This window comes from Amblyomma maculatum, chromosome 2, assembly GCF_055883805.1.
Source record: "Amblyomma maculatum isolate TAMU_Amacu chromosome 2, ASM5588380v1, whole genome shotgun sequence".
NCBI classification, from domain to species: domain Eukaryota; kingdom Metazoa; phylum Arthropoda; class Arachnida; order Ixodida; family Ixodidae; genus Amblyomma; species Amblyomma maculatum.
The window spans coordinates 40,681,443-40,911,635 of record NC_139345.1 but is presented as its reverse complement, the minus strand read 5'-3'; the positions used below and the strand labels follow the sequence as shown (position 1 = coordinate 40,911,635).

The 230,193-nt window shown below is 44.0% G+C and overlaps 10 protein-coding genes and 1 non-coding gene across 17 annotated transcripts; 9 read left to right on the top strand and 2 right to left on the bottom strand.

The window, feature by feature from the left end:
• Positions 1–629: 629 nt before the first annotated feature.
• LOC146198490 (estradiol 17-beta-dehydrogenase 8-like) lies at positions 630–4,268 on the top strand. Of its 2 annotated transcripts, none has more exons than XM_084592602.1 (3): positions 630–798; positions 2,868–3,067; positions 3,867–4,268. In XM_084592602.1, exons 1-3 carry the CDS (start codon positions 630–632, stop codon positions 4,266–4,268), a joined length of 771 nt encoding a protein of 256 aa, XP_084448728.1. The 2 variants fall into 2 exon arrangements, with proteins under 2 accessions (XP_084448728.1, XP_084448727.1); XM_084592601.1 differs by having other exon boundaries at positions 630–816; positions 2,877–3,067.
• A 6,416-nt stretch (positions 4,269–10,684) lies between these two features.
• Positions 10,685–19,173, top strand: LOC146198489 ((3R)-3-hydroxyacyl-CoA dehydrogenase-like). Its single transcript, XM_084593992.1, has 3 exons — positions 10,685–10,948; positions 16,230–16,429; positions 18,441–19,173. The coding sequence occupies exons 1-3, from the start codon at positions 10,780–10,782 to the stop codon at positions 18,840–18,842; spliced, it is 771 nt and encodes a 256-aa protein (XP_084450118.1). The 5' UTR covers positions 10,685–10,779; the 3' UTR covers positions 18,843–19,173.
• Positions 19,174–27,807: 8,634 nt separating this feature from the next.
• LOC146198487 (putative sodium-dependent multivitamin transporter) lies at positions 27,808–85,958 on the bottom strand. 5 transcript variants are annotated; one of them, XR_014704994.1, is made up of 13 exons: positions 73,985–74,474; positions 63,205–63,634; positions 60,932–60,997; positions 60,118–60,237; positions 58,125–58,279; positions 55,630–55,770; positions 50,312–50,441; positions 48,403–48,610; positions 45,062–45,216; positions 41,422–41,657; positions 35,485–35,721; positions 34,763–34,948; positions 27,808–29,894 (listed from the first exon to the last, which is right to left on the bottom strand). XR_014704994.1 is itself a non-coding variant. In XM_084593987.1 (12 exons), the coding sequence occupies exons 2-12, from the start codon at positions 63,553–63,555 to the stop codon at positions 29,868–29,870; spliced, it is 1,806 nt and encodes a 601-aa protein (XP_084450113.1). In that variant the 5' UTR covers positions 63,556–63,634; positions 85,746–85,958; the 3' UTR covers positions 27,808–29,867. The 5 variants fall into 5 exon arrangements, 4 of the variants coding, with proteins under 4 accessions (XP_084450113.1, XP_084450114.1, XP_084450115.1 ...); XM_084593987.1 differs by lacking the exons at positions 34,763–34,948; positions 73,985–74,474 and adding an exon at positions 85,746–85,958 and having other exon boundaries at positions 35,505–35,721; XM_084593988.1 differs by lacking the exons at positions 34,763–34,948; positions 73,985–74,474 and adding an exon at positions 77,125–77,263 and having other exon boundaries at positions 35,505–35,721.
• On the top strand, positions 77,172–85,190 carry LOC146198488 (hypoxanthine-guanine phosphoribosyltransferase-like). 2 transcript variants are annotated; one of them, XM_084593990.1, is made up of 8 exons: positions 77,172–77,311; positions 78,495–78,601; positions 80,004–80,187; positions 80,732–80,797; positions 81,493–81,593; positions 83,542–83,588; positions 84,158–84,234; positions 84,623–85,188. In XM_084593990.1, the coding sequence occupies exons 1-8, from the start codon at positions 77,288–77,290 to the stop codon at positions 84,677–84,679; spliced, it is 663 nt and encodes a 220-aa protein (XP_084450116.1). In that variant the 5' UTR covers positions 77,172–77,287; the 3' UTR covers positions 84,680–85,188. The 2 variants fall into 2 exon arrangements, with proteins under 2 accessions (XP_084450116.1, XP_084450117.1); XM_084593991.1 differs by lacking the exon at positions 77,172–77,311 and adding an exon at positions 77,597–77,829 and having other exon boundaries at positions 84,623–85,190.
• A 1,711-nt stretch (positions 85,959–87,669) lies between the features above and the next one.
• On the top strand, positions 87,670–109,298 carry Oseg5 (intraflagellar transport protein Oseg5). The gene is made up of 18 exons (XM_084591913.1): positions 87,670–87,779; positions 89,786–90,036; positions 90,984–91,094; positions 91,399–91,467; positions 91,783–91,982; positions 93,284–93,421; positions 96,056–96,180; positions 97,976–98,149; positions 98,911–98,985; positions 99,450–99,613; positions 102,023–102,087; positions 102,795–102,927; positions 104,293–104,440; positions 106,092–106,263; positions 106,695–106,784; positions 107,597–107,769; positions 108,390–108,513; positions 109,117–109,298. Exons 1-18 carry the CDS (start codon positions 87,670–87,672, stop codon positions 109,171–109,173), a joined length of 2,379 nt encoding a protein of 792 aa, XP_084448039.1. The 3' UTR covers positions 109,174–109,298.
• Positions 109,299–117,983: 8,685 nt separating this feature from the next.
• Positions 117,984–121,655, top strand: LOC146198485 (uncharacterized). The gene is made up of 3 exons (XM_084592600.1): positions 117,984–118,202; positions 118,981–119,157; positions 121,521–121,655. The coding sequence occupies exons 1-3, from the start codon at positions 118,107–118,109 to the stop codon at positions 121,653–121,655; spliced, it is 408 nt and encodes a 135-aa protein (XP_084448726.1). The 5' UTR covers positions 117,984–118,106.
• Positions 121,656–121,922: 267 nt separating this feature from the next.
• Positions 121,923–125,331, top strand: LOC146198484 (recQ-mediated genome instability protein 1-like). Its single transcript, XM_084593985.1, has one exon. It carries the CDS (start codon positions 122,113–122,115, stop codon positions 123,727–123,729), a length of 1,617 nt encoding a protein of 538 aa, XP_084450111.1. The 5' UTR covers positions 121,923–122,112; the 3' UTR covers positions 123,730–125,331.
• An 11,489-nt stretch (positions 125,332–136,820) lies between these two features.
• Positions 136,821–137,815, top strand: LOC146198483 (uncharacterized). The gene has a single exon (XM_084593984.1). It carries the CDS (start codon positions 136,822–136,824, stop codon positions 137,812–137,814), a length of 993 nt encoding a protein of 330 aa, XP_084450110.1. The 5' UTR covers position 136,821; the 3' UTR covers position 137,815.
• A 10,377-nt stretch (positions 137,816–148,192) lies between these two features.
• LOC146198482 (snake venom 5'-nucleotidase-like) lies at positions 148,193–167,798 on the top strand. Its single transcript, XM_084592599.1, has 9 exons — positions 148,193–148,409; positions 150,535–150,672; positions 151,205–151,430; positions 153,906–154,091; positions 156,605–156,805; positions 159,952–160,212; positions 161,008–161,163; positions 165,589–165,780; positions 167,433–167,798. Exons 1-9 carry the CDS (start codon positions 148,194–148,196, stop codon positions 167,669–167,671), a joined length of 1,815 nt encoding a protein of 604 aa, XP_084448725.1. The 5' UTR covers position 148,193; the 3' UTR covers positions 167,672–167,798.
• Positions 167,799–172,288: 4,490 nt separating this feature from the next.
• Positions 172,289–172,587, top strand: LOC146198481 (signal recognition particle RNA). Its single transcript, XR_014705387.1, has one exon.
• A 5,473-nt stretch (positions 172,588–178,060) lies between these two features.
• On the bottom strand, positions 178,061–201,837 carry LOC146198480 (protein 5NUC-like). Its single transcript, XM_084593983.1, has 9 exons — positions 201,350–201,837; positions 200,550–200,687; positions 195,615–195,840; positions 190,951–191,136; positions 188,560–188,760; positions 186,636–186,896; positions 183,502–183,654; positions 181,237–181,428; positions 178,061–180,852 (listed from the first exon to the last, which is right to left on the bottom strand). The coding sequence occupies exons 1-9, from the start codon at positions 201,677–201,679 to the stop codon at positions 180,731–180,733; spliced, it is 1,809 nt and encodes a 602-aa protein (XP_084450109.1). The 5' UTR covers positions 201,680–201,837; the 3' UTR covers positions 178,061–180,730.
• Between the last annotated feature and the right edge of the window lie 28,356 nt (positions 201,838–230,193).

Sequence of the window (230,193 nt, the reverse complement as noted above, 5' to 3'; positions counted from 1 at the left end):
TGCGCCGGGGGCGAAGCTAGCGTGAATCCTTTCTTTTGGTTAGGCATCTCTGCCTGCAGCTCCTATTGTACTCTATCGCTGACCTCCACAAGCCTCAAGGACTCGCCAAGCGGCCCTCGCTCTCACACTTTCTCTTTCCATTGCACAAATAAATGCCTAAGAAAGTCAACGAAAAGGAAGATAATACACTTCATCTTCAGCTTCCCACGCGGAATTGCAGCCTTTTGCCTTAGTGGGACCACATTAAGCAAGCGATCCTTTGCTCCAGTCTCTTTTTATAGATTTTCGTTGTTAACGCTCGAGGGTACAGGTACCGCCGAAGATAAAAGGCAACTTCTGTGCAGAGGGACGTTCGGGTTTTGCAGGAAGAACATATGAATAATGACAAGTATATTGTAGCTGAGTGCAGTAAATGAATGTTTCCGATCTGAGCGTAGCAAATAAAATAGAAGGCGCGGGCTTACAAAGGCAAAGGAGCCGAAAAATAATTCGAACAGCTTAAAAAAAGGCGAATCATTGCAGCGAGAAAACAGGTATAAGGAAACGGCAAGCGGGACTCGCAAACAGAGAAACGTCAGTTTTTGTGGCAGGTGCGCAGGTCGCTGGTGAGCATTGGGACACGCGAGTCGATGTCGACCGAGAAAGGACGCCCACTCGCTGGTCGGTTGGCCGTTGTGACCGGAGGAGGGGGCGGTATCGGCGGCGCCATCTGCCGTGTTCTTGCCGAGAAAGGAGCTCGCGTCGTAGTCGCTGACATAATACTGGATACGGCACAGGCAGTGGCCAAATCACTACCAGGTTTGTACGCTGCTGAGCGCAGGGTCGGCATATTAGCATTAGCCTTACACTAATCATGTTGGCAACTATCCCATCCGTGTATCTAAAAAAAAAAAAAAAAAAAAAAAAAGAGAGAGGCTTTGAAAAGCCAGCCAACAGTGCTTGGTGCAGCCACTTTCAATTTAAGACAGAGCAGTTGTGGAGATATGTCAGTAGTTTGTTCCTTTTCCAATGGTTCGTCGTTGGCTCGAATGTATCCGAAAACGTCAGCTGTACTATAGATGTGATGTAAGACAATATACAGTAGATTATACAACCACCTAAACCAATAATTTCTGAACATTCCCAAAGCCAAGAGTTTATGCGTAAGCATTACCACAAAGTGTGTTTTCATTTAGGGTGCCCACGTAACAGAAAATCATCAGATGGCTTTAGAATCACACCGGATTAGTCTGTTATGATAAAATGTGTGGATGTATGCGTCTGCGGAAAATGTGTTCCTCCACCTATATTCATGGAGGTCGTCGTAATGGTGGAACTGAGGCGGTGAGGCATGAGACACTGAAGAAAGGCATACAAAGTGACGCCAAGGTCCGTGTTACGATGGCATACTGCACAAGGGTTCTAACAAAATTGCTCTGGAATTGAAAATTCTCTGCCGTGCTCGTTATTCGTTGTATCCGGCCGAAAATGCAGCAGGTTCTTTTTTCTTTTATTTCTTACCGGCGCAGTAGCGTTACATTCCTGCCTGTATCGGTGTGAGTAGGTCAGGTCACCCTATTGAAACCTTTCTTACGCGATGTGTCTACCGCACTTTTTGTCATGCAGTTGTATGATGGCACCCCTTCTGGTGATATTGACATCTTTTTCCATGGCGCAGATAGAATCAGCTTGAGGTTCTTTAGGTTGATGTAATCGCTGTCCTTTCTGACTCTTCACAGGAATTAGTTGAATGTTCATCTATATGTCATATTCCCGTGAGCTTTTGATCTGATTTCAGTACCAGTTTATTTAGGCCCCCTTCATATCCCCCCTCGCAAGTAAGGAATTGAGGCTGTTTCAGAAACGACTACACTTGGCATGTTTCGATCATATCTTAAGCAATTAGTCATGGGACATATCAGCGTTGCGTAGCCAATGAGCCATATTTTCGCGCCTCTAGAGCGTTGTCTTGCTTATGTAAGAGTGAAGGTTTCAACGTGACCTCTCATAACACCCAATTCAATATTTTATTGGTTCGCTGGTTCTTGAACCTGTCGAAATTTCGATTTATTTCACCTTCAAAATTTCTTAATTTTGGCACCTGACAACGCTGCGTAAGGAATAAGAGCGCGAGGAATGGGACTAAATTGGCTATGCATTATGCCCACAACGTACACACTTTAAGGCACGAACACAGAATAAATGAGCGTTCACTACAGAGCGCACTCTGTGCGCAAGTTCATTTGTCCCGGTCCCATGTTTGTGGCGTAAATTGTGACGCGTAGTGTGACAGATACTGCGCATTTTCCTTCCTGTGAACAATTATTATTTTTCATATTATAAGCATCAATGGGATGGGCGTATTGCTGAATGCACTCACATACATACTAGTGCTTCAGGAACGGCTGCGGATGTTCTTGACGCGCTGTGCCACGGGCGCAAAACTCGACTCTTTGTTGCTGCTGTTAAAAAATAAACGTTGCTTTCAGTAAACGCTCCAACATGAAATATCATATACTGCGTGGTGGCAAAGGAGACTGGCTCGCTATCCTGCTTCGTAAGCTAAAACGTGGCGAGCATCGTTTTGTCATGTCCTCAGCGAAAAAAACAAAAATGTTATAAGAAGAAATAACAAAATCGCCACTCACGCAGGATAAATGGTAGCCACCTATGCTTTGTAGCTTATTTTATGCGATATCAGTTTCAACTGAACTTAGCAGCGCCTTTAAGCACAGTATAAACGCATCTGTGTTAGCTAAGAGCTTGAGTTGGGTCGCCAAGAAAAGAAACTCTGTCAGTGACACACCTTATGTTGTTGATGTCTCTCTCATGCTACGTGGTCCGAGCTCAAAGTATTGCCTGCATAAATCAGCCGAACTGCGTCGCAGGTGAAGCAGACCACCAGGCCTTTCAACTGGACGTGGGTGAACCGTCGTCCGTCGCTCGCCTCTTCGATGCCATTCGGGGATTCGATGATGGTACAGCAGCAAGCATAATCGTAAACTGCGCTGGGATCGACACTCCTTTCATTCCCATCAATGAAACGAGTGAAGAAGACTTTGATCGTGTAATCAAAGTAAACTTGAAGGTGAGATATATGCATTTGAGACCGTTATGGACATATACGAGACAAGACCCTCCAACCGCGTACTATGCAGGCACCGCTTATAATAGCTGCAGACGCAACGCAGTGTATTTCCAGGAATCATGGAAATAAGCTTCGTCCATAATCACTGCATAGTAGCAGCTGTCTGCTTCTCTGCAGTCGGTCGAAGTGCTCATATATGGAGCAACCTACTGTTTGCGCACCATGATTAGGTGCTCAGCGCCCGACTAGGATACGTACAATACGTCTGACAGACCGCAATGTTCACTGTTATACTTCGATTACACAGAAATCGGAAGGTAGCGAAAAGCAGTGAGACGTCAAGGTGTACTACGACTTAAGGCGAAAGCCTTACTAGGCTATGTTGCGTCCGCAAAATTTGTCATCAGAATGTATCGCCGGATGTGACGTCATCACCTGGTGATACCATATCTAGTCATTGATCATATTAATAGCGCTGATAAACGATAACAAAATATAATTATAAAATTATAATGATTACTAGCGATAACAGTTGAGGATGAAGATAATTAAGGATATAATCATTGATAGGTATAGTTCGTGATAAATGATTAGTAATACAATAATTATTAATACGTAATTTGTGGTATAGTAATTAGCGATAAAATAATTAGTTCTGAGATAGTGATATGCAGTTAGTAAAAACGTCACGGTAGCGCTAATGCTTTCGCATTGTCTCAACGCAGTTTCTGCCGTGACCTATATACGGTTTGTCTCATTTGGCTCAGATGGATTTCATGCTCCCTCGCTTATCTCGCAGGGTACGTTCTTGATGTGTCGTGCTGGCATCCGTGAGATGCTCGCTGCTGGCGTCAAAGACGGTGCCATTGTCAACGTGTCTAGCGTCACGGCGAAGACAGGTTTGAGCGGCATGTGCGGCTACACAGCTTCCAAGTCCGGCGTCCTGGGACTTACCAAGACTGTGGCGCAGGAAGTCGCGCCGTTGGGAATTCGTTGCAACACTGTTCTTCCGGGCTACACGCTCACGCCCATGTCTGCCCGCCTCAGTGAGGAGGTCAGCAAAGCTTACTTGGCCACCATTCCACTCGGTCGAGCAGCGGATCCCCGAGAGATGGCGGAAGTGGTGGCCTTTCTGTGCGGATCAGAGAGCTCGTACATGGTGGGCGCCATGGTCGACGTCAATGGAGGATGCGCCCTTTAGCGACAACCCCTGTGCACATAACTCTGCATTCGTACGAAATAAAGCTATGGCGCGCAGTTGGAAGGCACTATCCAAGCGTGCCTTATCACGGTCACAGTATGTACGGCCGTACTCGAAAATTTGAGGGAATTTATACCTGAGGATTATTTTACCACACATGGGAACTGTAATATGGAAACAGACAAGCTGGACGTTATGCTGTACGGGTTATTAATAATAAGAAGCCGGTCGATGGTCGCAAAAAAACAAAAAAAAAAACAAAAAAAAAAACAAAAAAAAAAAACAAACAAAAAAATAACTGGGCCGGGCGTACCTACAACGGTATACTCGTTGTCGGCTCAGTGCGCGCGTCAAGTCCGCCGCCGAGCCACCTCTTAGGGTACGGTCCTAGCCTAACTACAATATGCTGAACTGCTTCAGAAAACATCGCCTCCAGATGCCGCCCCACTTCCAACGAGCTGCGCTTAGTATTGGCGTTGCGCGTTCAGCTCCAATTGTGCGCCAAGAAGCATTGCGTCGCTGGCGGAAAAAGTTGAAACGCACGCGCCGTTCTAAAATGGCTGAATGCTTTTTTTTTTTTTTTGTAAAAAAAAAAAGAAAATGTTGCTAATTTTTCTTGTGAAAGAGGCTGTGTGGACAGAAACAAGTAATAATGAATGCGTCTTGGTGCTTAATTTTTCGATTTCAATTGCTTCTTTTGGGAAATGAATTTTCATGAAGTATTTGGTTTGGTTTATAAGGGCTTAACCTCTCAAAGCGACTCCATAGTGGAGGGCTCCAGAAATTTCGGCATCCTATAGGGTTCTTTAACGCGCCCTGACATCGCGCAGTGTGCGGACGCTTTTATTTTCATCTTCTTCGAAAAGTTACCGCAGCGGCTGGAATCGAACCTGCGCCCTTGGATACAACAGTCGAGTGTTGGAATATCATGGCCCTGACCACCCCGCCACTCCGGCGGGACATTTGTCAGAACAGAATGTGTAGAAGTGAAGACCATATTGCAAAGAAATGATTTTGGCTACGAAAAATAATTTGGCTCAGAAAAATGATACATACCGACTTTTTTTACTTCTGAGTCCTCACGGTAATTAACAAAAATGCACTATAAGCCACGAAATGCTTTTGGAAATATCTGCGACGTCCTAATTTTTTAAAGAAATAATGAAACTACGTGGCAGCGATATTTTGGCTCGCGCTTCAGAAAAAAAAATATAGTTTATTATCCTACATTTTAACAGAAGTGTTAATCAGTCAGTTCAGTTTCCTTTTTTCACCATGACAAATGGGAAAAATACTTGAACCGTATACATTATTTTATCACAAGTGTTAATCAGTTAGTTCAGTTTTCTTTTCTAACCACGAAAAATGGGGAAAATACTTGAACCGTAAGAATACTGAGAAATCACTTTGGAGGAGGAGGAGGAGGAGGAGGAGGAGGAGGAGGAGGAGGAGGAGGAGGAGGAGGAGGAGGAGGAGGAGGAGGAAAGGCAGGGAGGTTAACCCGTGAAAGCAATCGGTTTGCTACCCTGCACTGGGGGAAAGGGTGAGTGGATATAAAAGTTGTGAGAGAGGGATGGTCGTAGTTAGTACAGTCACATCACAGACATGCCACATCACATCAGGTCACAGTCATATCCCTGGACCCTGCTCTGAAGCTCCGTCTTCCGCCTGGCCTACACCGACGTGAAGAAACTTTGCTGTGCCACCTGTGGGTTGGTGTAGTATTCAGAATCACTTTGATTCTCAATTCAATTTACGCTCTTGAATTGTTGCAAGAGGAACTCGTATATTTCGATGCTCCCGGCAGCGTTCCAGCCTTGCCGCCAGAAAAGGCCTTTTTTTGCATTCCGCTTTTTTCTAAAACTTGGACTCCCACAGCTCGGGGATGATTTTTTTTTTTTTCATGCGCAGGGAGTAGACAGACGTCTTTTGTATATATATATATATATATATATATATATATATATATATATATATATATATATATATATATATATATATATATATATATATATATATATACTGCTACAATAAGTTCTCTATAAATCCTACCCCGATGATGAATGAATCAGCACTACCATACGATGCAAAATAATTAAAAATATATATGGAATAATAAGTGAAATCACCTCTAAAACACTGACCACGAAAAGAAAAAAAGTATAGGGTAATGAAACCTAATATTCCGCGTACTGATGTATGTTATTATTCCCTTTTTTTTCTGACATAATTAAATTATAGGATAAACTGCCGAGTGATGTTGCGAAGCAGATTGATGTGCAAAAATTTTCGTGAGATCATTGAGATAAAACGGAATGAATGAACAAATAATATAGAATTCTAGTGAGACCGTTCGAGAGCATGAAATGTCGAACATACTGAAAACAAAACAGGTAGGCGTGTGGGTGGAGGGGGGGGGGGGGATAAAATTAACAATAAAGGAACCTTCCCCTTCCTCCGTATCTACCTTTGAATACGTGTGCGTGAATAATGGAAGTAGTAAACATATCTCATATCATGGGTAGTGCTTCGCTTAAACTCGAATAGCGCTTTCTCTTCCTTTCCAATGAGTGTGCGCTATGAAATGAAGCAATAAGAGGACACGAGTAGGAGGACGCATAGACACACTGGAGGACATGTGGAAACGAAGGAACAATGCCAGCCTGAAGTTGAAGTATTTTTATTAAATAACAAAGGAATTGTACTCAAAACGAACACCATAAATTTTCTGTTTCCTCAGCATGAATTTTCTCCCTTCTTCCAAATGGACTACATCCATACGTGATGTCGCACATAGGCCAACGTCAAGTCGCGGATGCTAACCTTGCTCTCGAAGTTGTTTTAATGGTTGACGCCGGCGTAATAGTAGTATAAAACATTTATTCGGGAAAATGGTTGATGGGTTAACGGCGGAGTTGCTCTGGCCCTCAGTCCGGGACTCCGTTGGCTGAAGCAGCTGGTGCTGGTCTTCAAACACAAAGGTAGCGCGTGACATGTTTTGCATAACCTTGTAATTTGGTGCGGCTACCCCTTTAAGGCTAGCAAGGAGGCCTATTGTGATCATGTCGTGACCTGGGTAAGTGCCACGAGCGCTGCTTGCATTTCGCAGACATCGGTGTCGCTGTTGAGATCTGTACTGTTGTTGCCCTCAGTCTCTGACAGGACATAGGTAGGCATCGGCAAGGGTCTACAATATACTTTTCTGTTCCTTTGAACCCGTAGGGACTTTTGAGGTTATGCTAGTGCTCTCTTCGAGATTGAGGATCATCAAGCATTTCAGGAGGTCGCATTTGGCGAGCCAACTGCTTTCAGCTATAGCGCCTGTTGCGCTTACTGCATCAGACGTGCTATTTTTAGTTTAAACTTGCGGTTGTGGCGTTGCTTTTTCCACCAACGTGTGAAACTTTACCTGGCTTCCCAGAGATGGAGGAGGCGATTATCTATCGCAGGGGTGTCTCTCGAAGTTTTCAGTGTGCGTGTGAATTTTTCCTTGATGTTGATGACGGTTCGGGCCTACGTTTCGTAAATGTCAATTTTTGTGCTGATGGTGAGGGTCTCTGCGGCACGGAACTGAGTCCAATATCTGCGATGCAGGCTTGTCCCTGGCGTGCGCGGTGTTTGTTATATGGATGCAAGGCTAATGTGGTGTAGGCAATGATCGTTACCCAGGGTTCCCTGCGTATTGCGCCATTCGTAGTGTTTGACATTCTTGACTATAGCGAAAAGTATCCCTGGGGACGCTGTTTCTGATTTGCGTGGGATGCTGCGGATCCGTGAGCAACGTCAGGGCGACGTCAGAAATCGTCGTCGCCAACCTTTGTCTCCTATTACCGTAGCCCCACATGCAGCTATATGAGTTGCCATCCCGGATTATAAGGAGAGGAGCTGTTTTCGCCATCCATGCGGCCTTTGAAAGGTCTCAAATGTTGCCATCCGGTGTTGCGGTAGGCTATATTTAGCACATACTTGCTTTTACTGCTGCGCGTGCTTGGAAATTGTTGAATAAATGTATACTATATCTCAGATGTCGGTTCTAAATTCATTGCAAGTGTTGTGCAGTCCTTGAGTGACAAAAATACATATAGAATGGTTAGTTTGGCATCTACTATAGATATCAGTTTTGCCTTGGTGTTGTCCTGAAGGACTATATGATATCATGTTAGGTGTTCAAGGTATCGACGTATTGCTGTAATGATGCTCTTTTCCTTTTATAGTCCCTGCAGTTACACTGTATTGCCCCGTGGTGGTGACAAGGCCGTAGATACCAAAAGAAAAGGCAGGCGTAATCGCACCGAAATCAACTCTTTATTGGGTTGACTTGCGCCCGCAAAAGAACTAATCAACTCGGCGGAGGCGATAGCAACAAACCTGCTCTATGGTCGTCGAGCTGAGAATACTCGTCACACGCGTCAACGCTCAATTTAAAGGCGGCAAAGAAAGATCCATATAAAGCCGCAGAACGTGCCTAGCATAACCTGGAACATTGCAGAAATACAAGCGTGTGGCTGGAATCCTTCGAGACACATATCGAATCATCTGCCGCAACAGAGGAAATGATAAAGCCTTGCCTTGCGACAACATGAATGAACAAACAGAATTGATCCGTGCTCTAGAATCAGAGTTATAAGGCCACATGCCGGCGGCTGCCGAAAAATAACAAATAAACATACATGAATCATTTGCGACAATATTGTGGCGCCATCTGGGGGTGGGGGGCTGGTGACGTCATACTAGGCGGTAATACCCTATTTAATGTTTTTGCTGCAACCGGCCTGCGGTTAGCACGGCTTATTGTTTTGGGTAGCGCTGTGCAACCGCGAGTCTTGAGTTCTTGAAGTTTACTATCGAGCCTCATCTCAATGGGTGTTTAAGTTTTGAGACAAGAGGCAGTTTCCTGTTTACTTCTATAACACCAAATCGTCACAACGGGCCGTAGACGTTGTTGCGCTATTTTCTCCACGAGCGGACCGAGGTAGTTGTCTGAGGTTTCGTGAACGGGCCTCTGGACGCGTTCTTGAAGGCCCTGATTTGATGAAGCCGGCTTAATCGCTGACGTAACACGACGCCTGGTTTGTGAGCGCACGTAAGGATTAATGTAAAAGCTGCAGTAAGATTAGGGGAAGAAGTAATTAGCGTGTCTTTTGCGAGTGTTATGTGCCATGTATAGGACCATGACACTTGGTTCACATATCCATTGCGACACACTCTGCCAGCTAGATTTAACAGCTGATCTAGTTAATCAGTGCCTTGATAAGGGTTATCCTCAGTGTATGTACTAAGCATACAGCAACGAGGGAACCACGGGAGTGAATTTTGTATATCAGAAGAGCGTGAATACTGTGTAAAGGTTTGGCAGTATAGCCACATGGGCATATAACTGCTTTAAATACGTTCCGTAAAACGAATATGTTATCAGCTGCAGCGCGAAGAACACCTAGAGGCTGACCATCGTGCATACCGAAAGCTATCGTGTGCGCGTGGCAGCGCGAAGCCAGTATACATGCAAATCAAATGCAGCTTACATGCGACTCTGACTGCCGATGCCAGCGACACATCATTCGGTCGAAATCATAGCTGCCGCACCTGTGGGCTATCTAATAAAGAAAACGCGACGAATACTGGTTTTGGTGAACGCCGGACCAGATGACAGCTGTTGATTGAGTGACTTCGTTACCAACGAGGAAACGGAACCACTTTATTCTGGCTCATAACTAGCTTTGAGAGAGGTCTTAATTAGATGCTGAAAATATCGGAGGAAGATGCCATTTTGACGCCTTCACCACTTCTATATTTCCGCCAGGAAGCAGCCCGTCAAATATCTTAGCTCCGACGAAGACCAAATCGATGCTGGTCCATCCAGGTCTGGCCTCAAAAATTGACGTTTTCGGGCGTTTGTTAACAAAGCCTCCGTGTCTTGATTCTTTTCACGTGCGTACAATCTTTTCTCGTTTTGTTCTGCGGAGCTCTCGAGCTTTACGCACCTCAAAGAAACGGCGAAGGGCAGGGAAGATAATGACAGCTCGTACGTGCTCAGCGAGGCTGTTTCGTTACTTGTCTACAATTAGCAGTAGAGTGAGAATATGCCGTGCAGAGTTCGCGGCGTCGGAGCTGTACTTCGCGTTTCTTTCTACTGCGCATGTGACGTAAGTTGATTCGCTGAAATGCTTGGTGCTTTCCCTTTCCCAGCGGCCAAACGAGCGGGAAGCAGCAATGGTCCAGCGACAGCGGGGATAGCGGACGTAAAGAAAGAGTCGGCGTTTCGCAGCAAAGCAAAAATAAATGAAAACACGAAGAAAGCAATAAAAAGAAGAGCGTACCTCTACAGACGCCGTCTGAGGAGCGTGAACCTCTAGAGAAGATGCGAAGGTCAAATCTTATCGCACAGATAGACGGGGTATAGCGTGGCGGAGAGGATCGTTAAGACAGACGACGACAAGTTCGGCACGGAGGAACATCGGTTTGCGGTTGCTGTGTGGCACACGCTTCGAGTGCACAAGGAATTCGCCTGAAGATGTCGAGCAGCGCGGATCGCTCGCTGGCGGGGCGCCTGGCAGTGGTGACCGGAGGAGGGAGTGGAATCGGCGAGGCTATCTGCAATGTGTTGGCCGAGCGTGGAGCCCGAGTTGTCGTCGCCGACATCAATCTGGATGCGGCACAAAAAGTGGCGAAGTCGTTGCCTGGTATGTATAGGCAGTTGTTTGCTCATGGCTTCAAAAGCTTCAATGGATCCGTCCTCCAAAAACTTCAGCGCCGGCGTTCTCAGTGCCAAAGGTGTACATGAGCGAAAAGTCACGGGTATGCCTCTGGCACGTGTAGTTGACAGATGGCATGACCTTGCGCTGATTGGTCGTCGGGTTTTGTGACGTCAGAAGAGCACATATCATGACAGAGTCGGCTGCAGGAGCTGCCAACTCGGGCATCCTCCTTTGGGATGGGAGGGTGAAATGGGACTCGAACTCTACGGAAATCCTTGAACTCTGACAGATACGCTACCTCCGATAGACCACGCAGGCGCGTTGGTACAGCTTGGTTAAATAGGGGCTTTGTATATATGGCAGGCAGTCCTTCATATGTAACATACGACTGTGTGCTTATGAGTATGTGTGAGAAAATAGAGGTACAAATTAAGGTATTAGTAAATAACCGATCATCGAAGCACGTGTAAGCGAACGAGGATCCACAAGGGGAGCCGCAGAAGGGAGCAACTAACGCTACCGTCCTTAAGGTGGAGGTCAAGTGTCCCCAAATTTTTATTCTTCCCGTTATTTTGATTTTATCAAGTGATAATTATTTAGTTCCAGCGGCAATTAGAGTAGCAACATCGTTATACTATATCAGTGGAAACGTACCATTGCATGGCGCCAAATGTTTCCGGCATGTCAGATCTACAGGAAAAGTTCACTTGTCCAGGCTAAGCAAGGAGAAGCCTGGAAGTCGAACGACTTAGACAGCAGTTCTAATTGCGGCTAGCGCAATGCAGCCGCCACTATACCAGTAGACTGAGCACGCTTTTCGGTTCGAATAAAAATCACGCCTTCTGCACTGGAGATAAGAAAATAATATCTCTTCAAGTGAAATGGTATTGGCGTATACTACCGTTTCGCACACACCACAACTGCCAGTTTCAATTATGCAACGCGTGAAAAATTTTATAAGAAAATTGCGTGCTCCATTTACTTTTGCCCGCAAACGCCATGCTAGCAACCATAGTGATGGGATGCAAACTTTCTGCGCGGATGCCGCATTAAGAAAACAGTCTGCAGTACTATACTCGTGTTTCTGTGCAATTTTAATTGCGATTAAAATGTTTGTGTGATGTTTTGCTTCTTATTTCTGCACTGCGATGAAAGTTTGTACAAATCGCGCACTGCTGCGTATTTCGTATAATCCAAGGGTTAATGGTGTGGTTTTATCGAAGTATTATGAGAGCGAGCGAGAGAGAAAGATGAGGTATTTGAATAGTTAGATATGATTTGTACCGTGGCATGAGGATAAGACATACATCTACGTATAATTCGGTATAATAATTGCACCTGATATTAAAAGCTTACATAACTGCGAGTGGTTGATACAACTGCAATTCGTTGCACCCGAGTAGCTTATATGAGCGAATGTTTGGCATGTCGACGCTGTAGTGTGCTGCAGGATTTGCTATCCTGCGAAACCAACAGCATGCTAGAACGCTATCATTAATTAAAAATTAGAAGGCAAGAGGAGATGTGGAGCTAGACTATAGTTGTGTTGAAAGATATGCACTCCGTTCTATTATATTTGTTCAACTGAGGTTCCGCAGATCAATTATTTCTTTGCCTGAGTAGAAACAGGAATATTGTCAGAATGAAGCAGTATATCACTTCCTTCCTGCTGAGCGCCACAGACGGATCACTCACCCTTCTTCACCCGAAATCATCTTGAATGCTTCGATAATCTGTATTTTCAAAGTGTCTTTTGCGCCAGCCAGCACCTTAGTTTCGGGGAAGAAACCTGGTGGCCCATGGCTCTCGTTGTCGAGCGGAAGACGCTCAACGGGACTCGAGGGGTATAGCAAGGTTCGCCGAAACTAAGGTGCTGGCTGGCGCAAAAGACACTTTGAAAAGACAGATTATCGAAGCATTTAAGATAAAAACAGGAAACAATGAGTTTCGGAGAAATAGTTTTATACATTAGTTAATTTCCCCAGGAAGAAAGGAGGCGTCTCTCATAGCTAGCTGAGCCGCTTTGGGGCGTTAAAACCCATAAACTAAACCACGCAGAAAGAAAGGGACTTTGACTTCGGCGTCAAATTCTCATAATGAGAATTCCCGGTTATCCTCTTACAGACAGTATGTCATTCAGTTCAGGTGCACGGAGTGTGGGTACTCTTAAACAGGCTCTGTATTTTCATTTGATCTAGTTTGCCGTGGTGTGGAGGATTGCACAGCTTTGACGGTGGAGGGAAGGGAACATAAGGCGGTACACAGGTGCACGTAGCCAACATTTGTCTTCGGGAGAGAACCCCAAGTAGTTCCTTGTATAAAAGGGGTGGGGGTAAGGTACAGCCTATGACCTAGAGCACTTCTGAAAAAGAAAATGAGACAGAAAGGAAATTAACACCCTCTTGGATACATGTCTGGCGGTATAGTAGCTCTGCACTATAATGCATGGACAGCACCTTCAGAACGAAGTGAGGAAACAGCTGCGGATATACAGCGCGATCTTCAACATCCCCACATCCGCCATGTTTGTCATCCGGAAGCGCATCGCTAACCTTGATGATCATTTCGATCGCGGAGCTCCTTACGGAACCGATTGACTGGCTGCTGCTTGATGAAAATCGCAGGGGCACTGCAGGCATTTAGAGCATTGTGCTATATAATCATGGGTTTCGTGACTACGTATAGCGAAACTATATCAAAGGACGAACTGTCCCCCGGCCACCGGGATACTAGAAAATCATGGCCACCTCGACAGGGAGAAATGCCTCGTGTAGACACCGGGACACCAAGGCGTGGAACGGAACGAGTGCGCCCATGCTGCTGCATGAGCTCTCCTCCTCAGGGCCTAAACCCCTCCTTCCCCTACCCCACCCTACCCCGATCCCATAGTGACGTACGCGGAGAGGCTGCAACACTGCAAGCTCGCAGATTATATTCGCCCCCAGCCAAGGGGCGTCTTAGACTGGGTCCTGCGATCCCAAAGGTAAGCACTGCGGGGAGAATTAAGGCAGGCCTGCCCCACTTGCATGGTGTGGACCTGCCCAAACAATCCTCCTGACGACCCAAAAGCAGTGAAAGCTAATGAAGGATGGGAGGCTGCCCGGTTCGGCTCCGGATTCGACGTCCAATTGTTCCTTGTAACACGAGCACAGACAGCAGCGGCAACCGCTGGAGGCCCGGACTGGGAACGCAGTGCACACACCCCCTCCCTTGTTTCACAATAAGTTGCTCAGTCAGTGCTGCGGCGGTCGTGCCATGTTGATCCGTTGATGTCATGGCGGTGGAAGTGTTGAGCGCTGCTTTTCACTCGATAGCCGGGAAAATCCGTGGGGGCGTCAATTAGGGACTCCGTGTGGCGATTGAGAGCAGACTTAGTTTCGCTGTATATAATTGCACTCAGTGTTAAGTATCTAATGAAGAAACCCCGAAAAATTCAGCAAGACTTGAAAACCTGTTTAACATCGTTCGGCAGTCACCACCAACTATATACAGTGAATATCCTACAGCCGCTCTTGGATACTGTTAATGCGAATTTTGCGAAGCCACCACCACTTGGAAACTGTGCACCAGAAGTAGTCGCTTCTTTAGTTCAGCACCGAAGAGGCAACCTTGCTGTGAGAACATGCTGGCTTTTTTCGACAGCCCACATTTAAAAAGGAGCCTTCGATGATGCTGAAATAGCACTGGTCTCTTGTGCTCTACGTACAATCATACCACCTTATCAGTGCCTATGTGACAGAGAAAAACCAAAAGGTGCTAAAATATAATATCTCTGTCTACGTAGCTTGAAAATCACTGAAAAAAAAAAAAAAAAAGCGGGTGCATGGACTGTGCGTCATCCTTATCGACTTAAAAAGCAGTGACAACAGAAAGTGATCACGCTGCATGTTTTCATTGCAAACTTTGATAATGGTAGCTTTATCTAGCCCTCTAGCTCCTTGAAGAAAACTATCGCTGTCCTTGAAGAGGGTTTCACCGCCTATTTTACCCTAAATAAGATGCACGTGAAAGCATTGTTGACTTTTCTGACTTTTTAACAAATGTGAATTTTCTTTCTCTGGCCTGCACAAAACATGAACGTGAAGTCATAAATGCTGCAATCAAATTCTATGTCCTTCTCCGTCTGCGTTTCGACACAAAATCGATCAATCTGTAGAAGTGTGCTGATAAAAAGGTGTAGCTGATCTTGATGCTACATTCAAGATGAGAAAATGCCACTAGGTGATGCAACCACGAACTTGGGCAAACTGAAATAGAGTGCAATATGATGAAAGTAAATGTGTTGGAACAATGCTTTTCTTTGATGTCATACATCAGTAATCCTCGGAAATATTCCCCCTGATAATACATGCCATGTACACTACAATTAAATATTTATAATGCTATTTTGCAAAGCAAGAAATTAAAAAAAAAGTAACTATTTAGAACTCATGCCTAATTTTGTTCCTTATTGCATACGCTCAGTCTTTAACTGGCAGTAAAGGATGCCTGTCCGCAGTTTTCCTGAAGCGCTATGCGATATGCAGGGCTCAGATTTACATCTTTCAAGACTTAATTGTTCATGCATCTAAAACTTTTCAGTGCTCAGCATGTGTCCTTAATCAAAAGTCAGAGCCGAAGCAGTTCGAATCAAGTGATTAGAATGAATGAAAATGCTAGTAACAACGCTCTATTGGCACGCATATCTGGCTCTGGGAGCCTAAAATGCGCGTGTAATATACAGTTTTTGATGCAAGGGTATTTACTTATTCAAAATCTTCAGAAGTCGCCATTTCAGGGAGGATAATAGGGTATAAAAGCGAGCGGTTTCGTTTCGTCTGCGGCTCAGCTAGAGGAACGCGCACAGAACTGCACTCGCAAAAAGAGAAATCGGAATTCCATCGTTGCGCTGATAACTGAGATGCGAACTGAACACCGGGACTAAACCGAAATTAAAGCAAAAGGAGTGTGATCGCAAGCTCTATGCAGATGACACTGCGCAGCGAACGCGTTTCGCAAAAAAAAAAAAAAAAAAAAAAAAAAAAAAAAAAAAAAAAAAAAACGAGCGCTTCTGCTGCAGAGTTAAGATATTAGCGTCATTATGAGCTTTAGCATTTTCGGCAGTTAATATATCGTTCGTCAGCCGGGGCACTCCGACTGACCGCAGCCCCACCGCGACAGCACTAAGCGGCACCCCCCGCCGCATTCGGCTAGGGACCCATACCCTACCACGGAGCGGCAAGAAATGGCTGGTCTTTAGATAAGCACTGCATTTACTGCATCGCAGGAAACGATGACCACCGGGCCGTGCAGGTAGACGTCGGTGACTCATCGTCCGTCGAGCGGCTGTTCGCGGCCATACAGGGGTTCAGCAACGACATACCGGCCAGCATAATCGTCAACAACGCTGGCGTTGGCGCCCACTTCACTTCGATCGCCCATGCAAGCGAAGAGGACTTTGATCGCATAGTCAAAGTCAATCTCAAGGTGAGATAGGCGAATGGTGCACATTGCAGGATTGAGACAGGGGCCTCCTCCTCAGTCTTTGAGGGCTACGTTCTTTCTTTCAATTCTAGTTCTAATATTATGCGCTCTTCAGATGTCAAGGTTGAAATGGTTGAAGTTGAAATGACGAGATGATTAATGTCCCCCCAACCCCACCCCTAATTTTTAGAACAACTCAGACCGAAATTCAGTAGGGTAAGAGTGTGTGTTCTTGATGTGAGGGACACTGAGGGCAACACAGCAAAACGCACAACTAAAACCATTAATAGACGAACAATTAATTGTTCGTCTACTTGTCTTCGTTCTGTATTTTGCTGTGTCGCGGTGTATACATCAATGCAAAAATCGAGAACTGGCACACTGCGTTAGTTCGACCACCAAACCTTATAGTCAAGCCTTATAGCAACACAAATGTTATCGTTGCGTAGCTTACGTCGAAGATAATAGCAATACAATTAAGTGTCACATGGTTGAATAGCTCATTCTGTGCATAATTGAGCGTTACTAATTGCACGTCGTAATTATTATATTTAGTTTCTTGTGATTAAAAATTGAACATTATGTACATCGCCATATATCATTGGATAGCTTATGTCGAATATAATAGCACTGAGCTATTTGTAGGGTTTAATTAATTGCAATTAATTAATTAGATTAAAATGAAACTTTACGCTATATCATCAAGTTATATATCGTTGGATAGCGTATGTCAAGTATAATGGCACTGAACCAGTAAATCTAGTTATCGTTAATTAGATGGAGACGAAACGGTGTGGCGTCTGTGTTCTGTGTGATGTAAGTGCACGTTAATGTAAGTGCACGTAGAAATTTCCGGAGTCCTCCACTACGGCACCTCTCACAGCTTTGGGGCGTTAAATCCTCTATAAATCGAACCAATAAGTTAATTGTGATTAAAAACTTAATTTTACTCTGATATCGAGTACGGTTGCATTACATTAATTACAAGTCCTTACAAATTACTGGTAATGAGTTAATTGCGATTAGAAATTGCACATTACACGGCAACGTCGATTTATATATCAATGAGGGGTCTTGACGAGTAGAATCCAAAAACAAACGCTAAACCACGAAAAACCATGAGAAACAGAGCTATATCGCTCGTCTAACTAGGTTCAACCATAGTTAAACCGCTGATAATTGGTTGAACATCATACGTTAAATACCCACAAGCGACAGAAATAAGCCTCTAATATGATTTTCGTTCTCTTATCGTTATTTCGTTCCCTCCTTTATATTTCCCCTCGTGCCTACAGTTAAGGTATTCACCTAGAGTCAAACAGCTGGACAGCCAGTCGCCATGCGCTCTTCTTGTGAACGCGCATTGCATGTTTTGAGCCATGCATCAACTATTCCAACAGGCTACGCAGGTAGTTGTAGTACGCTTTTCTTTCTTATTAACCATTACCTACTGAACCATAGGACGTACTGACGAACCAGCACCGACTTATACGATTGAAAAGGAGGGTAATCGAATGTTACTTCAGTTCATTCATGCTTAACCTTTGAGACCTGCATGCATAGCAACACCTGACGTACTGCCAACCGACAGTAATACAATAAAACAGCAAATATGTCTTGATACGTAACGTAGTGCAGATAATATTTGCATGAACGTGTGTGTGTGTGTGTGTGTGTGAAGCGAAGCGCCTCTAGCTCTGACTCCCAAGCACTGCCTTAACGGAACAAGCCATATATCATGATAAAGTATCTGAAACGCCGACGGCTGTTTGCCCCAGAATCAGCGGCCTGAAAACTGGGCCGCATTATAGACTACAGATAATAGTACGCATCAAAACACGATTCAGCTCTAATTTATTTGCATGCGACACGTATTGCCGCCTGATATCACAGAGGTCACTTCAAAACAACTGCGAAACAGATAACCATAGCTTCATGCTTCAATTCTGTAAGGGAACGCGGGCGGAAAACGTGCAGAGCACAGAACATGCGTATGTTTTATATCTTTTTGCAGGGCACATTCCTTATGAGTCGTACTGGCATAAGATTGATGCTAGAATCGGGCGTCACGGACGGGGCCGTGGTCAACGTGTCCAGCATCACAGCGAAGTGCGGCATGAAGGGTCTTGCCAGCTACGCGGCGTCCAAGTCTGGCATCCTGGGCCTGACCAAGAGTATGGCGCTGGACGTGGCGGGGACGGGAATCCGATGCAACACAGTACTTCCAGGCTACACACAGACGCCCCTGTCGGATCACCTCAGCGATGAAGAGAAGCAGCAGCTGACGGCGGCCATTGCACTCGGCCGCCCCGCTCAGCCCCGAGAGGTGGCCAACGTGGTGGCCTTTCTGTGCGAGCCAGACAGCTCGTACATGGTCGGCGCATGCGTCGATGTTTCGGGAGGCACTGTGCTGTAACCGAACCACGCGGACAACCTATTATACGTATTTCTTTGTGCGCAATAAAAAGAGCTATCTCTAATATAGAACTGAAAGGACAATGACAGCATGTTTGACGATTTTATACTAGACGGCGCTTTCTTAGCCTTTCTTAGCATTTTCTGTTTGAGCGAGCAGCCCGGTCTTGACGTTGTACGTAGATGACGATTCAAGTAGATTGCAAGTGCCACTAGAAAATCTATAAGCTCGCATGAATGTATGTAAGCAGCATTTTACTTGATGGAAGGTTATCAAATCAAAGACCCAAAGAAAAATAAAAACGCCACATGCTTTCGAGCGCAGTCTGCAAGCACCGCTCCTCAGTGGATTGACGGATGGACATACGCGAAGATGGATGCATGGACGGATGGACGGAGGGGCAGACTCCACAGCATGCCCCTACCACGCAACATTCACCCCAAATACCATGAGGTACGACGAAAGGCATGCGCTAGGAGGATGGATAACAGGTACTCCAAGGACAAAATTAGAAACCTTTGCGAATGCTGGTGGTAGTGAACAACTTTTATTAGAAGGTCAAAAATAAATATTATTATATAGCAGCGTTGCGGGCGGCTTTCGCGGTTCCGGTTGTGGCGCCCAGGGCGTGCCTAGTCGCGACTTTCTCCTCCCACGTCACCAGCCGAAGATGGATATCCGGCTCGGGGCTGAACAAAGCAGCTTCCCACTTCTGTGGACTGGTAAGGTGCCAAGAGGCCGATGGTAAGTGTGCCGGGAAGGAGTAGAGAATATTAGTATAATCAGCACAGGAACTGTCGCATAAACGGCAGGCCGGCGAGAACGTCCCGGGGTGGAGGAGGGCAAGACGAGCTGGATTTGTAGAGGACAATGACCTCATCCCCTCAACAAAGATAAGATTCAGACCCAACCTCTCGAAGCAGGATGCCATAATCCAGCTGTCGAGGGATGTTCTGGATCACATGTACTATCATGGAACAAGGGCAATATATTGGGGCTTAATCTCTGTGTAAAGCCTTCGATCTCGTTTTTGAATCCTGGAGAGGTATATATTCGGGTACGTCCGGTGCTTCCTTTCGAACAGGACGGCCGAGTTCACTCTCAGCGCGATCAATTCAGGCCCCATATCAGCGGAAGGGGAACATCACAGGGCTCTGTGATGTCGCCGTTCCTCTTCAACACTGCACTGATAACATTGCCCCCCACACTTGCCGCCATCGAGGGGCTACAGTATATGTTTTACGCGGACGACATTGCCCTGTGGGTGAACAGGGGAAGTGATGCTCAAATAGAAAGTGTGCTTTAGGAAGCAGTCGACACCATCGAGGCTTATGCTCTAAGGGCAGATCTCGTATGTTCACATTCTAAGTCCGAACTCCTTGTAGTCCGAGAAGGCCCCAATGAAAAAAACAGACCTTCGCCTCCTACACTCAGGGTAGATCTCAAAAGACTATCAATCAAAGAAGTAGACACCATCCGAATCCTAGACATGTTAATTCTGAGTAACCACAGAAATTTAGTAACAGTCACCCAAACAGCCAGACTATATAATCAAGTGAATAGCCAACAAGAGGAGGATAAAGTCCCTTGATAATTTGAAAGTAGCGACACTCTCCTCCGCGCCGCGCTTTCCTCCTCGATTCTCCTCGCGCGGCGGCGGCGAGCGCTGCGCACGACACGCTTTTTCCCCCTGACGCCCGCCGGCCGGCCGCAGCAGTGAGTGAAGCGCGAGCTTTTGAGCCAGGTCTGCGCTCCAGGAGTGCACAAAATTTTTGAAAAATTGCGAGAAAAGCATTGAGAATGCCGATAGTAAAGTTCATGAATTGATTGGTTTCTTCTTAGAACTGTTTGAATGGGGAATACTGATAAACAAAGCTTTCAGGCGAGTTCTGTGCTACAGACACTTTTTAAGTCTCATGATAAGGTTTTACTTTGTGCACTTAATCTAGTACTGCCTCTGACTTTGTGTTTGTTTTTTTTAGAGCGTGAAATCTGTCACCGCGGTAAAACTTCAGAAAACGATCCAGGCTGGTGCTTTGAACTTCAAGATTAGAGAAGGTTAAAGCAGGACTTAGTCTATTTCGCTACTGTCAAGCTATCTCTCTAAGCATAGTATATGTCACGTGATCAACCATGAGATTGGATTATTGGTTAATTGTACATGTATTTCAATCAATTACTGGGCCAAATTAATTGATAGTTAGTAAATTGCAATTAAAATCTAAATTTTAGCTGCAATACCGAACCGTATACCGTTGGAAAGCTTAGGCCAAGTGTAATGGCACTGTGCTAGTTAGCGATCCGCGATAATCTGCGTTCATTAGTTAATTTTGTATAAAATCAAATTTTGAGCTGTTCCTTGCTGCTTCGAGGCAAGGAACAGGTTTGCCACGGCAGTCTTGATATGATGCTGATGGAGGAATTAAATAATTTTATGAGTACGTGGCCCCTCACTGACTTCGCGTGTGGTTAAAAGACAGCAGGGTACACTGGGAGAAGTGGTGGGCCCTATTGCCGATACACTGAAGTTCTGGGGCAAGCATGCTGTGGCCTCATGCGCTGTGTAAAAGAGCTTGATTTCATTGAACGCAACAATCAAATAAAAAAATTACAAGGTGCACATAGGTCTTCAACGTGCGGAAATGAGAAAGCGTATAACTGCCAATTCATTAACTATCGCTATCCTATCTATCACTATATCTACTAATGCCAGAGACCTATCGTAACTGTCACTATCCGCAACGAACACTATCACCTCACTATCCGGGCCTATTACTATAATTTACTATTATCATCCGTAACAGTCACCATCATTACCTATCACTATCATAACCATCACTATTTAATATGATGCCGTCCCATGACCCATTGATATACTTCAATTTTCATTGACTTACGTTGTCAGTCATATATCTGTTATCTCATAATATCTGACGAGACAACTATACATTGACTTTTAATTCTTATACTTTCTTGTTTTCTCATAAATGGAGGTGGGAAAAGAGCAAGCCACAGAAATAACTGACTACTATCAGCGCGAGGTTCATGTCTCTGTCGAGGAGGTTTCCTTTACTTCAGGACAGGTCGGTGAGAGAAAATTGATGGAACTGCGTTTGGTCTGTTTTTTTTTTGTTTTTTTTTTCGAGTTCGTGTAATATTGGCGGCTCAAACTGGTCTTCAGTGAAATGTAGCTAGAACATAGAGCGATGAGATAATTACTCAGGCTAGGTGAGAAAAAAAATCTTGCATACAGTTGAAATGAGTAATATGTTACAGTGTTAAGAATTGTTGCTCGCAAAATGTTCCCCTATTTTTACATAATAACTATAATCATCATTGATTGTTTAAGTTTCGTAAATACAGAAAATTGATGCAATGATTCCGGCTGATTTGACATCGATGGGATAACTTTTCTCGCAATAAATGAATACGCGGAATCGCGCTTGTAGAGCTCCAGCTTTCAAAGCGAAGGTAACCTGCCAACGCCTAGTAGTCATGGTCAAAGTGAAGCGTGTGTGATCATATGAACACCTCCTGCACATTGGCCGTATCCCTGATAAAACGAACGCATATTTTTTTAACCCACGCGTGCGTCGAAGCATGGCAAGACACATTCAAGAATTGAAAAAAAAAAAAAAAAAAAATGCCATACGACTTAACTAGTGCAGATTACCCGCAATACCTCGGGTTTACTTGCCAAAGAGTTTTTCAGGGCCAGCATTCATTGCTCCCGAGTAACCGACGCACACTACAAGTAAAAGCTGGAAAGGCTAGCTCCTCTACAAGCCCGAATTTTGATTTTTAGTGAAGGAGGCCAGGGATCCTAGCATAATCGCGACAAATGCAATCGAGAGACTGTAATTTTCCAGTTATTTCTGACAGCAAAAAGCAGATTATAGCGCCCTGTTTCTGACTGTACAGAAGTCGAAGCGTGTTAAATGATGGAGCCTTGGAGCCTCGCAGAATATTCAGCATGCTGCAGAGGACAACCTTATTTTTATACAATGAACATGCTGCCGCCGCAAAAATATTGAGCAGCAAGCAGGAATAAAAAACGCAGCGTCAGGTGACGCGTTATTACGGGGAGTGAGAAAGGCACTCGACGTCGCAAACAACTCTGTTGTTTCTAGGAATAAACGTCTTTCGACTAATCTTGTGAATCCATTGACTCGTGCGCAAGCCGTCACGCTTGCCTTGAGATATCATGAATACCGCATAACCATCTTCAGGTCGCTTGCTGCAGTTGTACGCGCAACAGCACGGCATAGAGCTTGCACGCTGCAATAAAAGCACAGCGCGCAATATTCGCTCGCCGAGACTAGGGGAAAAATGGCGCGAAGGAAAAAGAAAACACAAGGAAAACGCCGGACGCGCGTCGGTTTCCAATGGCAACGGCAGGGAGACCAATCGTCGCTCAGGAAATCGGGCGGAGAGCCGGCCTTCAGCGAAGGGGCGCGCAAGGGGCGAGGAGGAGGCGAGGAGGTAGCGCGGCGGCGGCAAAGTTCAATCGTTGGCGTAACTTTCAAAGTATCAAGGGGTTTTAGAGGAGGATGAATGAACGCGACACCTGTCGACTCATTCAGGCTTTCTTCATCACCAGGCTAGTCTACACCCTGCCCTATCTGCACCTTTACCAAGATGAAAAGTAAAATTTTGAGTGTCTTATCCGGCAAGCTTACAGACAGCACTATATAACTATCGAGGAAAACCTCAACCGATGGGCTCCTAGCTCTTGGAATGCACAACACACTTGATGAACTCAAGGAAGCGCATTTAATATCGCAGTACTCCAGACTGGCGCGCACCAAAGCCGGGAGGCTTGTCTTGCTAATAGGCTATCAATGTCCAACCAATGGCGGACGATCCCCGGCAAATACCCACCCCAATCAGGAAGGAGCTTGTTATCAAGTCCCTCCCTAATAATATACATCCCATTCACCACGAAGGAAGACGACTAGCACGCGCACGTGCAATACACACCAAATACAAAGGAAACCAGTCGGTTGCTTACGTATATGCGGCCGAATATGAAGAGGCATACCGAGGTTTCGCAATCTGTGCGGTGACAGGGGCCTGCGAGTGCATGCCTTCCAAAATCTTAGCTTCAGCTACTGTATGCACCAGAACCGCCGAGGCTGCGGAAGCAGCAGCCATCGCGCTGGCCGTCGCTTCTACCGAAGAAGCAGATGTTATAGTCAGTGACTCCAAAACAGCCATAAGGAATTTCAGGAGGGACCATAACTCGTCGGCTGCTGCCGGGAATATTCTTGAAAGCTACCATCCAGTCCCTGGTAGGACGATATAGAACTGGTATGGGTTCCAGCTCAATCGGGCAATCCCGGGAACAAGAACGCTCCCGAATATGCCCGAAGTTTCGTCGGCCGGGCGGTGAGTACCTCGTTGCCCGCGAAAGCGAGGGAGGGCTTGCTCTCGTTCCATAATATAACTCGTCATTTTAGCCTGGGAAGGCGCATCTTTCCTCCTTCACATAATTAATTAAGCAAGGCCCAAGAGATACTCTGACGCCAGCTACAAGCCCCCTCCTTCCCCTGCCACAAAGTATATTCGTATATATTCAAAGAGCAGGTTGACCACAAATGTAAAGTGTGTGGCGTCGACGCCACTTTAGACCACATTACATGGGGGTGCGCGGCCTCTCCGCGACCCGCCAATTTGCTGCCAGCTCCATCTCTGGAGGAGTGGGAGGCCATGTTGCGCTGCTCGGACCCGAACCTCCAGGCTCGGGTCACTGAGTCGGCCGGAGAGATTGACGACAGGACGCAACTGGCGGCAATCTGGCGCGGCCAACAATTAAACTGAACCCTAACCTCTGAAAGCCGATAAAAATAAAAAGTTTTCCCATCTATCCATGGAAAGTTGTTGTGGGCCTGAAGATGGCGCCACAAGAGCTGGTGGGGCAGGGAAAGAGGTTTTTTGCGGAGGGGGTAAGGTGAGACGAGAAAGGCTTAAGTGCAGTTCGAGATCGTGGTACGTGAACAGCGCGTATCCATTCCCGGCGGGGGCGGGCTTGCTCGGTCAGTCGAATCGCGAGTGATGGAAATGGCCGCCTCGTTGCCAGCATGAGAAGCGTAAACGGGCACTCCGATGATTTGGACAGGGTGAGAGGGGATGATGCCGGAACACCAGATACCGGGGTGCCATCCGTCCAACCACATAGTTGTAAATCGCAGGCTTCGAATCATTGAAGATGTATTCGGCGAAGGTTTAAATAATAGCCAGGAAAATGGCTGCCTCCTAGGTCTCGACAGAAGTCGAAGTGTAGACTGATGCAGTTTGAATGGTCCTAATTGAGTGTTATCAGTCACTGCAAGGGCATCGGCTGGGTAGCAGTGGTACGCCATCCGCACATAAGCCACCCCAGTGAAAAAAGACCATTGGAACATATTGGAAATTTCCAATTGGAACCATTTGGATTTCCAACTGGAATCAAATATCTTTTCGGACACTTAACCCATTGCAGCTAACGGGTGAGACCAGCTGCACACAATTGGATCCAATGGGCCACACCAACTGCGTGCAGTGGGTCCAACAGGATATACCAATAGCATCCAATTGGCCACACCCACTGCATACAATGGGTCCAGTTGGACATATACCAATTGGGACAAAAGAAAGACTGACGATTTGCATGTTCACTAGGCATGTGGAAACTGATAATTACATGCTTGATGTAATTGAAAGAGTACAGGCAAGCACACATCTCATACAAGAACATACAGTTGCACAGTAACATATAACACAATATCACTGCATACACCCAGCAAACACACTTCTGCTCCTGCTTATATACACCACTCATCCTACTGACATGCTGAAGCCAGTGACTTGCAGTTTGAGTGCAGTTATTTTATTCAATTTTGTTAGCAGCGATAGTGCAAATGGTGAGTTTAGTTTCTGCTCATAGTTATTATGAACAGAATATTGTTTGCCTTCTTTGTGAAATATATGAATGTTCCCATGGGTGCACTCAGTGCAGTTGGACAGACCAATTGGACTCAATTGGTAAGACTCATTGGATGCAATTGGTTTGACCAATTGGGCTATCCAGTTGGCAAAGATTCGTCGAACTGAGTTTTCATTTGGAACATGAACTTATTAGTACTATATAGTTATGTACAAATGGCACACTACAGAGTTTGCACAAGTAGCAGATCCTTTGACCTTTCAAGTGGAACCAAATGCAATGCTAGAATCCAAAATAGAACCAACTGAACTATCCATTCAGAATGTGACTTCCAAATTGACTTTCCAATGGATTCCAGATGGAATGGGAATTCTAATTGGAACCCATTGTAGAGTTCAACTGGATTGCCCATTTGGAAAGAAAATTCCAAGATTCCAATTGGTTCCAATGGTTTTTTTTTTACTGGGACGGCTCACTGCCGTTCATACTCACGCCAGAGCGCAGAGGCTCGCGCTTCTCTGTGGGAGGAGTGGTGTTTGGGATGCATATTCTTAGGCAGGGGGTTCTATGAGGAAGGAGAAGACATGGGAATGGATGGACAGTGAGGTGGCAAAGAGGGATAGGAATGGAGAGCTTGAGGGTGGAGAAAGTGCGCGACCCGGACGGGTGAGGGAGAGACGGAGGAGCTGAGCTATGCGATTGGCTTCTGTAAGCTCTGAAAGCGAGTTATAGACACCCGTAGATAGTAGCTGAGTCGTCGATGTTGATGTGGGAAGGGACAGAGCAGACTTATAAGCCTGGCGAATGAGAATATTGACTTTGTCTTCCTCAGGACAAGAAAGAAACAGATAAGGAAGAGAATATGTGGAAGCGGAATATAGTAGTCTTGGCTTTTTTACAGCGTAGATGTTTAATAGATTCAATATCGAGCCCAATGCTAAGTGTCTTGCAGTTTCCACCAGATTTATGTATGACCATCATTCAGTAGTTTACATGCATGTACATAAATGCAACGCTGGTGATGACTGTCCTTTGTGTCAGCACCCTTTTTCTGTATACTATAGCTTATTTTCTTTTCGAATTTGTTGCTTTGCTTTATTTTGCACAAATGTTGTGCAAATAGTTTTACTCAACCAGTTTAGTACCCTTGTGCATACCCATCCCTGTTTATTTCTAATCATTTCTTCTTGTTGTAGTTGGTATTGATGTTTTCATAGTTTTTGTAAAGGGGTAATTTTAAGCTTGAAAAGAAATGCATTATCTTGTCATTTTCATACTGTCGGTAGTGTCTCGTTATTGTGCTTTTAACTTGTAGTGCACATTGTTGAAAAAATCTAACATATAATTTATACATTTTGTTCCCTAGAATATTGTGCAGTTATTGCCAAATCTCCCAGAGCACCTAACTGATGGCTGTCCGCCGTGCAGTGTGCATGCTTTGCAATAAAAAAATATTTACAGACCTCGTTTTCTCTCTTCCATAGCGCTGACCTGCTGACCACAGTGCTTGTTCCTGTGGTTTCTTTCTTCCGTCCCCGTTTGTTCGCGCTGTTTTTTGGATGATTCATCACTGTGTATACACTGCATGAAATGTACCAATACCAGAGGCATCTATGCCTTGTCTGGCTCATATTACACTGAAACTAACCAGTGGAGCTGACTAGTATGAGTAGTACTTTTTACCCTGACCAGCATGGATTCCATAAGCTCACACAGCTGACAAAAACTACGTGGTTCTGGGATTTCACTAGATGAGTGGATTCAGATGCACTACATGTCCGGATGCAATCATCTTTGTACTGAAGAGGGGTGTCTTTGAGCTTCTCAGAATACTATGGCAGCTGAAATTCAGAAAAGTTATGCAGCTGAGGTTTAACAAGATTATTAGAGACTGTAGTAAATAGATTTTTACCTTTGCCACAGTCATGGAATGTGGGGCTACATACTTTCTACACCCTTAATTGATGTTTGTGCGCAGAATTGAGGAGAAAAAAAAAATGGGGGGAAGGGGTGCAGTTTAAAATCATGCAAACAAGAGTCTTATTTACTTTGCATCATAATTTAATTACACTTTTTTTCTGTTAATGTGATGAAATAAAACCTCTAGGCATCATTTCTGAATCATCACAACCCTTAGCAAATTTTGCATACCTCACAAAGAGATCAAAAGTGCAACCACTTACGGTGCACACGTGGAACAGGTCTTGAATAAATCATATCAAATTCTAATGGCTAATGTCCGAGCCACAGGAAGTATGTCTGAAGGCTCATGATACCGACACTGCTGCAACAGCTGCCCCAAAACAGCAACAAACAGATAACACCAAAAAAAACCAGTGCATGCAACAAAAGGCACTGCACAATAAAAACCTCAACAAGGCAGCATATTAAATCCAACATTTGCATGCCACACTGTTCAATCAATGAAAGAGTAGAGACTTTCAATTCTTAAAATATGCCCCATAATTCAAATTTCAAGATCATAACACAATTGAAAAATTAATTTGCAAACAAAATTAATTAAAACCAACTTTTAAAAGAGGCAAAAAATAGAAGAGAAGCTTATCTTTTAGTGATGCCTTATTTACAAAATATATTGCACTAAAAACCAATCCTTCCCCCAAAAGAGAGGAAAAATGTTTTTCTAGTAGGTAAATGTGCACAGTTGGCGGAATGTGTATAAAAATAACTTAGTGAATATGTACCCAATGTTTGAAAGCACACTGCATGCTGCGGAGGGTAGTTTGTTCTCCTATGTGCCACATCGGCTCCTCTCAAAACAAGCATTAGCCTAAACTAAGCATATGTACACAGATCTCGCACTGATGGACCTGCAGACAGCTTTCATAAAATGAAAGCCAGCCAACAGATGCAGACTACAGCTTAACAATAGAGCAAAACAGCATCATCACATCAGGTTTTTTAGAACCTACTTGCCTCTCCACATGTGCTGCTCCACTTCAGCCGAAGGTATGCTACCACTATAAAAAGCACTGCTGGCAAAAGGTATTGGATACCTGTCCTTTCACATAGTGTGCCAAAGAAACAACACAAGTGCACTGCAGGCTGAATGATCATTTCGAAAACCTCGTGCTCCTAGACCTGCTAGCTGATCAGTACAGTAAAGATATCCATCCCAGCAACAGACCTCTGCGATTCAACAAGCAATTCTCTTTAAACAGGAAGATACTGGCATTTCCAACAATGGCTGCAAAGTTGCAGGCATAAGGCCAATACACACATCTCTGGAAACAAGGTTCACAACAGAGCAACGTCCTTTTCCACATTCTCAACGGGTGACAAACACCTTCAGACAACAACAGAGTTTCGGGCACTGACAACCATCTCTCTGTGTAAGTGGGAGATGGAAGCCGTAAACGAATGCAAATAGGCCTGAGGTGCTTGCAGTCTGCCACTGCCACCTAAACACACCACAATGGCACATCACAATACTTAACAAAATTCGCAACTGAGAATACAGTGTCTCTAGCAAATGCCACACCCTCCACTGGCAGTGCCAGCCAGGGACAACCAATGTGCACTGCATCACTTCTGGCTTAGCTCAGCATGATGTGGAAGACTTGGATATGTTTTGAGCTCAGCGAACTTCTGAGTGCATCCCAATGAAGTGTTCCTTCTTGTTTGCTCAGTCTGAGATCTTCAGCGTATCCACCACATTCAAGTAGAGTCCATGCTGCAGGCTTCTCACATACAGTATAGCAGCAATGTCTCATGGGGAGGCGGCTGAGCAAGGCTGAAAAGTTATGCAACTACTGACAACAATAATAGAAGAAAAAATAAAACCAAAAAAGAGACACTGGCAGTTGACAAGCAGCACACATTCCAGTCCAATAAAATCACTGGGCTATGAATGACACAGATGGCATGTCACGTTTCAGTCAACATGAACAGGTAAAAGGATAAAAACAAGATGTGGCACAAGGAAACTGAACAGAACACTCAAAGTCCACAAAGATCTTAGCAGCTAATAATGAGAACTTTCATCCCATGCCATGGTAACAAAAGTTATCAGGTTGCTGATGCCAGGGTAGCTCCCGATGATTTCAGTGAAGATGGATTTTTTAGGCTGGGTACCAATGCTAGTCCTTTATCAGTACCATTGGAATCTGAAAAATAAAGGAGAAAAAAAAAGGCTTCATATAATTGTTTACACACAGCAGTTACTTGTCACACTGGTCACAATGTAAGAACTAGACCTAGATCCTTGAGCATATGCCAAGAGCATCGATTTCAGAATTGTGGCATCGAGAGACATCCCATCTCTTTGCTGATATAGCTAGTGTGTGAGTACCAGTCCACATGCACACAAGCAGCTATGAGCAAGCACATCGTGTTATACTTAGTACCTGCCAACAAACGTGATCACAAAACTAGGGAACCAGTAACACTGAGCTTAAATGCTTAAAAAATGTAGTGTCAGTAGTAAGCACAGCACAAACTTCATTGCACTTACATGCAGAGAGCTTTATTTGGACTGCAGTATTAGGTGAAAGGAAAAAATCTGAAAAAGGATACTGAGTGCAGTGTCTAATAGCCATTTTACTGCTAGTTATAAAGCACGGCAGTAAAAAAACACACGTTAAAGCCACTTGCAGAAAAATACATATATTATGCACTTAATTTCTCACATGAATGTGACAGTGAATTTAATGGAAAGGTTGGTTGGTTGGTTTGTGGGGTTTAACGTCCCAAAGCAACTCAGGCTATGCGAGACGCCGTAGTGGAGGACTCCGGAAATTTCGACCACCTGGGGTTCTTTAACGTGCACTGACATCGCACAGCACACGGGCGCCTTGCTTTTCGCCTCCATCGAAAAGTGGAAAGGGAAAGCGTGATTTGCAACTGCAATCATAAATGACTGTTATAGCCCTGTGATTTTGGATATGCACAAATGAGATGTAAAACTTTACGAAAGTAAAATTAACGAATCACTGCTTCAACAGGTGCTAAATATTGGGAGTTATAAATTTCTTCCATTTCAAGGGAGAGACACAGCTTTCAAATGGCGCAAGACTGGTAAAATAGTATCCTATTTTTCAAGATTGCTGTAAGGACTCGTATAACTCATTTTTTATGATGTCCTAGAATATCATAGTTGAAATCCATGAAGTATGTTGGAACTCTATGTTGGGAATATGTTCAAAAATTACAGTATTATTTTTCCCAACTTGGTTTTCTGGTCATGCTCACCTTGTGCAACAGATTCCTTTAGGACTGCTTTACCTGTTTTGACCCCATTTGCTTTGATGCATGCTCTCACAGACCTCCACTGATAATATTGGTATTTCATTTTGATGGATTGTTAGTCTTTGGAGCAATATCTTGTTTACAGCAGGGTCATTCCATGCCGAGTGATCCAGCGTTATTTCAACCATCACAAATTTCGTTGGAAGCATTTATTTCGCACTTCTGATTAGACCGGGAAGGGTAGTCACTAGTTGCTCAATATCAACAGGTGCTTTGAAAAGCACCTAAAAGACAAAAATTAAGAAATATGTATCCTGCATTAAAAGCGAATTGATCAATTCGCTCTCGTCTTACCATCTGATCTACAGATCGTCCTGGTTAGCTCAGTTTGTAGAGTGACTGCTCCAGAAAGGTGGTGGTCCCGGGTTCGATCCCTAGACTATGATGAATTTTTCTTTACTACGAAGTTTCTGAGAAAGCTGTATAGCTTTCCTTTGTAGCCGTATGGCTGCGTTTGGGTGAATGTCAACGAGTAATTCCTTCCTTAATACAAATCTACTCCACCTTGGGGGATTCCCCTATATATTCGATCGACAGTGCGTTTTCATTTTCATGCCTTTCCAGTTTGCGACAGCATTTGGGTAGTTGAGGCTAATCAAAGGGCTGCCAGTCTGGTAAAGCTGATACGTGAGGGTTGAGTGGGCCATTTGGGGTGGCATTCCACAACTGATGTTTTGTCTTCAGGCATCATGAGGGAGTATGGAAGAGATGGTCCCACTAGCATTGCAGTGTAGGCTGCTGCTCTCCTGTACATTTAGCGAGCCATCTTGCACTTTTTCAGAGTCCTGCCTCACTGTTAACCAACTACTGACATCACCCTTCAAGTAACGAGGTATCCCCCTTACTGTGCTTAATGACAGCATTCAGTAAACTTTTCTTGACAAGAGCAATGGGTCAAACTGAAATGTTAGACCTTTAAGGCGATAATCTTTAATTGCTCATGGTCACGAATCGTGTACGTCCGTCCGTCCGCAACGCTTTTGTTATGTGGAAGGCGGTAGCTGACAGCTGACATGGCCGAGCACTAACTGGACGTAAGGCTTCCTGACATTACATTTGGCAGGAGCTGCCTCTACTCTTATATGGGAGGATGATATTAGGATCAGCCTGCCAAAACCCTTACATTCATGTTATTGCTAGGCAACACAGGCTCGTTCATACGGCTCTGTTAAAGCAGGGCTTACACTATCGAGTCATCACGAAGGTGGGAGTGCAAACAGAGCGAAAGAGGTGCTGTAGTGGAGGGCTTCGGATCACCACGCGATACAGGCTTCCGCCTCATTGCAGTTTAGTGATCCGAAGTGCTTCCTAGATTCATTTTTCTCATCGACAGCAATGATGAACAGGGCAGTGTTTAGCCTGCAGAATACACCTTACTGCTACCTCAACAACATGACCGATTCCAGCTTTCTTATTTAAAGCCTGATAGGCCTTAGAGGCATAACTAATTATGCTGATCACTGGTGGAAGCAAAATTTGTTTTCAACATCCGTTCTTCTTTTCTTTCACAGCTGTGTTTTATGCTAGACAGTTGCTTTATTTAAAGTTGTCTGTGCTAATTTCTGAAATTATTGCATTGTATTTGCAACCAATTATTTGTATTCATTTTTCACCCAACATTCACATACCCCCAATAAATTTGCTTGTCTTTTTTTGGCCAGCCATGTTTCGCAATTTAATATGTAATTTCGCTTTTCAGGATTTGAAAACTATTCCATTCAATTCGTACCTGGTTTTTAATACCTGTACAATCGAGCCCATCTATAACGGCCACAGTTAAAATGAACGCTCAATTATTACGAATGAGGGTGGATATACCGTCAAAATATGTACTACGGCAACGGCACTGTGTTTCAGTTATAATGAACAACCATGGCCAAACAAATATGTTAGACCAAACGCAAAGACACCGTAAACTTGACCCCACTGCCGAAAAATTCGCCCTTACCGCTGGCGCGACGACCTCCACCTGCTCCTCCGCTCTCCAGTCCATTTCCTCATCTCCATAAAAAAACAGGAGACACAAAAAGCAATAAAAATGAATTACTGGAACTGCAGAACGCAGGCCTACTGCGCGCCGACACACATTCTGGCGTTGTCACGATGTATGGCTAGCTGGCCCAGCTGGTCACGTGACATACGTTGATTCCCCAGTCAGGACTCAGCCTAGTGTGCTGCTACAGTGAGCAAGCAGCGCGCAGCTGATGCATTGCTCCTTTGTACAGTTGTTGCCCTCTCGGTGTACGTGGTTCATGCTTCTCTCATCACTGCATCTTTAGAGTTTTGCGCACAATCGGACATTTTTTTCACAAGACTGCTAGGACTGCAAGTCCATTGAGTCTGATGGCAGACTGTGCTTCGGGTCAAACTTCGACTGCGAAAAGAAAGACTGTCGATGTCGCAACAAAAAAAGCTATTCTTAATGAACTTCATCAAGAAGCGAAGAACTACGATTTGGTGAAGTAACAGGTTCTGTCAATATTGACCATTTCGACTGTTGCCAAAGACAAGTGCAAGATTTTATGTGCAAGTATAAACACTGACCCGACGATAAGAATGCGCCCTCGGGAAGCAACCTGCGTGGACGTTGAAGATGTGCTGCTTAAAGGATTTGTTGATGCCCAATCCTGAAACATTCCCGTCAGTAGTCCGCTGATGCTTTCCTAGGCAAGAGACTTTGCTTCCCTTATTGGATAGATAGATAGATGGATTTATTGATAGGAAAAGGCAGAGAAAAGAAAGAAATCAGGAAAGTCCCTTATTGGACTTTCCTGATTTCAGCCCGGGCAATGGGGGGATGCATCGTTTTAAAGCTTGCCATGCAATAGTATTGAAGACCATCATCGGCAAAGCAGCTTCAGCTACCACGGAAGACATCGATGCGTGGTTCCCTGAGAAAAATTCCAACAATGGCAAGCTACTCTCAGCAGGATGTGTACAATGCAGATGAAACCGCACTCTTCTCAGATGCTGCCGTAAAAGCCCCACGCCATAAAGGAGACGTGTGCTGGTGGAATGCACAGTAGCACAGTAAGTTTTGTGTTACCTTCCTGTTGTGCATGAACATGGATAGCAGTGACAGGCGGCTGCCATTTTTCATCGGGAAGTCTCATGTCTCGCAAGCTGGCATGGTTTGGGACTTACACTACTGTCCGCTACAGATACAACAGCAAGGCATGTATGACACGTGAATTCTTCGCGGAGTGGCTGGCTGAACTCAACCGCGACATGACGCAGGAAAAGAAGAAGTTCCTACTCGTCCTTGGCAACTGTTCGGCGCACCAAGTGCAGCCTTCCCTGGCTGCAGCGGCCACACTTTTTCAGCCATTCAATGTGGCCTGGAAGATTCATCCACTGGATATGGACACCACTTATGCGCTCAAGGTTTATTGGCAGCGTGTAGTCCAGTGAATGCTAACAATAATTGAGAGACCAGGTGTCGACGCCCCGCTTCTGACTTCTTTGTTTGACGCTGTGGTAACACTTAAGGCCTCTTGGACTGAGCTAACTGTGGAGAGTATTGCAAATTACTTCCGTAAGGCAGGGGTTATGGGCCAAGGAACAACGTAGGAAGTTGTCGAACAGCCTAGCTTCCACAACTGATGGCTTCAGGCATCCCGAGGGAGCGTGGAAGAGATTGTCCTTCTATCTGACCTCAAATCCTTAAATCCTCGCTATCTGACTCCGATGGATTTGTGGCAATGCGTCGTTGATCAACTGCCCGTACCTGAAGTTTCTTGGAACGACTTCGTGGGTGTGGATGATGACTCAGATAGCAGAGCCATGCGCTGACAAAACCATAGTGCGTGAAGTGCGAGCAATCGAAAGCAAAGACTCCGACGAAGGTGCCGAGGATGCTGACTTGTCACTAGTTGCCGTGAGTGCTTCTACAGCGGTTAGTTACATCGCCTCCCTGAAACAGTGGTAGGGTGCTTTTAAAGAGCAGATGCAGATAACAAAATGTTTAAAGAAATAAACGCTGTCTTTGATTTTATATTTTCATCCATATAATATGAGAAGTCCACTTACTACGAACTTCGAATGTAACGAACGCAATCAGCGTGACCATCATGTTTGTTATGAATGGGCTCGACTGTATTTGAATTCACCTTCGTACCCCGAAATTTTATACTTGCATTGCCCTAACAATAATAAACGAAAAGGAATAAACCCCATTATTATTATTAATACAACAGTCTGGTAGCTACTAAGCAAAGCAAAAACTAAAGCAGAAATACAGGTTTGAAGTGAACCGCAAATAACTTCAGAAAAATGAGACCCAAAAAAGATTTAAGGTAGACACAATCATGTCAGAAGAAAAGAGAACGGCAATAAACTATTTTTAAAACTACATCGCAATGGTCTAGCCTTATTTCACTAGAGATATATGGCCTAAGTAGCTGTATGGAGTGAAAAAAAAGAAAAAAAAAAAGAAGAAGTAAACAAAACCTTCACAAAGATGTGCATGCCTGAGAACTTGTGACTGATGAGTTTCGAACTCTGCCCTCCAACCAGGGATGCTCATTGCTGTCGGCGTCCTTGGCCACCCATGAGCAGAGACAGCGAGGGTCGACGTCCTTGGCACCTCCGGTGATTAGCGTGACCACAATGCCAGTCACAATCACCACCAGCCACCCAAAGCCACAGTACCACTGGTACGACAGCCGGTACAGAGGCAGTATGTACCTGCAATTGCAATGTATGTCAGTATCAATGGCCCGTAAGCTGGTAACACATGCAGTATGCACCTACACTCCTGCCAACCTGGTGAGACCGAAAACAGGCATACATTTTTATTCTCACCAAAGGGACGGGAGGGGGTGATCAAATGTTTAGGCAGTGTCCAAATGAGTCTTTTTTGCATGGACCTTGCAGTAGCAGAGATTGCTAGCTTCAAAAATCAGTCGGAGTAATTTTTTCATAGCATGGGTCCAGAATGGTAGCCCTTCACCAGCATCGGATGCCGGAGGGTTGTGTTGCACGTTGATGGGCGAAATTCAGGTCTAGTTGCAGTTTTCAAATCACCTTTGCTGCTATGAGGCACACTGACATCATGTCAACATGTTGTGCCAAATGCGAAATGTTTTCAAGTCATTAAGAAGCATAAAAATTCAGAAGTATAAGATCCAAAAAAATGTCCGCAAATATCTCCTCTGCTCTGATAGCACCATGACTAAGCACATGAGAGTTCTAGCTTTACACTGTGCACCGCACACAGGAGGGCTAGTTAACCCTAAACATACACGCAAGCAACTGCAACAGCAAGAATGGAATGCAACTACCCAAAGCAACTTTCACTTTGGCTTGATTTGGCATTCATCGGCTGCTTCGCCAATGATGGTGCTAGTGCTGCTGCTGATGACACTCTCTAGCAATTATGATGAAGCTGCAGATTCCATGGAGTCAGATTTGCAACACTATTCTTACGTGGGCAGAGCCAACTTATTGGGAGACACAGGGCAGTGGTCATACAATTGGAAATAAGTAAAAAAAAAATCAAGAGTCTCCCAGGTGAACAGGGAGTGTTGGCAGGTATGCACCTATATTAGCTGAAGTAAGAAAGCTGATTAAAAGTAAACCTCCATATTTTTCACGTGTGCAGACTTGACTCCCAAGTTTTCCCAAGTTTCCAGAGGAAGTGTAGTTCCGAACAAGTCAGCTGAATTCCAGAGAAACATTTAGCATTCAAAGAAAACTTGCTGGTGAAGAAGAGCCAAAATTTTTATACGCTCAAGCAATTAAAAAATTGATCTAATGATAATGCTAAGGCATAATCCAGGAAGTGTCCTTTTCATTTTTATAGGCTTTGTGTGTAACTTTCAGGAATGTACGCCTCATCGACGAAAGTTTTAGTGGACCATGGTCATTGCCTCATCTAAGGAATTCAAAACACTGTGGTGCTATCTATCTAGTGACAGAAGCTAAACGCACATCATAGGCGATGTGAAAAGAGGGTGGCTTTTGGCGACAGGCACACCACAGAGAAATGAAAAACGGCAAGCACTCTTCAAAGAATAGAAAACACTGTGCACTTGCAAAAATCAGTGACATTTTCTCGAGATGCGTGGGTTATACATGAATAATTACAGTGTTTTGCCGCAAAAGGTTACTTCAGTCATTCTTACGCAATATTCAGTACAAAATTAAAATGGTCAATCTTCATTTATTGGATACTGTAGTACTCAATCTATACAATACGAGGCAAGATTTTTTCATGTCAAAAGACACTTCAAACTCAAACAAATGTTTGGCTCCACGCTCTCACAACCCATGGGCAACTTGAGATGGATAATTGAAAAAGCCTGCTGACATCGCTAAGGGCAAGAGGTGCTTGGATGCCAGCGTCTCAGCTGGACGCTGCCTCGCCCACAGCTAGGCTGATGAGCGTAATGAGCACAAACACACATTGCTGCCTCCAGTATGGCTGTGCCGTTATGAAGCACTGAGAGTATATGACATTGGAAACAGTATCCCTGCTGCACTGCAGTGAAGCACATATTTTACTCTATGAGCAAAAGCTTCAGCTGCCCACAGCAGTAGCAGTGCCTCAGAATGGTTTTTGTGCTGACTGCACTTGTGCACAGACGTTTTGCTTACCAAAACTGACATCATTCAATGGCACTACCTTACAGCTCCAAGACATTGATCCACTGGCTTGTGGCAACGATGGGATCGGGCATTCTCACATAGCACCCTAGATTGCCAAATTAACCCAGCTGGTGCAGGCACAACTACTTCAAATTATCCACTGAAGTTATATTAGAAATTATGGGACTGCAGGTCATCATATCATTTGTGGGTTTGTATTAACCAAGCTCAAATTATCAGTGAAAGTTACACTTCCTATCTTTTTTTCTTTGTAAAAATTCTTTAAACATAATGACAATGATACCGCATATTGCCAAATAAGTCTACATATTTTTCGAATTGCAATATTGTGTAGGGTGTAGACGAGCTGTATATGAAAGTACTGGAAGATATATATATATTGGCTGCACAGCAACCAATTGTTCTGCATAAAGGAAGTAACAAAATTCCAATAAAGAAAGGTGTTAGGCAAGGAGACACGATCTTTGCAGTACTGTTCACAGCTTGCTTAGAGGAAGTATTCAGAGACTTGGAATGGGAGAAGTTAGGGGTGAAAATGGATGAACAATACCTCAGTAATCTGCGATTCACTGACGACGTTGCCTTGCTAAATAACTTAGGGGATGAACTGCAAAGAAGGATTGATGGCCTAGACAGGAATAGCAGGAAGGTGGCCTAAGAATCAATATGCTGAAGACTAAGATAATGTTCAACAGCCTAGGGTAGGAAAAGCAGTTTGCAATAGGTAGAGAAACACTGGAAGTACCGTATTTACTTGAATTTAGCGCGAGTTTTTTACATGGTTTTTGGCTCTCAAAGTCCCTCGCGTTATAATCGAATACTGCAATTCGGCTGGCCTAAAGCAGCACCGGGGTCCAGCCATATTGAATCCACCACCACTAGGTTTCGGTTTCTGCGGTTTTACGATGTTATGTTGGCAACATGGGTACCAGGGAAGCCAAATCAGTCAAATCCCAATCCATCCAAAGTCAAAACGCTGCGCTTTTTGTTTGTGGACTCAGAATCAAGTTATCACCTTGATCACGCACTTGTCTCATCTTTCGCAGTGGATTAGCGCGTTTACGATGGCAATGCGCCATGCAAGGTATGACACTCGCCTATGAAAGCTATTGGGATAGCAGAAGAAATCGGAAATTCTGTGGAAGCTTGACGGCTAGATGTTACTAATCTACCTTACGTGGGTGGTGAATTGCAGCGGGACGCGATGTTTAAATGTGAGCCTGACCATAAAGGCTTCCGAATCGTCTGGGAAGACGAGAGTGAAAAAGACGACTCGGTTTCCGAGAACTCAGCCTCTGGTAACGATGACGACAAATGAGCGCTTTTGATTAGACTGCAATGGCTATAATGTCTATTAAAAGTACTTTTTGAAGCGATTATCTCGTGTTACATTCGTGGTTTTATTTTTTCCGATTTGGGCAATAAGGAAAGTCGCCTCTCGCGTTACATTTGCAGTCGCGTTACATTCAAGTAAGTACGGTAGTAGGAGAATATGTCTACATAGGACAGGTAGTAACAGCAGATCTGCATCATGAAAGAGAAGTAACTAGGAGAATAAGATGGGGATGAACTGCATTTGGCAAATACTCGCAGATTATGACTAGCAGCTTATTGGTATCGCTCAAGAGGAAAGTATATAACAGTTGCATCTTGCCTGTACTCACCTATGGGGCTGAAATGTGGAGGCGAACGAAAAGAGTCCTACCTAAGTTGAGGACAACGCAGAGGGCTATGCAGCGCAAAATGGTAGGTGTAACGTTAAGAGATGGGAAGCATGTAGAGTGGATCAGAGAAATAACTCGAGTTAATGACATTCTAGTGGAAATAAAGAAGAAATGGGCAGGGCAGGGCATGTAGTGCGAAGAGAAGACAACTGATGGTCGCTTAGAGTAACAAATTAGATTCCAAGGGAAGCAAAGCGTAGCAGGAAGTGACAGAAAGTTAGGTGGGCAGATGAGGTTAAGATGTTCGCAGCAGTTAAGTGGATGCAGCTAGCACAAGACAGGGCTAATTGGAGAAATATAGGAGAGGCTTTCGCCCTGCAGTGGGTATAGTCTCGCTGATGATGATGATGAATATCACTTGTTCACACATTATTCCACAACAGTTGTCAGACATAGCTCAAAGAGGAAATTATTACCTAAAGATATGGCCAAAACTTGTTTTCATACAACAGTGATGTTTTGTAAACAAACCGTAGCCATTCCATGTAAAAACTGGCAACACTGTGCCACAGATCCAATACAATCCAATCCCAAGCCACGTAACCAGTCACAGGCCTTCGGAAGCGTACCGTAACTCAATTTTTTCATGCCTGGTTGTTGTTTCTACTTTTTGCTTTGTGTCATACTGCTGGCTGTAAGTGAAGTCAGTGACTACATGTCAAAGACCAACTGGGTGAAGAAAGCAGTAGTGGACGCTTGGTGTGATCTGATCATATGCCGAGCGGGTTGACATCTATTCCTTAGCCGCTAGAATTGGCGCTGAACAAACCATTCAAACACTGCATCAGCACTTTTTCCAGTGACTAGATCCAGCACGAAAACTCGAAGACACCCATTAGGCAGCTGAAACACACTAATATGAGCGAAATGACACAACAGGTCAGCAATGCATGGTATGGACTGCCAACCGACATGGTCTCTAGGGCATCTGCCACGTGCGGCATCTCGGCATCACTCCTGATAGCAGCAGCAGCAGCAGCTCATATGATGGTAATGACTACGACTGTGTCCTTCTTGCGAACGACGATGAATCGTAAGAGGTGTTTCTTCTATGAATAAACAAACATCTCTTTGAATGACTCAGTCTTCTGAAAAGTTACTGGAGAGCTATGATCGCTGTGCAAGTTAGTGTCAAACTAGTGTCAACCTTGCTTTTTTCGTAAGAGGTTTCGCTAGCTGGGGAATTGACTTATAATCAAAGTCGACTTATAATCAGCATTACATAGCAACTATGCCTTGGAGTACAGTCAGGGACGAAAGTTTTCGGGACGTGAGTTCGTGGAAAAATATTTCTGTGCGGTTGGGCAAATATGGAGAATGAAATGTGCTAAATCACGAGAAGACATGCACACCCCATTCAGGAAAAAAATATCTGAAAGCCAACTCGAGAGGCAACATACAAGAAATACATGTTTTTCCACAAATCTGCATCCCACGAACTTTTGTTCCCGACTGTACATGTAATTAAATGAAAAATCATTAGACAAGTACCAGCATTCTACTAAAATACAAATCACTATAGTTGATGAAGGCTTACTTTTGAATGAAATTTTTATGCATCATTAACTCTGAAATAAGAGCAATTGAAGTTGACAGTAGGAAGATTTCTGATAAGAGCGCAAATGGGAATGGGCGGTTCGACATCTTCGACCTACCTTGTATTTTTTATGTGTCGCTGCCTTCTGACTGGAAGGAGTGATTCCACTATTTGCCATTAGAAAAAATGTTAAAGAGCAAGAAAAGGAAACTTTTGAGCACAAAGAAGTGAGCTCCCACACTTGTGCAAACTGATGTTTTTTGAAACTTTGATAACAACCAGCATCAGGTGTACTGTGAAAAGATGCCTGCAAATTTGCACATTAGAATGTGCCAAAGCACGCCTTTTGTTTTCTGAAAAATATGATCGCATATCCCTTCGTTGGAGTCATCATGCACTGAACCAAAAATATTAGGTAGATTAAAGATGCTGATCCATTATCTGTGATCTTATTTCAATTTCCCCAGTACTTTATGAAAACAGAGTGCAATTAAGAAAAATTTTGGTGCAGCTCACCTTTCAACAGTGACGTTAGATGATGTGACAATGTCAGCAAGATCAGTGACGGCAGTTGTGGTTGCATTCTCCAAAACGTAGGACATGGCTGTTGTAAAGGCATTCGTGGTGCTTGTTGATACTGGGCAGTGATCAGTAAGCAGTGGAAGGGGCTCAGCTTTCAATCCGTACACGGTGGCTCCAATCCCCACCCAGAAACCCGCTGCCAGGCCCGCAACAAGTCCAGAGAGAGCTGCCTGCAGAGACAGAGTGCCAAAGCCAGTGCAACATGTTACCCACTCACACGTTATGCATTTTGAAATTGCTCCCACAGGACTGATGGGCAATCCTAATTATCAATTTTGTGCAAGCACGAAATTTGTCCCCGAAAAGAACAAATGAACTCAGTGTAAAGCAAGCTAACTCTCAGTGACCCTACAGAACAGACAGTATAAACGTACCCTGGCAGGGAACTCCAGGAGACATTTTTCGGAGCAAATAGTCCAGGAAGTTGTGCCACACATCTGACTGAAAATTCTGTTCCTTGCAGTGCTTAAACTCTTCAGTGGAACATCATTTTGCTAGACTTTGTGGCAAATTATAACCAAGGCTTAAACATGGGAGTTAACACATGCCTTGTACGCAAGCACACCTTCTTGACTAAATAGATATGTGCTACAGCAATGACACAGCTAGTGACATATGCCAGTTCAGAAAACGTCCTTCCGAAAGATCTTCACACACATATCCTGTCAGCACTACCACTTCTACTGCGGTTGCTTCCGTTCTGATCGAGGTTAGCGATAAAGAGGCAGGGAGAGGAGTGGAGATGTTACTAAAATGATAGCATTAAAGGCCCCTTCTACGGAAAGACCAGCATCATCTTTGTCAGCGTTGTGAGCGAAAAATCACAGCCATGGCACTAGCAGGTGTTTTTACTCATTTATTGCCTCTACGTAAAAAAAAAAAAAATTCTGTGCACAAGCGATTTGACACTTTTTTTGCCAAATTTACTTTGCACTCTGACCTCAACATCATTTATTAAGATTGTGGTTGTTGATTACCGCCGGGAAACACACGACTTTAACGGTAGTTCGCATAAATATAGGCAACCACGGAGAAAATTCGGTTGAAAATTTTTTAGTTTAAGAGCAAAATCAGAGGGCTATGTTAGAGGCCATGTACTGGAGGCACAGGTACACGACTGAGGATAATGCATTAGCTTAAAGAAATATTTTGTGAATTTTTCAATTTTCTGTTTGAAAGGGTCCCCCGTTAACCTTCTCGGGACCACCAAAAAGAATAGGCAAGTTACATTTCTAGACGGCGATACAAGTTCCAGCATGCAGAAATTTGAGCTTCGCAGTGTGTGGGAAAATCGTAATCATTTTTGCATTATCACCTATGGAATGCTCTCGAAAAAAAAAAAAAAAAAAAGAAGTGATGCAAATTTGTTTTTTTTTCTTCGTAGACTAATTCTTAAAAGGAATTTGACTGCTGGTTGTATGAGGTTAGTGTTTCACCCTTTTTGATAAGCTAAAGAAAGAGCCATGTGGAGATTCCTGCTATATGTCGTTGCCCTTTTAGGCAACAACATATGACTTGACTAGGCAACGACATACATGACTTGGTGATCGTGCACTAAATGCAGCGATGGAAAAGTGTTTCAAGTGTTCACGAGAAGCTAACTTTCCAAGCCTCCCAGAAATTAGGCTCTAGAGCTATCCAGTGCTAAAGCATGGTGTTAATGTATTTTCCAGGATATAGCTTGCTGATAACATACATTCATGCATAGAAGTAAACTCTAACGCCTTGCGGACCGAGAACTGTGGTCAGCACTGAGAATCATTTCTGCGTTGATCTGATTGCCTATCGCATATCACGCTGCATATAATTCTGAATGTTACAAAGTTTTTATAATCAACCATGCACTATGATTCCATCACCACCTCACAGTTGACGTGTTTTTATGACCGTTGACTGGCACTTACCAGCATACCTTGCTATTGAAAATTATAGTTAGTGTGACGCAGTAAGGTTAGTGTGCATCGAATGCAGTTTAGAGTTCAGAAATGATGACATTGCAAAAAAGCAATTTCCTGAATCTGCTAACCACATGGCACCATTTCGCAATAGATCCTAAAATACAGATTTCATGAAAGTGCTATTTGATTACCAGATGCATTTCAACTTATCAAATTGCTTGTTTCATCTCTAGGGAAACCAAGGATGCCTGGAAAAACTGTGATGTCTTTTCTAGGACTTGCTCCACGGGAATTTCTGTGCCTGCGGGTTACACAAGAAGAGGAATGAGGGGCTACTTCAGTCTTGGCTGACTCAAAGAGCCGCGAAGAAGAAATTCTATCGTTCTTCTATCTCTATATACTATCTCTTTTCTGCCCTTTTGTCAACCCCTTTTAAATTCTCAACCACTGTGCTGCCGTCACCTCGCGACCTTTGCACTCCCACGTGTTGTTGGTTTACGTTTATGTGGTTTATGTCTTTGGTTTATGTGTTTTGTTAACTCCGCAGCCACGAAGCTTGTGTTGCCTTGGGGGAAGTAGACTTTGCAGTGCCAGTCACTTTGCCATGTTGTTTTTTGATGTGCTCGTAATGTCATCATACAGAGCAATTACAGCTATGGCATTTTGTGCTCATGACCTTCGAAATCCATTCCTATCTCATGACACCTGTTTGCACCAACCTTCTAGCATCGTGAATGCTTTTGTATGTCAGCTCATTACAGTCGCGACGGTGATTACCTTTTGTGCTCGTGACCTTCATATGCGGTGGGGCTTGCTCGTCATCCCTCGGTTAGACAACGAAAGTGTGCGCTGGCCAGAGCTTTTTTCGATCCCCAGACGCCACCGAAGAGCAGCATTTTGCTGCGGATAGCACCTCCTTTGCGTTTCTTTTTTGGTAACTTATTCAGCTAATACTTGGGCTGACACAGTAATCGAGTGGACCGAGCACAATGATCCGAGTGCACTTGGTGACCTTTTGCCCGCGATGTACGCATGTATTTTATGTATGTTGCGTTTTCACAAATGTCGCACCATTTTTTTTTAGTACAAAGGTTCAGTTCATGTCCAAATTTTCGACAAGACATGCAAATGTTTATTCATGTATATTGAGCACTTCCTTACTATTTCACTGAACACTATTCATGAAGTTGCACGCAGTGCATGTGTACTATCCATACGATCTCTTGCGAGCTTCCTTTCGTGCACTTTTTCGCCTACTCTGCCATTGCTGCTGCGAGCTGGTTACACAGGAGGTGAACAGTGTTTGGTTGATGTGTGCTTTCTGGAGGTCATGTGAAGTGCGGCCTCCACAAAGCATACACCAAACCTTGTGGAATGCTGGACACTTGGCAGTAATCAGGCATTGAAAATCAGTGCGTGACAGAGTATCCGCCAGAGTGAGTACCTTATTGATACCAAAGGTATTTAAAAGAACTTTATTCCTGTTCAATGCTGCCACATGTACTTTAAGCAATATCCGTGCAACAATACTAGATACAGAAGTCAGGAGCTCAAATGTTCAACTCTTAGCAAAAAAAGAAAACGAAAATAAACCAAGCTGTTTAGTAATTTAGTTCTTGCCAATAGTACCGCAACATTATGTGGCACTGAAACCACACAAACAAAAGTATACACACCTCCTGGTTGGCCTTCCGGCAAAGGAAACCCAATGTGAAGACTCCAAGCAGAGGTCCGCCCACCACTCCAAAAATCATGAAGGATGCCTGAAGGACACCACCCAGCTGCTCCACCAGCCCAGTCAGCAGCACACAAAGAATGCCAAAGAACAAAGCTGCAAAAGTTCCATACAGAGAGAAAAATAGATGACAATGAGTAAAAGAAACATACCCTAATGAAGGTGAGGATCAGCCCCAGTATACATGTCCTAGCCTACTGAAGCTAGCTCTGAGAAGAACAATGCTTCATTGAGTTATTGTTCTTACGTGCAATGCGATCAGACTTGTCAATGGTGATAGTGAAATGCAAGAAAGATTTTAACCCTTTCACGGGTGGTGGGCAGTACATTTCTTAGCTGCTGCATGTTCACAACATGCCTGTAGGAGGCATTCTTCACATCTACAATACAGCTGAACGGGGCACGTGAAAATATTTTTTTGTGGCGAAATCAGCCCCAAAACACTCTCAGATTGGACTACAAAGTGGAAAAACTTCATTTATTTATAAAGGTATCGGTCAGCTGCTTCTGTTTATATTTTTTTTTTGTCATTAGTGCCATGATGCGATTTTCATGCCATATCGATTCATGTAAAATATTTTACTGAAGCAAACCAGTGCGGACTTATGGATTTGCACAGATGGTGGGCGATATGCTGATTTTATTGTTAATTACATTTTTAAATCCAGCCTCCCTTACAAAGAATTTCAATGAAGTGAAAACGTGCCCCGAAAATGCTTTTGTGGCGAGAAATTTGTTCCATTCGTTTCTATGGCAAGCTGATGGGAAATGGGAAATATTTCCGTGAAGCGAAAATTTCGTGGAATGTTCGCTGTATTCTGGACCCATCATTAGCGCATTGACTGTGATGTAGATTCACTGAAAAAAATATGATCAGGTATTTGTGACGCTACTGCACAATTTTCTGCCGTAAGAGGTGATGCTTTGACCTTTGAGAGGCTTCCATCAGCCCAAGCAACCTTGCTGTTGCAGGTCGGCTCTTTTCAGCTCTTCCATTGCACCCCTGCGTGCCCTCCTTCACAGTCAAACCTTCTTCCACTATTTAGTTTTCCCCAGCCCCTCGTATACCGTAGGTATTTGGCCACAACTGTAGCGAAGCGAGCTACTCCCGAAAATGGCGCTGCTTTGAGCAACAAGTTTTCGCGGTGTGCTACAGTGTTGCCCAACTGTCGGAAGGCAAGTTGGTGGCAGCTGTTGGCAGGTGACAATGGCATGTTTATGAAAAGTTCGTGTTGGCGCGGGGTGACAGGATCGTCAAAATGACCCAAACATTTTTGCGGACGCAGTTGACCAACTGCTTCCGCAGTGACTCCGCCATCACTGCAAACAGAGCAGACGAAGCGCCTACTCGTTGACGTCACGAATTTTTGGTCCATGTGACCTCTTAATGTTATACCTTCTGTTTTTTGACATTAAGCAAAAACCTGGCAACTAGGAGCCAAAACCGAAATTGCTGCGTATTAAAAATATGATAATAAATTACAGAATGCAATTTCGTGCTTCTAATGCCGTGCTCTATGCTTACAGAATTGCTATGCACTATTTACAACTCACAAGTATAGCACAAAAATTTCGTGTCCCTACCCCTTTAAAAAGTACCCCTTATCTGATTGATGCAGTAGCATTAAAGGCCTCGTCCTGCAGACAATTTGGAGCCAGCGTTGCTGGTGGTGAGCAAAAAAATAATGGGCCCATACGACTCTGTCAGGTGATTTGTTGGTGGGCTATGAGAGGTAACGAGACAGCATATAATCAAGTCCGGAGGAACTACCAACTCGTGCGGCTCATTTGGTGTAGAAGGGCAGGATAGGAGTCGACCTTCCAGGAGCCTTTGATCTTGAACAGGCATGCCACTAATAGGCCGTGCAGGCACATTCGCTATATCTGTCGGGTAGTCCTTCACACAGTGTGGTGGCTTACGACTGTATGTGCGAGATAAAAAAGGCACCAATTAAGGGGTTATTAATTAAGCAAGCAGCAGGGTGCATGTATTCAAACAAGAATTCACAAGTAGAGTTGTAGATGGGAGCCATTAACAGTCGCATTATATCCATAAAACTTTGGAGCTTACAAAATCCATTATCAGTGAGAGCACATTCTTTGAACCTGGTAGTTATCATACAGGCCGGGCTCAATTTGCTTTAAATCTTTTTTTAACGTTCCCAATATACCAGCTGTGAGGTGTCTGGTGGTTACGAGGGTAGCAGGGCGGTGGCTTGGGGTCGAGGCTACGTGCGTGTGGAGAGAGCGGAAGAAGGCGTCGGGACAACGGAAGAAGCATGTGTGACGTGTGGTGCGGTGTTTGAACTGAGCCGTTGGTCAGCGGAACGACTTATGACTGTGGGACTGATGTGTTGCGGCACAGACGTATTTTTCATTTGAAGCAATAAACCTAGTTTTAACCCCAAGGTATAATGTAAAAACAAGTCTTTTTATCATCAATTTTAACAATCTTGCCTGCATGAGCACGAAACGAGAGGCCCTTGTTTACAGCATGAAGCTCTTCAGGGAGATAACTAAAATTCTGCTACTTTGGTTCGTGTTTGGCTCAGTTTGTGGGTTTATCGTCCCAAGGCGACTCAGGTTATGCGAGACGCCTAGTGGAGGACTCCAAAAATTTCGACCTGCTGGTGTTCTTTAACGTGCAACGACATTGCACAGCACACGAGTGCTTTGCTTTTCGCCTCTATCGAAAAGCGGCTACCGAGGCCGGTATTCGATCCCGCAACTTTCGGCACAGTAATCGAGCGCCTAACCACAGCGTCACCCCAGCTCACATGCACACATGTGAGAAGGTGTCCAACAAAAAGTTTTGTGCAGAATTTCAATCATGGTGTTAAATCAAAATGAACTTCAATACCAGCATTGCATACTCAAGTTGCCTTCACTAGCAATTTTGTTTCACGAATAAGTCGGTCGAAGAAAACCTTTCATAAGTCAGCTTCAGGAAATGATGACCTGCATGACAGACTCTCGAAACAAAAACAGAAGTGCCGACGGGACCAAGCAGACATTTTGTGGCCATGGAGACAGTCCTTCGTATCTGCATTGTTGTGCTGCTCTGGTTTCTAATAAAAGGCATTCGCAACTTCATTAGATCCTCAGCATCCTCAATGAGGAGCAGAAATGAAAACCCCATCATCTACCTCCAATAATGAAATAACAAACTTCACGTTCTCTCGAATGCGGCCAAATTCAGGATTTGAAAGACTAATTTCACAGCCAACAGACGCTCATGTTAAAATGGCAGCCACACAGGCAGCCTGAAAAAAAAAAGCTCACCGAGAAGCTTCAGAATGAGCGATGCATGCTTGTCGTAGGTCTTCTGGGAAATGCAAAAGGGCCGCACAAAGTCCTCCAGCAGGACAGCTGCCAGGGAGTTCACAGCTGAGGAGACTGTGCTCAAGGCACCACTGAATATGCCAGCCACAAAGAGCCCCGGCAGTCCTTGGACACTGCCCAGGTATAGCATCACAAAGTAAGGCAGCACCTGGAGGCAAGAAGTGGCAATGCAAGCCACTTTGCATGATAAGCTTACCAATTACAAGGAAAAAGAACTGGTGCTATGAACCAGATAAAAAATAATCAGACAGCTGAGCAGAACTGCCACGCGTTCAGTCACCACTCAAATGTTGCAGCTGGATTTCTTTGCTGTCAAGGCACATCACAGGCTACTGCTCCAACAGTTTAAAAAAGCCCTTGGAAGAGTGCCATAACACTATAAATCTTAGCAGTTGATGATTAATCACAAGTTCAAATCCCATAGATTCGCTTAATATTAAGTTTTTTTCGTTTCTTTCGAACAAGTCTTTTTCTGGGGCAGATTTCATTGTGAGTGAAACCGTGAGTGTTTCACCGTGAGTGAAACAGTTGCTGCTTTGCACACAGCTATGCAGACAAGAGCAAAGAAAAAAAAGGGGGGAGGGGGCAGAAGTAGTGGCCTAGTGCTAGTATCTGTCAGAGTGTTTCACAAGCCTGGGCTCTGTGTAGTGGTGTGGGATACCCGTATGCCACTGCACCCACTTTAGTGTACAGAACAAAGGGCATTGGAGAAGCAGCAACTGAGCATGGGGCAGTGTATGGAGGCAACGGTGTCACGATGGGGAGGTAGAAGGCAAAAAAAGTGATATGTACTTCTTCCCACAATCAAGCATAGTGTGTCAGTATTAAGGAAGAAGTTGCTAGCTACGAGTGGCGGCGCACGGCAAGGCAACATCATTACAGGAGACAGTTGTAACCGCAGTTTTTCCTTTCTTCCTTCAGTGGAATTAAAGCAAGGCAATATGAACAGATGAACTTTACTCAAACTTTTTTTTCTAAACGATGTTTATTGCCTCAGGGCATCAGTTGGGTATGAGATGAAGAATGAAGAAATGACTAAATGAATGAAAAAAGGTTGGTCGATTTTGTGAAATCCAGGAGTGAGTGATGATGTGCTCCCTGTGACCAGGCGATATACGAGGCAGGATTGCTTGCTGATAGGCCATCTATCGTCAGGTGCCGGGTAAAAAAATAAAATAAAAATAAATACAAACAACCGCCACTCAATTTTTCTTCCGCACCAACGCTATTTATTATTCAGGTTAAGTTTGATGCTTAAGACTGCATAGAATCATACTGAATGAACTACAGCACAGGGACAAAGCTTTCGTGCTATCTAGGTGGCATATATCAGCACCAAAACAGAGACGTAGACTCTGCCGCTGTCATGCCTCCACTTGAAAGGCTAGGTTGGGTTAAGTAAGAGCTCTATTCAATCAGCCTTTGTTCCAATTTATTTCTTTTATTTTTCTCCTTGTTCGCACTGGTGGTTCATGTTAATGCAGGACCCCACGTATGCTTAAAAGCTGCCTCTTACAAATGTTATACCTCGTTTGAAAAAGGTGCAGTCACCCAGCTGAAGCTTCGCGTAATAAACGCCATTATGTTTAGCATTTTTTTTGGCGGTATATATGTGTGTGTAATAAGTACAGTGTACAACTTTCATTAGAAAACTGCAGTGTAGAGATCATGAAACAGGCAGTGCCAGAGCGCAAGAAGAAGAGTATAGTTACAAAAAAAAAAAAAAAAAGAAGCTCTGGCATCCACTCACAACATCATAATACAGCGCACATTTTAGACAAGCTCAAGATAAGTAGACAAGAAAATGACAACCTGTCGCAGCCATTAGGAGAGCAAACTCGAGACGTACCTGATCAGTTTTGGTTATCTTGCCAGACTGCAGGGGATCACAGTGCCTGAAGTTTGCGTACATCACAATACCCGCAAAGCTTGTGACCAGACTGAGTGCTGACACTATGGGCCAGTTCAGGAAAAGGGCTCTGAAGCAAGGGTTTGGAAATCAAGGAGACATCAATCACATTGCTGGTGCAGAGCTGGCTGGCCTCTCAAATATGAAAGCAACCATCACAAAAGTGCACATGGCATGAGACGAATGGCTTAATAAAGGGACCGAGATTCGTTCTGACCTCCTGGAGTGCATTTAATGTGCCGCAACATTGCAAGATACAGAGGCATTTTTGCATCTCGCACAGCCACTGGGCCACTGTGGCATGCAGAATGACAAAAGTCCAACTTCAGAACCAGTCCGTAGCCCTCCCCTACGGCTCCTCTTTCTCGCTTTCCACTTTAACTCTAACCTTCCTTCCTCCCACCATGGCGCGGTTCAGGTGTCCACAGAACAAATGTGATACATACTGCGCCTTTCCTTTCCTGCGAACCAATTATTATTATTATTATTACTATTATTATTATTGCAGGTATTGCTTTGTGCATGGTTGTATGCGTGCCTTGCTGGTAGGGCTATAGAGACAGTGTAATAAGTGCTTCAGCACTGCTTGAACTATTTTCTGCACAGTAAAGAATTGGAGCATGTTCGTCTGCCAGCGCTTCCCATTTTCACCTGCCGAGAGTAGCACGCTCGGCCAACTCCTCCATAAATGTCGCGCAAAGTAAACATTCTTTATTGTTGCACACACGCAACAATTTACATTAAATAATATAGGAAATAAGAATTAATGAAAACAATGGCACAATCAGGCAGAGTACTAGTGACTACTTGCTAAATGAAATTCAAAACAGATGAAATCGTGCTTAGCAAAAGCTATGTCATCAGGACTGCATGAATGTTCGGACCTTTAGAATATCGAAGTGAATATGCAGTATTTAATTTGGACTTTGAAGACAAGATTGAGCAGAAAATTCAATATATACTATCAAACTTTGCGCTTTTCCTAACGACACTCTACCATCACGTTTCAAGCGCAGAGCCAACCGGCTGTGAAGTCTTGGGCATCTACTGTCAGTGCTCACGCTATAAAACTACTTCATGTGAACGTCGAGTCCGATCGAAAGCGACCATCGGTCTGGCATGCTTTTTTTCCGTGAAACTGCTATTACGCGAAGAAGTTGGGGCTAATGCCTTGGCTTCTGTGCGGCGAAGCCAGCCTTGCTCATTGAAGGCTTGCGGCAGCTCTCATATAGCCTGCTTTGCTGCTGGAGAAGACAAAGAAATCAACTGCACTTTAGTTTAACCAAGGTATTGTTAAATTTATAATGTATCTACAGAGCGGCTTTTCTCAAAACACCACCCGCGACGACTTTGATATGAACCCCAACGGCACTTGTGCCATGTGGTGCGAGACATGAGGTGCGAGCACCGTAAGCTTCGAGGCTCCGATCTGTCCCTACCAAGTATTTGGAACAAGCGCTTGCTCTCACTAAGTGCCACGAGGAGAGGTGCCCTGTGTGCCGCCCTTTTCGATGCCAGGCTCGAGGTGACGCTTGGTTGCCGCACCCACGGTCAACAGTGGGCTGCTAGTATGCCAATAAGTAGTCCTTCGGTGCAGGAAATGTGCGGGCAGCGTAGATATATACCATATTCATGCTTCTGGGTTAGAGAGGAGCTCATTTGTTGACATGTCTTATACATTGAATTACCAATATATCGAACTTATTTTGCGGTCCTCTTCGAGTTCTATTGTCTAGGATTGACTGTACTTTCAAGTTCTCAAATTCAGGAAAAAAACTTTTGGAGGAAGCACTCAACTGTGTTATGTTCACCCTCACTGCCCCATAATAGCATTGCTCTGGACACCCAAAACTCTGCCTAATGACGGCTGCATTGTTCAGCCAGCATGTATGAGCCTATGTGATGGGACAAACACGAGATGTAAAAACAAGCACATCATGGTGGAAACTGCGCTGCATTTGCTGCACGGAAGGCCTGAAAGATGAAGATGCCGAAAAAGATACCGGGTCCAGAACTAGTACTACCATAATTGAGGCAAGCACTCTGTCGGCATTGTCTCTCATAATGCAATGTCACTGGAAACCAACATCGAAGAAGGCAACAGCTTACTTTTTACACCCTTGGACAGTTCAAGATAAAGGACATATAAAAACACCAGTTAACATTGTTAAGTATCGCGATGCGAAAACCAGCACTGTGGAGCGTTTTGATGTGGGTGTACTGTCCTCGCTGCGCAGAGAACCCTCATTTTCTTGCGCTCATAGTCCTGGAATAAAGGCACACGTCCCCCACCCTTCTCAGCTACCCTATCATAAAGTCGTTTAGATTAAAGCATTTGCCTCAGACGAATGCAATTTAAGCCTGCTTTCCAAAAATGGTGCTACAGTGAAATGTTGCAAGGTTGGTTCACACAAGGAAGCATGCCAGAGATTGTGGGTACCATATCCCTTGATTGGTTTGGCCACATAACGCAGCCTGCATGCCACTTTCAGCAAGTGTGCGGTGCCGTTTCTGACATCTTTCGACTTTCACACAACAGACAATTCAGGCCAAAGCTTCCTTTCTAGCAGTGCTACGAAAGTGCAATCGTGTGTGCAGTGCAGTCACACGATAGTGTGCAACGCATCTGAAATTTCAATCACACTTGCACACTCAACTCTGTGGCATGCATGACACGGTGGCACACAAGTTTAGACCATATAAATAATGCCCAAAAATATGTCACCACCTTTTATATTTAAAACCAGCAACACGTAAAGAATCGCATGCTAAGGGTTTGAGACTATGATACTTACTTTATTTCAGTTTGCTGTTGTTTGAACATTACGTATTGCATGTTCTAAAAAAATTCTATTCTGAAGCGGAAGCTTCACTATGCCAGCCAGCTCGAGCCTTCAGCGTCGGTGTCGGTGGGTGCCTGAAAGAGCACCAACTCGGGTCTCTCCTTTCATGCGGGAGGGTGACATTAGAATCAGCCTGCCATGACATTTGAGTTCACGTTACCCCTAGGCCACGCAGGCACGTTCATACGGCTTGGTTACAGCCGAGCTTTATATGTGGGCTGGTAGCCTACGCTATCGCGTCATACCCTTAAAGGCGGAGCTTAAGTGTCCCCCATAATTCTGAAGCGGAAGCTACACGAAACCACTGCTTAACTGTGCATTTGATCACAAGTTCGGCCACAGGTGTAGCCAGGCAAAAGAAGCTTCCACTTCCATCCGGGTTTAACCAGAGCTTACCTACAGCTAATTTTTATTTCAACACCTCAAGTCCGGATGTGGGCCTAAACTTTTGAACTGTTGCATCAATTTCGATATAATTTTCAGGGCCGTCTTATCTTCGTCTGGTTAAAATACTATATTATAAGTTGCATTACCTTAGCACAAATAGAAAAAAATGTAGCTGTCATAATGAGTAAGTAAGCGTGTCAACTTAGAAAAACTATCATTTCAAAAATCATGAAGGTACTGTTAGTGCTTAGATAACTTTTAGGTAGTTTAGTGTGCAGGATAAAGCCTATTGCGGTCTCTTCATGACACATTTGTAAATATTTAGACACTTTAAAATAACTTAATTTTTTCTGTCAGCACTGCATGTCACATATTTGATAATTTTTTTCTTAGATAATAATAAGGAATCCAAAAAGTACCTTATCTTTTTCTCAACAGAATTTTAATCCAGAAACCTCCTTGAAAGTAGTCCTTGGCGAAATAATTTGGAAATGGTAGTTTTCCTAGTGGTTGTGTTCCTTGCAAAAAGTGCAAACTGAGAAAAATGAGTTCAAAGAACATGCTTTTCAAATTTAGGGCCTAAATTAATAAACCAAAGTTGTGTGGTGCATATGTTGGGCCGTCCTTTTCAATGCGACGTTGCTCTCTCTCTCTCTCTCTCTTTTTTTTTTTCTTTTTAGCTTTGCAGGCATTCAGTGCCTTTGTCTCCGCTCGAGAAACGCTCTCCTTGGTTGCTTGCTGCGCGTGCCTCTTCGTCTATGCTCCATATTCTATCTTCAGCTTGTCGGGCACTTTTGTTGGCTAGGCTCCCAGTGGAGCGAAAACAGTGTTCGAGGGCTACCTGCAGCGTTTTAGTCAATCCAAGCTCTTATTTCGGCTTACCAGCCAATCCGTGGTTACAAAGGCCCAAAATTAGCCTTTTCTTTCTGTTTTTCTTTTTAGCTGCCTATTGTACTCTTGACAGTAGGTCTTTTTTGGTTAGTGAGCACAAAAAACCAACATTCTAACTTGGGGATACACTGCGCATTCAATTTCTTGCCCGTTATAGGTTTGCATCTTGAAATGAGCGTTCATAGGCACTTTCAGTGGTGAGTGAACCCATGTCGGAAATAAATCAATTTTAATTTTTCTACTGCACAGGTGAGAACCGAACTTATCACAGGTTTCTTTAATAAGCACAATCAAAAACAACAAAAATTTTGAAACATGTTTTCTTTTTGGTGAAAACTGATTTTAGTCCTGCATCCCTCACTAAAAAATACTGCAAATGTCTTTCAGCAAATGCTAATGAACCGCCTCTTATTTTTACTGCTACATTTCCACTCACAAATTTGCTATTCCCACATGCCTAATACTAATCGTGCATAGATAGATGCTTTGCACATTTAAACTGACGGTGTGTATGTATCCTCATGTTAAAAAGTCTATGATGGCCATGCTCAGAGACTCGATGGGAATATACGAGCAGGTGTCAATGCAGTCTACTTAGGTTCTTACCGACTCATAAAGAGACATCTGGGTTTTCAGATACTTCCACTGTAGACTACACATACTGCTGTAACACTGGATTCCACACATAGGTTTTATCGCCTCCTACAACGTGCTACATAGCCAGTCTCACAGTCTCTCACACATGTAATCATTGGCATACAAGCCACATTCTTGCATTAGCACGCCATGCAAGTGTGCCTGCATGCCCTAGGAGTAACGCTCGACTCGGGATCAAAGACACCCCGGAGGCTCGATTGGATTCTTGGCCTGCCATTTCGAACTAGCAGCCAAAGTTGGCAGCTCCTGCCGCGTCATATGGTCTCGTGAACTCCAACAACCTTCTGGCCGATCAGTGCACCGCCATGTCACCTGCCAACTACCACCCGCAGGGCTTCCTTCACCTCACGCATACTCTTCATACTACTACTACTCCGTCCTGGTATGGAGCCTCGGACGCTACCACATTAAAACAGCGAAATGCATTTTGTGAGGGGTGAAATACAGATGAAATTCCTAGAATAAATGCCCAAAACATACGTCTGTGCTTTCTTGAGGGTGCTGACAGTCATTAGCCTCTGAACCTGAGCTTGGTTCACACCATAGAGGGACACATACACAAAGATGCCCCCTACAGCCAGCGTCCACACAGTGTGCCGTACCGTTGGGTCTGGGTCAAAACTGAAAAGAAAAAGAAAAGAAGATGACTAAAAAAATGTAGTCATAGTGCCACACTGCGCCCTTATCTTTAAATATAGCCACTAGCGTAGTGGAGACTTTTCTTTAGCTACCAGACCTTAAATCTGAATAAACAATAGGAGAGCAAGCCACCACAGTGAGACAAGCTAAACATAAAGCATATGATCAGCATCTATCGAAATACCAGAATGTCGTCTCCAAAGCTGTGGACTATGAAATCGGAATTGCAAAACCGTCAGAGTACAAATGCAGTTCATTCAAATCTAAAGATACGACTCCTTCAACAAAGAAATCAACTCCCGCATTTGCACCTGCAAGGAACTCGATACACATGTCCTTCTACAGATCTTAAAAACCAGGAGAGGACAATATTTGAAGTTTAAAACAGTTTGCATGCAAATACTGCCAATTTACTTTGCATCTGACTTTTGTGATTCTGAAAGGTCAAACCTCCTAAACTTTCATAAATTCAGAATTTATTGTTGATCTGAACTCGCAAGAAAAACCTTGCGACATTTCCAAACAGCGCCTTATACCTACCACAGAGGCGACCTTGCTCTTTCTTCAATTAAGTCACAGCCAGCCCGCAGTAAAAGCTTGCACGAGGTAACGCTAGGTTCTGCATAAAATTTATATGCTGACAGCCATTGAAAGCTGCTGCGGGACTTTATGTGGCTTTTGCTGGGCCAGATGACAAATGGCTATAAACACGAGTGACCGTGATCCTCCCATTTTAGATTGCTTTGATAAGACACAGCACATGCAGAGGCGGCCAAACTTGTGGAGGAAGGTGCAATAATGCGGCATGCCCCCACTGCTGGGGTTGTTTCACTGTGATCACTCTGAACACAGAAATTGTGCATCTTAAGTCACAATGGACAAAAACAAAAAACATGCAACAGCGCCATTCTGTTTTTGTGCCTTCAGTTCCTAATGACTTCTGGTCCAAAAAAGGAGACGCAGTCTGGCAAAATGACACTCAAAGGCTAAGCGGACTGTCAGTGTTGGTGAACACTGCGTTTGGGGCAGCATTCCACAGCCAGTGCTTGCGTCATGGGAGAGTGTGGAACAGACAATACCACTTGCATTGCACTGCTGATGTTTGGGCCCTTTTAGTAAGCAATCTTGTTCCATTTTGACAGCAGTGCCTTGTCTCTCTGATCAACTGATCTGGTAAACATCCACTGGCGTCCCTCCTCAAGCAATGAGATAACTATTGCCCTTGTAATACCACAAGAAAGCATTTGGTTAGCTGCTTATTCGTGTAAGCATTATGTCAATCTGTGATAGTAGACTTTCTTTTTCTCTGAATACAACCTGTTACCTAAAAAACTGCAGAAAGTACAAAATCAACATTTAAAATCATTCAAAAGTATTACATTTGTACCTAAATTCTATTATTTGTATTGGATTGCCACTAGCAATGAAATTGACCTTAACTATACTTATAATGCACATAACCAAGCAGTTTCCTTGCTCTAGATAGGCTATCAATAAAAGAAAAAAGGCTACCAAGAGTAGTTCATTCTCTTTTTGTAGAGCGGTAAGACAGCGCGCAACACTGAAAGGTTGTGATCTTCCATTAGCAAGCACTTCTTGCTTTTCTCACAATCCTGAACTGCATTAAATTCTGGTGGATTCTGCTAACTGAAACAACATGCTGACTTTCAGCAGTTTAGTTCAAAATTAGAAAGGCCCATTCAACTAGTGTAGAGACTATTCCTCTGAAAAAAAAAAAAAAAAAAAAAAGAATAATTAACATCAAGTATTAGACAGGCTATAATATAGTAGTTATTCAGACCATGCAGCTGGAGCCCCTTACTTTGGGAAAATTGAAAAAAAAAAAAAAAAAATTAGTGGCCGATCAATTGCACTGATTTTGAGGAAATGTGGTAATTTATGTTTCACTCATCAATTTATTCCAATTCTGATTCTATTCCAGTTTCGATTTTATTCCTATTCTGTTTCTATTTGTAGCAACTTCGTTCAGTCATTTTTGCAGAGTCATCTTTTACCTCTACAAAGACTTTCTTAGTCAGGCTTCTCAGCCTGCTATCCACCTGCCAACTGTGGTAAGCAGAGGCTTTACATAGAAGCGGACTCCGTCGATGTTGGAATTATTTATTGCTCTTAGCCCCTAATGTTATTGCATTAAAAAAAAATGGAAGGCTCTGTGGGGCAATAGTCAGCACACAATTTTTATAAATAACTCTATTTCTCTTGACAGCACCTCTCCTTTTTTCATTTAAAACAAACAAAATTTTAAAGCATCAAGCAGTTCAAAGCAAGCATGGCTAAACTACTGTTACAATAAACAAACCATGCAGTAAGCTCACTTTAAAAATTCTATTCTCCCTCCAGCCCATGCCTCGTTCCAGACATTGTAGACGCCACCCATGTTGTATGTGCCAACACCAACAACAGCAAACATGGACAGAAACATGAGTATTGACTGGAAAAGATCTGTCCACAGAACAGCCTTCATTCCACCCTGAGGAAAAAAGAAAGGAAGCAACATACTATGTAAGGCACAAAGGTGTACTTATATGCATAAATGACCTTCCAAAATAATGGTATGAAAAAGAACTGAACAAGGGTAAATGGGGTACGCCTCAGTTCGCAGATGAGCCAACGTTTCGACAAGTGGACTTGTCTTCGTCTGGGCAAACCATCTTCTTCCTTTCGTTCCAAAATCATGCAATACTCATGTACAAGTAAATAACTAATGCGCTACAAAGACTTAAATAACGAGCTGTCATAACATTTCAAGCAACAGAGTTTCATGTGGACATGAACTCATTATTAGTAGACTGCATATTACTGTTCTCGGTATACTATGCCTGTAATTTTTTATGTTTTACTGTTTACAAAATGCAAGTCAAGCTAGTGCACATTACTCTATGACACCAACACTTAAACAAGCGAAAAGCCCATGTGGAACATCTCAAAGCAACTGCGGCTAAGAGGAAAGTCATAATGGAAGGCTGCAGATAATTTCGACCACCTTGGGGTTTTTAAGTGCACCACCATCACACACCATACCAGGGCGCTGCATTCTGCCTCCATTCGAGGCACAGCCACTATGGCAAGAACTGAACCTGGTTTCCCCGCTCAGTAGCCAAGTACACTGACCTCGAGCAATTGCGATACTTGCCCTTAGCCCAGTGGTTTCATTTTAACAGTCCCAGGGATCAACTCCCTAGGCCTGTTAAAGCAAGTTTGCGTTAATGCGATCTGGCACACTGATTTATGCTCAACTTACAAGGAGCTAGGGTGCCTGACAACTGCTTTTGCCTACACTACATTAATTTATTCCCAAGTCAGGTGGGTGGGCTGAAGGGCGCTTTTGGCGAGCATCCCTCAGTGTAAGTGCTATTCATGAAGAGTTACATAGGAACTTTCAAAAGCACAAGCTGCAAAGCCCACTCACCTCTGGAGTTTAGCAAGCTCAGTTCATTTAACCACTGTGACTGTGCCTGAGGCTCCAATTACAAATCTAAATTTAATATAACAGTGTTAAAAAAGGTACCACAACATTTTACTGCTAAAAGGTGCTGTTGCAAGGCACAAAGAATAACTCATTATCTTGCTCGTCCCTTTACTCAATGTGCCACAACTCCTGTACCCAATATTAAAAGAAAACTTGCACTAGTGCACTCATACAAGAACACTTTTTGGTAGCCCTTTACGAAAAACTCATGCAGCTTGAAACCATGTGAATTCGGTCAAATAATTCCAGCATGCATCCATTTAACCAAATGTCACTGATATCAACTACAAAAAAATATCTTTTTTCACCACAGAGCACTACACTGCCAAAGAGACACTTCAAAGAGAACTACATTTCCTCAAAGCGACACTAATTCATCCACCTGACCGGGCCTAAGTGCATTCTAGCACAGCAATAAAAAAACTAATACCCGCGTCCGCCCTAGCTGAACAACTCAGACAGTATTTAAGATAAGATAAGAGATCCCTCATGTAATGCCCCATACTAGGGGCCTTTGAGGTATCAAATAAATAAATAAGGTCTTTCCTCCTTTTTTTTTCTTTACAAGAACAATGATTGGGTAACACAACGGCAGCAAAGATAAATCTAAGGCATGTTTGTGTGTGGCTGACCTTATCAAATGTTCAGCCAGGCCACTGTTCAGTCGCTATGCTAAGGAAGCAATGTGAAGACAAAGAAAAGGAAAAAGGCATCACACAAAAGATGCACACAGAGGATATTGCGAATTGCGTCAAGCTGTGACGTCTCCTTGAAATCGTAACAACTGAAGTATTTGCCTGTACAACAGCCCGTCCGCAAAGCCATAAGAGCATACTCACAATGGTGCAATAAAATGTGCAGACCAGACCCACAGAGATAATGGAAAGCCATTTGGATATTCCAGTGACAGCACTCAGGGCCACAGCTGGGGCATAAAGCACAACAGCCATGTACAGCACCTGTGGAAGGTGGGCACACACTTCCTTAGAAGGGTGTCAAGGACTGAACCCAAGTTCACATGCTACCCACATCTTTTTTTTTCCAGTGTTCAGCAGCTAAAAACCTCTCTGCATTCTATTACAGCCTTCATGAAAACCAACTTTCAAAGATCTGATTACAAAAAGACAAGAAAACTACGCAGATTTTTTACCAGCAGTGACTCGGCTCACTCAGCAGAGAAGCAACTCACAGTTTTACGTACTATGTAATCATCAATATTTGTTTCCAGCCTAATCGAACATCTGGTAACACCAGTGAACAAAAAAAAATATATATATATATGCAAAATACACAACATATGAGACTAGTTTTATCTAAGCAACATCAGTAGCTGGCCACCACTATTATGTCAAATTTGGGAAAAAAATCTTCTGAAACAAGTATCCACATTGAACATATGGAAAACGACAAATGAATAACTGAATAACTGAATACGAGATCCCCATACATTCCAGACAAAGACTGTCAACGTCCAAAGCAATTTTGAAAATCTGCGAAATGGACTTTGGCCTCAGCCAAAATAAATAATTATAAATTATCAGGTCACCCTCTACAGATGCATGCAAATTTATTATACAGTCAAAGAGGTACGAATCAAAGCAGTGTCAAAAGCTCGAACCAATAAGCAGATGCATACAATGTTTGTCATCTTACCATTTGAATAATGAATGTAGCAGACATAGCAAGACGGGTTGCTCTTCCAAACCTTTTTTCGAGGTACTGCAAAAGAAAAAAAATATATATATAAATTAAGAATAAATGCAGTGGAGACAAGAACTGCAAAAGGTTATTAAAATGCAGGCAATGCCTTGTACAAGTATTCCTTGTCTTTTTACTACAAATGAACATCTGTTTGTCCCATTCCACATCAGCTGTTAGCAAATTCAACACAATAGAAAGCAACAGATAAATGTTATGCAATTACAGATAGATATTAGTGGAAACTCTGTCACATGAGTGCCCAGCTGTGGCAGCAAGTTTAACCCCTTAACCGTTTCAAACGAGCTGCGCTCGTCCTTGCCAAGCCGTCCCCAAACCGTTTTGGACGACTATAGCTCGTCCTCGCTGAATAGGCTCTTCCCTTCAGCGTTTCAGACGAGCAGCGCTCATTTGTGGCTTAGATGGCATTTTGCTCGACAGATGGCAGCACTGACCTGATAATTTGTTTTTTTTCTACCACATAAACATCTTTTTCGTATGGCAACATGGGTTTTAAAAATGGCATCCGGCGGAGGCGACGTGTGCATTGCTGGCCCGTCTTCTCGGAAACGACGCTTTTCTTCGTCGTCGTCATCATCTTCGAACGATGGTGATTCAGACACTGAAGTGTACATTGTTTCAGGGAGCGAGGACGACAGAGATGACTTTGTGCTGAGCAGTTCTTCCGTATTGCAAGAAATAATTAAGTTCAATATGCTAATTTGACTTCGTGTGTGCTTGAAAAAGTTTTTAAAGATCGAATGCATGCTTTTTATTGCAATAATAACCAAAATCAGGAATAAAAAAAATAAGCAGTTTTGTTCAAAAATTTGTTGATATAACAAAATGGTGAAGGGGTTAAAGAGCCCAGAAGTGAGCACAAAGGAATTTCAAACAGGTGCCAACATGTCCTGGACGCATGCACCTGACAATTACAAAACAAGGGCACTAACCAATCATGCACTGCTTGTGCTGTCTTTTCATTTCATAGACTTTAAAATTATTACAGTCACCTGTACTGGACACTATAAAGATGACAAATTTGAAATGGGCCTTCACAAATGCATGAGAGCCCTTCATGAGTGCTTCATGACAGTCCTCATGAAAGCATACGAAGGCACATGCCAAGAAAGCATCTTTGCGATCGTCTCATAGTCAGGTGATAAGCAGCAGCAACTCCAACAACTCCAAGACAGGAAGTAAAATAGCAGAGACAAAACAGCACTGATTTTGGCAACATTTCAGAGGCGTTGCATTGTATCGGACAGCATACGATGCACTTATAAATACATCAAATTTAAGTATTTATTTATTTACTTATACAGCAGGCCATAAACTGGCAAGAGCAGGAGGCACCAGTTTATGGCCATCTGTATGCTTGAAAATTGTTGGAAAATTCTGTTCATTAGCAAGACTGAAATCTGCACATAACTCTCGTGAACACCCTTCTAAAGACATATGAAAATGTGGCCAAACTAATGCGAAGTATTCCCATTTGAAGTTTTTTCGCTCGTTTATTTGAAGTAAGTATTAATGTGATGCAGAGGATCAGAGATTTTTTTACTGTCAAAGTGTGTTCCATATCATCATTACCCTGATTTAACAGCTCGCATCTGCTATATGCACATGAAGAATGACTTAGTGCTTAATTGAATGGAGCACGTTGTGCACAAAAATGGCATAAAATATTTCCTGGCATATTTGTAGTTAAAAGCATGCCGATTTCCATTACTTGGCATGGGAGACATCCATGAAGCTTTATGTGTCTTCTTATATGTGGGATTGTACAGCACTGTATGAATAAAGTTATCATACCAGCAAAGCTTCAAAGTTTAAACAGTTAGTGTAGAGAACCCTTTGTTGTTTTTTTCTTCTTTCTTTTCTTAAAATCTAAGCAAGAGGACCATAGTTTAGCAGCAGACTCATCTGGAAACTGTTCCTAACCAAGGTTCTGATTCCTTAAGATGCGCTGGAAAAGCAAGAAAAGAACTGGTTTCCAAGCCTGCTCCAGCATACGCAGAACTTGTAAGTCGCCCACCACACAAGCTAGTGATAAGTAAAGGCCCCTTGTCCTGCGTAGTGCTGGCTTTCCTCCTCACCTGTGAAAATGGTCTATAACCGTGCGTTCCTGTTAGACATCCCAGAAGAATCAGTTGTGAGGAGAGTAAAAAGTCAATAGGATAACCAGCCACAATCATGTGACCTTTGAAAAAAACACCACCACCTACCTCGTAGACGCTGACAACTTGAAGCTTGTAAAACACAGGCAGGAAGACATATGCAGCGATGGGTGTGCCAAAGATGTAGGCGATGTTGATGACCACAAACTGCGTGCCGTAGAAGTAATTCTCTGAGGGCACGCCCAGCAGTGTAACAGCCGACATAAAGCTCGCCATGAGCGAGAATGCCACAGGCACCACCGACATGTTTCTGTTGGCCACCAGATATTCACGTGCTGTCCGCTGTCGGTCTCCCGTGAAACGATAGTAGATGCCAATGAGTGACGACACCAACAGCATCACTGTGAACACTGCATAGTCTGCCACACCGAATGTGGCTCTCTGCTGTTGGTCCGCCATGCTGTCAGCTTCTTGTAGGTTTGATGATGTAAGGTGTCACCACTGCCTCAGCTGCCGCTTGTAGTGGCCGCCAGGCAGCCTTCAAAAAGGCCGAAGGAACAAAGTGAGCACAACTGTGCATTTGACAGACTCTGTGACAAACTTATATGCAACACCACAAAAAGACAGAACAACTATTATCAAGACACCAAACAGAAGTCAAAGGTCACCACATAGAATGGCAAACAATGCTCCAAAACATAGTCAGAAAAGTGATAAAGAACAAAAATATGCAAATATTATACGAAAATCGCCCTTGATTCAGCATTTTGATTCAGTCTATCAGAAACTGCCTCTACTTCTACATGACATGTGCCTGAAACATAATACAACCGCAAAAAAGCCCTACCTTAATCTCAAATGACAAAAGCACTCATGATGCGCTGCATCCGGCCTAAGAGAGCCCAATTTACTTAGTGCACAGTCATACAGACTGTCAGCTTTCTTTTCAACATGCCCAGAGAGAATTAAATCATTTGATATTGTCCACAAAAGCAAATATTTTTGCATTCAATTGCTGCTCTGAACCTTCACCAAAATGGCACATTACACATTTTATATCAGTTGGAAACTGCATTACATTTGTCTGTGAAAATTTATCCAACTACGATATATAAAAATTCCAAGTTTCTCGGCTAATTTAGGCACCACAATTGCGACTAAAGCCGCAAAGGGCACTGGGAAAACCTATAAACAAGAAAGAAAGTAACTTTAACCCGCCTATCGTTGCATGCAGACAGGCACACTGAAAGGACAAGTGAAAGTTACGTGGAGAGTTCCAAATCCTAGGATATTTCCAGGCAGCAACAACTGCTCATTTCCAAGCCGAATCCTAGAATATAATTTCGTGTCGGCAACGTGACTTTCAATATAGCATGCCTCGCTGATACTGTGCCTCCTGAACTGCCATAAGTCACAAAATACAAATCACTAATTGCGAAGTTAAACATCCCAGAGTGACACACAGACTATGAGGAACAACGTAATGAAAGCTTCAGAATAATCTACTGATATGAATCATCTTCAAAGGATTATTGCTGCAGGTAATTTTGAAAGTGGCACCCTTTCACATGTTTTGTAACTACTACAAAAGGCTTTTTTAGGCATGTTTAAAAACAATGAAATTTAGGCAAGCATACTGGAAAAAAAAAAAGCACAAGTCATGCACCTTTAACATGACAGCCCAAGCAAAAAGGCAGCTCTTTTAATTTATTAATGTTAAAGGAAACAGCAAAACGTGGCACCCTTCACTACATCCTGCACAAAAGTAGGATCCATTATCAAATTTATGGCATGACAGGCTCATCAATTACAGAGGGCAAATGTTCTTTTAGTATTTTCAAACTGCATTCAATCGCAATTAAAGTGACTATGCACAAACTAGTGACACCCTTACACTTACGAGAAGGAGTATGAAGAGACTGCTTAGAAAACAAGACTGCCATGGCATAGGAGGAAGAGACTAAGAACAATGATACCTGATATGCACATTTTCAAACACATAACAGGAAATCTGAACAAGCACTAAAGAACAGATATTGATGTCCAATACTTCTGCCCGTGAGAAATCCTCTATTGTCCTCAGCAATGGCATGTTCAACAAAATCACCTGTCGATGCCAATGCATGCGACCTTTGTTTCTTCCCTCAGAGCTCTCGTCATCATTAATGTTATCGCAGACCCCTTTTACGACTTCTTCCCACCAAGCAAGCAATCTGCACAGAGCCATTAAGAAGTCAATAAAGTGGAGCCACAGAGACCTCTGCAGAATTTTTGACGCACACATTCCTGGCTGATATAATGCAACATGATTGCATCTTCCCCTTCATCAGCTATATGAACCCCATTTAGTATTCTGTGAACATTCTTTAGTGTGGTGTATTCTTTCTCTGTTCACACAACAATCAAATGGAAGGACCTACCTTCCAATGCTACAAAAAAAAAATATTAAAAAATCATCCACTAACCCAGTATAATTTTATCTTTTAAATAGTTCCCCTCACTAGAGATATTAAATGTATAGATAAGCATATAAATAAAAATGTAGTAAGTTTTGCACAAATGTAAGTAACAAGTGCCCCATCATGTGAATGAAGCAGAACATTGCAAGCCATGGCTGCATTTCAGGTGCGCCATGCAGAATTACAATGCAACAGCTGAGGCTGTAGTAGCCATGGTAGGGCCATTTCAAGTAGCCCAGAGGACAACTTGCGGCAAGCCAACGAGTAAAGCCACATAAAAGTTTCTTCAAGTTGCACACCTACAATAGATCTGTTTTCCTGAGGCATTGCTGTCATTACACACTGATGACTGCATTAGAAAGGCTTCCACTACCATCACAGAAGAGAAGTTGGCCTCCCTAACACTTCAGAATCTCACATCCTTGCATGCACTGCGACTTGTACTCCTGTTAAGGTGTTCCGATTGAAATAGTTTTATTGGTTATTGCTGCAAAGATTGTGAAGGACGGCTCCCAAGGGAACCACATAGAAGGTGGATACCGTGTAAGGAGGTGCGTATGCACGCCTTAAAGTGAGGCATGGTATCAGGGGGATCTGAAACCCCGCCCTGGATGTAGGGACTACATGAATCTGAAGCAGGCAACCATTCTTTATTCTTCTTGTCCATGGTACTTGGAACATTTCTTCTTTACCATTTCGAAGTTTTCATAGTGAGTTTTAGCAAAAATCAATACCATGTTTTTTAACATGAAAGGAAGAAAAATAAAAAGTTGGCGACATCCCGCAAAGACTGGAACTGATGCATTCTGCGCACACGTCAACTCTTGCCGACTTCTCTGGTTTACGCCATATTATTAAGGCGCTCAGTGAGCAATTCGCCGTATCTTGCGCAACAGTTGGGAGGCTGAGCTTGTCGCCTGTCAAGTGTACAAGCCTTGTTCTTAAGTATTTTTGTTGACTTTCGTTCCGTTCGCTTGCAGGGCAATTATGTTTTCTTTACTAGTGTCCCCCGCTTGGTTGGCATTATGTATAAAGTATACTAGAACTGTAATTTCATCTACAATGTTTATTTGAAGAATATTTATTTGCAAAATTTTTATTTCTGTTTAAAAAGTTCCCATCTCACTAGCCCGCCTAAACTGTTCAGCAAGGCTACTTTTGCTCTCAATGTCAAGTGCGCTATAAGATGACGGTTTCGCAAATAATATTACAGCTGTTAAAGGCATCGCAACTTCGTTTCAGTGTGAGCTGTTTTATGTCAGATACAGTCGAGCACACTGACAGAGCATGGGAATCACTTTTTTCAGGTGTGCACAATAAACTCTGCAAACAGCCATGGCTAAAAATGATTTCTCCCCTTTGTAGCAAATAATGTGCAAAGCAGGTCGCCAGCTCCTTTCCCTCTGTCTTCCTTTCTTTCCTTCTCCACCTATGCTGGAATCAATAAAGGCCCCTCTCCAATGGAGCTAGGTTTTAAAAAGCACTGAGTGTATGGTGAAATAATCTGAATGTGTGATTATGGTGGTCACCACCGGAACCATTCGGACGGTGGTTACCATGAAAGGGAATGGGGGTATGGTGCCAGCACAACACTGCAACTATCTGAAGAGTTGATATGTTGGAAGGAGGAGGAGAGTTTGGCAAAAGTGGGGAAACGTGGCATGACATTTGTCTGCAAAGATACTGTGAAATGTGTTGCCCTCTGTTGCCACGACAGCCAGGTATATAGGTAGACCAAAAAGAGGTCACCAAAACTATACATACGTGAAACAAAAAACCTTAAAAGCTGTCACTGGACCTCACATCACGCAGCAGCAACCAACTGTCCTGCAAGTTTTTTTCTCATCTCAATCCTGTTGCAGTCAGCCGCAAGACATGTTTCTTTTTCTCTTCAGTGAAAGTCACAAACAATAGCTGTGCATTCAGCAGCTAGCAAAGGATTGTTAAAAATGGAGTTTCCTAGCACTATGAATTCACACAGCGAAGGCCAGTCCTACTAATACAGGCAGCTAATGGATCACATTACCACAATTTTTCCCTTAAGCTGAACAAGTCAACATTAGAATAAAAAAATACAGCTATAAGAATAGCTGGTGGCATAAATTAATGTTTTTCCATGAAGAGAATGTGCACTATAACACCACATAGTTTAATCAGTACAGGTGAAAAGATGCCAGATTCAGATTTATGAGCAAGAGAGATGATTGCCCTACTGGTGTGTAGCTGTGACCTGCCAAAGCAAGGACACAATATTACGCAGCTGCATGCGTGCCTCCTCCTCTACTTCTCTTCCTTCATGCAGCTGTTGCACTGTTCGCCACTTGCACTCCTAGACAGCTTGCTTATATTGTGCTCACTACAGCTCTATATACGTGCGACGCATGAACTGCGAGACTGCCGCAAATCAAGAAAAGGTTACTGGACTAAACTCTGCCACACTGCTGACTTTTGGAACTGTGCAATATGAGCCCAGTATCAGCCAGATCTATTCTATATAACACCATAGCTGTCATTAAGCTATCATTTCTCATGGTTACTTTAAATAACAGGTTGATGCTATTTAATATCACATTTAGGGCCTGATTAAGCTGTCATTTACAAGATTAATTTGAAATATTGAAATAAACTTCACAGAATAATGTTAAGGCTCTATCTTCAATCATCAGCAATATTTTTAGCATTCCAATGCAAGAAAATACAGCAGGAAAGTTGATCTAAGTTTAAACCCCCCAAAAATTATTTTGACACATTACTGAGTAGCATGCAGCTTTAAATTTAGAGCACATAACTTGTTGCAAGAAAACCCACATGTCCCAATAGAACCGTTTGGCGCGATAAAGAATTTTTTGATAGAATTATTACTGCATGTGTGTATGATGATATAGTGCTTTGTAATCCACTGAGTGAGGAACGACGATATAGATTTAATTCCGATTCAATTTCACAGCAATGTATTAGTTAAAGCGGAAGCTCTGTTTCCCCATGCCAAACCTGAAGGTCATCTGGCTCCAAACAATTCACCTCGAACTCTCAAACTGTGCAGCAAATTCATCGTCAAGTTCCAACTACAACACACTTTTGCACTGTGCAGTGAACATTGTTGTCTTCATGTAGTTTCACCTTTGCCGTTCCTTCATTTAACCTAGTAAATACACCATACACAGACACACACCATCTAGGTGAGTGCGGGCAAGGTCTGAGTGTAGTGTCAGCTGAAACCACTAGGTGGCGTGACAAGAAGAGGTGGCATTTCCACTGGTGCTAATGGCAGATACCATAGCCATGCCAGACAGGATGCGAGAGCATCGAATAATAAGAAGCCAGACCAGCCTATCACCGAGAAGTAAGCCAAGATCAAAAATGGAAGCAGCGGCTGCGATCAACGGCTTACACTCGTGAAACTTTTTTTTTCGCACTTTGTTACAGCTATCAATGAAATCAGTCGCACAAGCAGACAGTACGAATTGAACAAATAGAGCTGCATTATAGAAGGCTTACATATGTTATATGACTGCCACCATTGCATTTAATCGCTCTGTGGAAAGAGCCCATGGGAAATGCCATCTCACTGAGAACTGATGAGCAAAAAGAAAGGCAAATGGCCACAGCTTTGTCAGCTAAAACTCAAGCAACAGAGATGAAAAACCATTTCTAGCTTTTTAAGGCCTTTAATGGCTTATCGTTGTCATCAGCAAAAGTGTCACGCTTTTTCAGCGCTCTGATTGGCTGAGATGGGGATGACATCATAGCGGCCTCGACCAATCACAGGGCACTATCGTTTGGCAGGTACTGCTAACTCAGGCCTCTCCTTTCACATAGGAGGATGATATCAGATTCAGATTTTAAAGACCCTTGCATGCACGTTATTCCTTGGCCATGCAGCACGCTCATATGGCTTGGTTAAAGCGGGGCTTTAAATGTTGGCTGGTAGCTTACGCTATATCTAGTCATACCGATTCAGGTGTCCGTGTGGCACCTTTCATATGGCGCTTCCTCGATCGCCGCGCCACAAAGCTTATAGAAGCAGATGCAGTAAAACCAAGAATAAGCGATGTTTCAAACGAAGACTTTTGCCTTATCGCACTTTAATGGTCCAAAGTGCGATAAGGCAAATTTTTTAGCGAGGTTTATTACCTCAGCATAAAAGGATATGCTACAGCAGATGAAGGGTATAGTCAAATAAATGAAGAAAGGTTAGCTTCTGTGCAAGTAGTGTAATAACCACTGCGCCTTGCCTGCCCGTAATGCTTTATGTAAAAAACTGTGCTTCTACATTTGTCATATGTCTATTGCACAAGAACCTTTGGGTCAGTGATTGAAAATCTATCCAAAGCGCATCACCTGTTAAGTGCTTCACATCCACCTTGGATGGTTACACGCTCCAGACACTAAACTGTTCTCTATCTGTCATTATTTATGTTACACAATCAAAAAACGTGACTGTCCGGCTCACATGAGGCTGTCATCGATCACAGAGTACAATTTAAGCATAAAATTTTTGAGGAAGTGCTCGAACTTAAGCTGGTCCTAGAAGCAGTCCTCGTAGTGTTGCCATTCAAATCAGCTAAGGCACCCAATCTAGGCTGTCAAAAAGCCAATTTTCTCTGTAACACTGAAAAAAAAAAAAAAATTGAATACTGACACAATGATCATACCAATGGTCTCCCACAACTGATGACAGCTACAAGACAGCAGGACATCAAAAAGCCTTGACTTTTACAACAGAATACTAGAACTAGTGTCATACAAGGAAGCAAGCATGATTCAACCTGCAGCCTTCCTTCTAAGGCAGTTCCTCATAGACAGGCAGCATACTAATAAATTTGACAGACGGGAAACAAGCAGGGATCCTGTCACACAGTGTGTGTAAATAGGCTATCTCTCCTTAACAAAGACATAGCAGAGAGGAAGTCATGTGTGCACTGCTTCCTCCTGGTGGAGAACAAGTTTGTTAGTTTCCTATACTTCTCAGGGATCTTCTGTGCCAATACTTTCACGAAATCTTTCGAGTATCTATACATACACTCACTTCTGCAGGGTTGAACTGTGTGTTTATCCTTTCCAGGCACTGTGCCCATATATGTAGACAAGACCTAAACATGGTCATAGTCTCGATTACAAGATGAATTTACGCCTTCGAATCCCATGCGATTATAGTTTTGGCCCTTCGTGTCAGGTTTGTGGTACCACCTGTTACGGCTGCAGCCAATTTTTTTTGTAAAAAAAAAATCACAAGTCCAAATGGATATGCAAAGTTTTATGGCGGAATGAGCAAGTTATTTCTAATTTTCGCAAGATTTCTTTTCAAATGATCACAAATGATTACATATTCCATGTGGAAAATGTAAGCAGCATTTAGATTTTCATTATCATAGACAAAGAAAAAATGTGGTGGGTTTCAGACCCACACCCGCACACTCACAAATCCAGAGACATTGTGCTTTCACACAGAAAATATCAATGTGGTATTTCTTGGCTTTGAAGCACAGTTTTTTCAGGCAAGCGCAGTACCATGTGAGCATAGTGCTTGCAGGCGTTCAGAACCATGCATATGCAAGCAGAAAGTTGGCTAATTCGAGCACTGAAGCGTTGTTCACAAAACTGTCAAATGAGATATTCCAACGGAAACCATGATGATAAAGTGGGGGAATGACAAGGTGAAAACACTATTGGTTAGTTGTCTATTCATTGACTAATTTTGTAATATGTCACCGACAATCCAAATGCTGGCAGCTCTGCAATTTTGGCGATGGTAGCATCTCCCAGCTCTTTGTTGGCTGCCAACAAAGATCCCCAAAACAAAGTGCCAAATGCCCAGTTTTCAGTGAATTGGGTCAAGGGAAGCTGTGCTCCTACAAATACAAACTACATCTAGAGCCCACAAGAAGAAGTGTTGACATAAATGCCCATTATCAAATACCAAAGGCACAAGGGTGCGAATGTGAATCCTACACATCTAAGAACCACGTTCAGTGCCACCAATGTGGGACCTTACCAGGCCTATCCACACAGAATAGCTTTTTGTTACCCGTTCTGTAAGTCTTTCAGCAATGAATAATTTTCTAAAGCCTTGCATGTAGCCTCATGGCCAAAATTTTATCCATCTTCAACAATCAGTTAGAAAAGCAACGAGAATGCTGCAGTGTTTGGGTCCATACAGCTGCTTTGAGGCACAATGTCCACATATGAGGACATAATATTCTCAAATGTAAACATTTCTTGAAGTTCTCCTACACATGACCTCTGCATAGCCCACAGATGTAATCTATGCAAAATCTATTTTTCAGATTTAACTGGCACTTGAAGAATATACTTTCCACTTCTATGGAATGAAATGTGGCTGAAATAAATCGGTTGCAGTATATCATGTTTAGTCTGCTTGACATGAAATTGCTTGAAAACCACACATCTATTTAATTTCCACTTAAAGCTACCATGTTCAGAAAAGGGCTCCTGTGTTCTAATGGACACCTCAGTTAACAATAACAATTTAATTGTTAAGTGTAGCATACAAAGTCATTTTGTCTTTCGCCTGGCACAACTCTCAATCCTTCTAAAAAAAAAAAAAGCACTGGGCTACGAAGTTCAGATGACCAACTTAAATTTTTGGAAGTTACTCAGATGCTTCAGAATAAATTTTGGGAGGAGTAGGGGGGCCATCACTAAGGTTATTAACTGAAGTTTCTCCACTTATGAGACACCCAGAGTTTCACTTTTACCGTAGCTGTAAAGATTCTCTTGCATGGGGCAATAAAATTTTCACAGGTGCTTTGCTTGCATGAAGACATAAATGATCCTCGTCACATACACAAATAAGGTGAGCATATTCTACTTAAAAATGAAAAAGGAAGGATTTTATTTTTTTTTTCATAACACTTGTGTCATTTGTTATGCTTTATCAATGCACAATCTTCACATACTTATTGTTAATGACAGCCTTGAACATAAGAACAATTTTGGGGAGACGATAGTTGTGATTCCCTTCAAACAGAATAAAAACAGAAAACTTCAAATGGCAATTATGAGAATCTTTTTCCCGTTTGCCTTCCAGAAGCTTTGGAGATGAGAAAAAACTTTCACCCTACGGCATCCATATTCTTACACATTTTCTCTCTTTAAAAAGAAGTATATAAATACGTACAAAGGCGAATAACTGATAATAGAGAAGCAGGACCAACACAAATAACACACATAATAAAGTCACTGTGGCCTTTCTCTTAAATTGCTACATCTTCACCTAGGGTTTTGGTTGGTTGGTTGGTTTGTGGGGTTTAACGTCCCAAAGCAACTCAGGCTATGAGAGACGCCGTAGTGGAGGACTCCGGAAATTTCGACCACCTGGGGTTCTTTAACGTGCGCTGACATCGCACAGCACACGGACGCCTTGCTTTTCGCCTCCACCGAAAAGCTGCCGCCGAGGCCGGGATTCGATCCCGCGTCCTTGGGAACAGTAGTCGAGCGTCGTAACCACTGCGCCACCCCGGCGGGGTCACCTAGGGTTTTTCCTGCTTCCTTGTTGTTTGATTCATTTTCTTCTTTTCCTTTTCTTTTTTTTTTTTTTTTTTTTTGTAGCCAGCGTCGCTAGAAAGCTTTTAAAAACGAGTACGTTTCTGAACGTGGCTGGTGCAGTCAAACGGAAGAATTTCCCAGGGGGGTGCACTGAACTTTGTAAATCCTGTTCCTTCGAACGATGCCGGTCTTCAACACAAGGGGGGGGGGGGGGGGGGGGGGTGGAAGCATAAAAGTGGGGGGGCGGACTTATTCGCATATTTCCATGCGTACACGCACTTCAAATAATCATGTCTATGTATCAACAGACACACACACTCCGTTTACGAGACCCTGTGCTCACCGACGTGACCTCAAGTTAATGGGGAGAGGGAAACCGAAAATTAAGGATGTGCGAGTGCTTCAACAAAGTGTTACGAGATGTTAAGGCCAGTCTCTACAGTCATAGGAGAACCGCACCAGTTTAGAAGCACGTTACATCGCGAGCTTATCACGCTATCCGGAGATCACATAGTACGACAGGACCTTGATCTATAAACGCGCCTGGGTTTCTCCGCCTCCCGATTGTCTCGCACAGTATCGTATTTTGACAGGTGATACAGTAAACAACGTTGGCGGCAAAGGCATATGATATCTGAAATTTTCCAGATTTTTTTTTTTAAGCATATCCTGAACACCTGTGCACGAAGTAGGAGGAAATGGGACGCGAAATAATAGTATAGTGTACTAATAATAGTAACAAAAAAAAATTCGGGAACCGATGAAAGTGCGGAGGAAAGAGCACGCGATACAAAATGCGCCGCGTCTCGGAACCACGCGGCGCTCGATGTTGCGGAACCCGCTGTCCTAAAATAAGAAGAGGCACAATGAAGGCCAAGGCGCGCTCATTGCTTCCGCATAGCTCGTGCACGAGAAATCACCTTGATGCCGCCGCTGAAGACTGGAAGGAGTATGACAGGGGGTCCTTCTGCGTTAGCGGCGATCACAGGAGGGTTGAGAATTGCGATGAGACTCCAAGGATGATCATAAATTCGAGGTGTCGTTATCACGTGGCTTGCATACGTCCATCACACCGTCCTTCCGGAGGAGCCGAAACCTCGGCGCGAACTACGGCGCCGGCAAACTCTAGCACCATACTCTCTCCGTCTCGAGCGTAAAAATAACTGCCACCAAGTACGCAAGGCGCGCCGCCACCATACCGCCACTGCCACAAGACGAAAGATGTCGCCGCGTTCGCGATTGTATCTCCCCTGCCAGCCATCGTCTGCTACACGCCTTGGCGCACAGCTTGAAACGTAGCGCAAGACCTCCAAAATACGCACCTCGCGTCGAATGCGAGAACAACGAGACACCAACCATAAAGTGCAATAGTTAAGCAAAAGATAACAGCCAGGAGGTGAGCGATGCACCAGGAGGGATCACGATGCGCTTTTAACAACCAGCGCAGCAGCCCATGCGCCGAAAAGAGCACTCGTGCGCGCAACCGAGCATCACGCCCCTGCCTGCGGTTAATCATTTGTAGGAAATGTGCTTACGTGGCATGGAAGCGCGATACCAGGAAAAAAGAAAGAGGGGCTCCCGGAGCAATGCCACATTGCAGCAGACGAAAGGTAATGACCAAGGGCGCAAGCACACGCGCCGGAAACGTCTCTTTCGAAGGGCCTCATAAAACCGTGCTCGTGTACACGAACTTCGGAAACAATCAAACGCCCGTCTACGAAGAAGGCTGATAACTAACCACATTTAATTATACAGCCACATGCTTCGGACCACGGTCTTCCCCAATAAACGTTGGTCTTCCCCGTGCTTCGAACCTCTTCTTCCACGAAAGCTGACTACGCTCCACCGCCATCGACGGTGACAAACAAGGAGGTAATATATATATATATATATATATATATATATATATATATATATATATATATATATATATATATATATATATATATATATATATATATATATATATATATATAAAAACTGCTTGGTTACAACGTTGCTGGTTACACACACCAGCAACAAGGTCAATGTACAACTGGTCGCGCAACTTGGAAGAAAACGCGTGCAGCTGCCTACTGCCAGCGGCATCAACTCGATGATGAGGGCTCCTGCGAACTGTGAGGCAAATTACTAGCGCACAGAAAATAAGATCTGCCAGAACTCCAAAGAACTAGAAAGTAAACATAATATTCGCGCTCAGGAATGAATGCAGTTTTCGTTTCTTGCGTAAGAAAAAACGTGTCACATTTTTAATAATATTTTAACTTCTTTCTAACGGCCTCTCTCGGCCACTTATTATCCGCTGCGTAGTTGCCCAAAGCTCAGAGGCTCAAGCTCAAATATGGCTCAGACCAAAGCTTTTTTTCATCCGCGGAATGGGTGCGTCGTCGGCCCCGGTTCAACGTTCATCGTTGCGTGCTGCGTAGAGTGGGTTATCTGTAACAAACAGTCAGTATTTCATTCTGCTGGTTGTGGTAGAGCTTTACAGCAAGGCAAAGGCTGTCTGTGCTCGATGAGAAATTGATTGCCGCTGCATGTGCGCATTTCCGGACGATTGGACAATGCTGCGTCACAGCTCGGCGGCTCGGCTCGGCCTCCCAGGCACGTCGCAAAAGTGGTGGCTTGTTTTACGGATACACGTCTGCATGAGCGGCGTATCGCTGCATGTTTTAATTGAGTGGTGAAGGTGAAATTTTATTGCTCCCAAGACGCGTGTCGCAGAGCCTTCCGTTCCGCTCCCTTTGCTGCGTGTTTTGCTTACTGCGTCGTATTACCGCACCAACGTTCGCTGAACGTGCTTTAGCTGTTATTACAGTGATGTTCCTATTGTCAATGGGATCTTTCTCATGAACATGCTAAATGCTTAAGTTGTAAATTTGTAACCTCACATTGACTCCTTTCAGTGGCAAATGAAGCGCGAGTAAAATATGGGAATCATGAACAGGGCGATTTATTGGAGCGAAGCTATATCTTAGATATTTTCACTTGTCAGACGCATTAACTTCTAAATACTAGCAATCCCAATTTGAATTGCTTACCTAAGCTCTTACAGGTTGGCGTTCTAGCGCTAGCGTTAGTTATTCCGTTCGTTTGTTTTTGTTGTTCTTTGACGCTGATATGTACTTTGTTTGTTAGCCAGATCTTTCACCCTTTTATAATCTCACCGCGTCTCGTTTGGAGACCTACGCTCAGGAAATTTTGTTATCACGAGGATTTCATGAAGACCGTGACGAATGAGCGGTGGTCGCTCTGCTACACTTAGATTTCATTGTCGTGAAGCGTCTATGTAAGTAATCGTGAATTAATAAAGCCTGGCTTTCTATGCAGCACAGCTTCACTCATTTATGCCCTTAGTGAAATGCCTCAAGCCATGTGGTTCCATCCATGTGCTTGCCGAATTCACTTGAAGGCCCTTGTTCACAAACGTGCCCGAAGAAATAAGCCCCAGAATGCGTTTACATGACGCGCGACGAAAGACTCGGCTAACAACGACGGAGGCAGAACGATGCTATGATAAGGTGGTTAAAGATGCCGTAACAGTTCAGTTAACGTAAAACTTGACAGTAGAAATCCATGTCAAGTAAAGTTGGCTGAACAGTTACGGTGTCCATTTTTCTGCCTTATCCGAGCATCGTTCTGCCTCCGTCGTTGTTGGCCTTGTTTTTCGTTCATAAGTAAAAAGACAATCAAATTCCCCGCCAAAATCACGTTACTGTGACGTCACAAGCAACGTCACGCGTTTGTTGTGCCTCACAGTTCGCAGGGGGCACTGGGAAACTAAAGCCTCGCTCAGAGCCGACACGCAGGCTTCTATGGGAGTTACGCTACCATTTGTTCTTCTACCATGCCAGCAACTCATGTTACAGGTGTAACATGTAAATGAGTGATGCATGCAGTGTAATATTGGTACTGAATACAAAAAGCTGGGTACCATTGTCCTAAAGCCTATACGCACACAAACGAGTTATAAAATACATCTATTAAATTAGCTGTATGCTTTTTAACAGCTCAATAACGTCTGCCTACAGACGCGCCACACAATGAGCAGCGGACAACTTACGCACGCGTCCGACAAGAATCCACTAGCGCCGCCACTGGGCAACTCGCAGCCGCCACAGCTGTTCCGCTCTCACAGGTGCAGGCCAGCATCCATTCAAACTACAGAGCCAGCGGAGGACTCATTCCTTGCTGCGACGAAGCTCCTACAAGGCGGCGTTTAAACCATGGACGGCAAGAATTACGTGGTCGTAAGTACAAACTCGCCAGATTCAACGCTCACTTGCGGCTGTCAGAGACACACTGCGCGACGTCCGGCAGGCGCTCCCGCTCCACGAAATGCTATGCGGGTGCCTCTTGAACGGGACGTCTGCTCAGTAAAGAGCGCGCCGTAGCCTGCTACTGTTAGCGAACCAGCCCGTACTGTGCCCTCTGACGGATGCACACGAGATTGACAGCTAGACAGTCGAGCCGGTGGGCCTTTTGTTTTTGTTTTGTCTCGCCGTTCTCGGCGATCTGCTTTTGTGCATGCGCCGCTGCCGGCTCCGGAAAGGGCTGCGCGCACGTGGTTGACTGGAGCAGTTTCATTCGTGCGCACTTCACACAGCGCAGCTTTCCACTCACGCAGCTATTGCGGCGAAAGCCTTGCTTGCCACAGTTTGACGTGCACTTTCCAGTAGGCATACTTGTGCACTGATATTTGACAGGAATTTCCGTTTGTGCTCGGTTTGCACGCACTTTTACGACGTGAGGCATGGAGGTGCAAAAAGTAAGTGAAAGAGGTACCTACAGTGTAAGGCTGAGGTTATTGTACTGCTATTCTTGACAGCCATGATGCATTTAATCTTTTGTTCCGTTCAGTAATAGTGGGCATATTCCGAATCGTTTTTTTTTTCTTTCTTTCTTTTTTTTTTTTTACTGCGAAAACGTACAGCTTGAAAAATATATTAAAAAAAACAAACAGGCAAAACATTTTTGCATCGACTACCTAGGCATGTAGCCAACAGAGAGCAATGCTTACGAACAAAATATATATTTCCAGTGCACAGAATTGCGTCCGTCGGTTCTGACGCTTTAAAAGACTCCTAAATATCTGATTGGCCTGCATCCAAATTTTTGCAAATATACTGTATTATGAGATGTTTGTACCGTAATCTATATGGCCCTGTAACTTGTGTGGTTAAACAGCAATGCTGTAACACAGCAATAAATATGCATGCATGCACACACAGACAATGTGTGTGAATTGATCTCGCTTCCAATACCGCTGGGTATAAAACTGTTAATGTATAGATGGCTTGCACCAACAATATTATGTTGGTGGACCAAAGACTGGATGAAGTTGCCCTCCATCTTAGTGCTGCCTTTTACATTCTCATTTAAATTAGTATGGCCACTTTGAGCAGTGTGTATGGAATGCATTTACCCTTCCAGATACCAGACAACTTTAGTGGTTACAGCACTGACCTCTTCTGTATACCAAAGCACTATAAGGATGCTGTCGACTGCGTTTTTCTTCCATGTGGACTTGTACAAGATCGGTAAGCACATTCACCAGTCAATTGACTCACTCATTCTTCCAGTTCCCATCATTACATCCAGCCAAAAGTGAGCCCCCTACTCCTCGAATTATATGCGGACAGGCCCCTATCATTTTTATTAGAGAACCGGAAGCACCTAGTTCCATGAAAGGAATAGTATTCAAGGTTTTAGAGTGCGCAATAAGAACTACAATTCATTTTGTGTTTAGATGGCATCTTGGCACAAAGTGCACATACTAAGTTGCTCTTTCCCAGGGGCCTTAATGAGTTCTATCCCTGGCATGCATCAAAGATGTGGAGCAGGTCAACAAACATTTGTTTATACACAGCAAACAGTGGATACTTTGATTAGGCAAATTTCAGAGAACTGAAGCAAGTTTTTTTGCATCCACTTCCACCATGAAGGCAAACTAGCAGTATGAACAGACGCTGCTTTATTTAGTGTTCATCACAGCTGAAATTTAACCGACTTTCGAGAAATTATAGAGGCAATGCTGTCTGTGCATAGAAACAGATTTCAAAACAGTTATGTCTAGAAATACTGTGAGACTTACTCTAAATTTGGAATCAGGGAAGCTAGACTAGCAAGCTCATGGATTTGGGCTGGTTTGTCAGATTTCTTGCTGCAGGCAAAAAACTTCATAGTTCTATCCCTGGAATCAAACTCGCCAGTGAAAGGGTTAATAGGTCCTACAACAGTGAAAATCGGCTACCTCTTAACTTAGTACAGCACACATTTAATATTGACACAACATGAGATAAGCATTACGTGCAGAATGATACAGCACTTGCCAATCTTTTCTCTGCATCTGCTATCAGGCTTTTTTTTTTTTTACAATGAGGAGCAGCCCTTGTGAAATATCTTCCTCCTATATCTCCTTAAAAACTTTAGGGAAGGTGGAGGTCAGCTCACTTTAAAAGAAAATACTCTTTATTAATGTGGGCTGCATGCATCACATGCATACAAATGATAAAATTCACCCAGAATGGCTCTGGGAACTGAATATTTCCACTTTCCAAGTGGTTATGACAGCTGGTTTTAAACATTGCTACCAATAACTTCGTAAAAGGACCTAAAACTTGGTATGTGGTTTCTGATGTATAAGAAAACTTGCACTAGAATTCGAAATTGCTTCATACAAGGCAGCTGACTGATGAAAAGGACTAAAGAGCTAAACAGTTTTACAAAGGAAATTTTTTTCCTGCCAAAATAATCTGCATTGGACTATACACCTGCACTTGTAAAAATGCACACATCGCCAAACAGACAGCCTTTAGCAAACTATATAAAATGTACTGAATTATTTCTTTGACAGTATTCTGCATGTGAAAATATAGTACACAGGCGAGCTACTTTACACTGCAAAAAACACTTAGCATGGCTTGTGTGTGGCCTGTGCAGGATAGAGAGGATGGCCCAGGAGATCGTGCTTCACTACCATAACAAGCCGTTCCGGGCACTGTGCGTGCTCAAAGGAGGCTATCGCTTCTTTGCTGACATGCTCGACAGGGTGCGACACTACTACCACTTCAACCAGAACTCAACGCCCTTCTCCACCGACTTCATTAGAGTCAAGAGCTATGTGGTATGAAAGATCATCATCATCCATGCTCTAAGTGAAGAGAGTTGACTAGGATAGAATAGTTAAGTTTAAGCGCTCTAGGTGCCACATTTCAGCCTATAACAAACCCCAAGCACACAGTAATAGTAGGAAAGGTTTAGTGTCAGTGGGACAGCAAACAGTAGTATACAAAGTGCAACTTGTAAGAGTAAGTATGATATCTAGTAAGGTTATCTTTTGTAGACATGCTTTTCAGAAAGCTAAAATACCAGTGGCATATTTCCAACAAGCGTTTCTGGTAAAGATTGGTGCAACAATCAATGTTCTGGAAAGGCAGCTTCTTAACCCATTAATCCAGCACATGACAGCAGCAGCACAAGATTGAGCTCCCTGGAAATGCTATTAGCAAGCAGCCCCTGCTCCAAGGTGCAACAAGCAGTAATTAGAAATTTAAAACAATGCTAACATTTGGCAAGAGCTCTGCTTAGAGATCTTTCACTATTTCAACCTGATTTACTGAGATATGTGTGTTCACTATAAAACCAGCTTTTGTCTTCTGTTGACCTAGGATGACAAGTCAACTGGTGAAGTTACTGTCATAGGATTGGACAGCATGGAGGCACTCAAAGGACAGGTAAAGACCTGTTACAACTTCTGTACCTGGATTCTAATTAGTCATCAAGTGAAAATGAAAACTCCATATGTACCGTACTAAGGCTACAGTGGTAGCTGAGCGTTTAGAGCACCCCATTACTGATTGGGGCGAACCTGGGTTAAAACCCAGCTGCAGTGGCCACATTTCAATGAAGGCAAAATGCAAGGCATCCTTATATTGTGAAATGTCAGTGAATGTTAAAGAACCTCAGGTGGTCGAAATAATCTGGAGCCCTCCACTACAGCGTTCTACATAGTGTGTACCAGACTGTACTATGACAAAAGCAAGAATGAATTATTGGCAGCACAGATTGCACTGTTATCTTCACTAGTGTGGCTTGGCTACTTTGCTTCAAAACCAAGGTGTGCGAAGTACAGCTGTTATTTCATAACATTTTGCTGCCAGGCCAATTGAGTGGATTGCTATTGATGTTGGGCTACTTCACATGCATAAAAGGATGTATATTAATTAAACTAAATTGAGTAGCATGACAAATCATTCACTAGCCTTTTACAGCTATTTTTAAAACATTGTGAAGGACTTCACCTTATCAGAAAGGAATGAGCTATGTCAACATAGCCCTTTACATACTGATGAAATGCTGCAGGAAAAATATGTACATGTACCACTAACCTCTGCCATTCAGCTGTGTAAATGCATGAAACTTTATGCAGAACATTCTGATCGTCGAAGACATCATTGAAACTGGAAAAACAATGACTGCCCTTGTGGAATACCTGAAGGCATTCCAGCCAATGGAGGTCAAAGTTGCCAGGTGAGAACACCTAAGTTATTCAACAAGGACAATAAGTATATTTACAAAGAGTAGTAGAAAACATTATATCATTGGTTATTTTTCATGAGGGGTGGGAATCTTCAGTGAAGGATAAGTTGAATGACTGTCTTGAAATGGGCAGCATTAAAGTGGCGCATAGCTTCTTTGGGCAGATCATTCTATCTTCGCTGTTTGTACAAAGAATGAAGATGAAAATGGTTTGTACCCAAAAATCAGCAGCTTTATCGAACTCCCGTTTGAAAAATTCTCCCGCCTCAACCGGAGGCTCATTTGTGCTGAAACTGCGCACAAAGCTTGCGAGTTGTTGTGCCCTTCTTAACAAGGCAAGTTTTACCATGGTGCTTACTTGGTTTAGCTGTGCATGATAAGAAACCAGAACCGTTTGCGACGAGACTGAGGAGCAAACAATGCCAGCGCAGAGTTTCTAGCAAAAGGCAGCTGTGGCATCATCTCGTGTCGCTGGAGGAAAGCGCTGCGGTTCAAAAGCGCCGAGGCAAGCATGGCATGTTCCTGTAATGGTGCTAGATGGCGGCACTGTTGCCCATAGGCGCAAAATTTACGTTTGCGTCTTTTGCTCCCCAGTCTCGTCGCAAACGGTTCTGGTTTCTCATCATGCGCAGCCAAACCAAGTAAGCACCCCGTAAAGAAGGAGACAACGCGCAAGCTTTCTGTGCAGTTTCAGCGTGTCACAAACCCCCGCCTTTACGGTCACAAGAGGTGCGGGATCCTCTTTACGATTACTCGTCGTTCCTCTATGAGGGTTGTGAACACATTTAAAAGTTAGGCCGGTCAACCCGTGAAGCACGTGTGTCGGTGTGTGATTGAGGAATAAGTACAAATAGGTCACTTTCTTTTACAAACAATTGAAGGTTTATAAATAGCAGACCAAAATTACACTGATAATAATAGAGTACAATGAAAGAGAATACAACGCCACGACAAGATATTGATAAAGACGAAGAAATAAATGATAAGAGAAAAAAAAATAACCCGACAATGAACAAAACACTGTGATAAAAAATATGAAGACTATAAAGATAATAAAGCAGGTATTTCAGATATTATAAGTATGAGCAAAAGTTACATAAGAACACAGCGTAAAATACTACTAAGTCAGGTCAAAAGTTAACAAAGCGAAAATAATGTTCGATTGAACAACAGTCAGTGGCGAATGAAATTCTCACGTCTTCTTGTTTGATGAGGCGTCGAAGGCTGTGTTGCTCGGTAGCGGCGGCCGTACAGGTGCAGAGGACGATGCGTCGATCGCGGGCCCGAAGAACACAATACGCTTTCGGAGCACCGCGGAGTGGCCGGAAGTTTGAATCTTCCCAAACGCACTGGTGAGGGCGTTCTGCTGTCGGTTATTTTATACCCTCGGCCGACTACGCAGCAGCCGCGTCAAGGACAGGCGGTCACTGCCCCATCGGCTTGTCGAATCTTGTCCAGAGGAGCGACGAAGTCCCGTGAATTTCGCTCTATATTCCAGCCATAAGCTCCCGCATCTTCCGCTGTATAATAGGTGAGGCAGCTTGTGACACAGCGCAAATGAGCCTCCGGTTGAGACGGGAGAATTTTTCAAACGGGGGTTCGATAAAGTTGTAGAACACTGTATGTGGCATTGTCAATGTATTATAAATTCCAGGAACTGAGCCAGCGTGAAAAAAAGGTTGCCTCAACAGTCTGTTGAAAGTAGAACAGAGTGGAAAGGAGTCATTATTGCAAATTTTGATAGGTGCCCTCAGTAATGTACCCAGTGAGCAGTATTCAAAGATAAAGCTCTCACTTAAACTGTGGGAAGAAGTGACCCACATTCCTAACATCTAGAGATGCAGCTCGGTACGTGCACAGCATGAGCATTAAAATATTGAGAGCAATACCATCTGCATGCTTATGGCAAGCTTCAAGTGATGTCTTTTTACATTTACAGCTTGTTTGTCAAAAGGAGTCCTAAGAGCTCGGGCTACAAGCCAGATTGTAAGTTGGCATCTTTAACGAGCAACTTGGTGTTTGCCTAAAACACCAGTAAGCAGTCTTAAATACCTTTTACTAAAAGCCGGGGATTACTATGGGGGCTCAACAGCAATGACGCTCGACTGCTGAGCCCCAGATGGTTGAAATTAACTGCGGGACCTTCACTATGGCGCCCCTTGTAGGCCACGTCACCTTGAGACGTAAAACCCCCGTAAACCAAATTAAAACATGGTATTCAGCTTTAAAAGGCTTCAAGAAGGAAAAGAAAGGAGTAATGGAAACTATATGCCGAGCACTAAGGATGAACAGAACTAAGAAATGATGAAGTCCTAATCAGAGCAGTAAAGAAAAGTGGAGCATGATTATTTTGCAGCTGTAATTGGCATGAGCCTTTTTTTCACTAGAAGCAGCAATTACAAAACCCCATTACCTTCATTTCCACAACCTGTTCCCAATGTTTTACTTCCTATTTAGGAGTTCTAAAACCTCTGAGACTGACATTCTGTAATTACAGCTGGACTGCAGCACCCATGCCTTGCTGTTCATGTTTACAAATTATTCTCCTGCTGCAGATTGTGGGTTTGAAATACCCGACAAATTCGTTGTTGGCTACGCCTTGGATTACAACGACCACTTTCGTGACTTAAGCGTAAGTGTTCTATATCATGCGCCAATTTTTGTGTGCCAGAATGAAAAAAAAAAAAAAACACTTTCAGGCTTAACTGTTAACACCAGATGTGTACAGACAATATCTGTGAACCTAAGCCTGAGTGGTTAGGTTTTTGCTCATTTGGTTATGCACGCAACTTCAGATTAAGCACTTCCTGCAATCTTTCACGCTTAAGTGTTCCTGGAACGAATTTCTATCTCAAGCACTGTTACGCAAAATTCAAACTAACTAAATTCCTGGCAATTCTTTTGCTGCTCTTGCCATGACTAAGTCTGCTGTGATGACCACTGCAAATCAGCAGAAACAATTTCATTGAAGCTGTCTTGCAATGTTTAAATATTGACGAGTTTTTGTTTTAAACTTCCAGCACGTCTGCATCATTAGCAACGAAGGAAAGAAGAAATATGCGGTCACGCGGTCTTGAAGAAAGCAGCTGACCGTCGGTGCTGTCATCTTTAGTTAGCTACTGCAATCACATTAATCTCGTGCACTAACTGCATACTAGGCATGCATTTGAAAGCCTATAAACTGAAGATGCATATAATGATCTTAAGGATAAACAAGGCATTTTGTATGTGACAGCTTAGGACTGATGTACTTGTTGCGCACTAATTAACTGTATGTGTTGCTGCTTATGAGAAGGCTACTTAGCACACATTCTGGCAGCCACATTCTACTTGACTGCTGGAATAGACAGCAAGACATTCCGCAATACATGTTTTGTGAGATGATTGAGGCTGTGCGAGGAGTATAACTCGCTATTTCTTATAAACCAGTGACTGACAAGGTTGTAAATGTTTGCACTATATGTTACTTAATTGTTGTTAGTGCCTTTAAGCTGGCGCTGTGTTTTTGGCGGTGGAAGCAGCCCTGCGATACGTTTTTATATACTGTACGAAATATATTTTGCTAATAAAGTCTTTTTCACAGTTGAACGCTTGCTGACTTGCTTCGCAAGATTTTAAAATGTGGAAACCGTATATTTCGTGTGTCGTATGTCAAGTGACGCATGGCACTGAAATTTGAAGCACTCTTTTTTCACTTGAGTGCGACCGCGGACTTAACACAGACTGCTAACTGAACATGAATGCTCGACTCTCGGGTGCGTGGCTTGAGTGGCAGCTTTGCGGATGCGGGGGAGACAACGCTGCAGTGCGGCGGCCGATGACGGCAGATGCCGTGCAGCCAACGCACCGTGGTGCTAATGTTAATTCTTGCCTCGTCCTCGAGCATTGGCGCAAGTTTGCGGGCGGGTCTTCGGCTGCAAGGCGTGCGAATTTCTTGCTACCGCAACCGCACGATTTTTGTTTCACTTGAATTTCAAGCTGTTTGATCACTCTGCCAGCACTCTCGTCCGCGCTGAAAAGGCCGGCGCAGACTCGTTTCATGAGTGAAACTAGTGGTCTTCAGTACTGCTAAAGCTGACGCCAAACCCAGCGTTTATTGCTCGAGATAAGGCAATGCGAGTTGCTCGCTGCAGTACTACTTACATGCGTGCGCAGGGGATGTGGAGCCGTGTCGCTGTCCCCTGTGCCAGCGCCGGAGGGCATGAAACTGTAAGGTCGACAGCAGGCGGATGACTGCATGATGCGCAAGTCGCAAATTTCCATTTTGTAAGAAATAAAAACTTTTGCAATAATTCTGCGCACACAACTCACAAATAACCGCGGGCCGCGGCTTACACGCCACGATGGTGGGACATGATGATGATAGTAGAAAAAATTTAATCATTATTTTTTAATGCCGTAATATAATACCGTTTAAAAATTCCGTTTTGATGGTATATGCTTCCTATTTATTTTAAATGTACGCATTTATTGCAAACGTGTATTTGCACTTTTCTACAAAACCGAAACTATTTTGCATGCATGCTTGTCTACTCTGTGCTGGTCTGTTGCTAAGCGACAGGCTCCGCCGTTTTCGATTTGTCTCTAAAATTCGCTGTAGTAAAGTGGTAAAGTGTGCAGGATCCTGTAATCAGTACGCACGTAGAGCTCAAACCCTCATGAGGTTGAAGACGTACCTTCAGAAGGAACCGAAGCATATCCTTTTCTCTACTGGTGTATTTGTTGCAACATATATCTCCGTACGGTCTTTCTGCACTAAGTGCGCGAACGTTTGGAAGAAGATAATTCGTCTGGCAAGGCATCTGCTGCATGCCTGCTTTGCGCCAACGTTATAACGAAGAAATGAAAGACCAAGACCTTTGGATAGAGGCCGCTCATAAAAAATCGCCAGGTATTTGCTTAGCCCAGCGGTAATATATACCGCAAAGAATGCGAGTTTCTGGTGAGGCCATGAAGCACATTAAGTGTTATTTCATGTTATCCTTAGTGGAAGGTGGAATGATGACTGTTCTCACCGACATGTACCAATAGGCTGCTTCATAACTAGTGCTCCAGGAAGTTGTATAATTATAGGTACGTTAAATGCTGCCAATTAAGCGGACGGTCTGCTTAATTGGCAATGCGTGATCACGCATTGGAAGCATATCCGATCTAACACTTCGAAATTTGCTATCAAATTTGATCAAACAATCGTGGCGTGACCTGTTTAGTTCCTTATAGTAAGTACAAAAGCGTGGCCTCCGAACTCGAACTTTTCGAAGTTCGAACTTTTTAGTTGCAACGCCCAGAGAAACCATCGAGATAGCTCAGTCGCCAAATGATTAGAGAAGCTGTTCATGTTTCTTTTTATTTGCTGTTCTATTCATTTGGCTATTCACACCGATGGATTATTGCCCAGAAATTTCCTTATTTGAACTGGTGATAGTGACTTTTATTCAGGTTGCTAGCAACTGAACAAGGACCAATCTGTGCGTCACTTCAAAAATGATGCAAATTATCGTTTAAGAGCCGCCAAACTTTTTATTACATCTAGCCTTTTTAAGGATTCCATCAATTAATACCTTCCGGGTGGAAGCTTGCCAATACAATGTTCTATAACTTAAAAATTAGGGGGCAGCGTGCCCTGGGCAATTGTTCAGCCTATTTCTTTAAAATCTAGCATAATAAAATTAATTGAAAGGATTGTACACCTCTCAATCTTCTGGAACAGCAAATCTATTCTGAGCCCTTGCCAAATTGGTTTTCGGCCAGGATGCTATATAGGATGCACATGCTGGCCTAGAGTGCCATATTCTCCCAGTGTGATGCAATTAAGTCCACTGCTCTTTGTACTAGACGTAATCGAGGCTACAGTAGTGTTGCTTCTGTTGAACTGTTTAATTTCTGAGCTTCCCAAGGTGCATTGCATCATGGATCCCTGCATTCCTACAAGACAGCTCTTTATGCTCATTATGCTGTCCAGTTGGGGAGGTAAACGTAAATGAGAAGTATACCGCAATGAGCTGTACTTACCTCTGTGCTATTTAACATTCTTCTCAGCTTCATTCCCATTTAAAGTAAAGTTCACATGTGCATGTGCGTGGACAACATCATGTTTCTTGCAGCGGCGACAGATACCATGCTTTTTATGTTTGCTTGCAATTCTGTTCAAGTGCCCTCAAACGGTGGCTTAATGCTGTAAGCTAAACGTAAGCAAGTACGCTGCCCTTGTCTTTGCGCAGTGGAATCTCGTATCTGTCTCTCTGACAATTGCCACCTTCAGCAGTAGCGTAGCCAGACATTTTTTTCGAGGGGAGCTGGGGGACATTGCTGCGCGGCCTCTTCTGTGTAGAATTTGTCGAGGGATCAAATACATAAACAATAACTGAATTGTCATTGCTGTTGCGTATTAGATGCGGCAAGCGATTTCTTGAATGCTGCGCAATGTCGACATGTAAATCTATATTTTTTACAAAAGAATATATTCGTATGTCCCGCAAATTGTGGCAGAAGTACCTGATGTCAATGCTGCCATGTTTTGGGCATTTAATAAGTAAATAAAATATCATGCAAACTTTAGAAATATATCAGTTCAAAACCAGCAAAGCAATGAATGCCTCTGTGTAAAACATAAAGGCCACGAAATGAAAAAGTTGAGGAAAAATATTTTAATGAATCTTTGTCATTAAGGAACCTTGTTTACATTTTGTGCATATGCAGCGGCCGTGCAGAAATCTCAGTGACGCTGTTCTTTGTTCCAATGTATTATGCGGGAGAAGTTGTAACTGGTCATGTTGTGTAACTGCACCGAATTGCACTGAAATTAAGTTAAAACAAAGCTCTATAAAAAGCAGGCATTCTGCAAAATGTACACTAGGAATGCAAAGATACCATGGAACATTGCAGATGCTATAATACAACTTAATAATGGGCAAAAAAACATTGTTCATTGCATGTGTACACAAAACCTAACAAGTAGTTATTTATACTTATATATCTAAACACATCTACACATCTAACCAAAGTCGCTGTAAGTAATGTGTCAAAGAAGGGAATTAAACATGTTGTACAATCACAGGTAGCAAACTTTATGCATAGAAAAACTAACGACCCAGCTACAAGAACAAAACCATGATTGCGCAAATCGTGATATATACTTCGGTCATGCTGCGGTCATGACAGCACCATATTGGTAGAATAACAGAAAGAATGGAGAAGTAAATAACAAAATGTGTAATTTAGCTGCCTGTACAGCGAGAACAATTATTCCTCACCTGAAATTAAAGAAGGACATTCATTTGGCTCAAAGAGAAATAAAAGCAGGTTTATAAAAAGGAAATCCTTCATATAATAAACATATTACTGGAGCTTAGTACAAGATTTACAAAATGTACATGTAGTCACAGCTGGACTCGAGCACTGGCGCCGCAGCTGCTGCCACTTGAGTACGGTCATGGTGTAGTCTACCACAACCATTTCCCTCCTAGTTTTTTTTTTTTTGATACTAATTATTTGACTGCTAAGGTACAGCAATTTTCAGAGGATCATAAGTGATAATTCAAGTTGTAAATCTGTAATTTTTTATGATAAACAATTGGCTATCTCAAATTATTTGCCTACCTTATAAATAAATTACTTTGTCCATGGTGTGGTTTGATGCATTGTAGGACATTTTTAGGAAAAGGTTACTGCTTCATTGGAAGAGTGCAGCAATTATTCAAATAGTAACACAACAAGCTTGGCGTCTCGTACGCACAAACGTGGACTCATCTCATTTCATTACTATGGGCACTTGCTGTGAAAATTCTGGCATGAGCAAGAGCGGCAATAGCAGCTACCTTCGTGCTGCCTCTCCAACGTCAACTAAATAAGATTGCAAACAAAGTTTCCTATATATAAATCACATCAGCTGCAATGCTGATGCTTACAATTTTTTGTTTTCTGTTTCTGTTGAATCAAGACCACCTCTTTATCTCCAAAAGAACTGTGCATGTTATCATCCACATTTTTGTTTCTGTCCCTCCAGTTCTTTCTCAAAAGTTATCTATACTCCCTGATTCTTGGTGTATGCTCCAGAGTTTGTTTGTTGTATTGATATTAATGTAACGTGTCTTTTACTGTGCTTGGAAGCTCAACAATCACTGCTACTTTTGGTCCTTTATCTGCATATACTTATACATTGCATATTTTGGGGCCTTAACCAGCATTTTTTATACACATGCTGAAATTTCTACGGGGGTCACCTGGGCCTCAACTGATGAGGTGCTGTCCTGTAGTGATGACCATCAAATACTTTCATGGAACCTCATCTCTAAGGATACTACAAAGCTCACTGACCTTCCAGAGGACCTCTATCCCACATCAATACACACGCTTCCACGAATAGCAGGTAGTGGCCTGACAGCCCGCAAGAACACTGGGAGTGCTGATGTCATACTTGTTACAGCCAGTGATGGTAAGGGATGTATCACACCATGTGAATTACTGTCTGGGCTTTTTCTTTTTTGTGCATGCAGAAATGCTTCAGATATGAATGCAAACCTGTGCTTAATTCATTGTGTGTTTTATGCATGTGAGCCCTGGAAAGGCTATAGACCCAATTATCTGGTGTGAAGTATATAGTGTGTGCATAACACTTTTTAGTATCTTTTTAGTACAAGGTATCTCGGAAGAGCTTCCTAGATAAAAACTGCATTTATCTGCAAAACCTGCTAGAAATAGCAGATAAGTAGTCTGAATGGATTTTTTTTTTTTCAAAATTTAAATTCATCTTTGTTTTAGCATTTTTATACACTGTAAAAATATTAAATAGCATTTTATAATTGACTCTATAAAAGTCTCTGTTACTAAGGCAACAATTTAAGCGCATAAGTATTTTAGTTTTGTATAGTTTTTCAAGTGTGTCTTACTTTTCAGTGCGTTTCTTCCCATCAACATGTTTGTCAGTATCTTTGCTATAGTTTATTCTTTAATGTCTATAGATCACTCATGTAGAGCTCATTTAGATGAAGGCTATCTTTCAACATGGCACATTATACTTATTCCAACTTAGCATGGTTTGGGAGTGAAATACATTTAAGAGCACCTTTGCATTGAGGGCTCCCTGGTTGCTACCATACTGTTCACTGGGCTGCTGTGTTCATCTTGCATTGGCACGATAGAAGCTTCAGCGAAACCAGTTTCCGACTGTCCAGAGAGGAGGAATATCGACAAGTTCCTCCTGTGACCTGTAAAAGTTTTCAACAGCAGCAGTCATGCTACAACATTTAATGCTTGCATTGTCACTATATTGATAGTATTGTGTTTTGTCATGCTTTTTCCTGGCTATAGAGCGAACCTTTTACTGCACATTTACTGTAACTTTGCCGCAAGGCCTAACTGGCAAGGCAACTGTATTTGCAGGCAAACTGTACCTCCTTTCAAAGACTGGCAGAATTGAGAAAGCAATTGATGCACACAGGGGTGCAGTGCTTGCGGGACAATGGAGCCCTGATGCCACTGCTCTTGTAACAGGTAAGCATGAATTGCATTTATCAAACACTGATTGATTATGCACATCTTCAAAGAACTGAAACCAAAGCGCAATATGCACACTGCTGTAGCCACGGTTGTAGATAGGTAGGGCATAGTCCAACTCAGTAAACTGACTCCCACCCCAAGCCCACAAGTCAAGGAATGAAATGCTGTGACTGTATGGCATTACCTAGTTTTACAGCAAATTGAACATTATTTCAAGGAACAATGTCAATATATATCAAGCAAGTTTTTTTCTAGTGAAAGTGACATAATGCAAGGAATTTTTTTTTTTAACCTTCAGCTGGTGAAGATGGCATTTTGAAGATATGGTCAAGGAATGGAATGCTACGGTCCACGTTGGCAACGCACCGTAAGTATTGCACTATGGGCATCTAAATCGGATGATGTTTTAGCATGTGCAGAAAAAACTAGGGCCAGATCTTTAAAATAAACAGCCTGCTTGGGAACTGAACTTGGGGACTGCCATTCACTTTTGACACTGATAAAGGACTGGTGGATTGGAATGGCAATTCACTCAAAAGGACCTTTTGGCTGCCTGCTTGAGACACTGTCACAACGAACTTTGCCAAACTGAAGGAAATGTCGCTACCTCCAAGTTTGTGTTTCTGTTAATGAGTTTATTGGTAAAGAAATTTAGGTGCATGCATTTTTACACTTATTGCAGCACAACCCATTTACTGCGTGGCATGGGGACCCAATTCTAACCAAGTCCTGTACAGCATTGGTGCCCTTTTAGTGGTCAAGCCCCTCCAGCCCAACTCCAAGCCAGTTCAGTGGAAAGGTCACGATGGCCTTATCTTGGCTCTGGCCTGGAACACCAACAACAACCTCATCTTATCTGGCTCTGAAGATTGCAAATACAAAGTATGAAGCTGTCATCGGTTGTCTTTACTCAGGGATTGAAAATGTTGGCATGTTCTTATACGTCTCCTTTGATACAATAGCCAGTGCATAGCTGGAGGTTCTGGCCGTAATTTATACTTTAATACTGTAAAAGAGGTGAGGGCAAAGCCAAACGCTGCACTGTGCTGTGTTAAAACTTCATGGCTGTCATCCAGCTATGTTATTTGCAGTTCATTACTGCACTTTATGTATGGGACTGAGTGCAATGCTTAGCATAATTTTTGTTATTGCTTGAAGAAACTTCAGATACCTTAACTTTATTCTTGCAACTACTCACCATTTCTCGTGCAGCTCAACTATGCTTTCTCATCATTTCTTCTAATATTTTCAGAAAGACAGGTCCCTATATGTAGCCATGTGATAGCTGCCACTGCACTGGTTTATGGGATAGACATGACCATTTTTAGCTTATTGATTTCTTTCGAAGAACGTAGATGCTGTCAGCAGTATTTTAATAAAATCTATACATCTGAATTAATGCTATGCTCAATATTGCCACTACACTTTGCCTAGAATATGTGTCAGTCATCACGTCCATAGAGTTGCATAAAGTTACTGTACCAACTCTATATTCGGTTCCTAATATCAGGATTTGGAGATACCATCTACCATGATGAAACGGGACTGCCAGTTATAAAAATTATGTTTCAAATAGCTCTGCTTTATTTGTCAGTGCCACAGTGAGGTACTCATTTATTTATGCAAAAGCTTTCAACTGACATAAACATATAGTAAATAAATGTCAACATACTTTTTCTTTAAGGAGGCCAAAATTATATTCAGAATTTAATTAATTTGTGAAACGTTATCAAATGTAGAACTATAAACTAAGGACTGCTAAGTAGTGCTTACCACATTAACTGCTTTAGTGATTAGACTTTTATCCCAGTTATCAAGCAAATGCAAGCATCTTTAAGCATGTTGACTTTTTGTGCTGGACTTTTTGTGAAGCTGAGTCTGCAGCAAAACTGCATTGTGGCCTTGTTTATTCGTAAATAGCCATTTCATTAATTACTCTTCAGTACTCTTCCACAATCTGAAAATTATTTTTATACAAATCACTGCCTCTGAATTTATGTACCATAACACAATTATTGCACTTTGAATATACAATTCTTAAATGGTTTTTGAAAAGCTCGAAATGAATTTGTATCAATATCTCTCTCTTTTTTTTTTCTTTTAACATGGTTGAGCAAGTTGGCAGTCCTGATGCTGTGCTCTGTTCTTTGTTGTTTTTGTTTATTTGCCATATGTCATTTCAGCTATGGGACATATTTGGACACATATTGTATTCGAGTCAGGTGAATGACTATCCCATAACATCTGTTGCCTGGACCCCAGACGGCGAGCTTTTTGCGGTTGGATCATTCAATTCTTTGCGTCTCTGTGACAAGACAGGGGTAAGTGTCTAAGCATGGCTGGGTGCTAAGCATAGTGACCAACGGGAGGGAAAAAATGCATCTGCGGTCATGTGATGAGTTGTGGCAAACATCCATTAGCATTGTTTGCTGTCATTTCACTTTTTCATTGAGCAACTTCCCATTGCGCTTTCAATTTTTCCTCACTATTGCTTCTTCATTGTGCTGCTGCATGCACTCTGGTGAGTGAAGGGTGCAGGTTCATAGGTTGGAGATGCTTTTTCAGAGGACTGGCATGCGTCTTGAAAGTCACCTGCTGGAAAGTGCTCAAGAGGAAACACTTCTTGAATATGGAGGCACTCTGAAGGGGCTTCCTTATTCTGCAGAAGTTGGATTATTCACACACACACACGCACACACACACGCACGCACACACACACACACACACACACACACACACACACACACACACACACACACACACACACACACACACACCCCCCGCCGGGGTGGCGCAGCGGTTACCACGCTCGACTACTGTTCCCAAGGACGCAGGATCGAATCCCGGCCTCGGTGGCAGCTTTTCGATGGAGGCGAAAAGCAAGGCGTCCGTGTGCTGTGCGATGTCAGTGCACGTCAAAGAACCCCAGGTGGTCGAAATTTCCGGAGTCCTCCACTACGGCGTCTCTCATAGCCTGAGTTGCTTTGGGACGTTAAACCCCACAAACCAACCAACCAACACACACACACGCACGCACACACGCACAGACACACACACACACACATGGCCTTTCTGCCAAAAGAGGACTATACTGCTGATACAGTAGCAAAGCATCCACGTTTGGCATATTGTTACAAGGCAGCAAGCCAGAGAACAGACAGAAGATGACCGATGGCGATGAGACGATTGCAGTGAATGCCGGCAGGCCTAGCGCAAGCACTCCTACCCGCGCCGCTGCCCACTTCTCCTCATCCGTAACATTACCTGGAGCCACTCAGGGATCATCCCGATCATGGATAAGGAAGAATGACGAAGATAAACAGATGCATGACATGACGATGGGCATGACTAGGTTAGTGACAACAGAAAAGAAGTAAGATAACGGCTTGCCGCCACGATAAAGACCGGATTAAACGTGACCCAAGAGGTTATTGGGCCACAGGTTGCCAATATCCTATGGCCGGGGCTAAGAGGAATGCACTGCATAGCACAGACAGGAGTGATGTCCCCATGTGTGGTGGCTTCTTGGCTCAGTGGGGTGTTCTAGTCGTCATGTCAGTCAGTAGGGTCAGCTGATCGGGTCTCTCCTCGTGGCTTGTGGTTGTTTGGGTGGTGTCTTAGGTCGGTGAAGTCATTTGGCTATGTCTCTCCTTTGTCGTATCTTGTGGTCGGGACGAGGGACGGGGCGGTGTAACGGTGAGGTCGCGTCCAGTCCAGCAGGCTGGGGAACAGCCAGATGGTGCTTCCCAAGAGCCCGCTGCCGACGGTAAGCAGACACAGGGCGCCGAGGCTTTGGGCCAGGATGAGGAAGAATAATGAATGTACCCTGCACCTCTAACCAAAATGTTACGAGGCAGCAAGCTGGAGAACAGACAGAAGATTACCGATGACAATGAGACAGCTTTAGTGAAGGCCGGTGGTCCTAGTGCGAGCGCTCCTGGCCATGCCACTGCCTGCTTCTCCTCATTTGTAACAATATTTAGAGCCATAGTTGCACATAAACAAATTGTGTGTAAAGTTTTAGCATATTAAGTGATATCTTATACAGCTTGTCCGGCTGAAATGCCATCGGCGTCATAGTAGTAGGAGTTGTTGGCACCGCATGTCGGCAAAAATCGGAGGCTACGTAAAAAAATTGTATCATCGTAATTTGTGGTTCTAGTGATTGAAGATTGATTGGTGTGTGATAGGCGATACCAAGTTAATGAAATCATTGTAATTAATTGTTGAATTAAAGAAATGAAAAAAAAATGAATGCTTGTTAATGCGAATTAAAAAATGTGTGTAATTTCTGCATTAATTGAAATAATTGCAAGGTAATAAAATTGGAAAAAGGGGCTTCAAAGGAGTCAAAATGCTCAGAGCAAAAACCGAATGCTTGATAATGCTGATTAAGAAAATTTAAAATGTGTAATTTATCAACTAATTGAAATAATTGAATGAATGAAACATTTGAAAAAATAGGATACAAAGGTGTCGGGATGCTCAGAACAGAAAGCCAATGTTTCATAATGCTAAGTGTTGGTGTACAAAGAAATTTAAAGCATAAAAAAGTTAAAATACTATGTCTCTTGTCTCTGCGTGTGAAACGGTATTGCGTCATGGTGTAATTCCCCGGCGTTGCATTGAACACACACAGCATATTCCGCTGAACACACACTAGGACATGTCAACTTTCTACAAGCGGCGTCCAAGCTTAGTAGTGATGTCACTTCTCTTTCTGCTGTAAACGAAAAAATATACATATAAAGCAAATAAAAAATTTGTTTAAGTTTAAAAATTGAAAAAGCATCGTCTGGGTGCGCTTGCTATCGCATCATACCCTTAATGGTGGAACTGAAGTGTCCTCCTAATTTTTTTTATAGTAATAACTGTGACAGCTAGGTGATATCTGCCTTCTTTTCTAAGCTGAGATGATTATTGCTTTGTTATGTCACTCCTCCTCTCCTACCTAGTGGTCATACTCCTTGGACAAACCTCAGACACAGAGCATTTATTCCCTGGAGTGGTCAAGTGATGGGACTCAAGTGGCAGGTGCTTGTGGCAATGGGCAGGTCATATTTGCCCACCTTATTGACAGGTAAGCTTTTACCTTTCAGAAAGAGGAGGCTGGTTTTGTATGAGTCACTAGTCTTTTAGCCAGTGCTTTTTGTACAGGCAGATGTAAAGGGTTGCACTTAACAACGTTTAGGGCAACTGCAGTAAAAATTCCAACCTTGTGTCTGAGCTAACTGAAAGCATACATTTTTTTTGCTTCTATAATCGCATAATTGTTATGTTATTTATTGTCCAGTAAAAATTTTGTACACTATCTTTTAAGGTTACTGTTTATGTCAATAAGTATCCACTTTTTCAATGAAAAAAAATATATTTTCACCTAAAAACTGTTTCTACTATATTATGATCCTGCTGGTTAGATCTTTCAGGTTGAGGTCAAATTTTGGCATTGATTCACCTTACTTAAGCTAATCCCCAGAATACTTACTGCATGCATGATTACTTACACCGGGCGTTCCAGCTAACTTGAACCAAGGGTTACAAAATAATATATTTGAGGTAGATCATTGAAACCAGTTTCATACAACTGCCAGCCTCCTTGCGCTCTACAGGCAATTTTTTACTTTGCAGTCACAACAAGCGGATGAGCAATAAGGTATCAGCCACTGAATCTGCGCGTACAGGCTTGGGTAAAGAGGCGAGATGACATCATGTGACTAGACTCAGATTCGCACTCACACCATTTGCTGGTACTTTATTGCCATCCGCCTGTCGTGACGCAGGCTGCTGGGGTGCGCAGGCCTTGCCAAGATATCAGTGGCGACGGGTGAACTCGAGCTGGCTCCAACCATTCCTAATATTTCAGCCGGCCGCTGCAACGGGACCATCGAGTCACGGCCGCAGCTGATTTCGTTCGCTCAAATCACGACTGAGAGCACCACAATCGTGGTGCTCGAATGCGCTAGTCACGTGGCATTATTCGTATTTTGCGGGCTTTCTTTTGAGCCTGGAAAAAGAGATACAGTCGGGGCTTTCTTTATCGCAATTAATGGAATGGGGGTTTCTGAAGGTGCTCTACAACTTTCCAATTCACATTTTTGGTCTAAGGTGAATATTTAGTTAGTTAGAAAAATTAACATAATTAACTAATTAAGTAATTGCAAAACAAAAAATTGCCTGTGGTGCACAAAGAGGCTAGCAGTTGTATGCAACTGGTTTCACTGACCTACCTCAAATATATTATTTTGTAACCCTTGGTTCAAGTTAGCCGGGACACCCAGTATATGTACAGAACAAAAATTTTTTTCAATGGAGGAATTAAAACCGCTGCTAGAAGTGATCACCTTAGAAAAATGCCAGATATGCATACTGCACCAGAACAAGACTTTGTTTAAAGGGAAGAAAAGGGCTAGAATGTCAAGTATACATGGTTATTACTTTCAGTGCACTTTCCTACACTGTCACTGAGAGCAGTTATTTGAAAACACTAATGGCAATGCTGCTTGTGAAAAATGATTCATGCTGTATAATGATATAACTTGTTTAAACAGTCTATTCAGTGTGTTGTATAAATAGCAGAACGTATAGCATATTTATCCATGCAAACAGTGCTTATCTTGTTGCATGATTTTGTGACATTATTTTGGTCTTGGAAGTTAAACTGTGGTAAGAATTATTTAGTCATTGCGTTGTGTGCTTCATGGCTAAGCGAAAAAATGCTTTCATGCAGAAAAGAATGGAAGATATTTTCGCGGTGCTCAACTATGCAACGCAATGAAAGAAATAAAGGCTTATGGTTGTTGCTTTGAACTGGCTACTGTCATTGGACGTTCATCTGTACTTTGTTTTTTTGTTTGTTTTTTCATTGTTATTTTTAGGAGGCTTGAATGGAAAAATTTTGAGATCTCTACGGTGGGTAGAAAAATGGTGGCGGTGAAAAATGTCATGACGGACATCAAAGAAACACTGGACTTTCAAGATAGCATCATCAAAATTTCTATGATGTTTGGCCACTTGATTGTGGTGACATCGAACCAGTGCTACATATACAGGTGCATACCCTTCATTTCCACTGCTTGCATATTGAAGTGTATCAGCAGCATTTCTTCTACAGTGGGCTATATTGCATGTAACCCTTCTAACACCTGTCTTGTCCCCTTTAAATTTCGTGCTAAAAAGCAATCCGCCTTATCTAAATGTATACATTCTTTTTGGTAGACAGGGCAGGTTGTCATGAGATGTTGGATGCTACACTGGTTTTGTATAGAGGGTTTAATCTCCTAATGTGACTTAGGGTATGAGGGATGTGGGATTTCAGGCAGCTGGGTTTCTTAAAATGCACTAACATTGCACAGTACCTGGGTGCCTTGATTTTCACCTTCATTGAAAAGCAGCCGCTGCAGCCAGAATTGAACCGTTTATCTTTGAGATTAGCACTCAAGCGCCCTAACCAATTAGCTACCGTGGTGGGGCAAATACTACACTAAATATTCTCTTTTTATTTACCTATAACATGAGTACTTTCACATTCATAAAAGCTCAACTCTGTCCTAATAACAGATGAAAAGGATAATAGATAATAGATTTCTCTTCATTTTTTACGTAAAGTAAGGCGTGATAATCTCATTTATCTTTCAATAAATTAGTAGGCCTTTTTTAGCACCTTATTTCCTGTGCTTACTTTTTATTTCAATTTGATCTTACACAACACTCCGTTCTACTGAGCTAGAAAGGAGCTTCACGTATGAATGCTTTAAAATGCAAGGTGGCGTGTCTTTGGGCACTTGCAGTCAGCATAGCAAATATTTTACAGCATGAAAAACTGGAACACCCCTCATATGTTCGACCTGAGAGAAGGCAGCATCTGCCTCATCGTGCAGGCTGAGAGGTAGGTGATGCAATTTTGTTTGCAAATTATGTGAGCCCTTAGTTTGAGCACTGTAATGATTGTGTCACAGAACAGTCATGGTAATGTATATTATTACAGGAAAGAATTTTACACGAATGTATTTGCAAGAAGATGAATAACAAAGCTAGGCAGCAGTAAGGCCAAGGCTGGAAATATCCGGTACACTTTCAGGTAGTTATATGTGCATTGTCACAGTAATGATACGAGGCCTAGACTTCAATCCCTTCTATGTTTTTGTTTCATTGCCTATGACAGAAGATGACAGAAGACTCTGCAATGGCCATTATGCGAGTCATACTGTCGGGTTTGCTTCATAATGTATAAGTTAATTGCGCTAAGCCTTTTCAGTATATAGTCATCGTACCTGGAGCGGTCAACTGCATTTACGTTCCCTAATTGAGGATGCTAATTGCCTTTTGTGCTCTTGTGACAACATTCCACAGGTACTTTGTACTCGTCGAGAGTGGCGGCCTCTACACGTACACATATGATGGCAAATTTGTTTGCGCACCCAAGTGGGTTGGGATGCGGCCAGACATGCTGAACCACTTCACAGTGGCCCTCAGCAATGCCCTACTGGCAGTGCGAGACAAAGCTGATGAGAAAGGTATCAGTGATTTTGTTTTTTAGCTGGCCTAAAAGGCCATGTTTATTTTATATTATGCGAATATGAATAGCTGTGGCCGCAGTAATACAGACCACGCCATGATGTACTGAATTTTCTCACGATTTCCGCAAAGCAATTATATGTGTGGCTCTTTTTTGGTACGTACTCGCATGCACAACTTGTATCTAATAACGTATGTACTATTGAGTATAGTCTTCACTGGGTGAGGCATGAGAAGAGTTTGAGAACTGAAATATGCTCTGTATTATTGTGATCACAACTGCACATTGCCCATGTAGAAGCCCGACACTGAGGACAGTCTAAAATTGGCATATGCCAACTAATTAGCAAGTTCCAATGGAAAGAAGGCTACTTACACTAAATAGCGGGGTTTAAGTTTTCTGTAGAAAAAACTTGAAATAAATACATGAATCGCTGTCATGTACTGTTTCCCAAGCAAAATGCACTAGCACAACACTTTTTTCTCCATCTCCGGTCTCTGAGACTAAACCACATCACCATCTATATTTTCTGCCAGTGGTTGCAGTCTAGTTCGTATCAGTCTCGCCGCATCATTGTCGCAAGTTTGGATTGCTTGGCAGGAGAAGAGAAATATCCTATTTTTTTATTCCAAATTTCTCTGCAGTATATACACTGTTTGCTGCCGAACAAACTTCATCTGAGCCACAAGAAAGCCAAACGGTTAAATGTTACAGCACAGCAAACTCAGTCAGAATCGATTGAAATCGTCTTCAGTGTCCCTACTGGCGTTGCCAGTTTGAAAGTGTGTTTTTGCTGCCATGTTTTGCGATTTGTGGTTGTTTAGCCAGTTTCTCACTCCCAGACTCTTCAGTGTGCACAAAAGCCAGCGTACCTTATTGGTTAACTTGGGGTTTTTATAAGTTTGTGGGTGATTTTGCACCGGACCTTCCAGAGATATCTTACTTGGTTAGATATATACGTTAACACTTGAGCACGGGAACATGCAAGCGCAATCATACCTTAACGCTGGATCCTATATCTATAGCAAAACCTACGTGATAAATATAGGTTGTCTACTGTTGTCTATTTCTCATCTCTGTCTGGATTTGATATCAGTTGTGACAGAACAAGTTATCTGCATATGCTTTCACACAGTACTGTTAAATGCAGTAGACTCCTGTTAAGATAACCCAGTTAAGATAAACAACAAAAGTAAAGATTAACTAGGAAAAGATAAAGTAACCTTAAGACCATTTATTGGTTCCCCACAGGACTCATTGCAAAAAAAGCCTGCTTAAGATGAAATTCAACAGCGACCGGTGAACCGCGCTGACTTCATGTAAGGCGCTCATGGTGCACTAGTGGAGATATGACATGGTCGCGTTTCGGCATTCCGGTGCCGTCCACCGACTAAAACATGCATATGTACAAAATGCGCCTGATTGTTGACTTGAAGTCAAAACTCTAAGGCCACATTTCTAAATAAAATGGCGTCACAGCATGCATTATCATGGTGCAGAGATGGCTGGATATCAGTACTTTGTGCGTTGCTTGTGGCTTTCAGAAAGGCTCTTGGTATGCCTACTCATGGAAAGGGTAACAACTCTGCTTCAGGAAGAGAGGGATAGAAATCGTAATGATGAGCCTGCTAGACACCCTCCAAGCATATGGTACAAATCGAGAGAAAAAAAAAAAAGCCAATGTGCAGTACTGCCATAAAGATATGAGAGCGAAAAAATAATCTAGAGCAGTGCCGTTTTCATCTATTATAACATTAGCGTGGTTTGGTGCACCCAGTCTTCAGCTCACTTCATGCATTGTGCAACAAATGTTTTATTACCAATTATCCTCTCTCGGCATGGAAGGCCATTTTACTGATATAGCATACATTTGGACACACCTAGAATGCTTGCACATCTTTTTTTACTGAAATTTTCTGTTCTTTTCAAATTCATCTCAAAGGGAGTCTGTGTATTGGAAGTAAAAATGATTTGCCAGCTAGTCTTCTCTTGCTGGTTCCAAATTTTAAAGGCAGCACATAACATTAGGTGAAATCCTTGCATTTTGATGGTCAGGTTTAACTGCGAAAGCCATGATGGAGTGAATGATGAGTGTAATATTGTGACCTACAGCTCTGGTTAGAGAAGGGTGAAATCCTTGTAATGTTTATTGTAAGCTGAACGCCCTCATCAAACATTGGTTGGCAGACGAGAGCTTGCTTTCTGTCATTTGATAAAGTTTTCATTGAGAGGCACTATCTTTGCTCTGTTAAGGGGCATTTTTCACAGACCTTTTCTTTGACAACATTCTTGCTTACATGTATACAAGTGTGCACAGTTGTGAGAGTATAGGAAGAAACTATTTTCCTAACGTGGCTTGCTCACTGTACTCATGAGTGTCTCACTGAGAATGTCATATGGCTTTCAGTGGTGTACCTCTTTGACACACAAACTGGGAAACCAGCAGGAGATGGAAAACCATACACACACAAGGTCTGTGTTAAAAGCAACTAGAAATATGTGCACAGATGGTTAGTTTCACACAAATGTTGCACTTATCATCAGGCACAGCATTCTGTACTGTATCTCGCGAGTAGCTTGCAACACTGTGGAACCTATCTCAGCCAATCAGACCAGTGTGCATTGCATAAATGTGCTGCTTTGTGCCCATCATCTTGCAACTGGTAGTGCCAGCACTGGGAAGGGGAAAGAACACCAGAGCGGAGGTTCAGGAGACTGGACAGATGCTATGCTTGTGAGTAGAAGTGCGCCACTTCACACCAGACCTCTGCAGTGGTGTGTCCATGCAGTTTTTCTCTGCTAATTGCACATGTAAATTAAATGCTTTGCTGTGTTTTAAAAAAAAATATCAAAACCACCACAAATAATTCAACATCGTTAAAATATTTTGGGTTTTTTTTTTTTTTTTGTGTTCCTGCAGGTCTGCTTATATGAGTAGGCTCTAGGTTCCACATAGCTCCAAACTACTAGCGATGTAAAGTATAATATCATTATCTTAAAACTTGCTTAGCTTACAAACCTATCAGTGTTTTCAAATTGCTTCAACCCTGCACATTTTGCTTTTTGTGGTCAGAATGTCCATGCATGTTGTTATGGAGTGATGCAGCTCGAAATTTTTTTTGGTGAGAAACTATTTTTTTCTTACCCCTCCTGCTTTCCTGTTATGCTATTCAACTTAGATTGAAGTAACTCAAGTGGGAATTGACCAGTGTGGGCCATCCATCCACCATAGACTGGCCATCATTGACAAAAACAAAGACCTTTACCTCATCAGTCTGCGGGATGGGAAAACTCTACAAAGCATCAAGCTTGGTAAGGAAACTTGCAGATGGTTTACTCTTTGTCAGTATTGAGCAGTTTTTTGTGAAGAACCTGAGCAGCCTATTAAGGCACAACTATAGTGGAATGCATGCCTGTTTGAAGAATATGTCACTGATGCAGTTTGACATAAATTTTCTGGTCACACATCACTTATGAGAACCCGTTAAACATGTGTCATGAACAAAAATATGAGTAATAAGCTTTTCTTTTTATCCTCTTATTTATTGTGGTCTAGCCAATGTGTAATCTTTTACATAGTCTCCACATGCTATATGAAATAGACTGCCTTGCTTCTTTGTTACATATTGTAATTAGGGCACATAATTATAATTAAGATGCATAATTTTGTTGCTGATAAATGTGTAAAATTAAATGAACAAGAAGTTTAGTGTCATTGCTGTTTCATTTGCTAACATTTGCAGTGTCTTTAGAGAGCACTTCATACACTAAGGGTTTTATGAATTCAGTTATTTTCAGTGAACTATCAACTTGATTAATTTTGTGCATTCATATGAGCTTTATTCTGGCAAAACTTCTACAGAATGTGGCTAAAACTCATGTGGCATCTGGGTGAGAGGGTCAGGATGTTTAAATTAGGTGTGTTATAACTATTAGTTCTTGGATGGAGGGTGTAAGATGCATATTGGCACATATAGGTCAGCCTGATAATCTCTGAAATGGGTAGCTAATTGCAGTATTTGTTCATAGTGCTTGTGGAGCACCTGTCCAAACAAACACTCATACTCTCACTCTCTCTGTGGTAGCTCATAGGCTGTGGCACTGAGATGCCGAGCCTGCAGACACAGGGTTGAATCTTGGCTATGGGCTTGACCTTTCATTGCATGCAAAATGCAAAGATCCTTGCGTTCTGTGTGATGTCAGTCTATTATAGAACACTCCATTACAATTCCTCTTATAGTCCGCATATTATACCACACCTTGCCTAAACACACAATAATAATCATGCCTGAAATCTCTTAGTATTACAAAATAAGCCTTGTTGATTTTATCTTATGATCTGTACGAAAACTTGTATACGGTCGCATTTGATACTTGTTATCCTTTCTTTTAATGAAGCTGCAAGCAAAATTCATAAAATTTGTTCTGAAATGGGAACTTTCTGTGGCACCATGTATCTGTGCTCAGCCTGTATAAGAGCTATAAGGTATTGCATTTATTGTGTTATTTGAGAAGTGTTACTTTTTCATATTAAAAGAGGAGGTATGCCATGTCAAAGTTTTGTGCACACAGCATAATGCACAAACGAATCCGGTTGATAAAATATAAAACACCTTTAACTGAAAATACTGTGTGTGTATATATGGTATGAGTAACAGAATCCTAATTACTGTGCAGGTGTCATGATGGGCTCTTTGTGCTGGAATGACACTTCAAGCATCTTAGCTTCTCTACAGGAAAGTAAACTGATGATATGGAACCACCCAGATGTTGCCTGGATTGATCATAGCCTTCTGCCTAGCACAGTCACAGAAAAGGAGATGACGTAAGCTGTGCGGAGCACATGCACTGGGTTAATACAGATACGATGATACATGCAAGCACAGGAGGCACGTGTACCTTTTGAATGTATACAGAAGAATGCAGAAGAATGAATTCCAAGAAGGTTCGATCTTTAGTGAAACAAACGCTCGCCAAATAGTTTTGAAAGGCTTTTAAAAAGCTGATAAATTCTTTACTAAAACTAGAAAACATGCACGAGTAATGGGCATGTCATCAGTTTTCTCCTCAATGCAAAATATTTAAGCTAGATTCACTAACACCAAAAGCATTAGTAATCGAAAATGACGCGCTCATCTACCCCCTCAACTCAATGCATGCTGGCATGGAAGAAAAAAAATTGGCTATGGCTTAGCTCAGCCTGGCCAGGATATAGGAGCGAGAGTTGCCATTCAGCAACATCGTTGAGCACTGGTAAACCGGGCGGCTTTGGCGGATACCGATACCTGTGGCTAACTTTGTAAATGGGAATCCGTTGTTTACATGTAGCGCAAACATTAGCTGCTTGGAGCGTTTCAGCAGATCATTCGGGGAAAGTTAGCTCCAAAATTGAATACATGGTTGCATTGACTGTTGTCACGTCCCACCGATGCCACAGCCTTTAGCACACAGAACACACAGAGCCAAACTCATTATTTACAGTCAGATTAGCATGTTCTCATTGCCCATGTGCTGTCCGCCATTCAAATGGTGCATTTGGTCATCCAGTGCGTCTTCTTCGCATCTTGTGATCCTTCCCAATGTTGTTCTTGTTCCAGTAGGGGTTCGACATCGGCTCAACGTGTCTTTCGCTCTGCATCATGACGTCGCCGCTTGGCGAGACAATCTGCCCACTCTTCAGGCGTTTCCGATGCACGCTTAGCCCTTCAAGCTTCATTCTTACGCTGATGGGCTTCTTCACACAAGGCAACTGCTTCGGGGTTGTCTGAAGCAGCTTTTAGTGGTCAGCGAAGATGTCACGCACAGTACATGCGCTCACCGTCAACTGCTTCACCCATTGAGCACCCGCGCAGTGATTGCTGCAAGTTTCCGTGGTAACGGTGCATGCGCAGTTCTGGCTGCAGCTGACCAGGCGAAACCCAACTTTGGCTGGCGCAATGTAGTTCTTGGTACAAAAGTAACGAAAACAAGCCGCAACGGTACCCCACCATGCTTCATTCCGCCAGCATCTGTTGGAAGTGCCCAATGAGTGGGTGCATCCAGCAAATGAGGTTAGCACAGAGGAAACGCGTCGCCCCAGTCGGTTGCAAATGGTTGCTAGGAGCACTTTTTAAAAAATTATTTGTAATTATCGGTTTCACGCACATCCTCAACTCCATCGACCATGTCTATGAATTTATTCCACTTGAATATTGGAGGATATACCATTTCAGGGGCCCCTTAAAACATGACGTTTTGGGACTCCTGCGGGAACCCTCTGAAAACATCATCTTTGAAAAGCATTTTTCATTATTTGGCGACTGGGTGTTTTCTTCTGCAACTACGCTTCTCGCTTGCCGGAGAGTATTCTGTCGACCCTCGACTATGTATAGCGTAAAATGGCAATAAATGACGCATTAATATATATATATATATATATATATGTGTATATGTAAACAAATGCTTCCTTTTGATGCCTTCTGTATGATTATTTTCAGTGACCTGGGCTACAATCCACATATTGTGAGCTTCCTTGGATCAACAGTATTGATTCGAAGGACTGATGGATCTCTAGTGTCTTTTGCTGTTCCTCCTTATGCATCGATTCTCCATGGTTACGTCACATCTTCACGGTGGGACGATGCTCTTCGTCTATGTAGGTTTGTTAAGGTAACCATATTTTAAACATCATTTGTTCTGTTAGACTTTTAAAATAGCCACTTTATCAGGACTGGCATAGTAATTTTCATACATTGCACGATTGCTTCCTATGATAGAGATAGTCAAGCTCAGTGACCATTTTGCACAGTGAAAAATTAATTTTGAAAAAGGAGCAAAATATTTGTGAAATAACTCACAAGTTTCAATAGCTCACCAAATCCTATGTAATGATCAGACTGACAGCAGTTCACGCGGTGCAATGAAGAGGCAAATGAAGTGGAGCCTAGAGCCTTTGTGAAGCCTGAGAACTGGCCCGAATAACGGTATTCAGTCAGCGAATACCGTCCTGAGCTTCAAATAAAACACCCTTTCAGAATAATATAAAATGGCAGTGGCTGCTTTTGTTTCTACACAACAAGCAGTATTTCTTTATTTTGCAGCTTCCTACTCTGTGGGGCTGTCTGGCAGCAATGGCCCTGGGTGCAAGAGAACTGAACACAGCAGAAGCTGCATACGCTGCTATTGATGAGGTATTGAATAGCCTGCTGAGCTGGCTTGACATGTTTGTTTTTGTTTTCTTACTCCCTCCCTTTGACAGTACTGCAGGTTTGATGTAACAACCATGTCAGATATTTAGCTTACTGTGGTTTGGGCTGTTAATGTCTTGGAATGCACTGTGCTTACGGCTGTCGTCAGCCTCACTTCATTAACAATGCCTTTTTAAAAGCAGCAGAGCACATTGCCATCTAGTGCTTGCTTGCATGAAAGTCGTACCATGGAACAGTTGGTCATCTCACATGATTGTGACATATTCCTCACGGACTGTTTAGTAGATTTTTTAAAGAGACCACTTAAGCCAGCTTCTATGCTTAGGTGTCGCAGCTAAACTTTCTTTTTAGTTCTTATGTGCCTACATTTCAAACAACTACAGCAGCATGCAAGCAGCAGTGCTGCTATTTTGTAACACCTGCTTGTTTTTATTTTGCTTGTAAGTTTGCTAAGCACTATGATCAACATAGACAATGGAAGGATGAAAGGTGGAAGAGGGATGAGGCAAATACAACATCTGAGTTGTTCACACTGTGATCTTAAAAGCAGCATGCATGTAGGCATACTCTGCTGGGTACCGAAGTACTCTATTGTACTGTTTACTTTACATAACAGCTTTGTATAGTAAAAAGGTTCGCTTGCCTCATAGCACCGGGTCACCAGGATCTGTGTGTGGCAAACATTAAAATGCTTTTTATGGCTGCAGTAGGCATCTCATAACAGGAGGCAGATTTATTTTTCTGGCTTCGTTTGCCCGCAAGTAAAGAACAGCTTTGACTGCTCTGTTGGGCAGGTTGACAAGGTGCTTTACCTCCAGTACATCAAGTCGCAGAAGTCCAGTGAAGTTCGGGCAGCAGAGCTTGCCCTTCTTTGTGGAAACCAAAAAGAAGCTGAGAATATACTTCTACAAAACAAACTCTGGTTTCGTGCGATCATGATGAACATCAGCCTTCATGAATGGGAAAGGTAAATGATGCCTTTCAGGCTGCTAATTTTTTGTCCTGATCCTGCTAGTTGGAACCTTCCAGGTATAAATTTAATGCCTGATGCAATTTTCAACTTGTCTCTCAATTTTTGCTGTGTACGTTTGTGAGAAAGCCTGGTATAAAGCTTAATCTAGCTCTGCGTATGTTATTTATCACTATATTATGCCTATTGCACTATGCTTGGTGGTTACCTTTTTCTTTCAAGTAATTTTTTTCCTCTTCTTGTGTCTGTTTTTTTCTCTGATATTATATAGAGGTAGTCTGCATGCAGTCGAATAGAACTCAACAATGCAGTATTGAATGCCCCTCGAAGGAAGCCTACCAACCAAAAGCACTGACCAGTTCTTGTGATGATGCGGGCAGTTAGTTCCCTTAAATACTAGATGCATGGCAAGTGTATCTGTGAGATGGGGTTAACTGAGACATTATGGCTTTCAGATGGTACCATTGAAGGGCTTCCTTTGAGAGGAATTTGTCGCTAAGTTTTTGAGATTTATCCGGTTTAGTATATGTGCTAAGACTTGCGAGCAGCTATCATCCCTACAGAACAGGCTTTTCTTTCTAATCTTTAAACTGGTGGTTGCATTTTCACGCATTCAGGGCCTTAAACCTTGCAGTGAAGTACAACACTCATATAGACACTGTGCTTGGCCATCGAATGTTGTCTCTGGAGAGACTCGGAAAACAGGAAACCAGTCCTCTCTTCCTCAAGTACAACAAGGAGGTTGTTTTTATTCTTCTTTTCTTTCTAGCTATAATATTTTCTTTTAGCATTTCAACCCCTTACATAAGTGCATTTCTTTTTTCTGCAAAAGGGAGAGGGCTTTCTGAAGGGTCCATTTCTATTTTACTTGTCACTGTGGTATGGAATGTTAGAAGATCTTGCCAAGGACAAGTTGAGGCAAAATGCATCTTGGGAAAGGTCTGCTGAGGGTGTTGATTTTCTGAAATTGATTCAAAAAAGGACAAATATAGATGTGTTCTAATGAAGCATTCAATTTGCATGTGTTAGCATTGGTCAGAAATTTTCTTCAATAAAAATAGGCACTTCTATTACCTTAGTGCAAGAAGTCCATTTGTCAAAACCCATAGACTACCAGTTTTTCTCCCATGCATGTCCTACAGTTTTCTGTGGCAGCTGTGACCGAAAAATTGAAGAAAGCTTTTTTCACCTTTACTATGGCTGGGAATGTGTTTAGCTTTGTTTTCTGTGCTTGGCCTGGAAGACATGTAAAACAACTAGTGATAAGATGTCATTATAGATGACTAGAAATCAGTATTGTACAAAGGGATCTGTTTTTCTTGTACACTTTTCTTGTTTTTGCAGGTCAAAGTGGATTGGGCGAAAATCAGTGCTGCAGTGGCTGAAGAGTATGAGAACTAGAAATACAAATAAATCTGTACTAAACACAATGTTTTCCATCCTAAAATGTGTACAGCGAGATTAGAGGAATTATTACAGCAAGAGCTTTACTATTTCAGCTACAAACCCAGAAAGCACCTTGTTCTGTCAACCTGACTTTTAAATTCAGCCATGGTCAAACTAGGGAGGCCTACCTGGTGACAATTCTAACTTACTGTGTGCTACGGTGAACTCTACTGACCATTTATGCCCACTTTACTAATTATGTGTATTAATTAATTATAGAGAATTCATTGATTTTTGTTAAAAATTAAACTTACGGTACATTTTCAAGTCCCACCATCATTGGATAACTTAAACCAAATAAGATGTCACTAATTAAGTACCAATAGTTAGTTTTGACTAAAATAGAACTTTGCACTTCAGCATCGAGTCATATACCGTTTAAAAGGTCTCAACAATTAGAATATAAAAACACATTAAACTATGCAAAATCATGCAAAGCCAATCTTTCTCTCATCTATCTGGGCTGACCCAATGTTAAACTGCCTCCATTCCTTTCCCCAAGGTAAAAAAAAATACATAACTTTTATCTAGAACAGATCTTGACGAGCCTTAACGTATATTAAATATCCACGGAATATAGCGGCATTTCGTAGCGCTAGCGCTAAATGTGTCACCTTCGAAAAAGCCGTTATGTCCGGGTGAAACTTCAGAACAGCAGTGTCCGGAGGCTCATGTATCACGCTTGTGTCTGTTGAAAAGCACGTTCTGATCTGTGTTCTGTCGCCTATATCGAAAATAGTTGTGACGTCATCACGTCATGCACACCACCCGGATGCTAGCGGGCTGTGCTTGAGTGCTCCAGATGTTGGGCTGAGTTGGCATGAACGTGGCAGGGATAGCTTCTACACCCAGCGTTGAGCAAAGAAACCATGTGCAGATGCTTGGAGGAGGAGAAACATCCAGACAGTTGTCGCTTCCTGTCTCCTGGGTGCGGGGTGGCCCTGTTTAACCCTCTAACCAGACAAGCGAATTTTATCTCAACAGGCCGACTCGATCAGACTTTGCCGTGTTCGTGTAAACTACCCGAGTATCACTTGTGAAAAAGTAGTTATGTCATTGACTGATGCCTCGAAACAGCATGTGTGGCAAAGTGGGCGAAGGTAATGAGTTCAACTGCAGCCAATAAGAGAAAAGGGGTCATGCCAGCTGCACAGGGAGCAGTGTCGCACCAAATCCAGCCAGTGGAGAGAGAGGGTGTGTCAAAATCATTATACTTAGTCAGGTTAACTCTTTCCTTCACATGGGAAGAATGACCATTATTTTAGGTTTTGGTAGTGTTTTCTTGTGCGCAAGCTTTTGGATTAAATTTTTTATGTAACACATCAAATCAAAGTTAAATTAACATGCTTTATATATACATAAGTTTTAACAATGAAATGTGTGTTGCAACAAAATTTTGATTGCCAAAAGCAAGATTGCACAAAAAAAATTTTACAAAACTTGTAAAGATATACTTGTACCTGAAAAATCATGAACATTTTCCCAGAATATTTGGGCTATGTGCCATTATCTCTGTAAAAAAAAAAAAAAATGGAAGTTCTAAATTGAGTTGCATTCTTGGTGCCAAATAGTAACTGAACATGCAACAGCTTGCCGGGTGGCGCAGTGGTTACGGTGCTCGACTGCTGTTCCCAAGGATGCGGGATCGAATCCCGGCCTTGACGGCCACTTTTTGATGAAGGCCAAAAGCAAGGTGCCCATGTGCTGTGCGATGTCAGTGCACGTTAAAGAACCCCAGGTGGTCGAAATTTCCAGAGTCCTCCACTACGGCGTCTCTCATAGCCCGAGTTGCTTTAGGACATCAAACCCCACAAACCAAACCAAACGCAACACGAGGCCAACGATGAAAATGAAACTATGCTGACGGCAATGTTCCAGCCTGGTTTCCATCGTCATGGCTGTCATAACTGAATCACATGACTGAATTAGGACGGTAAATGTAGCGTGTTCAGACTCACTGCTGCTCTGGGTGTCAATTAAATCAACCACAGATTAAGGAGAGTCACGAGATTTTCAACGGCTTCGAGCGAACCTTTGGAGCGCGTTTAAAAAACGGCGCCTCAAAAGAAAAAAATATTGAAACTAAACTTCAATTGTGTTGTCTAACTGCATACCAGGTAGCACAGTGTATCCGATTCGATTAAGAATCGATTTACCCGACGAACGGAATCGCTGGAGTCAGTAAGTGGATGTGCACCATGTGACCATGTCACTGGCTCTGCCTCGTCCGCGGACAGGTGGAGGGAAGCCAAAAACAAGCGGTATCACCTCTCAAAATAGGGGAATGGTCTGCTATTTTTGAAGTGATAGCTTCACTGCTTGAATAAAGGTTCCGTGCATGGGAATTTGACCTTCAAGTGACCTTGACAGATACCCAGGTAGCACCAAACATTAGAATAATGTTATAAAATTGTTAGCTAAGTTTTCTTAACGGTGCCTAACGTCGCATAAAATAACATTAGTAGAATATTAAAAGCATATGTTGCACAAATACTGACACTTGAATGCTTTTATAATGTTATATAATGTTTTACGTTCTATTATAAACATCCTAATATTACAAAGAAGTGTTGTCTTAATAGTGTCTTCAGAAATTTAATGTAATACTTTAACCATAACTATAAAACAACATAGCATGTATATTCAAATGCCAAGTCCAGCACTTTTGTCCTTTTTCTTTGAGTAATCATGTTTCTTCAATAACACTTCATTGCAACTAAAATTTTAAAATGACGCCCACCTTAGAATGCAAGCACAGCCCTAATATTTTTACATTTTGCTTATTATCCATTCACCACTATCACTCGTAGAACACCCATTGGCGATGAATATAAAAGGTTGACTCTATGCTATTTGTTCAGAGGCGAGTGTAGGAGTTGTGCTGTATTATGAAGTTGTACTGTATTGTGGTCTGCAAAGCGTGCAAGCTGTGTACCATCGAGAGAGGTGGGCCTACATGCTTGTGTAAGGTTTCTCTACATTTTCATGATTGTTACATTTATGTTGCATACATGTTAGATTTATGTTGTTTGAATGCTTATCGACACATTATACCAATCTTTATATGTAACATTGCTAAAATATCAGAAAAAAAAAAAAGACATTAACAATGTTGTTCAGCTGAAACAAAAATATAACATTGTCGCCGTCGTCTGCTCGAAAACCCATGCACGACTGTGACGTCATCAAGCACAGTGTTGGCCGTAAAACTTTTCGGTCTGGCAGCGCGTGTCGCGGGCTCGCGGGTCCCGGAACGCTATCTTTAAATTTTTTTCGCGGGAAAACTAAGGCGCCCTCAACTGTGCTTTTTGGAACACGTAATGTTGACGGTGAGAAGAATGTCTGGTGCAAATTTCGTTGATATCTATGAGCATCGAAAAATAGCCGGAGTAGACCTTTAATGCTTGTCCACACTGGCGACTCGCGGAGGTCTCGCGACACGATTCGTCACGAAGGGGTGACCCAAAGGAGTTGCCGGCGACCCGTTTGAGGGAGTCGCTCGCTGACCGATTTCTTGCGACGCAAATTCAAGTTGCAGAAGTCCTCAGCTAACCCGCGGCGCTTCTGCCATCGATCTTACTTGGGCGGGAAAATTCAAGCGTGCATGCGCGCGTGTGCACGATTTACTGCGCCCGCAGTTGTTGGGCACACATGTCAAGGATCACAGAGAGTGAAGCGTACTAATTCACGTTTGTACTCGTATTCTTGTTCATGTGCTCGACGCTCGGGCATGATGCGAGTTTGTGATCTGCTATTTCGCGAGACCGCATGACAACGGCGAGCGCATCACCGCCACTTCCGTCTTCGTCGAACTAGAGCGCTTTTGGCAGTCGAAACAGCCCTAAACATGGCATAACCATAAGATCTCCTTCCTCGCTGATAATTGCACATATTCATACCAGAAATGAGTCCGAATTGATCTACCCCTAGCGCAGTGGCAGAGGTCATGAAGGCGCGAAAGTCAGCTCTTCGTTCAAATCTCGTTCGTAGAGGGGGTTGCCGTGAAGCGAGTCGCACACCGGTGTGAACACCCGGTGTCGATCGGCGCTTGTCGCGGGTCTCCCCTCCGTGATGAATCGAACCGCGCGACCTCCGCGAGTCGCCAGTGTGAACCAACCGTCAGGCGACAATGGTCAACGACCGGTTAAGCCTCCGCCTTCGTTCCGCCCGACTACTGTGCCGGAGTACCCGGGTTCGATTCCGACCGCGGCGGTTGCGTTTCGATGGAGGCGAAACGAAGAGGCGTCCGTGTGCTGTGCGATGTCAGCGCTCGTTAAAGATCTCCAGGTGGTCGAAATTATACTCCGTGGTGGCCACTACGGCTCTTCTATCTCTCTTTCCACTTTCACTCCCACCTTCTTCCCTTCCCTTACGACGTGGTTACAGAAACAATGCGTGACAGATACTTGTTGTGGCTGTAGGAAGAAGGAAAAAAAAAAAAGGCACGGGCCTGCTACTGGCTCTAGCTGAGTCACCGCTGCTTCGAGGGACAGAAGAGAAAATAGAGAAGAAAGGAAAAGAAGAGGGAGAGAAAGACGCGCGCCGCAACAACAGCCGTCGTCCCCGTGACAGATACTGCGCCTTTCCCTTCCTGTGAACCAATTGTATATCACCACCAGAAGTACAGCAAGGATTTACACCATCAGAAGAAAGGTCGAACCTCGTCACCGGATAGAAGCCTTGTTTTGAGCGGTTCCTCAAGGCGAGACTTCGGTTGTACTTTTCTCAGCGGGTAATATTACCGAGCTGATTTGACCTAGTTCTGAACGAGCTGTAGAGCTCGGATTCGTAGAAAGTATAAAGAGTCGAATGGCTTTTTAACCGTGCTTTTTCGCTCTGCATGTGAACAAAGGACCTAGGTCCCAAATGATGATTACATTTATGTCAACGGCTGTGGTTGCGACGGCTGTTGTTGCGGCGCGCGTCTTGGAATGGAATAAAATGTGCATTTGTTGCGATGTGAATTCTGGAAGAGTTCATTCTTAGGTCGGATTTTTTTCCTTGAGGACGCTTTTTCTATAGCCACTTTTTCGGAGGTCTTTTCTTCCGGGGACGTTTTCACCTACACCCGCTGTCAACGATTCTATGATGTCCAGCCAAATTATGCTACGCCTTCTTAATTTCTCCAAATCCCAAATTAAACGGAGAGGCAGTCCTGTGTTGTACGATATCAGCGCACGCTAAAGACCCCCAGGAAAGCGCTACGGGAAAAGTGCACGCAAATGAACGACTAATTTCACGAATAAAGAAATCTCATACCCTGCACACACACGAACAGTTCGTGCACTGGAGAGCGCAACGCCAGGTCATGTTGCCCCAGAAAACGCCGTGCCCATTTTTCTCACGTATCGAACCACACCGAAGCGTGGGGAGCATCGTGGTTGGGAGCGCAACGGCGGTCATCGGTCGGAAAGCGGCACTTGCCACACGGCCAGTCTCGATAGAGAGCGTGCGCTCTCCTTCGAGACCTGCCGTACTCATCCCTTCACAGAATAACTCCACCTTGCGATAGGGCGCACGCATCGAGGCACAGGTGACGGCTATTATGGTGCTGTGGTCCGCCCACTGACGTACAGTTCGTAGACTACAGAGTGTACTGGAATGTTCCAGTACACTCTACTTAGGCTCTGAAATTGGCGTGGAAGTCATTCTTAGCGGGCTAATAGGTTTACCGTGTCTTCGGGAAGCGTTCAGAAAATAGAGACGCGCGAGAAAAAAAGAAAACTACATTGAAAACCAAACTTAGTTGTCGGATTACAAGAAAAATGGCGCAGCGTGTCCATAAACAACGCGGAAGGCTCCGAAACCGTCGCTTGAGGTCGTGGATAGCCGCCTATAACGATGCTCACTTGGCGCGGTAAGGAAAGACTTAATCAGCAAACTTTTTGTATCAGCTGACCACGACTGCCTAATCGTTTTCACGTGCACAGCTAATTAAACAATAAAGCCAGCCAGCGGGACTAACCCAAGAATGCGAAGGAAGCTCTTATGCACAGATAATTCGGCACATAGCTTGCGCGTTTTTCGAACAGCGAGACTGCCACTAACATAAAGGGTGGTAAATTGGATTCACTACAAACAGCATGGCGCTGTCTATTAATATGCATACTGTTAATATGCATCACTGATGGCGGGAGAAACAATTGCCGCTGCAATCCATAAACGAGGTGAAAATTGTAACTAGTTTAAGGGAAAAAATATCGCAGTTTAGCTTCAGTTGGAATAGACCTGGCCAATACGATCACTCTAGTAATAAACATTACAACGCTTGATTAGCATTTCTAAGGCCCTGTGAAAGCAGGAAGCAAGTTGAATTTGATTACCTCTTCTCTGGAAGAGATTACAATAAACTGCTCTAGCTCTAGCCCGCTATGCCAAATGTACGCCTCGCCAGCAGAAGATGTGGCTTGAGTTTTGTACCACGCATATCCTAAAATGCCGGCACCGCAAATTGTGGAGAGTTCTGAAGGCTATTGACGGCAAGAGGAAGGCCCGAAATACTACAGAATCTCGCGCTGGCCGGACTGTTCCTGAGATTCAACATGAGGCAGCCTGCGCAAATTCTTTCCCCATCCAACCACATTGTGTCAACTCCTTTTTTTACCGGTTTGGATTGGAACACCATCTCTCCCAGGTCAAGAAAAAGCACAGCTGGTAAATATATGGCACCACGTGGAACAAGTTCCGCAGCGTCAGCACAGCTAACGAAAAATCGACCTAATCAAACATCACTGGCGAATTGCCCCCATCACCACGTTGGACGCAATCTAGTTATCACAATTCCAAAACCTAGAGAACACCCAAAGTAGCTTGCCAAATTGCAACTGATCTCTCACCTATAGTTCCACCGTCTGCTAGCTGGCGGAATCCATATCTACCCTGTCGCACTATCTTGGGACCTCCAGTTATCACCCATTCCAGACTGGCTTTCGCCCTCAACTATGAACATAGCTTAATTGCACATTCTGAGTAGAACGCGTAAAGGTGCAAGGGTCATTCCCACATCATTGTAGCTGTCGATCTGCACAAGGTGTTCGACAGCTCACCTGATATCAGCCATCGGACCGTTGTCAACTCCATCGTCCACCCTGGGGTTACAGCCCTCGCAGCCATATAACTTTGTCAAATAGTCTTCGTCAATAACTGAACCTATGAAATCCAACCCGATGCTAATCACACGTACAGCGTAGCACGTACGCTACCTTGTCCCTGGAGCATTATGCCTTCCTATTCCTTCTGGGTTCCTTCACACAGCCCAGGCTTTCGCTCACACAGCGTAAGCAGGTGTAGCATGCATGCCAGGCATTGTCAGTCGATGGCCCCGAACCACGATCGGCTGCCGCAACACCCCGCTTACTCTCACGTTGACCTGCGTTACTTCATCTCGACCTACCCCTGCACGGCAAGCCTCTGAGTCCGTTACAACTCAGCCCTCCACATCCAGGCACCAAGGCTGGACGGCCGACGCTAAGGGCAAGATCATGTGCCTTTTTGGCTATGCTGATCTGAGAGACTTAGGTCTTGTAGGTGGGACAGCGAAGCTCTACAGCGCAAGTATAGATGGCGATCCTACAAACGTTGCTCGTCTCTCCCTTCCGCTACAGCTACAGAGCTAATTCATCAGCATAATCAGCAAGACTATACCCACCGCAGGGCGAAGTCCTTTCCCATACTCCTCCAAATATCCCCGGCCTGTGCTAGCTGCATCCAGGTGACCCCTGCAAACTTCACCTCGTCCGCCCCCTGCTACGCTTTTCTTCCCTTGGAATATAATTTGTTACCCTTATAAAGACCATCTGTTATGCTCTCTTCACACTACATGTTCATATCCATTTTTTTCTTGATTTCTACTAGAACGTCATTATCTCGAGTTATTCGCTGAGTCACTCTTCACGCTTCCTATATCTCTTAACGTTGCATCTACCATTTTCCGTTCAATAGCTCTCTGCGTTGTCTTCAACTTAAGTATAGAGCCGTCTTCGCTAGCCTCGTAGTTTCAGCCCCATAGGTGAGTATTAAAACTAAATGTTCAAACTAGAAGCTCCACACCCCTGATGGGCTTGCGCATGGAGGCTCGGGACTCATTTCAGACACGACCCTATTTACAGGAATAATATTTTCCTCTTGTCTTCGATCCGAGCATTACGGGCTTTTTCTGGAAACCGGATTACTCCTCAGTACCTGTCCGCGGCATGCAACCGCCGTTTGTTGCATGCCATGAATGGTAGCAAGTACTAGCGCATCGCATCTTATCAAACCTGTTCGGTTTTTCGCACCTGGCCATGGCGCTACGTACAAAGCGCGCTTAATGCCTCTAAGCGGGCCCTGGTGTTGCGTAAATTAGGTGTGTGCCCTTTCCTCAGACGCGATGCATTAAATTGATAGCTCCAGTTGTAAAAAGCCATCTACGGCGTCGGCGAGCAATATATATAATGCAGTGAAGAGGCTAAAGAAATGTCTTATGAAGACAGGTCGGCATACCTAAAGAAAGAAACCTTTTCGGGAACTGGACCGAATTCAAGAGGAAATAAGCTATATATATATATATATATATATATATATATATATATATATATATATATATATATATATATATATATATATATATATATATATATATATATATATATATATATATATATATATATATATTTATAGGCATGAGGCACCAATGAAGGATCAAATACAGTGCCCTTCTTTAATTATGATTGTTGATCACTGGGAACATTTACCACAGATATCGTCGTCTTCGCTTCCGTGCGCGTGTGGTGCTCCTGAAGCACGCGCACTTCAGTGCGTGGTCAGCAGCAGCGTCAGAGGTTCGACACAGAATGCGTGGTTCGCGTTGGGCAGCCTTGTACTCATGGTAGCCACCGCCGAGCCCGTCTATGAACCTGGACGACAGGAACAGGCTGACTGAGTTTAGCCGCAACTTCAGCGAGTCGTCTATGTACGCCTCCTATGTGACAGCCTGGAACAGAGTGGTAAGCCTGACTTTCATCCGACCCCGCGGCTAAGTGCGCTGAGAGGGACCTCTCGCTGTTACAAAAGCCCGGTCAAGGAGACAATGGGAGCCTTTTTTGCACAGATCGAACATCTTTGACAACGCCAGTAAAGCTGATTTCATCCGCAGCCTTTCTTTGTTTAGAATTTATCAGGTCGCTAACGCTCAAGTTCTTTGGATGAGCGCAGATGTCTAGCCGGGATTCCCATTTTGGTGGACTGTTACGAAAATTGTGGCATGATCGAGAGATGCGACGGATTCACCACGAGGGTAGTAAACGCAGGAGCTGAAGAGGGATTGTATGCATGGCCCGTTTGAGAAAAGTATTAGAGCGTCAGCAAAATGCACCAAGGGTTTTGGAGGCGTTGCCGTGTACCAGTGAGGGCGATAGGTACTGTGAAATTGCCACTGTCTCCGCAACTGCTCTGGTAAATAATATTCTAACCGTAGCTATCGACACGATACCTAACTTAATTAACGAACAAGCAAGATGGGTCTGCAGATGTTCATGAGGACAGGTCTGCAAGGCAGTATATGTTGTCAATGAAAAAAAAAAAAAATCGCGCAATTAGCCCCGCGTGACGCAGACGGTGCTATCGTCGCTTCACACCTTTTTACTGCTGATCTCATTGACTTTGCGCCTTGAGGTTGCACATGTGTATGCTTATTTTTATTATGAAGCCATTTTGAAACCGATTCCCCACCAGGTGGATGGACCGGTAACCCTCTGCACCCATGAACTTTTGCACGCGGCGCAGGTTTTGTGCTACGAGGGAAGCGAGTCTGCCCCTCAAGGCAAGAGCTGGGGTATGGACAGGCTGGCAGCGATTCGCAACTTCTTTCGCCGCTGGTTCTGCCGTAACAAGGAGGCTGCCGGAGCCTCCAACCACAACGCAGACCATGCTCTGTCTCCGGCTGGTGGCGCCGCCAACCCTGTGAGCTCCGTGAATTCCCTGCACTCGTTTGAAGCTTCGCGCTTCTAGATTTTTTTTTTTTTGTGCCTGTCTTACTCCCTTTTGCCCGTTTTGCTGTGGAGGCTCCCTTAAGTTCATTGCAACTTTACTTTCACAGAGGCTTCGTAACATCTATATTATAGAGATATATACATGGACACGTTTGAGAGCCCTCGCTAAGCCACATTTGAATAATAATAATAATAATAATAATAATAATAATAATAATAATAATAATAATAATAATAATAATAATAATAATAATAATAATTAAATTGGTTTACAGGAAAGGAAATGCGCAGTGTCTGTCACACTTTTCTGTGGACCCTGAACCACGCCATAAGGGAAGGAAGGAAGTGGGAGTGAAAGTGGAGAGAGATAACGGGGAGCCATAGTGGAGGTCTGCGGAGTAATTTCGACCACCTGAGATCTTCAACATGCGCTGACATCACACAACACATGGATGCCTCCCCGTTGCGCCTCCTCCGAAGTGCAGCCTCCGGCGGTCGAGTTCGAGCCCGCAGCACGTACAGAATTCTCTCCATGCTCAAATATTCGAGAATCATGCGCAGCAGTCCTTTTTAATATTGTTGTTGTGGCTGTAGGAAGAAGGAAAACAAATTGGCAGTGGCTTAGCTTGGTTAAGCCTGGTAATTGCGAAAGCAATAGCTGAGTACCCGGGTTCGAACCCGACCTCGGCGGCTGCGTTTCGATGGAGGCGAAACGAAGAGGCGTCCGTGTGCTGTACGATGTCAGCGCAAGTTAGAGATCCCAAATAAAGAAAAGAAAAACGTTAAAGATCCCCAGGTGGTCGAAATTCCTCCGTAGCCCTCCACTACGGCTCCTCTTTCTTTCTTTCCACTTTCACTGTCACCTTCCTTACGGCGCGGTTAAGGTGTCCACAGAAAACAAGCGAGACAGTTACTGCGCCTTTCCTTTCCTATAAATAAAATTAATCCTAGGGTGGCACACTGGTTACAACAAAATTTGGTGTAAGTTCGGCGAGCATGCAAGGGAGGATTTTCGGAATCCTTAAAGAAGTGTACATGTCATGTCGTGTATTGCAAGCCCGTTTTTCGTTTCAATATTTATCAACTGTGACGCGAAGGAAACTTTACAAGGACTTGTGCGATGTCTTTCTCCCGATCCCATTGTACAGATCGTTGTACTGTGCAAGTCCATGGAAGTCAGTCCTTAAACGAGTAAAAAATATGGCTGTACCAGGGGGAGCAAAAACTTTTTTTTTTCAAGCTCTATAGCAATGCGTACACTAGAAGTTAAGACTTATTCAGAAATGAAAGGTTGTTTTTTACCTTGGGAAAATCACTGTTTGGTTTGGTTTGTGGGGTTTATCGTCCCAAAGCGACTAAGGCTATGAGAGACGCCGTAGTGGAGGACTCCGGAAATTTCGGCCACCTGTATATGAAATAATAAAATCACTGTTTCATATGTCGCGAACCAGAAACTATCGAACACGTTTTCTTAGACTGTTGGGAAGCCTTTTTCTTCTGGGACATTCTACGACGAACAATTAAAAAAGATGCATTCGGAATTCGATTTTTACCAATTGAAGATGATATTGGCTACCGCTGGACATGATCATGTTATTGAGCCTGCACAGTATCTGGCGATCCAGAATGGCTTTCAGGCATGCAGACGTTGATGCGAGGAAAATACGGCAGTATTTTCGCGAAGCCGTTGCGAGTGTTGTTGTAGTTCTCAAGACACAAGATGAAGTGCCTGAGTGGCTTCCGAGAATGGAAATGTTGCTGCAAATGACTGATTTGTAATAGATCACGCAGCCCAAATTACGTGGTTTTAACTCATGTATTTGTCGCGTAATATTCTGAGTAATGTTCTTTATGTGTAAAATCTGATAATTAGACAATAAAGAAAAAAAAAAAGGGGGGGGGGTGGCGCAGTGGCTACGGCGCTCGACCACTGTGCCCAAGGAAGCGGGATCGAATTCCGGCCTCGGCGGCTGCGTTTCAGAGGCGAAAAGGAGTGGCGTCCGTGTGCTGTGCGATGTCAGTGCACGTTAAAGAACCCCAGGCGGTCGAAATTTCCGGAGTCCTCCACCACGGCGTCTCTCGTAGCCTGAGTCGCTTTGGGACGTTAAACCCTAAACCAAACCAAACGATCTGTATACAGGAGAATTTTACCTGCATGAATCGACCATTGCTTTATTATTATTATTATTATTATTATTATTATTATTATTATTATTATTATTATTATTATTATTATTATTATTATTATTATTATTATTATTATTATTATTATTATTATTATTATTTCGTTTTCTCATCTCTAAGTGGCTGACAAGCGGCTGGTTCTTCCTTCAGGCAAACGCGGCCAACAAGCACGACGAACAGCTTGGAGATTACAAGGATCCCATCGAAGACTACCAGAACCAGGTTACGAGACCGGCGCAACTGAAGAGTCCTTTCACGCACAGTCTCAAGTGTGGACAGTTCTAGCTCCAGCTGGCATTCCGTTTGCAGCTGCCCCGTGTTCTGCACCGCCTCGTTCGTACAGAACAGTCAAAAACGCCGCCAACTGCGACTACGTGTAGTAGCAGCCTATAGATGGCGCGACATGTTTAATTAAATTTTGTTTCTTTTTGTAGAACGTTGTTTATTCATATTTGTGCACGTTAATATGTGTGTGTGTGTAAACGCATAATATATTATTAGGTTAATTTCTCAACGTTGAATTATTTTCACATTTGCGAAACTAATTGCTCTCTCATCTCTGGTTTCATGCAGACCGCAGGACCGCAGTTTGTTTGGCATGTTATGCCGCGAATATTGTTTTTACCGTACTTCTGCCCATCTACTTTACATTCAAACGCCGTTGGAATGTTGGTAGTACCCGTGTCAAATGCGCTTAACGTAAAGAAGAGCTTTGTTGTGGTTAAGTGAAGTAGTGTGCATCATGAATGAAATAGACGATCTCGCCGATAGGTTCGCGCAACAGCACATCAAAGTCAACCGCAGTTGGTTGCAGGCTTGCATCCGTTATGTTGAAGATGAAAGAAGCTCATCTACGCAAGCGTCGGCATTTGGTGGTGACCTGTACAAACACCTGTACTATCAACTGCTGCTGACAAATTTATGGGGGCTGGGTATGACGTGCTTACCTGAGAGCGCAGTCTCCGCACACAAACTGGTGCTGAAAGGTTCATTCTTTCTTCAAGTAGACAGCGTGCACGACGTGAGCCAGCCGGCGTACTCTCAGCTGCTGAAAATCACCAACACCGAAAACGAGAACACCGGCGTTCGGGCGGACCCGGACGAAAAGCCGTTCGCTTGGCAGGCGCACCCGAAAAGAATGCTCAAGCTCGACGTGACCGATGGCACCCGACACATGCAGGCAATCGAGTTTGAACCGGTGCCATGTATGAGCGTCGACATGCGACCTGGCATCAAGATCTTGGTCACTGGCCCTGTTGAGTGCCGGCGCGGCTTGATGTTCCTTCGGGCGGACAACGTCCGTGTTCTCGGTGGTGCGGTCGAGCCCCTGCTGCAAGACAACTGTCAAGAGGCTCTGCTTTGTCGAGTGTTAGGCCGCGATCCTTCTCACTTTGCCGACTTAGTCGTGCCTCGACGGGCTACCGTTCCCTCCGCAGGTGTGAACGAGGTCGAAAATCGCAGTAGTAGTGGCGATCAAACGTCTGGTCAGCCTGAGCGAGCTCGTGCGGGTAATATTTCATCACGGTGTGGACGTGATTTCGAGCATGATGACAGCAGGGCGACAACGATTCCCATAGCGAACAGTAACTCGCTGACAGTTCGGATGTCTAGTTCTGCTGTCGATGTAGATAATGCATGGGATAGAGCTGCTAGCACAGATGTGGACCCTGATGATGTCTTGATGAGCCAGATAGACCTGGAAAAGCTAAGGCCAGAAAATGAAATGCAGGACTGCACTGATGAAGAAGTTGATGAAGACCTTCTTCGGGAACAACTTGACTTTCAAGCCGAGGCAGCAAATGCTGGAGCTTTACAGGATATTACAGACTCTAATAATCCCATTACTGCTGAATCAAGAATTGAGCCGCCGCCAAGCACTTCTACTCATGATAGTAAGCCAAATCACGACTGCCGCAGTGAGGGGCCCCTGGAACAAACTGTCGATGAGGGGCCAGTAGCATCTCTGCCGTACACACGTCTGAGCTCTGTCCTCAAGGATGGCAAAGAGCCAGACATGTCACAAGTGGTGATTATCAAAGGCTACATTGCTATGCCTACAAGCAAGTTGAAGGTTGGCCCCAAAGAACAGTGGCAGCTTTCCGCCATCATTACTGATGATACCGCTTCCTTGGAGGTAGACATCGACAATGATCTGTTGTCAAATTGGATGGGCCTGACTCCACTGGAGGCCAAGAAAAAACGCAAACTGTCTTCCAAGTTTAAGGAGTTCTTTGCAGAGAAAGTGGGTGAGTGTCAGGAAAAAATGAGGTCGTTAAATGGCTTGCTGACTGTAAGTTTTTCTGGCAGTAAGGAGAAACTTCCGGTGCTCCTTGACTACAACGAGTGGAAACAAGACTGAATGTTCTGTTACACCTGCCATTTGAAGCTTTGAAAGTATGTGTGGTTATGTTTGTGATGGACTCCTATTAACAGGCTTTGTCTTCATAATGCCTTACCCACACTATTTGTGTTACACATGCCTGTGTGCACAGTTTTCTTTTTTTTTCGAAACAATGTGTGCTCAAGTTTCAAGGCTTACTACTGAATGTTTTAGCCACACACTATCTGTTCATGTCCTGCCTGTACATGTGACCTTGGTTTAGTAATGACAGATAAACACTTATGTCAATAATGATTCTATGTATGCCATCCTGTCTTCATAGGCATTTGTTGCCGCCTTGTGCTATACATATGCTCAATGTTAGAAATTAGTGGTCAGACCACCACTGGCTTTTTACCTGTCTACGTACCACAAGTGAGCGTGCTGACCTTATGGTTGCCTTGTTTACTTTCAGTTGCATGCCTAATCAAATTTGATCTAAGTGGCAGATCCAAAGAAAGTTGACAAGTACTTAGACGGATGATACATCAGCTTTAAAGGTAATAAAGTCTGTAATGTTGACTACTTGCCTTGGAAAGTAGTTCCAACTATTAGAGGTGCTGGAGACCATGAGTAAAAACAATGTTTAGAGTGACATGAAGGAACGCCTACATTCCTGGGCATGATCAATGCACCTTGAAATATATGTAGGGGTAAATAGTAGCTGGCTGTTAAGGAATGGATTGTTATAGATCTTGTGAAACAGGCATAGGCAAGAAATTCTAGTGCAGTGAAAAAGCAGTGGCAGTGATAAGGTGGTTTTTATGGTAGTAATGCTGGAGTTAGATGATAATTTGAAAGTACAAAATGCAACACCTTCTTTTGACGCTCTAGCTGAGGGGATAGTGATTCAAGGCTAGGGTCCCAACCAGAAGCTGCATATTCTAAATTAGGTCGGACAAGTGTCCTATAAAGCAGTAGTTTAACTGGACTAGAAGAAAAATGGAAATGTCAATGCTCGTACTCCAAAATGCAGTTGGTATTGTTAGTAATGAATTCAACATGCAGTGTCTCAGGTTAGGAGTTATATACATACTGAGGTATTGGTACTAGAGTGTTTGGTACAGCACTGTGTCGGGAAACACGTGTGATTACATTCATTGGTGTTTAGTTCCACATGCCACAATTTGCACCATTTGGAAACTAGTTAATATCAGATTGAAGAACAGAAATGTTAAATTCACTTTTGATAGAAACTAGTTAATATCAGACTGAAGAACAGAAATGTTAAATTCACTTTTGATTTCGCTGTATACAATACAATCAGCAAACAGAAACATATAAGAAGCAAAGTTGTTAGGCAAGTTAATATAAAGGGCAGAGTTCGGCCCTAGGACCGAACTCTGTAAAGCACCTGAGCCCACAAAAGAGGAACGAGAGCTAGCATTATTTGCAGTCGCAAATCGAGGACGATTAGTGGGGAAAGACTGGAGCCACGAAATATTGTTAGGGTCGAGATTAGGATTACTCAGTTTGAAAAGGACTAGTTAGTGAGACTTTATAGAAGGCGTTAGAGGAATACGCAGTCTGCCATAGAACAAAGGTGCAGCTTGAAGTGTAGATCGTGTATAATGCACAGAAGCTGGGTCTCGCTAGAAAATGCTTTACAAAATACACGTTAGTAATGATTGAAAAAAGAATTTCAGTCTAAGAAATTGGCAAGATGAGAATAGGTGACATGTTCCAGGATCTTACATGGGATGCTAACAAGTGAGATGGGATGATAGTTTAGGAGAATGCTTGTCCCCAGACTTCTGCAAGGGATCCACTTTGCCCACATTCCAGTCGTTGCTTACACAGCCAGACTCTGGTGATTGTTGGAACAGTTTAGAAAGAATAATCGCACTATGCACTTTCACATCCTTTAGAAGTTTAGAGTCAATGCTATGCACACCAAAAGGTGGCGAAATCATGAGCTGTTCCGCTTTTTGATGCCGACAGGGTCAATTGTAATGGGGTTGATATTAGGCAAATCACAGGATAGATAATCAGGATACAAAATATATGAACTGTTAGCAAAAACAGCTGTGAACACGTTAAGAATATCCAAACATATTTCACTGTGAATTACTTGGCCACCTAAGTATTTTAGATTAATTATAGAGAGATCATTTTTTCCTAATTAATATTCCAAAATTATTTAGGGTTATTAATTAGCATTGATGGCAGAGTGGGAACAAAACATGACTCCTTAACTTGGTTTAGTGCGATTTTATACTCGGCAGCAATGGATTGGTAAGTATCCTAATGGAGCATAGAAGACATTTTGGCAGAGTGTAACAGACATTTCTTCTTCTCAGACAGCCTTTTCAGTGATAAATTAAATTGGGGCAAACGTCTGTTATTATTTTCTTCAGATGAACATACGAATATGTCAGGGAAGCAATTTTATGCTTATAAAGATTCCGGTTAGTCGAAATAGAGCAGTCATGAAATAAAGGTAGGTATTCAACGATAAAAGTAGTGAGTCTATTTATTTATTTGAAAATACTGCAGGCCATTGCTTGGCGCAAGCAGGAATGAATTCACATTGTTACATAATGAAAAGAATAAAATTGTACAATATTAGGAGCACACAAATACAAAATATACACAAACAATATTAGCAGATAAACAGACGTAATGCATCAGAAAAATTATGTGAGGATAAAACAGATGCGGTAACAAATTCCAATCTTCCACTGTTCTAGGGAAAAAACAATTTAAAACTGTTAGTTTTGTCAAAAATGGGAATAAGTGAATGCTCATTAACACTGTGAGTCCTTCTCAATAGTGGACGCTCAATGCACTCTGGAAGCTTGAGCTTATTTTTCTCTATTAAACTATTAGAGAGGAATGTCAATCAGGCAATCTATCTGCGGGTTTCCAGTGCATGCATGTTATTTAAATTCATTAACTGTGTAGGGGAGTCCTCCCTTCTATATTTTCCGAATATAAACGTAACAGCTTTCCTGTTGACTTTTTCAAGAAGCATTATGACTTTTTTCGTGTACGGGTCTCAAACTATACTGAAGTGTATTGAAGTGAAGACTGTATGCAAGTTTTATGAGCAAATTTTTTTATATATTCCGGTGCAGTTTGTAGCTTTCTTCGTAAAACCCATAGCTTTCATAATGCAGCTGTAGAAATATTAGTAGTATGTGCTGTTCGTTTTAACCTATTGTCAAGAGTTACACCTAAATATTTATATTTTTCAACTTCCAAAATCGTACTGCCGTGAAGAAAGTAAGGAAGCAAAATGGGAGATTTTTTTTGTTATTCGTAAGAGAACAGTTTTTTTCAGGATTAAGTTCCATAGCCCATTTAACACACGTCACTCATGAATGGCGAAAATTGCTTTTTGTACAGAGCTGCGGTCATTTCTGGATGAAATTTGTGTAAACACAATGCATTCGTCTGCGAATAACTTAATATGCAGATACATCGGTAGGTACAACACTAATTAAATCATTTACATATATCAAGAACAACAACGGTCCAAGCACACTTCTCTGCGATACTCCTGATTGAATACTGAGGACGCTAGAAGGGGTCTTATTAATTTCTACATATGGACGTCTGTCTCTAAGATAGGCTTGAATCCATCGTATGATAGAAAAAGGCACACCCATACATTCCATCTTATACAGAAGTTTTCCACGTGGCACCTTATCAAACGCCTTGCTGAAGTCAAAGAAAACCACATCCGTTTACCCGGACATATCAAGCACACGCGCAAATTCGTGCACAGATAGAACAGTCTGAGTAACTGTGGATAACCCCTGCCTAAACCCGTGCTGATTATCCGACGAGATTATGATCACTCAGGCACCTTCACAGGTAGCCGGCAACAATATGCTCCAAAATTTTACAGCAACTGCTTGCTATGGAAACAGGTCGATAATTTCAAACTCACCTTTTCTATATATCACCTTTTTTATATACAAAAACCACACGTGCTATTTTCCAATCTGCAAGAATTTCTCCGCTTGCTAATGACAGCTGAAAGATGTCTGTGAGAAAACCTGTTATTCACAATATCGCCTCAAAATTACATTCGGAAGACCATCGGGTCCAGCGGTTTTTTAAGTGTCCAGTTTCAAGAGCATGTCCAGGACACCCTCACGAGTTATTTCAATGCCATTCTCTGGTGCAGCCGTTGCTTTTGTTTCATATTCATCTAATTCTAAACACGCCATAAAAAAGAACTGGTTAAAATTCTCAGCTATTTCCGCAGCATCCGTAATAATCGTGTCGCTAACTTTTAATTTGTTAATTTCATCTTTAGGTTTACTCAAGTGCCACCAAAATTTCTGTGGATTGTTGGTCTTTAGAAACTCTGCTAAAGTGTGCGAAAAATACGTAGTCCTGGCGCTACTCACTTTTGATAATAGGTCTTGTTTGATTTCATTAAACACTGGCGTTGAAGTCCCGTGCTTCTTACGGCATCTCTTCAGTCTGCACTTAATGCGTATAATTTCATGAGGAATTCCCGCATGCTTCCGCCTTGTAAATATTTTTCTGTCCAGAACGAAATTTTGAATACAATGCCTATAAGCACATTAGCGAACCGATGCCAGAAGCTTCAACATCATCACTTATGATCCCAAGATTTTCATCAATATAATCAATGATGGCAACATCGTCAGCTCTGCTGTATTCCTTGAGCGACATTCAACGAATGTGTTTTTCCGTTTTTAACCTTCCAGAAAAAAGAAACAAACTTATGGTCAGATATGCCAGGCTCAATTGTAACAGTTCCTTCTCTAAACGCTTCACTAATGAACAGAAGGTCAAGAATTGATCTTTCGCGAGTACATTCAGAAACTATTTGATCAAGACCAAGAGTAATCATAATTTCATGAATAATATCACTCGTATGAGATAGTTCGAAAGAAAGGTTGCTCCAATTTAATAAATGCAAATTAAAGTCACCAGTTACAATCACATTTTTGTTTCGTGACAACAACAATTAATCATACAGTTTATTCAAGAAGCTTTCATCTGCATCCGGAGCGCGATAGACTGCACACAAATGAAATGTAGCATCGTTCACTTTGATTTTCAAGAAAAGTCTCTCATGTTCAGCAATCTGGCTTTCGACGTCAACATCGACAGAGGATTTAACAACAACATCAACACCACCCCCTCTAGATCCTCTGTCTCGCCGATATAATCGATAACCTGGCGGGACGACGTCATCGTCATTGATTTGAACGTGTTGCCAGGACATACACGTGCGGATCCAAAGAGAGCAAACATTCCTCGAGTTTATCTGTTTTGTTCACAATGTTTTTGCCCCCATTAAGAGAAACTAACCGCACTTTGGACGTGCGGTTAGGTAGCGCGGTTAGATGTAGTGTCTCGCTCTATCAATCTTCGAGAGTTTAAAACAGCATCCCACTCATAGTACCGCCAATCAATCTTGAGCTTGTCATAAACCAAGGAAATTTTACTTCCAGCCTTGTTTTCAAGTTTTGCGCTTTGCCAAAGATGCTGGCGTTCGCACAACGCTTCCGCGCTGTAGTCATTTATCGATTCTTATTTTATTTCCCTTTAGTTTAGAAACATTGCTCTAGACTGCTTGTTTTTCTCTGTAGTTCTGAAAGTACATTATGACAGGGCGGTTTGAAGAATTTTTGCCCATTCTATGAATTCGAGCTGCAGATGAACACTGCACTACCAATTTAGCAATAAACAGATCATCGAGAACTTTTTTGCGCAAATCCGACTCCGATTCGGTAGGATCTTCTTGTATGCCAAAAACAATTAAATTTTACCTCCGGCTTCTATCTTCTAAGTCTTCAAGCTTCGTTTGATGCCTTGTAATCGCATCCTGCACACCACTTGGGGCTATGCTTATATGCTTTCAATTTCATCTGTTTTCATCTGCAGCTCTTTTATATTTGTCTCTATGTTATTTAGGCGATCACCAAAACTCCCCATTGCCTTTTCTGTTGCCTCTAGACGAGACCTAATGCCTTTCTGCCCCTCAATGAGTGTCTGGAGCATTTCTTCAACTGTTGGGCCTGGATTCATCTCTATATCACCACAAATAAGCAGCATACAAGAGCAATAGCAGTTATATACAGAGTTGAAACATGTACGTAGGCATGGCAAGAGAACAAGAAACCTATCGTCAGTTCGTATGGTGCAAACATAACTAACCTGTGCCAGAAAAAGACGAAGCATTTTGAGCACCTTGCTCGCAGCGCTTTCGCCGTGCCATGGAAGGGTGTAGTGCCGAATTTATAGGGACGATGACGTCATGGTCGATGGCGTCAGATATCCAAGCACCTGTGGAGTCCCAACGATGACGGTGCTGCCATATGCTCTATCTTTGAAGACCAATTCTTCATTTGTGACTTGAAGCTCAGTGACTAAGGCCTTAAAAATTTGCCCTCAAAAGCTCGCAATTTTCACCCCGCCACTTGGGCTCTACTACCGCTGAATTCCCTTCGGCGTCACATGATACTAGATTTCTATCAGAAGCAGAGGCTAACAATTCTGGAAGGAGATTGGAAAGCACGGTCTCGCGCTGTCGTTGGATTGTATTTAAGATGTCATCATTGCAGCGATTTCTCAATCCAAAGTCATTTTGAATTATGAAAAGTGCTGTTTTCATCGAGCCAAAATTTCCTTCTTCCTCAGTGCTAGTGCGTTTGCGCCAAAAGTTCGTCTGCCCGCGCACCAATAAGCTCATGGAAATGAAGACGAGTCCATCCGCAGAAGGAGCTCATGCTCGGCGGCGACTCATGGTCCCTCAGGCTGCTTTCTCCTACAAACATGGGAAGTCACAGCATCGTTCACGGACAAGCATTTAATTGATGCACTTCCTGCATGCTCACCATCGACCGTTGCATGACAAAGTGTCTCCCCCGCGTCCCTCTACGATTGTCTCTACCGATTCAGGCAGCTCCTGTCTTGTTCTTACTCCAAACGCAAGCGTTAGAAGGAGAAAGGCGTCGTGTTTCATTTGCTCCCCAGTCCGCTGCAGCAACAGAAAGATCATACCCAGAAATTTTGGACATTTTCTGGGAAAGCATTCTTGCAAGTACTTTTTTCTTAAGCGTATCGATAACAATCAATATATCCCCAGGTCTTTCCTGTGTAGGCTTATAGTTTGCTAATAATTTTTAAAACGCGCCCCATTGTTTTTCTATGGCATGTATGAATTATTTCACGTGATGCAGGGCAAAATTCAGAAGCAAAACCTTGGGGCGCACCAGAAACTTGGGTCATTTCTATATATGCTCATAAATGTATTTAGTTTTTTTTTACAACTGCCTCACAATTATTTTCATAAACGCAGCCTTTGGTTTTCGGCAATTGTTTATATTCAATGCGACCGCAGGAAAAACTTTAAAATGTTTGACACGCATGGTGAGCTTAGAATATTAATTCCACTAACATATACGCATGATAACCTGCAGGGGCTTCAGAATTGGAAGGTGTCCAAGAATAATCCTGCCCCTGTACGCATTGCCCAACCGAAAAGGTGGCTTTAGCCATTGTGTACAAAAATTTGAGGACACTTTAGCGACTAAAGTGATGAAAGTGCCTGAGTGCTGCATTCTGCTACGTGACTGTTGCGCGTGTAGCGATGAATGCTGCTACGACTAAAGCGAGCGACTACTCTTTCACATTCTGCGAGTGCATTTATTAAGTGAATTCGGCTTGGCAGCGACGAGATCGCGCTTCTTGTGTCTTCGCAGTTGTTCTACGATTACTGTTGTGGAGTTGATTTTACCGGGTACGTAACATAAATTAGTATTAATTAATTACTTGACTATCATTAATGAGTAATTTTTAATTCATTGGACATTAGTTAGTAACTAGTGAATAATTAGTAATTAGCAATTAGAAAATAGTGATTAGTTAATTATTAGAAACTAATTAAGCACACAACTGTTACTGACTAGTAATTATTACTTACCAGGCAATAATTAGTGAATAATAATTAATAATTATTACTAATTAATTTGTAATTGATCATTGATTGGCATATGACTACAGAAGGTATACTCATTCGCGCATACTGTGGTGGCGCTCTGTGATTGGTCGAGACCTTCATGACGTCATCCCGTCTCGACCAATCAGAATCGCCGCAAAAGCGTGACACTTGCTGACAACGATGAGGCACTAAAGGCTTTCGCCTTAAAACATACAAACACCAAAATTTAGGGTCTGATTCGGATAGCGAAAAGTGATGGAGGGAGCGGCTGTATGAGCATTTGGCTTGCGAATGCTAGCGTGTCGCGTAACGCTCCCTCGTGAGTGTTTTATACCGAAAGCTACAGCTAGCCACCGGCACATTTCGGGTAAGCATCGCTAGTCACTACAGCGCATGGGCCGTAACCACGACAACTAGTTGCTCCGAGCCACAGAAAAAAGAAAAGAAAAAGGGAAGAGAGGAGAGGGAGGAGAAGAAGATGGTCGAATGGAGCAAGATTTGGAAGACGCCAAGAAGACGCGCCGATCGCCGATTACGCCGTACGGTTTGCAGCCAGTGCATCGGCGACGAGAAAGTAGGACGTTGTGAACAATCAATCTGGTAGCTTTCGCTATGCATACCCAGGCTTAACTGAGTTGAGCCGCCATCAGTTTTCATTTTTTGATAAATACGGTAAAGAAAATCGAAACATTTAAGACATAGTTTCGATTTCCGTTTTCGGCACAAACTGCTGAGTAGATTCAGAAACAAAATGAAGCCGTAATTTCGCATGGTATATTTTTTCTTTCAATTAGAATAAAGCGATATACTACTCTTATATTTTCCTGCCACTTACAAAAAGAATTAGTTGTGGTTTAGCTCTGGTTAAACCTAATTGAATTTCGAAAGCAACGGCGGAAGCTTCTTTTGCCTGCTACATTATTCCCTATCACGCCCTATCAGTGTAAGGTGCTACATTATTGGGGACACTTAAGCTCATCCTTTAAGGGTATGACGCGAGAGCGTAAGCTACCAGCCCACATATAAAGTCACGCTTCAACCAATTAGGCCGTATGGACGTGCCTGAGTGTCGTAGGGGTAACAATAATGCAAACGGTTTTGGCAGGCTGATTCTCATATCACCCTCCCACATGAAAGCAGCGACCCGAGTTGGTAGCTCCTTCCCATGGCATAGGGGTAATATGAATTCAAATCTCATGGCAGGTTGATCTTTTTTTATGAAGAGACCGTAGCTAGGCCTCTTCACGGCGTAGCTATGCCTCATCACGACGTAGCTGCGGCTACCCGAGCTCTCGCTGTGGCTGTCGTAGTATTGCTTTTGCAATAAAATTATTCACGCCGCTCCAACGAAAAATACGGGGCTAATCTGAATCTGACAAAGGGCTAAGCCCGCGCTTAACGGCGCTTTTTGCCTTTCGCTCCTTCGGTGGTTCGTTGTCTTTCGCTGCTGCGGCGCTTAGTTTTTTGGTCTTTATGTGGTTTAAAAGCGACTTTCTCTATGAGGAACGCGGTAATGGAGAGTTCCGGAAATATCGACCGCCTGGTGTTAAAAAACGTGTACTGACATCTCACAGTACACGAGCGCCTTGCTTTCCGTCTCCACCGAAAAGCGGCCGCCGTGGCTGGGATCGAACCCATGCCTATGGGTTCAACAGTCGAATGCTATAACGAGGGAGCCACCGCGGTGGGGCGCTGCGGGGCTTGCACAGTTTGGATTTGGAGTCTTGGTGGTGCCTGCAGTGCCGCGTCTGTCTTTCTCAAACACGAGGCCATCCGGTCAAAGCTTAATTCGGAAGAGCTCAACATGGAGCAGTTATTGAGAGCGAAACGTCGTCGAAACCGTTACCTGACGAAGACGGGCAGCGCACAATGTTTGCAACATGTAGAAGGCTCAGAGGTACACTAAAGCTGAAGCGGCAGCATGCCCTACCACATTCTTCTATTTGCACTCAACTTTCAGTGTTGGAAGGTCAGCTGTAGTTAAAGTCTGCAGCACAAGGTCGCCGCTTGGAGTAAAGCATGCAGCCATGAATACTTCTGCGTCCTCAGTCATGGCAGCACAGGCGCAGCGTTCAAGCATATACTGCCGAGTCAGATAGGTATTAATAAGGTGCATCGTTGAGCTAGTTAGTCGAACATCATAAACACGGAAGCAGAGAAGAGTTGTCTTCAGTGCTATGGATTTTATGAGGAGTGCGGCTTGCAGGGTCTCGGCATTGGTCTTCCGAACCCGGTGAACAAGTGCCCGGCATCGTCGACTGCCCCGAGGGCATAAGGAGTCAGCTGATGAATTGGGCTGCGAAACATTGTATGAGGAGAGTAGCATTTAATACACTGTTTGATGATCTCTAGCGGCACTTTACTGATCTTCCTAAGACAGTCATCTCTAGTATTCACTCAACAAAACGTACCACATGTACAACTTGGCAGTGGCCATGGCGTCCACTTCGGCTTTCTGAGTGGCTTATTGCTAGCTTCGGACATGTTTCATTCAGCTCCCAGTGGTGTTCTTTCAATAACGGTCGAGACTGACGGCCTGCTTCTGTTCAAGAGCAGATTACGCAAGTGTGACCCACACTTCTACATGTTCACCAAATCTCAGAGCATTGTGATGATGGTATTTTTCCTATGGGAAATATATTGCGGTACTTATAAGCCAGCTTGTCAGTGCTCCTTCATACCTTGTCTAGATGAGTGACTCAGTTTATTGAAGAACTGGGTCCTCTGCTGCCACATGATATTGAGCACCAAGCCAGAGCTAATAATGTGGTACTAGGTAGAGTCATTTTTTTTATGTGATGCGCCAGCGAAGAGCTTTGTGAAAGCCACACTTCTGTTTTCTAGTTACTATGGATGCGACAAGTGCTGCGTTAAAAGATTCTATTTTGGACACATTACTTACCACCTATTAATCATTTGCTGATCAATCTCAGGAGCACCACCAAGGCATTTCTCCACTGACATCAACTGGTATCCCAATGGTAACAGGTTTCCAACGAGACAAGATGCATTTATTGTGTCTTGGTTTTATACAAAAGCCTACAGGCTAATGGTTGAAAGGTCCACCTAAGTGCGGCTAACACACTTCTCAGTTGTGCTGATATCAGGAAATTTGGTTTCGTTGCAACAGCACACAACCAGTGATTCTGCATAAAAACCACGAGCAGGCTACTTGTACGAGCTATGGAAGGCCATGAAGTGAGATTTTGCTCTGATCGGGTCCTGTTGTTTCGAAGAAAATTTTTGCTACAATTTGAGCATTATCATGTTCTACAGTTGCACGTTAGCATTGCGATTATTTTCTGTTCGTCGATGGAATGTTCCATATAGATAATGCTGATCAGTTCTCACAGTTTCTTAAACAAGTGCAAGTCAGTCTAGGGCAAAGAGTCCTTAATTTACAATGGTCAGTGACGGAGACAGTGACAACACTAGCGTGGCTGCCTGAATAAATTTAGTTGTTTCGCTTTTGAGAACTCATGTGAGGTGTGGGAAGATGCCTTTAGAGCAATAATACTGCAGATTCATGGAAAAATAAGCCTGTCCACTCTTTGGCACTAAACCCAGTGCTAATTTTCTGCATATAAAGCCCTTTCCTCTTCTTGTCATACAGAGCTCCTATCGTGTCACACGCAGCTCTGAAGCAATACCATAAGCTGTAGGTTGCCTGACAACTGGCTCTCGCTTAATAGAAACAGTACTGTTGTCAGCAGTTTTATTCTTCTCGAGTCCGAGATTCTCATTCTTGGTAAACTCTACAAGAACGAAGAAACTTTTCACCTAACCTTGTAGGTCATCATTACTGTCCGATTTTAAAGTTTCACCAGAAAACAGCAAGCTTGAAGTAATTATATTTTTTGATATTTTCTGCTAAGGGCAGATTTTGCCCTTCAAGCGAAAGGATGTTTTTATTCCACCGCTTCACCTTTTGCGATTTTCTTTTGTGCTGCATTTCCAAACACTTGAAATATTTTTATATTTTCTGCAAAGGATAGCTTTTGCAATTCAACGGAAAGAATGTATTTTACTGTTTCACCTCGTATGAAAACCCCTGTATTTATCAATGCATCATGAAGATCATGTCAGTGCATTGAACATGTGGCTGTGCGAACCCGAAACTAGTAACTTGAAGTGCTGGTGCTCGTGAAGCTTGTACGAAGTGGTCCAGGTGGGAGCGCAAAACTATGCGCATACCCCGTGTCCCTCAGATGCCACTAAGATTGGTTGTGGTGAACCGCCACCACGTAGCCCCTTTTGTGTCCATATGGGGATAGCCTAGCAGACAAGTCGCAAGCTATACAGCGGAGTAAAGAATCAGTGGGCCCCTGCAGTTTTAAGGGGCTTTCTGCAGCTCTAAACCTTGATGATTTTCTCTTTCTTATGCACGCAAACTCTAGAAGGCGACTTCTTTAAAAGGAACAACAACAACCACATGGGTAGGCACACTTTGGTCGCCCCCTCAGCTTACATCAGGATTGTCACATGGTTGCAATGGCACACCACCATAGGTATGACGTAATTCACAAGGTCAACGGGAAGCAGTGACGTTATCACTACTCCTTAAGCCAAAGTGGCTCACCACCATGGCTATGACGTCATCACACAATGGCAACCATGATGCGCACCACCATAGCTGTGACGTCATAACACCAACAAGAAAAACCACCAGGTGGCGCGCCACTATAATAATCATGCTACTTGTTCTGTGCGGACCACGTGCAGACTTCTGGGGACTCCGAGGGAATTTGCCAGCGACGTCGTCCGAAGCTAAGTGCGCTTTTATATTTATTGTTTAGCTTTGAAAGCGTATTCTCCTGCATGCGTTAAAGCACTAATTTCAATCATAGGACCAGGGAAAGCGGAGGTAACCGATTTTCCCTAGGTAGGTGGGCGGGCTGCCTATGGGTCGTAAAGTTAAGGAAGACATGGGGGGCGAGGGGCTGGTGCAATGTGACGAGTGCAGGCGCTGGTGCTACATGGACGAAACTGGTTTTGAAAGCTTAGATGACGCGGGGGAGACTAGTTTCTCGTGCAAGTTGTGCGTTAGGTTTAAGGAGACCATTCTGAGGCTGGAGGGTGAATGGGCCGTAAAGATTCAGGAGCTCGGGAGGGACCTGAAGGTTGAGAGGGAGAAAAGGATGGCTCTGGAGGCACAGGCAGTAGAGCTGGTTAGGATGGAAGGGGCAAAGACCGACCAGCTAGAGGAGATAGGGTCTCAGCTCAGGGAAGAACAACAAAAGCGAGCCGAGCTGGAAGGTCAGGTGAAGGCGCTTATGGCGCGGACAGCGAAAGACCCCGGGTCGGAGCAAAGTCAGGGGGTGGATGAGACCAGTGTTAAGACCCCTCATGATGACGGAGATGGAAAGGAGGCGGGCAGAGAAGATCACCCGGTGGCGGTGGAGTCGCAAGAGGCGGCTACACGATGCTACAGCGAAGTAGCAAAACAGTTGGCGGGAGGGCTAGCGACAAGCCCGGAATCGCGCGAGAAAGGTGAAACGCCGCTACGACAGGAGAACCAGCGAGAGCGAACCGGGCGGCAGTTAGCGCAAGCTGGAGATGAAAGGCTGGATCGTAGGAGAGTTCTGGTGGTGGGGGACTCAAATGTAGCAAGGTTTGAGGAAGCTGTCCTAGCAACAGTGAAGGGTGACAGGCGTTTGAAGGTGGAGGCCCAATCGGGGAAAGGTATGGTTGAAGCGATGACCAAAGCCCAGGAGGTGGTAGGGAACAACAGGGATGTAGAAACCCTGGTCATCATCCATGCTGGACTCAATGATGTCTTGAAGGGGACGAGCCGGAATCTCGGGAGGCAGTTAGAGGTAGGTATAAATAACATAAAGGAGGCCTCTGAGAAAGTACACGTGACTGTATGCACAATCCCGGAAGTAGAAGGGCAGTCCAGCAGAACAGAGGGGAGAGTAGTCGAAGCCAACCGGGTCATTAGGAGCCTAAGCCGACGACTTGGGTACACCACAATGGAGGTTAACAGGGATGTGTACGAGGCCGGCCTCCACCCGTTTGCACGAGAAGGCATCCACTACAGCCGGGCCACCGGTAGGAGGGTAGGAGGCAGGATAGGCCGCCAGGCAACAGCTTTTTTAGGAGGGCCCAGGGCCCTGAAGCCACCAGTTTAAACAAAGGCGACCAAGAGGACGAACATAGACTAGGGAAACATAGAAGCCATAGGAGAAGCAACAGGCATAAGCGCAAGAGCCAAATTAATTCAGACATAGGGTATATTAACATGCAAGGAGGCAGGAATAGGCTAAAATGGGAGGAAATAGAAGAGCAGCTTAGGCAGGAGAAGTTAATGGTTTATGGATTTGTGGAGACGCATCTTCGGGACATGGAGCAACCACCCTGTAACCCTGATTATGCATGGGAATACTGCAACAGAACAGAGGGCAGCAGAAAGGGAGGGGGAATTGGGGTATTCATCCATAAAAGTACAAATTGGCAAAGAGTCAAACAGGAATGTAAGGAACATTTATGGCTAAAAGGAAAAGTGGCAGGGGAGCAAACACTCCTTGGCTTTGTATACCTGTGGACAGGAGCAACTGCCAAAGAGGAAAACAAAAAAATGGTAGAATGTATAGCAGGTGACATTAATGAGCTAGGAAAAGGATGCGAAATAATTATAGTAGGGGACATGAATGCTCATATAGAAGATATAGATGGATACACAGACTCGACAGGTACCATGCTGCTGGATATGTGTGAAAGACACGACTTAGTTGTCTGTAACAGTACTGAGAAGTGTGACGGGGTCATAACGTGGGAGGTAGGGAGTCGGCATTCGACAATAGATTATGCGATAATGTCACACAGGATGTACGATAGGCTAAGGGTCATGAACATAGATGAACATGGTGCCAGGAGTCTAGGCAGTGATCATAAACGTATCAAGATGAGTTTTGGAATAAAAACTAATTCAGGAATGAAACATGATGACCAGCCAGATGGGATCTTTTACTCGGAGCAGCAAATAGAAACAGCAAGCACCCAAATTGAAGCAGTAATCTCTAAGGATAAGAAAGCAGAGTGGACATACACAAAGTTAATGGGACTGTTTGGGCTAGAGTTGGCTAAGGTGCGAGTCAGGAAAAAAAGGACAAGACGAAAACCAAAGAGCTGGTGGGATGGGGAGGTGAAGAAGGCCATAGAGAAACGCCAGGAAGCCTCCAGGGAACACAGATATTCTAAGCATAGGGGAGACCCAGAAGCAGACGTTGAGAGAAAATGGGATAAATACATAAAATGTAGAAGGGAGGCATCCTACTTAATCAATGAGAAAATTAGAAGACAAGGTTCCCAGTGGCTGTCAGAAGTAAACAAAAGGGATAAAAATGCAGCTAAGAAATTCTGGCAACACTTGAATTCCCTGAATAATAAGACTAGCCTAGAGCAGAGGTCTATTGTTACAGATCAAGGTATTCGGCTAGAAGGGGAAAAGGCAATAGAGCATATACGACTAACGATGTCAGAAAAGTTTAAAGAACAAAGAAATGTAGTAGGTGCCTTAGTAGAGGACGATAGACCGGTTAGTGCAATTGTTCCAATTGGACAAAGAGAGTGGGAAAGGGCTGAGAAGAGAGTACCAAGTAGCACATCAGCAGGCCCAGATGGTATTCCTGTTAGGTTATTAAAGATGTTGGGCCCAAAGTCCAAGGAAACGTTAAGAGAGGTGGTGAGCAAAATGTTAATGGATAGCAAAGTTCCTGATGAATGGAGACTAAGTAGAATGAGCATGATATATAAGGGAAAGGGGGACAAAGCTGACATAGGCAACTACCGTCCCATAACAGTAACATCAGTGGTCTACAGGGTGGTGATGCAGATTATAAAGGACAGACTGCAGGCATGGGTAGAGAGCAAGGGGGTGCTGGGAGAGCTGCAGAATGGCTTCCGGAAACAAAGGAGGTTAGAGGACAATCTGTTCTCATTGACACAGTGTATCGAGGTAGCAGAAAAGGAACACAGACCCCTATGGCTAGCTTTTCTAGATATCAAAGGAGCCTATGACAGTGTACTTCAAGAAGCCTTATGGAGTATTCTGGATGTGTTAGGTGTGGAAAGCGGAGTAACTAATCTTTTAAAAGATATTTATAAGGATAACCAAGTGCTAATAAAATGGGAAAAAAAGGTGTCGAAGCCTGTAGAGGTAAAGAAGGGGCTTAGACAAGGATGTCCCCTGTCACCTTTGTTGTTCATGCTGTACCTGCAAGGATTAGAGGCTAAACTAGAGGGGAGTGGACTCGGCTTCAACCTTTCTTTATTCAAGCAAGGAGAATTTATCCCACAGTCATTACCAGGACTAATGTATGCAGATGATATAGTACTGATGGCTGACAACAGGGTAGATTTGCAGGAGTTGATGGATATCTGCGGTACAGAGGGAGATAAGTTAGGTCTGCAGTTTAGCAAGGAAAAATCGGCAGTCATGATTTTTAATGATAATGAGACCGGCGAACATAGGATACAGGAGGACATGCTGGAAGTAGTGGATAAGTACAAGTATCTTGGGGTGTGGATAAATACTGGAGCTGAATACCTAACAGAGCATGAAAAATATGTGGCAGCTAAGGGAAGTAGAAACGCAGCCGTCATGAAAAACAGGGCGCTTTGGAATTACAATAGGTATGAAGTGGTGCGAGGGATTTGGAAAGGGGTGATGGCTCCTAGTCTGACTTTTGCCAACGCAGTCCTGTGTATGAGATCAGAGGTCCGAGCACGGTTGGAAATTAAACAGCGCGGGGTGGGTAGGCTTGCTTTGGGAGCTCATGGGAATACGCCAAACCAAGGTGTGCAGGGTGACCTGGGATGGTCTTCTTTTGAGAGCAGGGAAGCTGGCAGCAAGATAGCGTTTGAGCAACGATTGAGAAAAATGGGAGAAAAGCGGTGGGCTAGGAAAGTCTTCAGCTACCTCTACATGAGGAATGTTGACACAAGATGGAGAAGGCGGACAAGAAAATTGGCAAGCAAATATTTGGACAGCAGTAGGGGGACCAGCCAGGAATTATCAATTAAGAAAAAGGTTAAGGAAACAGAGAGGGGTCTGTGGAAAACAGGGATGGAGACTAAATCAGCATTAGAAATGTACCGAACGTTCAAGCAGGAAATAGCCAAAGAAAACATTTACGATAATTCTAGGGGCAGCCCATTGTTGTTCGAGGCTAGGACAGGAGTATTGCGGACTAAGACGTACCGAGTCAAGTACCAAGAGATAGACACGCTGTGCAGGGTGTGTGGGGAGGATGAGGAAACGCCTGAACACTTAATAATTTCCTGTAAAGGGCTCCGCCCTATAGTTCAAGGCAATGGGCCAGATTTAGCCAAAGCATTGGGGTTTAAGGATAATGAAGGGAAAATAGACTTTAAAAGGGTAGAAATAACCAAACGAAGGTTAGCTGATTGGTGGCTGAAAGGAAGGCAAGAATAGGTCCACACTATATATTACTATTCACGGCTAGGCGGCCTGTGGCGCCGCCGCCCGATTCAAAGGGTTCAGCCTTATCCATCCATCCATCCATCCATCCATGGTGTGTCGTCACCACACATTCCTCTACACGCGCGCGCGGCCGCCGGACCCACAGTTACTCCCCATACATCTTTGGCGAAGGCAGGGTATAAAGAGGATGAGGGGCGTATTACGTCGTAACGAGATCTGATAAAGGCTGGATATCCCTTCGTACTTCGTTCCAGACCTGCCGTGGCTCGCTCGCGTCGCATTTTCACAGCAACTGTGAAGCCAGCCGTTGCCAAGTCACCGAAGCGGTGAATGAGACAATGAGACATTGGCATGCAGCAGGACCTTCCCTCGCCTCTTTTTTTACTCCTGACGCGCCATGTGGTCGCAAGACCTCTCTGGCACCAGATCTGGCACCAGATTTCTTCTCTTTCATATCAAAATTTTGACGCAACTATTCTTCGTTCCGGTTGGTAGCATACCACTTCGCTGCCTTATTGGCTAGACGCGTTAGCGGTAGGGATTCGAACCGACATATGTGCTTCCAATTGCATGCCCTGATCACCAACTACAGCCCATGACATAGCACAGCGGTAGCTTTCAGCGGAGGAGTGGAATGGGTACCGTCAGAGGAAGGGGAAGAGTGGAGAAGGCACTTTCAGAGAAGCAGGAAGAGTACAGAGAACACGTATTCGGTCGCGTGGTGGCGCGCACCGCACAAAGAGGTGGGGGAATACGGCCAACTTTTACCTTATACGCGTAGGCGGTAAACAAGAGTTTTAGAATATGTTTGTTGGGGTAGGCGGTCACTTCCTGGCATGTATCCCCTACTTCTTCCCGCGTCGAGGACCCCCCGCCTCTACCTGTCGACAAGTCAATCAACCCAGTGAGTCTCAGAAACCTCACTCTTTGTGTACGCGCCCTAGACGACTTTAATTTCGATTTTAATTTTAATTTCGTGTTGCTGTGCTGTGCGCACTCGGACTGTCGTTGCATGCTTCCCGCATACGCTCTCTGCAATTATCTTGCGACTGATCCGATTGTTAGTGCAGTCCACGAACACGCATTGTTGTCCCGATGACATTACCACTAAAAGGGGGTGCTATTAAATGTATTTAAGTCTCTCAAACGACAATATATTGAGGTGCAAGGCCGCTCTGCTATGCATGAAGCGTGCAAATGCACAAACCACTCGGTACTGGCAACCATGGGACGGCGCAATGAATCTGGTTAGAGAGTATTTTCCTCCTCTCCTGCTTGCTCTCGGCCGGAAGTCGACGGGGCTGTGCACGACGACAGATGGCCTTGCCGAAACTCGAGATTAGGAACGCGCTGACATTTTGCGTGCGAAAGTAAAAACTTCTTGGTCATAGGATTGACGGACTGGCCCTATATGATCAACGGTATGCACCGTGGCAACTTTATCACGCCTCTCCGTGCTTTGAGGGCGTATTTCATGATGCTGAAACGTAAATCTTCTTTGTCTGCCTGACCCGTGCTCACGTCGGCAAGACGTTGCAGTTCCGGCTAATGCAATATCCCCCGTTTACTTATAGGAGCGAATTTATGGGCAACATACAGAGGAGGCAGCTAAGGAGTCAGGGCGTTCACATGTAGAGCGCCCTTTCTGAATTTTATGCGGGCAAAAGAGTGCCAAACGTAATCCTTCAATAAAAAATAACTAGTCAGGAGGAAGACGGGGCCGTTGCCTGCCTTTTACCCTTTATGACGAATTATAAAGTTAGCCACCAAATGTTCCAAAGCTGTAAAGAGAAAGGAGTTGCATGCACTGAAAATGGAGCTATGTTTGGAGACGTAAGAAAAAAGATGCCTGAATGCCGGTTATTTTGGGGAAAGAAACTGCGCTGGGGGGGGGGGGGGGGGGGGTCGAAATATTTTTTTATTTTTAGATCTTTGAGACTAATCTACACCGCTCTTCACTTACAAACGGAGATCACAGAGCTTTCTTCTGCCATGGTTTAGTGTCATGAGTTTGAATCGAGTGCAGGGAAAATTTAGAAACCCCATTTCCTCTCGTTGCTGGCGAAAAAAGAAAAAAAAAAAACATTGTATGACCACAAAGGGCCATAGATTAAATTTTTACTGAGCTCATAAAATTCATGAGCTGTCGTGTCATTTCAAATTCGTGTATGTCATTTCATTTACAGATGTCTTCCTCGCAAAGTGGACGGTGGTTCAGTGTTGGGTAGCAACACACAGTAAACAGGGATGAGGCGTTGTTCTGGATAAATTATGAAGGACACATTAAAACGGTTTTCATAGGCAATCAATCTATGTGGCCCCTACAACATCGTCAGATCAGAGAGCACAGCTGGCGTGTCCCAGTGGGACCAGTAGCCAGAGCTAAGCTTAAATGCCGGACATTGTCCTCTTTATTAGAACTATGCTTATATTTTAGAATCCCTGATATTTTCGGCTCAAGGGGGGAGTAACGCCAACTTTAGTCATCGAAACGCGCCGTTAGTCCTTTAGTTCGAGTTCGCCATGCCTCTTGTCAGGAAGGCGTACCGTGCTCAAACTGAAAGGACTAACTGTCGAGAAACTAACGGAGTAACGAACCACCTGTACAGTGGCGCGTAAAAATCTCGCGGAAAAATACCTGTACTTCAATATTGCTCGTTTTTAAATCTTACGCTGTAATTGAATGACAATGAGAGCAAAGCCGCTGTCGGCGCTGTAACGGATAGAATTTCTGTATGCGAAAAAGCTTGGTGAAATCAGAGCGATCAGAGGCTGAGAAAGTGCATGAACATGTACTACGCGCTTCATCGCGCGTCGAGTGTGAGTTGTAATTCAGCGTTGAGTACAAGTAATTGCGTTTTGCCCTTGTTTATTTATTTATGAGTTTATGGGATGCAATGCGAGCATCGGCGGCACTTCTTTAAAGATGCGGTGATATTGGCCAACAGTATAATCCCTCTACCACCGTTGCTCGGTAGTGATGAAAACTAGGCGAGACAATTTGGCGCCTGTCTTTGTTTTTAACTGGCGTAACATGCAGTTGCCAGCTGCTGCAGACAAAATAACTTGATGCACAAAAACGGAGGGAAACATTAATTCATGACTGAGAACTACCCTCTCAAAATTGCCCGTGTAGCACCTCTATTTTGCGTAAAACAGGATCTAGACCGCCGTTTAAAGTTGCGGAGTTTATCACAGCTTGTTGCACGTACATACTACAACACAGTCACCATAATTTGCTCGAAACAGCGTTTGAGAAAAGCACTAGCAGTAAACCAAAATAATTCTTATGCTTTGTATATGAGGATCTTTTTTACCATTCTTGTTTGTCTGGTGTGGCATAGTAGTATACACGATCGATTCCAAGAACAAAAGTCGTGACTTCAAGTCCTGGTGACTGTTTTCGAAGGTGTTTATTTGCTTCTCATTTACCGTCTTATGTGCAACCAGTGCTGGGAGAAACTGCAGCACTAAACTGCCACGGAAATAACGCTGTTTTCTTTTTTTTTTCGGAATCTGGATCCTGCGGTGACTAACTGTTGCGCTCCTCTTCTGGGGGACGAACAGTTAAACATAGTCCTTTTAGTCCTTGAAACGAAGGTCGCTTTTCAAAAAGGGCTAATCTGAATACCCCTTTCCGAATTTTTTTTTTGTTAGATTGCAATGCGTCACCAGTCTTCAGCGTGCGTTTCGCTCAAAGATGCGGCTTTTTTAAGCGGCTCGTAACAGGACAACGCCCATTTGTCCAAACAACTGTTGGGTCATGTCTTCCGTACGTGCACCGCTCAAGACACCACATCCGAGGCTACAAATTTCAATCTCCATCTTCAGCATAACAATAATGGTTGTTTGAGTCGTGTGCTGCAGCCTCTAGCCATCGGTCTAATAACCGATCATACTTTTGACCACCGTCGAATCGTGACGAACTGAATTAATTGCGAATGACGTTCAAACGACCATTAACTACAGCTACACTTTTCGGGTCAATCGAGCAGACGGCGAAGCGAGCAGCTCTTCGTTCGCTGTACCGAGTCGTACTGAAAACCAGCTCGTAGAAACTTTGTGCACGGAGTCATGGCTCGCGATTTCCCCAAATGCCTCTTTTTTTTTTTTTTTTCTCTGCTGCCTAGCTGTTCTAGACAGACAAAACTTTGCGGCTTTCTTTGGCACAGAGGCGCGCAGCGTCGCCTAATTCCTTAAGCGCGGGACCCAGACAGTTCTCCCCTTTCCGGAAGATAACCAGGGCCGATGGGTGCAGTCAATGGGTACTCATTTAGCCACACTGCACCAAGATGCTGCAGGATAGGCTTCCCGCGCTACTCCAAACACAGACAGACGCGGGCGCACACGTGTTCTCCCGCTCTGTTGCAATGTTGAAATAAAAGGCCAACGTGGAGGCCAGCGGAGACAGCTGCTAGTAAGAAGGATTCGCTCTGCGTTCACGTTGCCCTTCTATTGTCGACAGCCGATATAGGTTTAACGAACAATGCCCGACCTCAGCCCTGACACATCGCTTGTTCATTGCTCATCTTAGCAGTTGCGTAGTTTGTTTATTCCCATCGTCAGCAGCGGTTGGTTGTCACACTTGCTCTGTGAACACCTGAACCGCGCCGTAAGGGAAGGGAGGAAGGTGGGAGTGAAAGTGGAAAGAGAGAAAGGGGAGCCGTAGTGGAGGGCTACGGAGTAATTTCGACCATCTGGAGATCTTTAACGTGCGCTGACATCGCACAGCACACGGACGCCACTTCGTTTCGCTTCCATCGAAACGCAGCCGCCGAGGTCGGGTTCGAACCCGGGTACTCCGGCACAGTAGTCGGGCGTCTTACCACTGCGCCACCCCGGCGGGGCTCGTCGGCAGCGGAAAAAGTCAATTTTTCTTATGTATACAACCCGACGGTCTTGCGTTGTCTTTCTGGGTTGTGAACGAAACAAAGCAGCGTTAAAACACAGTTGGCAGGTGTCCACAGAAACAAGTGTGACGATACTGCGCCTTTCCCTTCCTCTGAACCAATTAAAGAAAAAAAAGAAATCTCCGCCGCGGTGGTTACGGCGTTCGACGTTTGTGCTCAGGAATGAGGGATGAATTCCCGGCCGCGGCGGCCGCTTTTTGACGGAGGCGAAAATCAAGGCGCCTGTGTGCCATGCGATATCAGTGTGCATTAAGAACTCGAGGTGGCCACCTCTCTCAAGGTCTGAGTGGTGGAAAGGGTAGAGTACTCCCCTGATGGGGCTGGGACAGGTGGGTCACCGCCGCTTGCGGCGGGGGCTAGCCTGTCACAGAATTTTTATCTGTTGTAGGCCGTCACTGTACCCGCCACCGTTTCGGTGGTGGACGACGGCTGTTGTTGCGGAGCGCGTCTTTCTCTCCCTCTTCCTTTTCTCTCTTCTCTATTTTCTCTTCTGTTTGCCCCGCCGGGGTGGTGCAGTGGTAAGACGCCCGACTACTGTGCCGGAGTACCCGGGTTCGAACCCGACCTCGGCGGATGCGTTTCGATGGAGGCGAAACGAAGAGGCGTCCGTGTGCTGTGCGATGTCAGCGCAGGTTAAAGATCCCCAGGTGGTCGAAATTACTCCGTAGCCCTCCACTACAGCTCCTCTTTCTCTCTTTTTACTTTCACTCCCACCTTCCTCCCTTCCCTTACGGCGCGGTTGCGGTGTCCACAGAAAACAAGTTTGACAGTTACCGCGCCTTTCCCTTCCTATAAATAAATCTGTTAAATCTCTTCTGTCTGCACGAGGCAGAGGAGGTGGTTGTCGCTTTTATCATCGAGGCATACGCGCCACCATCATCCAAACTCGCTGACGCCGTATTTCGCACGAACTGATTTATTCAAGTTTTCATTTTTTCCTCGCACAGTAACCGACTGGAATGATTTATTATTGCTTTCTCCACACTTTGATGTTTATTAACTTTGTTATTATTGTTTTGTTGCCATGTTACCACCCTGCTTGGACCTGTACAAGGTTCGCAGTATTGAAAGAAAGAAAGAAAGAAAGAAAGAAAGAAAGAAAGAAAGAAAGAAAGAAAGAAAGAAAGAAAGAAAGAAAGAAAGAAAAAAGAAAGAAAGAAAGAAAGAAAGAAAGAAAGAAAGAAAGAAAGAAAGAAAGAAAGAAAGAAAGAAAGAAAGAAAGAAAGAAAGAAAGAAAGAAAGAAAGAAAGGGGGAATGAAGAAAGAAATAAAACTCCCGCAACGTTCGCCGTTGCCTTACAGCGCAATCGAAGCGCCCATCTAGAAGTGACCGTTACTAAGCCTTTCAGTTCATCAAAGCCCTTCTCTGCAGCAAGGATGGTTAAATTTCTTTTTTAATGGGAAGGGGGGGGGGGGGGGGCACTTAAGCCCTGCCTTCAAGGGCATGCGATGCGGCAGCGTTATACAGTGGCTTCAGTTCGCAACTGGCTTAGTTATTAATACCTCAATCAGTATGTGCCTCTGCTGTCAGATGCTACTAACTATTATATAGTCGTAAACTACCACATTGCCTGTGAGAAATAAGCGAAAGAAATAAAAAAAAAAAACAAACTATAAACAAGCGCACAAGTAAAAGTGTTGAATTTTTCTTCTTTGTACGGGATGCCTATCTGTATTTACTATTTTGATTCTGTGACCATAACAATGCCGCAAAAGAAACCTAAATTAAGGCTTAGTTCTTTTTCCCGCACTGACTAGCTTGAACATCACGCGCCCTTTTCCATCTACGTGCAGGACAGCTGGCCGAGGACTGCAGTTAAGGTTGCGCTGTTGACGCCTTTTCTGTTTTTTTTTTTTTTTTTTTTTTTTTTTTATAATCTTCAGGAGTCATTTATGCGAGTGTTGAGAAACCGAGCGAGTTTTAATGCACTGGGACGTGGCGAATGAAATAATAAATTGGTCACGAAAGTTTCCATCTTTGTCGCCTGCACCTCCCTCTCCCCCAACATATGAGAACGAAGAAACATAGATTTCCACCGGCAATGATATATTAGCCGTGACCTCAAGACATACGTAGGCGTGGCCTTTGTAATGTTTACTCTCTTATATAAGCAGCGCAAAAAATCGCCTGCAGTTTCCTCGATGTACCAAAAATATGGCCGGCTCCGGGATGATTATGTCTGCTTTGGTTACTCTGCTTTTTGTCCGTGCATACTGCCTCGCAGGAGGCACCGCTTTTACTCTGACTGTGATGCACACTAACGACGTGCATGCTCACATTGAACAAAGTACGAAGTTCGGCGCCATTTGCAGTGAACGTGAGAAAGAAAAAAATACTTGCGTTGGAGGCGTTGCTAGGATCAAGACCAAGGTGCGTGCAGACTCGACAGTTTTTTTTTTTTTTTTTTTTACTGCGATCCACGCTAGATTTTGGTTACTGATTTGTTTTGTTCATTTTCATTCGCATCGATTGTTTCTCATGCCAACGGTTTTGTGATTCCGTAGAACACAGACCATTCTTAGTTTCTTGGGAGACAGGAGTGGACATGACCCACAGCCGCTGGCTGAGATGCATCGACCACAGTCCCCCGATTATCTGCGAATAGCCCGACTATTTTGCTCAGCAATGAGTGCTAATCTTTAAGCGTCTGGTGACCCTTGGGTTGACAACGTGTCGTCATTTTGACACGCTTTCTAGCTTAGTGAGCTCACTTCAAAGCGATATCAATATTTCTTTTGGATTTTGCTGACAACGTGTTACTGCTTCATACGTCAAGCTGAAGGATTGGAACAACGTTCACAGGAGGACCTTATTAGACGGTCGCAACTTCAGGAAAGAATTAGCCTTGGTTTAGCTCTGGTTAAACCTGGTTGAATTGAGGTATCAATACCTCCATGGCTGCGCTTATGGTTCAGCATTTAGTGTACCTCATGGTGTAGCTTTTGATGTTTAGCTATGAGTAAAGACATGACACACAAATGAACGACTAGTATTCTTTGCCTTGGGTCTCTCATTTCACATGGGACGGTTATGTCAGAACCAGCCTGCCAGGACCACGGCATTCACGTTACCCCTATAGGCCACTAAGGCACGTTCATACGGCTTGGTTAAAGCCGTATTCGGCTCAGCTGTGGCTCAAGGTCAAACGTAGCCCGTCCCGGGATTACGCGACGGGCTGAAACGTGGCGCAGTATTGCTAACGCAATAAAAGTGGATAAAGCGATACAAATAGAGCGTCACTTGCAGCAACCTATTGCGAGCGCTCGTGTATCGCGTATTTTTCTGTCCACAATAGCAACAATTTGTTTGATGTACTCTTTAACAACTTCGAGACAGTCATAACGGTCGCAAAATTATCATCAGCGTCATCGTCGTTGTGGGATGCATTATAATTATAATCATAATAGATTAAATAATGGCTGTATAACTGATAGTTCTCCAATTAGTATTATCTTGTGCCAGCTGCCGGACACCATGCACCACTGACATGGCTCATCTCATCTTCCCACTTCACTCGATCGCATCCGACTTTGTTTATCTCTTTTGGGTTTCACTCTACTCACTGACAGGCTATTTAAATCACACTCAGGCAATCACACCCGCGATTACCCACTCGCCCTCTTACACAGTCCCTCACTCCTCCAGCCACTTCCTCCTCAGTCAGTCGTCGGTCGGCAACAAGCTCAGTCACTAACTCACCCCTTGCACAGGCATTCATAATACTTCAAAAGTCTAGGATATGTGCAGGTTTGTTCACTGAAGACAGTCCAAAAAAAAAAAAAAAAGACAGAGTAACATGTAGAAATAAAAGATAAATGCAGCCAATGCTGAGTGCGCACTGTTATAAACATGCAACGCATTATGCGTTCCGAGTCTGCAGCCATTCCATTTTCTATACTAGGTTCGCCGTTAGCAGTAGGTGTCTGAAAATCCACAGGTGTGCTGCTCTTCTAGTGCTTCTAGTTTATTCTCATGGTTTGAAACATCTTAACACTTCCGTGCTCACCCCTGTACGGTTTATCACTACACGTGCTTGGCAAAGACAGAAGGCGGATTTAGAAAGCTAAACACAGTTATGATGTATTGCCTTCGTTCTCCATTATTTTATGACATTAGTACTGAGAAGTTCTAATTCATTGTAAGACTTATTTCTTTAAAGAATTTCCAATAAGGCATATTTCAAAACACTGACTTCAATAATATTGCGAAGGAATTAAAACAGATATGCGAGTGGAGACATCTAATGTTCTTTTGCTGTTTCAACTCTAGCGATTGTATTTTCGGTTTCCTACTCTTGTAAGGTTACCTAGCTGCAACCTTCGTTTTGTTGTAAAATACACCCGCGTAAATGACTTCCGCTGATATGCATTGTAGTAGAAAAAAATAGAAAATATAATTTTGTGTGTGTTTTTTTTCCTGCAAAAGTTATATTCAGCGCATTATTTCCCATAAGAGAAACTGGCCTCTTCATGCGCCACATTTTTTTTTTTTTCAGGTTAAAGAACTTAAACAGCGATATCCGGGAGCGCTATTCATGAATGCTGGAGATTTTTTCCAAGGAACCGCATGGTACACCGTGTTGAAGCACGTGATAATATCGGCCGTCATGTCCAGAATGGAATACGACTACATAGTAAGAAAGCTTTTCTACCGCTAAACCGCGAACATGTACCCAGCGAAATGGGTGGAACTGTGCCATGTATGGTCAAAGTGCTGCAGCTGGAGAAAGCTCTCATAATTATAGTACGGCAAGATACAGCGCCCTACTGTCTGAAATAGAAATAGCAGCAAATTTATAATTTTGTTGAAAATTCCTATTAGTTATGTAAAAATAGAAATAATATTTGCCCTTCGTAACTTTTATTGTCACGGATCTGTGCTTAATTGTTAAAATTGTGACGAAACCTTATGGCGCAAGGGCATCTTCGGCCAAAGAGCGCCATGACACAGTTTGCCCAGGCGAAGACAAGGCCTCTTTACAAAACGTGGGCGAGGGAACTAAGGCATCCTTCTCCCCTCTCTTTAATTTCGCGTTTTTCTGCTGGTTCATGCTCATGTATACTTTTGAATTTAGTTAAGTGGTGTATTTGCACAACTGAGAGATAACAGGTTCGCTTAAGAATTAAGACGGTAACCCCCTCTTGTCCTGTCGGTGTGCATTACAGTGCCTCGGAAACCATGAATTTGATGACGGGCCTGCCGGGCTTGCCCCATTTCTTCTGGCAATGCAAGAAGCGAAAGTGCAAGTCGTGAACACTAATGCCGACTTTTCGAAAGAACCGCTTCTACGAAACATAAGTCTTCCTAAGTCAGTGAAGGTCAACGTAAGTGGCACAAGAGTGGGGATCGTCGGAGCGGTGCTCCCTGAAACCCGCGTGCTTTCGCAGCCTGGTAAGAAATGTCGCTGCTTATGGAAAGTCTCGTGTTATGGCTGGGAAACGTTTTCTGAAATGTCGTATCCCTCGATATCACATGGGGCACTGAGAGACGGTGGACGGCATACGTCAATCCTTTATTAAAATAGCAAAGCGGAGATTACAGTACTCGCCTTTGCACTTTGCAAGGGCCACTACATGCATGCACGTATCCTACCAGACTATCGAATGACAACGCTGAAAAAAAGAAAAAGCGGTATACCAAACATAACTGCTGCCAAACCATAGAGAACATCATCACACTAGGCCTGTCTATCTTTCTGCTTGTGTTTACCAAAGGAAATAACTAAGGTTAGCCTAATATGAAGCCTACAGCTACGATGCATCTCTAATTAAGAAAACAAAGCCGGTGTGAGTAGCGCGCAAATAAATTTATGTGGTCGATATTTACACCATATTGATCTAGAAAATTTTTTAGGGCAAGATAAAACGAGAGGTCAAGAGGCTTGTCGCCACTGATAACGTTGTATTAAGACTGTCGGAAGTTAAAACAATGGCGGTTACCTTTAGAGATGCATTTTAAAGCACAAGCACTGATGAGCGATTTCGCGCTTTTTTATGCAATCGACACCCAAATAAGGAATCACTCGACGGAATTTTTCTGACTAAGCTCAAAACCCATGAAACAAATATGCTTTAAGGAAAATTAGCGTGATACACCGCCTCTAACTTTGCGACAAGCGTACCGGTTATCCTTTCTAAATGGTAGCCCAAACCCCATGCGGACATTCACTCTCGATACAAAAGCTCGATATTTTACCAGCGTGTATGCAGCTAGCGAACATGTCCAGAACGAAGTCTGTGACTAAGGAAGAGGATACGTGCGTGCCTCTACGAGGAGTGCGCTGCCACCTCGGCGCTATACGTGGAGTGGCCATAACAATGATGGTAACCGCTTTGGGCAGCTTGCTATGGGAAGCACAATATAACACAAGCAGCCTTTCATTGGACGATGTGGTGGTAGAGGAGGTTAAGGCAACCAAGCGCTTTCGGTGTTTATCTCCCAGTTCATATACTGCTCCTCTGTGTTTGTCTTGCTCAATGCGATGTGCACGACTCCCTCATATTTCACCAAAGTCCCATTTTGGCAGTCATTAGGGCGAAAAGTGTTAAAGTTCTCTGGCAGACTTCATGCAGTGCATTTCATGCTTTCAAAAGAATGAAAATGTTTTATATTAGAATTTATGAACTAGAACCTTGACTCCGTCAGTTTTAAGGCTCAACTCCAACAACACTCCCTAAGCGTCTGCGCTGTCAGCGCCATGTGCGTCAAAAGCAGTGAGCATTTACACCACGGACCTCTGCACTGATGCTGAACACCCGGCTTGGCAGTCCTTCGCTGCCGTCACGTGACTCTATACGTCACATCATGCTACGTTGGAGAGCGCATCGAGAAGCAAACACCCTCGCCGCAGACATCACGCCTGGCCGGAAAGAAACCGCTGCATGAGGTGACGCAGAGTCACGTGACAGCAGCGAGAGAGAGAGCCATAAGCCAATGAGAAACCTACATGTGCGAGCATCTTCCGGTGCCTGCGTGATTGCTGATGCTGGCATCTAGCATGAACAGGCTTCGGCGCTTTGCTCGAGTTTGCTGACGGTTCATACCACGCGCATGCGCAAACTGGCTCGTGCGTACGCCAACAGCGCCGGAGCTCAGGAAGTGTCGTTGAAGTTTTGCCTCAGAAAAATTTTCAACCATATATACGTTTGTTGTGCTGGTTCACCAGCACTAGCCTAATGGCGGCAATGCGTTTTCTTAGGATTGTCAACCGAGAAAAAACTTTAGCACTGAATTGAAATTAAACAATATTTCTGAAATTTCAAGGCTTTTTAATAAAGAAAAAGAATAACTAGGCGTTCCTTATGAAACTGAATTATTGAAAAAAGGACAGCGTTGGTTATGAAACAAACACAAATGTACTTACGTTCAGCGTGAAATGCAACGAGAACAAGGGAACGAAAATGGAAACAGCAAGTTGTGAACCTTTTAGCTTCACAACATTGAATGATAGCGCGTTTGATTTTCCCTTAGATGACGTGGATACGGTTGCATAGAGGTGTTAATGAAGCCAGTCTTTATTCTTTATGCACTGCCTAATATCTTTATATTTACATTCCAATGACGTCATTCGCATTTCATTTGCCACTGAGGGCGACGCTGATTTGAAATCGATTTCACTTCTAAAAAGCAATTGAAAATCTGCCATACCGCACGGGACATTTTAGAAAAAATGAGCCTTTTATTACAATGTTTTTCTTCAGCTCTAGGCATAACATACACTACTCTGCAATGTTAAATATTGAGTATACTTAGTATGCAATGTTCGCTAAATAAATGCGTCGTGTCGTACTTTTGCAGGTAATTGATTTCTAGTGCTTAGGCACCCTCATAAACAAGCTTTTTCTACGTTTCGTTTTTTATTTGAAGGTCTAGTGGAATTCCGCGATGACCTCGGGAGCATTAAACAAGAAGCAGAAAAGCTCGAGAAGGAAGGCGTAAAAATCATCATAGCAATCACCCACTCTGGATATCCGAGAGACCTCGAAATTGTGAAAAACGTACCACAAGTGGACCTCATCGTTGGTGGACACACGAACACGTTTCTGTATCACGGTAACGATGCGCTTGTAATTTTGCATCTTTTATTAGCAAATTGCTTGGGCTCAATAGCAACAAATCTTAACTAAATACAAGTTTCAATTTTATTTTATATATGCTGTAACCATAGAAGCGGATGACAAAATCATCAGAAACCCTTAAAAAGTGGCTAGTTTTGTTTATGCAATAAATGCACAATGTAGAGCACCGGGCGCTAATAGCAAACAAGTGAAATATGTGTATACATTCAGATGCATTGAAATACAGGTTGTAAAAAAGTTGAAACAAAAATTTCAACACAAATATGCATCACCTGATATGTGAGCAATAAAACAGGCGAAAAACCAAAATCTGTGCTCTGGCTAGGTTAAGGGCATCCGCTATAAAAGAAGGTATGTCACAATTAGGGACAGTCTTGCAGCGAAAACATACAGCTTGCAGGTTGTTGTCGTCGTCTTCGTCATCAGCATTATCAGCATCATCTTCATCAACAGCAGCAGCAGCCCCTTGCAGAAAATTGCTATCTCATTACATTCCTGTTAGCCCTGTCTCATGCCAGCTGCACTCCCCAAATCCCAGATACTTAAATGTCAAATCTCATCCGCTCATCTAACTCGTTAAAACCCCTGCTACAACTGACCTGTCATGGTATCCGCTCTGCTACTGAGGAACTGGTTGTCATACCTAATTGAAAACAAGGATTTAATGAGGGGTAGAAGATCACTGCACAAAATTGAAAGGAAAACGAACAAGGGTTGATGAGGACTCTCATTTAGCGCGGTCATCACTGGAGAGACATATATGCTATAGCCAAAGAACCTTCCAGAAGCAGGTCTCCAGCATTTCAGTCAACCTAGCCATGAATTTGATTAAATTAAATAAATTATTCTTCCCTTAGGATATAAATTTTTAAACGACAAAAATGCACGAGGAACTTATAGTCCACAAATTTGAAAGTTGCAACCAGAGAAATAAAAATCTCAAAAAGAAACTTAAAATCTCTGAAATTCGTTCTCTCTGCCGCATAATTATTCTTGATGACAATTACATAAAGCGTGAATCATATACTTTTCTACATTACTTGTTCGATCGAGCCTTCTGAGGCGAACGTGTCGGGCGTCTGGTTGGGCCCAGTAAGCTGTCGTAGCTTTCTTCATAGAGTTCATTAGTAAGCACGTCGTATACGCTCTTGGAAAAGGCTCAGCTGTTTGGAGGCCGTTACTGAGGACGCTTTTTGCTTTAACATCAGTCTGTTCATTTCCATGGAGCTCGCAGGGGGCAGGGATCCATTGAAACATTATCCTTTGCCCTTGCAGTCGCGCAGATGTAAGGGCTTCATAATGTTTATCGCCAGAGACTGGTAGGCGGTGTGGCGTAAGAAATTTTCTAAAATTTGTGGTGCAGTCTTTCACTCCATGAATATACATCAATTCTGAGGTGGTTTCCCACATATGTAGCGAATAGATTCCCAAAGGGCTACAAGTTCAGCAGCGGTTGATGTTGAAGTATGTCCCAAAAGGAAATGTAGAGTCTCTTTCTGAGCAGATATGACCCCAGCTGCAGCTGGTGCCTGTGCTGACATAGATCCGTCAGTGTAGACGCGAATATAATTTGGATATTCTGACCAGATGTGCGTCAGAGTAAGTTGTGTCAGCCCACTAAGTGGCACCATTGATATTGATTTATTCAGTATCCCGGGAACACGAAGGTGCACCAAAGGTTTATCCATCGTCCATGGTGGTTGGGCGGGATTATATGGAAGGGCATATCCTGTTTGTACTTGCGACTGATGGCAGCAGCGTGCACTTGTAAAACTGCAGTCCGGCCGCTCGTCCAGAATCTTTCTGAGCGGGTGAAAACGGTGTTGTGTAAGTGCTCGTAAATATACACAAAGTGGTTCGTGTGACAAGTACATGAATTGTGCCTTTGGTAGAGGTGCATCTGGGAAGTCCAAGGCATATGTTCAGTGCCTGCGCTTGCACGCTCTCTAAAGTCCGCAAGAAGGAAATGCTCATATTAGAGAAAAGTGCGAGACTATACCGGGTGTAGCCAACAGAGTCTCGTAAAACCTTAGTAAGGAGCGCTCAGTTCGACCCCCTTTGACGCCAGCTATGAAACGAAAAACATGGCAAAAATTGCTTAGCCTTTTCTTCAACATATCAATATGTTTCAACCATGATAGTCTGCTGTCAATAAATACTCCCAAGAATCTGTGACTTGAGACGTACGGTATCACAACTCCATGAAGAATAATCGGGTAACGGCTAACACATTTTCTCGTAAATGCGATTACTGCATATTTTTCTGCCGCTAGAAGAAAAACTTGACGCCGTAGGTACATCGTTGTTTATGACACAGCTCGCTGCAATCGTTGAAGGTAGCTGCAACGTTTCCTTCTTCTGGCGAAGCCTGAAGCGCAGAAAGAAAGGGATTTAAGAGTGATACAGAACAAAGCGCTGCATCAGCTAACCAAAAAAAAAAAAAAAAAAAAAAACCTGGCTGAACTTTATTCTGACGTTTCATTTCAGGCGAGGGTTACCCACGTGAAAACACCCCAGAAGGTGATTATCCTACGCGTGTCAACAGGAGTGACGGTAGCTTTGGTCTAGTCGTGCAAGACTACTGGTTCGGGAAGTTCTTGGGCTTTTTGCAAGTCTCCTTCGATAACGCGGGGAAGATTGTGAACTGGACAGGAAACCCAATCCTACTGAACGCCTCCGTGAGTGAAGGTAAGTATATGGCAGAGAACATTTTCTCTGGAAATACAGGCTCTTGACTTTGACGTATTCACTGGTCAAAAATTGAGAGTCGGTTTAGCTCCGCCAACAAAAGTAGTATAGTGAGAAAACACATTGAAGAGCGGTGTTAAGATTTTGCTATGCTCTGAACCCCGGAACAGTGGGGGCGGGGGAGGGCAGGCGGGGAGTCTGGACAAGTGGACACACAATCATTAAGCGTTAGACAATTTTGCTAGGTCTTATACTTGCGGAGTAGGAGGAGAAGGGGGAACTTTTGACGATTTTGCTATGTTCTTAACCTAGGATCAGGGCTTTCGTACTGTTGACTTGACCTTCGTCACAAGGAGTAAATAGTAAACATGCGAACCAAAATGGCCCCGCCGGGGTGGTGCAGTGGTAAGACTGCCCGGAGTTCCTGGGTTCGAACCCGACCACGGCGGCTGCGTTTCGATGGAGGCGAAACGAAGTGGCGTCCGTGTGCTGTGCGATGTCAGCGCACGTTAAGATCCCCAGGTGGTCGAAATTACTCCGTAGCCCTCCACTACGGCTCCCCTATCTCTCTTTCAACTTTCACTCCCCCCTTTATCCCTTCCCTTACGGCGCGGTTCAGGTGTCCACATAGCAAGTGTGACAGATACTGGGCCTTTCTCTTCTGTGAACCAATTTAAAAAAACTTTTAACCAAAATGGTTCACACGAAGGGAAAGACGTAGTATCTACCACACTTGTTTCGGTGGACACCTAAACCCGCCGTAAGGGATTCAAAACTGATTTATTTATAGGAAGGGAAAGACACGCTAACTGTGTTTCACTTGTTTTCTGTGGACACCGCAACCACGCCGTAAGGGAAGGGAGTTAAGGTGGGAGTGAAAGTGGAAAGAGAGAAAGAGGAGCCGTAGTGCAGGGCTACGGAGTAATTTCGACCGCCTGGGGATCTTTAACGCGCGCTGACATCGCACAGCACACGGACGCCTCTTCTTTTCGTTTCGCCTCCATCGAAACGCAGCCGCCGAGGTCGGGTTCGAACCCAGGTACTCCGGCACAGTAGTCGGGCGTCTTACCACTGCACCACCCCGGCGGGGCAAGGGAAGCAAAAAAGTTGGGAGTGAAAGTGAAAAGAGAGAAAGAGGAGCCGTAGTGGAGGGCTAGGGAGCAATTTAGACCACCTGGGGGTCTTTAACGCGGGCTGACATCGTACAGCACACGGACGCCTTCTTCGCGCGCCTCCATCGAAACGCAGCCGCCGGCGGTCGGAATTGAGCCCGGGTACTCCGGCAGAGTAGTCGGGCATCTTAACCACTGCACCATCATGACGATGCCGAACCAAATGTCCTAATATTATTTTGAAGCGAAAAGCTTCACTACGACGGTCGGAGCTAAGCTTCGCGTGGACCGTATTCTGGTTGGTTGGTTGGTTGGTTCATAGGAAGGGAAAGGCGCAGTATCTGTCACACTTGCTCTGTGGACACCTGAACCGCGCCGTAGGGGAAGGGATGAAGGTGGAAGTGAAAGTGGATAGAGAGAAAGGGGGGCCGTAGTGGAGGGCTACGGAGCGATTTCGACCACCTGGGGATCTTTAACGTGCGCTGACATCGCACAGCACACGGACGCCACTTCGTTTCGCCTCCATCGAAACGCAGCCGCCGAGGCCGGGATTCGATCCCGGGAACTCCGGCACAGTAGTCGGGCGTCTTACCACTGCACCACCCCGGCGGGGCACCGTATTATGCAAAAGCCATATTCTGCGTATGCGCGAAACCGAGGCCAGCTGCGTATCCCCCTCGCCAAGCCCCGCCGCTTTGCCTAACAACACTTAAGAGGTGCGCGACTTCTCCTCATTAAAAAAACAAAACAAAAACAAAAATCCTGGAATCGGACCTTCATTCTTAAGATCCCCAGCCGAGCGCTCTATACCACGCCTCAGTTTTTTTTTTCAGCATGGTATTTATTACATACTTTTAAATTCAGCGTAAAACTATATACATTATTTACAGAGTAATCGGTCTGTAGGCGAAATGTCCAATTGAAACGTATAACACAACACCACACAACTATAATACGTCTTAGCACAACTTCACTAAAACGGTGGCAAGGAAAGACAACACATCAACAATGGCAGCCAGTCCGGTTGATAGTCACTATCTTCGTAAGTGTCGCAAAGCGCTCTTCATAATTCTGCTTGTCTACCGTGAGGATGATAGCGGGATTCCGCGAGTGCCAGATACCGCGATCGGCGCGCAATTTGAAAGTACCAGACTATCAAGTCATCATCATCAAAACTTTATTATTTCCACCGAAATGAAACTCCTTTTTGGACCCCCCCCCCCCCCCTTCCGGCACGCAGGCCTAAGGGAGTCCTACTCAGGAACCTCGCAAACTAAGGTCTGGTGAAGATACATAGTCACGTCATGGCCTCAGCCGCCAGGCGGATGGCATTTTGCTGCTGAGCGGGGTTCTCACTCCGCAGCATGGTCTCCCAGGCTTCTCTATGTCTTATCTTTTGCTCTATTTATTCAATTATGGGGACGTCAAGGATGTGACGTCATGCATCTGCCGTCAGCTATTAGGACCAAGTGGGAACGAGTGCGCTTCAACGCCGCCGGACGGCGCTTCTTGCCTTCCTCGAGTGACGGGTGCAGCGCCTTTACTTTCCTGTAAACGAATTATAGAAGGCCGGTGAACTTAGACGCGCTCGACATGGAAGCCAAGGAGAGTTTAGCTGCTGGCGAACGGCGCAGAAGACTGGAGAAATTAGCTTCTGCTCATCACGAGGTAGTCACCGCTTTTCGCTAGGTATATCCAGGCATAGCAGAGCTAAGCCATCTTTAATTGTTTTACAACATTTTTGTCTGATTTGCTTTGTTAAAGGGAAAGCTAGACAGAGAATGAGCGTGCAAACATGTCAGCAAGGTGAAAAATAATGCGACGAAGCACAGCTTCAACATGCCACTTTTTCCTTTCAAATTAGGTAGATAACCAGATGTTACGCATACAGAACGAACGAATGCATTGTGTACTAACTCGTACAAAACATGCGTTGAATTACACGTGGGATCTGGCAGTACCACGCGCATGTGAACGAGCTCATAAAAACGCGCTTTATATAAGTTGCCTTGTCATTTTTAAATTTTTATAAAGACCAGGATATGCTGGACATCATCGCATGCTACAAGGACAACATGACACGCGCCATCGAGGCAGTAGTCGGCTACAGCAAGGTGCTGCTGGAGCAAGCGGACGATATCTGCCGCCTTCGTGAGTGCAACCTGGGAAACCTGATAGCGGACGCCTACTTTGCCCTTTACGCTGACCAGGAGAGCAGCGATCCCGAGCTCTGGTCAGATGTCAATGGCGCCCTGCTGAACGGCGGCGCTATCCGGGCCCCGATACCTCAGATGGGTGAGCACCTTGCTCTACGAAAGGATACCACAAAAAACCGCAGAAATAAACATTTAGGACGAAAGCTGAGATAGCCACGAGCCGTAAGGACGCCTTATACAATATAATCTGAAATTTTCTAAATGCTCAGCATAAAAAGGAGGTCAGTGGAAACAGATTCGAGGACATAGTTTTTAGTTTGCGCCTCAGCGCAAATGGAAGAGCATGCCACTGTTGTCGAGCTACGAGCCTACATAAAATTCACAACCATTGACATTCATTTCTTTTTTCAAGAAACGGCCGGATTAATAATTCACAACCGTTGACATTCGTTTCTTTTTTCAAGAAATGGCCGGATTAACTACTCCGGGGACTCTGTCACTATGCATTTCTTAATCTTGATGGACAATGGATAGACAAACTTCTTTTGCGCTAGCTTTCAGGCAAACGTTGGCCGTCAGTTTTGTCAGGGTACATAAGGAGATACAGTATTGTTAAATTATATTTGCAAAAATGCTTTCCTGCGTTGGCGTTCATCCACTTCACCGCTGTGCTAAGTGCCAAGCACATCTTGGGTGACCAACCGGTTATATTCGGCGCTCAACGTCGTTCAATAAAATATACTATTCAATGCGTTGCTGCAACGTATTGGAGATAAAGCTACCAGTTACTCTTGGCGGAATTAATACGCCGTCAATAATAACGAATAAAAAAATTTTTCTTCTTCTAAAGCAAGGAAGTGTAAATAATGATTTTGGAAGCCGACACATAATGAAAATACGTTTCCGCTTGTTTTTGTCACATCCTTCGTCACAGCCAACATAACGATGGGCCACATACTGACTACAATGCCATTCGGGATGTCAGTCGTCATCATGACGTTGAATGGCTCTGAGCTGAGGGACATGTTCGAGCACTCTGTCAAGGACTACAACTACGAAAAAAGGAAAGGCCAATTTCTGCAGGTGTCTGGTAAGTTTCGGCGGCACGCGATTTCAATTTATTAGAGGGAGCTTGCACGAATGCTGAAAGCGCAATGCATTCTGGATATTCTTGGGTAGTCCGCCATATTCTTCTACAGTGTAGCAATCGACTGTGGAGTGGGCCGCACAGATTGTGCGAAGAGATGGTTTACTGTGCGGCGTGGGCTTTAACAGCCGAACGCAAACTGAAGCGCAAAAGCCGAAGTCCGGACAAGACGACTGCGGGTTTTTAAAAATACCAAAGATACGCATGCACGAATGCAACAAGACTGAGGAGCGACTGGAACGTCGCCGACGAGAATGGCTTGTAGGCATCAACAGACGTGGCATTCACAGCAGTCCGCACAAATACCAAGTGTGAAGTAATTTCGTGTCGGCGACGTAAGCGATTATCAGTGTACAGCAGCTCGTATGTCGCACTGGCAAATTTGTCGGGAGTGGCTGCGTGGTTGCTTTGTTTTTATGCGTGCACCCCAGGTGCAAAGATGGGGCTCAATCAGGATTGCAGTCATCGAAACGTTTAGAAGGCTCACCTGCAAAATGAACACATGAAACTAGGATGGTGAGCTCCTGCAGTAATTTGTGCCTCCTATAGTGCAACATTCGAGGCACACGCATAAAAATAAAGCAACCACGGAGCCGCTTCGGATTTAAACCGCAAGACGCGCGGCTGCGAAAAGGTAAACAATTTGACTAGGGCGACGTACGGGCTGCCGTACATAAATAATCGTTTGGGAGCCTGACACGAAATGACGTGCACACACTTGGTATTTGTCCGGACTGCTGTGAATGCAACGTCTGTTGATAGGTGCAAGATATTCTCGCCAGCGACGTTCCGATCGTTGCCTGCTCTTGTCGCATTCGTGCAAGCGTACCTTTAGTTTTTTGAAAAATCCGCAGTTGTCTTATCCGGGCTTCAGCTTTCGCGCTTTGGTCTGCATTCGGCTGTTACAGCCCACGACCGCACAGTAGACAATCACTTCGGCAATACTAGCGCGGCCCGCCCCACGGTCGACTGCTGCACTGTAGAGAATTATCAGACCAACTTAAAAACTCAAATATTTAAATGCTTCTGGTGTGTTCCGTATATCCATGTATTAAAAGAATGCAAATTCTGCTTATTGTTCAGAGGAGTCATACACATGCCGCGTATACCTGCCCACAGTTATCTGTTTCTTTAAATTGTTTCTTGTGATATATATGGCTCCATCTTTTAGATAACAATTATTGAGAATAATTTCATTGTGCTAAGTCCGCGCTTTTCTCTAAAGATTTACAGGCGTACATTTAAGCCCTCTTATGCACGGGGATGCGAAAGCTTTGCGAGTTAAGCCACGCCGCCTGGTGTATTCGCCCGACGCCACACTCGCGAACTTCGCCCGCACACGCCCTGATGGCATATATGTATGACGTAATTACCTAGGTTAAATGAAGCAGTGGCTCAGATGGAGCTTCATGACGACGGCGATGATCACTCACAGCGCGATAGTTTACTGCAGTTGGACCTTGATGAAGATGACGCTGTTTTCTGCAGAGCGTGACAGTTTATTGCAGTTTTCAAAAATGTTTGATTGGCTACTGTAACAGTATAGTTTTTACTCTTTATCGCGTTTATTTCACGAAACCTACAAACTAGTCGAATTGTCAAAAATGAAACAGTTTACATGTAATATACCTAAACTATCGAATGTTAAATTGGTCAGTGTTTACTTTTCACACCCCATGGCACAAATATTTTCTTTTCCGCCATCCATGTCTTCCCGGGCAGACCACCAGCATGCAATTTAAAGAAAATTTTCACAACAGGCTGTGAATGCATTCGTTTTGCATATTTTAATACATTTTGCCCCGTCCCAGAACAGTATAATGACCGGTACACAGGAACAGGCAAAACTATTTCAATAAGATATTTGTCGAGCCGTTTTCTGGTGACTCTGGTTAAATATAGGATAGAGAATCGAGTACATAAAAACCGTGTTGCTTGGATAATTTCACGAAAATAACTACGTGTTCCATTAGCGAGGCGACAGGCAGTTCACACTACCAACATTGGCAAAGCTCTTGCCAACCGCAAGTGACAAACGGTACGTAGAAAGGGATCCTTTGCACCTCGCAAGATAAAGAAACGATTAACAACTTGGCGCAAAAATAAGTGCGATGAGGACAATTCACAATTGCCTACGCGGCGAAAAATGTTCGTTCAACTTTCTCATTTCTTGAAGCAGCGATAAACGCTGCAAAGACCCTGTGTAGCTTTTGTATGTTTATTCTCGAACAGTCCAAAACCTGTATCACCACATTTTGCTGACAGAAACAAATTGTGTGTGGCTGCGTGAGCAAACACTGACATTTGTCTTGGCCTTCCATTTTTCAACCTTGCTCAGCAATTCATTTGTCTGCTGTCGTCGATGTGGGTCACTGTCCCTGTAGTTCTCAAGTCGGATAGCCAAGTGACAGCGCTGCCATTCAGTCTACAAAAGGTCCTTTGCCGCATCCACTGCCCGACTAAAAATTTTCTGTTCTACACAGAATATGGCGATAGTATCGGGGTATGCTAAAATTCGCGCTTCACATGACTGCAATGCAAACTCAGAAATTAAAATACTTGTGAGGACACGCCTGGAGAAAGATTCGATATGTACGCAGGACTGCAATGGTGAGAGTGGACACAATCGCCGCACGCAGTGTTGAACCAGTTTCCTCACACTACGTACTGCACTCGTGCGTGGGCCAGAGAAGCTCATCTGTTCGTTCTGACGCGGGTTTGAAACCCAGTCATGACTGTGTCATTTTTTGTTAAGTGCTAGTTCGTACGGCACGCTCTGCCGACATACTCTTCCGACGTTCTCTGTCCACAATTTCTGCACATGCCACTCATGACACAGGAAATGCTTTCGCATCAATACGATCCATAAATTTTCCATAAAAACTGGCATAAGCAACTAGCAACAATAGATTTGTTGTATGACTTTTTGAGCGCTCCTTTGTTTATTTTGGGATTTATTTTTTGTACTTATAATACATAAAGTTGTGAACAGCCATACAATGAGTGATATGTTCTTAAATCCTCCGTTCTGTTTCGAGGAATCGAAAGAAAAAGGGAGTTAAGAGAACAAATAACTTAAAGGAAGACGCAGGCTATTTACTTGTGAAGCTATTTAAAATAGTACTATGACGGTTTGTGAAGGCTATTCTTTTAGCCTGTTCCTGACTGTTATCGGCATGCGGAATTATCGCTTTGCTATTTGTCATGCAGATTTTTCTTACACAATTGCAACCACGGGTGCGGTTAATCCTACAACGTTCGAAATTGTCCATTTTGTGCGCCTTATGTCCAAAGTTTTTCTTCCTTTTTAATTTGTGTGTGAGAAATAGTAAACGAATCCTAAAGCCGTTCACCGCCGGGTGCACTTCCAGCTTTTCACAACGTCGAGTTGTTCTTTGCTTGCGGGCACAAGCTCGTCCAGTAATCAACTTGAAACCAGGAAATAAACTAGGGAAGTTGGATATACATGATGTATATTCCCCTTTGCTATATCCGGTATATTCCCTCGTTTGTTTATTTATTTATTTATGCGCAATGCGGCCCCTTAATGGGGTTATTGCAGGAACGGGTTATACAAATCTATTTAAACGTCATATAAAAACAATTGTAAACAACAAAATTTAAAAATTCACGAGAAAGAAGACAAAAGACAAAAATGTAACTCAGAATAACAGTACCAAAACGAGAATGCTGAAGTACACTATAACAACAACAAAATGCATAAAATCACTCGGAATTAACTTTTAACAGGAAAGGCTTTAATGGCAGGGACCTAATTGTTCCAGGGACTAAGTTTCAGAATTAAATAGTGGGTGAAAAAAAAAAGAACTATTTAAAACCCACTAACACGTTGTTGCTATGCAACTATCGTGTAGTCGCATGGTATGGTACCACCTTGGTTGCGCGGTATATATACGTTGTTGCTAAATGACGGCCACACTGGTTGCCATTTTTAACCTATGGCTCAACACCAACTTGGATTTCGAAAAATATGACACCGAGGACCGTAACTAGTATACAGCTAACGCTCTGAAACGTAGCACAACTTTAAAAAGGACAAGAGGAAAGTCGAGACATCACTACGCAGCTTTGTCTTCTTTCTTTTTTATTTTTCGGTGTTCAGATCGCAACAGTAGAGCAGAGGGCCACCAGATGTGCCCCCTGGCTACTTCTCTTCTACTTCTCTAAGGCTACTTCTCTTCTCAATGAATGTATGGATCTGTAGAAAACGTTTTTCTGTATGTCACATGGTTTTAGTGTCAGCTATAGTACAACGTACAGCAGTCAATCCGCAGCATAGCGCGTGAAACGCAAAACATTGTGTGGAGACTTTTTCGATTTGTTTAACCTTTTTTCTCAACGTTGCAGGTATTCGAGTGACCTATAACGTGAACTTGACTGCCGGCTGTCGCGTTGTGTCACTGGAAGTACTGTGCAGAAGATGTGAGGTACCGCGGTACGAGCACGTCCAAGACGACAAGACTTATAGAATAGCCACTACTGACTACATCACAAGAGGAGGAGATGGTTACAAGAAAGCGACCAACGCCACAAGCGGAGGTAAGGTTAAAACTCCCTAACACTTATCGCAATATGCAGACTAAAGCGTTGGAATGACGTCACAGCGAGGACCTGTCGGAGTATAATTTATCGCGAAAAAATTGGCGGGGACATTTAAGACTGCTCAGATGAGATATGGGAAAACATGAAAGCGACCGCCAAGGCCACATGTTCCTTTTCCCATTGCGCCCTACAAGGCCGGCATGAACACCACTCCTGCACTTGTACGCATGAATACGCCTGAACCTATTCACAAAGCTCTTTCGTCGGTGTGTGACCCTCGAATTCACGTACTCAAAAATTTTTCACATCGGACTTCAGCGGTTGACACGAACGAGTACTGCCATAATTTTATAGGAGAAATATAATAAAAAGAAGAAAACCAAGACGCCGCTGGTAGAATCCGAACACAAGGAGGTCGCGTTTGGAATATATGTGTGATTAGAGAGGGCAACAGCCCAGTATTGTGTCACACCGTTAAGGCGGAAATCTAACGTCTTCCTCATTTTTGTACTAAAAACCCATATAATCACGATATCTTACGCAGTGCGGAAAGCACGTTTTTTTTTTTCAGTTCAGTGCTGGAACAAAACAATGTTTGTCTTGTTGTGGAGAAAAATATTAGCATGCTTTTGTGGGAAAATTCTGGTGCGTTGTCATCACGCTCATGCGCAAGCTCCAACGCTGCAAACAAGCTTAATTATGAAAAAATTGATTTGCTCACTACTGTAGTGCGAATCATTTGCGATAATTTTCACAGGTTAATTATTGTCTAATTGGTTGATTAGGGAAGTGAAATTGGTGTAGAAAGCGTCGTCTTTGTACATTTAGCTTCCCAAATGCACAAGCGCAGATAGAAATTTCGACCGAGCACATTTATTTTGCTCTGCACTCGTTTCAATTCTTAAAAACCAGGCATGGTTCTGCGTTATCACAGGTTAGCCCCCTAGCCGTAACCACTGGTAACAGAGGGTTCTTTCGTTTTGCCTCGGAAATACATTTGTGGCGCTGGCTGTTGGAGACTTGATTGGTTTGGTTGGGCTAGAGCGTTCGTGAAGCTGCGCTGGCTATCGTGAAGTGCGATGGAAATAAGTGCTAAACAACCACTTTTATAATTCTCAGAAAAAAAAAAAGGCTTGAGAAAGAGATCGGGCCGGCACAGCAATGTTTTGTTCAGTATGAAGCCAATGCATGATCAATGCAATGCAGCCTCAATATAAGACCACCTAATTCTTGTGGAAGCCAGCATGTCTGGACTTTCTTGCAAGTCTATGTTGTCACAAAAACAAACACCTTCATCCTCGTGGAACAGCACTCGTTTTTTTTTTTTTTGCATGCCTTTCTTATTCTGGTTTAGTTGTGGTGTTTTATTCTGACTTTGATTGCCGTGATGGGACCTTGACATTCAGAATCTCCTCAGGTACTAGTATGTATTGTGATTCTTTTCTTTTTTTTTCGGCTTGACCAGTATAATTTTCTTCTGTGCATAGAAAATTGAAAACTACTCCACATCGCTTATACCGGGATGGAAACAGCGCTTAGTAGCTTAATGGCCATAGCGGATTTTGATGTGAATGGCCTGACATAATAATGAATATGACACTTTTTGGAAAGTTTTTAATGACACATGTCACTTTCTCTTGTTTTTGCAGGTCCCACTGACTACACAGTTCTCGTAGAATATATCAAGAAGATGACGCCAGTCAAATCCGCTCTTGAAGGTCGCGTGACAGTACTGAACGGAACTGCACATGTGAAAATTCCAGGAGACCCTCTCACTGATCCATCGTTTGGGAATAAGGTTACGCTATCCGAAAGGCTACTTTCATATTACGCGAAAGTAAGAAATTATGCGCGCGACATTTTTCGCAGGTTAGGACGCCTCAGGTAAACTTTAGCGAAGGTGAAACGGTCAGTGATGGTGGCTAAAAGATGGTGTTTATCTGAGCTGTTTGAACAATAAACTCGCTGTAGTTGATGCATTTCTGCATTGAAATAAATTACATCACCTTTGAAATGGCTGGAAAATGATAACGTTTTTCGTTTCTTTTTATGTATTTTTTCAAGTTACCCACATAGCAGGGGGGGGGGGGGGGTGATACAATCATAACAATCGCGATACAATTAAAAAGAACAAGTGCAAAAAGAAACATTACTTAAAGATCTGGCATAGCATCAAAAGGAGGTAAGAAAAACAAGAACAAAAATTTTCAACACATTTCCATGACAGGGAATTAGCTCTTGCGACTTTTTTTATGTCAGTTTCTGCAGCGATCTCCGATGGCAAGTTGTTCCATTCAATGATAGTGCTAGGAAGGAATGAATTCGCGGGGGGGGGGGGGGGGGGGGGGGCGATGAATGGTAATTTGCGGGTTTAACTATGAAAAAATGGTAATGTCATGGAAGTATGAAATGAGGCGACTGAAACAAATCACTTCGAAGCAATCGATAATGATAAAGCTTATGGAAGAGTGTTAATCGAGCATGTTTACGACGGTGTGATGTCTTCCAGTTCAGCGCGATTTTTTTTTTTTTTTAATGTTGTAACGCTTGTGAAAGGTGAGTAATCTGAAAATATAAAACGCACATCACGGTTCTGCAAGATCTCGATGTTGGATAACACAGGCTTGATTAGGGTCCCATATAGCCGCAGAATATTAAATTGATGCATTAGAGTGACATAACCAATTTTTTTAACGTGGATTGGAGCGTGTTTGAGAGTAGGTTTAAGAAAACCAAGTGGACGGTTAGCAGTAGCTGGGGCGAGGTCGATATGGTGATGCCATGTTAAATGCAACTGAAGGTCTGGTCGATATGGTGATGCCATGTTAAATGCAACTGAAGGTCTTCTGAAATCTTTTCTATTTTTTTTTCTGAGCTCTATCGTTACAATCGATGAAATAATTAATGAATGCTGCTTTCTTTATTTCCTTTGGTCAGAAAGTTTTTTTACAGTGCGTTTCATTCGTGCTGCCAAAATACTTTGGTTACAAGCGCGGCGTATGCACGACGCAGTACGCAACACTTTATCTTGAGCGAAAAACAAAAAATTCCGATAGCGCTGTGGAGTCTACATTGGCGAAATGCGAAGGCCGGAGCGTTGCTGCTGCACACGATGCATCATGTTTGCTCTTATTATCGTTATCAACTAAATGCACCGTCATTATCATTGCTAATGCCATCATTGTCATTATCAATAATCGCAGCGTCACTGTCCCCGCTAATGACATCCTCACGGTAAACAAGGAGAATTATGATGCGCGTTACACGACCCCGGACGGGGCGCAGTTGGTTAAAGAGCTCGTCTGGCGATCCGAGGGATGGAGGGTCGGTTCCTGGTGAAGACAAAATTTTTATTTTTCTGATGACGTCATCAGGATGATTGACAAGTGACACATCAACGCACAGATCCCGCGCACAACTCTCACGCACAGCATTTCGTTGAAAGAGGTACTGTGTTGCAGAAGCTTCAAACAGACGAGAACTGGTTAATGAATTGAAAGAGATAGCACGCGCAGCTGCGTTTCGATGGAGGCAAAACAGAGAGGCGTCCGTGGGCTGTGCGATGTCAGCGCACTCTAAAGATCCCCAGGTGGTCGAAATTACTCCGCAGCCCTCCACTACGTCTCGTCTTCTTTCTCTTTTTTCCCTTTCAATACCACTTTCCCCCATCCTTACAGCACAGGTCAGGTGTCCACAGAGCAAGTGTAACAGATACTGCGGCTTTCCTTTCCTGTGAACCAATTACTACTACTACTACTGCTACTGCTATTATTATTATTATTATTATTATTATTATTATTATTATTATTATTATTATTATTATTATTATTATTATTATTATTAAAATTATGAAAAAGAAACGCTGGTGGTTGAACGCGGGTGTTAAAGAGGCTATCGCTGCAACATTCACAGCTTTCGCTCTATCACTAGGTTCAAGTCATGCTTAATTAAACCCCTACAATTTTCTTGCGAAAGAAACACTATAGTGCTCTAGAAGATTGGACAACACTACGCTATTCGTAGAGCCATTTCGCGTGGCACGGCGTGGGCCAAGCTGCGCATGCGCGAGGAGCCGCGTGACGTCAGTGGCAGCAGCTGGTGTGTCCGAGCTGCTGTCGCGGCCGCGCTCTGCCGCTGCCGGAAATGTGACGTCATAACCACAGTCGGCGCCACTGCGCATCACTCTCTCCGTTGGCTGTGCGGAGGAGGTGTGCGCACACAGACGGGGGGGGGGGGGGGGGGGGGGGGGGGCTGAAGGGTGGCAGTTCCTGGCCCTACGGGGCTGGGACGGTAGGTCAATGCCGCTTGTGGCGGGGGCTAGCCAGCCACCGAATATTTATCTGTTGTAGGCCGTCATTGCACCCGCCACCGCTAAAGGTGGTGGACGACGGCTGTTGCGGCGCGCGTCTTTCTCTCACTCTTCTTTTTCTTTCTTCTCTACTTTCCCTCCTGTCCGCACGAGGATGTGTGCTGTGCGATGTCAGCGCACGTTAAAGATCCCCAGGTGGTCGAAATTACTCCTTAGCCCTCCACTACGGCTCCTCTTTCTCCCTTTCCACTTTCACTCCCACCTTCGTCCCTTCCCTAACGGCGTTGTTGAGGTGTCCACATAAACCAAGTGAGACAGTTACCGCGCCTTTCCTTTCTATAAAAATCAATCAATCAGCGGAGATGGCTCAGCTACAGAGCCAGTTGCAGGCCCGTGCATTTTCTTCTCCTTCTTCCTACAGTCGCAACAACAACAGAATCGATCAACTATGGAGAAGGAGAGTCCGGCCGCTGCTCAGCGGCGCAGAAGAGTGGAGATGTTAAACTCATCTGATCCCGAGGTAATTGCCTGACTGGTGGCATCCCATAATAGAAGGAATGACAGTAAGAGAGAGCTAATCCCAAGCGTAGCGAAACCATGCCAAATTTTTTTTTCTCCGTGAACAGCCGAACCGTACATCAAAAATTTGTCCCTCTGCTCATTCAAGGTCAAATGGAAGCCTACGCTGACCTCGACCTGAGGTGGCATAGTGAAGCTTTCGCTTCAAAATGAATGCAGCTTAGCTCCGTTAATCATGGCTTTGCAAGCGAAAACTTTGTTGTCCCTGGTGATGCCATGACTAGCTGCCGCCTTTCGGCATCCTTCAACCGCCGTTGAGCCAATTGATACTCCCGTTCTTCATAGGTCTACGCCGCATAGCTTGAAGCGTTTAGGCGCTATTTCTTTTGCCAGATCCCTAGCGTGATAGGCGACGTCATGTGTGTCATTGGACTCAGCCCGCTGTCAGCAAAATCGTACCGGCGACGTAGACGGCTCTGGCCGACTTGTTTAGGCCATAGCAGAAACTGCGAGAGTTGTTGCGACTGTTGGATGACAAAAACGAAAATGCGCGGGCCTGCCAGTTGGCTCTATTAGCAGAGCCACCACCGCTGCCTCGTACGGATAGAGAATAGTAAGAGATAAGAGAAGGAAGAAGATGCTCAGAATGAAAAGCCAATGCTTGGTTATGCTAAATAAGAAAATTTAATTTGTCATTTTAAATAATTGAAAAAAAAGTGAGTTCAAATGTGTCAAACTATTCAGAATGAAAACCCAGCATTTGCTGATGCTAAGTATGGTGTATAACAATAAAATAAACGAAACGAAAAGAAAATAGAAATTAAGAAATTGGAAAAAAATATACAGTGGAAAAACATCGTCCATGTGTGCGAAACTACAAATTCTAGTACTCTATAGTGAAACGCTATCGCATCATAGCATTAACGGCAGAGCTTAAGTGTTCTAATTTTTTAAGGCGAATGCCTTACCAATTGTCTCATGGTGAGATCTGTGCCCGAGATCTGTGGATCTGTCCGCAAGGTGTGTTCGCGAGATTCCGTTAAGAAAAGAAAAAAATGAGAGCAGACTGCACTCTAGTGTAGGACTGATGACACAGCGATGCTTTTTGCGTTTGATTCGACTAAGTTAACTGATTATACTCCGAAACTCGCCATTTTTATTTGCTGTCGTCGGCGGAGAAGTGTGACAGATACTACGTCTTTTCTTTTCTGTAAACCAATTTGAAACGCCGCTGATTCCTGTTTTAATGCGTCTGCTTCTATATGCTGTGTGGTGCGGCAGCAGGCAAAAGTTCCCGCGCTCTGCAGTAGTGGGATAGCACCTGTGAATAGGCGACATGGGGCAGCCCGGCCAATAGACTTGGACCTAGCGCCATGTCCCCTACTTCGCCTCCTTCAATCCTTCAAAGCGCATCCAGCATGGTTCGTTAACTTCAAATTTGTGCGATGTTCTCCAGAGGGAGCGCTCATCAACTGCTTCATTGTGTTGGATTTTCATAGCACTCGAGTTGCTATATCCACGAAATCGTGACCCCACGCTCGAAGTTAAAAAAAAAAGAAAAAAAAATTCTAATGCTATGATCAAATGAGCTTTCGCAAAAAAAAAAAAAAAAAAAAAGAAAAAAAAACGACATTGTTTTTGGTAAAGATAAAACTCCAAAATTCGAAGTCCGCTCTCGCCGGGGGTTGTGGCGTGCCCCTGTAATCCAGCTACTTGGAGGCCGGCGCTAGAGGACGGGTTGAGGCTGGGAGCCCTGCCCCATGCCGACCTATGTTGATCGGGTGTCCGCGCTAAGCTGGGCGTCGATATGGTGACCCCGGGGGAGCCCGGTGGTGGCCAGGTCGCCTAAGGAGGAGCGAACCGGCCCAGGGCGGAAACGCAGCAGGCAAAAGTTCCCGCGCTCTGCAGTAGTGGGATAGCACCTGTGAATAGGCGACATGGGGCAGCCCGGCCAATAGACTTGGACCTAGCGCCTTTTTTTTTTTTCTCACACTAAATGATTTTGGCCTAGTGTATTTTTTAAGGTTTTAAAAATCCCCATGTTCCTTGCAGGACAGTGCATTGACCGTTATTACTAGAACGTCATTTTTTCTTCTCCATTTGTGACTCCCACGGTCAGTTGAACAGTAACTACGACTTTTCTGGTTTATAGTGTTACCCAGTGTTATTGTCTTTAACATGACAGGCGACAAGGTTCTGAACATGAAGGCTAGCAAACCTGTGCGTATAAGTGCTATATCCTTATGCAAAGTAAATTGCCCATCAATCGCTTTTATCTTAGAAACACGGTATCGGCAGATGCTTGTCGCGCTCGTCAGCTTCTGGTACTCCCCTGATGGGGCTGGGACAGGTGGGTCACCGCCGCTTGCGGCAGAGGCTTGCCTGCCACCGAAGTTTTATCTGTTGTAGGCCGTCTCTGCACCCGCCACCGCTTCGGTGGTGGACGACGGCTGTTGTTGCGGCGCGCGTCTTTCTTTCCCTCTTCCTTTTCTTTCTTCTGTATATTATCTTCTGTCTGCTCAGCTACAGAGCCAGTAGCAGGCCCGTGCATTTTCTTTTCCTTTTCCTACAGCCACAACAACAACAACAACAGCTTCTGGCAGCAGTATTAAGGGACACTGAGAACAACTCCGTCAAATCATTGTTATCTGTAAAGATGAACTTCGTGGCTTTTTGTGTTTGTGCTGACGTTGGTTATGCATGGAAAACGCATGGTGTTACTACATAACAGATAAGAACCCATTGGCCAAAAGCGAATGGCAGAGCAGCGTAAAGACAATGTCCACGCACGCATTCTACCACCAAAATACGCCGGTGGGATCGACATCCGCATATATTCGTATTTACTAGCTTGTAAATGTCCTGGTTTCGTTTAAAATGGTGTAATTGTGATTAGACTCCAGTACCCGGTCGGTATACAGGCCAACTACCCACACTGCCGAGCCCGATGACAAGAAACATCACTGGGTCCTGCAAGCTACATCTAGCGAACGCTAAGGACAAACGCGAGTGAAGAGCACCTTGGCTGCCAAGTATATCCACACATGGCTTCCGAGATCATCTCCACGCAACACGCGCTCGGGGATGATCTCGGAGGCCATGATCCATATATGTTAAGGCAGGATGTGGGTATGGGCACATGTGGACGTGAAAATTATATTGGGTGTGTTTGGATCTTCGTGGAAGCCGAATATGTCTGCGAAGTCAGGAGTGTCTTTTGTCTGCATTCTATACAGGAATTACGATTTTGAAGTCTTAATGCAAAATCATTAATACGCCCGGGACGCACGATGTGGACGCTGTGGATACAGAAAGTGAAGCCACAGTGAAGCCACGACTGTGTATTCAGACCTAAGTGCGGTGTAGCAGTATGTCATAACGAGAAACAATTTAGTGTGGCGTAGTAGTATTTCGTAATGAGAAAAATTAGTGAAAAGAAAATCACTGTTAGCAAAAGTAGTGATAAGAATATTGATAACTAATTTAGCGGCAAGTAAAGAACTGATCAGAAAACTAATTATAAGAGGTTTGCCGAGGGAAATTAGTGGTAATGGAATTACTGATCAGTAAATGAATGTTAAGAAAATTAGTGAAAATAAAATGAGTGATAATGAAACTAGTGATAAAAAACTCAGTGGTAACGAAATTAATTATAAAAAAGATTAGTGATAAGGATGCTTTCGCGTTTCTCCAATGCGGGTTATCGCAGTGATCTCAAAGTTTTTGTTGTAGTTTGGAACTATGAGATATTGTTGTGGGGAGGGGGATACCTGGTCGCTGCGTGGTCGCTACGTATGTTGGCCAATGCGTTGGCAACTCTTGGCGACCAGGGAGAAGGGAGTAGGAGGAGGTAGGGAGGGAGGTGGGTGGAGGCTGCAGGGTGTGGTAACCACACTGTATCCACCCATCGGTACACACACACACTTATTCCGGAAACATCCCCTGAAGCTGCAGAGGAAGTCACCATTGCCCTCGCCATCGTCAACATTGAAGCCGGGTGTATTTTGTCAAATTCCCGAACTCTACAATCCTACATTTCGCTCAAGCCTGAGTACATGCCACCTTGCTGTTTGCATACTGGACTCGAGCGTTGCAACCCCGCCTCGTCATGTGGAACTGAGTGCCTGCGCACTCCTGTAAACGAGCCCGCCAACCTCTTGTCCGAGGTTCTGGTGGGCTTTGGCGCCCTCCGACCCAGGTCAGCTGTTCATTGACTTTTTAGGAAAATGCGACATCATTTAAGCTGTCGTTGAGAGAAAAATATCTCGCACTATGTCACAAAATATTCTGATTGGTCGAGAGCATTGTTACGTCACAACCACACAACTTCGCGCGGGTAATTCAAGCACCCCACGAAGAGCATACAGTAAATAAATAAATAATTAAAGCAGCAATCTTCTCACCACACAATTCTTCATTGGTCTAGAGGGTATTGACGTCATTCAACCACCATTACGTAGTGCCTTAAAGAAAAAAAAATAAGGAGCTAGCTATTCCTCTGCAAAAAGAAAGGTGGTTGAACACGGAGTGGTATCGCTGCCTTTTCTGTAGGCCAGCCAGGTGCGCTGCAAAATACGACTGAAGTACATTCATTCCGAACAATAGTTTAGAGCACTTAAGCGACGACTTATTACCGCAGAGCAGGTAACAGCGTAATGCAGCTACAGTTACATCATTAGCATCACCAGTTATTCACTTTTTGAAAACATGCACAATTTAAGGGACATTCTGTGCCAGGTGACTTTCTTGACTGGTAGGGACAACGCATCAAATTGACATGGCATCGAAACAATCATATATAAGTTGACATTCAAATATTTGGAAATTAGGACGAATTAGTTCACAGATGAAGGGGTCAGATTAGGACAATACGTAAAGTTATTCTAAAATATAGACACTAATAGTGATTATTCAGTGGATTAAAGGGTCGAAATAGTATAACCAAATAATTTTTTTTTTTGCGAAAAGTAAGGGGAAAGCTAACCTGCGTGGCGAAACGACTGCCTTTTTTTGTCAGAAGGATATCGCTTTTTTTTTCTTTTTTTTATGCTCGGTCCACGGCTTACTGGACTGAGGGGAATGTCCACCTAGGGCTGAATATTACACGCCTGCTCCGAATAAATGTTTGTCTCTCTCTCGAGAAGTTTGCCACAAGGCATAAGTTAAGAAAGGGGGAATGGAATGCAGGAGATAGAAAGTTAAAAGGAGTGAAGTCGCTCTTGCCCACTGATCCAGCAGGCACACAAGCCTGTGCGCTATCGCGCGCTTTCTTTTCTTTTCCCGATTGCGAGGGCACTCGGGCGCCCTAACGGCGCATGCCCGGCTGTTGCGTGGTATCTGATGAATCGCGGCGGTAAAGCTTGTTAAGCGCGGTGCAAGCAACCGCGAGGGGGAATTTTCCGGAGGAATGCGGCTGCTCTAACATGTTACCGGCGGGCACCGTTGCGACGGCCCGTCGCAGACTGCCGCGACGTTGTCGGACCAAGTCGGGGATGTGTCGCCCATCCTGACCCTGCAGTGGGGGCGCACCGGTGGGAAGCCTCGAGACGGAGCCTGTTGCGGTACCCGGCGTGAGTGGCTGCTTCCCCCGCCGCCAGTCTTTGTGCCGTGCTGTTAGGTATTGTTAGCGTGAAGCTTCTCAGTAATCGGACCCGCCTTCTAAACGCCACTGAGGGCATTCTTTTCCTATTCCTTTCCCTAGAATACCTGTGCAGCAACTTCTTGTCTTTTTTTTTTTTTCCCCGGAATAAACCTGTGTCTTATCCTGCATGTTCGTGGCGCACCGTAGGGCCAGGAGCAACCACCCTCCCAAGCCCTCATAAAACGACTTGGGCTCTCTCTCTCTCCCTCTTTTATGTTGCGTTGTGCGTGCCATGATTGCCAGGAGAGCTGCAATGACGTCACGTGAATAACCTCGATATGCGTGAATAGCATATGACTAGACGTGACGTCATTACTGGATGTGATGTCGTGATGGCGCCACATCCGGTCATGGTCGATGACGTCACCAGGTGATGGCTTCATTAAACCCCGCAAAATCTCGCGGTATCCAGCGGAATCTCGCGAAGAAGAGTGATACTGCTCGCTGAGGCATGGACGCAAGGATATACACTCATGAGCCTAAAAGGTTTTCGCCTTAAACCCTGACTGGGTACAGCGCGTATCTTGCAGGCTTTCTACGTCAACTCGCGATTCTTTCCGCCCCTTCGTGAGCGTGAAAAGACTCATGTATGACGGACATGCCGCGCCGGGATGGTGCAGTGGTAAGACGCACGACTACTGTGCCGGAGTACCCGGGTTCGAACCCGACCTCGGCGGCTGCGTTTCGATGGAGGCGAAACGAAGAGGCGTCCGTGTGCTGTGCGATGTCAGCGCACGTTAAAGATCCCCAGGTGGTCGAAATTACTCTGTAGCCCTCCACTTCAGCTCCTCTTTCTCTCTTTCCACTTTAACTCCCATCTTTCTCCCTCCCCTTACGGCGGGGTTCCGGTGTCCACAGAAACAAGTGTGACAGATACTGCACCTTTCCCTTCCTGTGAACCAATTATTATTATTATTATGGACATCATTTTGAACCGGCAGTAGCCTAACATTAGAGAAAGAAGCGCCGTGGCAGCCTTGCGGATAAATGTTGAAAGCATGCATGCGGCATCAATCTTGTCGTGTACTCCTCCAACCCGAAACATCGTCACCGCCGCTATTGCCGCTTGCACTGTATGGTGCCACGGACAAGTTAACAATTTCATTGCTTTACTCTATTGATGTATTTCACAACCGGACGAAACGAGGCTGCGCTGTTAATGGTATACTGGCGACCTGCATCCATGCACTGGTTGAAGAGAAACGCCATTCGCGCTGTGCCGGATACTCCGCCTGCTCAAAGCTAAAATATGTAGAATACAGCCAGCTATGTACGCGTGTTTATTTATGACTGCAAGAGAAATCCTCCGTTATGCTACTGTTTTCGGCAGCTGCACAAGTAGAAACTGCACGTACTGATGTCCCAAAATAAAACACGAACGAACAAAATTTCGTTTCGCGGCGCGCCCTGCAAGAAGGCGCGTATGTGTATATCTTGGATGCGTGTAGGTCACCCGGATGTTTGTCTTCCCACATTTAGAGTTCGCCTCATCAGCAGCGCGGATGAAGGAGACTGCTTTTTTTTTTTTTTTTCAAAACCCGTGCTCCGGTTTATTTTGCGGGCACTAGTAAGTCAAGCAACTAAAGGCGAGGACACAAACTAGAGCTCACTTAAACTTTTTGCAGTCTCATTTAAAGCAGCCATTCACTTTCAAGAGGGAAAAGTAATAGATAGCATTTGGTGCATATTTACAATTACTATACGCAGCCGGCCCCGCCGGGGTGGCGCAGTGGTTACGCCGCTCGACTGCTGTTCTCAGGACGCGAGATCGAATCCCGGCCTCGGCAGCCGCTTTTCGATGGAGGCGAAAAGCAAGGCGCCCGCGTGCTGTACGATATCAGTGTACGTCAAAAAACCGCAGGTGGTTAAAATTTCCGCCTTCACATCCACATCATTCTGTATTGGAGGCGAAAAGCAAGGCGCCCGCGTGCTGTACGATGTCAGTATGCGTTAAAGAACCCCATTTGGTCGAAATTTCCGCATCCACATCCACATCATTCTGTATTGCTTAAAAAATTGGATGAGTGTGTTATCAGAGGTAAAGCCTTGTTGCTGATTTCTTCATATTGGCGACATAAGACCCAAATTGACAGCACTGCTAATTAATATTTCAGATTACATTAAAACCGTAGTATCTGACGTTCCACGAGAAACATTTTGGGTCCCTTTCTCTTTTTTATCTATGTTAATTATATTGTTCTAGCTGATACCGCTGCAGATGATACCAGTGTGCTTTTCCAAAGTACTTCAAGTACTGCCCTTACGAATCGAGCGAATAAAACTTAAAATGAAATTATTTGGGCAGTAGGCAACTATTTTCAAATTAACGTTAATAAGCTATCAAGCTGCGATGCTTCGCCGCCGCGATAAACACTTCCCCTTCTCCGCCTTGCCCTGATATATCTAGACAATACCCGAATATGGTTTGTGCGGTCTTTTAAAACAATAGGCGTATAATTTGCAGACGATGTGTCATAGGACATCATTTACGTAATTAATAACTTTTCTAGAACAGCTGACATCATGTGTCGCCATTTTGTTATGTCTTTTAACATGCTACTTCATAACTATTTGGTCTCGTCTATAATTAGCTACTGATGTCTCGTATTGGCAGCAACAACAATTCAAGCGTTGGAAGTGTCAGAGATGGAAAAGAAAGCTCAGACTGCGCATCGTAAAACTTCCAGCAGAAGGAACCGATAGTGCGACAAAAACCAGGCGCAAAGCTGTCGGCAACTATTTTACTCACTTCAGAACAGGTTGGGGACCAGAAAAACATCGTCTGTCCTACAGAATCTTTTAGGTCCATCGAGAAGCAACCACATCGCCCAGAGCATGCTATACACAACTACCTGGCCAGGAGGACGACGTGTTCCGCTACCTCCAGCTGCGCTGTGGTAGCATGGCCCCGAACATCCAATATGTCGACTACACTAGAAAAGAACACCCCTTTCCAGACCGCCCTGTCTCGACAGCAGGTGTAATGACCATTATCGAAACACTCACTCAAAACTCGACACCATGTCAAGATTGCATTCAAAACGAACTCCTGCGCAGCCTTAGTAAAGCCTTAGTGATGTCTTCAACCAGCATTGGCTGAGTGGCACCCTACTCTCTACCTGTATGGAAGTGCGCAGAAATCTCCGCCTTCCCAAAACCAACAAACCCATCTACCCTCCACAGCCTATACTCCGATCTCAGATCATGTTTTAGTAAACTGTTAGAACATTTCATACTAAATCGCTTGCGCCTAATCTTAAATGAGATAGGGGCCTTCACTTATACAATACATGGCTTCTTCACATATCGTAATCAGCAAGGTGCACTCCTAAAGTTGAAGGAAGACGTCCCTGAGCAGATGTCTACATAAGAGCCCCGCGCTTTCCTGGAACTTGACTTCATGGTTGCCTTAGACAATCTCAGCTACGTTCATTTCAGGTAATGAAAGTAGAGTACATGATATTAGGATGCGTTTAATTCCTTTTCTACTTCAAAAAACCTATTGAAAATCTATTTCAATTTAAGCTGCGGTGGTGTCTTTCAAGGTACAGTGAAACGTAAGGTAACCTTTGCATGAATCAGCTGTAGTTGGGCGCCAAAACAGCTCAAGATTGAGCGGTTGCACCGCAGTGGGCCCCTGAAGCTCCAAAGCGGTGTTGCACTGCCTAAGTACTCCGCTAGGGCAATAAACGACGTCACGTAGTTCACGAGTAGGCGTCACGATACGGTCCCAGCCTTTGGTTTAATTTATTTGAGGCGAATCATTGAGATTACATCAGCGCCCATCCGCAGTCATGCGGCGGAAACGCGCTCATTGTAGAGAGAGAGAGAGAGAGAGAGAAAGAGAGAGAAGGCAGAGAGGTTAACCAGGAAAGCTTCCGGTTTGCTACCCTGCACTGGGGAAGGGGAATGAGGAGTATAAAGGAGAAAGATAGAAGAGAATGATAGGAAAGGTAAGGCGGCGAGGAGCACAGTCACAGTTTCTCGATCAAGTTTGTGTCTCTCATAAAACACATAAGTGCTTTGAAGGCTTTGCCGTTAGACTCCTTCTGTGGCCATGGGCCGAGGATTTTCTCCTCTGTGTATTTATCTTGAACACGACAGGCCTGAACTTCTTTACTAAGCACGGCCCACTGTCTCGCCGAGGAGCTGCTTAGCGCTTAATTTGGCCCCAGATAAAGTGTTTCTTTCTCTGTTTTAATTTATCGATGTAGCGGTTGGTTGGTTTGTGGGGTTTAACGTCCCAAAGCGACTCAGGCTATGAGAGACGCCGTAGTGGAGGACTTCGGAAATTTCGACCACCTGGGGTTCTTTAACGTGCACTGACATCGCACAGCAAACGAGCGCCTTGCTTTTCGCCTCCACCGAAAAGCGGCCGCCGAGGCCGGGATTTGATCCCGCTTTCTTAGGAACAGTAATCTAGCGCCGTAACCATTGCGCCACCGCGGCGGGGTACGGTAGCGGCTCCTTTCATTCATTTACGACTTGGTCTCTGCTTCTTCTGTTATATTGCCATATATTGTGATGCGGCCTTCCAATGGCGTTTTTATTGGAGACGTCTTGTTGATATATTGTCTTAGAACGTCGAAATCCACAGGACCTGCGATGAGGACAAAATGGAAGTTAAGCACGGATACACTTTATGGTATAAAAATGCACCCCGTTACTTTGGGTAAAATAGTTTTATAAGCAGTGTTTTTAGAAATAAAAACGATAGCATAATATTTAATGCAGAAGTTGAGCACGTAGAAAATGTCATGGAGATCGAATCGAAGAAGGAACCAATGCCAGCTGAGACAAATATCATGCAGCGAACAAAAGTTAAACGAAACAGAAAGACATTACGATTCCTAAAGTGAAATAAAACGCCGTTAAATAAAGCCAGAAATAAATAACATGACAAAGGTAATTCGCTGTGCGGAAATTTACGCACAAGAAAGAAAAAAAAAGATGTAGATTGTGGCAGATCTAATAAAGAACGTACCAGAATCACTGACGTTTGCAGCCTTTGCAAAGCCGTCCCCGCCTCTTGCCACGAAATCAGTTGTAACAATCTTGTAAATGTTACACTCTTCCAGCATTTCATACTTAGGTACCTGACATTTTCTGCAGAGTATTTTCACTGACACAACACGGTTCATCGGTGACTTAGTCAAATTGTACGTCACGCGTATGCCTGGAAAAGAAAAAAAAATGGGCAGACGGTCATGGTGATGTATGCGGAAAATCTGCGTAAACATTATTAGTTGCTCATTTCGCTTCGATGACTATCGCTACCCGTTATATACATCACCGTCACTTTTGTAGCGAAAGCTACACTGCGCTAGGTTTTCAAGCCATTAGCGTGGCAGCGTGGCTCCGTGGCACCGTGGAAGACGAAGGAGACGCAGAAGATGATGAATAAGAAGTAAAAGAAAAACAAGAAGAGAAAGAATAAAGAAGAGGAAGAAAAAAAAAAAAAGACGGATAACTCGGTAGTTGGTAGAGGCGAACGACAACAGCGAGGTTCTAGGTTTGAAGGTTCGTTCGAACGTTGTGACGGCGGCATATTAAATCCAGGTGTCCACAGAAAAATTCGCTGCAACACACAAAGCATTCGCTCTATCGCTAGGTTCAAGCCATGCTTAAGCCCCCCTTCCTCTCCCCCCTCAATTTTTTCGTTCCAGTTCTGCGCAGGCTTCTGATGAGAGGAGGCGTCGTGGGGGTGGAAGGGTGGAAGTAAGCAGGTTGGTGCTGGATGAGCTTCTGTACATTGAAGGCGGACAGTTGGAGTGGGTGGTGGTTTTCGGGTGGAAAAGGTGGGAGGCTATAGTGCCCGTATGCGTTCGTATGAGCGGAGGGGGGAAGAAGGATCCTGGAGGTTGAGAATGGGTTATTTGGAGGTTGCGTTTCTCGCCATACTCTACTCGTTCCACTGTAGTCGTCCTCCTCATGATTATATGTTGTTAGTTCCCCTTGACTACGCTGACTACTACTACGACGACGATGCTGCTAGTACGACGAAGCGAGACTTTTCTGTAAAATCAGCATATGCGTAATAAAAGTTCCTTCATATGTCTAAGAACTGTACTGAGTTTGGAAAAAGAAATACTGAAGAAAGAAACTAACGGGTTATCACTTGACTTGAGGCTACAAATAGACATTAGCAATACTAATACGACCCCACAAGAGACCCCTTTATTCAGACTATTTGGTTCCGGCGTTGTGAGAGAAGCGTCGTGAAAATGCCTGTGTAGTGCAGAGGGCAGGTGGCAGGTGATAAGGCCGGACGTTTATTTTTCCGGCGGGTTGCGTAACGTCATGAGACAACACGACATGGTCAGGTTGGCAGGAGGGCAAGAGTTCACAAGCGATGGGAGTCGAACCCAGGATGCCGGGACAGTTAGATACCGAGTTCAGCGCTCTAACCCAAGGCCGCGCAAGCATGTTCGTACCACTTGGTTAAAGCGGAGATTCATATCTATGTCAGCGTGGCCTCTCATATAAATTGCTAGCCTAGGACTGTATGCTAATGAGTACGTGTGAGATAACAGAGGCACAGCTTAATGGTCAGTGATTATACGAGCAGCAGAGAACATGTACGAGTCCGCAACGGGAGCAGAAGACGTGAGCCATTAGCACTGCTACGTTATTCTCTTTTGGTTGTACATTTCAATTTTACATTTATCGCATTCATTTTTTAGTTCCGTGGGTACGTCGGATTATTGTGCGTAGAGGCCTCCTGAAGAGTGGATGCTTCCTTTGCAGGGCATGGCTGAAAAAGGAGCGAACTGGAAAAAAAGACGGAGAAAGAACAACCTGTCTTTGTCGTTCTTTCTTCGTCCTTTTTTCCAGTTCGCTCCTTTTTCAGCCATGCCCTGCAAAGGAAGCATCCCTTTGCCGAGGCTTCGTGTCATGATATTGTATGAATGCCGTTCATATTGGTAACACCGTAAAAGTGCCATCAGGAGCTGGCAGCCCTGATGGGTAACTTTTACTTTTGTTCAACTCGTTCCTTTTCCTTTTTTATGTATGCACACGGGGTACATACCCTACCACTGACCCTAAAATGAAGAATCTGTACCACTTTACCTTTACTGTTCGTTCCAATAGTGCGTGACGTCTCTAAAGACACGATGCCGTTGTAGGTTTAACGAGCCGCATACAAGTTACTAGACCAGTCCGTTTGCACATAGGTATATAATGGCTTACTTGAACGCCTACATCATGCTAGCATAAAATTGCACGAACTCATTATAAATATACTCACCGGACACTTGAAGAAATTGTCCTTTACGTTTCAGGTAACTGTAGTTGGCTACGGAGTGCTCGAACATTTCTTGTAGCTGGTAGCCGTACAAAGATACCACAACGACGGTTTGCCCAAACGGTGCTGTTTGCAAAATGTCGCCCAAGGTTATATCTAGCAAGAGAAAAAACATGCTTCAGAAGTCATGTCCAGAAAAATATTTAACATCCGTCAGAAAGACTTCTTTTGTTAGCCTTAGCCACAGGAGGACAAAATGTTTTTTCAGTCACCTCTGCTTAAGCTGATTCTGCTCTATTCGTGGCCATCATTTTGCCCGCAAACTTCTTAGTCTAGTTCACCCAGTTCAAACATTTCTGCCGCCCCTGCCTATGTTAGTCCTTTCTTGTAGTTCACTCCATTACAGAAACGTGCTGCTCAACAACCTATATGTATTATTTATCTTTGATAACAGCTGTCCCTAAAATGCTTCTAAGGTGCAAGTATAGCCGATTGGAATCAGTGAATGATTGACGGTTCAGTCTATTGCTATTGCGGGTGGGCGGAAGAACAACGTTTATTCCCAATTACATGAAAACGGAATATCACTGTCCGTCAATTACAGCGATAAGGGGAGGGGCGGGGGGGGGGGGGGGGGCATGGAATCTCAGTGGGTCAATTCAGAATATTCGCAGCTACTAATGATAAGACTATTGTTATGTTATATGCGATAACGCTGAAAATGAGAATAGCATAGTGAAATAAATGTATTCGAAGCATTCTGACGAGAGGCATACCCTAGATTAATTGGTGAGAAATGCGAATTGAAGCAGTGCAAAATTAGCAGCAAGGTATGCTGCTGATTACGATGTAACGAGATCGAGCACATGCCGCGGGTGGCGTTTTTTGACGCAAGTAAAATGCAAAACTTCTGGCGTGCATAGCAAGGTTCCTATCTATAATATGGCTACAATGTCCAACAAGATAATGTAGGCAATCTAAATTATACCAAAGCCCTCCAGTGTGGCATTATTCGCAGCATAAATACATCTTCAACTCAACCACGTCCAGACGCGGAATGTCAAGAGACTACAACAATCGGCTGCGGCTAAACCCACGGACGCGGGTTCGATAGCCGCGTTTCGGTAGGGGCGAAACGAAAGACCTTCGTGTACTGTGCAATGCCAGTGCCTGTTAAAGAAACAAATGTGGTAAAATTTATGCAAAATCCTCAACTGCGGCGTTCCTCGTAGCCCATGTCGCTTTGCAACATAACCGTACAGTAACGTTGCTTATAGCAATTAAAGGAGCAATGACAATTTTTGGCTGCACGTTTTATTCTTTGCGATTGGGAAAAGTAGGGTGGGATGAGCGGGAAGAGACGGGTGGTGGGAGGGACGACGGGGTCTCCAATCAGGGGCTGAGAATCTAGCGGGGAGAGTGGAGGTGGATATAGTGTGTCCCATGAAGGTTGGTTAGATCGGGACAGTGGATCGGGAAAAAGCGTGTCTCAAGGTGATTGATATAATGGACCTCGCCACCGGCTGGCATGGTCTCAACCTATCAGCGGCTGCTCCTCTCTGGGAGAACACTAGCGTTAACGCATATTATGGGGTTTGAATAGCATTGGTATAGTTGGTTAACATTTAGTTCGCAGCTCTAAGGAGCCCGTTCCTGGATTTAGCGACATCGCCGCTGCTGGGCAGCTATAGGTCAGACAAGGGGGCCACTCTATCATAGTTGTTACCGGCCAAGCACAAAGCTCTGCTCGGCCTTTCGCAACCTGTCGTGGTGATTGGGAACAGAAATGTCTGGGAGAGCTTAGTAAATGGAAGCATCGGGATTTTCAAGGACTCCTTAACACTATCGCGCCGTACACCTAAATGAGAAGCTTAAGCTTGTACCCGGTATTTCGCAGCCATTGCAAGTATTGTGAAAGGTACTGCTAAGGCGAGAATAAAGGGGACAACTGTGGCAGAGGAGAAAGTGAAAATGTAAGGTCGAAAGCGGATAACGAAGGTATAGGCTATGGCGCCTGGCGTAAGTGTCACGACCATGCCTCTGGCATATAGGAGTTGGCAGCTGACTAGTATTGCAGGCATGGATACCCGAGTGTCCAGCTGCCAAAGCGACAGCTTTCACAGTACGATGGGGAGGTGACATACGAATCGAAACCGGGACACTTGGATCCCGAGTAAGCCAACCCAGCGTTTTGACAAAGGGACTTGTCTTTGTCTGGGCAAAGACGAACACGAATCCCCATGTGAAAACGGTGGCTCGGCTTGCGAATTTAGGCTCCCCTCTAAGCCCCTGTTCGGTTCTGTGTGGAACTCCTAAGTAATGCATTGCGTTCGACGGCTTTTAAAGCTAGGTTTGATAGTTATGCCGGTTGGACTTTCACATAATGTGGAAGCTGACTGCTGTATGCTGTATATGTTTGAAATGTGCGGTATAATACAGGGACACTTTATCGAATAGTGGTACAACAAGTAGCAAAGCCCCACGCTCCTTTCCAGGCGAGGCCGTGAGAACGCGGCGGCGAAGCCTAAAGGTATCATGAAAGCGCATCGTTTACAACAGTCAAGAACTGGGGAGGGATTTAGTGTCACTTGAAGGATGGTGTTCAGTAGGCTCAAATGACACAGGTAGAGAAACATGTTGCTCGAATTCCTTACCTAAGCACACTGCAAAACTAAAATACCAGGAAAGTTGTGCTCATATTTCCAATGACCGAGTATCGTAATCGTGGGCCAATATTGTTTTCTTTCCTAAATCTCCAGCGCTACTTTAAACACAAGTCAAAGTATTTACGCGATGTGCTTATTTCAGCAAGAACCGAGAGTGAACAGGGTAGGTATATATTCTCGTGTACAAGACGGGATGAAATGAGGAGAATGGACAGGACGATCAGAAGTGTGTTGGGTGGAAGTCAGACTGAGTGGCTTCGGTCAATATCGATCCAGTGCCATCAACCATGCTTGATGTGAACGGCGTCACATTTACTTAACGCCTTTTGGCACTAACAAAAAAAGAAAAATGCATGTTAAAGAGCGAAGTAGCCTTCTTTTCTTTTTTACAGTTGTCACCGAATTGCAAAATAAATGCACGTCTTTCGTTTCGAGTAATTGCTTTCGCTGTTCTAAGCTAAAAAGCCTCACCTCCCTGTTGAAGAGGTGCCCTGATGGTGCCACCGTTGAGCACGGCCCCGTTCACGTCGGACCACACGTCGGGCTCAGTGTTGTTCTTGTCGGCATAGTAGGCGAAGTAGGCGTCCGTCATCAGGTTTCCCTGGTTGCACTCGCGCAGTCGGCATATGTTGTCTGCCTGTTCCAGCAGAACTTTGGTATATCCGATGCGTTCGGCGATCGCTTCGGTCACGTTTGGCTTGTACTTGGCTATAAGCTTCAACATATCTTCATCTGAAAAGAAATGCAGAGGGTTTATCTTAAAATGTGGACGTAATTAATTGATTTTTGTGAGCACAAACATGCATCAGGCGCTTCTGTGCGGGACATACGACGCGTACTGTGAACTGAGCACCCTTTCCCGCGCACGTTTTCATTTGGATGTAAACATTTCAATACATACCCGGTTTCTTGAGTTAAGGATAGACGAAATAGAGGAGGATGCTGTATTACTGCAACAAGAGACCTATTTCCATCCCGGTTATCCGAGTGCATCCTTGAAACGTCTTGGCAGAAGATAAGAGTATTGAGGCAAAATTACACTGAAACGCGAACACGGGGCATGGGTATTCAGCATATCTCGCAATTACCTCATTTTTCGTGGTATACGCGTGCCACATCCGCTTCATAGCAGCTGTCGAAAACTTGGCCCTACCAATGTCATAGTATAACAGTTATCATAAGATTTCTTTCGCTGTTATCATCTTTCGAACAGAGCGGCTCATTCTGGCGACATTGAAAGTGAGGTGGCGTCTCAGCCGATGACTATAGGAAAATTAACTTGCATGAAATCACTCTTTTACCACAGTTTCAATTTCATTGGAAAGAATTGGTGACAGCCTACTCCGCTTGCTTCCTTATGATTTCTGGTGTCATCTAGAGGAATACTCTGCTGGCGTTACACCAAGGAAAGTACAAAATATTAGCAGGTTAGCAATTTAATGATCGCGGTTAGATATCTAGAGCATATGCTTCGAATAACGCAAGTGAGAATGAACCCGTTGCATATTGGTAATACAATATTTTTCGACCTGTGTAGAAGTAGTTCCCAGGCTAAAGAAAGTACATAAATGTTTGTGTTGTCACAGACGTTCTTGACCGTGAACCTGTTGTAGCTAGAAAAATGCGTCCAGACGACGATAAGTGTCCTTGTTAAAGCGTTGGCTCGATTGTGAACTGAGGTTCCCCCTCAACCTTTGTTAAGTGCTCTTTCGTACTGTTTAGCCGTCTTCTTTCTCTCGTTCTATCCAATAGTGTAAATGATGTTGAGGATGCTGCACTGAGGAAAACAGTTTTTTCCTTGTCAGAAATGTGTATAATGGGGCTTGAAAGACTACACTTTAGAAGCAACCGATTCAAATTTCTTGAAGGATGAAGCTGCCAGGATTTAAGCTGCCATTCTTCCATTTTCTGGTTTTTCTTCTTCATAAATGGCTGGATAACGAAGTAAAAGAAAATAGTAATGCCATTTAAATTTAGCTTATATTGTGGCATCACCTTTGGAGAAATTTATCATTCGTACTTATTCTGTACTAACAGCACACTGTACGGACTAATGGCGCATGCCGACGGACATTACTATGCCTCTGTCTTCTGCTTATCTTCAATCACTAGTCTATGCATGTCACGACAGATTTACACAATAAAGATCATGGATTCTGGGACACAGTGACCACATGATAAAACTCCAAAATAACAGCCGATGTTTTGTATTATGGTCTTAAAACCGGCAGCGAATATTTAAGTGCCGAGATCAGGCAATTTATCGAATAAATTTTGATTTGAAAGAAAGGGAAAAATGATAACCAAGCATGTCACCAACAAGACCAACAAAATTTGTGATTATCGTTGAGCACATGATTAGTAATGTTGTGAAATGAGTAAATGTGGTTAATACCTTCGTCGATCGAAGCGTTCATGAGAATAGGGTTCCCTTCCCATTGTACCGCTTTTCCGTCCTTATCAAAAGTCACTTGCAGAAAACCAAGAAATTTTCCAAACCAAAAGTCCTGGACAACTAGCGCCGTACTTCCATCGCTTCGGTTCACAACCGTTGGATAGTCACCCTCTGGCTTGTTTTCTTTGGGGTAGCCGGTTCCTGAAATTTGTAGATGCCACAAGTTTCTGTTCCTAGGCTTGTTCAGCACTTTTCTGAAGGGCGTGAGGCACATGCACGCGAGCTTTTTTTTTTTTTTTTATACATGAACAATAAAGGAGAGGTTGGAGACGCCTAGTGGCTCCGGCTACTCCTTTTCACCAATTTATGAGAACCACCTTACCTGACAATATAGAGATCAACATAATATATACACTACTAAATAACATTATACTGACACAAACAGCACACAGCATATAAAACAAAGTGCAAGCGTCAGAAGAAGAAGCACTATTGAGGGATATAAACTCTTTAAATGTTTGTAAATGTGTACATAGTGCAATATACATAACACATAACAGTTTGTATAAATAAGGACCTAAGAACAAAAATAAGCTTATTTTCGCTGTACACAAAAGTAAATAACAAAGCTATTGAAGAACTCACTAACAGTAAAACAAAAATTTAATAATAACCTTTCGGGCGCAAACATATAATAATCAAACAACGAATATATTAATACACATATATAATGTATATAAGCTTTATATATTAATAAAATGTATATAATATAGTAATATAAGCTCCTCACATTAAGGGAGGAGATCTAACATTGACTGGGCTACATGAATCAAATTAGTAGTTCCCAAGGACGCCCAAGAGCGATCTAAACGGAGCTTGAAGAATGGGGATAAAAAAACAGAGCGAAAACACGGACGTGACAACACAACACGTGTTGTGTTGTGTTCAACGAGAACTTGTGGCATTGATAACATTCTTTGAGGAGAGTGGCATCCTAGGAGAACTGGGATAAAAGCGCGAAAACAAAGACGTGACAACACGTGTTGTGTTGTCATGTATTTTATCGCCATTCTCTAAGGGTGCCGCTTCCCTCATGGAATGTTATTAAAGCCACAAGTGCTCGCTTCTTCAGTGCACATGTTGGCCATGGGCCGAATAGCTTTTGTAGGCTTAAATGTATTTTGTCAAGAGCGCTCAAATCTCTCTTCAGTCGCGACCATACGGCACGTTCAGTTTCTTGCGTGAGCTTCTTCTTTTATTAGAGCGAACGGCAGGCGACAGCAAATTTGTCGACAACCTGTAATAGGGATGATGCTTGTCCTATGCTTAGGGGAACCCCTCAAGGTGAAGCAGATTTCCAATAAAGAAGCGATTACGCATCGGCTTGCTTCCATAGCCATGCCCATCGATGCCATTGCTTTAGCAACCTTCAACATTCCCCTGTCAGATGGTAATCACGTCTTAGAAACCTGAGCGTAATTCCTACAATCAACGCGAAATCTCCTACAACAGCTTTGTTAAAAAGTGCCAATAATTTTGCACGCACTGAGGCACAAGGAGAACAGCAGAACTTTTGTAAAAAAAAAAAAAAAGAGAGAGAGAGCTATACGCGAGAAAAATATTTATCCGCTTTTGAATCGACCATACTTTCCTGAGACGACATAAGAGATATACTCCTTGATAACTTTGCGGCTCTTGGTAGCTTTTAAACACTCGCAGTGCGGATTTATTTGTGATGAATTTTCTGCTGTGTTCGAGCACCTGTTTGTGGACTGTCTCGCACGTGTTCTTGCTCGTGATTGCTTGCATCGCCCGCATTTTTTCTCTTCGTTTGTGGATTTGTGTACGGGTTTGATTGGTCGCGTGCAGAAAATGTTTCTTAATATGCTAGTTGCTGACGCTAGCGTCCTCGTTTTTTGCATGCGCCTGACCGAACTATTCTAGAGTGTGTGACGACATTGGAGAGTAAATTAAATTAAAAGTGAATTCCCGTGCGAAGAGCCGAGAGCAGGACTTTAAGCATACGTAGCAAGCACGCTACGCTATCGCTACTGCCAGGTTGTCGCTTAAAGCTGGCGCAATGAAAAGCGTGCATAACGGTTTCTTTGGTGAGATAAATTCTTGCGTTATTTCTTCTGTATGCATACAATCATAACATTGCGCAAATCACAGATACATTTTGCCAGCAGTGTAATGTAGACCGATTAGCAAGAAGTGTTATACATCTTGAAGCTTGTGCACCTTAAAAAAGGATCTTTGTTTCGCATAAGCTTAAATCATGCTCTACGGAACATTAAAAAGCGAGCAAAGCTAAGGTGTTTACACTTTCAGCCGTGAGGAAGTTTATGAAAACAAAGGATAAAAAGAATCATAGTTGAAGGCGACACCTACCATGGTACAGAAATGTGTTTGTATGGCCTCCAACTATAATATCCACTTCTTTTACTTCTCGCGCAATCTGCAGTTCTCGAGGATACCCAACGTGCGTAATGGCAACGATGATGTTTGTGCCATTTCGGTGTAGCTCTTCAGCTTCCTTCCGTATACTTTCCAAGTCATTACTGAAAGTGACGTTTCCTGGAACAGAAAAAAATTCCCGTGGCTTAACCTCGGTTAAACCTAGTGTGAAGCGATGGCTCCGACCGAGGCTCGTCGCTCGGGATTGACGTCAGCGATCATGTGTCTCGCCATGCAGCTGCTCACATGTTAAGCTACTTCGCACATCAGTTGACCTTCACTTTGTCCTTGAACTTTGGTGGGAACATAGCTACCCGAAGTGGTTGTGGTTTAAGTTCCATTGACCTCGAAGCTGTTTGAAGATCAATGGAAGCTCACGGTGACCTTGGCTTTACCTCACTTAGTGAAGCTATTGCTTCAAAAACAATCCGGTAACCCACTACGCCAGCCTGAACTGTGCGCGTAACAGTTTCACTGATTGCAGGAAATCAGTTTGGTTCCTATGCACCAGAACAATGTTTGCCAGAAAAATGTTCCAGAGGGGTTAATACGATGTGATGCGAAGAATCCAGCGGTAGCATTACTGGTTGTGTATTTCCATTCTCTTTTAATGTAATGACTTTCTTATAGTGCCTTTGAAAGTAGTTCCGCAGTAACATTTTGGTTCCGGTGTACCGTGGGCCTGTTGTATTAGCGAGTGGATTTTCTGAAGAGTGAAAGTATAGCCAGAGGTTTGTAAAAACGCCAAAGAACACAATTAGCCGCGATCAGCACAGGTGCTTCTAAGACCACTAATTTTACGACCCCCAACCTTATACTACCCTTAACCTGTTTATATGTTATGCCAATTTACATCAAGCGATAGATTTCCCATTTTCTCATGAACTTTTTTTAATCCCTTTTAGATTTCATTCTGAGATGCTTCTGAGCAAAAACGCTGATCAACCAGTCACCATCGCCAACTTTATGTTTTACTTCGACACTTACCAGCAAGCAAACGGTGATTTCACCTCAATATATGAGTTAACCTTTAGTTCGCGTTCTCAGGGGCTTCGGAGCGAAAATATTACCTTAAAGACCATAGGAGTAGGGAGACCATGCCGCAAGTTTGTCCACTGTACCCTTGAGGGAATAGAAATACACTGCGGAAAAGGCACCTTTCGGGCATGGAGCTTGCTCCGCTCTGCTGGAAGCGAAAGAGGAGAGGGGAGTGGACACTTCCAGCAGACGAGCTTACACGCAAATTTTTCCGGAGAAGGGCTAGACTGCTTAACAGTAATAAGGGGTATTTCTCCTGCTCGTAGAGCTTTGTATCGTAAATCTCGAGCCAAGCGAAAGGGCGCCTTGGTGAATCGAGTGAAGCATGTGAAAGTAAGGCAATTTCTGTAGGGCGCAGCACGTGCAGTTCAGAGAATATAGGCTCGCCGAGCTTATGGCAGATAGTTTTACGGTTTCGACCAAAGCTGTGTAGGCCCATTTCATTCTTGCTACTCCGCGACGAAATAAGGAAACTACATTCTCTAGCCTTAACTGAATCCAATCTTCATTGATTAATGGTGTTGACCGTAACTAGCAATTATTAAGGCGAAAACTTTTCTTGACTCATGGAACGAAATCCGTGCGCGACAGTTGTGCGCGAGAGTTGTGCGCCAGATTTGTGCGCGAGATCTGTGTGCGAGATCTGTCATATTTCGCGAGATTCCACGAGATTAGTTCTTGTCTAGCGGTCGTGCCATTAGTAATGCTACACTTGAACGCGCCCCAAGAAACGCCACGCGATAGGACCGAGTGTGTACCATCCATGGATGGATGGAAAAACTTTATTTTCGTCGGAGAGCATGTGGTGGACGATTCCGTGTTAGATGGCCATCAGCCCATGGCTGACGGCGACCTGGGTAGCCCACTCCACGGCCCTGGTCTGGACGACCGGGTCTGAGCTGGCCAACACGGCCTCCCACTGCTCGAGGGAATGATCACGCATAATATCCGCCGGTGGCGGTGCTATGCTGCAGCTCCATAATATGTAGTCATAGGTTGCCAATTCCTGACACCATTTGCACTCCGGCTGAATGTCCGGGTAGATTTTGCTCAACACATATGGGTTGAAGAAACATCTAGTCTGCAATCGTCGCCAGACGCATTCCTGCGCCTTCACCAATTGCTTGTCCGCGGGTGGGTAAATCCTCCGCTCAAGTTTGAAATGATTAGTAATGTCATGAAAGGATACCAGCCCATCTCTCGTGGACCTTCCCGGAACGTCCGGCTCACCTACTCGGCTGACGAAACCTCGAGCATTCATGTGAGCCGTCTCATTCCCAGGGTTCCCAGAGTGTACAGGTACCCAGACAATTTCCGCCTCCATAGTCCCTCGCCCCGTGGCCCGATTCAGCAATCGCGCCGCTGTGACAGATATTCTGCCCTTCGCCAAATTTCGGATGGCTGTTTTTGAATCGCTGAAGATCAGGTCAGCATTACTACTAGTAATAGCTTGTGCTATCGCCACTTCCTCTGCAGCTTCTGGGGAGCGGGTTTTGACTGATCCGGAGGCGATCAAGCGTCCCCGCGCGTCCACCACCGCAATTGAAAATGCGTTCTTGTCCTTATACTCGGCGACATCTACATAGACTGCCCCGTTGTACTTCCCGTACTTAGCATGTAAAGCTTTGGCTCTTGCCTTCCTGCGGTCCTCGTGATGTAGTGGATGCATGTTCTTGGGCAAAAGGTTTTATGTACAAGCCCTTGTGCATTTCCCGCCTAATCTGAATTTTCGTGTCAGCAGCTGGAACGTCAACTCCAATGCCGATCCTTTCCAATATGTCCCTTCCTGCTTTTGTTTTTGAAAGCCTACCGAGCTGCATCACCAAGTGCGTCTCCTGTAGTTCTTCTAGGGTGTTGTGCACCCCTAATCCCAGCAGCCTTTCGATAGACGCATTGTGAGGCAATCCAAGGGCCGCTTTATACGCCTGCCTAATCATAGCCTCCACCTTGCCTTTTTCCGTCGCGTTCAACTTCAAATAAGGCGTCACATACACTATTCTACTGAGCACAAACGCCTGCACCAGCTTACACAAGTCCTTTTCCTTAACACCTCTCTTACGATTGGCGATTCTCCTGATTAGCCTCACGGTAGCATTGACCGTATTTTTAAGCCTTTCCAAGGACTCGCTATTCTTCCTGTTAGTCTGCAGATGCATACCCAGGGTCCTGATCGTTTGGACATCAGCGACCGGTACTCCCCCCACTTTGACCTCTAAAGGCGGTGGCGGCATATAGGGCCTCGCATGTATCCCTCTTGGTTTGTCCCTCAGCACAAAAAAGCTCGGACTTGGGCTGAGAGCACGAGAGTCCTGCTTCCCCTGCTAGCTCCTCCACAATATCCACCGCGTGCTGTAGAGTTTCTTCCAATTGTGCGTCACCTCTTGTTACCCAAAGAGTAATGTCATCCGCATAAAATGTATGTTTAAGTCCCGATATCCCTTGCAGCCTGGGTGGTATCTTGATCAAGGCGAGAAACTCACAGGGGGTGAAGGGTGGCAGTTCCTGGCCCTACGGGGCTGGGACGGTAGGTCAACGCCGCTTGAGGCGGGGGCTGCCTGCCACCGAATTTTTATCTGCTGTAGGCTGTCATTGCACCCGCCATCGCTTAGGTGGTGGACGACGGCTGTTGCGGCGTGCGCCTTTCTATCCCTCTTCTTTTTCTTTCTGCACTATTTTCTCAGTTCTGTCCGCACGAGGCAGCGGAGGTGGCTCAGCTACAGAGCCAGTAGCAGGCCCGTGCGTTTTCTTTTCCTTCTTCCTACAGCCACAACAACAAACTCACACTTGCCAGAGAGTGCGACAGATACTGCGCCTTCCCTTTCTTGTAAACCAATTATAAGTACCACTGCAACGAACGCCGATAAATGGCAACCGATGAGAGTCAAACGATAGGAGAAGAAGGGTAGGCTTTCACCATTTTCCTCTTAAGCGACATCTAAAAAACCCTCTATTGTTATTTAGCGTGGTCCTAGTTCTCGATTAGAAAGGGCCAGTTAGAAAGGAAGAGTTCTATCCACTTGATCTTAGTGAAGGCCAGGCGGACTAAACTCTTTATTTTTTTCGCCTCGCCCATAAGAACCCGAAATATACGCTCTCAGTTACTAAAGAAGCGTTGAGCTGTTGTCGAGCCATTTTCGGTTTATCATCGTCGAAGCACAAATCTTATTATCCCTCAAAATTAAGATTAAAATTAGCATTGCTGCACTTGAACTGACAGGTATAACTTTTTGTGCCTAGTTCATATAAAGCCGCAATTTTCAACACACTGTTACTGTTTCAAAGTAAAAAGGTTTGTAAATTTTGGAGGCGCTTGTTTGCGAAAGCTTTCAACACATCAAAGGTCTTGAGTTTTGCAGAGAATTAAGAACTGATGCGAGTTGTTTCGTAAGCGGTATATATGAGTTACGCGTCGTTTTAGCTAGACAAACTTGGCTATGGTTGAAAAAAGGCGATGAAGAGATGACGCAGCCGGATACATAAAACATGTTTAGATGAAGTCACCTCTCGATAATGTACGAAGTTATAATAAATATTATCTGCCTAACTCTTGCATTACTCACCAGGATTGGAAAGAACCTTTGTTTCGTGAAGCACAGCTCCAATTATTCCGATTTTTGTCTCATTAACAGTGATGATGACGGACTTTGGGAGTTTAATGTCCTTTAGTGCATCGTCTTCAGAAAAGTCGGCGTTGGTGTTCACGACAGTCACATTCGCTTTCGACATGGCTTTCAGAAATGGCGCGAGTCCTTTCGGCCCATCGTCGAACTCGTGGTTTCCGAGACACTGAAATTGTAGCGATAAACGTACAGTTTTATTAGAGCAACATTACAACAATGTATCTGTATATCTCTATTGACAATCACAATGAAGCCGCTGTTACTAATTGATTTGCTCATTTTGCCGAATGCTATCTAAACAGAAATGCCCACGGGGAGCAAGAGATATAGTTAACGATGAAGAAAAAGATGGCCAATGAGGGAGTTTCATGTCACGGCGAATGCTCAAATTTGAACGAGTCATACGCAGCTTTTACGCGCCAGTTCGGCGGCTGCGCCGCGTCGCCGTGTATGCCACTGTTGTTGTTGTCCTCATAAAAATGGCGGATACCCACTAGGGGGATTGGCCACGACCAGGCGGTGATGACAGATTTTGAAATTCCTTTCTGCAGAACTGAGATTAGCAATTTGAGCATATCCGGTTCGCGTAAAAAGTGCTCTGACAGACACGAAGCTTTTCGGGACGGACGCACGTTCAGCCAAGTCGTTGTTGCTGTTGTTGCTTGCTTTCGACAGAGGCGAAAGCAAGGCGCCCGTGTGCTGTGCGATGTCAGTGCACGGTAAAGATCCCTGGGTGGTCGAAATTTCCGGAGCCCTCCACTACGGCGTCTCTCATAGCCCGAGTCGCTTTGGGACGTTAAACCCCATAAAACAAACCGATCCGATACGCCAATACAAGCTTTCGTCTTTCGTCTTGAGCAAGAGCAACAAGCGGTGCATGACACTCTGGGTGAGGTATATGTAATTCCTTGCTGCTGACACTAAAAATCATTTCATCAGATCATAGAGTGGTCAAGGTGCTGACCTTATAGCATTACCTATTTTATGTACTTGCGCATTATGTACACGAGGTAGATGCCTTCTCCTTTGATGTGCCGGGTTCCTATCTAGGAGTCTCTGAAACCGCGTAGAAATTTTCAGACAAGAATGCAATGCAGCTTCGGACAATTAATCTATTCTGCTACAACCTACTAAAGGCTATGCAAGTTTCGAAAATGTGTCTTAGTGATGTCATGTGCTATCAGCTGGAATACTCGCCTCTCCGTGACAAGAACGATGAGAGGGTATGAGTGATACGTAAGGGAGCAGGAGACGAGCGGCATATTTTATAAGAGTGCAATATCAGTCTATCCATTAAAACGTTCGGAGCGGATTTAGCCATTACAAAGTAAAGCACTTTTTAAATTTATTCTTTACTATGAATAGCAGTAGTGAAATTCGTCTCTTTAGCATTTGCTGCCACTGAGCCTTGATGTCCTCATTTTGATGCAGTGCTTCTAAATAATCATGTACAGTATATACCGCGAGCTTTAAATTCTCTTTGCTTTTTTTGTGAGACTGTGGCCATAGAAAAACGCAGCTAAAAATTTTAGGTGCGATCAAACGGATTGATTCGGAACAAATGCGACACTGTATATCTGTCGCATGATAATATATTGCAATTCGAATTCCATTTTGTTTTAATTATATTTAAATGAGAATATAAGAATAAATGAGGTGTTACGCACCTCCGCTATTTATTTCCTCAGCAGCCAAGAACGTCTTTTTCGCAAGTAAATAAGGAAATATGTATACAAGTACTTCTACTGATACATACAATGGTATATATATATATATATATATTGCCTTCCTCGCTTGGACTAGGTTTCTTATGACAGAAAACATATTGAGGGTTGTCTAACATTTCATTGTTATTCCGCACTCTATGAAAAACATCAGTGATTATGGAGCTGTTTTACGCGCGTAAACGTGACTACGCTGCTTCAAACTCTCAGCTCATTTTAAGAGGGTTAACTGCTGAGCTAGTTGGTTTCTAGAGAGTCGGAAAGAGCCCGTGTTGTCCTCTTTCTTGTGTTGTGTCCCCGTTGCGCTAAAAATAATTTATTATGTCTCACCTCACTGATTAGTGCCATGCATCGCTTACCGGTAAACACTTCAAAACAGCCGTGGGCTCCAGCATAAGAAGACAAAATGCTACTTCGGTTAAGTGCACCTCTCGCTTTATTATTCCACATTAGATTATATTTCAGAAAGCAATTATTTCGATGCTGTCTTGAGTCATACGGAACGCGATGTAATTATTAATTCTGGCCAACATCCACGAACACTGCTTACATGACAGATACATGCACCTGTTTGTCGATTATGTGCTGATTCAGAACGAAGTTATGCAACTCTTTGAGCTGCGTTTAAAATTCTCCCCGATAATTGTAATTACACAACAGAACCAAGTACGATTTCTCAGCAGGTGAAAATAGTGAATCTGTACTACAAATGTTTTCGGAAAATATAGTATTACAACTATGCCTTACTACAACGGAGCTCGTATTGGTAATGCTTTGTTGGACATGCGTTGGTACCGCGTGCCACCTATGGCGTTTAAAAACCCGGTCCTACAACAGCCCACCTAGACTGCACCTGTTACTTCAGATATTTTCAGCCCCATGCAAGTCTAGAAAGAACACATAGGCAGCGAAAGATGCCGTATCGAAAGGCACGGGATGTATTTCGAGCGCCCGGTGTTCTTTAATGTGCATCGACACAGCCCAGCACATGGACGTTTCAATGCAGCGGCATTAGACGTGTCATGGCCAGCGTCATCGCTTCGGTGTGATAATAAAATACTTGTTATAGAGAAAGACTGGCTATGACAAAATCCTAGCTAGAGCTAGACATCGCCTATAAAGGCTCTAATGAAGCATTGGTTGTAACGAAACACTGGACAAAGCTTCTTTGGTTGTAATGAAACGCTGAACAAAGCTTCTTGGTGGCGACCCTTCAGTGAAAGGTGACAGTGATAGAATGTAGTGATAATAGTGGCATAGTTAAGGTTGCAAGTAGCGGTACTGATCGTAATTGTTCTGTGCGCGTCCTAGATTGCAGAGGGGTATGACAGAGCTCCATCGAAATTCCGCAGTGCGGTATTTGTTACGAACGTTAACGGTCTCTACATGAAATGTATCTGAGGTATGGCTATGGCAGAGTAATCAGCAGTAAAATATTGCAATGATAGTTCCTCTAGTAGCTACAAGGAACTGTTAGCCGCCATTACGGTTGCTTACTTCTCTTTCTTCCTTTGATTTTTTTCTAGACATCTTGACGCGGAGCGGGTAATTAAATACGGCATAGAAAGTCTAAAACAATGCATGACGCATGTAACATATTCATTTGTGCTAAAAACTCACGTTTACCGGGGCACACACATAACATAAAAGAAATAAATTGAAAGTCTGCCTTAACGTTATAAACATCGACATTAAAAAAGAAAACTAGCTCAGCAGTTCTGTCTTGACTTCGCCTGTATCGTAAAATTACTCAGAGGGAGCATAATAATACACATTTGATGTGGCGGTAGCACAGCGGCCATCTTGAACAAGGCATTAGCTCAATCTTAAGGCTGATGGATCCACTGATCCATACTCTAAACAAAAGCGCACCATGAGGCTGTCAGAGCTTCGTCCTCAGTGCCCCTGCACCTGTTTTCGCTCGGTGACTTGTAAATGAAACTGATGACTTCGTCGCCTGTTGTTTTTTATATCGACGCGCTTTTGGAACTGCGCTTTGATTATATGTATTGACGCTGTCAAATGGTGCCTGTATACAATGCGCCGTTCGAGAAAAAACATCGCACACAGTGCTCACTCGAAAACAACGCGAGATGGATGTTTCGCGTTGCGGGAATGTGAGTGCCGTCTTATATGAACGAAAATTCCTCATAGAGATCGAGAAGACAAACGGCCACAAGTTCAAAATGAAGTCTACGAAAAAGCAAACTGTTGGTCCAGTCATCCACGAACAGACTGTAATGAAGACGAGATGCTGCTTCTTCACATTTCTTTCGCCATTTCCCAGAAGCACTCCAAGCAAGAATTCAGCTATGAACAAAAGCGTTTTTTTGCTAGATATGTATCGTAGGAGTGAGCAATCATGTTAAGCTGGCCAGGTACAAGCACTGCATTCTGGCGCAATGAAGGTGCAAATTCCCAGTTGAAGAAAACTACTGAACCGTGTCAAAAATACAACAAAATATGCTGTAGTTCTGTCGTAAACGTCAGATTTTTCTTTAGTTCTGTAGTATTTTTTTGTAGTTCTGTAGCACTTTTTTGTTGTAACTACAGAAATTTCTGATGTTACTACAGAACCTTCTGTTGCCACAACAGGTTTCCCGTCAAAAATCACACAGAAAGTCTGTCGTAACAACAGAAAATTTTATGTAAAACCCATATACTGTTCCTTTTTATCGCAAATGGGGCAAGTTGGGACACAACACATAATGCATAGATAATAAATGTTTTTAATGATAAATAGCCCCCGTAACATTCTTGAAATATACTGCTGTCAAAAAAGACTGCATCTCTTAGAGTTACACAGAAATCCCCGCTTACCAGCCCTAAAGCGAGCGCGGGGTAGACGTGTAGAGGTAATTGAATATATATTAATAAGCTGGTATCAAGGCTTGCGAAAGTTTTAAATATGCAGCACATAAAATTAATCGACTCGTTACTGTAAGTAGCACTTGTCTTATACAAACAGCTTTTAAATATGCGCAGATTACATGCTAGATTCTTTTTCGCCTTAGATATTGCCGATGTCTTGGTTGTTAAGCAAAGTGACATATCGTAAGAACGATGAAACAAACAGCGGTACGCCAACTAAGACATGCGTCATGGAAAAAGAATAACAACAGTGTTATAGTATTTGATAAATGTGTCTTACTATATAATCGTATTTCATTTCCGCCATGACGGCTGAAACAATCTTGTCCTTTAATATGCTGTACCACGCAGTCCCTTGATAGAAGTCTCCTGCGCTCATGAACAAGGCATCGGGATATTGCTGTTTCACTTCTTTCACCTATAAAAAAAAAAGTAAAAACAATTGCAGCCACGAACACCTACAGATAATTTCTCATAAAGAAATAGTAAAAATTAAACACAATTCTAGCAGTGTTTTCATCTACGCTTTGTTCCTTACGCCTCCCTGTGGATTGTCTCAAGTAAAATATATGAATACACCAGCCAGAGTTCGACAAGTATTGCAGTTTTGTACGGATTAAGTAAGCCACGTCTTGTCCAAAATGCATTTTTGGAGTAGGACAGTCCGCATATTTCTTATAAGGGAGGAATTGCTGTCAGCATTCAACTGAACTCAGCTCTGTGCCTAAGAAAATGTTGCCGGTAGTTGGGGGTTGAGCCTAGAACCATCGTCTTTCCAGGGCAGTCGCTCCACTAACTATAAGCTGGCCATGTAGGCTTTAGTAGATGGCAGGGTGCGGCCTAACTGATCACTAGAGAACTGGGGACGGTGTAAATTCGAAGTATCTAAGAAAACCCATCCCCGCAGAGCACCCACACACCCGCGAATACAGTTTTCACAGTCGAAGAAATGAAGTGCAGACATGTGAACTTTACTGCCCCATACGCTTTGAAAGAAAATGGTATGATTCAATGCATTCAGAGTTCTACAACAGGTGTCTTGTAATGTCTCTATTTAGATTTTAATCTGGAAAGACTTACTTTTTTTGTAATTCTAGCGACGCCTCCCACGCATTCGCTCTTGTTCTTGGCGGTGTCAGAGCAGATTCCGCCATATTTCGAACTCTGCTCGATATGCGAGTGAATGTCGTTCGTGTGAAGAATCGTCAGCTGCAGTGCTCTGGAATCGGATTCCACGACGCCGCTCGAGGTAACACAGTGACACGCCACAAAATATGCCCAGAGAGTCTCCAGTGTCAGGAACCACCTCATCCTCCACAGCCTATACCACAAGATTGAAACCTGAGGACGAACAGCAGGCGCTGTGACGACGTGTCGTGTTTCACGAATGTGAGCAAAGGCTGAAAACATGCCTGGCTGAGGGATAATAGGCTTGCTGCACGAAATCAAGAGAAAATGAAGTTAAGATAAAAATTAATCAAATCTGTGCGCACGTGCTCTCCACTAGCACGAGTAATGGCTTCTGCTTAAAGCCTAAATGGAAGTTTTCTTTCCGTGGAATGCCACCTCAAAGTGCCCTGCCGAGCTGACATTATTGCGGGAGGCACAACGGTGTCTTCAAGTACGTGACAGATGACTTTTTCAGCAGATTCATGGGAATGAGTCTTTTGTGTTGTCCGTGAATAATATGCTCTCGTCAAATATTTCACGCGAACTTCTGCGACTTGTGATTAGGGTGAAAAAGAAATAGCGCATACTGCTATTGACACCACAGGTTCGGTTTGGTCTGGTTTGTGGGTTTTAACGTCCCAAAGCGACTCAGACTATGACGGACGCCGTAGGGGAGGGCTCCGGAAATGTCGACCACCTGGGGTTCTTTAACGTGCACTGACATCACACAGCACACGGGCGCCATGTTTTTCGCCTCCATCGAAAAGCGGCCTCCGAGGCCGGGATTCGATCCCGCATCCTTGGGAACAGTAGTCGAGTGCCGTAACCACGGCGCCACCCCGGCGGGGTTGACCCCACAGGAGCCCAAGCGTATTGAACCATCGAATTCACAGCAAAATATCGGGGCGTGATATGATTTTGTAGCGGGAACAGCGCAGGGTTGCGCCATATGTAATTGCCAGAAGGTCTTAATATGAATAGCATGCTCATTTGATAAAATGATAATCAAAATCCCTTTCGATGAAAGAACAAAGGTTTACATTTACATAGAATACAATTGGCGCAACAGTAGCGAAGTGCGGAAAATAATCGATGACAGGTGTGTGAAACATCGAATAAATTACGCCGTGCATTACTAGGTACATGCAAAGCATACATATGAAAACATAATGTCACTGCCTTCAAATTGATGCGTTCAGATTTATCTCCGAGAAATGCAGCCACACTTGACTGCTTTCACCTTGTTCTAGATTGCTTTAGTTGCTTTTGGCGTTTTTTTTTTTTTCGTCGAATTTAATTTGGCGCAGCCGGGAGGAGCGGCCACACTGAAGTTGTACTTCGCTGAGAACGCTTGCTGTTATCTCCGCTTCCGAGCTGCTTAATTCGTTTGCGGGCGCAAGTCAGCTGCTAGCCCAATAAAAAATTAAATTCAGTGCCATGCCAATCACTTCGCTTGTTTGCCGCGACATTGTTTCCACCAGGTGCCAATGGTGGATGTGTGGAATCTCGCCAACGTGGCATGTTCCCGAAGATGGAGCTTGCTGAATAGAAACCATCCCTGACTTCGTGCAGCTCCGTGAGCGCTCATCTTCCAAGGACTGCCTAAATGAAGGTACGGATGGCTGGACGGACATCCCCGACCGCGTGGCAGGAGTTAACGCGTGGAGCGACTATGCAAAGCTAAGGCAAGTTTACTTTGGGCTTCAAGAAGCTGTTTGAACCTGGATTGAAAATTGTGAGGCTTCTTTGTAAGATTGGAACACATTCAAGCAGGCGTTTTTGAAGGCATTTATAAGAATCGCCAGAAAAGAAAGAGTTCAGTATTTTCTTCAATCAAGAATTCTACTCTCCAATGAGTCCGTCCTGGCATATATGGAAGAGATGACGCCTCTCCTCCGCCGCGCCCATTCTGAAATGGCAGAGGAAAAGAAAGTGGACTTGCTGATGCGTGGTGTGAAAGAGCAACTTTTTTTACGAAGTTTTCTTAGCCACTCGCCCTTAACTGTTATGAAGTATGAAGTTCACCAAAAAAACTGCGACCACCGAGAAGACCTCGGACGCCTGTATGCAACAGTACAACCGACCGCTTCAAGTATTCTCCACAAAACACTATAACGAGACACCTACAAGCAACGATGAACCGCGAGATCATATTCACGACACCGTTCGAGATGAGCTGCGCTGGCTACTAACATGATCCCAAAAGTCACAGGTTGCGAAACTTACGGGCGTCATCCGTGAAAACGTCCAGTATACGCTTGTCTCACTATCAACGTGAACTTACGCTCAAGCCTAAGCTATGCCTTACACCCCTGCAGTACGCCGTCCAGCGCTCAGTCGCGAAGCGCCAGGCCGTCTTCGAATAGCTGGATGTTCCGAAACGCCGCTCCTTCGCTACCGCTCACCCAGCCTATGAGCACGCACAAGCCTAAGGAAGTGTGAAGCCTAGATGATTTCCATTAACCGGCCGCTCTGCTTCCGTTGCGGTGAAATTAGTTACATTCTACGGCACTATTCATAAAAAAAGTTAGAGTTTTCGTGGTTTCGCTTACGATGCTTGCCGGCCGTTCTCCGGTCAGTAACGTCGTGAAATCGTCGACTTCCTTCATCAGGAGGAGTATGAGCGTAGACATCCTATGTCGCCATCCTTATCACTTGGCTGTACATCACCTCGTCGGTGCTCACCTGACACTCGATAAGAACTCCTAGCCCCCGGCGAGGAATCTAAAAGCAGCAATCTTTGGAGGTTAGGTTACTTCACGATGAAACGACGAATACCCTTTAGCGAAGATGACTCACTATCATCCCACAACCTGTACGACGACGTTAACGACAACATGGGACAATTTTAAGAAGGATACGTGACAACGACAAATCACATCCGCAGTAACAGCAACCGACGAAGTTGTCACCTGACACCCAGGCAAACCTGCACTACAAGAACGTGTACCTCAGATCTTCAGGTAACTATTCAGGGCCGCAATATTACTTTTTAGTAGATGCAGGTGCCGACTACTCCGTCATGAGTGGACCATTCACCGCTAAGCTGAGGAAAGTCGTTGCCTCTTGGGACGGCCCGCGTATTCGCACCTCATGGAGGCCGCTTGGTTACGGCGTCAGGACGATGCGCAGCGCAAATAAAAATCAATAGACGTACCTTTCCGGTCACCTTTTTAGTCCTTCAGCAGTGCTTCGGTGACTTAATCTTGGGCATAAACTCCCTCAACGAAGACGAAACGCTAATCGGTCTTTGGTCTAAAAACGCGTTGCATTTTCGCTGGACGAAGACCTACCCACCGAACATCCGTACTGCCTCGCGTGGCCCTGAGTGTTCTTGATGAACAAGTAGCCATTCAAGCCGGTCAAGCATAATCATTCCTGTGTGCAGCGGAGAAGCTAAAAACAATGAAAGTATCACCTAAGCAAACATGCAATTGCTGTTCGAACCAGAGATCGGCATCGTAAGCGGTATCGTCCGTGTCCAGAAAGAAGCAGCCAGTCCTGATCACCAATTTCAGCCACGAGTGTCGAGACTTGAGCAAAGACACGATGATTCTATTCCTCGACGGGCTAGCAGCATAAGAGACGTTTTTTCCCTCCACGACCAACACAAAGAGGGTGCACCTGACCAAGGCCTTCAGCCAGCGTTCGACATTAACCTAGTGCTACCCCGGAGGAGACAAAAATAGATGCCTTACTCTTCTTCAAAGCTACAGGTTACAGCGAGGCCCAACGCAATGCTGCCGCACTTCACAGGCGAGGACAACCTCGACAACGCCGCCTGCCTTCAGCACGCAGAGGAAGGCCAAAGACTCGCACGGCTGCGCATTAAACAAGAACAACGCACAAATACCTGACGTGACGCACAATACAAGTCGGAAGATCAAGCCTTGGTTCGGACGCCCATTCTTTGTCGCGAACTGAGTGAGGTGGTTTTACGCCGATACTTCGGCTCATCAAAGTCCTTGCTTGGGTAGGAAATCTGGACTATACGATCTCATTCCTGACGTCGCGAGTGCAGCCCAGAGGCGCGGCGCGCGCCCAGAAATCGTGCACATTGTGCACATTGTGCGCCTGAAGCCCTGCTGTGCGAGCTAAAGGCCACCTGATGCTTAGGTGACTAATGTTTATGTTTATCCTACTCTGTCTATTTTGGAAACATTCAGGCGGCGCGTGTAAAGGAAGGATTAATGAAACGAAATATTGTTATTATTGCCAACAGCCGCCGACATGCGGCCTTGTCAGTGCGTGTAACGTAAAGATCGATCTTGGTGATGCCGCGAATGATTTTTGCTTTGTGTTTGTTTCAAGCTCAGTGCTGCCTACACGTGGCTCGGCTGCACGTGGCTCTATCGCATTCCTTTGCAACGCAAGACGCGCCAAGATATATGTTGAACGAATAAAACCGCTCGCGACTGCTTGTTTTTACATTGTTTCATAATGTTCTAGTTTCGGCTTTAAATTTAGCGCTGCCGGAAGCTGCGGTCATTTTGTACTTCGACGACCGCCGAGCACGCTTGCTGCTATCGCCGCCACCAAGTTGCTTGGTTCCTTTGCAGGCACAAGTTAGTCCAATAAACAGTTCATTTCAGCGCCACGCCAATTTCGTAGTGTTCTCTATGGAGTTGTCAGCCCCACGTGGCAATATCTGTATAAGATGGGCCACGAATAGGCACCCGGACACTTATGTTTCAGTCGGTGTGTAAAAAAGGGGCTTTAATGCGTGCGCCCTAGACAAAGTTGGAGTCCAACCTGTCTGAGCGCTCGTTCCTGCGCTACTGTTTTCCTTCGCCGGTGTGGTAGTATAAAGACGACTTGAAATATCTTACATATCCGTGCACATATCCGTGAAAGATGAGTACGCTTACGCATCTGGCAGGTGACATGGCCGTACACTGGTTGGTCCACGGGCTGTGGGACGTAATTAGACCGCATGGCATCCCCGAGTTGGCAATAGCTGTTTACGGACGTTGAGATGAGAATCGATCTCCGGACTCTTGGATCCCGAGTTGAACGCTGTAACCCTAGATCGCTCAGGCAAGCTTGTACGACTTAGTTAAAAGTTAGAGTTGGTTTAGTTTTGCTTGCGGGGTTTAATGCCCCAAAGCGACCCAGGCTACGACAAACGCCTTAGTGGACTACTCCGGAAATTTCGACCACCTGAGGATCTTTAACGTGCACTGCCATCGCATAGCACATGGACACCACTCCGTTTCGCATCCATCGAAACCCAGTCGCGGACGGTCGGGATCGAATCTGAGTACTCCGGTACAGTAGTGGGCATTGTAACCACTACACCTCCGTGGCGAGGCCTTGGTTAAAGGAAGATTTGACATCTCTGTCGGCAGTGGTCTTTCACTTAACCTGGCAGCTTATACGACTGCAGCGCTTACGGGGTACCTCTGGTGATTAATTATCTCTTTTTACCTGGGCGTACTGACGACTGTGATGTAAACTAGTTTGACCTTGAATTAATGAGTGTGAGTGAGCTTAGAGAATGAAAAGACTAGTGATTATAGCAAGTAAAAAGTAGTCGGCGGTGAGATAATTGTACGCGAACGAGGATCCGGAAAACTGGCCTCAGACGAACGACTAATGCTGTCAAGTTACACAAGTCACTGTTGAAAGAGTAGAATAAATGCCCCTCTCCCTCTACCCCTTTCTTGTTGGCGAGGGGGATTGGAACAAAACAGTTAACAAGCAAAGAAGCAGTGCCGATGATTGTATGACACAGAGATACAACAAGCCCAGAAACACCTAAACACAAGTTGAATATTCTTCTTAAGAAGCAGAATAAAAAAAAAATATAACGGCGTCATCTCCCACAGCAAAATTTTTTCCCAAAAGATTGTAGGTTCCAGATAAATTATTAATGTTGGCAGGAATTACGAAAACTGTGCTATCGCGGTGACCTTGGAGGGTAACTCATTCTATTATTTGTTTGCAAGGATAGACATGAAATGTTTTACTTCTCCGCTCTTGCAAAACAATAGCGTTGACCTTGTATCGACGCGGTGTAAGCTTGAGGGGGCTTATGCATATACAACGAGGCAAAAGGTGAGTTACTGAGACACTTTTTTGAAAAAAAAAAAAAAAAAAGCTACATTCAAGCAAAGTTCCCGCGCTTTACGAGTCATAGCGTGCCGATCGCTTCCTTCAGAAGTGATACCCGTTGATATCGCGTGTATGATGACAAGATGAATTTACGGCAAGACTCCTCAAATAAAAAAAAAATAGTTCGGGTCTTCGCAGATCTTTTAGGAAAGAAAATGTTTTGGCGAGAAATGTTAGTTGAAAAAAAAAAAAGAAGAAAGGCGTGAGGGACGAGTTCTTCGTGACGCCCTTCCTCATTGCTCCGCGAGACTAAGAAAATGTCGCCATCGATTGAGGCTAGAATGTCACACGAAGAAAATATCATGGCTCCCAGCTTACATAGAACATCTGACATCGTGCATGATAATGGGTGGCATATTGTTGCTTCTGCTTGCCGATGTCGGCCTATTTTATATGTGTACACGGAGAAAGGGTGAATTATTTATTGATAAAGGAAGTGAAAAAATCGGCATTCGGTCTTGTATCCTTGCCAGCAGTGTAGGACTAAAAGGCACACAATATTCTAAATGAGGAAAAACATGTTTTTCTTCTGACATTTAGACGAAACATGTCAAGCTAGCGGCTAAATTTGATAGATTGGGGTGTAGGTGCGTACAGCGCACCAGCAAGTCCACCTTTCTTGGAGCTCACTTTTTCTTGGAGACAACTAATGAATATGCCGGGAGACCATTATAAACACAATAACGCGACAACGCCAAAGGCTCAAATCTAGAGAAAATCTGATATCGGTGCCGACGTAGGCGTTGCGAGCGAATAAATCATGGGCGCTATGGCAGATGGCAGCTGGCACGATCGAATATTAGCAGGACCAAGAATACATTAACGGGCACTTACTAGTTAGCGGGTTATCTGACGTAACGAATCCACATCATATGAGAGAGCTGGAAGGGGCTGCCAACTCGTGCAGCTGATTTGAGAGGTGAGAGTGGAATAGTAATCCATTTTTCAGGACCCTTGAACCTCGAGTGAGACACACTAGTTACGCCTGGGCTACACGTTTGTACGGTTTGTTTAAAACAGGGTTTTTAACCCCTCTGTCTCAACAACCCAACCCCCTAAGCCACCCATTGCTTCTCGTGCTGCCTCCCCCGTCCCTTCCTTAAATGCGGGGAGAGGATTTCCATTTCTCTACTCTACCATCTGCTAGCCGCGACAGGTGGCGTTTCACTCTGCTCTACCATCTCTACCATGTGGAGGCATGCTATGCTGACTACGCCGACGACTACGACTACGATGTGCAATCCGGGAGCGGGAGCCTAAAAGCTGCTTTTTCATGGGGACACATAATAACGGATTAGGGATTAACGATGTAGAAAACATTGTGTACGCGAACGAGGATTGAAACAATAATAGAGTCGAACGTTGAGCTAGTTGGTCACACATCTATTGGAAAAAGGCAGCAGAGCAGGCAACAACACAAAGCATAAGAAGCACACACAAACACAAGAACAACGCTGCACTGACAACTATATTGACAAAAACCCGCACATCTTCTCCCTTCACTTCGCGCCTGCAGCAAACCGGCAGGATGTTAAAGACAAGGAAGAAGTTGGCTGCAGGCGTGAAGTGAAGGGAGGTGTGCGGGTTCTTGTCAATATAGTTGTCAGTGCAGCGTTGTTCTTGTGTTTGTGTGTGCTTCTTATGTTTTGTGTTGTTGCCTGCTCTGCTGCCTTCTTCCAAGAGAGGGTTGAAAATTTCGGAAGCCGGCAAACCGGAGAAATTAACGTTGCCGCATATTACGCCAAAGGCATCTCTCCAGTTTTTAACGACGATTTGCTAGGCCTCCGATGCCCAGAGAAATGTCCTAAAGTTCTTTTTTTTTTTTTCGCTCGCAGCAAGTAGTGCTGCGACAAGCGTGTAATTTTCTATCCACGCATAGCCGGCATTGAGGCCCGCTTGTCAGTTCTGAAAAAATTAGCGAGGAGGGTCCCTAAAGTGCATATTTGATAAAGTGGACGTAATTCAATGAAATCAACTTTTTAAGCAGGGGTTTGAGCCCACGACTTTTGCGTGCCAGGCGGCCACGCAACGGATAGAACATGAAAGGTTATTTTTTGGGGGGTATGGGCTATTACAGGCTATTGGTAACAAACCTTCTGGACGATCACCTTGTTAAAATCGCGCTATGAAAAGGCGGGGCTAAATCTGCTATCGCATCTACTCTCCTTTGATCGGGTATAATGCGAGAGCATTATGTCTGCGGCTCCCGTTGTGGTTCTTCGTTCGCGGACTAATAGTATCTGCTCGCTTAGTTACGAGCCCCTTAACTTGCGCCTGTAATATCGCGCACATTATTATTAGTATAAATTCATAAGCTCCCACGTGTGCTTTAACAAATCCGTAATAAAGTGCTTGCGCAGCCTAGGAGTGGCGTGTTTGACTCGGCATCCAAGAATTACGGAAAATTTATTTTTATTCCACCCTCTCATTTCAAGTGAGCCACCCGAGCTGGAAGCTCCTTCCAACTTTGCGATACCACATGGTCGCGTTAAGTCACACAGCGCATCAGAGAAGCAGTACTCAGTTATGTCCCATGCCAACTAGCATCTCTCGAAGCCGTGCCCGTCAATTTTCGCACACAACGCCGACGACGCCAAAGTTTCGCTTTGCTATCGCTTTAATACATAATTTTACCACAGAAGATAAGCCAAGCCTTTCTTTTCAGGGCAAGAGCGTTACTGCCACCATGTTTAAAAAATTTGCCCGTCAACGTCGCCATTGATGAACTCAGAGAAGTCTACCGTTCGAAACTTCGTAGCCTTGAAAAATCACGAGCATACCTGTGGCATGCTTTCATTGATTGTCATAGCGTTAGTAACTGCAGGTCGGCAAAAATAGCCCCGCAGAATCGACGGTAACCTTTCGAAGCATCGCAGGTTTGGGAAACCACGAGGATGCACCAGCAGGTGCTGCTGGCCAGGTGATATGGACGCACTGATAGGTGGGGGCTGCAATGGCTCGCCGCGGTGCTCATTTCTCTTTCGTTCATTGAAGTCGTCAGACGTGTGACATAGTCGGCGGCTTTGGTGGTGAGTGGAACGACGGTACCTATGATGTATTATGTTTTTTAATGTTATGGTGTAGTCACAAGGTCAAGTGAGTTTTTGCGTTACATCCTGTGGACACTCCGTCCGCGACGCTCATGAACCAAGTAAGGCTTTCGTCTTGAAACAGGTCCCACTCGTGCTTTGCTTCACAGGGCCTATAATGAGATCCCGTCATAGTCTCGCACAACTCAAACATGAACGCATGAATTCCGGTACAATGGTATACCAAAAAGTATGGCATGCATGAATCGTTAGCCAACAGTGTACTGGAGGAAATCTCAAATTTGAACCCTTTATAGTGAGATGAGTTGACTGCGAACTAACCCACTTTTCCAATTCGGCCAGTCTGCATAGAGCATCGTCAAATGAAGGCAATTAAAAAAAATAGCCTTCATGGCGTAGTTGGTAGTGCGCCTGGACGGCAACCCAATGCTTGGAATCCCCACTGTCGCTTAGAAAAGTTTGTTTACGTAAATCAAATTTATTTATAGAGCTAAGTAGTTTGCGGCATGCGGCGACCTTTATTTCACATCTAAAGTCATCTTTTTGTATATTTTCAACCCAGAGATTCACGTATGACGTAGGTGCGTTTCTCGGCACATACGTCGGGTTGACATGCATTTCCCGAAAGAAAGCCGACGCCGCCTTTTGCGCCGAGCTTCAAAGCTAGCGCTTTAAAAGGGCACTTCTGTCGGTAGGCACCTGTTTGAAGGTGGTGATTCGGCATTTCGGTTCATCATAAGTCTGCAGTAGGCACTGTGCTATCAACGAACAAAAAAGAAATAGCACGACGGGGTAGTTACGAAAAGGCAAAAAACTAAATTAATTGTGGTTGTTAACCCTTGTTGAATTGCCAAAGCAACGGCGGAAACTTCTTTTGCCTGCTGCATTATTCCCCTATCATGCCCTGTCAGTGTAAGGTGCTACATTATTGGGGACACTTAAGCTCATCCTTTAAGGGTTTGACGCGAGAGCGTAAGCTACCAGCCCACATATAAAATCACGCTTCAACCAAGCCGTATGGACGTGCCTGTGTGTCGAGTGACGAAAATGAAAACGGTTCTGGCAGGCTGATTTTGATATCGCCCTCCCATATGAAAGGAGCGACCCGAGTTGGCAGCTCCTGCCCGTGGCATAGGGGTAACATGAATTCAAAGTTCATGGATTTTTTTATGAGGAGACCGTATAGCTACCCCTCTTCACGCCTCTTCACGGCGCCTCTTCACGGCACTTCTTCGCGGCGTAGCTTTGGCCACCCTAGGTCTCTCTTTGGCTGTCGTAGTATTGTTTTTGAATATTATTATTATATTATTGCGAAAGCAACATTACGACAGCCAAAGCGAGACCTCGGGTGGCCGCCGCTACGCCGTGAAGAGGCGTACCTACGGCCTCCTCATAAAAAAATCAGCCTGCCATGACTTTTCGTCACCCCTATGCCACGGGTAGGAGCTCGACCCGGCAGAATCAGCTTGCCAAAACCGTTTGCATTCTTGTTACCCCTGCGACACGCAGACACGTCCATGCGGCATGGTTGAAGCGTGACTTTATATGTTGGCTGGTAGCTTAGTCACGTCATACCCTTAAGGGATGAGTTTAAGTGTCCCCAATAATGTAGCACCTTACACTGATAGGGCATGATAGGGGTCAAATGTAGCTGGCAAAAGAAGCTGCCGCCGTTGCTTTCGCAATTCAACTAGGGTTAACCAGAGCTAACCACAACTAATTGTTTGGATGGAGTGATCTTAATTCCCTTCTTAAGAATTCTCTGTAGTATGTCTCAATGGAACACAATCTCAGAATATAGAATAGAGCTATGCTCCGTGGTCGCTGGATCATCATAAAGAAAGCAGTTCACATGCCATGACACAAATATCTCGTTAGTGTGCATTCATGCCTTGACGGGCAACGTACACGCTGGAACGAAGGTCACTTTTTAGATACATATTGCATATGCTTTAATTCTATAGTCTTGCGGCTGGTTTGTGCATACCTTTTCTGAACCGCATGTGGAGAATTGGCACGTGACTCACAGATCAAAGCCACGTTCAAGTTTTCATAGTTCAACAAAGGATAAAAACAATCTAGACAATAGCTGCATATCTCAGAAAACCTCGATTTGGAAGCAACTGCATGGTATGAAGCGTGTTGGAGGATGTATTTGTTGGCCCTTAGTAAACTGCAATGACTGGTATCATAGAACATAGTTCACTGCATTAAATAATTTGCGGGAAAGCAACGAATCTGATACGGAGGAGCAAGCGTGCACATATGAACTTTGATTTTGTTGCGCATCATGTACAAACTGACCACGTTCACAAAAATGACAATTTAGATTGTTTGAGCGCTTCGTCGCGGCCTTCTTTGTTTTGTTTTTTCGCAGTGGGGGGTGGGGGGGGGGGGTGCAGGAGTCATTGCATGAGCCCAGAATCAAGCTCGGATAAAGTTGAGTACGATGACGATATCCAACGCACAGTGCGGGAGGTTTTTCACTTTAAAAACACGAGGAGAAACGCTGAGGCGATGGCGGATGCCATGAATGGTAGACAAAACTCTAAACCGCGATGACTGATTCGGATAAAGCAGCGGCTAGCGAAGCTTATCTGCTCGCACCACTGCAGTTCTGAATCCCCGCTGGAGGGCCTAAGTATGGCATGGCAGTTGAACATCTTATACTCGAATGTAATGGTATCCATCCGGATGCCGATGCAGGCGCAGACACTCTTCCTGAGGCCCTGGGGTTTAGAGATACCAGTGGTCAAGTGAATGAATCTGCGGTGGAAGCTAGCAAAAAGCGATTGGAAGATTGGTGGCTTAAAAGCAAAAACGTGGCATAATATTAGTAATGTCGAAATAAAAAATCAATAAATAGAATCATGGTATGTATATATATATATATATATATATATATATATATATATATATATATATATATACATACATACATACATACATACATACATACATACATACATACATACATACATACATACATACATACATACATACATACATACATACATACATACATACATACATACATACATACATACCCCGCCGGGGTGGCGCAGTGGTTACGGCGCTCGACTACTGTTTCCAAGGACGCGGGATCGAACCCCGGCCTCGGCGGCAGCTTTTCGATGGAGGCGAAAAGCAAGGCGCCCGTGTGCTGTGCGTTGTCAGTGCACGTTAAACAACCCCAGGTGGTCGAAATTTCCGGAGTCCTCCACTACGGCGTCTCTCATAGCCTGAGTTGCTTTAGGACGTTAAACCCCACAATCCAAACCAAACCACTTACATACATACATACATACATACATACATACATACATACATACATACATACATACATACATACATACATACATACATACATACATACATACATACATACATACATACATACATACATACATACATACATACATACATACATACATACATACATACATACATACATGTACGTACGTACATACTGATAAATTGCAGCTTTCTGTCAACAAAGCGGTTTCATTGAGAAAAAAGAGAGCTTGTATTTGTTAAAATGAAGATCGAAAAATGGTGACCAGGTGGCCTCACAAATACACTTCGATCTCATTAGGTTATGTTATTTGGGCGCATAAAATGAAACGCACAACTACGCGCCTGAGCTCTGAAGCTGATTTAGTATCACTTGCGCGTGGGCAAACGCCCTAAGTAAAAAAAAAAAAACGAAACAAACAGTAGCCTCACTTATGTCACTCACCTTTAACGTCGAAATTCGATGCCATAATTGCCTTGAGTTCTAACTGAAGGGTCGGTGAACTTATGTTCCAGCTTTTAAACTGTCAGCAATGAAAGCGTCTTCTGGCGTGGAACAAACGCAATTAGGGTCCGGAAAGTCTCTCCTGTGCCTTTACTATCAGATATAAAGGCATGGCTGAGTTGCGCGCTGTTTTGTTATCAGAGGCGCAATATGCATATATGTGTGGTTTGCTGCGCTGAAATGCCACAGCTGAGGGTCAGCACTTCCGAACATTTTCTGAACGCCAGCGTGACTACATCGCGACCGTCTATCGGTCGTTACAACAAGTAGTTACAACAGGAGTACACAAGGAAAGTGGCAGGCCTAGTAAAGTCTCGGACTTCGCAGAACGCAGTCGGTCGTCATGATCTCGTGAAGCGCACTGCCGAAAGTGCTCCAAAAACATATATGAATGTATGTATGTACTGGTATACTTACGTACGTGTCTATGTATGTATACATAGGTGCGCATGTATGGATGTACAGTCGTGAGCAAAAGTGGTCTACAACACTCAGCCAGTGACAGAGCTCGGGAAAACTGCATTGAAATGCCATCTAGCGGCAGCGTAAAGGACAGCGACAGTGACGCATGCATTTGGATAATATAGGGCACTGCCAGTAATGTCGCGATCATAGATAGCTGTTGCTAGATATAGGTGGCATGCAGTTTTCTAGAGCTCTGCCGCCGGCTGAGTGTTGTATACCACTTTTGGTCACGACTGTACATTGCTGATGCGTATACTAGGCGTGTGAAGTTCGATAGAACTTAAAAGGTCTTCTCGCTGCATAGCCTTACAAAATTAAGCGAAGCTATTTTGCTTCTTGCCTGAAAGCTACATTTAGATAGAGGTGGAACGGATGGCGCCCGGGTAGTGGGCTGTCATATCATTGAGCGTCATATCTACGTATTTTCATTACAGCGTCCTTCATAGCCTTAGTCGCTTTACCTTACACCCGATAAACCATAAACTGAAAACTCGTTACCTCTATATCTCGCACCATTACGGAGTCATTCATAGCCTGAGCCGCTTTGACACCTTACACCCGATAAACCATAAACCGAAACTCGTGACCTCTATATCTCGCACTATAAATCGAAAACTCATGACCTCTATATATCGCACGGACCTTTCAATTTGCAATAGTTCTTACCGTCATTGACTGCATAATCACCGCGTCGGCGTCACATATATAGCGGTACAGCGATCATACAGTGCGGGACTGCTTATCTCTAACTGGGTGTCTCAACCTAATTTACTCTTAGACAATGTTCAACAGCCAGCCAGCCAGCCAGCCAGCCAGCCTTACATATATCTCTCTTTCACACATCTTCACGAACCACCAAAAATGCAACATTAGGAAGCTTTAATCTATCGTCTACTCACAATGTATATGGAGAACGACTGCTCTCTTTTATATATGTTAACATATGTAACCGTCTTTCCACGTCAAGAAAAATATGCTCAGAATTTTGCTCCTACAGCAAAAGAATACTTTCAGTGCTTGCACAATGTATGCAAAACTTTGCCATGTAATTTTACTTGCTTCGTACATCCGTTGCTTATAATGTAATTGAACATGCATGATAACTCTTCAAACACCGTGACTTCCTGGGTATACTTTTGGCACCTCTATTTCATGTCGATTTATACGACACTCTCGTAAATGTAGGCTATCTAAATTGAGCCTCTTTATCCACGGGACAGGGATAGTTTAGATTGCATCTTCAGTATTGTCACCGAGAACCACAGCGGCAGCGAACTAGGTAGGGCCAGCGTCTCAACGTTAGACCTTCGGTTTTTCTCGCCTCGAGGAAGCACGCGCTCGCGATCATCGCAGAGCGAAGACAAAGATTGCACCAATTTCAAGCCTTCACTACGCGAGGTAAAGCCAAGGTCACCGTCTGCTTCCGATTACCTTCAAGCAGCTTCGAGGTCAAGTTTTAACTTAAGCCGCAACCACAATGGGCAGCTATGTTCCCGACAAAAGTCAAGGTCAAAAGCGAAAAGTCAACTGACGTGGAAAGTAGCTTAACGCGTGAGCAGCAGCGTGGCGAGACACATGATCGCTGACGTCAATTTCGAGCATATACAGAGGCGCCTCGCGCGCTTCGGAGGAACTCGCAGGAAGGGTAACTGAGCAGCCGTGCTCGTTACGATCGTCGGTTGGCTGCACCTGGCGATCCGGAGAACACTGTGTCGCGAGCTGAAAATTTTTGAAGGAGAAGGGTTTGAAGCCAAAAGAACAGCGGAAACGCCGGAACAACGTGACGAGCGTTTTGCGAAACGCTGCCATGCCGATGCTGCAAGGCATGAGCGACGAGCAGCACAGATGGCCGCTTCAGCTATCGCTTAAAACTAGACTTTACCGAAACCAAACCACGGCCAATTTTTCTTTCTCTCGTTCTCTAAGCACGCATGTGCTGTCAATATCCGCTCTCTCTCTCTCTCTCTCTCTCTCTCTCTCTCTCTCTCTCTCTCTCTCTCTCGCTAGCTCGCAGACGGGAGTTCTCCAAAGAGAACAGAGCAGCTCTATACTGATACGCAGCATTGATTTCAATATTGAATTTCGAATGCTAAACACATCATTTCCAATACTAGAACTGCCTGTATTTTATTACATTAAATTATGATTGTTGTGTTTACGTTTTTTAAGACAGATAACTTAACGCGTGTCATGGTGGGCACATTGGGAAAAATATGGCCCGACAAGATGCGCGGGATGATTTCCTCTCTTTAGGTTAGCGGCAATGAAGTTTCCTACGAACAAAGAATCAGTTTCTTTTTTTTTTTTTCAGTTTAACTACGTTTGAGAGAACAAACCTCACACTAGAATAGTGTAAGATGGGAAAAGGAAGCTTGTCTTCTTAAGTGTCGAGCAAAATCTAGCGAAGTGAGTCACTATACTGGCAGTCGCTGTTGCTACCGAGAAAGGTCACTAATCTTTTTTACAGCTGAGGTGTCTGCATATTATTCACACGTTACAGTTCTGACAGCCGTAACGCTACATACGAGTTGACTTTGTCACAGCTGGCTAAAGGTCATCGTTTGTTTCTCCAAGCGTCTGGATGGCTCAAAGTTTGAATGGTGAAATGTGCATAGAATACAGCGATAACGAAGAGGTTAAGGTCAAACTGGTGGTCCAGCTGCGGTCTGGTGAGGCAAGCCGTGCTATCTCTCTCTCTCTCTCTCTCTCTCTCTCTCTCTATATATATATATATATATATATATATATATATATATCCTCATCAGTTTGACATGTTTGGTATAGTACGAAAGTTTTGCAAGGGCACAATAATTACGCGCAGCCCATACACACTCATATACCTTTCAGATAAGAAAATAATCGAGGTCCCATGACCATATTTTGTTTGGAATGGCATTTTTTATGTTTTCTGGGCAAATTCCTCGACACAAAGAAAGGAACCTTAGGTTTGCAAGATACGCTGTAGCTTTCTCGGAAAAAAAAAAAAAATCCTATAGCACTACAGGTGGAAAATGCCGTTTTTGCCATTTCAAAAAGTTGCAACTTTGGAGACTTACTGCTTCCGCACTAAGAACTTGTCATCTGTTACTTTTTACTTACTAAATCTAAGTAACTTTTAGATTTACAAAAATTGTTAGAAACCTGTTTTATTGTTGCAGTTGATTTAGTAAAAAAATCGTCAACTTTGCTTCAGGAGCGATGCGCTGCAATAAAGGTCACGTTCAACCTTACACACTGGCGTAATAATACCTTAAGTTATTTGCACTAAACGTTTTTCTCTTTATTTTGCGGGTTATGTTCCTAATTTCACACAATATCTGGAGCTCTAGATGGCTGTGCGTGTTCCCCACAAGGTATCATAAGCGCCTGAAATTTGAAAAAAAAAAAAAAAAGTTAGAAAGGGGGCAACTTTGATTCCAGTTTAAAAGAAAAAGCATTATCTTTGATATTTATTAAAATCCCTCTCAAGAATCATAAGTACCTCAGAAATATAACGGACTGACAAGTGTTGCATTATATTGTTTAACGCTATAAAAATAAGAATAAAACCTAGCACTTATTTTGAATATTGTCAATATTCAGCCTTACATTATGGCACGACTAAAAAAAGTGGTAGCACTGAAACTTTTTTGTATATATTATCCGGGCCTGTTTCTTTATTTCAGGAGAAACTTTAAGCTCTAGAGTTGTCCGTTCTTTCTCCACATTATTTTTAATTCGAAAAAAATTTAGACTATCAAAAAATGGACAACTTTAATTCGAATTAAAAAATCTACCCCAACTTCTATATTTATCAAAATCAACTAAAACCAATCCTAAGTACTTTATAAATATGAAGTATTTTAAAGTAATGCGTTATATAAACTAGAAATATAAATATAAATATAAAACTGAACTCAATTTGTTATAATACTTCTCCTGGATTTGGTGCAACGTACGGGCAAGGCCGAGATTTCCTGCCGTTGGCTCATCGTGTAACGCGTGCAGAATGTCCTCTCTAATGTTTTCAGGCACAGCAAGGAGGTGTGCGGTCCTGGCGGATGCAAAGTTCTTCACGAGGACGTCATTTTGTAACGCGAAGGATGACAGTAGTCGCCTGAACATAACGGAAGGGGAAGGGGTGTTTCCTTCTAGGTAATCGACTAGGCGTTTCATCTCAGGGTCCGATCGCTGTTGTCCTGCGAATCTGCTGGCCCTTACCGGTCCCAAAAAGGCGTCGTCGTCGACTTCTTTCGTGGGAGCGCCGACGGGAGCTCGGGATAATCAGTCTGAGTCAAAATGCTACACAAATTCTTGAAGACGTATAGCTCCATCGGGCAAGGCGGCCGGAGGGGTCTTACAAATTTGCCAGCAAGCAGAGCGCGTGATGATCGCTTACCACCTAGAACGGTAGGCCGTACAAGGACGGAAGGAACTTTGAAATTGCCTCGATGATCGCGAGGCACTTTTTTTCGGTCGTCGAGTGATTCGCTTCGGCTTTCGCCAGCGGACGGTTGGCGTACGCGTTAACTCTTTCTTGTCCTTTAGTTCTCTGAACGAGAACTACGCCTAGGTCAATGCTGCTTCCGTCGGTGTGCATTTCAGTCTCGGCGTTTTCGTCGAAGTGCCCGAGGACAGCAGGGGCCTATCGCACTAGCACGACACGGCGCCGTTTTGGTCTGCCAACTGAGTGTCTTCCTGATGTCTGCGTCTATGTCACACTGCACCGAAGGAAACAGTCGGCCGACAGTCCCTGTCAGCGCCGCGTCGCTCGCATGACGGCTGTTGGCCGACGGTCGCCCAACTCCTATGTCACACTAGCGAGACAGCGTGCTAAACCTCCCACCGACTAGGCCTTCTCGTTCTCACTCTGTCCTCGTGTCATTATAGCATTCCTTTTCTTAATCCTTTTACTTTTTTCTGCCATGCGAGATTATCCTTTCTATACGTACTCCCGTTTTTATTTTACTTGGCTTAATCTCATGAAATTAAGGGACGCTTTATTTTTAATTCCATTTCATAAATTCGACAATACCAAACAAAGCGCCTCACCAGTCGTTATTATGAGCTGAGACTGAAAACTTCCCAGTATTTTTATGGCTGTGGTTGGCATATCAGAACGGCAGTATTCAAAAAATAAAAGCTGTCCACGGCGAATAAGAGACAGTATATTAAAAAGCCCCAAAAAAAATCCTCTACCCATGGAATAGAACTTACGACCTTCTGTTTGATAGCCAGCTGTGCTAACCACTTTTTGTTTTCTTTACTTCTTGTTAACATTGATATTTACAGTGCACCGCAAATGTTCCGCCTTTCAGAGGTTGAGACATGGTTTTAGCTGATATGCTGTCTTGCAGTGTGAAAGTCGCGAAGGCAGTAGGAGCGTTTACCGCTTAACTGACTGTCCAGCTTGCTGAGAGTAAACTGCAGATAGCTTGAGCCATGCCGTGTAGTGCAGTAGCAGGCAAAACCTGAGGCGGATTTCGTAAAACCTGAGGCGGATTTTGCAGGGCTGGCCGCGGGACCACGTCTAATGTTGGTTCTGTTGTAAAGTTTAAACACAAGTTCTGCGCTTTTTGCGCACACAATTCTTGAAACACATTGAATTATGGAAAAAAAAATTATTGCGTGATGTGTAACGTAGCGTTGAAATTGACTTGCGAAGTATAGCTCATAATAACGACTGTAAACACAACGATCGAAGTGCGCAGGAGGATCGGTAGCTCTAGGTTGGCTTTAGGAAAATAATCGCTTCTTTTCATAATTTCTTTGTCGCGTACTATGTTCATTTTGCAGTATTCTATGCAGCTCGGAAACGCGGAAAGATTGCTCACGATCCCGACGCGCGCCGCAAATCTACGCGCCCCGAATTCACTCGCCCCGAAAGGAAAACGCTGCCGTTGATATTTCACACGCATTCGGAGGCCCCGAATATTTTGGCGGCTCACGCTCCCGTTTTGGTCAGCGATTATGCATTGATTCTACTTTTTTTTTACGTATATTAGTGCTGAAAGGTATTCGCCGTCGACGTGGTATACTAAACTGGCTTTGCGTTTCGAGAAAGTTTTTGCGCGGTGACCGATCTCAGGAAGACTCGGTCACCGACAGTCGGCAGACTGGTTTTGTTGGTGTCCCCGGCCTCAAAGCCTGTCACACTAGGAAGACATTTGGTTTTCGGTCGTGTTGCTGTCATCGTCGGCCTACATAGTAAGCGCACAGCCCAAGGTATCTGCGAACGGCTTCTTGTCGGAAGGCTGCGGAAACTGGGCGATCGCAGCAGTTTTCTGCGGGTCTGGGCGAACGCCATCCTTGCTCAAGATATGACCTGGGAATAACAGCTCCTAGTAGGTGAAGCGGCACTTTTGATTTTAACGTTATTTTGATGACTTGATAGCATCCAACACTGTCTGTAGTCTTTTCAGGTGGTCTTAAAGGTTTGACGAGAAGACAACGACATCATCCAAGTACACCAAACAAATCTCTCCCTTCAAGCCAGCCTGTCAGTGTCCATGACTGCCAAATGGCATTACCTTGGATTCGAAGAGGCCGCCTGGTGTTATGAACGCCGTCTTCTCGCGGTCACTTTCGTTGACTTCAATTTGCCAGCACCCGCTCTTCAAGTGCATGGACGAGAAATACCTAGCTTTGCAGAGACGGTCTAGAGTGTCGTTGATGCGATTGAGCGGGTACACATCCTTCTTCGTGACGTTGTTCAAGCAGCGGTAATCGACGCAGAAGCGAAGTATGCCGTTCTTCTTCTTCACTAAGACGACTGGTGCCCCTCAGGGCCGTTGGATGGCTGAATCACGTCCCCGCGAACCACTTCATCAACTTGATCGCGAATGAACTGGCGTTCACGTGGCGATACACGGTACTGACTTTGACTAAGGGGTTGGACGTGTTCGTCTGTAATAATGCGGAGCTTTGCCAACGGAGTCTGTCGCACTTTTGACGCTGAAGAAAAGTCCTCACTGTAGCTTTCAAGAAGGCTGGTAATTTGGTCTTGCCTGTCTCGGAGTAGTGCTGTGCTGATGTCGAACGTGGGTTGCTTGGATATGTTGGTGAATAGTCTTCGGGTTGGCCGGGAAGGACGTCCGCTAGCTAGTCGAGGAAAGCGATCGTCGTGCACTTGTTAAGATGATGGTATTCCTCGGTGAAGTTCGTCACCAGCCCCTGAGCATGTCCTCCTCGGATATGGGTGATACCTCTTGCGATGCCGAGTCCTCTTTCCAAAAGCAACTGCATGCTTTCTTAGAAGACGCCTTCGGCGGCTTCGATGTCTGCTTTGCCCACGCAGGCGACGACACTTGATCAAGGCGGCACGGTCAAGTCTTTGTCGAGGACGTTTAGAGCGACGGGATGCGTCGATGCCGTCATGGAAAGTATTGCGTTGTCCTTCGAGAGCGTGATGAGTTTTGAATGAAGGCCGTTGATTGCCCGATGTTCACTGAGAAAATACACACTTAGAATAACGTCTCGCGAGCAGTTAGTTCTGTAGGAACACGAAGCTCGTGACCTGAGTGATACTTAAATGAAATCAAATGCAACTCACATCCTTGAGTCGATGCACTAAGGTGACGGCATCTGCGTGACGTAGCCTGCAAACGCAATCGGTGTCATATAGCTGTGCCAGAAAATCAACAGAACACACACGCACACACATGCATTCATTGCCTGACAACGCAACGATCTGCACTTGTGAAGAATATACAAGGCCTCCATCACTTGGCTTGCCAAGCTTTACGTGGGAAGCATTTTCACTTCTTGCACCAATAATGCAGACTGGGGAGGAGGGTTCCATTTCGCTTTCTTTTTTTTTATATACTTCTTTTCATGCTCGCATTTGCATTTCGTACAATGAACGGCTGTGCGTGAAAGAGCATCATTTTATTTTTCTGGTCTTCTTAAGCTCCATCCATCGCCTCATAATACACCTCCCGGTAAGTCAAAATAAAGGGCATCGCATGTGAAGGCGACCTGATAAACCACGCCTATACCTTGTAAGGAAATTATCTTGAAACGTGTCGCACCTGACCGGCATCGTTCTCTCCATCGTGCTTCTGCATGATATCTGCTCACACATGAACTATAGTTGCAAGTGAACGCTTGTCCGTGCTCCACTTTCTTTATTTGGTCCTGTTTGATGCGCTGTGAGAAAACGAATGCGTCCCAACTCAGCCAAACTTCCACTGCATTGCATCTTGAAAAGCGTGACATGTATACCACGCTCCCTTGCTTTCTCAGTTCCACGTTTTCCAGCAGTAATGTGTCACGCCGCTGTTTATACACCCAGAAAGTTGAAAAACAAAACAAAAAACTTATTATTTCTGGAAGCATCTCTTTTTTTCTTTCCGAGCTTTTTTCTTCTGGGCGTGTATGCTTACTTATTATGAGGTGAGTTTGTACGTTTTGAGGTCTTTGATATATTTCTTGAAATACTTACGACTTTCAAGACCTTAGAGCCCTTTCGTTTTTGAAAAAGATTCCGAAGAGGGTCATACTTTTTGGAACGACTAAGGTGTGGTTTCAAGCCACTGCTAAGCATCTTTAAGGGCTCGCTTATTTCTCTCAAGAATGGGTGATGAAATGGCGGAATGGCTTAAAGATGTAAAACCTTGAAATACATCTGCGGCGTTGTAAGAAGACAGAAATCGCGAATTGTAAATGAACCATTTCGTAGCGTCATAATGGCAACTCTTGACCCCCCCCCCCCCCCCCCCCATTTTTTTTTTTTTTTTACCTTCGCTGCGTCGAAGCGTGAGTTAACTCAAAGAATGCATGTGCAGCTCTTCTCACCCTTTTAATCTGAATGCGAAAGTCTTCATGCAATTCCGCCCTTACTGCCCGCCTCTTGGTAAGGCGCAATGAATGATTGTGGCGGCCGCAAAAAACGGGGACCATCCTTTTCGCATCATTGGCGATGCGAATAATTTCTTCATGGTAGATGAGTCAGTATGTTTTCAGTTGCTCGACTGCCGCAAAATTTCGGGACAGAAAATCTACTTCAATGTCCAGCGACACAGTTAATCTATGACATCAGCGGTCATTTGTCATGAGGGCCGGGTAGAGCGGTTTCCGATGTCATCTCAATGCATAGAATCTAAGTGAAAGCGAATGATTAAATGCGCCGCCGTTTTGACTCTTGACTATGCCACGCGATTACAGATGCGCAAACGCGGCAGCACGCGCTGACTTATACCGGTTAGATTACTGCCGGGATGCCATGAGAAGACAAAGCAAGCGCGAGTGGCCGCTCTTTCATTTTGTGTAAACAAGAACTGCACAGCCGCTTGCAGACTCAGAGAGAGAGAGAGAGAGAACAACTCAAAGCATAAAATTATCACGAAAAAAAAAAATAACAACAACAAAATAAACATACAGCAGCATACCCCAGTGGCTCACATCAGCTGCCATACCCGATGCGTTTTCTGTACACGTTTCCTCATTAGTTTTTTTTTTTAATATTTGCAGATAAATCAAACTAAAGATTTAAATAGCTGGAATGTCTTAGCTGAGTACAATAAAATGAGCGTCGCTGAATGCCGTGGGGTTAAGTCTGCAGTATTTTGTTTAATGTAGTTCAAGCTAATTAGGCTATCAAAAATTGGCTTGGGGTATAAACGGGACATTAAGAAATTAAAACTTGCTATGAAGAGCAATGGCGAAAGTTGGGCGAGTTGGTGAAAGTTCATGGTGAAAAATAGCACCAAAAAATACCCGAAGGACGGATGGATGACACGGACAAGTGCTATTTTCCTTATGAAGAGCAGCTGGCTACAATGTTTCCACCACGATACAATTTATGTAGCTTTAAAAAGAATTCGAGAAGTACAAATGCTACCCACCGACCGCCATATGCTCGACGTTGTCTGTCCAGTAAGAGCCGCTCATCCTGACATTTCATCTTTCTTTCTATTACCTCCCCTTTTCATCTCCTCTTCTAGGCTTTTTTCACGGCTGTCGCTCAACATATACAGCGAAGCGTATTTGCAGCAGCACTGTAAGAACACTGACGGGGAAATTTAACTGTAAATAGCTTTGTAATTGTTACTGAAAACCATGTTTATACGAGACGCATGAAAAAATAGAAATAATAGGTAAGTTCTCATAGAGTTGCCTGTGGTCTGTAAGCAGTACACCCACTCAGCACCTTTCAAACTGTGGGGACGCTTTAGTAAACACATTTCAGGCTTTTAAGCTAGCATGGTTTTAAATAGCGCTTTGGAGTTACCATTTCCCTATTAAATTTTGCCGCGAATATACCAAAAATTTATCTGTCGTTTTCATCAGCCGCCGCCACGCGGCCTTATCACTGTTATTGCAGCGCATGGAAACGTTCTGTTGTTTTCATTTATGCTCAGATCACGAAACTGGAATTATCAATTTGTTTGGAACTCTGAATGCGCCGTAATTAGTCTTGGATGGCTGCAGGCAAGCAAACAGTTTCCGTACTATTACAGACTTTACCAGTATCCCTTAGCTGTTTATATGCACGTTTCATCGCCGACTTTCAATTGAGCACTGCCGAATACAATAGGCACTCTAGGTTCGATGATCGACGAGCCCGTTTGTTGTTATCACCGCGGCTGAGTCTCGTAGACCTAATTTTTTTTTGATAGAATTACATGACGTCATTGCCGAGCTTCGAAATTTGAAGACCATTTGAGAAGGCTTCCTTAATTGATCGACGCAATCAAGTCGTCGGGGCTAAGGTTGAAAACAGATATAGTATCCACATCGCCTACGAGGAGCTGTTTTATCTGGGTCATATCGTGAAAAGAACGGAGTTTGCCTATACACGCAGAAAAGAGCTGCGATCGCACATTATTCAAAGCCAAGTGTTAGTAAAGCTGCACGCCGATTCCTTGGACTGTGCGCGTATTACCGGAGATTTGTCAAGAACATTTAGAGTATCGCCGAACCTTTGATGCAGCTTACAAAGTAGACGTACTATTTGAATGGAAAGCACCTCAAGAGGAAGCCTTCGGGGGTACTTAAGCTCCACCTACAATCTCCTTCTCCTCTCTGCATTTTGGATAAAATCGCCCAGACTGATATTGATACAGACGCAGGCAGTGTGAACGTAGACGCTGTACTTGTTAAAAGGAGTGTCAGTGTGTAAAACGGCATTGCTTATGAACTCATCTTTTCTAGCGCTTCTTTAACACACAAGGGACATTAGATGAAGGAGGAACACATAAGAACAGGACGGACGCTAGTGTATGTGTTCCTCCTTCATCTAATGTCCCTTGTGTGTTAAAGAAGCGCTAGAAAAGATGAGTTCAAAGGCTTTCCAACTCGCCCAAGTTTCCGCCTTATTAGGTATTGCTTATGCCGGCAAATCAACTCCCAAAAGGCGAAGCCAACTACTAGACGACCAACAAAAAGTTCGTCGAGATCGTCTGGGCCACTTCGAAGTTTTGTCCGTGCGTTAAAGGTCGACTATTGAAGGTAGTAAGCGATCACGTTCTGCTTGCGCGCCAATGTGAAAGACCCTAGCGGCTGCCTTGTTCAATTGAGCTTACGTCTTTAAGAACTCGACAACATCGTTGTCTGCAAGTCTGGCCGCAAGCGCTCCGATGCAGACTGCTTGTAACGAGCACCCTTTGACGCGCCGTCAAAATAAGATGGCGGAGAAGCATCCTTGGAACCGGTAAGCACCAACAGTTTCGCACAGGAGTAGTGCTCTGACCCTGAGTTGAATAGCCTAGCCGATTACCTGGTAGGCAAGACCGCTTTCCCTCCCGCTGTTTTCAGTCATCATTTGTCGTCGTTCGTTTTAAGCAATGATGCATCGTGACTAACTTCGAGCCCAACAGGACCTCGTAGCCTCCTGTTTTACCCAAGAAATTCAGGAACAAAAATCGGCAGTTGTTTCAAAATGAGCCGAGAGCCGGTCACCTCGAGTTTGTGCGCATCCAAGAGGAGTATTAGAGACCATAATTACTAGCCAAATTGCACTCATGTGAAAACATGCCTTGAGTGTCAGCGACGCAAAACGCGCCCGATGAAACGTGCTGGGCTAATCAATCCGATATCACCCCTGACGAAGCCCTTTCATCAGAGACCAACCTCCTCGGACTTTTCCCAACATCATCAATGAGCAACAAATCAATCATCTTGGCTACCGATTACATGACCAGATGTACAGATGAATTTCGTGTCGCCGGCTGGCACTCTTCATATCTGTGTTGAGGCGCTTTTACAGTGTTAATCATTTTCTTCCGTCAGTTCTCGCTTTGTAGATCGGAAAACCTGCTATAAGGGTAATTGAGTGCTGCGCATATCAAAGGCCACAGCCGATGTCGGTCATGATTCCTGTCTCCGTTACACGCGGACTGTACGTACGACCAAAGGGAAGAGTATAAAGCAATAGGGCTTTAAGCGGTGGTATGATTATGATCCGCATCCTATCCTGTCTGATGAAAATATAGGTTACAGAGGGCAAGTGCTGCATGGAGCAGTTTGTCACTATATTGCAGTTTATCCGGAGCCCCTTGGCCTCGCGCCGTTCATCATTCACATACATCAGAACTCTATTGCTCTTTCCACCTTTCCAATTTCTGAAGTCAACGGCTTTAATTCAAGTGTAACTTGTTGCCCCCACAAATTCCCTATGAGCGCATTGTGCATACTGGAGGTTTGATTCAGCAAGCGGATCAAGGGAGCAGCTGATAAACAGGCGTTTCGGCTTCTATAGACCCTGTTCACTATGAGATCTAGCGGGCCAGTAATCGTAGCAACCCGCTGAGGCAGTCGCCGTAACGTTGGGTGGTTCAAAACTAAAAGTACCAAACAAACAAAAAATTTATAGTGACTTAAATCAGCTAAGCCAGGATATACAAAGTGAAAGCAGTAGTAGTCGTGAATGAGGCCGAACGTTTCTTTGTTGTTCTTGTCGCACCTCCTTCTCTGCCGCCTTGCGTCGTCGCTTCGCAGGTCTCTCATCTCGCTCTTCGGGAGTTTCCATCGCTCGTTTAGATCCCTCAGATTCATCGTGCCGCTTCTTCGCGGAGAGCGATGTCGACAGAAATAGACTCGGCCCACGTTGTAAGGTGTGCGATCATATGACCACCACTACAGTAGTGAAAAGCACAGCATCAGACTTTTACTGTGAGACCACAACACGTGCGTTGAGAAGATGTTCATTTCGTGAGAAGAAGAGTGGCATCATCCAGCTGAATAACAGAGGTATTGACGAGGATAGTGTTGACAGGAGAGTTGCAGTTTCTGTAGAGCTTTGGGAACTGAGCAGATCACGTGGGACCCACTCAATTTCAACGGGTTGCAGGATGCGAGATGACAGACGATGTACGTCCTGGTAGACTGAAGCGTTGACTTAGAGTGTTACTTGAAGGATGCCGGCGCGGGCGACAATGTGGACTGTATGTAGAAGCAAAGTAATGGCGCCTTATTGTTGAATCGTTTAGGGACCTTTTTCTAATTACTCTTTACTTTCGGAGACGACTAGATATGTATGCAAATTTTCTTGGCCCATGTTTTATGTGATAATGAAAGCTGTAGTAGCATAGATATGTCAGTGCGGTACATCCTATCTTCTTATACACTGTCCCATACGAAGATTCTGGCATCATCACGTAATAAAAGAAAGAGCGTTGAAACTATTTCGGCCGGTGAACTCCGTTAACTCTCTTATTAACTTATTTTGTTTCAATCAATAAAACAATACAAAGTGTACATATTGGCCCCGCCGGGGTGGTGCAGTGGTAAGACGCCCGACTACTGTGCCGGAGTTCCCGGGTTCGAACCCGACCGCGGCGGCTGCGTTTCGATGGAGGCGAAACGAAGAGGCGTCGTGTGCTGTGCGATGTCAGCGCACGTTAAAGATCCCCAGGTGGTCGAAATTACTCCGTAGCCCTCCACTACGGCTCCTCTTTCTCTCTTTCCACTTTCATTCCCACCCTCCTCCCTTCCCCTACGGCGCGGTTCGGGTGTCCACAGAGCAAGTGTGACAGTTACTGCGCCTTTCCTTTCCTGTGAACCAATTTATTTTTATTAAGTGTACATATTGTCAAGTGATGGGGGCAATGCCGTTGGCAACAAATGAAGAGAGACGATCCTCGCAGAAATCTACTCTCTATTGGGCTGACTTGCGCCCGCAAAAAAAAAAAAAAAAAAAAAAAAAAAAAAAGCTAAGAAATCGGCGGTGTCTTTGGCAGCAAGCGGGCCCGGCGGTCATCGAACAAAGAATGCAGTTTAACTCGTCAGTGCTCAATTTAAAGGCGGCAAATAAGCATCTAGATAAAACCGCGGACGGCGACTAGCATAACCAGAAACATTGCAGAAATACAAGCGCGGAACTGGAACCCTTAGAGATACAACTCGAATCATCTGCCGCAACAAAGAAAGTGATAAAGCCACATCTTGTGACAACGAGCATGAACAAACAAAGATTACAGAAGTGATTCGCGCGCTAGATTCACAATGATACGGACGCATGCCTGCGACTGTCGAAAGAAAACAAACAAACATCTGAATAGTTCGCGACATCCTATCTCCTTATAAACTGTCCCATACGAAGATTATGACATTAACAAATAATAAAACAAAGAACGTTGAAACCATTTCGGCCGGTGAACGCCCTTAATGCTCTTATTACTTATTGTGTCTCAGTTAATAAAACAATAAAAAGTGCACATATTAAAAATTGCTGCCACGGCAAGCTACATGTACTTGAAATTTGCCTGGAATTAAGCCACTGATTGCGCGCATTGTTTTGTTTGTTGGTGTGTTCACACTTCCGAAGACCATCACACTGTTTTGTCACAATTGGTGGCAGGGAAACATCTTCGAAGGCGAACTGCAGCATGCCTTTTTTTCTTCTTTTTTCGCGCCCCTGTTGTTACGGTACGTGAGTGCCTGCATTTAATGATCAAAATTTCTCGATGCAGTTATATTAAATTATTTAGGTAGATACAAGATCTACCCTGGTCCGCCAGTGTACCTGTAGAGTACGTGCATCCCACATGCTTTCAATATGCCATAGTATAGAGAAAATCATCATTTGTGCATTCATGACAACACGAATTGTTGTGCTAAACAGCTGGAAGACATCCTCGTAAATCGATGCGAAATGCCCAGCCAGGAAGGTAAGTTGTCCTAATATTGTAAATTTCGCGACGACCTTCTTGAGAAAAATGCCAGCTTCACAAACTCAGGTGCCCTTTCGTGCCGATATATCCTACTGATGGCTTCTCCATGTGCGCTGGCCGTGAAGCAGCAGTTTCGATAAAAGCGTCAGTATGCCAGACGTTTTACGGACAACTATATCTCCCGCGTTCCGAGCGACCGGGAGCAAGCGCGCATGCTCTCGGAGGCTGCTAGAG

Excerpts from the sequence above, each read along its gene's own strand:
- LOC146198489 (XM_084593992.1), top strand. The coding sequence starts at position 10,780 with ATGTCGAGCAGCGCGGATCGCTCGCTGGCGGGGCGCCTGGCAGTGGTG. Across the intron at positions 10,949-16,229 it reads AGTGGCGAAGTCGTTGCCTG|GAAACGATGACCACCGGGCC; the intron begins GTATGTATAGGC and ends ACTGCATCGCAG. Across the intron at positions 16,430-18,440 it reads TAGTCAAAGTCAATCTCAAG|GGCACATTCCTTATGAGTCG; the intron begins GTGAGATAGGCG and ends ATCTTTTTGCAG.
- LOC146198487 (XM_084593987.1), bottom strand. The coding sequence starts at position 63,555 with ATGGCGGACCAACAGCAGAGAGCCACATTCGGTGTGGCAGACTATGCA. Across the intron at positions 58,280-60,117 it reads GCACATTTTATTGCACCATT|GGTGGAATGAAGGCTGTTCT; the intron begins GTGAGTATGCTC and ends TTTTTTCCTCAG. Across the intron at positions 35,722-41,421 it reads TCTAACGTCACTGTTGAAAG|GTACATACTGCCTCTGTACC; the intron begins GTGAGCTGCACC and ends TTGCAATTGCAG.
- LOC146198485 (XM_084592600.1), top strand. The coding sequence starts at position 118,107 with ATGAACCTGGACGACAGGAACAGGCTGACTGAGTTTAGCCGCAACTTC. Across the intron at positions 118,203-118,980 it reads TGACAGCCTGGAACAGAGTG|GTTTTGTGCTACGAGGGAAG; the intron begins GTAAGCCTGACT and ends CACGCGGCGCAG. Across the intron at positions 119,158-121,520 it reads CTGGTGGCGCCGCCAACCCT|GCAAACGCGGCCAACAAGCA; the intron begins GTGAGCTCCGTG and ends TTCTTCCTTCAG.
- Oseg5 (XM_084591913.1), top strand. The coding sequence starts at position 87,670 with ATGTGCATGTGCGTGGACAACATCATGTTTCTTGCAGCGGCGACAGAT. Across the intron at positions 93,422-96,055 it reads GTCTCTGTGACAAGACAGGG|TGGTCATACTCCTTGGACAA; the intron begins GTAAGTGTCTAA and ends TCTCCTACCTAG. Across the intron at positions 98,150-98,910 it reads AACCAGTGCTACATATACAG|CATGAAAAACTGGAACACCC; the intron begins GTGCATACCCTT and ends AATATTTTACAG.
- LOC146198488 (XM_084593990.1), top strand. The coding sequence starts at position 77,288 with ATGGACGGCAAGAATTACGTGGTC. Across the intron at positions 80,188-80,731 it reads TTAGAGTCAAGAGCTATGTG|GATGACAAGTCAACTGGTGA; the intron begins GTATGAAAGATC and ends CTGTTGACCTAG. Across the intron at positions 84,235-84,622 it reads ACCACTTTCGTGACTTAAGC|CACGTCTGCATCATTAGCAA; the intron begins GTAAGTGTTCTA and ends TTAAACTTCCAG.
- LOC146198483 (XM_084593984.1), top strand. The coding sequence starts at position 136,822 with ATGGCTCTGGAGGCACAGGCAGTAGAGCTGGTTAGGATGGAAGGGGCA.
- LOC146198480 (XM_084593983.1), bottom strand. The coding sequence starts at position 201,679 with ATGTTTTCAGCCTTTGCTCACATTCGTGAAACACGACACGTCGTCACA. Across the intron at positions 191,137-195,614 it reads AAAGGTTCTTTCCAATCCTG|GAAACGTCACTTTCAGTAAT; the intron begins GTGAGTAATGCA and ends TTTCTGTTCCAG. Across the intron at positions 181,429-183,501 it reads ACAATTTCTTCAAGTGTCCG|GCATACGCGTGACGTACAAT; the intron begins GTGAGTATATTT and ends TTTCTTTTCCAG.
- LOC146198482 (XM_084592599.1), top strand. The coding sequence starts at position 148,194 with ATGGCCGGCTCCGGGATGATTATGTCTGCTTTGGTTACTCTGCTTTTT. Across the intron at positions 161,164-165,588 it reads CCAATTTCTGCAGGTGTCTG|GTATTCGAGTGACCTATAAC; the intron begins GTAAGTTTCGGC and ends TCAACGTTGCAG. Across the intron at positions 165,781-167,432 it reads GACCAACGCCACAAGCGGAG|GTCCCACTGACTACACAGTT; the intron begins GTAAGGTTAAAA and ends TTGTTTTTGCAG.
- LOC146198490 (XM_084592601.1), top strand. The coding sequence starts at position 630 with ATGTCGACCGAGAAAGGACGCCCACTCGCTGGTCGGTTGGCCGTTGTG. Across the intron at positions 817-2,876 it reads AGGTTTGTACGCTGCTGAGC|ACCACCAGGCCTTTCAACTG; the intron begins GCAGGGTCGGCA and ends CAGGTGAAGCAG. Across the intron at positions 3,068-3,866 it reads TAATCAAAGTAAACTTGAAG|GGTACGTTCTTGATGTGTCG; the intron begins GTGAGATATATG and ends CTTATCTCGCAG.
- LOC146198484 (XM_084593985.1), top strand. The coding sequence starts at position 122,113 with ATGAATGAAATAGACGATCTCGCCGATAGGTTCGCGCAACAGCACATC.